The sequence below is a fragment of the Marmota flaviventris genome, chromosome 13, assembly GCF_047511675.1.
Source record: "Marmota flaviventris isolate mMarFla1 chromosome 13, mMarFla1.hap1, whole genome shotgun sequence".
Classification (NCBI taxonomy): Eukaryota; Metazoa; Chordata; class Mammalia; order Rodentia; family Sciuridae; genus Marmota; species Marmota flaviventris.
Window position 1 is genome coordinate 18,228,797 of NC_092510.1, and position 288,358 is coordinate 18,517,154.

The 288,358-nt window shown below is 37.5% G+C and overlaps 1 long non-coding RNA gene and 3 pseudogenes across 9 annotated transcripts; 1 reads left to right on the top strand and 3 right to left on the bottom strand.

Annotated features, from left to right (window-relative positions):
• Nucleotides 1-2,740: 2,740 nt before the first annotated feature.
• Nucleotides 2,741-228,725, bottom strand: LOC139701551 (uncharacterized). Of its 9 annotated transcripts, XR_011704075.1 has the most exons (13): nt 228,638-228,725; nt 227,191-227,300; nt 119,546-119,590; nt 110,302-110,386; nt 87,733-87,840; nt 85,460-85,597; nt 80,001-80,064; nt 73,381-73,531; nt 71,989-72,091; nt 30,480-30,555; nt 27,290-27,536; nt 26,036-27,166; nt 2,741-5,686 (listed from the first exon to the last, which is right to left on the bottom strand). It is a non-coding gene; the product is annotated as an uncharacterized lncRNA (long non-coding RNA). The 9 variants fall into 9 exon arrangements; XR_011704076.1 differs by lacking the exons at nt 110,302-110,386; nt 119,546-119,590 and adding an exon at nt 88,290-88,377; XR_011704074.1 differs by lacking the exons at nt 110,302-110,386; nt 119,546-119,590 and adding an exon at nt 9,033-9,085 and having other exon boundaries at nt 87,733-88,377.
• On the bottom strand, nt 153,349-155,261 carry LOC114084151 (E3 ubiquitin-protein ligase RMND5A pseudogene; annotated as a pseudogene).
• Nucleotides 161,439-162,949, bottom strand: LOC139701568 (nischarin pseudogene; annotated as a pseudogene).
• Nucleotides 228,726-256,834: 28,109 nt separating the features above from the next.
• Nucleotides 256,835-257,312, top strand: LOC114083897 (iron-sulfur cluster assembly 2 homolog, mitochondrial pseudogene; annotated as a pseudogene).
• Nucleotides 257,313-288,358: the final 31,046 nt, after the last annotated feature.

Here is a 288,358-nt window from a genome sequence, read left to right on the forward strand (position 1 = left end):
AATGACATAGATTTGGGAGATCCTGTATAAGGTGAGAAGGTGAGAATGACAGCTGCCTACAGAGTCAGACAAGCTTACTCTACCCCAGCTGCTGACAGGAGGGTAACTGTTTCAACCAGAAATACAGTTCTTCATAAGGTGCAAAAAGGTGCAGCAGAATGACAAGCCAACAGTCCATCCAGGATTCATAGCAGGAAGGAAAGGACATTCCTATCATTCTATTTTACTAAAATACTTTAAAATTGTGCCTCAGAAGTAGAGGATGATATTTTAATTTGGATCTTAAATGTCCCAAAGGCTCAAGATTTGGAGACTGGGTCCCCAGATGTTAGCATTACTAGCAAGTGGTGAAAACTTTAAAAGGTGGAACCTAGTAGCAGAAAGTTAGATCACTGGAGGTGTGCCCTTGAAGGTGGTATCGGGACCTGGTCCCTCTCTGTCCCCAGCTGCCATGATGTGAGGGGTTTGCCATGTGCTCCCTGTGCTGGTATCCTGTCTTATCAGCCCTAGAGCAGCAAGGCCAGTGACCACAAACCGAAACTTCTGAAACCATGATCCAAAATAAATCTTTATTCCTTTTAAGTTGTTTATCTCAGGTATTTTGTCACAGCAACAGAAAAGTTAACAATGCCAAAACTTGGAGATTTGGATATTCTCTTTGCAAAGGTCATTTGATTAAGAAGATACTCTCAAGCGCTAATTAGAGTAAAACATGTATTGTCAATGTAGGCCAATATATAACATTTGGGCAAACTATAAAGGATTTTTTGCTACTTCTCTTTTCTTTACTACATATCTGTTACTTCCAAGAGATTTAACTTTTCTTATTGTGTAGATAAGTAAAACTAATTACTGAGATTTGATACTTTGTTAATATTCAATTCAATTTATTATGTATTTTGTGTTCTATTTAAATGCTTTGGCTCTTAAGGGTATAAATATATACTATTACCATCTCTCTTCCTAGGTAATCAGACGTCAGATTCCTTCAAGCATCAAGAAATCTGCATAGGGGATGGGGTTGTAGCTCAGTGGTAGAGTGCTTGCCTAGCATGTGTGAGACACTGGGTTCCATTGTCAGCACCACATATAAATAAATGGAATAAAATAAAGGTCCATCAACAATTAATTTTTTTAAAAAAAAAAAGAAATCTGCATAGGACATAAAAGAAAAATGCTAACATAACATTATATTTTAAAACCATGTACTTTGCTCCTTAGACTTTCATTCAAAGCCCTATTAACTCTTAATTTAACATATAAGTTTGTGAAGAATTCAATTAATTCCTAAATCTATGTAGATTAAAAGGAAATTGGCTAAGAAAAAGGCTAAAGTGTCAGGAATCTGTAATGAACTAAAATGGATAGATGATAACAAAATTGTAAATAATATTCATAATTAAGAACAATTATCAAGTATATATTCAACTGTGATCAACATAATTGTTATTGTAGAAGGCTTATAACATATTTTAGAAAAATAAGCTTAACCAGAAATGGTTACAAGAAAGCACCATTATGAATAAGAAATTACTTAGAGATTAGATTTTAAGTATTATCACTTCAAAAAATAAGTATATGATGTAATACATGTTAAATCATTTGATTTAGCCATTCTGCCATTATATAACATCATTTTGTATAGCTTAAATATGAACAATTTAAAACAAATAGAAGTAGTGTGTTCTTAATAGAGAAAGATGTATCTATCTGGATTATTCTCTTAAAAAGTCTCAACTTTTAACTCTTAAAATTAGCAACATTGAAGATATTATAAATATGGAATCTATTATATATTCTCTCTGTATAAAACTTAGATGATGGTAGTACACTAAATATGAGGATGGATTTCCATAAAATTTACATTTATTTATTTAATAAATAAATATGGATCATTTATTAAGTTCTAGGCATGGTGCTCATTCCTAGCGAGCTGGACAGACCTGACCTTGCCCTTGTACACCCTCTTTACATTCTATTTCATTACATTTTATATTAGTTCCTTGAAAGAAAAAAAAAATGGTGCCTTGGGAGTAAAGGGACTAGTAGACCAGATTTAGTTTAAGGGTGGTAAGTGCGGTCTCATCGGGGTCTTAAAGTTTAGGTCTAAAGACTGTGTATCGTTTAATAAGTGAGAGGCTGGCAGTGGAAAAGGCCTTTCAGACAGGGCAACAGCAAATGCCAAGGCTCAAGTGGGAGAGAATTCACTGCACTACAATGAGGGAGAGCCAGTGGTTGAAGCAAGAAGACTGAGGCACAGATGAAACCACTCTGAACCCTCTGAGGTTAATCTTTATTCTATGACCAATGACAATCCATTGTGGACTTTCTAAGATGCTGGGAAAAAATCTCTTTGATGACAATGTCTTCATGCTATTTTCACCAACTGGTAATTTTTTCCCACCTGTTGGAGTCCTATACATCCTTCAAAGCACCCTCACTTCCAATCTGCTGAAGAAGGATTTTCCTGATTCCACAGTTCAATCACTTTTTTTTTCTTACCCAAACACTTTATTTGCACTCCTCTTACAGCACTCAGTACTCCAGAGTAACTGTTTCTTCTTCTCTCTATGTCATTACAGCTTACACACAGTGGACCTTTCAGACATGGTTAATTTTATCACATTGTATAAACTATAATAATAGCTAATTACAAGGTTGCTAATGTTGACACTTAGCTTAACTTAAAAATGTTAATGTTGTGTGACGAAAGAAAAGGATAGTCAAACCTTGGCTCCATATCTGCACATGTACAAGAACACACAGTATTAGGTTTTTCCCAGTACAGCTCATCATTCTAGATGTTATTTGGAAGGAAACAGAACATAATCTCCCTAAAAGTACAAAATAGAAATTATAAACCCTTCAGACTTCATATTAAGCATGAAAATTTTATTTTGATGCACTGATGGAAGCTATGTCCATCACCTTCACTGATGGAAGCCATGTCCCTCAGCTTCCCAAGTGTCATAAAAATATTATAATCATATATTTTCACAATTGGTGTCTTCTCAAAATAGCTTTGGAGTATAATATTTTATGATTTTTTATAACAAATCATGTAACTTTGTTCCAAAACCCAAAGAAGGATAATGAATTCAAATAAAAATTTATTTTGCATAAAGATCCAACAAGGTGTTTTATATACATAATCTGGGTTTATTCTACTAAATGAAAACAAATTAATCATTTTCTGTCTATATAGCACTAAACTGGAGAGGCACATTCTATTTTCAAATGCTTAGTTATGAAGATGGATTTTAGATGAAAGGCATAAACTACTTATTCATATGAACTACTAGATAGCAAAATGAACAGAATCATCATGCTCATGGATATTGCCAGCACCTAAGAGAAAGATATACTCAACCACAAATATGCTACAGCTCTTGCCTTTCACAGTAACTATTTCATAAAGTAATTTTTAACTAGATAATTGTTTTGGTCTACCAAAATAAAACTAATATTTGCATACAACCTTATAGTTTCTATTTTACTCTGAATTATTCTCATTTTACATTTATACCATGAGTCCATGATGAAGCCAGGAGCCTGTTTATCTGTGACCACATGACACATTATCTAAGTGGCAATATATTTGCTGCTCATGAGACTTTTGCCCAGATTGAGTTTCATTATATGGTTATCTAGAGGTTTCCAAAATGTGTCTTTGGAGATGGGAGCCCATCACCTTTCACAGCTACACCTCCCTTGCTGGCCTCTCTCTAGCCTTATGTCTTTCCATCCAGGCTGTTCCCACTGTACCAGCCTTTTGTTTCTAGAAGTTGGATAATGGAATCTGATTCATACAGTTCAAGCTCCTGGAAGGGCAAAGAGGAGTTCCCTTCTTCTAAAGAGAGACCCCTGATATTTTCAACAGGTGCAACTCTATCTCCATGCTCTGGTTTACCTGGTTGAAGGATTGGGGGAAAGGTCATTGCTCCAGGAGAGGCTATCAGCAACATCCGGGAGTGGAAGGGACACTTCCCCAGCATGGGAACAAGGTGACTTGAAGCAGAGTCTTTTCCTTTTGCTCCTAGATTATTTCCCTGGTGACCAGCTGGAGCAGCTGCACAAATCTGTCCATCCCACATGGTGGCAACAGGTCAAACGAAGTGCTGCATCATGTGCATTTGCAGTGGGTTCACAGAAGAGCCTGAGCATTGTGAAAGGTAACATTCTCTGAGGGGTCCTCTAACACATCCAGTGAGAGGCTGGGGGCCAAGTAACTTTCAGAAGAGTTGGATCAATTTTTCTCTGAGTGATCACAGGAAGGCTGCTTTTAGCAGAAGTTTGCACACGACTCTTCTGACCAACTCTGGGTATTCTCTCCTTGGGAGTCTCAACTTCTCTTCCTTCAGTGTCCTGTTCATTTTTAAGGTTAATGTCAGTTTGAGGGGACCCTGAAGTGAGTCACACAGTGTCTGATTCCCTTCTCCTTCTGGGGGAGTTGTCACAAAGAGACATGCCTTGATCCATAGGGTGTCTCTGGATGGGGTCTTCACCCCCTGAAAGGCCAACCTTGCACTCTGCTGTGAGATACCCCCACAGACTCTACCCTGATCTTGGCTTCTAGGAGTGTCTCCCAGGGGAAGGAAACACTACTTTCCAGCACTGGTTTCCATATTAGGTATGCTATTATCTGTGGGAAAAAAGACATTCCTGAAAACTCCCTGCAATTCCTGTCTCTAAGCTTCCTAACCTTCCTCAGGCTCATCTCTGAGGTATCTGCCACCTAAGTCCAGAAGTAATAATCTCTAAGTGGGCTCTATTTGGTCTCCTCTAAAATCTTACTCTCTTTACAAATGTATCAGAGTTGTGGCTGAACTCTCAGCCTCTCAAGAATTGCCTTGTCCTTTTTGAGGTCCTGAATATGTCTATACTCTGCCCTGCCATACTTTTCTTGAGTAGCGTATTCCTGCTGAAGACGAGACATGGCAGCTGTTCCCACCCGCTCATTCCTCACTGTGATTTATTACTACCTCCAAAACTGAATGTTAGGAAAACCCTCCTTCAGGAAGGAATTTGAAAATTCTGAAGACAATGCCATTTCTGACAAGTTAGTTTGGGGACTAAACTAACTGGACATTTTGTCTCTGTGCAAAGGACTAGATGATCTCAGATGGGCCTTTTTCTCACTTTCTACAGCTTTTGAACTTCAATAGAGGTTAGACCAAGGGAATCCTGGAGAAGTTTTGGCACACTTCAGCCCAGGCTCTCTCTTCAGGAGAGTTGGACAGGAACCCTGGGCACATTTAGCACATGTCTCAACTCCTATTGTCAGAGACCAAGACATCAGTCAACATGTGGAAATCAGGTTCACAGGCAGCTCTCTCTGAGACCCTTCCTGGGCTCCCTGTTCCTGATCCTGCTCTGCTTCTCCAGGGGTCCCTGTAGACATTTTACAGAGCCGAGGTTTCTTTTCCTTTGCTAAATAAAGGGATGAAACCTAAGGGCTTCTCAGTCCAGAGGTCTGAGGTTCTGAGGGGCTTCCTTTGGTATCTTGGGAAGCTGTGGATGCTGGTTGGCTGCCATGTCTGGAAGGGTCATCCTGGATCCAATGGCTTCATAGTAGACCACATAATTGGCTTGTAAATGTTTTAGGTCAAAGGTTCAATGAGAGACTCATTTGTTTTTGTGGAGAGTCAGTATGTATGTGTGGTACATGGGTAGGGGGGACATTCATCTGAAAATAAAAGGAGATGACATTTTTAAAAACATCTCATCCACGATTCTACTTTCTACAATGTCGTCCTCCTCTGTCTACTAACATCCTATAAGCCAACTAACATTTTGATAAGTACTTGAGGGTAGTTTTGTAACTATAAGAACAAGACACTAAGATAACAAGGGAAACCAGAAAAACTTAACCATAACTATTTTTTTTTCACATTTGGGTCTCAGTCACTGAATAAGAAAGATAAATTTTGTCATTTATAGGAATATACAACAATTAAGTAAATATAAAATAGATGACTTTTAAAGGAAAACATAGTTTATTTTGAGATTTTTCCACTGTTTACTACTTTTACTAAGTATGTATGTTACTTTGAATTTTATAAATGGCATAGGAATTTTAAGAGTAGAAAGGGAAAAAAGCCTAAGAGGGAAAAGAAGAAGGAGGTAAAGACAAAAAAAGAAAATCTATTCAGACCCACTTTTATGACCATCCCCTACTAATCTGTCCTCCCCACATACCCCACCAACTCAGTCAGGACAGGGAGAAATAGGATGATGAAGATGGTCAGGAGGAATCCACATCAAATGTCCTCAGAGTTGCCTGTCTATCTTATGTACTACTTACCAAACTGGACCAGGACAACCTGAACTTTTAAAAATAATAATAAAACACATGATATCTTTTTCTCTAAACTAGGTTTATAAAGTAAAAGTTCTCCCCTTTCTTTATAATTTCATCCCTCAAATTCACTCATGTCTCCTCTGAGACAAAAAAAGAAAGAAAGAAAGAAAAAAGCAACAAAACCTCTGTGAGTTTTCAGTTTACCTTTGTGAAACATGATCAGCTGCTGGAAAATTTGGGAAAATGAATAAAAGAATGAATGCTCATGCTATGGCTTCAAAGTGGTTTTTCTCTGAAATTCATGGAATTCAGAATTATTAAGAGTGTAGAAACTGAAGCTGACTATGGTCTTGAGAAGTCAGGATTCTGGGTTCGGGACATAGCTCAGTGACAGAATACTTGCCTCATCTGTGAGGACCTGGGTTTAAATTCCACTACAGAAAAAAAATTGCATAAAGTGGGGGACTTTGGGAGGTGATTAGGAATAGATAACAAGATCACCCAAGTGGAACACCTATGATTGAATACTCTGGCTTTGTAAAAGGGAAAAAGATCAGAATAGATACACACATGAGTACTCCCTGTCTCTTGCCATGTGACATCCTGCACCACCTCCAGGCTCTGCCAGCTAGAAGCCCATTCATATCTGGCCCCTTGACCTAGGACCTCCAAACCATGAGCGAAAAGAAATCTTCTTTATGAAGTTAGTCAAATTCAAATACTTCATTATAGTAATGAAAATGGAATAAGACAGAAAATTAGTGCCATGAAGTGGGGCTGTTGCTAATGAAATTTGCCTTAAATATGTAGAAATGGTTTCAGAACTGGAAAAGATTGAAAGAGTTTGGTGGAGCAGACTAAAAAAGCCTATAATGTAAGTGGAGCAAAATGGGCAATTCTGGTGAGGGCTCCAAGGTAGAGGAAAATAGGTAACAAATTTAAGATGAACATGAAGATTCTATTGGAAATGTGAGAGAAAGTCAACCTTCTTATAACACTGTAAACAATTGGATACACTGTGTACAAACCATGGATTTGTGGAAACCCAGACTTAAGGATGATAGACTAATTTATCTGGCAGAGGAAATTTCAAAACAACAAAAGCATTTAGCAAATGTATAACAGGCTGCTTTGGGGCAGATGTGTAGTGAGACTTTGGAGCAAATGGAAGCAGAGAGGAAAGATTTTGAAATTATTGGCCTGATCAGGGAAAAAGCAAAGAAAAAATGTGAGGGTTCACCCAAGGAGGGAGAAGTCCAGACATAAGGTACAGCCAAGTGACTGCTTGCTAAAGACATGAGCAGAAATGCAACCCATCAGGATGACTGAGAAAAGGCCTGGAGAGCATCTTAGAAATCTTCAAGGCCACCCTTCCATCACAGACCTCTCAGAGGTCTCTGGTCTCAGATCCAAAGTTCTTTTTCCAGCTTTGCTGTGAGTCACAAGTACTGAAATGGGACTTCTGGTCCCACCCAGGGTGCTCAGTAGTTAGAAACTTCCCGATTTGGGAAGGACCAGTTCTTCTAGCCAGAGCTCCATGAGAATCAGGACATTTTAAAGGGGATGCTATGATGCTAAAATGTAATCACTTTGGTTTTATTACCAAGAACTGTGTGAAACAGACATCTCTGAACTTTTCACCATCCCTATCCCCATGCCTGATGAGTATGAACTGGAGTAACAGTAGCGATCTCAGACATCATGATGTTATTAATGCCTTTTATCCTCATCAAAATGATTCCAACTTCATAAGGATTGCTTAAAATATTCAGTATCTACTGCATACTCTGGTCTAGAACCAAGGTTCTTAATTCGGTCAACATTCATTAAGGACCTTCTATGTGGTATATGTAGGAGGAATAATGCATGGAGCTTAAATGCTTAGGGTCTGTAGATAAGCAGGAGCCAGATGAGCAAATATATACAGATAGGAAGTTTTATTAAATATGACAGCAATTTTTGTTTGGATCTACAACAATCAATATACTTCATTCTTTTTTTCTACAAAAATTAAAAATCCTAAATCTATCGAGTACTTACCTTTTTATATAAACCTTTATGATTTCCTGAAAATGACACATTGCATAACTCAAAATGGGGTTATAATAAATAACGTATAATAAACCCCTATAAATTTGGGTTAATAATTCCCTATTCAATATGTCTTCCTCTGAAGTATCTGACTCTAATCAATGGGATCTCTCATTCCCCACCAGGACAACACTCTTACTTCCCAGAGTTTTCTTATGTGGGGAAATCAGGCTCTAATCCAGCTCCTTCCAACTCACATATGTAGAGATCCCTCCAATAGTGAAACTCAGCTCATTTACAGGGACAAGTAGGGAGAGGGCATATTAAACATTCTTCATGTTTAATGGGCAAATATAGCACAATATGATGAGCAGTAGGAGGTCAGAATGCCTACTGGAGGGACATTTCAACAGATTTCTGGAGAGAGAACACCTCAGCTGAGACCTGAAGCCTATTGTAAAGTTACTGCAGACAAGAGAAGGGAGGAAAGAATAGGAATGCCCCAGGCAGAAGGAACAGCACTATGTGGAGGCTTCCAAATAAGAGAGAATTTAATCAAAAGAAACTGGCCCAGGCAGCCGGTTGTAGACACCTGAGGATGAGATTAATCACAATGACTGCAAGCTATTGAAAAATCCTTATGTGAGTTAAGAATTGCCTAAATAATAAACATAAATATAAACAGCAGTTTATAACATACTTATTCATATAAGATGACCTCTGAATTCAAAGCACTTCCAGCGGCTTCATCTCCTGGAAACAGTGAAGAGAAAGGGCTTAAAAAAAGGGCAGTTTTCTGTTTCTCCCCAAAGGGAGTTTATGACATACTCTTCCAGTGCTACTCAGCAGTGTGGTTTCCAACTAAGTTGCCTCAGGGTGTTAAAGGGGCAGTTAAATATTGACCCTGGGTCAATCTGGAGGTGTTTGCCCAGACATTGAGCACCCTATCTTTCACCGCTTCCACTGAGGAAGCAGAGGGAAGTAAATTTATGTGAGTCTCCCTAGAACTAAGAACAAACAAGGTGGTTTTTAAGTAGGACTACAAACATTTCCAGGAGCAAAATCACCTCAGAGCAGTGCAGGAAAGGAGTAGGAATGTCTAGCTTCTGCTTTCTCTCTCCAAGAGTTTTATGGCACATGCTTCCATTGATTGCCTACAAGGGATTGCATTGGAAACTTTCAAGGGGAGCCAACATGGTAAATAAACAGGGTCTCTCTGATTCAGCCCAAACTCAACATTTCATGAGCGTTCCCTCCAGCTCACCCCAACAGAAATTCCAGACCTACTCATTCTTACAGGATAGCTAAGTGCCAACAACTTCCATACCTCCTACCCAAGGGTCTGTCTCCATAATGGCCCAACTCTGAGTTGAATTGGCTTTGCATTCCTGAGTGGCCCTGGACATCAGAAAACACACAGGTGGATGTATAATATGGCCACTTCCAGTTGCTCTTTCCAAGATCAGAAGGGGCTGCGTGAATATGAGTAAAGGCATTTGTCACAGTTCTTATACCCAGCTTAGTGCAGAGAAAGTGTGAGACAAACACCCCTGATCAGCTTCATGGTGAAGACAGATGGAACTAAAAGATATATCCAGTATCCCAACCTTTCCAGGGACCTTTAGAGAGTCTGGTTCCTATCTATTCTAGTCTCAGGGGATTGATAGGATATGGCACATCTTAACCTCCAGAGGATAAACAAAACCAGAGACATCAGTCAGGACAAACATAAATGTTTGAGAGGCACCTTAATATTTCTGGCCAGGACGATAGATGAGTATTTTCTGACATGAGACCTCATTTCCTAATGACAACATTAGGAAAGGTAGTGGTCTTATCTAATGCTCAAAACCAACACAGAAAATCAATGAAAATGAAGAAAGAAGAAATTATTCCAAATAAAAGAACAAATTTCCAGAAACTGAAAATCACAGATTGGAGGAAAACTATAACTGCATTAAATGATTTAATAGAGGTATTCAGTAGCAGATTACATCAAGCAGAAAACAATATCATTAAACTTGAAGGGATGTCATTGGAAATAATCTAACCTGAGAAGAAAAGAGAAAGAAATTGAATGAAAGTAGCTTAAGAGACCTATGGCATACCATCAAGAGAAATAATATATACTTTATTGATGTTCCATAATGAGAAAGAGAGAAAGGAACAGAAAACAAAGTCAAAGGAATTAGACAAATTACTGAGCCTGGGGAAAGAAAATAGAAAGTTAGGTCCAGCTATCTAATAGAACACCAAATAAGATGAATCAAAAGACACTCATACCAAGGTACATCATAATCAAGTTGTCTAAAGATAAAGAGTTTTGAAAGCAGTAAGGGAAAAGCAAGTCATCCATAACGTTTAAGGAAGCTCCATACAATTAAGTGAATTTTGCAGCAGAACTTTGCAGGCCTGAAAGGAGTAGGATTGATTATACATTCACAACCCTGTGAAAAACCAAAACAAAACCTGCCATCGAAGAACACTATGCCTCAAAATCCTGTCTTTCAAAAATGAAGGGGTGATAAATATTTTCTCAGATAAACAAACGTGAGAAAGCTTCACCACCACACATGCCACACAAGAAATGCTAAAAGAAATTCTTTCTCCTGAAGGAAAAGGACACTAAAAAGTAACATGAAAACATATAAAAGTATAAAGCTCACCAGTAAAAATAAGTACCTTGTCAAATCAAAGACACTAATTCTGTACAGTTATAGGGAAACCAATTTTATCTCTAATATAAATTTTATAAGGCAAAACTATTAAAATCAATGAAAGCTTAAAATAATTCATTAAAAAGACATTTTATAAAAAGATGTAAAAGGTGATACCAAAAACATAAAACATGGGAGGACAAGTGTTTTAATCAGCTTTTTTTTTTTAATTTTTTATTGTTGGCTGTTCAAAACATTACATAGTTCTTCATATATCATATTTCACACTTTGATTCAAGTGGGTTATGAGCTCCCATTTTTACCCCACATACAGATTGCAGAATCACATCAGTTACACATCCATTGATTTACATATTGCCATGCTAGTGTCTGTTGTGTTCTGCTGCCTTTCCTATCCTCTACTATCCCCCCTCCCCTCCCCTCCCCTCCCCTCTTCTCTCTCTGCCCCCTCTAATGACATTCATTTGTACCCCTTGTATTATTTTTCCCTTTCCCCTCACTTCCTCTTATATATACTTTTGTATAACGCTGAGGGTCTCCATCCATTTCCGTGCAATTTCCCTTCTCTCTCCCTTTCCCTCCCACCTCTCATCCCTGTTTAATGTTAATCTTCTTCTCATGCTCTTCGACCCTACTCTGTTCTTAGTTACTCTCCTTATATCAAAGAAGACATCAGGCATTTGTTTTTTAGGGATTGGCTAGCTTCACTTAGCATAATCTGCTCTAATGCCATCCATTTCCCTGCAAATTCTATGATTTTGTCATTTTTTAATGCAGAGTAATACTCCATTGTGTATAAATGACACATTTTTTTTATCCATTCGTCTATTGAAGGGCATCTAGGTTGGTTCCACAGTCTTGCTATTGTGAATTGTGCTGCTATGAACATCGATGTAGCAGTGTCCCTGTAGCATGCTCTTTTTAGGTCTTTAGGGAATAGACCGAGAAGGGGAAGAGCTGGGTCAAATGGTGGCTCCATTCGCAGCTTTCCAAGAAATCTCCATACTGCTTTCCAAATTGGCTGCACCAATTTGCAGTCCCACCAGCAATGTACAAGTGTACCCTTTTCCCCACATCCTCGCCAGCACTTGTTGTTGTTTGACTTCATAATGGCTGCCAATCTAACTGGAGTGAGATGGTATCTTAGGGTGGTTTTGATTTGCATTTCTCTGACTGCTAGAGATGGTGAGCATTTTTTCATGTACTTGTTGATTGATTGTATGTCCTCCTCTGAGAAGTGTCTGTTCAGGTCCTTGGCCCATTTGTTGATTGGATTGTTTGCTCTCTTATTGTCTAATTTTTTGAGTTCTTTGTATACTCTGGATATTAGGGCTCTATCTGAAGTGTGAGGAGTAAAGATTTGTTCCCAGGATGTAGGCTCCCTATTTACCTCTCTTATTGTTTCTTTTGCTGAGAAAACACTTTTTAGTTTGAGTAAGTCCCATTTGTTGATTCTACTTATTAACTTTTGTGCTATGGGTGTCCTATTGAGGAATTTGGAGCCCGACACCACAGTATGTAGATCGTAGCCAACTTTTTCTTCTATCAGACGCCGTGTCTCTGATTTGATATCAAGCTCCTTGATCCATTTTGAATTCACTTTTGTGCATGGCGAGAGAAAGGGATTCAGTTTCATTTTGTTGCATATGGATTTCCAGTTTTCCCAGCACCATTTGTTGAAGATGCTATCCTTCCTCCATTGCATGCTTTTAGCCCCTTTATCAAATATAAGATAGTTGTAGTTTTGTGGATTGGTTTCTGTGTCCTCTATTCTGTACCATTGGTCCACCCGCCTGTTTTGGTACCAGTACCATGCTGTTTTTGTTACTATTGCTCTGTAGTATAGTTTGAAGTCTGTTATCGCTGTACTGCCTGATTCACACTTCCTGCTTAGCATTGTTTTTGCTATTCTGGGTCTTTTATTTTTCCATATGAATTTCATGATTGCTTTCTCTATTTCTACAAGAAATGCCGTTGGGATTTTGATTGGCATTGCATTAAACCTATAGAGAACCTTTGGTAATATCGCCATTTTGATGATGTTAGTTCTGCCTATCCATGAACAGGGTATATTTTTCCATCTTCTAAGATCTTCTTCTATTTCTCTCTTTAGGGTTCTGTAGTTTTCATTGTATAAGTCTTTCACCTCTTTTGTTAGGTTGATTCCCAAGTATTTTATTTTTTTTTTGAAGATATTGTGAATGGTATGGTTGTCCTCATTTCCATTTCAGAGGATTTGTCGCTGATATACAGGAATGCCTTTGATTTATGCGTGTTGTTTTTATATCCTGCCACTTTGCTGAATTCATTTATTAGCTCTAATAGTTTCTTTGTAGAGCCTTTTGGGTCTGCTAGGTATAGAATCATGTCATCTGCAAATAGTGATAATTTAAGTTCTTCTTTTCCTATTTTGATGCCTTTAATTTCTTTCGTCTGTCTAATTGCTCTGGCCAGTGTTTCGAGAACTATGTTGAACAGAAGTGGTGAGAGAGGGCATCCCTGTCTTGTTCCAGATTTTAGAGGGAATGCCTTCAATTTTTCTCCATTCAGAATGATGCTAGCCTGAGGCTTAGCATAGATTGCTTTTACAATATTGAGGTATGTTCCTGTTATCCCTAGTTTTTCTAGAGTTTTGAACATAAAGGGATGCTGTACTTTGTCGAATGCTTTTTCCGCATCTATCGAGATGATCATATGGTTCTTATTTTTAAGTCTATTGATGTGGTGAATAACATTTATTGATTTCCGTATATTGAACCAGCCTTGCATCCCAGGGATGAATCCTACTTGATCATGGTGCACAATTTTTTTGATATGTTTTTGTATCCGATTCACCAGAATTTTATTGAGGATTTTTGCATCTAGGTTCATTAGAGATATTGGTCTCTAGTTTTCTTTCTTTGAAGTGTCTTTGTCTGGTTTAGGTATCAGGGTGATGTTGGCCTCGTAGAATGAATTTGGAAGTTCTCCCTCTTTTTCTATTTCCTGAAATAGGTTGAAAAGTATTGGTATTAATTCCTCTTTAAAGGTTTTGTAAAACTCTGCTGTATACACATCCGGTCCTGGGCTTTTCTTAGTTGGTAGTCTTTTGATGGTTTCTTCTATTTCCTCAATTGATATTGGTCTGTTTAGGTTGTCTATATCCTCCTGACTCAATCTGGGCAGATCATATGACTTAAGAAATTTATCGATGCCTTCACTATCTTCTAATTTATTGGAGTGTAAGGATTCAAAACAATTTTTGATTATCTTCTGTATATCTGAAGTGTCTGTTGTGATATTGCCTTTTTCATCCCGTATGCTAGTAATTTGAGTTCTCTCTCTTCTTCTCTTCACTAGCATGGCTAAGGGTCTGTCGATTTTGTTTATTTTTTCAAAGAACCAACTTTTAGTTTTGTCAATTTTTTCAATTGTTTCTTTTGTTTCGATTTCATTAATTTCAGCTCTGATTTTAATTATTTCTTGCCTTCTACTTCTTTTGCTGTTGTTTTGCTCTTCTTTTTCTAGGATTTTGAGATGAAGTATGAGATCATTTATTTGTTGGTTTTTTCTTTTTTTAAGGAATGAACTCCAAGCAATGAATTTTCCTCTTAGAACTGCTTTCAATGTGTCCCATAGATTCCGATATGTTGTGTCTGTGTTTTCATTAATCTCTAAGAATTTTTTAATTTCCTCCTTGATGTCTTCTATAACCCATTGATCATTCAGTAACCTATTGTTCATTCTCCAAGTGATGTATTCTTTTTCCTTCCTTCTTTTATCTTTGATTTTCAGTTCCATTCCATTATGATCAGATAGGATGCATGGTATTATCTCTACTCCTTTATATTGTCTAAGAGTTGCCCTGTGACATAATATATGATCTATTTTTGAGAAGGATCCATGTGCTGCTGAGAAAAAAGTGTAACTGCTTGATGTTGGGTGGTATATTCTATATATGTCAATTAAGTCTAGGTTATTAATTGTGTTATTGAGTTCTATAGTTTCCTTATTCAACTTTTGTTTGGAAGATCTGTCCAGTGGCGAGAGAGGTGTGTTGAAGTCTCCCATGATTATTGTATGGTGGTCTATTAGACTCTTGAACTTGAGAAGAGTTTGTTTGATGAACATAGCTGCACCATTGTTCGGGGCATATATATTTATGATTGTTATGTTTTGTTGGTGTATGGTTCCCTTAAGCAGTATGTAGTGTCCCTCTTTATCCCTTTTGATTAACTTGGGTTTGACATCTATTTTATTTGATATGAGTATGGACACTCCTGCTTGTTTCCAAAGTCCATATGAGTGATATGATTTTTCCCAACCTTTCACCTTCAGCCTATGTATGTCTTTTCCTATCAAATGCGTCTCCTGTAGGCAGCATATTGTTGGGTCTTGTTTTGTGATCCATTCTACTAGCCTGTGTCTCTTGATTGGTGAGTTTAAGCCATTAACATTTAGGGTTATTATTGAGATATGGGTTGTTCTTCCAGCCATATTTGTTTATTTCTGTTACTAAACATGGTTTGTTTTCCTCTTTGATTATTTTCCCCCCCTTTACTGTCCTACCTCCCACTGTTGGTTTTCATTGTTATTTTCCATTTCCTCTTCCTGTAATGTTTTGCCGAGGATGTTTTGAAGAGATGGTTTTCTAGCTGCAAATTCTTTTTTCTTTTGTTTATCATGGAAGGTTTTAATTTCATCTTCCATCCTGAAGCTTAATTTTGCTGGAAACACAATTCTTGGTTGGAACCCATTTTCTTTCAGTGTTTGAAATATGTTATTCCAGGATCTTCTAGCTTTCAGAGTCTGTGTTGAAAGATCAGCTGTTATCCTGATTGGCTTACCCCTAAATGTGATCTGCTTCCTTTCTCTTGTAGCTTTTAAAATTCTCTCCTTATTCTGTATGTTGGGCATCTTCATTATAATGTGTCTAGGTGTGGGTCTCTTATGATTTTGCACATTCGGCGTCCTGTAGGCTTCTAGGATTTGGGATTCTGTCTCATTCTTCAAGTCTGGGAAGTTTTCTCGTATTATTTCATTGAATAGATTGCTCATTCCTTTGGTTTGAAACTCTGTCCCTTCCTGTATCCCAATGACTCTTAAATTTGGTCTCTTAATGTTATCCCATATTTCTTGGATGTTCTGCTCATGGTTTCTTAAAAGTCTTGCTGAGCTGTCTATGTTCTTTTCCAGTTGAAATACTTTATCTTCATTGTCTGATGTTCTATCTTCTAAGTGTTCTACTCTGCTGGTAGTATTCTCAATTGAGTTTTTAAGTTGGTTTTTTGCTTCCTGCATTTCTAGGATTTCTGTTTGTTTGTTTTTTATAACCTCTATCTCCCTGTATAGTTGATCTTTTGCTTCCTGGATTTGTTTGTGTAATTCATTGTAGAAGTGATCTTTCATTGTCTGATTTTGCTGTCTAATGTCTTCCTTGAGACTCCAGATCATCTGATGCATGTATATCCTGAATTCTTTATCTGACATTCCATCTGCTGCAGCTGTTACCTTTCTAACGTTGAGTTGACCTGCATTTCTTGTGGTCCTTTCTTTCCTTGTCTCTTCATACTGTTCGCGTTCCTTTCTACTTGTGAAACTGTTGTGCTATTGAATTTTCCCCCTATATATTTATATTGGTCTTGTATAGTTGTAAAGTCTCCCTCGCAGGCGCGGGTGGCGGCTCTGCCCCTCCTCCAATTGGGGCAATGTGCCTACCACGCCGGCAGGCCGCTGGGCCTGCTCTGCCGGTCGGTAGCAGGTCCGCCTACCTTGCAGGCACGGGCGGCGGCTCTGTCCCTCTGCGGGCCGCTAGGCTTGTTCTGTTGGTGGTCGCAGTTCTGCCTACTTTGCAGGCGCAGGCAGCGGCACTGCCCCTCTGCAGGCCTCTGGGGCTGTTCTGCCAGTGGGTTTCAGGTCCGCTTACCTTGCAGACACGGGGGGGGGGGGGCGGCTCTACCCTTCCTCAGGCCACTGGGCCTGTTCTGTCTGTCGGTTGCAGGTCTGGCCTGTTCTGTTGGTGGTCACAGTTCCGTCTACCTTGCAGGCGCGGGGGGAGGGGGCGGCTCTGCCTCTCAGCAGGCCGCTGTGCCTGTTCTGCTGGTGGGTCGCAGGCCCGCCTACCTTGCAGGAGTGGTTGGCAGCTCTGCCCCTCCGCGGACCACTGGGCCTTTTCTGTCGGTGGTCACTGTTCCGCCTACCTGGCAGGCGCGGGTGGTGGGGGGCAGCTCTGCCCCTCAGCAGGCCGCTGGGCCTGTTCTGTGGGTGGTCACAGTTCCGTCTACCTTGCTGGCGCAGGGGGAGGGGGCAGCTCTGCCTCTCAGCAGGCCGCTGCTCCTGTTCTGCCAGTGGGTCGCAGGCCTGCCTACCTTGCAGGAGTGATTGGAAGCTCTGCCCCTCCGTGGGCCACTGGGCCTTTTCTCTTAATCAGCTTTTTAACCACTGTGACTACAGGATCTGACTAGAAAAATTTTAGGGAAGGAAAAGTTATTTTGAGGGTTCATGATTTCAGAGGTCTTAGTCCATAGAAGGTCGGCTCCATTCCTGGGGGCTTGAGGTGAGGCAGAATATCATGGTGGAAGAGTGTGGCAAAGGGAAGCAGCTCAATGGTAGTCAGGAAGCAGAGAGAGAGAGAGAGAGAGAGAGAGAGATCTTCACTGGCCAGATACTAATATGTATCCCAAAGCCATGTCCCCAATGAACCACTTCCTCCAGCCACACCTGACCTGCCTCCAGTCACCACTCAGTTAATCCCATGAGGAATTAATCCACTGATGAGGTTAATGCTATAACCCAATCATTTCTCTTCCAAACCTTGCATTGCCTCACACATGAGCTTTTGGGGGACACCTCACATCCAAACCATAACAACAAGGAATAAAAATGTAAAATTTGTGTATGTGATCAAAATTAAGCTTTTATCAACTTAAAATAGCCCTTCATAAGATGTTTTTGCAACCTCAGCATAAGAACCCAGGAAAAATATACAATATATATACAAAAGATGAAAAGATCCAAAGCATAATACTACAGAAAGAAGTAAGGAACCACAAAACCATAAAAGAAGAAAGCAAGAGAGGAAGAAAGGGATTGGCTGTCTGCAAAACAACCAGAAAATAATAAAAAGGCCCTAGACTAATAAGTCCTCACCTATGAATGCTTATATTAAATGCAAGTGAAACTATCTTAAAATTGTTTTTTAATCTAAACAAAATTGACAAATCCTTACCTAGAGTACAAGAGAGAAGACTCAATATCAGAAGTGAAATAGGAAAATTATAACTGACAACACAGCAATACCAAGGATCATAAGAAACTACCATGAACAATTATATGCTAATGAATTATGCAACCTAGGAAAATGGATAAATTTTTGAAAACATATAACCTACCATGACTACACTACAAAGAAACTGGAAGTCTGAACAAACCAATAATGATGAAGGAGATTCAATCAGTAATTAAAAGTCTATCATTAAAGAAATACTCAAGACCTGATGGCTTGATGGTGAAATCTTCCAAACATTTAAAAATTAATGCCAATCCTTCTCAAACTCTTCCTAAAATCTTGAAGAGAAAGAGATATTATCAAGCTAATTTTGCAAAGCTAACATCATCCTAACACCAAAGACAAAGACACTGTAAGAAAAACAAAACAAAACAAACAAACAAACAAAAAAAAACTACAGGTCTTTATCAATGATGAACACCAAAGCAAAAATCTTCAAAAAAAATACTAGCAAATATTACCAACATTAAAAGGACCACCCGCCATGATCAAATGGGATTTATTCCTAGTATACAAGGTTGAGTCAACATACACAAATCAATATGTGATTCACCATATTGATGAATGTAAGTTAAAACCATATGATCATATAAAAGAATGGGAAAACATGTTTGACAAAATTCAACTTCCTTTCGTGATAACAAGTCTCAACAAATTGGGTATGAAAAGGATATTCCTCAATACAATAAAGGCCATATATAAATAGCCCACAGCTACATCATATTCAGTAGTGAAAAGTTGAAGGCTTTTACTTTAAGCTCATGAACAAGATGAGGATGTCTATTCTTACCAGTTCTGTTTGACACAGTATTAGAAGTCCTAGCTTAAACAATCAGGCATGAGAAATAAATAAAGGACACCCAAGAAGGACAACGTAAAATTGTCCTAATTTTACTAATCATATGCATGGTAAATCCTAAAGTCTCCATTAAAAAAAAAAAACTATTAGAAATGATCAGCAAATTCAGTAAACACAGAATTCTCATATAGAAATCAGTAGTATTTCTATATACTATTAACAAACTATCTGAGATAGAAATTAAGAAAATATTACTTACAATAGCATCAAAAAATATAAAATACTTAGAAGTAACTTTTGCCAAGGAAATGAAAGATCGATATAATGTCATAAAATATTGAATTAAAATTGACACAAATAAATGTTTTAATATCCCATGATAACCTGTGTTCGATGGATTAGAAGAATTAATATTGTTATTAATATTGTCTATACTGCCCAAAGTGACCTATAGAGTCCACACAATCCCTATCAATACTCCAAGGTTATTCTTCAAAGAAATAGAAAAACAACCCTAAAATTCATATGAAACCACAAAGGATCCTGATTAGCCAAAACATTTGTCCAAATAAGTCCAAGCTATAAGCCTCACATTACCAGATTTCAAGATATATTATAAATCTTTAGTTATCAAAATGGCATAGTACTGGCATTAAAAAAAAACAGGTATATTGTCCAATGGAAACAGTGGAGAGTCCATAAATGAACCTATAACTCTAAGGTCAATTGACTTTTCACAAAGATGCCAAGAACAAACCTTAGTTAAAGGACAGTCTCTTTTAAAAATTGTTATGGAAAAATTGGATATGAAAATACAGAAGAATTTTCATAGATACTTATTTCATCCCTTATACAAGAATAACCTCAAAATGGACCAATGATTTAACTTGAAGACCTAAAACTAAAAAATTGCTAGAAAGAAACAGGCAGAGATTTCTTGACTGTGACTCCAAAAGTATAAGCCACAAAAGCAAAAACAGACAAATGGAACCATAGCAAATGAAAAATAAATAAATAAATAAAAAGAATGAAGTAACAACCCACAGGTTGGGAGAAAGTATTCGTGAATCATATACTGGATGAAGGGCAAATATATCAAAAAATATACAAAGGAACTTAAACTACCCAATAACAACAAAACAAATAACCCTATTAAAGATAGACAAAGGACTTGAACAGGCATTTCTCTAAAGTTGACAAACATATGCCCAACAGCAACAGATAGGTGAAAAGTGCTCAACAACTCTAATCATCATACAAATAGAAATTTAAAACAACGAGATATCATCTCACCCTATTATATTGGCTATTATCAAAGAAAATAAAAGATAAATGATGGAAAGAATGTAGAGAAAAGAGAACTCAAATATACTGTTGGAGGAAATGTAAATAGGTATAGTCACTTTGGAAAACAGCATGGAAGTTGCTTTTAAAACTAAAAATAGAAGTATCATATGATCCAGCAGTTCTACCACTGAGTATAAACTTGATGGCAACAAAACCAGTATGCTGAAGATATCTGCACTCCTCTGTTCATAGTACCACTGTTCACAATAGACAAGATATGTAAATAACCTAAGAGTCTATCAACAGATGAATGGATGTTTAAAAATATACACCACAATCTTCAGCCTCTAAAAATAGGAAATTCTGTCACTGTGACAACTTGGGTGAATCTAGAGGACATAATGTTAAGCGAAACAAGCAAGGCATAGGAACAAATATTACATGATCTCACTTAAAATGTAGAATTTTAAAAGTCAAACTCATAGAGGTAGGGAGTAGGGGACAGGAGATGTACCTCAATAGTACAGCACCCGCCTAGAATGTACAAGGCCCTAGGCTGAATTCCCATTACAAGGAAAAAAGAAAAAGGAGGAGATAAGAAAAGGAGAAAGAAGTAAAAAGAGGAAAAAGAAGAAGAGAAGGAGGAGAAGAAGGAGAATTTTAAAAGAGGGAGGATAGAACAGTGGTTAGCAGAAGCTGGGAGAAGGGTATGGACAGGGAAAGGGGTAATGTTGGTCTCAAGGGGTACAAAGTCACAGTTACATAATGAAAATAACTTCTATTGTTCTATTTCACAGCAAAGTGACTGTAGTTAATAAGTAAATGTATATTTCAAAATAGCTAAAAGAGGGGATTTTTAATATTCTCACCACAATGAAATGATAAGTATTTTAAATGATAGATATGTTTTTCACTCTTATGTGATCATTCTACAATGTACACATGTACCAAAATATCACTTTTCAACCTTCATATAATAATTATTTATCAATTAAAATTTTTAAAAATCGGGCTGGGGATGTGGCTCAAGCGGTAGCGTGCTCGCCTGGCATGCGTGCGGCCCGGGTTCGATCCTCAGCACCACATACAAAGATGTTGTGTCTGCCGAAAAACTAAAAATAAAATAAAATAATAATAATAATAAAAATTTTAAAAATCAACCCAATAAATAAATTCATTCCTAGGTATTGCTAAGAGACAATGAATTATAACTCCATACACATAATACTGATACTAAATCATAAGAAATGGATACCATTCTCTTAAATGATTACTTACACATTTTGACAAACAATTTCTAAAGGCAACACATATGTTCTTGCAGTAAAAGATATTTGCAGAATGAAATTTTCTAGGAGAAAGAGGCCCATACCTTGTTTTGAAATGCAAGGTAGAAATTATAAATGACAAATTAATACTTTTTAGCACAGCGGCTTTCATACTGTGCTCTACAGAGTTCCAGTGTTGCAAGGAAGATCAGAGACAAGGACAGAAGGGGCATGGGAGAGACTGAGGGACTGCAGAACCTGCAACCCTTCATGCACTTATTGCAACAGCTCCATAAAACTTAAGTGGTAAAACTTCCTGCAAGGAAAGAATTTTACTACCAAGAAAAAACATTTGGAATCCACCAAATGAAATAATTGAGCAACTTGTTCAAGGTCATCCTGGTTGAGGATGTTGAGCACAGTGACTCTTAGGCCAGCAGCAGTCCTGCAATTTCCACTTTAGCATCTCAACCTATCTCTGAACACTCACCACGGGCACTTCTCCAACTGCCCCATCCAGTGTCCATACCAATTCTTGAAAATTAATTATACATTGATTTTACTGGTCTGATGAATTATTAATGCTTAGATTATCACTTTATTTAAGAAATATTTATTGTGAAAGTACTCAAACTTTCAGAAAAGTCTCAGGCAAAGTATAAACAGGGTGCCAAACCATCCTGTTTGCCTATGACCAAGGGTTTTCCCCAACACGTGGTTATCAGTATTAAAACTGGAACTGTCCTGAGCAAACCAAGCCAGTTAACCATCCTAAGTACAAGTCCTTTCTCCCCTCTGAGAGTAAGTTGACAATATTACTCCATCATTCCTGAGTACTTTAATGTAGAAACAAGGACATTCCCCTTCATAACTTCAGGTACAATCAGCACATCACTACCACTTTATCCTCAGACCCCATTCAAGGCTCACCAGTGGTTCCAATAATTCTAGCAAAAGGATTCCATTTCAATTTACCTGTTGCATTTAGTTGTCTCTTTAGTTTCCTTTATTCTGAGACAGTTTCTCAGTCTTTCCTTGACTTCAGGGATGTTATCTAACTCTTGAGGCAGCCATATCTGCTCTCTCTCTCTTGGATCCTTAGGATCCAAATTTCTTCAGGCACATATAGCATATTATAGTGTCATGTTTTGTTGTTGTTGTTGTTGTTTATTTGGTTTTTTTTAATACTTCCAGAGCACCAAGAATATGTTTATTTACAAAGAAGGTACTACATAACTAACTGATCAACAAATGAGAAGAGGCCAGCAGATAAAGGTAGACATGATTCAACTGGGATATTGAACTGGTTGTTCTTAGCAACCACAAAAACTGTGAGACAGCCTATTTTTCACACTCTAGGAAAACTGAAGCCTGGGAAAATTTCTCCCTCAGTTTCCGACTTCTCTGTACTCTCTTCTGAAGCCAACAGCCTTTCATCTAGAAGGGTCCCCAAACCTCAGCACCCTGGCCTAAGTCACTAAGCAGTGAGACTGAGACATTGGAAATTAGTCTGAAAGGATGTATAGGCTCAACATTTTACCCACTTCTCATTACACAGCTCATTGCTCTGAACTGATCTTATTTTTTCCGGTCTTGTTATTAGGCCCACAGTTGGATATAAAGATGACTTGGTTGTTTTCTTAGCCAACTGTGCCTATCATTTGTTAGATGAAGATGGACACTCAGATGCAGAGAGTTTAGGACCACAGCAATGCCCATAGATAGTAAATGGCCATTTGTGAGGGAATTCATGGCTTTTGGAAGGCCAGTGCTCCTTCTGCAACCATCTAACTGCAAATATGACAGTATGAAGACCCATTATCAGAAAACTGCATACCTATGACCTCACAAATCCAGAAACCAGTAACTTAAATGGAAGAAAAATAAAAATTCAGAGTTTCTTTACAACATAAAATTAAGGTCCAGTAGAATCTATGGAAAACGTGACACAAATAACAATAATCACAATAATATTAACAGCTCACACACAGAACTTAATGCTTTGAAAACAGAGGTACAGCTTGGTTAAGTAACTAGGTCACACAGCTCATAGTTGGTGAAGCCAGATGCTAGCCTAAGATAACTAGTTCTAGAGGTTTTGCTCTCAACTCTGATATACTGCCTCCTAATTTTAATTATTTAATTGGCTTCATTTTGACACAACCAATGCATAGCTCAATTTGTGTTTTTAGATCTCAGGCCATCATTTTAAATGTAAAAAACCTGATCTACCCTTTGAAAACAAAATATCTAAAGCTAAATATGAAAATATATTTTAAAATTATGGTTTACCCTTACTAATATAGTATAGAACTTTCAGGGACACTATATATATAGAGAGAGAAAAAGATAAACAGATGTATATCTTCATTTCAATCCTCCTCAAATTCCAATATTTCTTTTTAGACCTTGGTTCTTCATTATATCAATAGTTGTTCCATGTAATCCACTGAAAATTCTAAGAATCAAGCTCTACCTCACAGATCCACCTTAGATAACAGTCTGTACATGCCACCTGTAGGCACCAATCAGATTCTGGCTTCCTCCAGAACAGCCAAGGGGATGTTTTAACAGATTATCATTCCCCTGGCAGAGCAGATGAGACACAGACAACACGGATAATAGATAGAAAAACTAGAAAACTAGAGAGTAGATACAGAGACAGAAAAATATCCACAGAAATTAAGAAAATTTAAGAATTTAAGAAAAGAAAGAAGAAGTATAACAACATCACATTAAGAGGTGGGAAAACCAGAAGAGTGTATCAGTAACAAACTGGAAAAAGAGGCTGTCTTACCAAAAGCCAAACCACATCCTCACTGGTGAATTACTAGACCACAAAACAGAGCCAGGAACAGTGGCACACACTTGTAATTCCAGCAACTCCAGAGGCTGAGGCAGTATTGTCTCAAGTTCTATGTCAGCCTGGGCAACTCAGTAAGACCCTCTAGAGTGGAGAAATGAGGATCAGGACACCGAGATCTGGAAGCAACACTTTATTAGTGGCACCACTTTATTAGTGGCTCCGGTGCCACTAATAAAGAGTTTTAATTCCCAAAGTCTGGGTCTTGAGCACAGCAGGGCTTTGACTTTTATATGTAAGCAAGTTTGGGGTACATCAAGGCAAAGAAGTTGGTGCAATTCTATTGGAGGGTGCATCTTACATTTCCTTACATGGGTTAAGTTTGTCAACAGCCTAGAGACCCTTAGCTCACAAGCTTAGGAATTTTTACTGCATGAAGCCTAAAGGGGGATTGTTCTGTCCCTGCTATATTGTTTCCTGCTTATCAGTTTACCTGTTAGCCACTGTAAGCCCCTTTGGTTAAATGTCAGTAAACCAAGCTGCTGTGTATCAGCCAAAACAACAGCCCACCAGTTCTTAAACTGCTAAAAATTTCCATTTTGCTCTACCACTCCTCAGCAACTTAGCAAGACCCTGTCTCAAACAGTAAAAATAAAAATGGGCCAGGGATATAGCTCAGTAATAGAGGGTTCAGTCTCCGGTACTACCCTCCTAGAAAAAAAAAGTCACACAATAGATTCTACTAGGAAGGTAAACCAAGCAAGAAACATAGCATTAGTTTAAAATACTGCACATGTTCTACAGCAAACTTTGCCCTGCACATAAAATCCAATAAAATCTGCTTTTCTGTTTCTGCTGTTTATACACCTTCTTAGTTTAAAATAATAAAATGAAATCACAGAGTCCTTCTGAGGCAAGCTTATGAAGGAAGTAAAATTATCCCAGTTTTTCCATCCCTAATTTAACTCAGAGACTTCAGGACTCCCTAAATCAGGATGCAGAGACAGAATAGTCTCTTCTAAATGAGAAACTTTCCTCCTAGACTCTGGATTTTTCTCTTCCCTCACAGCTAGTATACCGCAGAGATCAATACACTCTTATTAATGGCTAACGAACACAAATGTCTATATTCTATATATATATATATATATTGTGTGTGTGTGTGTGTGTGTGTGTGCGGTCTTAGGAACCAAACCCAGGGCCTTCCATATGCTAGGCAAGTACTCTACCACTGAGCCACACCCAGCTCCAAATTTTCACTTTGGAAAAATTTTCTACCTTCCCCATAACAATTCTTCATCCTTCTTTATGCTCCAGTAGGCATTAGGGCCTGCAAAAATCATGTAGGACAAACCATGGGGCGGGGTTGAATCCATCATAATCTGTCAGTATGTCTTTAGGAAATGGACTTAATCTTAGTTTCCTCATTCATAAAAGAGAAAAAGAAGTGGGATTTATGCTAATTTCCTATCCTATGGTGCAGGAATGAATGGGATAAAATATTGTAGGTACTTGATCCAGAAGAGGTTACTACAAATGTACTTGTGTTTCTTTCTCTTATTCATTCACGTGATAAATGAAAAGAAATGTAAAGCACTTACTGTCTTTGTTCTTTTTATTCTTCAAACTTTCCTTGGGGGCTGGGGTTGTAGCTCAGTGGTGGAGCTCTTGACTTGCACACGTGAGGCACTGGGTGTGAGCCTCAGCACCACATAAAAATAAAATATACAAAATAAAAGTATTGTGTCCATCTATTATTTAAAAAACTTTGTTGGGAGTCTTCTGTGAGCGATCAATATAAGAAAGTTCATAAAACAGACATGGTTTTATCTGCCCCCGTGGACTATTTCATTTTCTGAAATAGTTCACCAGTAAATGAGGGGTTAAATTTGTTTGAATTTCCAGAGGTGGAGGAGGAGGAATGAAAGCTCCATTAGGGTCAGATCCTGGCTTTGCCTCTGGATTCCACCACTGGGCAAGTTTCTCAAATGCTCTGTATCTCTCCCTTTTCTCTTCTACAAAATGATAATATATTTTCACTGGGTTGTTGTGAAAAGTACAAGTGACATCCCTCCCTAGAATTCCCGATTCTCCTCTGTGGGCACTCAAACTGCATATCCACCAGCTTCCTGAGATGTTTAAGTTTCCAGCTAATCTCCAGGCACTTTGGACAACCAAACTGCCCCAAAGGCATAACAATGAATCAAAAGTCATTCAGTCATTCAGGGACCTCCAGGTCCATTCAGGCCTTTTCAAAAATAAAATCCAACAGACTCTTGACATAGAATCTGACTAGTGGAAACATGGTGTCCAAGTTACTTGAAGCAGCTTTTGGTATATGCTCAGGCCTAAGGATTAAAAGCAGAAAGCCCAGCACCTCCAAAAGTATGTCTCTCTCATAGGGGAGTTAATTAGAATAGTTGCAGGGCTTCTGAGTGCCAAGCTCACCCCAGACTCTTCTGAAAGCATGACCTTTGCATTTCAACCAAGCTCGAAAAATCTGAGCTCCACTAAGGCAACTGCTCTTGGAGGAAAGGTCAGAAAGTCAAGAGAGGGACAGAAAGTCCACAACTGGGGACCTCCTTATTGTGGCTAATGACATATGCTACATACCTGAGTGCCCTTGTCCCCCATAGGAAGATAGATCACAGAGTAAAGGTAAATTGCTGGACGGGTAGACCTTACGTCTTCTCTTAGCCAGGGATCAATCTTTCTATCCAAAACAATTGAAGCTGAAGGTAAAATAATAGACAAAAAGGTACCAATAGGACATGTCAGAAACAAAACCATTAAATCTCAACAAGTACTCAAACTAATAAGCAAAATATTTAAACAGATATTAATAATAAAGTTACCTCTTAACCTGCCCTGAACGAAAATCCCCAATTCCAGATCTAGCTGTGGTCGCCAGGGCAGGAGCAACTCTCTCATCGACGCCAAGGATGCTGAAGCCAGCCTGGCCCCAAGTCCTGGAAATCTTGGCGGCTTAGGGAAGGTGCAGGGTCAGGTCGCCATGGAAACCGAGGGGGGCGTGGCAGATCCGCTGCGAGTGGGCGGGTCCTCTGTGGCTGCACTGAGGCGCCGCCGCAGAGGCTGCATAAACTTAGAGCAAAGGGGCGACATCTGGGTGCGCCTAAGGAAGCAAGGAGCCGCTTCCCAGCCCAGAGTGTCCCCATTTACCAAATGATCCCAATGACGCTGGGTAGAAACACGGAACACCCCAATATCTCTCCCCAGTATCTCACTCTGCCAAATCAGAACCTCCTTGGCAAGGACCTGGAATGTGGATTTAATCAGGGGCTGTTTTCACATTGAGAGGTTAGCAAGAACTGCTCGTCCATTCCTTTTTCTCAGTATCCTACAATGGTAAAAAAGATTCTTTACCCTGCTTCCCGGTTTCCTCCCTGGCGACTCCCAAACAAGTAAAGATGAAGAGTGGCCTCTATTCACCTAATTAGAAAGGTCGCGGTTTTGTGAGTGTTCCACTAGGGGGTAGTATTGTCCTTTGAAAAATTCACCCCATAACACTGTACCCCACGGTGTGGAATCTATTAATTTCTCCTGCAGCTTGGTTACCATAAACAGATCTAGAAAGCAGATCTTGCATGCAGAGAGACGCAGCTCCTTAGGAGGAATGAGACAGTGCAGAGCCTAGAGCTTTACATGGAAGATGTTCTTTGCTCGAATTCCTCCTTCACATTTAGGGTTAAGAACAAGGAATCCACTCTAGGAAGCGATCCTGGAGGATAATACATGTGTGCTGGATGACAGATTCCTCAGCCCTCAAAGCTTTATTCTTTATTGAGCCAGCAGATGGGAATTCAGGATTGATGCAGACAACACTGACCCAGCTCAACTTTAGACCCTGGCTGGACCAGTGGGAACAATTAGCCTTCACTAACATCAAGAGGTAACACTTGGGTGAGGTGAGACTCATTTTAGCACTCATGGGGAATCCTCCTAGTATAGCCTTCCCTGGCTGTGAAATAGGGACCTGTACATTTGTACAATTTCTGTTAGCGATTTGGGGGAGACTTATCTCAGTAGAGTAAGATTATCTATGGTCCCTGGTCTTTATGCATTTATTCTATTTTATTTTAATATTCTGTTTATAGGTCTGTTTTCTGTGTTACTGTGTGCATGTATTAATAAGAACAGTTCTCTAATAATCTCCAATGCAAACTTTGAAATCCTGAATTATTAATAAAAGTGAGTAAGGAGGCTGAGATGGTTAGGGCCAAGTGAGCAGATCACAGTATGTCCCTTGGGATAATAAAAGTTGTTTAACATAAGATCTACAGTCAAATAAGTATATAAAATACTTGGTTAAACAATTAAATGTATTTTTATTTGTTCTTTTTATATATATGTGATAATAAGCATATTTTGACATACATACACAGAGGATAACTTATTCTAATTAGGATCCCATTCTTGTGACTGTATATGATGTGGAGTTACCCTGGTGATGTATTCAAATACAAGGATAGGAAGTTATGTTAATGACAGTTAATTCTACTGTCCTTCCTATGCCCCTTCCTACTCCCCTCCCTTCATTCTCCTTTGTCTAATCCAGTAGACTCATATTCTTCTATTCCTCCCCTTCCATCCTCTCATCCACATATCAGAGAGAACATTGGGCAGGTTTGGGGGATTGTCTTATTTCATGCAATATAATAATCTCTAGTTCCATCCATTTACTCGCAAATGCCATAATTTCATTCTTCTATATGGCTGAATAATGTTCCATTGTGTGTATATATACCACATTTTCTTTATCCATTCATCTGTTGAAGGACATCTAGGTTGGTTCCATAGCTTGGCTATTGTGAACTGAGCTGCTATAAACATTGATGTGGCTGCATCACTGTAGTATCCTGATTTTAAGTCCTTTGGGTATAGACTGAGGAGTGGGATAACTAGGTCAAATGGTGGTTCCATTACAGGTTTTCCAAGGAATATCCATACTGCTTTCCATAGTTGTTGCACCAATTTGCAGCCCCACCAGCAATGTATGAGTAATCCATTTATTGATTCTTGATTTTATTTCTTGCACTTTAGGAGTCTAGTTGAGGAAGTCAGTTCCTAAGCTGACAATGAAGATTTGGGCCCACATTTTTTTTTCTATTAGGTGCAGGATCTCTATTCTAATGTCTAAGTCTTTGATAAATGGGCTAAGGAACCGAAGAGACACTTCACAGAAGAAGAAATACAATCAAGCAACAAATATATGAAAAATATTCAATATCTCTAGTAATTAGAGAAATGCAAATCAAAACTACTCTTAAGATTCACCTCACTCCACAGAATCCCCACTAATGTTGTACCCCCTTGTCCACTCAAGGGGAATCCAGGCACAATGTAAACTGGGGACTTAGAGATTGCCACAGAACACTTAAATGACATTGACACAGCACTACCAAACAGCCTGGCAAGGGCCAAGACAGTGACTCTTGTTGACTCTTGTGGGTTTACTGAGTGTCAGACCAAAAGCATGTGAAATGGCATGTCAGCACCATAACTAGAGCAGAGAGATCTCACATCTATGTTATGAATCTAGAGCTTTGGCACAAACAGGAATTTCAAAGTTTAAGAAACACACACTCCACCTTTTCTTCATTTAGACTCATCTGTAAGAGCTAGAGTAGTTGTATCTAGGTCTGATTTGGGGAATAAAAAGTGTTAGTACATAGTTAGTAATAGCTGCATATTTATTTTTAAATTAGATATGTGTAGAACTGTATTTGTTGTGAACATTATAAAGCCAGTACAATGGAAATTTTACATGAAAATGATAAAAAAATCAGCAGAAGTCTGAATACATTCTTCTTCCACCCCAGTGGATCATTATATGAGCCCAGTGCACATGTACCCCACTCTGGAAGCTGTGGCTGTGTGGCCTCAAATTTTCCATCAGAGAAACCAAGAAGGACCCTGCATCCTCCTACATACATAAATGGGCTAGGGGAGATTCCCAGAAACCAGCCTTGTGTCAATTGATCAGAACGTCCCCTCTGTATCCAGCCCAAATGGCTATAGACCTACCTTTATGGATCAACCTGAAATAATGTCATTTGCATATGCTGCACCAGGCTTTCTTCCACAAGTATGACACAGGGTCCTAGGAGAAGAGAGAGAAGGGAAAGAGGGATGATGAGATCCTGCCACAATATTTCAGCTTGGGTGTCTTGAAGAACATCTACTGAATACTTGCTATCAACCCACTAACAAAAATGCAAGAAGAAAGAACCTCATGCTGATGGAGCATATCCAAAATTCAGGAAATCCTAGCTTCTGCTCTCTAATGACAATTGTTTGGTAATTGTTTCACTTTTCTTCTCCTGCAGTTTCTTGTTTTGTTTTTTCGTATCAGGGATTGAACCAAAGGTGCTTAACCACTGAGCTGCATCTCAAAATATTTTGAGGCAGGGGCTCAATAAATTGCTGAGTCTGGCTTTGAACTTCCAATCCTCCTGCCTCAGCCTCCTGAGTCACTGTGATTACAGGCATGTGCTATGGGCTTGCTCTGCTGCAGTTTCTTAGAACATGATAAGAGTTTTTGCTTGTCTAGCTGCTGAGCAGAATGTCTTTCCCCATGAAAAAATCTTTGGATGGTCACAGCTGGTCACACTATGATTTGGCTCAAATCCCAGCCCTCAAGAACTAACTAGAGTACATCCTAGTAACTGACAAATTTTTTTTCACCCTAGGCAAATCTTTCAAAACAATCAAATAATACTTAAGTGCAGCAGACAAATGCCAACCTGAGCAGAAATAATGATTTGGAAAGCTCCACTACTGAATTGCTTCCACCAATAAGAGACAACCATACTTCACACAGATGGGGAACAAATGTTTTATTAGAAATAATTCCAGAGTGAGCCATTCCTTCCCTAAAATCAGAAGAGTGTTTGTTCACAGAAGGCAGTGAGCATCCTGTGGAAAGTCTTCTTCCCTGCAATCTGGCTCAAAGAATTCTGTTTTCTGTAGCACACTTAGTTCCTAACTTTCTCACCACCATATATATATATATATATATATATATATACACACACACACACACACACACACACACACTCACACACACTCACACACACATACATGCATACATATATACAAACACACTTTATGCCACTAGGAACTGGAAAATGGAAGTTTCTAATGGAATAATGTGAAGAGTACAGAGGAAAACTTGCCTAGCCTCCCATGACATCCTGAAGGTTCCCAAAGCAGCATACCTTGGCTTTCCTATTCCCCATAATGTAACCTTTCAAGGAAAAGGTGTTCTAAAAGTGTTTTTATATTGTAGTGTGAGTTAGTTGCTTCTGTCTCTCACAAGGGTATTTACATTCCAAGTAATATTATGAACTGGAAAGTTCTCTCCTATGGAAGAAATTCTTGAGTTAAGGCTGAGGTGAGGGTGATCTTTTTGGTACAGAGGACCTGCCCTCTTACACTTCCCAGTATGTAGATTTTTAATGATGAAACCAAACAAAACTAAGAAAATGCATGTTTATATTCATGGAGCCAGTAACTTCAGCTTATTAATAAGAATTGGAGATTTGCCTCACCAGATGTCTTCAGCAAGCATTGTGGTAAGATTCTTCCCTGAAGTAAGTCCTTTCATTTAAACCCTACGAAAACCTCCACATTGTCTTAAAAAATACATATATAACTTTTGGGTTGAAATGGACACTATACTATAGCTGTATCAAAATAAACTACCTATAGAAAAGGAAACAAAGAGGGTGGGGAAATGCTGAGGCAGATAGAGGATAATCAGTGTAGAGATACTTTTTTTTTGTCCTGAGAATTGAACCCAGGAGTGCTCTACTACTGAGCTACATCCTCATTCCTTTTAATTTTTTTCTTTTTATTTTGAGGCAGGTTCTCACTAAGTTGCTGTGGAAGGCCTTTAACTTGCTGTCCTCTTACTTCAGCCTGCCAAGGAATAGGAATTACAGGCATGTTGACACCATGCCAAGAAAGTGGAGAATTTTTTATAACCACCAACTTAATTGTGATGTAATAAAAACATCACTTTCCAACAGGACATTCTGTAATAATGGAAATGTTCTCAGTCTCAGATTCCAATATGGCAGCCATCAGCCACATGAGGCCACTAGGGACTGGAATCTGGTTAGTGTGATTGAGGAATTAGAATTCAAACTTTAATGGATTTAAACTTAATTTTAAATAGCCACTATGGCTAGTGGTTACCATATTGAACAGGACATGTCTTAACAACATTACTGCTTTGCCATGTCATCTTAGAAATAATTTGTTCTACTGAAATTTCCAGGAGAAACTGATTGCTGGCTGCAAAAAAAAACGTATTTACTAAAACATAGTTTATGGCTCACTGTGGCCCCTGACCCAACCCATTTCCCAGCATACATAGAATTGGTGCTACTTTGTTCCTCAGAAGCAGACTTCTAGAATGAAGTGACTGACTTACCCTCACCCAGGGAAAGTTCCTCTTTCTCTCAATGGGAGAAGGAAATGGGCTGCAGGGCTCCATGTCAACCATGAGCTATTCATTCAGAGAATGGGAGCTGTGACTGAGTAATGTTGACTCTGAAAACAGACACAAGCCAGTGGTGTTGGTGCCTTTTGTGGTGCTGACCCCTCTCTCTCAGTGGATACACAAGCTGAGAAGTGCCTCTAGATACACACAGTAGGTTAAGTGAGAAGTGAAGGTGATATAATACTCGTGACCTATAGCCCTTCCTGTTTGCAAGTTCCTGACAAATTATCCACATGTTCCAATTAAACCTAGTGAAAGATAATATTGTTCCCCACATGTCATCAGGTCTGGGCATGAAAAATCACTAAGCAGCAGTTTTAAAAGACACAGGAAACAGACATGGATATCAGCTCTTACTAAACTAGATATGCAGAAAGGTTATTAAAGGTTGTGGCTCAGACTAATAAGATAAACATCAAAACTCCCTGCCAGACCTATGGCACCCATGTTCTATAGCTACAAGCTATCTTTCTGTTGCTGGATGTCCAGTGTCTAATATTCCCATTCATACCCTTCTCACCAACCAGCTATGAAATATAACTGTTTCTTCTTTGGGAAGGAATGTTCATATTAGCAGCTGTGGCAAGAGCAGATGGCAAGGAAACTATGCAAGTCTCTCATCAAAACCATTGACTGACAGCTGGGAAACCTGGTTACATTGTGTTCTTGAGGAGACCAGTTGTCTACCCTGACAATATAAGAGATGGACACCTGCAGGTGGAAAATTGCTATCTCATCCCCTCCCCATATTTCCTGTCAAAACTAAAACCAAGGTATCCTTTGAATATAGGGTTAAATGCCTTCTTCCACCTTGAAATCTTTCTAGACTGCTTCTCACAAGACATTAAATAAGCTGGTTTAAATAGGTTTTTTACTTCGTTTTAAAAATGTAATGTAAAACTTAAAAAAAATCCACAACTAGGTTAAAATAGTGTCCTTTTTTACTTTTCTTTCTTACTTCTTGAAAACAGCTTAGGTAGGGTAATTTGGGGATAGTATTAAAGACTTATGTTTTACTGTGTAAGAAAGCTGAATTCAATATAAAAATCCTTCCATCCTGCATACTAGTTAACTTTCCTCCAAGCCTCTTCCACCCCCAGCTAAATTATGACTTCTAAGTTCAGGGTTTGGCAGCAGAAGGATGGGCAGTCTGTTCTTTTTCTCTTTTCTTTCCTTCCCTATCCCTCTCAAGCTCCAAGATTGTGAACTTTGGTAACTACCTGGTTTGGGAATAAGACACCAGTCTCCCCATATACCAACTGTATCTCTGAGTCAATTCAGTGTGGTGAATTAACTAGTGACTTCAAAAGGGAAATAAAGACAGTTAGAAACACTAATAAACTGTTTAAAATTGTTTATTTGTTGTAGAAGTCATAGAAGTTGTCTCTCTAACATCCATTTCAACCTCCTTGAGTGACTACCACGATGCTTGCAATGTATTGGTCTCATCTTCAGATCCAAAGGAGGGCCCTAATTACTCTAAACCACTTAGAACAATTCTATTTCCTTGTCACAGTGATGGTATGGATCTAAGCCAATCAGAGAATAACATTTCCCCAGCTACTGAAATTGAATTTGGGGTGTCCAATTAGAGTGAAGCTTGGGACTTTTGTATCATGGTTCTAAAACTTCCCTTGGCCCTTGCTGGGTCCTTGCATATGAATGAGCCACCATGACTGTTGCTAGCAGTCATTTTCTGAGGCCAACCCTAAGCCCCAATATGCAAATACAGGCAAAAGTGAGACAATGTAGAAAAACAGTTGACCAAACCACAGCCAGTTACTTTCACATATATGAGCACCCTGAATTCTTACAATATCCTTTGAGATTTCTATTAAAGCCTCCCTAACCTCCACCCCTATTTTACATTTGGGGAAACAGGTTCAGAAAAGAAGAGTAATTTACTCCAAATCAAATAGAATTTAATATCAGAGGCAGGATTTGAGTCTAGATTATTCTCTTTATACAAATTTTCTGTGTCTTTATGATATAAAACTGGAAACCTGAGAGATCCTTAATGATAGATAGCAAGAGTTGGAGGAGCTTAGAGGACACCGACATACACTGGTTTCAGACTGCATTATAGCAATTACAGTTTCTTGTATTTCAGATACACTTAAATATATATACTTTTATTTATAAATAAAATCTATATTATAGTTTTATAAATAATAAATATATATAAATTATATAATTAAATTCACAAACAAGTCTGGTCCTTTGTCTTGGGAGTAGCAAAGATAAAGAAAAGAACTCAGTTATGTTTGCTACCATACACCTGAATGAAACACAGGATTTCTGATTCTGATGGACTCCCTCCTCCTTTTCCTGAAAAGATATGATACTTTAGGGGAAAACAATGTTTCTGAATTGTCATTCTAGGAAGTGCCTTTTACAGCTTAAACTTTACTACTTGCTTCATCCCTCATCTACCATCTGTTTGACCCCAAAACGGCTGCAAAGATTGATAAAAACCATCAAAATCACAACAAAGAAGACTCTGTGATAGAAATAGCATGGCATGAATTTGTCTCTCATTTTGCAATTCTTCCTATGCTGGCTTCATAGGGCCATTCTCTTAAAATCTCCAGGATACTATCACAAGATGTCAGGTCTACAAAGGCAGCCCTTCCATCAGTGCACTGTTCACCAAAATTCCACTGAACCAATCTCATAATCCAGTTTTGCAAACTCATCTCATCCCCAGCTCTGTAGCCAGTCAAGCTTGAGAGAATTTACGGAAACCTGTTCCAGTGATGAGAACTTAAAGTGATCTTAGTCTGTTTGTGCCACTGAAAGTGATTTACATAGTACTAGGCACACAGTAGGCATCATTCCTCAGTTCTAATCATTAGCTTCTTCCCTCATTTTTGTGAGCAAACCCACTGTCTTGTGCCCCTATTTTAGAATCTCCACCCCAATATTTCCTCCCTGTGCTCAAGTTTTTAGTTTATCAAAGGATGAAGTTCCTTTTAATATCAATTTAGTCCTTGTAAAGACCTGGCTAGGTCTTTGATAATTGATTTTATGACTCCCTAACATCTACATAATCATTTTTTCAATATGTTGTTTCTTAGAGAATTTCCCCAGGTGTTAATGCTAGTCATGAAGTGTCTTAGGTTATTATGCTCCCTGAAAGCAGAAAGCAAGATGGGAATGTTTAGGTAAATGATAGAGTGAGGGAACACTGTAAAGGTGGGGGGTAGACAGAAAAGCATAGGTAAAGAAGGGAGGCAATGATGTGATTTCTTAGGGCCCTGTGGAGAGTGAATTTTACCAGACTATCCTCCCCATTTGCAAGAGTTCTGGGCTGATACACCTGCTATTACACAGTTATGGGCTCTGTGGGGGAGGATGGGTGGAAGCTAATGTAAACTCTTAAGCTTCTCCAGACCAGGTGTCTTCTATCAGGCAAGAAAAATCCCTCTGGGGAGATTTGAGGTATAAAATTAACAAGCAACACCCATTGCTATCTGGAGTGTAAGTACACTAGAATGACACAGGGGACGCAGGTGGGCCTCAACAGTATCTACTGCACAACAATACCTAATGTTTAGTCTCTGATCTAAAGCATCTAACCCCAGAGAGACTTCTTAGAAATAGATAACCATGAAGCAACATGTAAGCAGAGTAATAGAGCAATGCACATGAGTACTAGGCAGAGAATCAACCCAGCTGGTGTGAGGATGGAGTGGAGGTGAGACGGAAGTGGTTGTCTCCCCTCTTCATCCTCTGTGGACTGATACTAGGGTAGAATCCAAAAGTGAGCCAATGGAAAAATGAGACACAAAGCAAAGATATACAAAACATAAGCCTTAAGCCACCCACCAGAACTCAGACTCATCCCAAGACCAGCTGCACCCACTGTCAGAGCTCAGGCTCAGCCTAGTACCACCTTGCCAACCTGCACAAGAGCCAGGGCCTGGGTAGGTCTGAGTCCATCTAGCCACTGACACAGCCCTACCAGGGCTCAGACCCGGCCCAGATCTGCCTTGCCAACTTGGGCGTCAGCCAGGGCCCAGGATAGGCCCGGGTCCATCCAGCCTCTGGCAGACACCCACCAGAGCTCAGGCCTTGCCCAGAACAGCCTCGATGACCTGTGAGGGAGCTAGGGCCCAGGGTAAGCTTGGGTACATCCATACCGCCAACACCTGAGAGCCCAGAAAAGATTTCAGAATGTTCATAATTAAAATGATAGGTGAATTAAAGAATGACCTAAATGGGCAAATACAGGTAAAAATTGATCACTCCAACAAAGAGATAAGAGAGCAAATGCAGGCAACCATGAATGAGACCAATAAACAGATAAAGGAGCAAATACAGGCATTCATTGATCACACCAACAAAAAGATAAGGGAGCAAATACAAGTAGCAAAAAAAAAAAAGAGAGAGATTCTTAACAACAACAAAAAAAAAAACAGAACTCCTTGAAATGAAGGAAACAATAAATCAAATAAAAAACTCAATAGAAAGCATCACTAACAGACTAGATCACTTGGAAGACAGAATATCAGATAATAAAGACAGAGTATACAATCTGGAAAATACAATTGAACACACAGTGAAGATGATAAGTACCCATGAGCAGATGATCTGAGAATTATGGGATAGCATCGAAAGAACAAATCTAAGAGTTACTGGGATAGAGGAAGTCACAGAGTTTCAAACTAAAGGAATGCATAATCCCTTCAATGAGATAATATCAGAAAATTTCCCAAGCACGAAGGATGAATTGGAAAACCAAATACAAGAGGCTTACAGGACACTAAATGTACAAAATTACAACAGATCTACACCAAAGCACATTTTAATGAGAATGTCTAGCATACAAAATAAGGATAGAATCTTAAAAGCCACAAGAGAGAGGAATCAGATCACACATAGGGGGAGACCAATTTGTATCTCAGCAGATTTTTCATCCCAGAGCCTCAAAACCAGGAGACTATGGAACAATATATACCAAGCTCTTAAAGAAAATGGATTGCAACCAAGAATCTTATATCCAGCAAAACTAAGCTTTAGATTTGAAGATGAAATAAACACTTTCCATGATAAACAAATGTTAAAAGAATTTACAACTAGAAAGCCTTCACTACAGAACATCCTCAGCAAAATATTCAAAGAAGAGTAAATAAAACACAATGATGAAAATCATCAGAAGGGGCTGGGGATGTGGCTCAAGCCGTAGCGTGCTCGCCTGGCATGCATGTGGCCCGGGTTTGATCCTCAGCACCACATACAAACAAAGATGTTGTGTCCGCCGAAAACTAAAAAATAAATATTAAAAAATTCTCTCTCTCTCTCTCTCTCTCTCTCTCTCTCTCTCTCTCTTAAAAAAAAAAGAAAATCATCAGAAGGAGGGATTACACTAAAGGAAAATCTAATCAGAGAAGAAACCAAGTCAAATTAAATGCCAAAAATAAATAAAAATGGCTGGGAATACAAATCTTGTCTCAATAATAACCCTGAATGTTAATGGCCTAAACTCACCAATCAAAAGACATATCAGATTGCATAAAAAAAGACCCAACAATATGCTGCTGCCAAGAGACTCATAGGAAAAGACATCCACAAACTGAAGGTGAATGATTGGAAAAAATCGTACCACTCACATGGACTGTGGAAGCAAGCAGGGGTTTCCATCCTCATATCAAATAAAGTAGACTTCAAGCTATAGTCAATCAAAAAGGAAAAAGAAGGATACTATATACACTAAAGGGAACCATACACCAACAAGACCTAACAATTATAAATACATATGCTCCAAACTATTGAGTGTCCACATTCATCAAACAAACTGAAGTTCAAGAGTCAAACAGACCACAACACAATAATTTTGGGTGTCTTTATCAAACCTCTTTCATCACTAGATAGATCTTCCAAACAAAAGCTTGGACAAAGAAGCTATAGAACTCAATAATACAATCAATAACTTAGACTTAACTGAAATATATAGAATATTTCATCCTTCAATGAGAGAATACAATTTCTTCTCAGCAGCACATGGATCCTTCTCTAAAACAGACCATATACTATGCCACAAAGCAACTCTTAGCAAATATAAAAAATATAGAGATACTGCCCTGCATTCTATCAGATAATAATGGAATGCAATTATAAATCAATGATAAACTAAGAAATAAAATCCACTCCAACATCTGGAGACTAAATAATACGTTACTGAGTGGACAATGGGTTGCAGAAGACATCAAGGAGGATATTAGAAAAATTTTAGAGGTGAATGAGAACACAGATTCAACATATTGAAATCTCAGGGACAGTATGAAGGCAGTACTAAAAGGAAAGTTCATTTCATGGAGTTCATTCCTTCAAAGAAGAAAAATTCAACAAATAAATGTCCTAACATTACATCTCAAACACTAGAAAAAGAAGAACATATAAACACCAAAAGCAGCAGAAGACAGGAAATAATTAAAATCAAAGCTGAAATCAATGAAATTGAAACAAAAGAAACAATTGAAAAAATTGACAGAACAAAAAGTTGGTTATTTGCAAAAATAAATAAAATTGACAAACACTTAGGCATGCTAACAAAGACAAGGAGAGAGAAAACTCAAATTACTAATGCACATGATGTAAAAGAAAATATCACAACAGACACTACAGAAATACAGAAGATAATTAGAAATTATTTTGAAAACTTATACTTCAATGAAATAGCAAATATCAAAGGCATTGACAAATTTCTAGAGTCATATGATTTGCCCAAATTGAATCAGGAAGATATACACGATTTAAACAGGTCAGTTTCAAGCGATTAAATTGAAGATGCTGTCAGAAGTCTACCAACCAAGAAAAGCCCAGGACCAGATGGATACACAGCTGAGTTCTACAAGACCTTTAAAGAAGAACTAATAGCAATACTCTTCAAATTACTTCAGGAAATAGAAAAAGAGGCAGAAATTCCAAACTCATTCTATTAGGCCAATATCATCCTGATTCCAAAACCAGGCAAAGACACATTAAAGAAAGAAAACTTCTGACCAATATCTCTAATGAAGTTAGATACAAAAATTCACAATAAAATTCTGGCAAATCAAATACAAAAACATATCAAAAAGATCATGCACCACGATCAAGTGGGATTCATCCCAGGGATGCAAGTTTGGTTCAACATAAGAAAATCAATAAATGTGATCCATGACATCAATAAACTTAAAGACAAGAACTATATGATCATCTCAACAGATGCAGAAAAAGCATTTGACAAATTAGAGCACTGCTTCATGTTCAAAACACTCAAAAAAATTAGGGATAACAGGCTCACGGCTCAACATCATAAAGGCTATCTATGCTAAGCCCCAGGTAAACATCATTTTAAATGGAGAAAAATTGAAGGCATTCCCTCTAAAACCTGGAAGAAGATAGGGGTGCCTACTGTCATCACTTCTATTTAACATAGTTCTTGAAACACTGGCCAGAGCAATTAGACAAATGAAAGAAATTAAAGTGATACACATAGGAATAGAAAAACTCAAGTTGGCACTATTTGTTGATGATATGATTCTATACCTAGAAGACCCTAAAATTCCCACCAGAAAACTTCTAGAACTAGTAAATGAATTCAGCAAAGTAGCAGAATATAAAATCAACACCAATGAATCAAATGCATTTCTGTATTTCAGTGACAAATCCTCAGAAAGGAAATAAGGAAAACTACCCCATTTACAATAACCTCAGAAAAAATAAAATACTTGGGAATCAACTTAAGAAAAGAGGTGGAAGATCCCTATAATGAAGATTACAGAATGCTAAAGAAAGAAATTAAAGAAGACTTTAGAATATGGAAAGATCTACCTTGTTCTTGAATAGGCAGAATTAATATTGTCAAAATGACCATACCATCAAAAGTACTATACAGATTTAATGTAATTACAATCAAAATCCCAATGACATTCATTATAGAAATAAAAAAGCAGTCATGAAATTCATCTAGAAAAATAAGAGCCCCAGAGTAGGTAAATCAATCCTTAGCAAGAAAAGTGAAGCAGATGGCATCATTATACCAGACCTTAAACTATACTACAGAGCAATAGTAACAAACATAGCATGGTATTGGCACCAAAACAGACTGGTAGACCAATGGTACAGAATAGAGGACACAGAGACTAACCCACAAAATTACAATTGTCTTATATTAGACAAAGGCACCAAAAATATACATTGGAGAAAAGATAGCCTCTTCAACAAATGGTGCTGGGAAAACTGGAAATCCATATGCAACAAAATGAAATTAAACCACTATCTCTCACCATGCACAAAACTCAATTCAAAGTGGATTGAGAACCTAGGAATTATACCAGAGACACTGCGCCTATTAGAAGAAAAAGTAGGCTCCAATCTCCATCATGTCATATTGGACCTTGACTTCCTTAATAAGACTCCTATAGCACACGAATTAATATAAAGAATCAATAAATGGGATGGATTCAAACTAAAAAAGCTTCATCTCAACAACAACAACAAAACAATCAGTGAGACAGAGAGCCTGGGAACAAATTTTTACCACATGCACATCAGATAGAGCACTAATATCTAGGATATATGAAAAACTCAAAAATCTTAACACCAAAAAAAACAAATAACATAACCAATAAATGGGCCAAGGAAATGAACAGACACTTCTCAGATGATGAAATAAAATCAATCAACAAATATATGAAAAAAATTGTTCAACATCTCTAGCCATTAGAGAAATGCAAATTAAAACTAAGATTTCATCTCATTCCAGTCAGAATGGCAGCTATTAAGAATATAAACAATAATAAGAGTTGTCGAGGATGTGGGGGAAAAGGCACACTCATACATTGCTGGTGGGACTGCAAATTGGTGCAGCCCATATGGAAAGCAGTATGGAGAATCCCTGGAAAATTGGGAATAAAACCACCATTAGACCTAGCTATTCCACTTCTCAGTCTATACCCAAAGGACTTAAAAACAGCATACTTTACAGGGACACAGCCACATAAATGTTTATAGCAGCACAGTTCACAATAGCTAAACTGTGGAACCAAACTAGATGCCCTTTAATAGTTGAATGGATAAAGCGGTGTATATACACAATGGAATATTACTCAGCATTAAAAGAGAATAAAATCATGGCATTTGCAGGTAAATGGATGGAGTTGGAGAAGATAATGCTAACTAAAGTTAGCTAATTCCAGAAAACCAAATGCTGTATGTTTTCACTTATTTAATAATGCTGATTTATAATATGCTGCAAGGGAGGGAGATGGAAGGATTAGATGAATTCTAGATAGGGCAAAGGGGAAAAGGGGAGGGAGAAGAAGGGAGGGGGCATGGGAGTTGGAAAGAAGGGTGAAATGTAGTCCTGGGAGGAATGAACATTTTAACTTTTATTAATTACTTATGCCTTACTGGGAGTGATATGTAACACAGTTCTTCAAAGCAGGATTTCAGAGGGGGATATAAACAACTCTAAAGGCACTAATGCTAAGAGTGGAAAAGAAAAATGAGAAGTGATAGGGCACCAAATATAATGTTTCTTTTTTCCGAAAATTACCACCATTTAATGAAAAAAGTACACATTCTTAGCCATGTAATTGCTTTAATTTTAGGTTCAGAGCATATTGTATTTTTAGAAACTAGTTAGTAACATTGTTTAAAATAAATGCATTGGGAATGTGAGGAATTTACTGGGATTCTGCTGCTTACTACTGTGTGAACTAGAAAAGCCACTTAGCTTTAGTTTCATTCAATGAGAAAGTGGGCATAATACCTACCCTGCTTACTTCACAGGGTGGTTATGAAAGTTGGAAAGCTTTCTAAGTTGGAAAAACAAATATATTATCTATAGTTGATGTCATCGTAAAAAGAATAAGTGCAATGAAGACTTGCCTCTCATTATCAGTGGAATTTATGGTTGGTGGAAATAAATAGATAGATAGATAGATAGATAGATAGATAGATAAATAGATAGATAGATAGACAGACAGATAGATTTGTACCTATTCTATTGTTTCTTTAAATTCTGAAGGAATTTCTACCAGGTTCTGAAAATGAATATTATTCACATTTTGGGAAGAGCCTTTCACAAAAATTTCCTCTAATTTTAACTCTAGGCCCATTAATGTGTAAGTTTATCTAGTCCATGATATCATTTTACAAGAGAAAAGTTCTTCTTTTTTTCCATTTTCTCAAAGGACTGTTAATTTTTTTTTAATTTTTATTGTTGGTTGTTCAAAACATTACAGACTTCTTGATATATCATATTTCACACTTTGATTCAAGTGGGTTATGAACTCCCATTTTTACCCCGTATACAGATTGCAGAATCCCATCAGTTACACATCCATTGATTTACATATTGCCATACTAGTGTCTGTTGTATTCTGCTGCCTTTCCTATCCTCTACTATCACCCCTCCCCTCCCCTCTTCTCTCTCTACCCCCTCTACTGTCATTCATTTCTCGCCCTTGTATTATTTTTTCCCTTTCACCTCACTTCCTATTGTATGTAATTTTGTATAACCCTGAGGGTCTCCTTCCATTTCCATGCAATTTCCCTTCTGTCTCCCTTTCCCGCCCACCTCTCATCCCTGTTTAATGTTAATCTTCTTCTCATGCTCTTCATCACTACTCTGTTCTTAGTTACTCTCCTTATATCAAAGAAGACATTTGGCATTTGTTTTATAGGGATTGGCTAGCTTCACTTAGCATAATCTGCTCTAATGCCATCCATTTCCCTGCAAATTCTATGATTTTGTCATTTTTTAATGCAGAGTAATACTCCATTGTGTATAAATGACACATTTTTTTTATCCATTCATCTATTGAAGGGCATCTAGGTTGGTTCCACAGTCTTGCTATTGTGAATTGTGCTGCTATGAACATCGATGTAGCAGTGTCCCTGTAGCATGCTCTTTTTAGGTCTTTAGGGAATAGACCGAGAAGGGGAAGAGCTGGGTCAAATGGTGGCTCCATTCGCAGCTTTCCAAGAAATCTCCATACTGCTTTCCAAATTGGCTGCACCAATTTGCAGTCCCACCAGCAATGTACAAGTGTACCTTTTTCCCCACATCCTCACCAGCACTTGTTGTTTGACTTCATAATGGCTGCCAATCTTACTGGAGTGAGATGGTATCTTAGGGTGGATTTGATTTGCATTTCTCTGACTGCTGGAGATGGTGAGCACTTTTTCATGTACTTGTTGATTGATTGTATGTCCTCCAATGAGAACTGTCTGTTTAGGTCCTTGGCCCATTTGTTGATTGGGTTATTTGTTATCTTGTTGTCTAATTTTTTGAGTTCTTTGTATACTCTGGATATTAGGGCTCTATCTGAAGTGTGAGGAGTAAAGATTTGTTCCCAGGATGTAGGCTCCCTATTTACCTCTCTTATTGTTTCTTTTGCTGAGAAAAAACTTTTTAGTTTGAGTAAGTCCCATTTGTTGATTCTAGTTATTAACTCTTGTGCTATGGGTGTCCTATTGAGGAATTTGGAGCCCGACCCCACAGTATGTAAATCGTAGCCAACTTTTTCTTCTATCAGACGGCGTGTCTCTGATTTGATATCAAGCTCCTTGATCCATTTTGAGTTAACTTTTGTGCATGGCGAGAGAAAGGGATTCAGTTTCATTTTGTTGCATATGGATTTCCAGTTTTCCCAGCACCATTTGTTGAAGATGCTATCCTTCCTCCATTGCATGCTTTTAGCCCCTTTATCAAATATAAGATAGTTGTAGTTTTGTGGATTGGTTTCTGTGTCCTCTATTCTGTACCATTGGTCCACCCGCCTGTTTTGGTACCAGTACCATGCTGTTTTTGTTACTATTGCTCTGTAGTATAGTTTGAAGTCTGGTATCGCTATACCGCCTGATTCACACTTCCTGCTTAGCATTGTTTTTGCTATTCTGGGTCTTTTATTTTTCCATATGAATTTCATGATTGCTTTCTCTATTTCTACAAGAAATGCCGTTGGGATTTTGATTGGCATTGCATTAAACCTATAGAGAACTTTTGGTAATATCGCCATTTTGATGATGTTAGTTCTGCCTATCCATGAACAGGGTATATTTTTCCATCTTCTAAGATCTTCTTCTATTTCTCTCTTTAGGGTTCTGTAGTTTTCATTGAATAAGTCTTTCACCTCTTTTGTTAGGTTGATTCCCAAGTATTTTATTGTTTTTTGAGGATATTGTGAATGGAGTGGTTGTCCTCATTTCCATTTCAGAGGATTTGTCGCTGATATACAGGAATGCCTTTGATTTATGCGTGTTGATTTTATATCCTGCAACTTTGCTGAATTCATTTATTAGCTCTAATAGTTTCTTTGTAGAGCCTTTTGGGTCTGCTAGGTATAGAATCATGTCATCTGCAAATAGTGATAATTTAAGTTCTTCTTTTCCTATTTTGATGCCTTTAATTTCTTTTGTCTGTCTAATTGCTCTGGCCAGTGTTTCGAGAACTATGTTGAACAGAAGTGGTGAGAGAGGGCATCCCTGTCTTGTTCCAGATTTTAGAGGGAATGCCTTCAATTTTTCTCCATTCAGAATGATGCTAGCCTGAGGCTTAGCATAGATTGCTTTTACAATATTGAGGTATGTTCCTGTTATCCCTAGTTTTTCTAGAGTTTTGAACATAAAGGGATGCTGTACTTTGTCGAATGCTTTTTCCGCATCTATCGAGATGATCATATGGTTCTTATTTTTAAGTCTATTGATGTGGTGAATAACATTTATTGATTTCCGTATATTGAACCAGCCTTGCATCCCAGGGATGAATCCTACTTGATCATGGTGCACCATTTTTTTGATATGTTTTTTGTATCTGATTCGCCAGAATTTTATTGAGGATTTTTGCATCTAGGTTCATTAGAGATATTGGTCTCTAGTTTTCTTTCTTTGAAATGTCTTTGTCTGGTTCAGGAATCAGGGTGATGTTGGCCTCGTAGAATGAATTTGGCAGTTCTCCCTCTTTTTCTATTTCCTGAAATAGGTTGAAAAGTATTGGTATTAGTTCCTCTTTAAGGGTTTTGTAAAACTCTGCTGTATACCCATCCGGTCCTGGGCTTTTCTTAGTTGGTAGTCTTTTGATGGTTTCTTCTATTTCCTCAATTGATATTGGTCTGTTTAGGTTGTCTATATCCTCCTGACTCAATCTGGGCAGATCATATGACTTAAGAAATTTATCGATGCCTTCACTATCTTCTATTTTATTGGAGTACAAGGATTGAAAATAATTTCTGATTATCTTCTGTATTTCTGAAGTGTCTGTTGTGATATTGCATTTTTAATCCTGTATGCTAGTAATTTGAGTTCTCTCTCTTCTTCTCTTCATTAGCATGGCTAAGGGTCTGTTGATTTTATTTATGTTTTCAAAGAACCATCTTTTAGTTTTCTCAATTTTTTCAATTGTTTCTTTTGTTTCGATTTCATTAATTTCAGCTCTGATTTTAATTATTTCTTGCCTTATAATTCTTTTGCTGTTGTTTTGCTCTTCTTTTTCTAGGATTTTGAAATGAAATATGAGATCATTTATTTGTTGGTTTTTTCTTTTTTAAAGGAATGAACTCCAAGCAATGAATTTTCCTCTTAGAACTGCTTTCAATGTGTCCCATAGATTCTGATATGTTGTGTCTGTGTTTTCATTTATCTCTAAGAATTTTTTAATTTTCTCCTTGATGTCTTCTATAACCCATTGATCATTCAGTAACCTATTGTTCATTCTCCAAGTGATCCATGATTTTTCCTTCCTTCTTTTATCCTTGATTTTTAGTTTCATTCCATTATGATCAGATAAGATGCATGGTATTATCTCTACTCCTTTATATTGTCTAAGAGTTGCCCTGCGACATAATATATGATCTATTTTTGAGAAGGATCCATGTGCTGCTGAGAAAAAAATTGTAACTGCTTGATATTGGGTGGTATATTCTATATATGTCAATTAAGTCTAGGTTATTAATTGTGTTATTGAGTTCTATACTTTCCTTATTCAACTTTTGTTTGGAAGATCTGTCCATTGGTGAGAGAGGTGTGTTGAAGTCTCCCATGATTATTGTATGGTGGTCTATTAGACTCTTGAACTTGAGAAGAGTTTGTTTGATGAACATAGCTGCACCATTGTTTGGGGCATATATATTTATGATTGTTATGTCTTGTTGGTGTATGGTTCCCTTGAGCAGTATGTAGTGTCCCTCTTTATCCCTTTTGATTAACTTTGGCTTGAAATCTATTTTATTTGATATGAGTATGGACACTCCTGCTTGTTTCTGAAGTCCATATGAGTGATATGATTTTTCCCAACCTTTCACCTTCAGTCTATGTATGTCTTTTCCTATCAAATGTGTCTCCTGTGGGCAGCATATTGTTGGGTCTTGTTTTGTGATCCATTCTACTAGCCTCTGTCTCTTGATTGGTCAGTTTAAGCCATTAACATTTAGGGTTATTATTGAGATATGGGTTGTTCTTCCAGCCATATTTGTTTATTTATGTTACTAAACATTGTGTGTTTTCCTCTTTGATTATTTTCCCCCCTTTACTGTCCTACCTCCCACTGTTGGTTTTCATTGTTATTTTCCATTTCCTCTTCCTGTAATGTTTTTCTGAGGATGTTTTGAAGAGATGGTTTTCTAGCTGCAAATTCTTTTAACTTTTGTTTATCGTGGAAGGTTTTAATTTCATCTTCCATCCTGAAGCTTAATTTCGATGGATACATGATTCTTGGTTGGAACCCATTTTCTTTCAGTGTTTGAAATATGTTATTCCAGGATCTTCTAGCTTTCAGAGTCTGTGTTGAGATATCAGCTGTTATCCTTATTGGTTTACCCCTAAATGTAATATGCTTCCTTTCTCTTGTAGCTTTTAAAATTCTCTCCTTATTCTGTATGTTGGGCATCTTCATTATAATGTGTCTAGGTGTGGATCTCTTATGATTTTGCACATTCGGAGTCCTGTAGGCTTCTAGGATTTGGGATTCTGTCTCATTCTTCAAGTCTGGGAAGTTTTCTTGTATTATTTCATTGAATAGATTGCTCATTCCTTTGGTTTGGAGCTCTATACCTTCCTGTATCCCAATGACTCTTAAGTTTGGTCTCTTTATGTTATCCCATATTTCTTGGATGTTCTGCTCATGGTTTCTTAACAGTCTTGCTGAGCTGTCTATGTTCTTTTCAATTGAAATACTTTGTCTTCATTGTCTGATGTTCTATCTTCTAAGTGTTCTACTCTGCTGGTAGTATTCTCAAGTGAGTTTTTAAGTTGATTTATTGCTTCCTGCATTTCTAGGATTTCTGTTTGTTTGTTTTTTATAACCTCTATCTCCCTGTATAGTTGATCTTTTGCTTCTTGGATTTGTTTATGTAATTCATTGTCGAAGTGATCTTTCATTGTCTGATTTTGCTGTCTAATGTCTTCCTTGAGACTCCAGATCATCTGAAGCATGTATATCCTGAATTCTTTATCTGACATTCCATCTGCTGCAGCTATTACCTCTTCTAAAGTTGAGTTGACCTGCATTGCTTGTGGTCCCTTCTTTCCTTGTCTTTTCATACTGCTCTCGTTTCTTTCTGCTTGGTGAAACTGTTGTGTTTTTGAAATTTTCCCCCTATATATTTATATTGCTCTTGTATAGTTGAAAAGTCTCCCTTGCAGGGGCGGGCGGTGGCTGTGCTCCTCCTCCAATTAGGGTGATCTGTCTACCATGCTGACGGGCTGCTGGGCCTGTTCTGCCGGTCGGTCGCAGGTCTGCCTACCATGCAGGCGTGGGTGGCGGCTCTACTCTGCCTTTACTCCAATTGGGGTGACATGTCTACCATGCTGGTGGGTCGCTGGGCCTGTTCCAGGCATGGGCGGCAGCTCTGCTCTGCCCCTCTGGCTTGATAACAAAGTGAGAGAGACTCGGGTGTATGTGACTCACTTTCTTTACCAGGAGACCAACTGTGTCTGTCGCCACTGGTATCGATGAAGTTATCTCCTCCGCTGCTTTCTGATGACATCAGATCTCTGCCATGTTGGTATCCCATGCAAATGGCAGCATTTTTTTCCCTTTGCGGGGTGACCAAAGCAATGGGTGAGTCCTGACCGGCCCTCACAAGCCCCGTCTCAATCCTGTTGCCACTGCCTATGAAGGCTCGATTGGTATTTACCTCCACAGTATTCAGCAGGACCCGGACCAAGAAGCAGTTTTCACGGGTTCTTTAGCCCTGGGCCAGAGCAGTTCCGGGAGCCGGAATTCGGCCGCTCCGGGCTCGGTGTATGTTCTGATAGAAGCAGGCTCCAAGAAGCAGTTTCTGTGGGCTCTTTAGCACTGAGCCTGAGTAATTTGTTGTGAGTCGCAGGTGAATGGCAGCCTGAAATTACCTGTTCTATAGCTGAATGAGCTGCGATCAGTCGAAAACAGGGATGGTGACGTCAGCTCTCCAAGATGGTGGCCGCTGGCTTCCTCTGTGGTCTGATCGGTGTGGAGAACCGAATTGGACCGCTTCCTTTCCCCGTCTCAAACCCAGAATTCAGTACTGAGTACAGTGATTGCACAGCTGGCAGGAGCCCGCAGAATCCGCAGCGCTGTATCTTTGCGTTGCTATCTCGTCATTTCCCAGCGCGTGCTGCAGACTCTAGCCGTGGGGCGATTTGCTGAATAAGCAGCGTGACCCTCCGTGCGGACAGATCGCTCGCGTTTGAACCCCCGTAGCTGATCCTCGTCCAATGGAAATCCTTCCTCTAGGTTTTGGAGCACCCCAATTTTGCTGGAAATTTCTAACAAGATAGCTTTTAGCCGTTCTAACTCATCATTCTCCCGCACAGTGACGCGGTACACGGGGGTGATGCACTCCCTACGCCGCCATCTTCCCGGCCCCCAAGTATCTTATACCTAGAAGACCCAAAAGGTCCACCAGAAAACTTCTAGACCTAGTAAATGAATTCAACAAAGTAGCAGGATAGAAAATCAACACCCATAAATCAAAGGCATTTATGTATATCAGTGACAAATCCTCGGAGAAGGAAATGAGGAAAACTCCCCCATTTAAAATATCTTATAACCCTTAATCATGTTTCTCAAGATATAGCTCCCACACTGAGATAGACAGGAGAAATCCTTCTGAGAAAATAGTTTTGTCACGTATAAAATACTGTGCACCATAATAGATTTGTTAAATATTTACCTAATCAGGAAAATTATAGGGAACCATAGTTTCAAACAAGCCATTTGTTTTTAAAGTAGTAGAAACTCTTCAAATATATAATTTTTATGGCAGTCCAGTAGACAAATGGAAGTTAACATAAAAAAGTTCCTGGAATCTTCATCTTTTTATTTTACTTTCAATAATACTCCCAACCTCTACCTCACACCCCAATCAGGATAGTTTCTAAAGTATATCTGAAAACTCTGGAGAACCTCAGGCCTTAAAAACTCCCCAGTAGAAAACTACTGCTATAGGTAGGCATTGTTAGTTTGTTTTTCAAGCTAACACATAGTCCATGAAAAGAAAAAATGAAATTAACCAGTGTTGTCTGTTAATATTTAAATGCCAGGGCACAAAAGGAACTGGGACTATGGGGTAGGTGTGTTTGTATAGTGTGGTGACAGTGGAGAAGTACTGAGTTACATAATGCAGAGGCCTCTAAGCAAATAATGCTTATCTTCCATGGGCAGTTTCTAATCCACTGAGCAGTAAAAGAAGATGGAGATCAAAATATCATATTTATTACCAGTAATAGCCAGGATAGCATGATGAATAAAACCAGAATAGCTTGCAAATCTTACTGGTGGATGTGGCTGACCCAGGTGAGACTTGTGGTATGCAGGATCTGGTGGGCACTTGGATATCTGCCAGCAAGCTCATGATTAAGAGAGACAATGAATCATACTGAGTTGACAATACCTGGATATTTTTTCTCTATTAAATCTAAAAATAGAGAATAGAATAATGGTTACCAGAAATTGGGGATGGGGGAGGATGGGAAAGATGGGGATAATTTGGTGAACCAGTGTAAAGCTATAAGTAGATAGGAGGAATGAGTTCTGATATTCTATAACACAGTAGGATAATGTGGTTTAAATTATGTATTGTTTATTTCAAAGTGACTGGAAGAGGGGATTTTGAATGTTCATCACAAAGAAATGACAAATGTATGATGTTATTGAAATGCTAATTACTCTTGATCATTACACAATGTGCATCTATTGAAACACTATATTGTATTCCATAAGCAGTTACACTTATGTGCCATTTAAAATATTTAAATAATGAAAAAATGGAAATAATTATTTCTGAATTTACCCATCAACATTTCCCAGAGTGGTGGTATAAAGAATAGGTAGAGGGAGGTGAGTCCCACTAAGTGACCTCTCTTCATAAGAAGGACATAAAGCTTAGAAGAAATGTTTCCTTCCAGGACATGGAATTAAGGGGAGGATTTGTGAAATAAAGGATATTAATGGGTGCTTATCCCCTACTTCCTCTGCCAGAAGAATAATTTTGTTTATTATGGAAATACATTATGCTCTTTGTAAAAGTAAGTTAATCCAATAATTGGAATAGAATCCTTGCAATTTGGGGTTAATTGTTATGACACACTTTGGTTTGGGATTAATGAATTATACATTTCTGAAATTATGTAGTTTAATTGCTGACTTTTTAGGAATATAAGATTGTTACAGCATGGAGACTTTTTTCTCTTAATAGATCTGTAACTACCAGGTTCCTACAATGCAAAAACTCCTGTTCCTACACATACTCATATTAGAGAAAGAAGTTAACTTGTTAGTTTTATAGACTGCTATTCATGGCCCAAATGACAAATATATTTATAGTCAGAATAGAGAATTAAAGAAATGGAGATAAAGTGTATGCTATAGTATATTTTGAAAATGTGCTTCTGGTATAATATTTTTATTAGGAAATAATCACTCATATAATATACAACATTTGTTTACACGTATCTAAAATTGGCATTTTAAAATTATTGACTGAAACACTACTGCCATTAGAGCCACATTCTGGAGTTTTATAACCAGCACTGAATTAATAGATGAAATCAGTTATACAAATTCCTTTTACTCCCGAGCTATAGGAGGCTTCTTGAAGATTCACACATCTCATCACAGGCAACAAAGGTGGAATTTAAATCTAGAATTTTTTACTGTTCTTCCTAAGCTCAGAGTTAGTAGAATATTGGAACTTGAGAAAATAATCACCACTTATATTTCCATACTTTATAATTGTGACTTTTGTTTACATATTTTTATACCTTGACATCTTGGGACCTTGCTGACATGGCAATGATTGCCTCTTCCCCACCACCTCCACTATAAGATTCTCATACACTGAGTTGACAACCACCTGCACTAATTGCCCTAGGGCCAGGTACAAGACACCTATTGACAACCTTAAGCACAAGAGTCTGCAGAGGTTATTCAAATTTGCCAATCCTAAGCTTGCTGACTTTGCCTTGATTGTTCCTTCCCATAAAGATCACAATAAAAGCTTTCTCCCAATTTCCTCTCATTTCCTCTGCCTCTTGGTACTTCTCCAAGTAGACCTGTATATCATGTCGAGCTTCCTGTTTCTAAGGATCTCTGATGACAAAAATAAATAAATAAAAATTCCTCCTTCATGACATTCATTTCCACCTCTTTGTCTTACAATACATGATTAAACAAATCCCAGTTAATCTTAAAATATATACCTCTGTAGTTAATGTGATGTTTCCCATGTAGTTATCTCAATTGTCATCATTCTATGAAATAGATATTATTATCATCATTTGACAAAATAAGCAACTGAGGCCAAGTGATGGCAGAGTCTAACTGAATTATGTTATATGGAAGATACAGAAAGTATCTTTGGAAGCAATAAATACAATAATGCATGTCTAAATCTATTTTTAATTGTCTGTAAAGTGAGAATATCTCCCTTGGATGCATGTCTAAATCTATTTTTAATTGTCTGTAAAGTGAGAATATCTCCCTTGGAGGTTGCTATAGCTTGAATCTTAAATGTCCCCCAGTGGCTTATGTGTTGGCAAATTTGGATAACTTCTGCAAACTCTTGCGCTTAAGGCTGTCAATAGGTGTCTGGTACCTGGCCCTGAGGCAATTAGTGCAGGTGGTTGGCGACTCAGTGTATGAGAATCTTATACAGGAGGTAGTTGGGAAGGGCTTGCTCATCAGCCTGTGGCACTATGGAGATGTGGCAGAACCTGTAAGAGGGGGAGCCTAGTGAAAGGAAGAGAGGTCACTGGGGGCATGCCTTTGAGGGAGGCACTGGGACTCTGCCCCTTTCTTTCTCTCTCTGTTTCCCAATCTCCTTGATGTGAAAAGGCTTTCTCCCAGAGGTACTCCTGCCATGACATACTGTCTCCACAGGCCCAAAATGATAGTGCCAACTGACCATGGACTGAAACTTCTGAAATTGTGAGCCAAAATAAGAAAGTAGCTGAGAACAGATAAGCTCTGCCTAGGAAAAGAGGATAGAGATATCGTATCATTTGCCAATGGCTGGAGAGAAGAAAATAGTCTTGCAGGTTTCAAACACATGTCAGTTTTGTTGCCAAGACATTTGCCAGATGCTGAAATCACATTGTGCAGAAGACTGTCAATCAAATTTGAAGACAATTCAAATAAACATAAGAATTTGTAGAACCCATAACTTAGATTTCAGGACTTGCCAGGATGTGGGGTCCAGTGAACAAATCATGTTCTCAGGTAAAATTCTTGGGGCACTAAACCTTAGGTACAATACCTAGTCAGAGAGAGACTGAACACTATCTAAAAGTAGCTCAGCCTTAACTTAGTGCAATCCCTGATCGAATTGAGAGAATTCATTCTCACTGAGGCTAGCAAAGGGAAGAATGAACTCTGATGAGAAGATGATGTTGAAGTCATACAGGGCTTTCACGATTGTTACAAGCAATGTGTAGCATTTAATCAAAATTACATTGTGTCAAGTGGTACAGGACTAAACAATCTAAATCTGAGACCAAAAAGAAAAGGAAAAAAAAATCCATAGACAATACAAACAGTCTCCCAGATGGGCTAGATAATAGGTTACCAGACAATGATATCAGAGTAATTATGGTTAGTATATTCAAGAAAATAAAGCAGGAAATGAATAATTTTATTGGACAGCACAAATCTATTGAAGTAATCAAGTAGGAGTTATTGGGTTGAAAAAAACAGTATACATAATTACAAAATTAATAAATTGATAGATTAAACACACCAAAATAAATGAGTAATACACTAAAACAGTTCGAGACTAAAGAGTTAAACTGAAGCATAGAGGGAAAAAAACAGAAGGGAAAATAAAATAGATGTCAAATACCTGGGGGATAGAGAGAGAAGTTCAATAGACATATAATTAGGTCAAAGAAGGAGAGGAGAAAGAGATTTTGGCCAAAGCAATATAGGCAGAAGGAATGATCAGGAGTTTTCCAACACTGATTAAAAACTTCAACTGACATTTTTAAACCTCTACAAATACAAAAAAAAAGTCAATAAAAGTACATTATTTTCAGAGGATTGATGAGAAAGTTATTGATAATTTCACAACAGAAATGATAGCAGACAGGAGGGAATGGAATAGCATTTTGGAAATATCGAAAGAAAATCATTACCAGTATAGAACTTAAAATCCAATAAAATATTATTTCAAAATAAAGATCCTGTTATCCTTATTAACTAGGACTTGAATTTCTCAGTTTAGACCTTCAGAAAACTCTAGGTCTGTGCTAACTCTCAAAACCTTAGTCTTCATTATAGCTAAGTCTACGTCTACTTCAGTCCTTAGATGTCAGGTTTTATCTTGTTCTAAATATCTGCCTATGATCTTTATGCTGCCTACAATGCTTTTAACTTTACTTCAACTTTCAACAGTCAACTTATCTTTAACACAAAATTTAGCTCCCACTTACATACATTCCAAAGCCTTCCCAGCTTCTATTAAAGCCCAACACTCTATAAGTCATACCTTTGGGTTTTGATACAGCCTTGCATTACTAGTTGTTAAATTTATAAGTACAGTATTTCATTAGATTTCAGATGTCACTGAATTTCAAGATGTCATTGTTTTATTGATCAGAAAAAAAGGAAGAAGGAAATGCTGTCCACCAAACTATATGCAATAAAATTCCTTAACAATCACCGTGGTAGCCTCCTATTGATTTGAAATTTCCCTTGTCAGTTCTAAGAGATTTGGCAATGTCTCCTTCCTCATTTGCATTTCTTAGCATATAATAGCACACACATACTTGTGTGTGTGTGTGTGTGTGTGTGTGTGTGTGTGTGAATGTAATGCATTCATCATTTTGGAGATAACTTTCTTTCTCAGGTATCATAACACTTCTGGTTTTTTCTTTTTGACAAAACATGGAATTGCAAAAAGGAAAAAAAAGAATTTTCAACTATTTGTTTCATTTATACAATACCAATTCCCATTTTCTGTGCATTTTTCTTAAAAACACAGCTAAGTTTTCATTGCAAAGCTCTAATATAACATAGATTAGCATCGTATTCTAAATATAATTAAACTCCATGTAGCACCAAAAAAGCTGAAGTGACATGAGCAAGGAGGGTTGTCTTCAGTATGTCTGGGCAATGACAAGTGCATCCAGAGTTTGGCCTGGTTAATAGCAACTATCTGACATAACTTATGATGTTAACCATGAAATCTTAAAACATATAATCTTAAAATCAACAAAATAATACATTACTTTCCCCCTGAAGTAGATTTTAAGTTCCCAGAGGGTCTGGAATATTCCTGCTACTTCATTTAATAGAACAACAAAATTTCTATAATAATATTGTGCATGAGTCAGGCTTAAATAAATGATTACATTATAGGGAATAAAAAAATAAAAATGGGGCATAAAATGTTTTGAATTAAACCAAAAAAGAAAAATCATGTATAGAGATTGTTTTTTTTTTATTTTTTTCAGTGTTAAGCAATATTTACTTTTAGGCATGTCATGTAAAATATTATTTACTCTTCTAAGGTTGTGTGAACATTTATGAAGGGTCCACATATATCCAAAATACAGTATTCTATGATATAATAGATTCAGTTTATCTGAGCATGACTGACATACACTGATTTTCCTCTGCTAACAAGCAAGTCTTCCCTTTGTTTAATTGAATGAGAGTTAATTTATAGAGATTTCTACCCCAAATCCTAGGGTTTGCACTCTTCTAGAAAAGCCACTGCAGAAATCCCAGATTATGGTTTCTAAATCCTCTTTCATGTATTTATAATCATTGCAACTTTTGTTTATGGGCCAGAAGTGCTGTTACACTTACTCTATAGGGTCAATATGCCCTGAATAGTTTGTATAAATCATGCTGAAATTTTTGTGGTTTATATGAACAACCTCATTCATTTGGATTAGAAAATTAAGAAAATGGTGACTAGGAAAAGGAGAGTCTTTGAAAAGATGAAAAGATAATTCATAGTGTATAAAACTTGTGGAGAAATGTCTATTTAATAAACAAATTGGTGTTTGGGGATTTTTTTTTGTGTGTGTGTGTGTGTGTGTGCGCGCGCGCTGGTGATTGAAACCAGGGCCTCAAACATGCTAGGCAGTTGGTCTATCACTGAGCTGCATCACCAGCCAACAATTTTTTTTAACACCTGAAAAACATTCATTTTATCCTGAAATTTAATGTTTAATTTAAAACTTTTTTTTACCTGTTAGTCAAAACAAGTCCTTGAACATCAATGGTCATTAAATTGATTCCTATGTATTGTTCACAGGAAAATAAAGCTGAAATAATATAATGAAAATTGTTTAGGTTTCAGAATCAGAGAAGCTTTGTAAGCTTCAACTACTGGGTAATAAAGGGTAACTTTCTATTTTCCACATATGAAAACAGAGATACAGAGTATCTGCTAAGGCATTTGCAATAAGTTAATGAGAGAACTGTCTGAACATTTCTTAATAATATAATTAGAATAGGGTAAATATTTATTGATTTGATTAAGTCATGTTTTAATGAGTAAATTAAATTAAATTTTAAGTTTCTCATTCTAGACTTTTGAATCTTATTTGGAGTTAGGATATTTTTATGTATTATGTTGTGCTATGTTGTTCCCATTTCATCTACCATCTAAGTAAGGGGCAGGCAATCCTTCTGTTAAGGGCTAGATAGTCAATATTTTATGGTCTCTGTCACGTATTCTTTTATAAAAAAAATATTTTATGGAAAACCTTTAAAATATGATAAGCACTCCTAGTTCTTAGGCTGAACAGAAAGATGCAATGACTATAGTTTGCTAGCCCCGATCTAAACTTTCCACGTTTAATCTTTTATTTCTACATTTGTAATACAAATTACTAATGTGCTTTCAAGAGTTAGAAATATTAAAAAACCATGCCAACCTTAGATTGCTTGGATAAAATTTAGAGCATGACCAATTAATATATTAGATAAAGTAAACTTTGCTTCAGGGATATTTTCAGAAGACTACAAAGAGAATAAGAGAAGACAGTAATTTTTCTTTTTGTCTATGAGACAAATCAAAGATTTTTATGAGCTTGTACATGTCTTAGGAAACAAGGAAGTTTGTATTTTGTTTGATTAGAAAATGCTAATTCTTCAACGGTGCTTCAGTTAGTCTCATAGGTATACACATTGATTAAGATTTCTTATTAACATACAATCATCTCCAAATGTTTCCACTTAATTGCTTTTTATTTCAGTTAAGTACCAATGTTCTTTATTCTCACACATAGTTTAATTAGCGTGGAAGGTCACTGAGAGGTGTTAAGGCACAAACTTGCCCAGAGGAAGTAGTTGATGCCTCACTGGCTTCTAATTATAGAGCATCCTAGAATTGCCAAGTAAAAGAAAGCTTAGAGGGAGGAACAATAATGAAAGAACTAAAAATGAACAAGAGGCATCCCTGTGCATAAAAGAACAAATGTTCAGCTTCTATTTTTCTGTTAAGGTCACAGCTGCATATGGTTATCAGTGGGTAATAAAACACAAAGTATAACAATTTCTAGATTATTTAACTAAATTTATTGAATACCTACTATGTACAAACGCTTTGGCGATGCTTGCAGGGAATGCTAAAGTGTTGAGTAAATGCTATTAAGGAATATTTAGAAACAAATATGTAATAAAAAGACATCACAATTATATGTGACAGATAAGAACATAATTCCCTATTATTTGTTAAGTTTTTATTACTAATATTAATAAAATATTCTGGATTTTCAGTAAAGTTTTTCCAAATTATACTTAAAATTTGACTTTTTGACTACATAATCCATAATATGAATCATTTGTAGACATTCCTAAAAGAAATCTTGTTTTCAGCCAACAACAATGTTCTCCTTATGTACTTTTTATATAAGTAAAATCTACCTTTCTACTGGTATTAGGTATAGGTCATAGGTCTGATTCCAAGGATCCCAACGACCCAGGTCCAGTCAAACAGAAAAGGTAATGGTGAGAACAGGAAAAGAACTTTAATTAATATGACTAAATTGGGGTAGCAGAGTATCTTGGCGATCTATTTGGGGTGCTGACAAGACCTTTAAGTTTAAATAGGAGAAGGATTGGGGTGAAGTGAGAGGTATGGAACCTTAAGCAGTCTTGGCCAAACTGTGCTCTGGTTCTCCCCATTCCAGTTCCTGTGAAGTTACTTTAGAGAAATAGCATGAAGGTGGTTAGCTGAGTCAGCTTCAGTGCCTGAGGTTCCTGTCAACACAAATGGAAGCCCATAAACAATAAAATGACACTTCAGCTGAACCAACCAGAAGCCAGTTGCTAACCCCTTGCTAGGAATTTTTTACTGTAACCAAATACATTTTCTTTGTCTTGCTTCCATGACCAATTCATAGGCATTTCTCTCTCACCACCACACCCATCCCTGGTGGAAACTGAACTGGTTATGGACTGGTGCTGCCCTAATCATGAGTCACACTGTCTGCTCAAGTGAACTCGCCAAAATGTAAGTATCTTGCTATTGTTTGAATTTGATTTGCTCCTTCCAAAAATCACACTGAAATTTGATTCCCAGCGTGATGGTGTTGAGAGGTGGAGGAACCTTTAAGAGGTGTTTGGGTTATGGGGGCTCTGCATTATGGAAAGGTTAATGCCATCCTCTTAACAGAGGATCTGAGTTAGTTATCATGGCAGGGGGCTAGTTATTGCAAGAGTTGGTTTTTAATAAAAGTGAGTTTGTCATCCTCAGTCCCTATGTGACCCCCTCCTGCACTTCTGCCATGTTGCAGCACAATAACAGAAGTCAAGTAGATGCTGACACCTACTCTTGGCCTTCCCAGCATCCAGAACTGTGAACCAAAATAAACTTCTTTTCTTTACTAATTACCCAGTGTCAGGTCTTCCAGTATAGTATTAGAGACCTGATTAAAGCCTATTAAGTCCCAAGTTTTTAATTCTGTGAATATTTTAATGAAATCGACATAGGTGAATTTAAGTAGGTTGGAAATCATAATCTAGAGCTTATATATATTACTTCATTATAATTAGGTTCTTATATAATATGGCTACCTATTATATAATTTTAATTATTATGATTATATTATAATTATGTTACATATTATACATTATATATGATTATATTGACTTTTATAGGTGTTCCATATCAGACCAATGTGACAAAGTGGGTTAAGATATTTACTTAGGTATATTCTTTTAATGCCTACAATATTTGCAGAACACTTTGTATGTGGCAGGCACTGTCATAAGAGGTTAGTAAATATGATCCTATTTTATGCTAGGCATTTATTTTCCAGATAACAAGGTGAAGCAAAGAAAAGGTAGCTTGCCCTAATCATATGGCTAGTAAAAAGAGAATTAGAAATTAAGATCAGTCTATATGACTCTGGAACCTTCCATACTGGTACCTCAGCCTCAGTATATACACTTCATGTACCATGGAGGGTGTGCTCAGTTCATCTCTGCAGCATGAGAGCACATAATATTATCACATAGTTAACAGGGAGGAAATATTTGGTGAGAAAAGTTTAGCCTATTTCGGGCTCTTCATTTCACTTCTGGGCCTGTTTCCTCTTCTGTGCAATTAAAATATTTGAGAAAGATGCAATATTTTATCTCTCTCTCTTTTTAAAGTGTTAAATCATGATGCTTATAGAAGTATAGCATGAACTCATTAATTTATAGGGATACAGTAAGATGGTTCAAAGAATGGGAAGTGACAAATTTTTGTAGTTGAATCAGAAATGCAGATTCATTTTTTGCAGGAGAGATTAATCAACTGTCCCTCCAAGGGACTGGATTTGCATGTCTGTGGACAAGTGTAGCTTGCTTTCCTGTCTATAATCTGCAAACATATTCAGTTGTGAAATAGCTCAAAAAAAGGAAAGGATCAGAATCCCCAATCAGAGGGACAATCAGAGGGAACGTGAGACAACCTTTTTTTCCATTGAAGACACTCAGAAATCTTTTGGTCCAATTCAAAATTTTTCTCTAGCACCTCAAGCCAAGTGCTACAGGAAGTCCAACCCATATAGCTGGTGAAGCATGTCTGCTTTGACAGACACAGTGAGAGGGCACGGACCTCCTGTCAGTTTGCCTCAGTCACAAAAAAATAAATAAATAAAACTAATAAGCTCCCCCATAGCTACTCTTGAGGCAGCTGCTAGTATTCTCCTGATTCTATGATCGCCCCTTGCTTCCACAACCAGTGTTCTACCATTACCTGGTCCTCTTCTCTGCAGGAAAAGACAGAGGTAGAAGGGGAACACATTTTGCTGACTTTTTACAGCTTATTATGTCCCTATGATACCAGGATCATCTTTCTCGCCTTAGAGCCTAAAATTCCTTCTGATGAATCCTCAGAAATCCTCCTAGGCTCAAGATTGAAATATTCAGAAATTACTGTACTTGCCTTCCCTGAAGTTGTTTGTTAAATCTCATGTTAATCTTTTTTCAGTGAAGACCAGAAGCTCTTCCTTCCATCTCAGGGGGTTTTGACCATAAGGAATTCATAATACTCTTAGATAATATGTGGAAAATCTATGGATAATTCATTAACAGATTTCATAGCATGGGCATGGGAAGGGGTTGGTCTGGAATAATTCATAGTGAGTTATAACTAATTTGTAGAAAATTCCTTAAGATTAAGTGCATTTTGAAGAGCTTCATATTGACACAATTTAAATGAGCACATACACTATTTCCTCTGGTCAAGCATCTGCTATTATTGGGAATATTTTCTACTAAGTGGCTTTGGTAAAAATTACAAAATTAGTTGATTTTTTTTTTTCAGCATTTCAGCTCTAAATCATCTCCAGGACAAAATTCCACTATAGACTGATTTGGGGGTGTGGCAGGGATCATGCAGTTTGTAACTTCAAAGATCACTGGACCACAAGTTAGTTCTTTTTTTTTTTTTTCAGATTTTAACAGAAAATGTTATTTCAATAAATATTTTCCCCTCCAAATAATAACTTGCATTTCAGGGAATAAAAGTATAATCTTGAAGTACCTTTTGAATTATTCCCCCTTTTCAAAGCCACCTGAGTGCAGAACACAGATTGGGCCTGAAATTTATGGAGGCTGTATGGCAGCAACATACTCAGAAATGGCTCAGAGGACACAAGGGAGATGGTCTGTCTGCAGCATGTGGGCACCCACATGTGCACATACACCCTCAGGCATACACACGGGCAAATAAATCCTCGCATACACACATACCCTCACATGTTCACACACATCTCTCCATATGCACACGTGCGCACCCCCACACTAATATCCACAGTGCACAGCCCTCATGTATACACACGTGCACACACCCCATTGCCCTCACACCTGCACACATGCCCTCACACGCGTGCATACACCCCACGCCCACACATACATACCCACATGTGCCTACACACCTCATACCCACACACGTGTGCACGCATGCCCAGACGTCTCCATGTGTATCTATATGGACTGGAGCTCCTTCCGTCTCAACTCCAGCCTCTGGGCTCCCGGGCGTCTGTCACGACCAAGTGCCAGCCCGCCACTAGGCTACAAGCTGAAACAATGGACTGACACACTCTCGGTGGCCTGCGTGGCCTTGCCCACCACAGGAGACCCGTGGCGTGGCACTGAGGCACAGCAGGCACTCAGGAAGCACCGGCCTGTCAGGAGCCTCGCTGGGGCTAACTCGAGGGGCGCATGACCACCAGCCCCCGAGAAAGGCCTGGCATCACCACCACTGGACGCGCCTGGTGCCTGAAGTTCCCGGGACAATATAGAGGCTGCTTGCCAAGGACCCGTCCCCGCCTGAGCAAGGAGGACTGAGCCCCGGCAACCAGACATGCCAGACACCGCAGCAGGGTTGGCTCGCAGACAGCATGCTCCTTCGTGTGGAGCACCTCCAGGAAGCCTAGAGGTCACTGGAAGCTCCGCAGGAAGCCAGGGGTTGGGCTCTGAGCCAGCTGACCCCCACCCTCCCGCACAACTCCAGGCTGCGGATCTCTGGCTGCATCTAGGAATCAATCTGACTGGATTAACAGGAGAAATACATCAGTTTTGTTAGTTTTCACATACACATGAGGACCTTTATAAGTGTGAAGATCTGAAGAATGGCCAACACAAGATGATTTAATACTTTAGAAATAAAATGATATATTTGTGAAGCAATGTTAGTAAAAAGGGTTGGAGAAAGGGCAGTGATTCTGGAAAAGTTACCTAGAGATATAGAGAAGCTGGTGTGAAGCCAGTGGAAGACAAGAGTCACTTGAGTGAATTTATTCATTCAGGTCCATCAGAACATCAGTTCACAGATGTGGATGATGAGGGTTATTTTCTCACCAAGTACAGGCAAGGCACATTTCCTGGATGAGTCTTTATGGCTTGCTGCATGTAGGAAAATGTAGGTCAGAGAGCACTGTCTGCAGCTACACTTTCTCAAATGTTTTCTGCTCAAAATAATCAATGTATCAAGTATGCGTATTTTCGAATGTCATGCCCTTAACCTCTCTAATAACTGAGCCACATTTGTTTTCCAAATTTCTTCCAGTTTGCAACTTTCCCCTAGTTGCTTTCTCTTGTCACCAGTGTCAGCTCTCCTCTTAGTCTGCCTTTCTTTACTAGTTCTCCTTGTCTTATTGAAATATATCAGTCTGTAATACACTTAAATTTGTTTACTGAGCAAGTAATGTAAAAACATATGACATTTTTATAAGGGAAGAAAAATCAATTGTGTCAATTCTACAGCATATCACTTCTCTTTTTTTCTTATTCTAATATATTCCTTGTCAGTAAGCCCACCTATTTTGGATATGCAATCAGAGTGCAAATATACCTTTAGTGTGAATTTGTTTTCATCAAATACCATAAACAGTTTTTCAGCATTTAGGAATGCTATATAATTTACTATTGTTTATTTATGTAAAATGACTTTATTATCAAGGATGCAAATACATTGTAAAGTAATATAATATAGAAAAGTACAAGGAAGAAAGTAAAGTGAAATCACAGTAAATAGAGTTGATGATATTTACTATTTTAATAAACATTCATTTCTTTTTTTACATAACCTAGACACACAGCTTTCAAAGTATTGTTTCTCATATGTACCTGCAGATACATAACCAACCTTTTCCCCCCTCAGAATAATTTTTCTCATGAAATTTTCCTACATATGATGCTATGCATCATCACTTTAGGAGCCTGAAAAATCCTGCAGTGTAAGATTTCACCACTAACTCTCTTACCAGGTCCCTCCTTATATGTTTCTAGAATTCTGTTCGTGTAAATGATGCTGCTGTGCACATCTAGAATTATCCTCTTGGGGTGAATTTCAAGCACTGTGATGATATCAAATAGAGGTGTAAGTTTTAAACCTTAAAACATTTTAAACTATTTTTTTTCAAAGATATAACATCTTATGCTTCCTTCACTGGCCAGAATCTATTTTACCAGATCCTCTCCACCCTGGGTTTTACTACACTTAGCATACTTCGGTGTTATGGGGGTGGGTTGAACAATTTCTCATCAGCTTTAAGTTTGTATTTCTTTGGTTACCTGGGTGTTTGAATATCTTTTCCTTTTTTTTTTTTTTGTCATTTGTACATCTTTTCTAAATTGTCTTTTTGCAAAATATCTAAACATTACTATATTTATTTAAAAAGAATCTTCATTTTTTTCTCATGATGATTTAATTTTTTTTAATGAGAGAGAGAGAGAGAGTGTGTGTGTGAGAGAGAGAATTTTTTTAATATATGTTTTTTAGTTTTCGGCGGACACAACATCTTTGTATGTGGTGCTGAGGATCGAACCCGGGCTGCACACATGCCAGGCGAGCGCGCTACCGCTTGAGCCACATCCCCAGCCCCTGATTTAATTTTTATATACTAACACATTAAGTATTTATGCAGTCTTTTGGTTACTCTGTTTTTGTTGTGGCTCAGGTATTATAATTTATAGTGAACTTTATCAATGTTTTCCTTGTTGTTTTTTAGTGTTTATACCCAAAGTAGAAATATATTTTTCTATATTTAAAAAATATCCTTCTTATTAGATTTGATAATAACTCTGAGTTTTATTGTTTTTTAACATTCAAATTGATATAACTAGTATTTACTTTGGTTTGCTGAAGAACTTGAAAATACAAAGACTACACATTTTTTTATCTCCATGGAACATTGGAAAATAAAGACAACTGGACATTTATATTTAGACTGAAAATATCATTCCATTGACAAATGATGCCAGGCTTGACAATGTTTGCTGTAGGAAAATGGGGACTAATACCATTATTAAGCTGTGGATATAATCTTACCTAATAATGTGGACTCTAATATTTATTATTAGATATGTGATTGTAAATAGAGAAATAATTGGAAAAGAGAGATTAAATTTAAACATATTGATGTTAATGAGATAAAAAGACTATAGACCATATTTTCTGTGCAATATGATATTTTAGCAGTATTGAGAGGAAGAGAGCAACCATAAACAGAAGAATCCAGATTCAAGAGAGTGGAATGTAGTTTTGTGTTTTATGGAGCACTGTGCTAAGTGAGGCAAAAGTTCCAGTTTCATTCAAAAATATGAACTGTGAGGCCCCCAAGAATGGATTGATTGGTCTTGTGGGTAGTACTCTAAGGAACTGAAATGGTAACAGACAATAAGTTAATAGAATGCTTCAGGCAGTTACAATTAAGGAGAAAACAGGGTGGAGATCAACTTCATTGAGGATGGGATCAAGGGATTATAAAATTATGAAGTTACATTATGCTGGTGCACCTGGCTGTGAAATATCTCTATCAGGGCTAGTATTCTGAGAATGCATTACGGCCTCCGTCCCATACTCTAAGACTCTGGCTAGGACTACAGGGAGACAGGAGAGAACACAGGTAATTAGAAACAGGACCTTTATTTCACACTAAATTTTCAATTATTTTCACATCCATTCTCTTTCCTTTATTCTTTTCCCCTATTCCTATACTCTTTCCTATTGTAACTTTACAGTATACTTTAATAGTTAAAATATCAGAAGTTTGCTCTTTATTCATACTTTCCAGAATTTAATTAAATACTTGAACTTCAGAATCATTTTTTTCCAGTATCCTATGTGCCTTGCTGTCTAGGTCTTAATTCTGAATGGGAATGAGTAGGTTAAATTATGACAGCAAACAACCCCAAATCTCAGCAGGATAACACAACAGAAGTTAATATCTTCCTCTATGTCCCCCATGCATTGGTGTGAATGCTGGAGAAGAAGGGATTTGTCCACAGTTATTCAGGTTCCCAGGCTGACTGGGACTTTAACACTTGAAAGCTTCACTGTCTAGCACAAAAACATGGTCTTTTCTGCTCCTGAGTCATCAGAATGAAGTAGAGCAACAGGGAAATTGTGCATGGGTTAAAAAGACACTTGTTCCCCTAACAACTCATTGTCTACAATGGCACTATCCAATATAACTTTCTGTGATAATGGACATGTTCTATATTCTGCACTGCCCAACATAGAAGCTCTATGTGGCTATCAAAAACTTGAAATATGGCTATTGTGACTGAAGAACTGAATTCTTAATTTATAGAAAAATTAATTAATTTAATTTTCAATATAAATAACCGTACGTGACTAGTATATGGGATGGTATCTTGTTTCATTGTAGGAGAGAAAGGAGTATGGGGGAGTAATGAAATGTTTGCTAACATTACTGTCTCTGCCTTCCAATCTCAGACAAAGCACTGCCCGCTTCATTCTCACGGGGAATTTCATCATGATTTTAGCAAAATCATTTTGTAATCTTCCAAATATAGAATCTCCCTGTTCAAGTGAAGGTATAACTTTCCATTTGTAGTTCTTCTAGCATTTTTTTTCAATTCTAAGCCCAGTTTCTTGATTTTTCTACATATAAATCCTATATATTTCTTTTAGAGCAGACTTTTAAAAAATTTATTTATTCTAATTTAATTTGTTATATATGACAGCAGAATGCATTTCAATTTCAGAATGCATAGTACACATATAGAGCACAATATTTCATGTCTCTGGTTGTACACAAAGGAGGGTCACACCATTCGTGTCTTCATACATGTACTTATGGGAATGATGTCCATCTCATGCCACCATTTTTCCTACTCCCATTCCCCCTCTCATACCCTCCATCCCTTTATTCTATCTAAATTTCCTCCAATCCTCCCATGCTCCCCCCATCCCCATTATGGATCAGCATCCACATATCAGAGAAAACATTCGGCCTTTGGATTTTTGGGATTGTCTTACTTCAAGTAGCATGATATTCTCCAACTCCATCCATTTACCTGCAAATGCCATGACTTTATTCTCTTTTAATGCTGAGAACAATTCCATTGTGTATATATATATATCCCAGTTTCTTTATCCATTCATCTATTGAAAGGCATCTGGGTTGGTTCCACAATTTAGCTATTGCGAATTGTGCTGCTATAAACATTGATGTGGCTGTGTCACAGTAGTATGCTGTTTTTAAGTCCTTTGGGTGTAAACCAAGGAGTGGGATAGCTGTGTCAAATGGCATTCATTCCAAGTTTTTCAAGGAATATCCATACTTCTTTTCATATTGGTTATACCAGTTTTCAGTCCTACCAGCAGTGTACAAGTATGCCTTTTCCCCCACATCCTCACCAACACTTATTGTTGTATGTCTTAGTAATAGCTGCCATTCTGAGTGGAGTGAGATGAAATCTTAGAGTAGTTTTGATTTGCATTTCTCTAATTGCTAGAAATGTTGAACATATTTTTTATATATTTGTTGATTCACTATATATACTCTTCTGAGAAGAGTCTGAATGAATTCAGCAGAGTAGCAGAATATAAAATCAACACTCATAAATCAAAGGCATTTCTGTACATCAGTGACAAATTCTGGAAAACTACCCCATTTATAATAGACTCAAAAAAAAAAAAAAACTTGGGAATCAAAGAGGTGAAAGACCTCTACAATAAAAACTATAGAAAACAAAGAAAGCAATTAAAGAAGATCTTAGAAGATGGAAAGATCTCCTTTGTTCTTGGATAGGCAGAATAATATTGTTAAAATAACCATACTATCAAAAACACTATACAGATTCAGTGCAATTCCAATCAAAATCCAAATGACATTCCTCATAGAAATAGAAAAAGCAATCATGAAATTCAGCTTGAAAAATAAGAGACTCAGAATAGCCAAAGCAATCCTTACCAAGAAGAGTGAAGCAGGTGGCATCACTATACCAGATCTTAATCTATACTACAGAGGAATAGTAACAAAAATGGCATGGTTTTGGCACCAAAATAGACTTATAGACAAATGGTACAGAATAGAGGACACAAAGACAAACCCACATAAATACAGTTTTCTCATACTATGAAAAGGTGCCAAAAACATATATTGGAGAAAAGATAGCCTCTTCAACAAAGGGTGCTGAGAGAACTGGAAATCCAAATTCAATAAAATGAAATTAAGCCCCTACCTCTCACCATGCACAAAACTCAACTCAAAGTGGATCAAGTACCTAGGAATTAGACCAGAGACCCTGTGAATAATAGAATAATAATAGAAGAAAAAGTAGGCCCAAATCTTCATCATGTCAGATTAGGCTCCGACTTCTTTAATAAGACTCCTGTAGTGCAAGAAATAAAATCAAGAATTAATAAATGGGATGGATTCAAACTGAAAAGTTTCTTCTCAGCAAAAGAAACAATAAGTGAGGTAAAGAGAGAACCTACAGGATGGGAGCAAATGTTTACCAAAAGGCACATCAGATAAAGCACTAATCTCTAGGACATAAAAAGAACTTAAAAATTTTGATAATAACAACAACAAAATCACCCAATCAATAAATAGAGCAGACATTTAAGCCAGATAGACCAGGGTTAGAATTTCTGTTCTGTTATTTAAACTACTATGATCTCTATTTAACTTAAAACCACATAACCTCTTCAAGTCTCAGTTATAAAGTAAGAGAATAACAATACCCGGTGCTTATATCACTATTGTTGCTACAAATATTATTATCACTATTCTTCTTCCTCTTTTTAATGATCATTATTATTACCATTCCTTTTATGTTAATAGTGGTAATTGTTTTATTATTATCATTAATATTATCATTATTAAGTGATAGGCACTTTATGTGGATAATATTATATAGTTACACAAGAACCAAATGAGGTTAGTGCATTCAAATATGTTTAGAATGTAGTTAGCACAATGAGTGCTGCATGTTAAATAATTTATGTTAGCTGGAATTGGTGCTGTCAACATGAACATCATCACCATGACATTATCTTCATCACCATCATCACCAACTATGGATGCCTCCTTGACATCTTCTACTCACCCAACCTACCTCATTATGAAAGAGCAGTTTTGGTTGGGATTGGCCTCAGCTCTGACACCAAAGGAGAAAAATTGTAGCCTGTGGCTAAAATGATATGTTCAGGATTGCCACACAATCCGGGCCAGAGCCATTATAACAGGGATGCCTTCAGTCACAATGACTGAAGTTTGACCTAAGGTGAGCCAATTAGAGAAAAGCCCAGAACTCTGGTTCAGTGGTTGAAGGGAAGATGATTTTTCATATAAGAAATAAATGAAAAGGAGAGACCAACACACAGAAATAATAGGATATTTGCTAACATTTCTACTACACTGAGCATCATTTAAAGAATGCATTACCCCTGGACATTTTGGGAATGTAAGTCAACAAATTCTCTTTTTATTTGAGGTTTTTTATTTTAACTGCTATCAAATAAAAGTTTGGAATAGTGGTCATTTTTTTTTTGCAATTCTTTATAGTAATTGACTATTTCTAATACATTGGAAAGCTGTATAGACTCTTTAATCTCTTTGATTTTGGACATCTTAATAAAATTTTTACTATTTATGTTACTTTTTTTCTGATGAATCTTTTTGGGATTTTCAGGGTATATAATAAAGTAATTTGGAAATAATACAATACTTGCCTTCTCTTTTTTTGAAATTATTCCCTTTCTTAACTAATTGCATTGATTAGTAATTCCAGGAAAATGAGAAATACTCATGGTTGGTACATTATGGTGATAATACAGCAAACATCTTTTAAAAAATTTTTTTGTTGTTAGTTGTCCCTTTGTGAGATATATCAAGTTAAAGAAATATTCTTATTGCTTTATTTAAAAAATTGATACCAAATAGCATGTCTAGTGAACAGATAATTCCTTCAAAGATGACTAATCAGAAAATGATAACAGAAATGATATAAAATTTCAAAGTATAATTTCAAAGCAAAACAATAATAGAATGAGATACCAAGGGAACTGAAAAAGAAAAACAAAGAGAAAAATATGTGCATTTCAGAACTTAAAATGAGTTAGAAGAAGTAAATGATCTATCTGGCAAATATTTAAATCAGAAAAAGTGAAGGGTAAGCTTAAGAGAACCAGAAAGAAAAGCAAAAACAGAATAAATAAATATAAGAAATATTGAAGGAAATTATAACAAACAATATGGAGACCCAACACACACACAAACACACACACACACACACACACACACACAGTGTGTCTGAAAAAGAAAAAAAGGATGAATGAAAAGACCAAAAAATAATTTCAAAACTATAATAGAAAGAAACTTGTTTTAATGTTGGGATACCTTCAGATAAACGTTCTTATAAGACATGTAAGAAATAATAACACTATCATATTAGGAAAAAAGAACCTGAGAAATGAGATATTAAAATTTTATTGAAAAGAAAACAAAATTCTATTATTTTCATTTTGCTTTGTTCCATCAATTCCAAATGAATTGGTAATTTTGGTAATAATTTGAGTTAGGATGAGGTTCCAAAGCTTTTGAGCCTTTCATTTTGTGCATGAGGTTTTCAATCACCTTTGGCATCCAGCTGCAAATTATACTTTTTTGCAGACTCCACCCTTCAGCTAAAATCCATGTCAGCAATCAAATAAGGCATAGGCCTTATGCTGTGGAGGTTTTTTGTTTTGTTTTGTTTTGTTTTTTCTGTGTCTTAATTGCCAGTTGAGATGAGGGCCAGCAGAAACTGCAGGTTGGTTTTTCTCTATCTCTTATGCACCTTCTACAGAGCAGTAGGCCTTGCATCTATCCCACCCCTGAACTGAAGGGACCTCTGCACAGGGATCTGTAAGCAGGCAGATGTGAAAGACATAAAGGTCTGCCTCAAGTCATGTTGTGCCCCAATGCACTGTGCAATGAAGCAAGAAAGCTCTGTAATGCCCCTGGAGTTCCCTTCTAGTTGGTCCACTTGGTATAGTAATAAGCCAATATTCTCTAAAGTTGTAGTAAGAGGATGAAGCTATTAAGAATATCTGCATAAATAAATTGCTTTTCTATCCTTTCTGTCTGTCCCACCTTCCCAACTTCTCCTTCAGGAAATGGGAGGATTTTTACAAATATGTGTTTATATTGCCACATTTTCCTTTTGCTTTACTCCTTGATTCTATCAAAATTGCATCTTTTAACTCTTTCCCTTTGTTCTAACAACTTATAAAGACTGGACAGAACCTTCTTGTGTATTCACTCCGACATACCTCTTGCTATTAAGAAAGTGAATGGTTCATATTACTTTGCTCCGTGCTCTCATTTGAATAGAAGATAATATACAACATTTTAAAGGAAATATGAATGGCTCTTGCACAGTGCATCCATCATGGTCAAGTTAAGAAAGCTGAATCTGTGTGGGGTAGTTTATTAGATGCATTTTAATGTAGGGAAACTCATAAAAACTTTGTTAGAATTCATCAAAGAGTCAATAGAAGAGACCAGCAACTTCAAGGGGGTTGTTCTCACAGCTAAACACAGAAAGGCACAGAGGAGTAAGTGAATTTAGGAGTCATGAGGCACTCACCTAGAAACGGTTAAAAACACAATAGTCAGAGCTCAGGATAAACAGGACCTTGGAGGAGATAGAACCACCACTAGATACATTGCTTGAAGTAGAAAGAGAGAAAGAGACTCTTGTTGTTTGAATCTTTTCAGGCTGCTGTTACAAAATACTGTGAAGGGGAGACCTTATAAACAGAAAAAGCTGGGAACTCTAAGATGAAGGCATTGGAGATTCCGTGTCTGCTGAGGACTCTCTGTATGTCACACAGTGTGTCTCCTTCTTGCCCTGTCCTCACTTGGCGAAAGGAGCAAATGAACTTCCTTGGTCTTCTTTTATAAGGATACTTGTCCCATTCCTGAGGGTTCCACTCTCATGACCTGATCACCTCCAACACCATCACGCTCGGGGTTAGGCTTTCAATATATAAATTTAGGAGAGACATAAACATTGAGGCCAGAGCATCTGGCATTTTCCTCCCTCCGGTTTAGATCTCTGGCCCATGCCTCTCACAAGCTGAACCCAACTGAAAATGTGATTTTATAGGTATCAATCCTCTCATTTCATAACAGAGCAAGGGAAAGCAGAGAATGGATCTCAGGGAGAAGAGGTATATGTGACATGCCTAAATGAATCTGTGCAAATACTAGAGTCTCACAGAAACTTCAAGAAAAACTTAAAATGAACAACTGACTGTTATTACAGTAATGGAGTATTCTGAGTCTGACTGTATATAGGCTTACCAGTGGTTTTACATCTTCAGATGTTTCTTCCAGGCCTCTGAAGTGTGGATATTCTCCAATGAATCAAGTTGGGGTAGTATTTTTCCACAGTAAGGAGAGCAGGCTGGATTTTAAGGAAAATTTTCTTAATTATGACTGGATTTTCTCCCAGAATTTTAGGCAATAGAAACTTTGGGCTGTGGCATAGCTTGAGGTTTGAAATGATTTTGAGCTTACATAAATTGCAGCATCAATAAATCAGTATCCTGGAACTGATTTTTATTAGACAGATATAATGAACAGAGCACCTCAAGGTATACACAGTGCTGTTTTTCAAAAGCTTTCATATTAGACTTCTGTTAACTGGAAATTAGCCAAAACATTCTTATACATATTATTATAAGAAAAACGAATTACTGCCATCTCATGCATTTTTACATTTCCAGCAAACTTGAATACTAAACAAAGTGTCTACAGAACACTAATTGAAAAAAAAAAGAAAATTCCAAATGTATGTTGGTAATCACTTTATGAGCCATCCATTTACTTCTATAGTGTTAGTGTGCAGAACTTCCCCAGGTGTCTCACACTTCTTAGAGGTTGGGATGTGTGTTAACTCTTCTCTTCCCACACGAGGGCATCAGCGCTCTAAGTAGCTGTAGAGTTCACCTTCCTGATTTTGACTTTAAGAGCTCTGTTTTGAGAAAACAAACACTCTACAAGCCTCATACATCTTGGAATATAGATTAACATTTAGTTTACCCTGCTGGAAAGCTGTCCGTTCTTTTCTTCCATTCATTCAGCAGTGCCATGGTACCCCTGTGACATTGCCACTCCCTGTATCCATTTATGCCTTTACAGTCCACTGGGGTCAATTAATTTCTGTTACATTAAAATGACATGCAGAATTTTGATGAAAAGTAATACTATCACACATGTTCACTCGCAGTGAAAATTAATCCCTTTTTAAAACTCAGTGTATATATATATATATACACACGTGTGTGTGTGTGTGTGTGTGTGTGTGTGTTCGTATTGCATAGATTTATTTTCACAACTGAAGATACAGCTATCACATTGCCCTTGGTTAATTCTAAATTTCACACTTTTAGGTGAAAGCAGCTCAGAGTAATGATGTAGATACAACTGATATAGATAGAGCTCAGATATATTACTCTCAATCTAGTTATTGGCATAGGGGCTAAGAGTTTGTCTGTGAGAACAATGGCTTGACTTTTTCTCTACCAGTTAAGAATAAATTAATCATCTCAGCATCCATATCATTCTAAAAAGCTCCTTTTTAGCTTTATTGGTGCCTACTCCATTCTCTGACAGTGTGAGTTCTGACTGAAGAGATAATTCACATTTGATTAATAACACATGGCAAAGGCATCCCGTGCTGCATTGCTTTACCTTGTCCTGTTCATTCTGCTTGAAATATGGCCCTCAGTCCCCATGTGCACTGTCAAAACCTGGCTCTGGTTTGAGATTCATGATGGATCCCAGAGTCTCAGATTCTTCTGATTTCACCTTGTCCATTTAGCAGACTGTGATCTCTCTTTAACTGAGGGAGGATGAAAGAAATAAAAAAAAAATAGACCAAAATAAGACATAAAGGAAGGACAAATAAATATAATTTTAATTAAAATTTCTACTTTTTTTTTCTAGACCTGTCATTCCTCACACAAGTCTCTCTCCCAGGCCTGTCACTGCCAAATTTCTGGGAAAATTGTAAATTTTTGAGTTAATTGTAAATTCACTCATATAAGATAATTACTTTGTGCATTGTTAATTAGCTCAATAAAGAAGAGAAATACCAAATTGTAAGAAACCTATAATTTAGGGGACTTTCCAATATTATCTACTGGATTAGTTAATGCAGATCACCTCAGCCTAAAGGTCCCCAAAATGACCAAAGTGACTCACATGCTATCCTGCATACCTCTCACCAAGTTTCTTTTAAACAAGTATCAGAGAACAACTCCCCAGCCCCAAAAGTATCCCTCCCTTGAATGTGTAACCCTTGCTTTCCTCAATAAATATCTGTGCTCTATTGGTACATGCTGAAATTTTTCAGCACCTCACACTTTGAGAACCTCACTACTCCTGAGTCAAGTGCATCCCTTCCTTTTGCCAGGACCATTTTCTCTGATGACATAACAAGAACACCACGGGCAGGTTATCTCTATTCATTGTTGCTGACCAACCTCACGTTATTATTCACAAATGTGTTTGTGGTTCTCTTATCATCTTTTTGCAGATATGACATTAAACCTATCTTTTTGTTCTTTTCAAGAGGAGATACTTTGCTTTTCACTCCAAAGGATGGAATAAGGAGTTTCCTTTTGAATTTTCTATGAGGTCTTTTTGTTTCTTCCCTGGGTTTGCACACCCGGATACTTGATGTGTGATGTGGCTCTTTGTGTGTTCACATCCTACCTGACAGTCACAGCTGGCAGGTTTTGTTGGCATGTCATGGTGTAGACCCACCTTGCTCAGTCCTTGTGTTCTGAGCCTCACTCCCTCTAATTCCTCCTTTTGATATTTTTATCATGTGGCTGGAGTGAAGATGAACAGACATTACCAATTTTATTTTATGGATGAGGAATCAAGTTTAGTGAGGTTAAGAGCCACTTTAGAACCAAACAGGAAGAAGAGAAGTCTATATAAAATACAGCAAAGAATGTACTTTCAGGCATTAGAGAGCACAACTCTGGGCTTTATTGATACTAGAGAATTTTGAACTTGTGATTTTTCTCTTCTGTTTTCTTTTCCCTTTTTAACCTAGAAATTATGACAATTGTTTTTTATACTAGAAGATAATGCAAATAGCCAATAAAGGTTTATGGAGTCACCAAAGTCCTTCATTGCACATGCAACAATTAACTTTAATAACTACTGCTTCCCTTCTTAGCTTTGTAATTTCATTACTCAGAATTGATTATGTGCACTTATAATTATTATGCACCTGCTGAGTGCCAGGTGCCTAAGTCCTTGCCTGCATAAAGCTTACTTTACAAGTCTCCTTTTATAAATTCTCTTTTTATGAATTCTACTTAACTTTTTCCAGAATGTTTCTTTCTGGGTGGAATACATTATTCAGACTTCTGAAAGAAGAACTCTGTGAAACAGTTAATTCACTTTGGGAAGCATATACATATACAATTATGAAAAAAAATAGATTTGGTTTAGTCTTAATTTTTTAAAGTATGAAAATATGGGCAGGATGGAGCCAACATAATTTTCTTCTCTTTTTTCTATTTAGGGTGTGAGAGCACTTGTCCTGCTTCATACTTTATTCCTAACCACTGTCTTGTGTGGCATCAAAGCTTTCCTCAGTTCTATCCCAGTCTTGTATATTTTCTGATTCAACATGAATGTTTCCTAAGAACTTTTCTTCCTTCTTTTTGAAGCTTCTTTCAAAAGATTTTGAAGAATACTCAGGTCTATTCAGAAGTAGTCATGCATAAAGATGAACTGCCTTTGTTTTATGGCTGAACAGCTTCCCCTCTTGGAGCACCTCAAGGGGAACATATTTAACAGATACCATTGTGGGCTTGTCTCATTTCTCTTCTCCTTCCTCACTTTCCTGGTGAACTTTATGAATTTGAACATTTCCCAAATACCTTACTGGTTTATTTTTCTAAAATTGTAGGTGGATCTTAAAATGTGTGGGTGTGAGAGGGGGGTGGGAGACAAGATATAATAACCCCAAAGTTATGTGGTCCTCATTGTACCCCATTTTTGTTCTTCATGTTTCAAAGCAATTCATTAGATGAGCTAAAATTTGGTTGTGTCAGCAAACATTGAACTTCAGAATTTCAACTTCCTATCCCAAAGAATTTGTCTTTGGAAAATATTTTTTTAAAAAGTTTATATTATCCCAGAGCCCTGGGTGTTAGAGGAGTAAGAGAGAGAGAGGTGTTAACTATAGTCTGGATGCTGATGGTTAGATGTAGTTTGAGTTAGATATAGTGTCCCCCAAAGACTTCTGTGCTTGAAGTTTGTTCCCCAGTGTGGTGGAATTGAGGTGGTGGAAACTTTAAGAAGTAGAGACATAGTGTAAAGTAATTAAGTCTTTGGAGGCTCTGCTCTCATTAATTGATGAATGTGGTCTCACAGAGTATGGTGGGTATCCCAGGAGTGAGTGATTTCCCATGAGAATGGGTTACAAAAAGAACAAACCTAGTGCTTCCCCAGGCTCTTGTTTCCTATCTTTCCCTGTGATCTCTCTCTGCTACCACCAAGATGCATCTTCCATATTATGATATAGCCAGAAATACTTTACCAGAGTCACAGAGAGGCTGGTGTATATCAGTCCTCAAAAATGTGAGCTAAATAAATCTCTTTTCTTCATGTAGTACCCAGTGTTAGGTATTTTGTTATACCATCAGAAAATGGGCTTAGACTCTAGATAGGTTTACACTGTAAAGATCAAATGATAGAACAAAGTTTCAATGCAATGCATGCAAAATCTCTCCATTCTTGCCTTAATTACCATTTTGATGGATAATCCGATTAATAATAGTCATCAGTTTTTCCTTTGGTTTTGTCATTCAGTCCTGGCCTTCAGTTATAAGGTTTTCTTCTCTGTACTTTGCTTGCCCAGCCTTTTTCTCCACAATGAACTGATACCATCAAAGTATTTTACTATTATTAAGAGATGGTTCTCATTTTTCCTTCATATCACAGATGTCAATTCATTTGTATAACAATTTTATCAACCAGATTTTCTACATTCTGTGGAGTTTGCCAAAGTCATTCTTCTTTGTATATTATTTTCTCTTGATGTTTGTTTTTTTTTTTTTTTACTTTTGCCTTTCTTCCTGAATGTTTGTATTTTATCTCATCTCTCCCTATTTCCAGTCATATAAAGGACAAGCAGGATGACAGTCTCAAGGTCACTTATATAGATTTATCCATACATCTATGTATCTATAAAAACCTTTGAAGCAGAGAAAGAAAAATCACTGTTGTTAATCAAAATCTCTAACATTAACAATATTATTGTGCTTGAGTACTGCAAGTACTGAAGCAGCTTAAAGACTCCTGAGGGTCATCGAATGAACAGGCAATGGAGGGAAAAAAAAGACTTTCCTACTCATGATTGGTTGAGTTTTTTTTAAAAAAAATGCATCTTAATTTTTACTGGTGACACTAGTGAATTTGTTTCCTAACTTTTGCTGTATTAACTCTAAACAGCATTAATTTATTTTGCAAGAGGCAGTGGGGGTTCACCTACAGCTGCTTTTGCACTACTTTTCTTCTGATATAATTTATTGCTGCAAAATGAAGGCAGGCCACATAAAACATTTTCTACATGGAATTATTACTGGAGGTCTGGCCTGATTCAAATAAAAGAGAACTGAGACTTTCATTCTTACAGCTACAAAAATCCTCTAGTTTCAAGAAAACTTGTAGTGGAAAGAAAACAAAAAAAGTTATTGTGAATCACCCTAATGAGGTATACCCTGCTTAGTAGTACTATGTTTGATGAGGACAAATTTGTACTAATAGTTTATGAGGACTCTAGGATGGCTAGTCATTTTTGTCAAGGACTTGGACTATATCTTTGTATCAGTCAGAAATGGACTGAGCTGCTGCAGCAACAAATAACTTCAAATTTGCAGTGGCACAAATCAACATAGATATATTTCTCATTCATTCTATGTTTTTATCATGGATATATATAAGATTGCTTATTGTAGTAGTTCATGTCAACTTGAGTAGCTATCATCTTAAGAGTTTCCATTCATTGAAGACAAAACGCCTTGTAGTGTATCAAAGGAGCAGTTAAATACTTTGCCTTGAAAGTGATATCCATTATTTCTGTTCACATTTCATGGGTCCAATAGTCACATGAACTTATTCAACATACATGTTTTCCTTTTGAGGCATGTACTCCTACCACATGTTCAAAAGAGTGCATAAATGGGCATGTTTGGTTATGAGCATGAATAGCCATCACAAACTAGATCTAGGCCTAGTACTGCTCCCAGCAAGTTCATAATCAGTAGTGTGGGAAGAATTAAGAAGGGGAGGGAAAGTGGTAGAAGATAGATTCATACCAGCATACAAACAATGCAGAGCAGTATGTTTTGGGAAATAGAACATCCAATGAGAGCACAGAGATGGAGAACTTGCCCCAGGGTGAAGGGTCCCTAAAGTTTCCTAGATGGTTCCAAGACTTCGGATATTGTCTGAGTCAATCTAGTGGTAAAGTACATGTTAGTGACAACACTAACATGTAGGATTGAATACTACTCTTTAATAAATAGTGAAATTGGGACTCATAGAATCATACAGAATGAATCAAGAGTAGAATATAAGCCAAACTCTTTCTATATCCCTTGCTTTTAAACAGTCAGATCTGAAGGAGGAGCCTTTCTTGGTAGGCTTTTTGAATAGCAGTTATGTTTAACTTTAAAGAAACCAGGTTAAAAATACCTTGAAAGAACACTTTTGATCTTAAGCTAGGTTAATTTTGCACAGCACAAATTATAACATAATCCTAAAATACTAATTGCTACACAAGACATTACATCTATTTTGGGGGGTGAAAGAAATCCAATGGTGCTGATTAAATAGTGTATTTCTCTAAAAGCAATGATTGAGACTTGGATTGGAACAAAACAATTCTAGTACTCTGATGTTCATAAACCTAAGTGAATGAATAGAACAAGGGTTTATTTATGTAGCATTGAAATTGTACACTACCCAGTATCTTACAACATGGGGAATAGGCCGAATACAAATACACAAAACTGAATGTTTATTTCTTCAGTTGGCTGTGGGTTGCCAGTGTTTAGAAAAGGATAGTGTCACTGAAGAAATTTACACAAAAAGGTTGACTCAAGTCCCCATATGTAGGAGTTTATGAACACAGAAAGCTCTGCACATCAATAAATGTAGCAGTCCCCCAAACAGCACTAAAAAGATGCTGGGTTGTGCAAGCTAGCCATAAAATCAAGGCAATGCACAATTAAGGGTAAAAACTGCTATATATCCTCCAACACCTAAGAGGGCAGCCACATAACAACATCCTAAACTTGCATTCTTGCTATACGAAGTGGTAGACAATGGAAGTAATGCATAATCTATATGATTTGAGGGGAAATCATAGAAAGCAATTTCTCTTCATTTCAGTATTTTAAAGAATATATTGAGATCTTTCATTCTCCAAGCTTTCTGGCAGCACTAACAGGCAATTTCATCGCCTCTACATTGTACCAACATTGTAACAGATCAATTTCATCTTTTCATTTTCCTCTGCAAATCTTCGGAGCCAGCCAGCCCAGAAGTGGGGCATCTGCTCAGTGCTTTGAGGCCTGAAGAAGATGCCTGTGTTTCCATTTCAGATATTATAAATGGCAGCCCCAACTGGCGACCTAAAACTCCCTTGTGTCTCTGCTGAGGCAACCACCTATTGATTTCCTAATTTTTCATCACCAGAAGGCATGGATTTCCTTTTTTTTGCTAATTATATACTTAATTTGAAATCAGGAAAGGGCAATGGGTAATGCATATTGTGTGTGGGTTAACCTTCTTCAGTTAACCTTCCTAGGTCCCTCTTCATGGTGAATATGAAAATAGGAAATTAATAAGGGCACAGAGGGAGGCAATTGTTACCAACCAAGAAAAGGTTCTCACGTGCTTCAGAAAAGAGCTCAGAGGATTGTCTTCTTCCTTTTAGTGATGGGATTTGATCCTGATGAAGAGTTTACGGTTCCAGGACTTTGCTCTGATCTCTACCAAAAAAGTCTCAGGGTGGAATTGACTTATTTTCTCATGGAGTCATGGAATGGTAGCATTAAGATTAAATTTCATTGTTGTCATTTAGGAAGATATTTTACAGATGAATATCATGTCTTGAACCAGAAGAATAGTTTCATAATGTGAAGACTAATATTCTAGCCAGATGAGGGGAGAAACAGTAAGATTACTTCTAAGAGTGAGCATACGATTACGTGGGATTCTATGTCATTTCTAGATAGTGTCAAGACAGCAAAGTCAGGGAGAAGGCATGTACTCACACATTTTCTCTGAGTTTCCTGAGAGAGGATGAGAGGAGTTCTGTTCTATTGTCTTGAATATTTCCTTGTGGAAGAAAAAGGGGAAAACAACAGAGGTGATACTTTATTATTAGAATTTCAGAGGATTGTTTGAATTTAAAATTGTGAAAACAGAATCATTTGCACCACGGTCCTATCTTTTAAAAACCACACTTTTAGGCACATTTTGTACTCAAGTCACTAGTTTTTCATGTTTAAAGTAGAATGAAAGGTTCAGTGCACTATGCTTCAAAAATTGCCCCTGCAATTTTCCTTTCAATTCTGATTGTGGACCAGTATCTGGCTATTACTTAAAAATCTCATGGGCATTTTAGCTTTGAAATTCTGAACAAAGTTGCAGAACATAGCTCCACCAAGTGTCATAAGATGTGAGTTTGAGAACTTTTGAGACATGCCCATTAATTTCTCTTTCTCACAGCCACTGCTTCTTTTTATAGCTATCCAGATTTATCTGCCTACTCATTAACACCTCGTTAGATTGGCCACCTGCCAGGGTTTAGGTCATCTGGGGACACATTAGCCATTACCTCTCCTCTTCACTGGGATCTGCTGTCACTGATCATAGATGGGTCACATGAGAGTTCAGCAGCAGTGCAGGCTCCGTGCCCATATGCAGGTTTATTATGCCTAGTTAGGGGATATGATTTTTGTTCTGTAGTTCTCCCACTTTGCCTGAAGTCTGTCTGTATGTATGTGTGTATGTATGTCAGTATGTGTGTGTGTGTGTGTATTTAGTTCTACCTAATTCCCAATTCTGATTTAATATCCAGATATGGATGCGTCCCAGTATATTAGTTTTCTCTGTCTGCCACTAAGATCACCTCAAACTTAGTGGCTTTAACAACACAGTTTTGTCCTCTTATATTTCCACAGGTCGTGAGGCTGGGTTCCCTAATAGCAATTGGAAATATAAGAATTTCTATTTCTTCCACATCCTTGCCTACACTTTTTATTGTCTTTTTAACTTTAACCACCTTAGTGGGTGTGAAGTGGTATCTCATTGTAATTTTGGCTTGTATTTTCCTGATGACTAATAACACTGAGTATCATATCATGTGCTTATTGGCCAGCTGTATATCTACTTTATAAATCTATCTATTCAGACATTGTATCCACTTTTTATTTAGATGGTAATTTTATTATTAATTTTTGGTAATCTATTATGTAGTTTGCATCAGATATATCAAATTTTCTTCTAGTCTCTGGGTTGTCTTTTCACTTTATTGATGGTTTTCTTTGAAATACAAAAGCTTGTGTTTTTTTGTTTGTTTTTGTTGGTAGGGATTGAACCCAGAAGCTACATCCCCTGTCCTTTGTATTTTAATTTTGAGACAGGGATTTGATAAGTTGCTTGGGACCTTGCTAAGTACTGAGGCTGGTCCCAAACTTGTGATCCTCTTGCCTTGGCCTTCTGAGTCACTGGGATTTCAGGTATATGACACTGAGCCTAACTTAAACACAACATTTTTTTTTTTAACATTCAGTGATTTTCAATTTATCTAGTGTGTGTGATATTTTTGTATCACAGCTTTTAAAATATGTTATCTAATCCAAGTTTATAAATATATATGCCTACATTTTGATCTTTGATCCATTTCAATGTATTTTGCATATGGTGTGAGGTAGGAGTCCAAATTTCTTTGGTGTCTGGCACTATTTGTTGAAAATTTCTCCCATTTTACCTGGTTTTATTGGATTTTTGCAGACTTTTCCCTATAAATTGTATATACCTTTGCATGTAGTCTCTTTCCCTGGCCCCCAAATATTCTGATACATGAACATATCATCTATATTCATCCATTCTACCCTGCTTGGGAACTTGGGTGGGGTCTATCTGGGAGCTCTTATAGGTCATCACTGGGTTCATTGATTGTGTGGTGCCTGAACTCTATATTAAACTCCAGCTTTAGTACAGGGATAGGTCCTGGGTATAATATTATATAGAAGAAAATCTTGGAGATTCAAGTAGGGATTTTGTAATTTAGTCAGCAGTTGGAGTTCTTTCCTGTCCTAAAGAGAGATTGCATAATAACCACACTATAGAACTTTCTTGGGGAATATTCAGGTTTGGAGTAACAGCAAGAAATAATAATAAAGAAATGGTGGTGGAGACTTTACTGTTTTCCAGCAAATGATCTTTTACTTTATTTGTTCAAGGTTTTGACATGTGTTCATGTACTAGAAAGAAATCAATGTAAGGCACAGAAATATTAACTCATAAATAGGAAATTGTTATATGGCTTGATGAGTTCTTTGATGTTCTGTGTACAATAGCTTATAAGGAAAGAACCTTGCACAGAATCCTGGGAGTCACTGAGGTTATTAAAGAGGTTATTATCTAAACTAAAAGGCGATTGGTGGGCAGAAGTCCCTAGATATGGTGCATTGGTTGGAATGGTAATGCAACAGACAGAAAATAATGCCTGCTGTCTACTAGGTAGATGTGTCATATGCCAAGAACTTGAAGTGAGTCCATGTTTGAACTGGAACTGGATTATCCTTTTCATAGAAAGGTGGGGGCTCTTGATTTCTTTAGTTCTCCAATCTCTATTTCCTCAGAGAATATATAGAGAGAATGAATATTAAGGAGGTGAAGGAGTAAAGTGAAGGTATTATAAAAAAAAAGAACTGAGACAATTATATTTCAATATACTCAGTTTCCTTTATACTAAATTGTATTTTTATGTATTTTCCTTTATGAATTTAAAACCTTATTAATGAAAGAGATCTATAGTTGTCATCAGTGTGCTAAAGAAGCCCACAGCACAAAAAGGTTAAAAATCCCTAGCTTACAATCCAAATCCAAAATTGAATTATGCTAATAGAGTTAGATGCATTATTTCTGCTGAAAGGAAACTACTTCCTGAAAACTGGTTATTAGCATGGGTTGATGTGAAAGCTAAGTTCTTCCTTAGCTCTGTTTTTCCAGAGACTAGAAATTGGACTGATTCCAATGACTTTTGGCAAGTGGAAGCATCTGGCACAGAGGCATCCACCTACCTTGGCGGGGGTTTACTTCTGGGTAACAAAGTCTTCAAACACTCTGTTATAAAGCCTCTACCAAAGGTCTATGCACCTTTGTTGTAATTTTTTCCTGCACTCAAGTTCCTCTGAGTCATTCTTTAATTTTCTTTTCTTCAAGTGAAACTAAAACCCTGAATAGAATATAGCTTTTTTCCTTATAAGGTTGCATAGTAACTGCTATCTTGATTTCTCAGGAAACTATAAGCCATAAACCTATAAACCTTTAATCACTACAAATCCAGATTCAGCAAGAAATAACCTGGACGAGAGGAGGTAGAGGTGGGCAGATGTGTAATCCACTGGTTGTTTTCCCAAGAGGATCATTTGCTTCTCCTGTAAGCAGATGTCAAATTGGAGTGGTGTGGCCTTTCTGCAGGATTACTAGGGAGTCTCTGACACAGGAAGTTCATCTCTGTGTATCACATTAGGAAATAAAATTAGCTTTTCCCTGTTACTTTTCATCAAAATACACAGATTCTGATTATTCAAACATAATTAGATTTCCGTTCTTAGCGTATGCTTTGCTTTGAGTTGCTGGTTGCTGCTAGGGGAAAGAAAAAAGGCTGAAGTACAATCATTAGGACCCTACAGGAACCAGGCAGCCTCAGTGCTGCGTTTTGGTGACCCTCTTACTTCAGAGCAGAGGGTCAAGCTAATTTTATACCTTGGCTTTGACAAAAGAAATAGTTGTGCTAATGTCATTCTGGTAAATAAGATTTCAATAGTGAAAGGAGTACTTTTACTTTAAACATTTTAGATATTTGAGAATAATTCCTATGTTTCTAGACCAGGAATTAGCTAACTATAATTTATGGGCCAAATTTAGCCCACCATCTTTTATAGATTTTTGGAATACAACCTCTATCATTTGTTTATATGGTGTCCATGATAGCAGCTTTTGCCCTACAACGAAAAGCTGAGTAGTTGGCACAGACCATATAGCTAACAAAGCCTAGAATATTTACTGTCAGGCCCTATATTGAGCCCTGGTCTAGACTACAGGATATCTTCTCTATCAGTATGTTTATGAGAAAAGAATGTTTAATGGCTTAAGAAAGTCAGGAGTGTTCATTGGTTTCACATTTACTTTGAATTGCTCAAAGATTCTTAGGTCAGCTGGTGTTTCCAGTCATCCCTCTATAAGTCATAAGGGACCTATAAACTCTCTGAGACTACAAGATAGTTGTCCTGGTCATACTTCTGTCTACATTCAAGGCCTCCTGAGCTAAACAGCAACATACCTAACACAGCACAACCAGAGAGCAGAGTCCGCGTGGCAGCTGCAGGGATTCTGGAAAAGCAAATCATTTGCTGTCTTTTCAAATTAATGTTCTTAAACTGTATTTTCAAGAAGTATTTAGGAGAGAGATTAGGTGTAGTGTGGTGGAGAGGAGAATAGGAGGATCCTGTTAAGAATCTTGGCAGAGATACTTAACAAATTTTTCTGAGAATATGACTGAATAACTATTAGTAAATACTATTATCATTATATATATATGTGTGTGTGTATATATATATATATATATATATATTTTACTTTGTGCTAGTCTCTGACTAAATGCATCATGAAAATATCCTTCAGAATTCTAATAAAATAAAACACATAAAGAGGGTTGAGGAAGATGAACCTTCACCTGAGTGGGCGATTCTCGGGGGAAGCCAGCAAGCAGATTAAGAAAAGAAAAAAGTAACCTCTACAGGTCAGGAATGGAGGAACCAGGTATCTAAAAGCACTATAACTGATGAGTTCAGAAGCCAGATCAGACTGGGAAAGCAAATAGAAGCTGCTAGGAATAAGGATATGTGTACAATCATGAGGCTAGGAATGAGGGCAGATTGGGGAAAATTTATTTCCATCACATGCTCTATTGCTTAAGTTCCCCTTTGGTTTTGTCTGTCTTCTTGGCACAGAAATAAAAGATGGTACAGGCTTTCTGCAGCTTATCTGAGACTTCAGAGTTGTAGGAAAGCATTAGAGGTTGCAAAGATAAGACTCAAAAGGAGAGCAATGGCTCCACTGGCTAACAGAGAACCACAGAAGGGATATTGCTGCAGTGCTTACACTGAGTTAAAAGAATATCACAAACTGCTGCACTCATTCAGCGGACATCTATTAAATGCCTAGTACTGTGAGGTTTTGTATGGAAACAAAATACTGATGGGAATTAGGAAATAGAGCCCCTTCTACCCTCTTCAAAAATCTACCTCATTCTATTAAGTATCAAAAGGAAGCTAATACAGATAAACTAAGGTAAATCTCACCAAAAAATCAAATGTTATAGTCTCATTCCTAAACTTAAGGCCCATTTTTAGTAATTCCAACAGCTCTGTCAATGTGTTTCCATGTGGTTGTTTCCTTTAGAGGTTGAAATTTAGCCAGGTGCAGGGTTACATACCTTTAACCCCCGTGACTTGGGAGTCTAAAGCAGGAGGCAAATCTCAATCATTCAGCAAGACTCTTGTCTCTAAAAAATTTTTTTAAAGAGCTTGGGATGTAGTTCAGTTGTGCAGTGACCTGGGTTCAATCCCTAGAACTGCAAGATAAATAAATTAATCAATCAATTTAAATAAATTTAAAAGAATGGAATAAGAAGACAAACAATACTTCCTGCCTTATAATGCCAAAAGTGGGAGAGAAAGCTAAGGAAACAGAAATTATAGGATGAGTGATTAGTGCTGTCTTTGCTACTGGAAAGCACTATGCTGAGGGTGCTTGGAATAGGGTATCTAAGAGAGCCTTGGGGCCTTGGTGTGGAGTGTGATCAGGGCAATCTCTCCTTAGAAACTGTGAAATGAATCTTAAATGGTAGATAGGAGTAATTCAAAGGAACACAGGGAGGGGAGGCAGCCCAAGTGTTTGTGTACTTCGGATATATATATATATGCAAGGGAGTTATCTTCCAAGGAGAAATGCATAAACGATAGAGGATAGAAAGTGACAGATAAATGCTCTTCTCTCTTGCGCTTTGGGTAGGAACACATGTGAGGCGGTCTCTACGCTTCTTAGGGAATACAATACTGCAACCCCTTTGCTCACAGCAGTGACAGTGATAGTATACCCATGGCCTGGCTTTTCTTTATTTCCTTTCTCAGGCTTCCAGAACTCTCACTCCTATTTGCATCTGAACATAACAAACAGTTGTCTAAGAGCACTGAGGTGATACTGTGCACTCATGAAACTGGAAAATCACTAGCTGGAGAGCAGATACCTGTGGACAGCATAAGAGATGGGCTGTAGAGTTAAGCAAGGACTGGATCAGAAAAGGCCTCAGGTGCCATCTGAAGGGGTTGGGGCTGTGATCCGAAGGCAGTTGAGATTCACGGAGATTTTAGCCATGGAATGACATGGTGGCATTCCTGTTGTGTTCTAATTGAATGCCACCAATATCAGACCCTAAACAGCCTTGTTCATCACATGCAAGATTTCCTAGCAAAAGGCTCCAGATGTCTCAGAACAGTTCTTCTAAACACACCTGTTTAGTATCCAAAGTGTATCCACTATTACATATAAAATATATTTGGAGAGTGGAATTTAAAACATTTAAATAATTTTATAATAGTAAAAGAACTATATACTCATAATAGCAACTTTAGGAAATCAGGAAAGCAAAGCAATAAAATTAAAATTAGCCATAGTCCTATTGCTAGCAGGCATATTGTTGCAATGTTGATATAGTATTAATGTTTTACTATATTTTTTCAATTGTTAATTTATGTATGTGTATTTTGTGTCACATACTGTATTGCATATTCAAATTTGTGTCTTTTGTCATTTAACATTATGCATGAACACTTCCCAAGGACATTAAATATTTTTGAAGTCATGAATTATGATGAGCACATAATAGTCCGTTATATGGATGTGTCATAATTTAATGAATCTTCAATTGTGGGACATTCAGTTCATTTCCAATTGTATGCTATTATAAATAATGGTGCATTATTTGCTTCTGCCTTAATCTTTGTCTGAATTTATGACCATTTCCTTAGGAAATGCTTACTGGAAGGCTCAAAGGAATACTTTTTATTTCTTTCCTGGATAAGGCAAGACCCAGATAAATAAATAAATCAAATATGCTTACAATACAAAAATGAAAATAAGAATGTTTAGAATGTTTTGCACATATATTTCTAAATTAATTTGTAGAAAGACTTATCAACCTATATTTTTCATAATATTTATTGTATGAAATTACTTTTTCACTCTTTTTTTCTATAGTGTGGAGATTTTTATCCTTTAAAAATCTTTGTTATTTGAAAAATAAAAATTTCAATGTAATTGAAATTTATATTGCATTCACAATTTATCTATGAGGATTAGGAAAACAATTTTTGCTTTATCATGATTTATGTATAAGATGCTGAATACCTAATCACTAACTAATAAAGTTAATTAAATATCTATCATGTTTAAGACAAAATCAGAAACTTCCTAAGTTCTGGTTGTCTATTCACTCTTCTGTACTAATCAGTGTAACTTAGACACTTCAACAAAACAAGACAGAATAGAAGTTCTAAAATGCAGGACCTTCCCCAATAACAGCTTGGTTTCACTCATGCAGTGGTCCAATGTGGGTTGGGTTGGCGAGTCAGGGCAGATGGAGGGCTCTGTCCACTCTGTCCCTCAGCAGATACATTGTGGGCCCCAACCCACTTCCCTTGGACTTACCTCTGACTTCCAACTGTGATGGCTCTGAACAGTTGCTGGTAGCACCTCACTTTCAGCTGCACAGTGTTCCTCTTTCTGTTCTTGGGGCTCCTTGGGCTCCATGACACCCTGGGAAGGCATGGGAGGAGCTCACACTATCCTAGTGCCTGTGCAGTTTAGACAGGCAGGAGGATTTGCAACCCTGCAGGCAGCCTTTGGCTGGTAAGAAATTAGAGTTGATGTGCAGATGTTACCACCTCCCAACCTTTAGGTAGACAGCACTGGGAGCATTCAGCAGGTCCTTTAGGGGAGCTCAGGAACAATGTTCCTGACCTGAATAACCCAACTTCATAATAGTTTTCTTCACTAACTATCTCTGCTTCCTCGTCCTACTTTATGTCATCACTATCCAAATAAATTCTTTGTAACTTTCTAAGGCTACACTGCAGAGGAACTCAGCCTAAGGTATTCAGGGATGATAGTTCTTTCTATTTGGTGGCTTTTTCAATTTCTCTAAGGTTTCCAAGGGGGAATTTGAGGGTGTGGAGGACTGTATGGGTAGTGTCCGTGAGTCAGACCTGGAAGTGACAGATATCATTGCAGCCCACAAGTCATGGACAGATTTCAGTCACGTGGGAGGTGGAGAATTATGGGCTAGCTGTGCTCCTACAAGGAAAGAAGACAGGGATTAAGGGACACATAGTATCATCTATCACACTATCTTAGTAAGTTTCAAACTCTTATTTCAATGTCCTAAGAAAGAAAACAGAAATTGCCTCTTTCATTAGTAACAGGGAAAGACCAAAGATAACTGCTTCACCTCAAAGTGTTAGAAATTAGGACTATGTTTTTTTACTTTATTCTGGACATGTAAAATTGTTCTAGTTTTTTCCCCCTGGAAATTGTGGCTTCCAGATTCTCTCAAAGGAGTCTGTGTTTGCTAGATCTTACATAGCTTATCTCCTGTGATTGCAGGGTTTTTTATTGTCCTTAAGTATTCTCTGATCTACTAAAGTGAATGTCTTAATTACAATGTCCCAGAGCAGGTTTAAATTCATTTGTACCTAGTATACTTTGAGTCAATGAATATTTTGAATACTTACAAGGGCCTTTGTACCAACAAAGAAAGTCTTGTGGGTGAAGCTAACCTGATAATTCAACTTATTAACTGTGGAGATGAACAAATCAATTAAAATCTCCATGACTCAGTGCTATTGTATGTAAAAATGAGGATAGTAATATTATATCTTATTTTTTAGTTCTTAAACAAAGCAATCTAGAGATATAGTACATATTCAGAAAATGTGAATGACCCTTCTAAAATTCCTTGAGGGCTGGGGATGTGGCTCAAGCGGTAGCGCACTCGCCTGGCATGCGTGCGGCCCGGGTTCGATCCTCAGCACCACATACAAAACGAAGATGTTGTATCCGCCGATAACTAAAAAATAAATATTAAAAAAAATAATAATAAAATAAAATAAAATTCCTTGAGATTGTCACTACTTTACATGAGAGAGAAGAAATAATTTTTTTTAATTTATTTACCAACTCTCCTTTCTCATTGTCTTATTTTACTGAAGTGTTTATTCAAATTGAGAGATGAACTAAATTGACAAAAGATTTTGAAGAGATCTAAGGGAAGAAAGGAGAAAGGAGTCATAAACCAGATGATAAAAGAGAAGGAACTTCGAGGAAACCAAAATATCTAATTTTTTAATGTTATGGCCATCTGGTGTATGATGTAAATTCACCATTGCCATAAAACATTAGTACAATTAATATAAATAAACTTGCTAATGCTTTTGGAGTTGTGTTTTGTCTGAGCTATTACACATAAATGAATCTGGTCTGATGTAGGCTTAGTAATCTAAACAAGGCAAACTCATGTGGGCTGTCAAATTTGAAATTCCTCTATTTCTCTGAAGAATTTTATGCATTTGTGAGTTTAAAAAAAAATCTAAATCTAAAATTCAGATGAGAAGTAAAACCCAGAACAACTCTGGAGATGGGGTTTGCAGTGATAGGACTGAATGAAATTTGTTACTTCCTTTGGTCCAAAGATCATGGAGTTCGCCAATCCATAAGAGGCTTACCAGGATAACTGACATTATTTTTTAGAAACCACTACCATAAGAATGTGGCATTAGAAGATAATTAGACCACCAGTCTGGTACTTATTTTCTGAGTGACATTTTTCAGGTTAAGTAACCTCTCCAGTCTCAAATTCATCCTCTGTAAACAGGGACAGTGATACCAATTTTGCAGAGTTCAGAGTGAGGACTGAATAAATGAATATATGTAGTAGGCTTGTTGTAGGTTTTCGCAAATAGGTTGTGGAGGACTGTATGGGTGGTGTCCGTGAGTCAGACCTGGAAGTTGTAGATATCATTGCAGCCCACATGTCGTGGACAGATTTCAGTCATGTGGGAGGTGGAGAATTATGGGCTAGCTATGCTCCTACAAGGATGAGAAGACAGGGATTAAGGGACGCATAGCATCACACTACCTTATTTTATTTTACTTATTATTATTTGTTATTAACTTATTATTATTTGTTATTATTAATTATTAATAACAAATAATAATAAGTAAAACACTATGGTATATTAGGTCCTATATGTGACACTAATAAGATGCCGAACAATTGACAAATTATATCCTCATTCCCTATTATGGCTTGGATCTGTGGCATTCCCCAAAGAGCCCATGTTAAAGCAAGAATGTTCAGAGGCAAAATGATTGGATTGTAGAATTATAGCCTAAACACTTCATCTTAGTTTGAATGCATAGGGTGGTAACTGTAGGTAGGTGGGGCATGGCTGGAGGAGGTGGGTAACAGGGGGCGGTGACCTGGAAGGGAGAATCTTCTTGTGGCCCCTTCCCCACTTTTCTGACACTACTTCCTGGCCTCTGCGAATGGAGCAGCACTTATTTGCCATGCCCCTCTGCCATGATGTGCTGCCTTTCTTGGGCCAAGAGCAATGGACTCAACCACCTATGGACTAATACCTATGAAACCATGAGCCCCAAATAAACTTTTCTTCTTCTAAATTGTTCCTGTTGGGTATTTTGGGTCACAGTGATGAAAACATAACTAACACACTTCACAAGGATATATGTAGCTTCTTTTGGCACCCATGTTTATTCTACCACACAAATACCCTGACAAGGTTATTACAGGTGGATTCTTTTTGGTGTGATGAAATTATAAAAACTATTCTTGGAAGCATCAGTCTGTAAAGCATATTCATTAAGTGTAAGAATGAGGAATTCGATGCATTCAGACCCACCTGGTACATGCACATGTTGTCATGGTCAAGGGACTGAGGAGATGTGGAGAAAGTTTCATGATTCCAGAGTCCACACTACTCATGTGTTTTTAGTTTAGAACATTGCAATAATGTGCTACTTCCCCACATGTTTTCCCAGTTCAAGCCACTGACTGATGGGACAAGAATGGGAAAGAACGTGGAATGGGAAACCAAGTTGCTATGATTTGGTTCCTGGTTTTGGACTCCTACCATTCATCATTGTTATAGCCTTTTGCTTTTCCATGTGCACAGGGGGAGGTTCAGAGCTTTTAACAGCATCATAAATGAGTCAGTTGCAGTAATGATGTGATGGCAAATGTTTGGGGATTAATGATGGTACTGTAAATGATACATTCAGAACCTAACCCCCAGAGACTGTAAATGCCACCTTATTTGGAAAAACAACAACAAAAAAGGATCTTTGCAAATGTAATTCATATTTTTGAGATGAGGAGAATATCCTGGATTATCTGGGTGGGTCCTAAATCCCATGATAAATATCCTTATAAGAGGCAAAAAAGAAGAAGGTAGTGTGATCATGAAGGTAGATTTTGGAGTAATGTGGCCACAGACTAAGAAATACTTAGGGCCACTGGAAGCTAAAAGAAGTAAAGAATGGATTTCCTCCCAAAACTTCCAGAGGGAGCATGAATGATATATTTTGAACTTCTAGCCTCCAGAACAGAAATTTCTAGCTTCTAGTACTATGAAACAATAAATCTCTATTGTTTTAAGCCACTGAGTTTGTGGTGATTTGTTAAAGCAGCCTCAGAAAACTAATACAGATTTTGGTACTGAGAATGGGCTGCTTCTGTAGCAAGTATCTAAAAATGCCAAAGTGGCTTTGGAATTGGACAGTAGGTAGAAGTTGGAAGAATTTTTGTCACACATGTTAGAAAAAGTACCTTGAATAGACTATTGGTAGAAACAAGGACTCTGCCAGTATCAGGGTAGAGGGAAATGAGAAACGTGTTAATTTAATGAAAATGGCAGGAAGAGCAATCCTTGTTACATGGTGACAGAAAATATGGAGGAGCTTTGTTCCATGTTATGTAGAACACAGGATTTTCAGAAATTAACCCTGATCCTCAGCTAAGGAGGTTTCAAAGCAAAGTGGTCAAGATGTAGTCTGACTTCTTCTTGCTGCTTATATTAAAATAAAAAAGGAAAGAAATAAATTAAGAAGCCAGGCATGCTCCACACATTCCTATAATCCAGCAGCTCGGGAGGCTGAGGCAGGAGGATCGCAAGTTCAAAGCCAGCCTCAGCAAAAACAAGGCACTAAGCAACTCTTTGAGACCCTGTCTCTAAATACAGTACAAAAAATAGGGCTGGGGATGTGTCTTAGTGGCTGAGTGCTCCTGAGTTCAATCCCCTGTACCTAAAAAAAGAAAAGAAAGATAACATTGAGCCGAAACTAACCAGCATCCAATGATTTGGGAAATTACCAGCATATCTTAATTGCAAAAGATGCCTTAACAGTATTTGCATGATTCTACTCACTCTCATACCTTTCCTATCAGCCTTTGAACAAGCCTGTGCTATTCTACTGGACAAGTAGAGAAGCCATGAAGGAGAGCCCAATTTTCCAAACCAAAGCCTTTCTAGGATGGCTACAGGACATTAGACACCCAAATATGTGTGAGCCCAGCTCACTAAAGAACTGTTACCTAACCCGACCCTCAGATGACTTATCTAACTTTTGGGATGATTTGTTAAACAACAGTTGCTAACTGATGCAGAAGGCAAGATGACTTTTTCTGCAGGTTATTGAGGAAAACATTAATTTCCTATGATCAAATCAAAGTGTATAGGAAACTCTATGATCCAATATGGTTCCATATAGGAAGATTTTACATAAGTAAAGATGAAAGAAGAAAAAAATAAGATGGAAGAAGAAAGAAAGCCAGGCAAGAATAGAACTTGCCTTGAAGCTGTGTTGATACAGCAAGAACATTATTTTTATTTTGGTATCCACATCTCAGGTGGAATCAGGGATGATTGTTAAGAAGTTGACATTTATTATGAATTTACAGGGATAAGAAATGAGTTGGTCAGATTAACAACAGGAAGAAGAACTGGCAAAAAGCTTTTCCAAGCATAGGTTTCAGCTTGAGCAGAAGCCTACAGGCGTTTGTGCTTGATACATTTTTAATACATAAGCAAGTGTCCACAGCCATCCCTCAGTGCTTTACTTCATTACCATCTTTAAAAAAACACCCAAGATGTCTAGGATGCCAGCTGCCAGCTTCCCCCACACTTCCTCTCCCCTGCCTTTAACCTACAAAAACACTGTCTGCCAGTAAGTTGTAAGTCATTTTGCAGAGGAAATTGGGTGTGCAAATCCTGAGATTAGACAAACATCCCTCATTAAAAGTTGTAATCCACTGGCCCTCCACGTTGACACCTTAATTCTGAACTCTTAACAGCCTGAGCACACTCAATAGCCCTGAACAGCTCCACCTTCTTAATCTCATTCCCAGTTCCCTCCCCCTCCTTGCTTGAGTTGCCACCAGAAAATGACAGTCTTCCAGATGGGGTAACAGGGCCTTCTCTTACTTGCAGTGATAATAATGTTTTCTCAGTTTTATTACAGTCTCTCGAGAGTGGGACTGATTTGCATATTCCCTAACACTTAATTAACGATGTCACCTTCCCAGTGCCTTGAAAACAGTTTGCATTTTTTTCTTCCTCCCCGGGCAGACCTCCAACAGTTACCTCCCACATTTTCTGCTGCAGTCCTTTTTATTACTTTAATGACAAATAATTGGACAGATTCTGAGTAATGAGGGTGAGAGCCAAAGGACTGTTTCAAGGGAGACGGCTGCATGTTACAAGACACTTTTAGTGGTCTCTAAATCAGACAGACAAGTAGAGTAATGATCATCTTGCTGTAATGAGACACAATTAAGAATCACTGCGGCAAATGACAGAGCAGTTCATTGAACAGTAACCTCCTTCCTCATGTTCTCTCTCCCTTTTTTTTTTCCAAAGGAGATCTAAGCTTAATTATAGCATCGCCATTTGCAATGCTATCCTTAAGATTGTGTCAGCACTTCCAATACGAATCACATATTTTCAAGGGTTTATTACTTACACACAAAATACTGGCTCCATTTTGAAATTCAATGTGTCAGATCTTTATCTAAGAGAGTCAGAAAATATAGATTCTCAATGTTAGGAGAGGTCTTACTGGTACTCTGTTTATATCTGATCCTTGAATGTTACGTTTAGATTAAACAGATTAGGGTGTTTGGGGAGGATTTCTAAGGAAAGGCCCTTTTGTCCAGTGTTCCTCAAACTTTGGCATACATCAGGACAATAGGCAGGTCTTATTATAGCAGATTGCCTTGCTTCATTGCAGGTTTCTGATTCAGCAATTTGGGATAGAGTTTATATTTGTGAATAGGTCCCTGAAGATGCTGTCAGGCTGGTCCAGGTACCATATTTTAACAGCTTTTCCATTTGTCTTTGCCATTAATGGGGATCAAAAACAAAACTCCAAACCATCAAACCATAGATCTCAAAGGTTAGTGATATTGCTTTTTATATAAAAGACCATGTCAAAAACCATGTAGAAAATAAAGTTCCCGCCAGAAACCGACCCAGTGACCCCTCACCATTATAAATGGTGACTATTCTTTTTCAGCCAATTCTATAACAAGATAAACTAAAAATTAAATGTATGCTTGATGAACCAATGAAATTTCAGTTGCAAAATTCTTTTTTTTCATTTTACTCTACAAGTCTTTACTTTCCTTTTCCTAATAAGCTGAATGCCTTTTGGTATATTTTGTTATTCCCTATATAAGTTCTCCTCCTCCAGAGCTACCTCTGTCTCTCAAAAATACTATGTTTACAATGGTTAAACATTCCTAATTATAAACATAGTGAAGTGATAATAAATATTAAAAAAGTTTTCCCAAAGTCATAGAGATTTTGTGTGATGGTAGAAACATCTTTCTGGGTGCTTGCTTTACTGACTTACAATATATTTATTTTATATTTCTGAAAGAACTGATTTAATGCCATTTAATTTAATTTAATTTAATTCTAATTCTTCTGTGATTGTTTCATAGCAATGCAGTTTGCTGACACATGCCAACATTTGAGAAACACTGGTCAAAAAGGTCTTAAAATTCTGCCTCAGAATGTAATGTTAAGTAAACCTAACATTTAAGGATCAGATTTAAATAAAGTACCTATAAGAACTTTTCTAACACTGAGGATCTCCATTTTCAGGGAAGTAACTTATTTCTTCTTTCATGGCATTTACTAAACCTACCAATTTTTCTAGCATCATGAAGATGTCACATAAAGACAAGTTAGTGAATAATTCAAAATAAAATATTGTGTAAATTAGCAACATTTATGAAATTCAGATGCCCAAAATTAAACATGTACTTGTGACTGTCACTACAGGAACATAAGAGATCCTGAAAATACACTCAGTGATTATAATAGTCAGGATAGGTTAAGTTATGCTGTGGTAACAAAACCAATTAAAAAGTTTCATACAGGTTTAATTTTCTGCTCATGTAAAATCTACTATGGGTCCAAGTGAAACCCAGGGCAATGTTCCTCCATTTAGGAACTCAGCCAACCAGGCTGCTTGGATTTCCTGGTCCCTCTATCTCAGATGAGACTTCCTCAGTCATGTTGGCAAGGGAAGACAATGCTGAAGGGCTGTGTATTGGCAAAGAAAGCTTTAACTCAGCAGTGTCAGCCTGTATGTTGTATAGGCAGAATGAGTCATATACCTCTGCCCAATTCCAAAGTGGTAGGGAAAGGTAAACCTCTTACATGTCCAGAAGAGATGTTGAATAAATATAAGCACTGGAAGGCTCTACCATAGTGGTTCATACAAAATTTCCTTTGTCAGTACCCTACATAAAATTAACTATTCTACCTTAAGTTTATCTTCACTTTCTAATTGTGTAGTATGAAATTTTTGTTATTCTTGTTAATTGTTTCTATTCTGCACTTTTAAAACATAAATTAAAGCCTTAATCATCCTGGACATATGTAATTGACCATAATTTACAAAGTGTGTGTGTATGTTATACAAATATATATGTTTTAGTATATATACACATATAATAATATCAGTTAATATAATACTGCATAATGTGTATGGAAAAGTGTTACTTTCAGAAAATGGACTCTATTTGGTTTAGAAACTTCCTTCAGTTTTCCTAGTTATATAAGCACTGAATTAAGATCCTAAACCTAGATTTTCTGAGTAGGTGCTATATTCATTTCACTGTACCATATTATCATCTTTGCTAGAATTCTTTAAGATTATTTCTCTCAAATAATAAAGTCAAATTTATTTAAATATAGAATATTTTGGGTCTGATTTGCCTTAGAGTTTCAGACTCAATTTAGGGTGTTTATGAGGCTTGGAGTTGTTTTGTTATAAGGTTGCTTTAGAACTCATTAGTTAATAACTTCCTTAAAAGTCTAAAATGCATTCTGATTTTATCCCATTTTATTTGATCCTCGCATGTGCTTTTAAAATTCAAGATTATTGGCCATTAAATTAATTTTATTAAATTCCTGTAATTACAGGGTCTTAGCTAATGCAGTTCTAATATGTGCCATTTGTACTTCTTTACCAGTAAATTGAGATCTGTCAACTTTTATGGTGTCATTTTATAGTTCCTTTTACCCCAGAACTTTAGTGGTTTTTACATTAGCTTTAAGAGAAACTAAATTCCTTGGAACTAGGTACTTGCTTTTTGACCAAGAGAGAAAATGAGGCCTTCTGGGGGCCCTATTGCAACTTCTCTGAACCAGTTGCTCCCCTGTTGGTTCTGGTAGCATAACCAACAACATTAAGAATTGATTTTCTCAAATCATAGTAAACCATAAATGCAATTTTAAGTTATAATGTCCACCTACAAAGTCCAGTATATAAAAATTAGACCATTTTTTTTTCCTTTTTAGCTAACTCAGGATACTTTTACAAGCTCCTGTTCTAGAGAGTGGTAGAAACTTAACTTCATTGTATTTTGAGTAATGGTACTAGGCACTGTCTGTGCCTCCTCTGTACACCCTTGGCATTCACCATTCCCACTCATGCTAGTAGTGTCTTCCTGCCAACTTCGACAGCTCTCCAATTGAGGATTCACTTGTGGATGCACAGCCAGGGAAAAATGGAAGTCCTGAAGAATAACCCTCAAACAATTATGGATTAAAGTTAGAGAAAATATATTCCAGCTTTCTAGCCTCTCAGGTGGGAAACTGAGGTATATTCCACATTTTCTATAGATTCCCATTAAAAGCGGTTCAGAGTTTTCTGTAGCAGTAACCAGTTCATTAATGCATACTTCTTCTTCCTTGTTTCATTTCTCCAATTCTCTATGAGGAATTCCCACAACCAATACCCAAATATGCCTCTTACACTCAGATCCCTTTCTCAGGGAAAGGGAAGGAGGACAAGTCTAAGATATATAGGCTCCCAATTTCCCCAGAATTACATCTAAGTTCAATTGGCTCTCAGAATGTCAAAACACAAATAGAGGGCTTGTATTTTATGAGATTGAATCCCAAGTATGAAAAACCCATGGTCTAAGAAACAAACAATGGAAGGAGAAGTGGCTCTGCTCTTCAGCATCTCAGAGACCTTGGGAAGGGTGTGCTTCTCATCCCTTCAACTTTTCAGTCTGATGGTCCTAATCCACATGTATGTAGACACTTCTATCAAAGAAAACAATCAGAGTTTCACTCCATATAAAGTTAAGACTTCTGGCTGTTCATGTGAGCTCCTTGTACTAGCAGGCCAGGAGACACCAACAGGAGTTACCACACTGGCACTGGTAACTTTCTGTGATCATCATAATCAGTAATAATGATACTACATAATGGGACAAAGAATATGTCTGGCATTGAGATACTCTACTAGGGTATCTCTTGGTACTCTAACCTTCATTTTAAACTGTAAGTAGGCAAGTAGAGAAACTATAGACTTATAAGTGCCTGAACCCCCTCCGTGATGGAGATACGTGTCACTCAATTAGGAAAGCTACCTAGACCAGCAGAAGTATGAGCAAAGAATAAGAAGAGTCTAGGATAGATGATAAAAAATGAAAATATTATTATCAATTATGGTTTAGGGCTTAAGAGAAATTGTAGGTCCTGTGGTTTGACCCACAAATCCTCCTAATATAAATTCACCTAGGAATCATGACTGGAGAATTCTGGAGTATCTGTGCCTAGATCCTGGCTGGAAGGAATAGAGTGTGAGACACAAGTGTATCTGAGCAGTACAAGAAGTGACTGTGTTAGACATTCTTTTCATGCTCCACCCAATGCCTTTTAGCAGTTTGCTGAGAATGTCGACTGTGACAACTTCAGATGGCCTTCTACTCTGTAGAAATTGATTGTATTTGATGAGATCTTAAATATCATCTTTTATCTTAAGGGGGGGCCACAGACAAAGGCTGAGTGATGTAAGAGTACCAAAGATCAGCACCCTCCTCAAAGAAACACAACTCCATTGTACAATTCATACTCAGGAGCTCTTGTACTTGTGAGATTATATCCTTGCTTAGTTCTTACTCCCTCTTTACCCTGATTTATTCCCTCTTGTACATTACTTTTCTTGGGCATTCTCTTAATTCATCACATATACTTAAATCCCTGCCGGAAAGTATGCTACAAGGAAATTTGAACTACGACAATTTTACTCAGTAAATGCTTTTTGAGCTTTATATAGCTTTATAGTGAAAACATAAAAGACTGTCTTATTTTCAAAAATGACAGGACAAACCAAAGGTGTGCTTATTAGAGTTTATTTCACATATTTTATCATCTGTCATACTCAAGGTCATATTTGAGAACTCTCTTTTTTTGGGGGGTAGGGGTTAACTGTAGCCCTATATATTAGCTAAAATAATTTGCCTGAATAATATTACATTTGAAAGGTAGGCTTGAGATCATCTTAGATTCTGGAGATAGTAATTGGAAATAGCTAGAGACTTTGGATTCATTCTACTGATGTAAGGAAATACAGAAGAACAAGTTGGAGTACCTGGACATTTTGTGTGTAAATAAAAGAGATGCCCATCTTTCTATCTTTACCTACTATTTTAGTCAGCCTTTTGTCACTATGACAAAAAGGCCTGAAAAGAAAAAATGTAGAGGATTAAAATTTTATTTTGGCTCCTGGTTTTAGTGGTTCAGTCTATGGGTGGCTGTCTCCATAGCCTAAGCTATGACATCATGACAGAAGAGTGTGAGAAGAGCCCAGCTCAGAACATGACAGCCAGGAAGCAGAGAGAGCTCTGTTCACCCAAAACAAAATGCAAATCCCAAAGGCCCACCCCTAGTGACTTACCTCCTCCAGCCACACATTACCTGCCAACAGTTACCACAGGGGATCTATATCAGTGTTTATATCATATCATGATCATATCAGTGAACATACCAGTGATCCACAGCAGCGGACCAATTACTGATAATGGGCCACAATTCTCATAATTCAATCACTTTATCTTAGAAAATCCCTGCATTGTGTTATACATAAACTTTTGAGGAACATATACCTCTAACCTACCCACCTACCTTAAACTTTTGAGGAACATATACCTCTAACCTACCCACCTACCTAACACTTTCACCTGTATTTATGCTTACAAAGTCTCTTTTGTTAGGTCAACATAACCACTTATTGCTAGTATAAAATTAGCATAACACTGTGAAAAAATACTGGGTGACAGAATTTCAAGAAAATGCCTCAGTATCATCCTTTGGGGTTGTTGATTAGGTAAGTGCTGATTGGGTAGGCTGCTCCTTTTCAGTTCTCACTCATCTGCAGTAGCTTGGTTTTATTCTGCCGTACTTATTAGGCCACCTAGTCTTGACAACCTCTCTAGTCTTCATTGTTGGCACGGTTCCCCTATATGACATGCTCTATGCATTTCTGAAAAGTTTTCGATGTTTCTCAGAGAGTGTCCTGCTGTTCTTATCTCTGATTATCCCACATGTCATTTTCTCTATCTTTTCCTCATTCACTGTTCTGTATGGTCAGCTCTATTCATTTATCAACCATCACCTTAAATATTACATCCATGAGGAAATTGTTAAATATTTGTAGGTCCTATTATATTTTGATTACATAGAACCTTACATTTTAATTCTTTCAATTGCATTTTAAACCATTCGTTGATGTCAGAAAATATGTATTCAGTCCTGGATTCACACTGCCTAACACAGAGTCTAATACATAGCAAATGTTAAGAAATGGTACTTAATATTATTGCTGCTGTTAAAAGTAGAGACAGAGAAAGCATTTGGATTCTAATCATCTAAGTTCCCAGTATCAAAAGCTCAGACACAAACACCTTTACTGCTCATTACTGATAAATAACCACAGCCGTCATATAAACATATTTACATTTTCCATTCTTCCACATCTATTGTTGATAAATGGTCCATGTTACAATGCAAATCAGTGTAGTTATTGCATGGGAAAATGGCAAATGATCTTGCAAACTATGCAGGATTTCATAAAGTTGATGAAAGTGATGTTGGAGAACTACTCAATTCAACTTAAAGCCATTGAAAAACGGCTTACCAAATGAAGAGTGGAGAAGATAAGCATGCAAAGATAGCACTTCAAACAAGAATAATTAGTATAATAAAGATCAAGAGAAACCCTGAGGAAAATGGTTGACATTTGAGTATTTTTATCCAAATTACCCACTTTACAGCAATATTGCAAAAGTGATATGGGAAATAAAAATATTTTTTCAACATTTTATATCTATATACAATGCTTACCTGAATTGTATTAGTTGTACAAAATAATATGAAATTTAAAAAAATACTTTTAAGTTTCATTTTCAAGATGCCCAGCCAAAATATTTTCTCATTGTTTACCATAAGATTTTGTTTCCCATTTTAAGTGGATTCATGTTAAGTCATCTTTGTGATACAGATATTTTCATATATTGGGAAATTCTTGAGGTTTCAGGGACAAAGCTAGAGCTAAATTATGGCAATTGCAGGTAGGTGACAGGACACTCTTGAGAATGAAAGGGAATACACATAATAGTCATTTAACAGGTACAACCTGAAATTGACCTAGGCAAAGAAAACATACAGCTACCTTGTTTTAAAGAAATATATGTGTAAAAAAATTTATGGATGAATTTTTTTCTGATGGCATAAACAATCTGCTACTGTAGTGAGTTCCCTACTGAAAGTATTTGGCCAGAATGTATCATCAATGATAGTAATGAATATCTGAGGATCCCTTTCCAATGTGACTCATCAGATTTTCCAACTCTTATCCATCTCCAGGAGCACAGCTCTTTGATATATACTTAAAACCAAGTAGGATATGGCCTGGCTATAGAGAACCTTGGTATATATAAATACATAAAAGTATTATGTCTTTGTGTCCTGCTGGATGAATGGTGTAGTAGGAATTTGATAAACATTCTTGCTAGCCTTTCTCAAATTTCATCACATTCATTTTCTGAGTAACTCATTCTACCATTTTATCTTTGGTTGAGTCTTGGATTTCCCTAGTTACCCACTACAACCACTACCCAGCCTTATGGAACTAGATTCACATAGGTGATAATGGAGGGAAGACTTAAGGTCAGAGATAAAGTAAAGACAAAATTTAAGTATCATAAAATGTATAAATGAAAAAAATAGAAGAGTTTATTAATTGTTTAGTATTTTTAAAGAGCAGATGCCTCCTATTCTTCTGTAAATAGAAACCTGAATGAAATCTCTACCATTCCCTTTAAGCATTGGGGTGCACCAAATATTTAAGAGAAATTTAACAATTTATTCTACTGTACTTCTGGATTAAAATTGTAGCCTGAAAGCATTAGTCTACTTAATTTATTTTCATTTCTTCATTTATAAACAATAAAACACTTATAAGCATGGAAGCAACCATTTAATATCTAGGTATCTACAAAAGCTAGAATGAAGTTGTATTTCCTCATGATCCCTGCCACTATCTAGCTATCCTAAATTCCACCACATTCCCAGCATACTTAGAGAAAACCTTATCTACAGATAAAATAAAACAGCAGTACCAGCAACAATGAAAACTCAGAAGATAATAAGGAAAGGTGTGAAAAAGTGGGAACTTCAAAGATCCTGTGTTTTCATTCCCACTTCTTGCCTCTCCTTTCCATTCCACCTACTGTGGCTCCTACCTCTCATTGCTTTTTGCAATTGACATTACCTCTTTTCTAATAAGCAACTCTTCTTCTGCATATTCTAGGGGTAACATATCTTTTCTGTTGGATGTCTGAATCTTCCATTACTACAATCTTGAGAAAACGATTAACAATATTTAACCTATTGAGAGCTTGCTCCCTGAACAGAGGCAAACTATGAACTTGATGAAGAGCATCTACAAAAAACATATAACTAACATCACATCTACTGATTGCTCTCACCATTGGGTCAACTATAAAGCAAGGATGTCCATTCCCTCTACTCTTATTTGAAATAGTGTTGGAAGTTCCAGCTACTGAAATGAGTCAAGAAATAATGAAAAAGATGCACAGATTGTAAAAGGAGAGATTAAATTATATCTATTTGCAGATGACAGGATTTTCTACATACAAAATTCCAAGGGATCTAAAAAAAAGGATACCTAAAACTAATAACTACCGCAGGGTCATAATATACACAAGACCACCACAGAAAAGTTAATGATTTTTAAAATATCCTAACAACAAACATGTGGAATCCAAAATAAAAAATACTGCTTATAGTTATTCCAAAGTAAATTAAATACACAAAACAAAACACTCATAGGATCTGTATTCTGACAATTACAAAACGCTGATGAAAGAAATGCAAGAAGACCTAAATAAATGGGGAGACATGTGATGTTCACGAACTGGAAGAATCGACATGGTAACGAAGTCAATTATTTCAAAATTGATCTACCAGTTTACAATTCCTATTAAAATCCCCACCAAAGGCTTCTCTGGACATAGAAAAGTTTATTCTAAAATTTATTCAAGAAAGAAGAAGCCCTGGAATAGCTAAAGCAACCTTGACAAAAATAAAGTGGGAGGACGTGCTCTATTACATACTAAGTCTTAGTGTATAGCTGCAGTACTCAAAAAGGTATTTTATTGACAGAAGGAGAGACCCATATATCAATGGAACAGAATAAAGACTCCAGATATATGCTGAACTGATTTTGGAAAAGGTCCAAAAGCATAACTAAAGGTGATATAGCCCTTCCAACAAATGGAACTAGAGTAATTTCACATAGAGTTGGTTCCAACAGAACCTTGATTCAGACCTCACAATTAAGCAAAAATTAACTTCAAATGAATTGTGTATTTATTAATAAAATTTAAACATAAAAATTTTGGAAAATTAAAACCTAAGAAAAAGGTTTTGGGAACTTGGATTAGGCAAAAATTTCAGATTTGATATTGGATGTGCCGCAGTCCGGCTGCTGCAGCAAAATAACCGGGGGGGGGGGGGGGGGGGGGGGTGACGAATAACTTGTGTACGTTGATACAGCAGGAGTGGGAGCCGTTTATTGCAGGACAGGAGCAGTATTTATACATTCCACATAGCTTATCTAATTAGCATAAACTAGATACATCAGTCAACCAATAAGGAATCTCCACACTTAGTGGCTTGCTTTTGTTACTTCTCAAACCACTCCCTCTGGCATTTTGCCAGGCACCATCCAGACTTGTTTACGAACTCTAACATTCCCCTGGCAAAATGCCAGGTGTTATTTTTGACTTGTTTACAGACTCTAACAGGATGCATGAAAAAAAAGGGAAAAAAAGAAACTTTGATAAATTGGACATTTATAAAATAAACTTTTGCTCTTCAAAAGCTTATTTAAAGTAGCTAAAAAGGCAAGCTTGAGACTGGGAGAAAGTATTTATAAACTACATATGCAATAAAGGACTAATCTATAGAAAATGTAATGAACTCTCAAAACTCAGCAATAAAAAAATTCAATTAGAAAATGGGTAAAAAACACATAGAGACATTTCACTAAAGAAGATGTACAGGCAGAAAATAAGTACAAGAAAAGATCATTAGCCAATGAAGAAATGCAAATTAAAGAACTATGCATCTCTCAGAATGACTAAAATAAGAAAATAGTAACAACACAGAATGCTCTTGAAGACGTGAAGAAACTGGTTACACATACATTGCTGGTGGTCATATACATTAGTACAGCTGTTTTGGAAAGTAGTGATGAAAGTACCAAAAGTTTGGCAGTTTCCTATAAAACTAAACATGCAACTATTATAGGAATTATAACACCAGCAATTACAGGTGTTTATCCCAAAGAATGAACACTTGTTAATATGAAATCTGTACATGAATATTCATAGCAGACTTACTCACAACAGCAAAAAAGTGGAAATAATTGGATGTCCTTCAGAAGGTGAATGGTTAAATAAACTGATATGTATATACCATGGAATAATAACCAACAATAAGATGGAACAAAATATTAAGTATATGACAACTTGGATGAATTTTCAGAGAATTGGTGTTGAGTTAAAAAAATCCAAAAAGTTCCATAATGTTTGAATTAATTTATATAATATTTAAAATGATAAAATTTTAGAAATAGAGAACAGATCAGTGACTTTTAGGGTATGGAGGGGGTTGGGAAGAAGGTAAAAGGTTCTTAAAAGTCAATAGAAGGGATGTGACAATGTAACTGTCCAGCATCTTGACTGTGGTAGGGGATATACAAACCTATACACATAATAAAATTGCATAAAATCAGACATATATACACACACATGGACACACAACAGTCCATGTAAAACTGAGGAAATCTGAAAAAGACTATTGGATTGTCAATGTCCTGGTTATGATATTATTTGGGAGAAACAGTATGAAGTGTGCTTAAGTTCTCCTTGTGTTATTTCTTACAATTGCATATGAATCCAAATTATCTGTAAATACTTCAATTTTAAAAATTCTTGAAAAAATGTGATTAGGATTCTCAGAAAGTCAAAATATTATATCATCAATAAGATAAGAATAGGTTGAGAAGAAATGAGATATCAGATAAGTCATAAATATTCTTGGAAAATGAAAACATGATTGTCAAAATAAACTTAGAGAAAATTTGAAAGATTCCACAATGTAGAGAAAAAATAAAGAGAAATAAAATACTAAGTGTGTGTATGGGGCGGGGGCGGGTATTGAAGGTCAGTCCTGGAGTCCAAACATACTCAGAGTATCATGTTTTGGATCTTCAATATTCCCCAAAGTCCAATATGCTAAAAGGTTAGTTGCCTGCTGATGGTGCTCTTGGGAGGTGGTGGAATGTTTAAGAGGTAGGGCCTCTTTGGCAGAAGCCAGGTCATTGAGGGCATGTCCTGGAAGGGGATGTTTGCTCCTGAGCTCCTTTCTCTCTCCCTCTCCCTCTTTCCCCCCCCCCTCTGTCTTTTGCACAACGAAGTGAGCAGTCTTCTCCACCACAAACTCCCCTCTTAATGTACTGTCTTGCCATAGGCCCCAAAGTAATGCCAAGCATCCATGAACTGAAACTACCAGCCAAATAAGCCTTTCCTCCTTACAAGTTCCTTATGTGAGGTATTTGTTAAAGTGACCAAAAGGTGACTAACACACATGCATGCACACACAGCAGACAGAATGAAAAAGAAAGTACAGGAGGAAAGTATTAAAGAAGTCATGGAACAAAAATTCCTGCTCACTATAAGAGATCAAGAGATCTTTTTTTAAATTGACTTTTTAAAAAATAAATAACAGTGGAATGCATTATAATTTATACTACACACATGCAGCACACTTTTTCATATCTCTGGATATATAAAAAGTATGTTGACACCACTTCATGTCTTTATACATGTACTTTGGATAATGAGGTCTATACATTCCACTGTCCTTGCTAACCCCTGCCCCCTCCCTTTCCCTCCCACCCCTCTGCCCTATCTAGAGTTCAGTCTATTCCTCCCATCCTCCCTCTCCCTACCCCAGTATGAATCAGCCTGCTTATATCAGAGAAAACATTCAGCATTTGTTTTTGGGGGGATTGGCTAACTTCACTTAGCATTATCTTCTCCAATGCCATCCTTTTACCTGCAAATGCCATCCATTTACCTGCAAATGCCATAATTATATTCTCTTTTATTTCTGAGTAAAATTCCATTGTGTATATATGTCACAGGTGGCAAAAACATGCATTGGAGAAAAAATACCTTCTTCAACAAATGGTGCTGGAAAAACTGGAAATCCACATGCCACAAAATAAAATTAAATCCCTATCTCTCACCATGCACAAAACTCAACTCAAAGTGGATCAAGGACCTAGGAATTAAACCAGAGACTCTGCGTCTAATAGAAGAAAAGGTAGGTCCTAATCTTCATCATGTGGGATTAGGCCCCAACTTCCTTAATAAGACTCCTATAGTGCAAGAATTAAAACCAAGAATCAATAAATGGGATGGATTCAAACTAAAAAGTTTCTTCTCAGCAAAAGAAACAATCTGTGAGGTGAACAGAGAGTCTACATCCTGGGAACAAATTTTTACCCCTCACACATCAGATAGAGCACTGATCTCTAGGGTATATAAAGAACTCAAAAAGCTAAGCACCAAAAAAACAACCCAATCAACAAATGGGCCAAGGACCTGAACAGACACTTCTCAGAAGAGGATATACAATCAATGAACAAATATATGAAAAAATGTTCATCATCTCTAGCAATTAGAGAAATGCCCATCAAAACTACTCTAAGATATCATCTCACACCAGTCAGAATGGCAGCTATTATGAAGACAAACAACAATAAGTGTTGGCGAAGATGTGGGGAAAAAGGTACACTCATACATTGCTGGTGGGACTGCAAATTGGTGCAGACAATATGGAAAGCAGTATGGAGATTCCTTGGAAAACTGGGAATGGAACCACCATTTGACAGAGCTATCCCTCTCCTTGGTCTATACCCAAAGGACTTAAAAACAGTATACTACAGGGACACAGCCACATCAGTGCTTATAGCAGCACAATTCACAATAGCTTAACTGTGGAGCCAACCTCGATGCCCTTCAGTGTATGAATGGATAAGGAGAGCAAGGGATTTTGAAATAAGAGTCGGAAACCACTAAGCAAGATGATTTTAAAAACAAACAAACAAAAAACACATAGAGTTATTCTGAGCAAAACAAAATAATTCTTTTTTTTATTTTTTACATACATGACAATAGTGGAACAAAATAATTCTAAACCTGCAAGAATTTGGGACATTGACTTCTAATTCGTTCTTTCAGAAGAAATTACTCAAGGATATATTCTAGCACTCAAGGGAGACAACCTGTTAAAAATATGAATCCAATAAGATGAAATCCTAAGAGGGCAGCTGAGTAGCAGGTTTACCAAATAACTAGTCAAAATCAAAACATGGTGTTAGTGGGATCTAAATAAAATCGCTTCAAAGATGGGGATATGTATCAAATAAAAGAGAACCTGAAGAACCTGAAAAGCATTAGAGACACATGATAAAAAAACACAACTTATATATATACACACACACTTGTATACACACACACACACAATAAGAAATGCCAGGGAAAAAATATACAAGTCATGGCCCCAATACAAAACAAGCCAAAATGTGGAATGATTTTAATTTATGTACAAGAAAGGAGAAAGTTCACCAACGATTTTAATTTTGACTAGAGACAGTGACTCTGCATTAGGAGCACTGTGATTTAAATTATAGAAAGCAAAATGGTGATAAAGGAACTGCAAACTATGAAAGATAACACCAGCATGCCCCTTGACTTCATAGCAAATGGTATTTATATATTTATAATGCTGTTAAGATATTTTAGTGCTGTAAACTTTTATAATCAAACTGTAGTCAAAACAAGAGCTATAATTAAATGTTTAAGACAGATTGGCAGGTGAGAGGGAGAGAAGGACAAATATGCTTAAAATTCTTATTTTACAAATTGGGGATTTTATGTAAATTAAAAAAATGTATGGAAGACAAAATGAGAGGTTACAGATTTCTCTCATAGTGAAAAAGTAACTGTTCAGAGCACTAAATACAGATATAACCATCAAAAGTTGAGAATGGGGATGATATAAAATGACGCTTTTTCAATCATCCTATGATGTAAAACTAGACTGTCTAAAGTTTGTATAAGAATTAGTCTTAACAAGAAATTATTCAAATCTATGTCTAACTCTCCAAATCTCTAGACATAGAAATAGTTAAACATGATCGTCCTTGGAGAGTAGAGTAGAAAATGATGAAGTGACAGACTCTCACTTTATTTTATAAGCCAGTCTATTCTATTTGATTTTCTCCTACATGCATACATTGCATTGATCAAGGAAAAAGTATAATACAAGATTCTCTAGCATAACCCCATGGGAGACACTGGCCAAGCATCATTGTGCAAAGGGATGTAAAGTAATACAAGGGGTACATACTTAGGAAACATCTGTGATTGCAGTGAAATGTTGAGAAGGGAACAATGAAAGCCACAAATGAGGATCACAACCCAAACACCACATGTGGGAACAATTAACTTGTGTTAATTCTGATAGATTTGCTAGTCACAGTGTGACCTAATTCATCACTAAAAAAAAATCCTTTTATTTATCAGGAAAAATAGATTTTCTTTCCTTTGAGATATTAATTTCACCTTATGTGTATAGGTCTATGTACTTATTGAATTTAGGATGGAGATTAGATGATTGCTGGGTGATTTCAGTGTGACGGCTTTGACAGTCTTCAGGCACTCTACCTTTACAGTGGAGAGTTATTCTATGTGTACACATAATCAACTCCCATGAGAGACCTGTAAAATAAATTATCTCTACTCTGATGCATGCACACATTGAATTTGATTTCTAGAGCCTATTCATTTGTTTTTATTCATTCTTTTTAATACATACCTCTGCTTACATTTGCAGGTTTGCCTCCATCATACTCCCTTCAACTCTGTGAAAAGTTATCTGATCTTGGCAGCTTCTTTGATGGCCTGTTCACTGATGTGGGGTCCTCAGAGCCTACTGCCAGCATGCAGGGAGCACATGAGGTCTAGCTTCTGGGCTCTGTGGTTTAAAGCAGCCTGAAGTAGCTCAGTAGGTGGAGCTCAGGTGCCATGCTCACATCCTGCCTTTGGTTGGACATGCTGCTGATTTCAGCCAAACAGCAGTCTCCATTCAGTCATTTACATGCAGGAAAATATCTTCTGAGATGAAACTCACACAGATGTGAATAATTACGGGGAGAGAGCAATTCCTGGGGGGAAGGTTTTTGGTCCATTCTGTAAGAGGAGCTGGACAAAGCTCCTTTGGAAGCCGCTGCTAGGAGGATTTGGGGTTATTGGGGTAAACTACAGAAGTGAAAAATGGTTTCTGATCAGATTTACTATACCCTTCTCTCCCTTAGGAACAGAAGTCTATGCTATATTTTGATTATTCTGGCAAGCTGTTGGTCTGCATGCTTTGTATGTTTAAAAGCTTCTTTTCTTTTAAGTACATGAACTCTGGAGTCAAATTCTGGCTGAAGAATTTATAAGCTACTTAACCTTACACAGGTAAGTTATATTCTCAATGCACCTATCACCACATCTGTTGAATGAGGAGAATGATAAAAATACTCATGCTAGAGGATTATTGCAAGAAAATGAGACAACCTGTGTTCAGTATACATACACAATGCATATAAACAATAATAATTAATAGAGATCATGACTGTTTTTCCATGAAATTAACACTAGATACAGAAGACGTGTAGTAATGGCTTGTGAATGGGGGTTTGAAAATGAGAGGACAGTGAGAAAATAGCTACAAAACTTTGGGGTTTTTTTCTGGACTTTCCTGCACTTTTTCGTACTCACTCATTTACACTGTCTCATGAAGAATTGGCGTGACAAAGAGAGAAAGGCAGTTAAATAAACTTGGGATGTGGCCATAAATTTGTGGTGTTTTCAAACCAGATTATAGTAAAACAATATATTTTATTCAGTAATTTTTACAAATCTAATTATATAGGTGAATAAAAGCTGACAAACTGTATTTGAGAGCCAAAAGTTTTTATTTGCAAAAGTTGATTTTTATGACTTTTAAAGGACCCAGCATAAGACCCTATAGGATGCAAGTTTGTGCTGTAACAACAAATTACAAGAGAAGTCTGGGAGACTCAGACAGTGTCCTCTCCACCAGGACTGGAAAAGATTAGGGTGACAACTTAATTTAAAGGCCAAAGGGGCATTATTAATCATTATTCTGGGACAAAATCAGGACTTACCTGTGCAAATCAGGATATGCAGCCACCTGGTCACTGTGATTGGGAAAGGGAAATTGAAGCTGGACCAGGAGGTAAAACCTGGGCACTGTGAGGAGGAAAACAGGATCAGCAAAAAGAGCCCATCACCATCCCTTGCCAGAAATAGAGAGCTGTGGGGAACCAGAAATAACCAGCAGGGCATCCATCCATACTTGTCACCTGCCTGATGAGCCATGCAGCCCTTTGGGGAGAGCCTTCCAACAGTATCTGCCAGCCTGCTGCCTTTACGTCATCCAGCAGAAGTAATGGCCACTGCTCCCATAGCCTTTGCTGATCCATAGCCAAACTTCCCTATGTGGACATTTTATTTGTCAGTGGGCCAGGATACTCAGAAGCCTCTGAGAACAGAGAGGCATATGGATGGGAGAGTCCCAAGTATCCATACTTGGATGGAATTAGACCATGGAGTTCAGCTGCCATTAAAGCAGATTCCAGCAGAATTTTCCAGCAATGGGAAATGGCAAGAGCTGGGGAGACAATGGGAAGTGGAAGACATTAGCTTACAGATAGGAAGGCTTTGAGATCCACCAGAAAAAAATCTTAATGCAGGCTTTCCCTAGCCTACAAAAAGCAACATAACTTAAAAATGAATTTATCTTTCAGAACTGAAATAGAAAAAAGAAAATAGGCATGCAAAAATAATCATAGTGGGCTTTAAGATTGTGGATTAGGGCTTTCCCGAAATTAATTTCCCTAAACAATTCGTTGCTCCTCATAATTTCCCAGAGGTGAACATCAAAGTTACATGTTGATGGCTTTACTCTGGAATCACCATTGTAGGTTCTTATTTGACCTTAAGGATATTTCTTACTGGCTCTAAGCTGTTAATATTCATAATCACCCACTCTTAGAACCACCAGAAACCTTTTGGAAAACATTTCTTAGGGTGAATTATGTATTTATATGTAAAGCACCAGCAAACTTCCTTGTGGTCATAACTTTTGGCTGTTTTCAAACCAGATTATAGTAAGACAATGTATTTTATTCAGCAGATTTGTTTTAATCTAATTATGTAGGTGAATAAAAATTACTGCATGCTGGTGCATCTAATGTAAGTTATCTATTATTCACACCACATTTACTTTTAATATTCATGCAGATTCCCTTTGACATAACCTACTGTGTCACAGTTAATCCAATAAAGATAAAATATAGCTCAGCAAAACACCAGTCGATTCCAGCTTTCTGGTAATTATTAAAGACTATTTCACACTGGTTCCTTCAATCAATGTATTTCCCCTTGGATATGATGGTGCTCCTCTTTGAAGCTTTCAATCCTCCCAATGGATTCAGAGGAACACTTAGGACCTTTTTCAGTCTCTGGGTCTCAGAGATGGTTCAAAGAGCACAACAAGGCTTCACAGGTTTATCCTCAAAGGCTGACACTGTCTTTTTGATGTATGGTGACTTAAAAAGTCATCTCCGGCAAAGCATGTGTTTGCTACCAGTCTATCAAATCAGCCATTTTTCAACTTATCTGTATTCACCCAGTGCACCTGCTAACAGCTCAAAGGAGAACACACACTATCTCCTGCTGGACTGACTATTGATTTGATTCCCTCCTCTAATTTTATATTGTTTTGCTGCCCTGTGGATGAAGCAACTCCTTTACTGGATGAAATGAACATGGAACCCGTGAACTGATGCGCTTTGACTATTGTGTTCAAGAGCCCAGAGGGCAGCAGACTCTTCACAGGTTGAGGACAGCTGGGCTGACAGAGTGGATCCAAGCCTTCCATTCCCAGCATGCCCTGCTTTTCACTTTTGTCCACCTGGCAGGCATTTCATTGTAGGGACCCTGCTAGGAGACTGTAGGGAGATCACGAGGAATTCCCAACCTCATAATCAGAAGCTGGTGATAACCAACATCTACCAATGGATTAGACATAGGGATATGCTAACTCCCTCTCTGCCTCTTCTTAACTATTTCCACGCTTTAAGGAAACTTTCCTTTATATTCTGTAATCCTGAACATAACTCTAGCTGGGACATTTCCCTTTTCACTTGTCCTCCATTGCCTATTTTTAATTAAAATAAAATGAGGCTACCTCACTGCATCATGAAAATCATCACCATTTATGAAGCCCTTCCTCATTAATTCAATCTCTGGTGTGGTCATATAATTTGATTAATATTGTGTCTAATGTTTTAACTATAGAAAAGACAATTTTGATGGATTCTGATGAAAAAGGACAAAGACAAGGTCAATATTTTCTCTATGCAATATTATATATTTTAAGTAGAGCATTTATTATTTGGGGATTGCAATTTTAGTTGTAACATGAGATGAATCTAAGAGAGATTGTGTCTGCTCCTGGTTCCCTTCCTATTTCTATAGCAAATGCACTGATTCTGTCCACAATACTCTTCTTGCTTTGTGCACATTCTCTAGGTGAACTGATTCAATCATGCCTCCCATTATCATCTACATGCAGAAAACTTCTCCAGATTTCCTCTATGCCTAATTTCTCTGCTGGGCACCAGTCCCTATAGCTAACTCTGGAATAAGTGTTTGTATTTATATCGGTTGCAGGTGACTTAATCTCAGTATAATCAGTTTTAAACTCATTATCTTTATACCTGATTCCTTCTTAGTTCTTTGTCCGTAGCATTGCTGGGTACCAAGTAAGTTTCTTATCACTGGAATTGATGCTCCAAGTATAATTAATCTCTAAGTAATGGCCATTAAGTCTCAATCTAAAATATTCTCTGTAGACCACCATATCCATCTCAGGGTCCTTAACCCTAACCACTTCAATCAACTCTAAATCTAAACCATTATTCTTTCTTGCCCACTTCTCAAAGGCAGACACTATCCCAGCTTCCTTATGATTGTTACTTTTTTTAAAAAAATATGCTTTAACCATAACACTCATCTATATTGTTCCTGCCTAACTTATTTATTAAAAAGTCTAACTTCTGTAATAAAAAGTCTAATTGCTTGCTTAAATTGTTTTATTGCCACCTATTTACCTTCAGAATAAAGTTCAAAATTGTTTTTAGCAATGTGTAGCAAACTGACTTTAACCAATTAAGTCATTCAGTAAGTACTGGGTTGTTTTTAATGAGCACTGATAGTTATTAGAGGCAGATGGAAGCTGGAATTTCCACCCTTATAACCTCCCCACCATGAAGCATATCCCATTCAAAATCAGTCTTAGGGTCAATTTCTGCCAGAGAGCAAAATTATAAGACTTACACTTCGAGATAACTTATAATGAAGATATATCTATTAGTGTGAGGAATACTAGATGTGCCTTTGTGGGCTCTGAAATATGGGAGAGGGCCACAGGCAAGGACCAAGAGTAACCTCCAGGAGCTAAAGGCAACATCCATTGGAAAGCCAATCTCACAACTACTGGGAATTGACTCTGCCAGATAGCAGATGTTTTAGGAAGCTGTTGATTTCCCATAGCCTCTGGATAAGATCTCATGACTAAAGACACTGATTTCAGCCTTGTTACACCCAGAATAGGAAAATGCTTGAGCCCACCTAGACTTCTGACCTACAGAACTGTGATATAATAAGTCTGTATCATTTTAAGCTGCTAAATGTGTGATTATTTTTATAGCAGCAATATAAAACTAATATACTCATTATAAATAAAATAGAGAAATAAATTGTGATCAGTTCTTACAATGGGCTATTATAGAACAGTATTCAGTAAACTTTTGTTCATAGGCCAAATTTGATATCTACTTATTTTTGGAAATAAAGCTTTATTGGCACAAAGCCATGATTGTTTGCTTATGTTTTGTCTATGGCTGTATTTATTTATTTTTTGATATACATAACAGTAGAGTATATTTGACATGATATACATACATGGAACATAACTCAATCTAATTAGGATTCCATTCTTGTGTTTGTACATGATGTGGAGTTTCATTGATGATGCATTTGGCTGCTTTTGAGCAATGGTAGCAGAATTGAGCTGTTGGCACAGAGTTCAATAGCCCTCAAATCTGAAAATATTTACTACATGATCCTTTAAATGAAAGGTTTGTCAGCCTGTGCTGTAGAGGAGCGAAAAGCAACAAATATTGTGGATGGATACCACGAACATAATGGTGAAAGAAGCTGGAAACAACAGAGAGTCTAATGCATGATTTTGTTTATGTTAAAGTTTACAACTGGCAAAACTAATCTCTTCTTGCAGGAGTCAGGATAGTGGCAGCCATTGAAAAAGTGGGCAAGAAAGAATAATGGTTTGAAGCTGGACGTGATGGAATTCCCAGATGGTGGTTAAATGGCTTTGGGAAAATTGCACAAAGCACAATTTACTCAATTTTTTAGATGTACTTTATTCTTCAATAACAAAAATTAACTTCAAACAGTATTTCTTTACCCATCTGTTTAAAAAATACTTTTAAAAAACATAATTTAGAAGCCCCTAGTAACACTGAATCTAAAACTTTAAATATGTTTAGAATGTTCTCTTGAATCTATGCAAGAAATTCGAATGTCTTTAGTGGTTTCTTTACTTCTCTTGCACCGGCAACCTTGACACCAACTGGGAACTTATTAAGACTGAAGACTCTGGGCATTATCTCAAATGTGTCTAATCAGAATCTTATTTTAATAAGATCCCAGATTATGCTTCACTACATTAAATTTGAGAAGTTCTGCTCTTATGGATTTGCTGGGTCACTGCATCATTTCTCTACATGACCAAAAAGGCAGCTCTTGGCAGCCTGCACTCCCCAAATGTGTCATGTGCACCCTGTAGGGCAGCTCTGGAAGCAAATACCCCTGACCCTACTTCTTTGGTTAAAGCTGTCTGGTTTCTGTATCAGGAGAAGTTGGGGCCCACCTTGCTCTAATTTACATTTGCATGAATAAAATGACCCCAGATTTATCTTTGTTATAATAATAAAGGGAACAAACATGGGAAGCTTATCAGTCATAAATATGCCAACCTCTTTCTCCAGCACCTTGCAATTCGGGCCTCAGAGGGAATATAAACATATCCATGGATTAGTTTTGTAATCTCAAAAGGTCAGTTTTTCATCTTCAGAGAGTAGAAACAATGAGAAACGTTGTCTCTGGGAGAGTTAAGAGCTCCATCATATGAGAAATAAAACCATGTTTTCTCCTCTAGAAAACTGAAGAAAGGTCATATATCACAAAACCAGAGGTGGGAAAATAATAACACTGTTCCATTAGTAAAGAAGAATAGAAAAATGACCCTTGCTGGATAATAGTTCTTACGTTAATGACCCAGAAATCAAAAGGCAAGAAAGGAGTGTTAAGGGATTTTTAGTAATGTCCTGTGATCTAAATGTTTATATTCTTTACTACATGTTGATATTGCTTGAAAATGTCCATTGTACTGAATATAGTTGCCATATGTTGCTCCTATCAACTCTGAAATTGCCTTGTATAGCTGAAAAAATAAATCACTCTAGGATGCAAAATATGAAAGCCCTGGGTTTGGGGGAGCAAGGACATTGAAGGAAAAGCACTAACCCTGCTCTATAAAGTAATGGAGCTATGCCATAAAACCAGAAATACCCTGTGGCAGTAGGTAATTGAGCAACCAAGTGGAGGACCAAAACTGGTATTGCAGAGTGGCCAAAGAGGTGTTTCTCTGTTAAAATTTAGGTTTTGTAATTTTTGAGCATCGAGATATAAACCCCTCAGTTTTGCTACTTCTTCAAAATAAGTGAGTGAATGAGCAGACACAATAGTGGGTAAGCGAGTGAATGGGTGTGATTCTGTCCTGAAAATCTGTGACAGAAACTACATTCCATATTGGAGTCAGGAAGATATGAAGAAGACTCTAGGTTCCTGTGAGAGTAGGATCTATAAACTGAACTACCCTGAGCCCACAAGAACTTTGTGTTCCTTCATGTTCCTCTAGTCTAAGAGGTCCAAAGACTTAGGCACTTGGGAATTGCTGGTGATTTTATAGAAAGTACTAGATTTAAGGGATGGTGATTTGAGCCAAACAACTACAAACTAGAGAGCAGGGCAGCCCCACTGATCTGTCCTCCCTCAGCTGAAAAGACAAGATTGTAAAAAGTGGCTGCTCAGGTATATGTTGGCCATATTGTAGTGTGAGAAATTATCATGGAGGGGCTGGGCTTTCTTGTGTTTATGTAAAAGCTTGGCAATTATGACTTATATTCTTTCACATTCAAGAAGAAAAGGATACTGAATATATTTAATCTATATACCAGAATGCATTTCATTGGTCAATTATTAAAATAATTGTACTTAAAGAGATGTATTTAGCTATGGTTCATTGTTTATATTTTGGTGCTCTTAATTTCCCTTAAAACACTAAGTACTTGGTGTTTAAAATAATATGTGTTTTGGTTTTACAACTAGGGGCAGTGGTTGTTGTAAATTGTAATCTGCAGTTCAACAGTAGTCATCTAACATTATACAAGAAAGGCCACATTTCAGAGGTAACTGTAACATGTTAGAGGCATGTTTTTTAATCCACGTCTTTTATTCATACTGGCATTCTTGTTAATCAGCATAATGGATGCTAGAAATAGATTTTCATTGGAGAAACTGGTAACTTTTAATGAGCATAATGGGTATTGCATTGGTAAAAATTAAGGGCATTTAAGGTATGTGCACTGGCTGATTTATTTTGTGATACCTAAAAGATCTGAGAGCTAGGACTTCTTCAAATTCATAGAACAGATGTAAAAGCTCTTCCTGTCAGCTTGCTAATGGATGTTTATTTACTAAGTACATGGACTACATGGTTAAAACACATTTATTTGGTACATATCTGTCCTATATATGTGATAGCATTTGTCTGAGACATGGTCTGAAGATAGAATAACTGTCTTTCCTGGACCTGAAGCACTTCAGCTGTTGCCATTTTTTTTAAAGCAAATAACCAACAGTTGTTCATGACCAAATTTACTAAGATCACTTTTCAATAATTGTGAAAACCTTATTTACATGCATTTTTCATCTCTATCAGTGTTATATTATCAGATTGATATCTCCGGCGGGGGGGCGGGGGGGGGGATGTACAGATATTGGAGTTGGAGACCATGAGGGTGTTCACTTTTGGCAATTCCCTGGGTGACAATAGCTATCATTTCACAATTTGGTTTCCTGATGCACTTCTGTCTACTTAGACCCATCCCATTAGTCTCCATCTGTGGGATATGAAGATTAACTATGCTCAGTGTTATGCTAGAGATTTGAATTGGAGATCAATTTCTTTTAGGGAAGAGACTATCAATCAATGTCATCCTTTTATTTATGCAATACCCACCACACGCACAGTATGGTTTCAAATCCTCAGAGAATTATCAAAATTGCCTATATTTTTCAGTCCATGATCTCCTAGAACTCAGGGTCTACAGTGGCATAGAGGATTGGGTGTGTTTAATTCCATTCTCTAAAGCTAACCTTCAATGACAGCTGTCTGTGGCTTCACTACTGCAGGCAGGGGTCCCATGTCCCATAAACTTTTTTTTTTCCATGCCATTCCTCCTGCCCTTCATCTTTTCTTCTTTTAGTTTTTCCCATTTCTTCCTTCCTTTTACTTTCCCGCTCTACTTTCCTTTCTACTTTCTCTCTTCCTTTAAAACAATGTGAGATTTCCCCCAAGATATAAAAGCTTTTAATCCACTATTTGTTTTGTTTTCCTGCTCTTCACCTCCTGAAAGTTAAATGGCTTCATTTAATAACAAATATGCTTTCTCCTTATAGAGCCTGACTGTTGGAAGCCAGTGCTATGGCTTGAATATGAAACTCATGGTAAAATTTGCTGTTGTGGCAGTGTTGGGAGATGGAGCCTTTAAGAGATAATTAGGTTGTTAAAGGGTTTAATACTTTTTTTTCCATAGGATTGGATTAGTTGCCAGGAGAACATGTTGTGGCAAAGTGAGGCTGATTCTAGTTTTCTGTCTTTCTGCACATGTCTGCTTGAACTTTGGGACTAATAGAATAGTGAGCTAAAATAAACGTCTATTCTTTAAAACTCTCCAAGTCTCAGATATAGAGAATGTTATAGCAACTGTTATAGCAACTGAAAATAGATCAAGACACTAGATTTTGAGTCCTTCTTTCTTTCAGGTCATTCTAAGAGCAACTGGTTCTCTACCTTCTCCAAGACTAGATACACTTCCTAATAGCATACATTTACCTGAACCCTTCACTTACAGAAGCTCCCTGCCTGCATCTTGCTACTTTAGGACATAGGCATTTGGGAGTATGACACTTACTGCTAAAATGTCCTGATTCTATGGCATGGGACCAGGCATCCAAGTTATCTCAGCCCTAGTTTCTTCATCCATAAACTAGAGGCTATGATGTTGATATCACACTCTATAGAAATGTTGGGTGTTGCTAATAATTCTGCTTTATTTTTAACCCAACTCCTGAGGTCTGTTCTTACTGGAGGCCATCCCATGCATGTCTCTGCACTGGGATGACCTGCCTGTGTTTATTCATTCATCAGGTCTGTCTGGTGACCTCAGCATCCCTTCCCCTTCAGAGCATCTAACCCCCTCTCTCTCTCTCTCTCTCTCTCTCTCTCTCTCTCTCACACACACACACACACACACACACACACACACGGCTGAAATGATCACAGGGGATGCTGTCTCTTTCCATTGTTTGTGTTCCCTATATGCTGGGGGTCCTAGAGATAGGATCCATTTTAATTAGAAAGATCAATAATTCATTTTCCATTTTTTTCAGTTGTTATACACTTCTCAGGACATATTTAGGCTCTAGATTGATATTTACCTACTTGGGAATGTTTAGAAATCTTAGGCATGGATTAAGATTTATGACTTGGGTTTGAGAAAACTAGACTTCACTTACTAACTTTGCCAATTAGTAGCTATGTGAATATGGGGCATTTTGACAATTTTGAGCCTTAGTCTAAATCCCACCTATTTATCTAAAGATGGAACTATCTTGTGGTAGAATGAGGATTGTCTGGGCACCAGAGATGTTGATTGAAATATTGCTTCTACTGCTTATAGAATGAACAATTTTGAGAAATTTCTCTCTTTCTGCCTGTTTCATCATTTAAAAACTGAAAATAGATAATGCACAGATGATTTTGTTTCTTGTGGTAAAGATTAATAAGTAAGCTCTTTTTGTGGAACTTTAAAAGTGAACAGCTGCTTCAAACTCAAGTTGAATACCTCCTTCCCAGTCACTGGCTGCCAGAAACTCACTGAAGCAGATCAAATGTATGAAACACAAACTTCTTACCTTTATGAGAAGTATATGGCCACAGGAGCTGCTGCTGCTGACACTCTGGGTGAAGAATAGAAGGGTTATGTGATATGAATCAGTAGTGGAAATGGCAAGCAATATTTTCCTATGAAGCAGCCTGTCTTGACCCAGGTAGCTGTATAACCGCTACTCAGTAAGGGACATTCCTATCAGAGATTCTTATTATAGACCAAGGAGAACTTGGGAAAGGAAGTGCACATCTGTCCCATGTTACACTGTGGAGGCCAGAGTGTTCTCAACTTGGGTAGTGTAGAAGGAGGAGGAGGAAGAGGAAGAGGAAGAGGAAGGGGAGGAAGAACTTGAATAGGAGGAGATTCCTGGATTGACACATCACTGTGTTGCATCACCTAAGGCCCCAAAGAGCTAACAAAACAGGCAAAATTTTGATTTTTTTAAAAATAAAAGCTCTCAGAGCTTCTACCTCTAAGTATGAAGCAGTAAAAAATAAGATTTTCTAATGGTAATAAACAAACTAGATCAGACTTTAAAATGGGAGTTGAATGAGATAAATTCTATGAATACATTTAAACATCAATGGCTTTGCAAATGTTATTTGTAGGTCCAAGAAGAATGCCTTTACATAAGGCTAGTCAGTGTTCAAATGGGTCAAGGAAAGAAACAACAGAATCTCTTTCCAACCGGCTTTTCATGGTCCCTCTAGCTTTATTAGATCTCTCCCTCTCTTTGTTTAGTTCTCATGTCTTCTCTCTTGTATTGCTCCTGTCATCCTCTTCTTCCTCTCCTTTCTCTTTTCTAGAGAAACTACCCAACCCAAATCGATAAAAAAATAGCAACAAAAATTATTTCTCTTTGAAAATATCTTTTTCCTTCTACCTTCACTATTATTTTCAAGATCTTTTCTCTCAGGCTTTTCTTTGTGAGGGACATACCTAATCGAGTTGTGTTCATTGTGATGTCATGAAGGGTAGCAGAGTGTCCCTGGGACATCACTCATGTCTCAAGGGTAGCACAGCTTTGTGCTACCCTGAGGCATTGTCTGGGGTAGCTGGTCTCCAAAACAAGCTTCTTTTTAATGTTAGGGCAGCAGGCAGGACACAATTCTTTTGATAAGTCTACTAATGGATTGAGGGAGTTTATGGGCAGAGAAGAGCTCTGATAAGATTTCTTGTTTCCATTCCAGCTGAGCTTCTGACCCTAGCCAAAGAGATTTTAATCTCTGCGCTGAGGAAAGATACGCCCTCACCACTGTACATGGACACAATACAATCTTTTAGGGGCCCAAATAGAACAAAAAGAGATGGAGGAAGGGACAAACGTCTCTTGGGGCAAACATCTCCTGGCCTTGGACATTAGAGCTTCAGGTTCTCTTGCCTTCAGACTTGGGTTTGAAGTTACACGTTTAAGCTCTATTCATTCTCAGGCCTTCAGATGTGACTGCATGATGTCCTTGACCTTCCTTGTTCTCCAGCTTGCAGATGGCATATAATGGGACTTAGTCTCCATAATTGGGCAAGCCAATTTTTTTTTACAAGGAAGGCCCCCTTTATCAATCTACCTATTGTCTGTTTATCTATCTTTCTGTCTATCTGATCATACATCTATCAACCCATCCATCTAATTAATTTTATTTCTCTGAAGAATCCTGCCTAAAACAGCATCACAATGCTTTCAACCCTTAAGAAAACATCACTCCATGGAAACCAAGAACATTTGTGATTCAAAAGCATTCCCTTCTGATTGGTGAATAAAGAGCATGAGGAATAGATCTCTGTGTGCAAAGAAAGCATTATAATCAGAAGTTCTTCCTAAATGTAAACATGACCAAACAGTTTAAAGAGAAATATTAAAATTGAGTATATATTGGGAGCATACCCTGTGTCAATTTAGCATCTCATAACATTGCCTCTAAATAATCTAGATTGCAGGTCTAAACTCAAATACCGGTTGGAGGCAAGCACAGAGCCTTGATGAGAGAAGTTGCCTGGTAGGGACTTTGACATTAGGAGAGAGCAGACATCTAAAGGGGTAGATACAAATCCACTCTGTTAGCTTGATGCTCAGTGTTGTCATATTCTTCAGTTTATCAAGAGAAACTGGCTTTTCATGTAAAATCATTTTAAATATTTATAAATGATTGTATAAACATGCAAAGCAATATGTGAGTCAAGTGGTTGCTGTTTTGTAATCACTAATATACTTTATATTTTTTTAAAGAAAACTGATTCTCAGCAAGTTGCCAGAGATAATTGTTCTACACATGCATAATGGTAGGGGCCTAGTCTAAAGTTAGTTTATTAAGACCAAGACCATGGTCACTCAATTCCTAAAAATATACTGATAGAACCTAAGTTTGATAGATAAAATAATCAATCTCAATTCCTCACTCCCCATTAAATGGAAATGTATTTAAGTGCCATTACCATTGGCCTTGTGGTGGGCAAAATATATTTGCCCAACCTTGACTTTAAGCTTGATTTTTTTGGTTTGCTCTGACCAATGGATGTTAGTGGACACAACTCAAACAGAGGCTTAACCTGCTGTCATGGTTGGTTTTACCCTTGTTTGCTATCACTACGAGAACAATATGCTCAAAGTAGGTGCAGGTATCTGCAAAATATGATGCCTGAACCTCAATTGCAACCCAGAACTAAGCCAAATAGGGTTCAGGCTAGCTGAGCCCCAGCCATCTGCTGGTGAGCATGAAATAATACTCATTTTTATATGCTGCTGGGATTTTTGTGGTTGTCTGTCATGTACTGAGAGCTTTTAAATAAATACACTAAGGATTATGCTCCCGTCCAGACTAGGGGAAATTTACATCCTTAATGAAACTCCCACAACCACCTCCTTCACATGAGACATGTAACAACACATCACAGACAGGGCGGCTTAAGCAACAGGAATTAATTTTCTCACAGTCCTAGAGGCTAGAAGTCCAAGATCAAGGTATTGTCCGATCCGGTTTCTCATGGACTCCTTTTCAGCTTGCAGATTACCTACCACCTTCTCTCTGTGTGCTTAGAGGGTTCATTCTCTGGGTGCAGGTATCCCTGGTGTTCCTGTGTCCAAGGTTTCTCTTCTTTTAAGAACACACCAAATTGAATTAGGACCTGTCCTACTGGCCTCATTTTAACTTAATCATTCCTTTAAAGGCTTTGCCTACAAATATAGTCACATTCTGAGGTAATGGGGTTAGGATTTCAATAAGTGAATTTTGGATGTGACACGATTCAGCCTGTAACATACAGGGTGCCTTTTGATTAGAATGACCATTTCTTGTCCATACCTTGATACAGCATGGAATTGTACTAGACCCTGTGATAATTAGTGTAAACTAAGACTGGATAGATAACTAGCCTGGATATATGGCCATGCCATCCCAGTGTGCTGGTGGTACAATATGTATTTAGTCTCCTTTTCTGGGCATCAAGTTTAGTTCCAACAGTTCTGACTACTGTTACAAAAGCTTATCTAAGCTCTCAGGCTGATTAAGGAAGGCTTCAGCTGACCAAGGTGAAAAAAGATTTAATTAACCTCCGTGAACACTATGCCCAGAACCTGCCTTGTCTGCTTTCTCACTTCTGCCAGTTGATCCCCTATCACCTGCCCTCAAGAGTTTGTTAAGCACATATGCCCCATCCCTTGAGCAGCCTTTGCTTTATATTTTACAAACTTTGAAGTCAGCTTAGTTGTCCATGCTGTTCATTTGCAAGAAACAATGAAAGCCTTTCCTAGAGATGCCTCTCAACCTGGACTGCAGTTCATAATCACATGGGAAATGCGGACACCATCCTGATGCTCATACATACTTCTCTTGACCAATCAAATTAGAATCCTTGGAGGTGAAATGCAAGCATCCATATTTTTTTTCTCTTCTGCAGTCAACTTTGGGACCAAGCTCTCTAGAACACAGTTATTCTGTGTGCTCCATGGCTCTGGCATCCCCAGGAAGCACAGTAAAAAGGCAAAATTTCAAGCTTTATCCCAGACCTACAGAATCAGAATCTACATTTGAGCAGGATCCCTGGGTGTTTCTTACCCACATTAATGCCTGAAGAACTCCAAGCTAGATCAGTTGTTCTCACCTTGGGAAGCATATTAGTAATGCATAGGAAGCTTTTAAAATGCCTGTGTTCTGGCTGTACAGTAACCAGATTCAGTAACAATCCTGGATGTAGTTCAGTTACAACTCTGCACATGATTCAAATCCAGAACCATGACTCTAGGCTCTAACAAATATCTGTTGTGGTTGATTCTATGGTACTGAGGGTGATGGATCAACCACTGAGCTATACCTCTAGCCCTTACTTTTTACTTTGAGATAGGATCTTACTAAGTCACCCAGGCTGGCCTTAAACTTGAGATCTTAACTTCCCAAGTAGCTGGGATTACAAGCATGGACCACTGTGCCCAGCATATTTACCTGTTTTGGGTGGGGGAGGGGCTGGGGATGGCATGGGATTGTTCTAGGGATTTATCCCAGGAGCAATTTACCACTGAGCTACATTCCCAGCCCTTTTAATTTTTCATTTTGCCATAGTGTCTCCCTAATAGCTTAGTGACTTGCTAAATTGATGAGGCTGACCTTGAATTTGCAATTCTCCTGCCTCAGCTTCCTGAGCTGCTGTGATTACAAGGGAGTGCTACTGCACCCAGCTTTATCTCTGAAGCACATTTTCCCAGCATTCAAATGCCAAGGACTTAAATGGGTTTGAGCTATGGTGTCTTCTGATTTCAGTGTCAGCCAGGAGTGACAGTAGTCTAAACAAACTGTGGAACTATTATGATTTGAACTTCTCTGCTGCATTGGTGTGTCCTCATTTGTTAGGTGCCTGGGAATGGTGCTTCTTGAAGTGAGTTCTAAACAGAGGGTCAGATTGAGTACTCAGAAATTTTTGCATGTACCTTCTGAAAAACTTCTGCCACAAGAAAATCTGGATCTGCCCCTCCTGCTATTGACTATTTGGGGCAGATCAAGCTTCAACACAAGGGATACTCCATAATTGAGCCCCATTCCTAGACATTTTTATTTTAAATTTGGATGTAGGGTCTCAAAACCTGTGGGCAGACACTCCAAGTTGTGAATGCTAAGTGACTGGAAAGGACTTGGGGATTGAACCACCTTCTATGGTGCTATTGAATTGTTTAGCTACACTATATAAATATTAAATATATAACAATACATGTCTTAGGGATCAATTTATGACCTCAAAAAAGTAATGGTAAAATCCTAGCCCCTAGTATCTCAGTATGTGACCTCATTTGGAAATAGGGTCTTTATGGAAGTAATCAAGTTAAAATGAGGTAATTAGGATAGAACCCAATCCAATATGACTGGTGTCCTTATCAAAAGGGGAAATTTGTACACAAAGACAGATACAGGGAGAGAAGGTCGTGTGAAAGTATACATAGTCAGAAGAAGACCATGTGACTGTAGTGATCTATCTACAAGTTAAGAAGTGACACAAATTCCCAGCAAATGCCTAAAGCTAGAAGAGGCAAGAACGGAGTCTTCCATAGGAAGGCATCACTGTACTGAGGACACCTCTATTTCAGACTTCTAGCCTCCAGCACCATGAGAGTAGAGATTTCTAGCTGGTGTTTAGGTCACCTTGTTTTTGATACTTTCTTATAGCAGCCCTAGGAAACTGATGGAAGTCAGGTAAAAAAAATGAATTTAAGATGACAGTCTCCAAAATGAACCCAAAAGGGAAAGAATGTCAAGTGAAAGAGGAATTTTAAAGCTAAATAGCTCTTTTGGCAGATTCTTTTTACTGATAAATATAAGTATAGAGATGCTTAAAATAATAATAAAAAAAAAGCTGAGGAGCTCTTTGCTTAAAGATGTAATATTTTTCTAACAAGCAATGAATAGAACTTTAATTTAGAGCTGTTTGTGGAAATGTGTTTTCTCCTTTGAAATCATTAAAACATACATTGTTGCTTTTTTATGCTAGTTTTATGATGCATGTTGGAATTCCGAATTAAATATTGTTTAGATGCTTATGCACCCAGAATTGTTTCACAAGAAGACCTAAGACAGGGCAAAAGAATATCATTTTATACAGAGGCAGTGAATTCTTATTCAAAGGGCAAAATGTGTTTTACCAAAGTGTTTTATTATAATATCAAAATGTTTTGATAGGCAAAAGACTATGAATACAGAAAGACCTCTGTGTTCTGCAAACCCTGATAGCAAGTACATTTGCCAATAAATCAGATCCTCCTTTTTAAAACATGTTCATATCTTTTGTTTCATTCTTTTCTTCTGTGCCAGTAGACCTCACAGTGCTAAATCCAAGGGACCTAGAAACCTTTTCATATTTCCCCTCCCAAGAGCCTCAGATGAAAGTAAACATGCTAACTTTGCTGAGCTTTTTCATCAGCTCCTGAAGTTTCTACAAAAGCATGTTGCTGACCAGGAAACTGGGTCAGGCAATTGTTCTGCAATAAAGATGATCTTTTGAAGTGTCTCAGCAGCAGCCCACCTTTAACAGGAGTCCTGTGGATCATGCTCTTCACAAATTGAGCTTCAGGCCTCAGATATTATTTCTCCTTCTTTAATAACAATAAAAAAACTTTGCCCTTATTTTTTTCCACCTGCCTTTGGGCTTTCTGATTGATGAACCTATTCATTTAAACAGAGGAAAAATTTTTTTTAAATGCTTTAAAAAATACAACCACTTCTTGAAATACATTTTCCAAGAAAGCTAACTCTAGCAACTATGAAGCTAGTGCATATGAAATACTGCCATGTTACAGGATGCCCACTGTTGGCTTGGGAAGAACCTCTAATAGGCCATTTGACTATGGTTAGGACAGGATTTATTTCAAAGTCAGCCCTCATTATCTATTTGTCATTGACTTTGTGTTCTGAGAGTTTTCTTTAGCTTTGTATACTTGGGTTATTATTCTGTAAAGGGCTTGTAGTGGGTAAAAGCATTTGATGCTGGGAAAAGAGGGAAAGTTTTTCCCATGGTGAGTGGCTCCAAGAGCCCTCACCAGGGGCTAGTTAGCCACTGGGATTCAGAGGATGTCTAATATTCATTTGCAAAGGGTGGTGCTCTTCCCAATGAGACAGATTTGAAAGCAAATTGAGTGGAGTAGGTTGTAACTGTAAGTGAGAAATTCAGAGTCAAGTGGTATGATTCTTGACTCTAACTTCTCTTAGGAGAAAGGCAGCATTGTTAAGTCAGTTTCTAGTGCGGGATGGGTAGAGATGGAGGGCGAGGAAAGATGTTAGCTAGAGAAAAAAATGACCAGGGAATTGTCCAGATCCTGGTATTTCTCAGCCCCCTCCCAACAGAGGCATTTTCTCTTTTAGTTCCCAATCATGGAAGAAATAAGTTGTGGTTTTATTTTGATTTAAACTGACAACATTAGCATATTCAGAGTGAAATATGTATAACTGAACGGATCAGATACCCTTTAACAGGGACATGAATTATGAATCAATGCAAGAAGCTGTCACCAGCTATGTTACCTTGATATTAATGGCACAAGTAGTCAATGTTGGAAGTATATGAGGCTCCTTTTCTATAAACCTGTCTTATCTTTCAGAAATGAGATAAAGACAGAGAAGGGAGAGAGGGGAGAAGGATGAGAACAGGCTGGAGAGATGGAAGGATGATACTATTTATGAGGATTTCTCTCAACATTCAATAGAATTCAAATAATTCAGTTGTTAGAGTTCCCAGCTAAGGCAGGTTTACTCAGATCATGTAGCAAGAACAAAAAGGCATCCTTACTAAATTAACCTAATTGGTCTATGATAAAAGTCATAGAGGGCTAGGAATGTGGCTAGATGGTAGTATGCTTGCCTAGCATGCCCAAGGCCATGGGTTCAATATTCAGCTAAGAATGATTTTTGCATTTTTAAATACTTGAAACAAACTGAAAGAACAATATTATTTTGTGATGCATGAAAAGAATTCTATAAAGTTCAACTTCAGTGTCCACAAATAAAGTTTTATTAGAATACAGTCATGACCATTCCTTTATGTAATATCCTTGGAGGCTTTTGCCCAACTCTGGCAATGTTGAATAATTATAAGAGAGACTACAAGGCCTAAAATATTTACCATTTATCTTTTTACAAAAAAAAAAGTAAAATAAAAACCTCTCTGACTCTTTATTTAATAAAATGCAAATGTGTGTGTGTGTATATATATATATATATATATATATATATATATATAAATTTGAATATCTATCTATCATCTATCTATCCTTTACCTATCATCTACCCCTTCTTTCTATGATAGGCAAACTTTATCATGGCAGCATTTCTTCTTATAGCCAAAGTAATATAAATGATAAAACATAGTAACTATGTATCTTTATCCTCTTATTTAATATTTATAGTTAAAAGCAATACTGTCTAGATACACAAAATTATTTTATTCTATGTACTTATCCTGATAAAACTCAAGGTGTTCTGATTGACAGCTCCCTTCTTATAATAGGAGACTTGCCACTTATGCTAACACCCTATTTTCTAAATGCTAGTAAGTTACACAACCAAGTCCTTAACACTTTTGAGAACCAGACTGGCACACCTTACTCATTCTCTATCCTCAATATCTAGCATGGGCCCTGCCCACAGTTAGCATATGCATTTCAACAACAATCCCAAACACCAAACTGGGAGTTTCACAGTTCAAATCAATTCTGACACTGCCTACAGTACAAATCCCACAGGTAAATGGGACCAGTCCAATAGGACTGCCTCACCTCAAGTGCCAGCTGCAAGACCCAGGTGTCCTCCAGGCACTTCAATACTGCCCAGCCAGACACAAATCTGAGGGTTCTCACAACCCCGTTCATGTTTGGTGATTCACTTTGAATGACTCATAGAACTCACTATTAGCATAGTATTTAAATTGCCATTTCATTATAAAAGATACAATTCAGGAAGGGAGAAGAGGGTAAAGTTTGAGGGAAGAGAGGCACAGAGCTTCCATCCATGTGGGGTCAGATTAAGACATTCTCCCAGTACATCAGCATGATCAACAACGTGGAAACTCTTGAATTTATGGTTCAGTTTGTATTGAGATTTTAATGCATAAGCATGACTGATTAACTTGCTAGTCACCTGTTTGAATTCAATCTCCAACTCCCCTTCCTGGAGGAGGGTGAAGGGAAGGACTGAAAGTTCCAATCCTCTAACCTTGTGCTTAGTCTTTCTGACATCACCAGCCCCTCCCTTGAGACTCTCTCAGGAACTGTCCTTAGTCACCTCATTAGCATAAAGTTATGGTAGAAAGGAGCTCACTATGAATTACCAGAAAACATTGTTATCAGGAAAATTTCAAGGATTCTTCAAGCTCTGTGCCAGTAACCAGGGACAAAAACCAGATATATTCTTTGTTATATCATGCCATTGGAGACACATTTGCCAAACTGAATTGAGTTGGCTACTCCAAGTTCCCATTAGTCACTTTATAAAAATTAAATGAAAGGAACTTTTGCAATTCTAGGATCAAGTGTTCCCACTGGAAGTAATGTTCCTTAAGCCCTTCTTTGAATATTCATTTAAAACATAGCTTCAATACCCCCTCCCCTGCTCACTGAAAGGCAGAATTTAAGTCTTTATCTAACTACAGGTGACAGGAAATGAATTCTACCACCTCAGATGGGCATTTAAGGCTTCAATGTCTTCACTACTAACATTTTTATGTCATCTTTGAAGCTGCTGTTATAGGCATACTGATACCACTATGGCTTGTAGTGGGTAAAAGCATTTGATGCTGGGAAAAGAGGGAAAGTTTTTCCCATGGTGAGTGGCTCCAAGAGCCCTCACCAGGGGCTAGTTAGCCACTGGGATTCAGAGGATGTCTAATATTCATTTGCAAAGGGTGGTGCTCTTCCCAATGAGACAGATTTGAAAGCAAATTGAGTGGAGTAGGTTGTAACTGTAAGTGAGAAATTCAGAGTCAAGTGGTATGATTCTTGACTCTAACTTCTCTTAGGAGAAAGGCAGCATTGTTAAGTCAGTTTCTAGTGCGGGATGGGTAGAGATGGAGGGCGAGGAAAGATGTTAGCTAGAGAAAAAAATGACCAGAGCAATAACAACAAAGCTGCAAAATAGGAGCTGGAGCAGGGGTGTAACAGCACTTCTAGCTATTTTAAGTGGAAAAGAACTTAATTCTAGGATTTAGGTATTTATGAAATTCTGGTTGGATTGGAGGAAATAGGCACAAGACTGGGGCCACCAGTAATGACTTTTAACACAATTTGGCAGAAATAGCTCACCCAGGTTGCAGCCGCCTCTGTCACCTTGAGAGCCAAGGACCCACAATACCACTAATCCCAGAGCTCATTCTAGGATGGCAGCATTTCAGCTTCAGTCCATGACAAAAGACGTCCACATGTGGCTGCAAGAACCTCACCACTTTTGAAGTCCTTAACCACTTCCTCTCTCTCCGTTCTCTTACCACTTAATTCTGTGCAAGTCACCAGGGATTCTAACTCACATTGGCAAAACTAGTGAAAGAGCATTTGGGAAATGTGATTAGTGTCTTTCTAACTCCTGCAATACAGATAGAAATCAGAACAGATATTGAAAGGTGAAACCAATTGGCCTTAGCTTACATGGGTTGGTAAAGGGTAAAAGATATTTGAACTTCTTTGTCTTATCATCATAAACCTGTACTTGAGAAACTTAGATATTTTTATGTTCTTTATCATTTAGGACAACTATTGTAATATGCTCAAGAAATTAGATTTTAGTCCACATCCAAAGATGAGTTTGTAAGTGGAATGGATGTCTACTGCTTTAATAAAGGGCCTCTGCTCACTTACACATATGGCTTATACTTACAGTGGCAAGTCCAACTTTCAGTAGATGAGCAGTCCTTCAGAGAATTTTAAAGCATCAGCATATTTAACACAATTAAATAGTTGTATGAACCAGGTGCAGCAGCACACATGTAATCCCAGCTACACAGGAAGTTAAGGGAGGAGGAGCTGAAGTTTAAGGCCACCCTGGGCAACTGAGTGAGACCATATCTCCAAGTTAAAAATAAAAAGGCTGGGGATGTAGCTCAGGGACAAAGTCCCCTGGGGTTCAATCCCCAGTACTACTACTAATGATGATGATTATTAAACAGTAACTATACTGCATTTATGTATAAGCATATTATTAATTCATATATCATGTCCATGATCTTTAATTTCTTCTCATTCCACAAGCATTCATGAATCATCTGCTATTTGCTAAGCACAATGGAAAAAAAGACAAAAGATTACTTTCTGAATGCAAATTGTGCAATTTATTAAAAGTATGACAATTAATATTTATATTGTTATTTAATCTTTATAGGAATCTTTGAATATAATACTATTCATATCCCATTTTATATAACCTATCTGGGGTACAGAGAAGTCAGTAAATGACTTTTTTTAGTACCAGTGATTTAACCACTAAAACGTTTTCCCCAGTCCTTTAAAACATCTTTTTTTGGGGGGTGGGTACCAGGGATTGAATTCAGGGGCACTTGACCACTGAGCCACATCCCCTGCCCTTTTATGTATTTTTATTTAGAGACAGGGTCTCACTGAGTTGCTTAGCACCTCACTTTTGCTGAGGCTGGCTTTGAACTTGCAATCCTTCTGCCTCAGCCTCCCAAGCAGCTGGGATTACAGTCATGCGCCACTGCTCCCAGGCAAACATTTTATTTTTTTTTTATTTTTTGAGACAGGGTCTTGCTAGCTTGCTCAGGATCTTGCTAAATTGCCAAGGCTGGCTTTGAACTTGTGATCCTCCTGCCTCAACCTCACAAACTGTTGGGTTTAGGGTGTGTGCCACTGCATCCAGCTAATAAATGATGATTTTGAAGTTGTCCCAGCTGGTAAGAGGCTGTGGAATGATGAAAGTCCTGCTGCCAACTGCACACCTGAGCTCTGGACACATGTTGAGCTGCAGACACAGGTGAGAGCATTCACTTAAATTTTTCATTTATTCTGAGGAACATGCTTCAGAGAAGTAACCCAGAGGGAGAAGGTACAAATTGCTATTTTAGGTGGAGTTGAGAGAAATTGATCCGGTAACCAAAGAAGGAAGGATTTGGGGGCGGGGTGGCAGAAGACCAGTATGCATGCAGGCCCAGAAGGATAGCTAGACATGACACAATTGGGAACTTATACATAGTTCTGCATAGTTTGAAATTTGGGATTACATGAAGAACTGGTGATTCTTTGCAAGGAAATGAGCTAAAATCAAAAGGCGTAAAAGGATTTTAAGCAGATGAGACACAGGATCTTTTAGAAAGACTCTCTGGAAACAAATGCATGATCCTGTTCTTAGAGCAAGAACTCCTAAAACAAAAGTGAAATCATGACTGACCGCAGCTCATTCAGCCATAGAACAGTTAATTTCAGGCTGCAATTCGCCTGCGGCTTGCAGACAGATTGCTAGGGTTCAGCGCCTGGGTGCTTCTTAGAACCTGATCTTATCGGAGCGAACACCGAGCGCGGGGCGGCCGAGTTCCGGCTCCCGGAACCGTCCCTAAACCGCCCTGGCCCAGGGCTGCTGAGCCTGCGGAGGCTGCTTCTTGGACCCTGCTCCTATCAGAGCATACAACAAGCACTAAGCAGCCGAATTCCGGCTCCCGGAACTGAGCCCGCGGGGACTGCTTCTTGGAGCTTACACTTATAGGAGCTTACACCGAGCACAGAGCAGCCGAGTTCCGGCTCCCGGAACTTCCCTGGCCAGGGGCTAGGAGCCCGCGGAAACTGCTTCTCGGTCCGGGTCCTGCTGAGGGCCGGTCAGGACTCACCCGGTGCTTTGGTTGCCCGGCAAGGGGAACGAAATGCTGCCATTCGCATAGGATACCAACATGGCAGAGATCTGATGTCTGCAGAAAGCGGCGGAGGAGAGAACTTCATCAATACCAGCGGTGACATAAGCAGTTGGTCTCCTGGTAGGGGGGGTGAGGCACAGTCACCCGAGTCTCCTCGATTTGTCGTCGAGCCAGAGGGGAGGAGCCGGGCCGCCGCCAGCGCCCGGAGCAGGCCCAGCGGCTCACCAGCGTGGTGACCGCGTGACCCCAATTGGAGAGGGGGCGGAGCGGAGCAGCCACCCGCACCCGCAAGGTGGGCAGACCCGCGACACAGTGGTACATGGGCGTGGTAGGAGGGGCAGGGCAGAGCCGCCGTTTGCGCTTGCAAGGTAAACAGACCTGTGACAGCCTGGCGGGTCAGGCCCAGTGGCCTGCCAGTGTGGTACACACGTCACCCCAACTGGAGTAGGGGCAGAGCAGATCCTTCTCCCACAACCGGATCAGGCCCTGCCGGTGTGGTGGTCACGTGACCCCAATTGGAGTGGGGGCGGAGCGGAACCGCCACCCGTGCCCGCAGGGTGAGCAGACCAGTGATCAACCTGCAGATCAGGCCCAGGGGTCCGCAGGCGTGGTAGGAGGGGCAGGGCAGATCCGCCGCCCGCGCCTCCAAGGTAGGCAGACCTACAACAGACCGGCGGATCAGGCCCAGGAGCCTGCCGGCGTGGTACAAACACCACCCTAATTGGAGTAGTGGCAGAGCAGAGTCGCCGCCCGTGCCAGGAACAGGCCCAGCGTCCTGCAGGCGGGGTAGTCACGACACCCCAATTGGAGTAGGGGCAGAGCAGAGCCTCCACCCGTGCCCGAAAGGTGGGCAGATCTGCGACCGACCAGCGGGACAGGCCCAGTGGCCTGCCGGTACGACAGACACGTCACCCCATTTGGAGTAGGGGCAGAGTAGAGCCGCCGCCCGCGCCTGCAGGGTAGGCAAACCTGCAACCGACAGGTGGATCAGGCCCGGTGGCCTGCCGGCGTGGTACACTCGTCACCCCAATCGGAGCAGGGGCAGAACAGAGCCGCCGCCAGCTCCGAGAACAGGCCCAGTGACCTGCCGGCATGGTAGCCACGAAACCCCAATTGGAATAAGGAGAGAGCAGAGCCGCCGCCCGCACCTGCAGGAAAGATACGCAAGCAGTATGAAAAGACAAGGAAAGAAAGGACCACAAGCAATGCAGGTCAACGCAACTTTAGAAGAGGTAACAGCTGCAGCAGATGGAATGTCAGATAAAGAATTCAGGATATACATGCTTCAGATGATCTGGAGTATCAAGGAAGACATTAAACAGCAAAATCAGACAATGAAAGATCACTTCGACAACGAATTACGCAAACAAATCCAGGAAGCAAAGGATCAACTATACAGGGAGATAGAGGTTATAAAAAACAAACAAACAGAAATCCTAGAAATGCAGGAAGCAATAAACCAACTTAAAAACTCAATGGAGAATACTACCAGCAGAGTAGAACACTTAGAAGATAGAACATCAGACAATGAAGACAAAGTATTTCAACTGGGAAAGAACATAGACAGCTCAGCAAGACTGTTAAGAAACCATGAGCAGAACATCCAAGAAATATGGGATAACATTAAGAGACCAAACTTAAGAGTCATTGGGATACAGGAAGGTACAGAGCTCCAAACCAAAGGAATGAGAAGTCTATTCAATGAAATAATACAAGAAAACTTCCCAGACTTGAAGAATGAGACAGAATCCCAAATCCTAGAAGCCTACAGGACGCCGAATGTGCAAAATCATAAGAGATCCACACCTAGACACATTATAATGAAGATGCCCAACATACAGAATAAGGAGAGAATTTTAAAAGCTACAAGAGAAAGGAAGCAGATTACATTTAGGGGTAAGCCAATCAGGATAACAGCTCATCTTTCAACACAGTCTCTGAAAGCTAGAAGATCCTGGAATAACATATTTCAAACACTGAAAGAAAATGGGTTCCAACCAAGAATCGTGTATCCAGCGAAATTAAGCCTCAGGATGGAGGATGAAATTAAAACCTTCCACGATAAACAAAAGTTTAAAGAATTCGCAGCTAGAAAACCATCTCTTCAAAACATCCTCGCCAAAGCATTACAGGAAGAGGAAATGGAAAATAACAATGAAAACCAACAGTGGGAGATAGGACAATAAAGGGGGGGGGGAATAATCAAAGAGGAAAACAAACCATGTTTAGTAACAGAAATAAACAAATATGGCTGGAAGAACAACCCATATCTCAATAATAACCCTAAATGTTAATGGCTTAAACTCACCAATTAAGAGACACAGGCTAGTAGAATGGATCACAAAACAAGACCCAACAATATGCTGCCTACAGGAGACGCATTTGATAGGAAAAGACATACATAGGCTGAAGGTGAAAGGTTGGGAAAAATCATATCACTCATATGGACTTCGGAAACAAGCAGGAGTGTCCATACTCATATCAAATAAAATAGATTTCAAGCCAAAGTTAATCAAAAGAGATAAAGAGGGACACTACATACTGCTTAAGGGAACCATACACCAACAAGACATAACAATCATAAATATTTTTGCCCCAAACAATGGTGCAGCTATGTTCGTCAAACAAACTCTTCTCAAGTTCAAGAGTCTAATAGACCACCATACCATAATCATGGGAGACTTCAACACACCTCTCTCGCCACTGGACAGATCTTCCAAACAAAAGTTGAATAAGGAAACTATAGAACTCAATAACACTATTAATAACCTAGACCTAATTGACATATATAGAGTATACCACCCAACATCAAGCAGTTACACTTTTTTCTCAGCAGCACATGGATCCTTCTCAAAAATAGATCATATATTATGTCACAGGGCAACTCTTAGACAATATAAAGGAGTAGAGATAATACCATGCATCTTATCTGATCATAATGGAATGAAACTGAAAATCAACGATAAAAGAAGGAAGGAAAAAGCATACATCACTTGGAGAATGAACAATAGGTTACTGAATGATCAATGGGTTATAGAAGACATCAAGAAGGAAATTAAAAAATTCTTAGAGATAAATGAAAACACAGACACAACATATCGGAATCTATGGGACACATTGAAAGCAGTTCTAAGAGGAAAATTCATTGCTTGGAGTTCATTCCTTAAAAAAAGAAAAAACCAACAAATAAATGATCTCATACTTCATCTCAAAATCCTTGAAAAAGAAGAGCAAAACAACAGCAAAAGAAGTAGAAGGCAAGAAATAATTAAAATCAGAGCTGAAATTAATGAAATCGAAACAAAAGAAACAATTGAAAAAATTGACAAAACTAAAAGTTGGTTCTTTGAAAAAATAAACAAAATCGATAGACCCTTAGCGATGCTAGCGAAGAGAAGAAGAGAGAGAACTCAAATTACTAGCATACGGGATGAAAAAGGCAATATCACAACAGACACTTCAGAAATACAGAAGATAATCAAAAACTATTATGAATCCTTATACTCCAACAAATTAGAAGGTAGTGAAGGCATCGATAAATTTCTTAAGTCATATGATCTGCCCAGATTGAGTCAGGAGGATATAGAAAACCTAAACAGACCAATATCAATTGAGGAAATAGAAGAAACCATAAAAAGACTACCAACTAAGAAAAGCCCAGGTCTGGATGGGTATACAGCAGAATTTTACAAAACCTTTAAAGAAGAACTAATACCAATACTTTTCAAGCTATTTCAGGAAATAGAAAAGGAGGGAGAACTTCCAAATTCATTCTATGAGGCCAACATCACCCTGATACCTAAACCAGACAAAGACACTTCAAAGAAAGAAAACTACAGACCAATATCTCTAATGAACCTAGATGCAAAAATCCTCAATAAAATTCTGGCGAATCGGATACAAAAACATATCAAAAAAATTGTACACCATGATCAAGTAGGATTCATCCCTGGGATGCAAGGCTGGTTCAATATACGGAAATCAATAGATGTTATTCACCACATCAATAGACATAAAAATAAGAACCATATGATCATCTCGATAGATGCGGAAAAAGCATTCGACAAAGTACAGCATCCCTTTATGTTCAAAGCTCTAGAAAAACTAGGGTTAACAGGAACATACCTCAATATTGTAAAAGCAATCTATGCTAAGCCTCAGGCTAGCATCATTCTGAATGGAGAAAAACTGAAGGCATTCCCTCTAAAATCTGGAACAAGTCAGGGATGCCCTCTCTCTCCACTTCTGTTCAACATAGTTCTTGAAACACTGGCCAGAGCAATTAGACAGACGAAAGAAATTAAAGGCATAAAAATAGGAAAAGAAGAACTTAAATTATCACTATTTGCAGATGATATGATTCTATACCTAGCAGACCCAAAAGGGTCTACAAAGAAACTATTAGAGCTAATAAATGAATTCAGCAAAGTGGCAGGATATAAAATCAACAAGCATAAATCAAAGGCATTCCTGTATATCAGCAACAAATCCTCTGAAATGGAAATGAGGACAACCACTCCATTCACAATATCTTCAAAAAAAATAAAATACTTGGGAATCAACCTAACAAAAGAGGTGAAAGACTTATACAATGAAAACTACATAACCCTAAAGAGAGAAATAGAAGAAGATCTTAGAAGATGGAAAAATATACCCTGTTCATGGATAGGCAGAACTAACATCATCAAAATGGCGATATTACCAAAAGTTCTCTATAGGTTTAATGCAATGCCAATCAAAATCCCAACGGCATTTCTTATAGAAATAGAGAAAGCAATCATGAAATTCATATGGAAAAATAAAAGACCCAGAATAGTAAAAACAATGCTAAGCAGGAAGTGTGAATCAGGCGGTATAGCGATACCAGACTTCAAACTATACTACAGAGCAATAGTAACAAAAACAGCATGGTACTGGTACCAAAACAGGCGGGTGGACCAATGGTTCAGAATAGAGGACACAGAAACCAATCCACAAAACTACAACTATCTTATATTTGATAAAGGGGCTAAAAGCATGCAATGGAGGAAGGATAGCATCTTCAACAAATGGTGCTGGGAAAACTGGAAATCCATATGCAACAAAATGAAACTGAATCCCTTTCTCTTGCCATGCACAAAAGTGAATTCAAAATGGATCAAGGAGCTTGATATCAAATCAGAGACGCGCCGTCTGATAGAAGAAAAAGTTGGCTACGATCTACAGTTGGTGGGGTCGGGCTCCAAATTCCTCAATAGGACACCCATAGCACAAAAGTTAATAACTAGAATCAACAAATGGGACTTAATCAAACTAAAAAGTTTTTTCTCAGCAAAAGAAACAATAAGAGAGGTAAATAGGGAGCCTACACCCTGGGAACAAATCTTTACTCCTCACACTTTAGATAGAGCCCTAATATCCAGAGTATACAAAGAACTCAAAAAATTAGACAATAAGAGAACAGACAACCCAATCAACAAATGGGCCAAGGACCTGAACAGACACTTCTCAGAGGAGGACATACAGTCAATCAACAAGTACATGAAAAAATGCTCAACATCTCTAGCTGTCAGAGAAATGCAAATCAAAACCACCCTAAGATACCATCTCACTCCAGTAAGATTGGCAGCCATTAGGAAATCAAACAACAACAAGTGCTTGCGAGGTTGTGGGGAAAAGGGTACACTTGTACATTGCTGGTGGGACTGCAGATTGGTGCAGCCAATTTGGAAAGCAGTATGGAGATTTCTTGGAAAGCTGGGAATGGAGCCACCATTTGACCCAGCTATTCCCCTTCTTGGTCTATTCCCTAAAGACCTAAAAAGAGCATGCTACAGGGACACTGCTACATCGATGTTCATAGCAGCACAGTTCACAATAGCAAGACTGTGGAACCAACCTAGATGCCCTTCAATAGACGAATGGATAAAAAAATGTGGCATTTATACACAATGGAGTATTACTCTGCATTAAAAAATGACAAAATCATAGAATTTACAGGGAAATGGATGGCATTAGAGCAGATTATGCTAAGTGAAGCTAGCCAATCCCTAAAAAACAAATGCCAAATGTCTTCTTTGATATAAGGAGAGTAACTAAGAACAGAGTAGGGACGAAGAGCAGGAGAAGAAGATTAACATTTAACAGGGATGAGAGGTGGGAGGGAAAGGGAGAGAGAAGGGAAATTGCATGGTAATGGAAGGAGACCCTCAGGGTTATACAGTGGAGGAGGTAGAGAGAGAGGAGGGGAGGGGAGGGGAGAGGTGGGGAGGGGGGAGGGGGGAGGATGGGAAAGGCAGCAGAGCACAACAGACACTAGTATGGCAATTTGTAAATCAATGGATGTGTAACTGATGTGATTCTGCAATCTGTGTATGGGGTGAAGGTGGGAGTTCATAACCCACTTGAATCAAAGTGTGGAATATGATATGTCAAGAAATTTGTAATGTTTTGAACAACCCACAATAAAAAATTAAAAAAAAAAAAAGTGAAATCATTACCTGCTATTCCTTGGCAAGGATTCAATAACATATAGGTTGAAAGTTAATACAAAACACCCTGATTTTTAAGTCATTAAAGAACTCAATCTCCCATTGATTTCTTTCCAGCCCTAGTGAAAAACTATTTGAGATCCAGGGAAAATCCATGAAAAATAATAGGATGAGTATGTGTCTTTCCATTCTCCAGTCTCCATACCTGTATCAAGTTAAATTAGACTGATTGCTGTTTTCTCTCTCCTATGTGGAAACTGATGTGCGTTGATGAGCTCTGGGATGGGCCACATGCTACACTCATTTTCAAAACTTGATGAGTCCAAGGTGGCCAGTGGATTAGCCCCTGTCTTCTAAGACCTATAGAATGAGAGGTACCCTTTTGCAAAGACATCTTCATTCCAAAGAGCTACTGAGGCAGCTTCTGGAAATGAAGAGCCTACTCCAGGTCTTATGTTCCACTCCTGCAAATAAATCACATGTGACCTAAAATTTAATGAACAGAAGAGGAATGGTCTTTGGGAAGACAGAGTTGTTTAGGGGTTAAGAGTTCACCCTCCAGATTCTGAACTCAGCACAGAATAACTTTGTACCTTGTGGCAAAGTATTTAAGCTTCCTCTAAACTCAGTTTCTTCATCCTTAGAGGATAAAAATAGCACCTCTTTTGCAACATAAAGTAATCCATGTAAGTTATTAATATAGTGCCTACCACAAAGTACCTACTCAATAAAATATTTGCTGACTGTTGTGCTTTTGTATGCACAGAAGGAAATGGCACAGACTGAACAAATTCTTGTTCTCTCACAAACCAGGCCAGGATAAGTACAGATTCCTGGAATTTATTCACTCCCTGTGGGGGGGAAATTGTGGATAACAGTTGGATTATTGTGAGGAATGTTCCTTGGTCTACTCACTGACTAGGCTGGATCCAATCCTACTCTTCTATGAAATACACATAGGTCTTTGGGGTCTCAGCACGTTGTTTGAGAGCATCATTCTGCCTGCAACAATTCCCTCTGCCTGTCCCAGGGAAGCATCATCTTTATATGATGTTAAGAACTCTGCTTCTGTCCTCTTCCCTTCCATACTCACTCTCCACTCCTCCCAAACACAGGGAGCTCACCACTGCTACATAGGAAATGGGGCTTAATTCTTATTGGTTTATTTACTCCCAAAGCCCTTTGTTTGTGTGAGGGAGAGGTTGGTAGAAGGGTTACTGGGGATTGAGCCCAGGTCTGCTCTACCACTGAACTATATCATTAGTCCTTTTTATTTTTAATATGGAGACAGCATTTTGCTAAGTTGCTAAGACTGGCGTCAAACTTGTGATCCTCCTGCCTCAGCCTCTGGAGTTGCTGAGATTATAGATGTAATAGCAGTGAAATGCTCTTGGCTTTAAAGTCTCTTTTTAAAAATGCCATGTAATAAGTGGACAGGCTTTTAAAATTTGATTAGGCAAAGACAAAATAATACTAGACTTTTTTTAGAATGCCAAACTGGTGTGTGCTGAGTAAAATGAAATTACGTTGCAACTATTAAGCACCATACATGCTAAATCAAAACATATTCAATTTCTAAACCTACTGAATGATTTTTAGTTCTTTATTCAAAGTGAGATGGTCATCAACAATATTTCTAGAGTTCCTTCCCCCATCACTGTCACAAAAGCACTGGTATTTGCTGAACTCCACTCTTAATTTCAGGATAAGATAATCAGAAACAAAACTTTAGGAAATCTAAATGTCTACAAGCAAAACACAGAAGAGAAAATATCAGAACAATAAATAACATTTGAACAGACAGTAAGCTCAAGTCTATGGTAACTTGAGTTCCAGCAACAGGAGTGAACCAGCCTTAGGCCAGCATGTCAAATAATTCTAGTACCAGTTCTTGGTGCTCTCTGCACCAAATATTGTTCAACAAATATTAAACACCGATGGTATGCCAGATATGTTAGATATTATAAAGACAAGTGTTTGCTTCTCATGTTTTGTGCCTTGGTACCCTGTTAAAATCAATAAGTCCTTCACCTCTTTCCCTATGGATCCCAGTGTGAAAATAGGCTAGCCTTGGTGGTCTTCCGTACGATCTCCTCTGTTTATTTGCAGTATAATAGGGACCTGAATAAATTGTAAAAATGTATTAATTCCAAGGTAAACCTCTAAAAGTTGATGGCAGGCTTGTGCACTGACATTCTTGAGCAAAGAAATAAGTCCCAAATCTTGACTCTGCTGCTTCTATGCAAGGTGAACTATGAGTCACTGAGTAGGATGTTTTAGGCTTGGACAAATGGTTGGTGTTAGCGCTTTTCAATCAATCTGCACAATTTCAGGTCACTTACAGATGCATAGATATTATGGTCTTTTGGGTAATTTATGAATTCCTGGGAATTCAAAATGCAGAGTCACATTAGAAGCTGGGAGTGACTTCCAGGCAGTAGTGTTGGATCACAAGTCACAAAATGCTGAGGTGAAAATCAGTGAGTCTCCATTTTGTGGGTACTCAATCACTTCAATCAACGGTTGTTTCTTGGTTTTATGTTTAAGAAACAATAAGATGTAATGGAAAGAGGGTGGGTTGCAGATTTCAAAGTAAGTGAAAAAAACACTTGAACATGCAGAAGACGGAGTAGGTGAGAATAGGTCCTAGACTCTGTGATTCTAATCCAGGTCAGGAATTACAGAGAATGAGTTCATCAGCCCGAAGTGAAATACCTTTCTAAAACCCAGGGTGTGTGCTTTTTGACAAACTGAGTTCTGAGATCTTTTAAGGGAAGTCTCTGACATCCGCATTACTATTATATAGCAGCATGTGTGGGAACTTCAGGGCATGTGTGCACGAGGGAAGCAAGGATACAACATTTCCTGAAATCCTGGAAATAAAATGTAAAGTAGAAAAGATTTAGTAGATGACCAACCATAGAAAGGAATTGAAAGCCTAGGAGTTTATGGTAAAATTTCATAAAATCATACACATGAAGGTTTTGGGTTTTGTTTTTAATGAATCCCTTCTCAGACACACCTGAAATACACCCAGGTATCCTTATTTCTAGCAAGCTCCCCTGGTAAGGTAGTTGCAGTGTCTGGGCCTCACTCTTAGAAGAAGATTTAAGATCTTTGATGTCTTTATGATGATGTCGGCCTTGCCCATTGTCACATGACTGGGTAGGGCATCAGGATAGGAAGGTTTTGTAAAGTGGGCACACTTTTCTCCTAATCACTAGACAATGCAGTCCGGACAAAGTCAGCTCTGCCTTCCCCAAGGACCTCCTATTAGGTGGAAATTTTACATATCCACCCCCCCACACTCTAGCTTAAAAATTAAACCGAATTGGAATTTGACAATTACCTAGAATATGGTTGCAATAAAATAGATGTGAACCAAGATGATGATTTGGGAATAATAAAATTTTAGAGCTTAATTTAGTCATAGCAAGAAAGACATCAATGCCATTTTTTTCAATTTGAGTTCCAGGTTGGGTTTAGTTCAAGGTTACTCTGACTGCTTGAATGTCTTTCTTACCCATTTTTAATAACCCCCGAGATGCTTTCAACACAATAAGAAATGGAAGTCCAAGGAATAAACTGGTATTTCCATATAGTCCTCTCCATTCTTTAAAGCTATAAGACTCTAAATTTGAATCCTTTGTTTTAAAACATCCTGAATGGAAGACCATAGTTTCTGAAAGCTAGAAGTTGAGAGAGCAAATATTTTGACAGTTTTCATATTGATTATGTTCAGGATAAGAATAATGATATAAGCTGGCTTTTAAAAACTGTAATTTGTATGGAATTTTCAAACCAAGTTTTCTATGAGCTCTCAAAATATTTTTCTTATTTCAGTGAGAATTCCCTTTACTTTGAAATTAAGGGGATAGTTTAATGAAAGCAAGCTATTAATGACATAATGGGAGAACTTAATAAGACCCTTGGCCCAGTGCTTCACAAAGGTGTCAGTCAGACAGGTGGCAAAGGTGATTTGGCTGACAGGGTCACTGCCATTCAAAGCCTGGGGGAACTGACACTGAAGGTCAACAGTTGCCTCCCTATAGAATAAAAATGAGCAAGACTAAGTGGTATTTCAGAACTAAGTCATCCAAGAAGGGAAAAAATAACCTATCAAAATAATAAAGATTTTCTTAACAGAAGTTGTACAGAAAGCCTATCTATTCTGTCTCCTGCTACTGCAGGCCAGATACCCAAAGCCCGGGAGGGTGATTCAGAAATTCTGTGAGGCCCAATTTAAGGATTGACTACCTCTCCCAAACTCACTGGTGTAGAAGAAGGCAAACTAGTTCTTGAGTTTGTCCTAAACTTTTGACTTGGGAACTCACTGCCTCACAGAGTGACTTCCTTCCAAGTACAAATGTTCAGATTTCTTTTTCCTACTCTTCAGTTCCAAAGATCTCCACATCTGTTTTTCCAGCTCTTTTTATGTTTCTAAAACTTATCCCAAAGTTCTTGATTCCTGAAGGCAAAAGTATCACAATAATTATGGGAAAATGGACAGGTAGATGTGGTTGGTGTCTTAGGGTACATTCCAGTACTGGGAGAAGTGGTTGGTGTCTAAGAGAACATTCCAGTTCTGAGTGAAGAGGAAGATGAGTGACGAAGGACAAGAACACTCTCCAAACGCCGGTATGCCTCTGATGAGAAATGAGCGTTGGCTTAGTTCTGGGAAGCTGTCATGGATCTTGCTGACCCATTGAGGTTAGACATTTTTTTTTTCCTTAGCAAAAAATCACTTTCTAAATCCAGAACATTTAGGTTTGCCATGGAAAAGAATGTTTAACACATGCAGGATAATTAATTAAAAGTATGTTTTTACAAAAAGTCAAGAAATACTAGATGGGAAATTAGGAAAATGACCATTTTGGCTCCCTCCAACCCTGGCATTATAAAATTACATGATACTGTCAGTCTAGGAGACAAAAAAAGGCCTAATCGTTCAGATATTTCTTGGTTTTGTAGATGGTTTAGCCTTTACTACTTTTTTCCAGCCTCTTGCTGCTCTCACTGGTTTTCAAAGATGAAAATGATTCTAATCATTTTATTAATATGTATTAATTATACAAATTAATAGGTTTTACTGTGCAATTTTCATACATGCATATATTATGCCTTGGTCTTGTTCAGCCTCCCTTCAATCCTTTCTCATCCTCCCCTCTGTTCTCCTCCCCTCTGTTCCTCTCCCCACAGCCCTCTTCCCACTCCCTAATTGTCCCTCTCTACTTTCACATCATCTTTTTATTTTATTTATGCTTTTATTAAATTATTCTTAGTTTCCACATATGAGAGAAAACATGCAGCTCTTGTCCTTCTGTGTCTGGCTTATTTAGCTTAGCATGATGTTCTCCAATTCCATCAATTTTCCTGCAAATGACAATATTTCACTTATCTTTAGAGCTGAATGATATTCCACTGTGTACATATACAATATTTAGTTTATTCATTTATCTATAGACACCTAGGCTGATTCCATATCTTAACTATTGTTAAATAGTTACCATAATAAACCTTGAATACTGAATTTATTATCTTTGTATATATAGCCAGGAGAGGCATAGCTGGAACATGCAGGAGTTTTGTTTGTAGTTTTTAAAGATTCCTCATATGGTTTTCCACAGGGGATTTAATAATATACATTCCCACTAACAGTGTATAAGTGCTAAGAGCCAAGTATATGATGCATGGCATTTTTGGTTGAAAGGTGACGCCAGCTAGCCATTGAGATGATATGATTATGTTAAGATTTGCATTCATATGGATATTGGACTCCTGCTGTTCACCTAGGCCGGCTACGGGACTCCTGGAGAGTTCCCATTGGTTGGGGAAGTACAGTAGGAGGGAGTTCCGGGGGAGGAGCTTGCTCGGCGGTCCGAGAGGAGGCCGCGTGGGTGGAAAAAATCTTCCCGGGCGGTACCGGACATTGGCGGCAGTTTCAAAAAATAAACTTTGTTCCTGCTTGAGTGGCTCGTGATTTTGTGCCCAGCCAGACTGCGGCAACTGGTGGCCCGCACGGGGAACGCCTGAAGTTTGGAGGTGAGTAAAATTGCTCGCCCCTGAGGGAAGGCAACAAAATGGGTGACCATTTCAAAAAACAATGTGTTCTCGTTTTGATTTATCTTGTTTTTGTTTCAAGCTGCCTATCCCTAGAATTTTCTCAGGCAAACTGGGAAAATTGGTTGGCTCAAGGTTTGAAGTTGTTCGGCCCTGAGAAAGAGAAAATTGATACAACTATTCTTTGTTCGGTTTTTGTTTCATTCTGTTTCGGTTTTGTTTTATGCTATCTTATTGGGTTGCGTTACCTGTATAGTAGATTAGAAACTAGTAAAAAACAAACCGAAAGACTGTTAAGTAAATTGTTAGAAGTCCAGACTATGGTAGAAAACATGTTAGGTCAAGCGAAAGAGAAGGTCTCTCAAGCTAGTCAGACAGAGGAAGATTTGAAGAAAGAAAGCTTAGAGGAAAAACAACCATCAGGCGGGGAATTACAACAGGAGGTTGCTACTAACCCCGTTCTATCACCAGAGGGCGTAATTCAACCAACAGCTCCATCTACAGCTGAGCGGCCCTCAACTCCCGTAGTTGATGGACGGAATCCTGAGGCAGGACCCCAAAGATTAGCATGCCCTGTACTTGAGCAGGCAGGAGGGCAACGAATTCACCGTGCTTTAGATTTCAAAACAGTGAAGCAATTAAAAGAGGCTGTAACAACCTACGGGCCGCAAGCACCCTTCACTGTGAGCATGGTCGAATCCATTACCAACTTAGACATGACGCCAGCAGATTGGGCTAACATGTGTCGATCTGTGCTAAATGGAGGACAATATTTGTTATGGAAGGTTGCCAATGAGGAATTTTGCATGGAGACAGCTAGGCGAAATGCAACAGCCGGTTACCCTCAAAGAAATCTAGAGATGTTATTAGGAAAAGGACCTTATGAGGGTCAACGGCAACAAATTGAATATGATCCTGGCGTATACGCACAAATTGCTGCAGATGCAGTTAGGGCATGGAAAACTTTACAGGGGCATGGAGATTTACAAGGACAATTATCTAAGGTAATACAAGGAGCTAATGAACCTTACGCTGAATTTGTAGATAGGCTTATTCAGACAGCATCTAGAGTATTTGGAGATACAGAACAGGCAATGCCATTTATAAAACAACTGGCTTATGACCAAGCAAATCGTTGCTGCAGAGAGGTCATCAGACCATGGAAACATGAAGATTTAAACACATATATTAAATTATGTAGAGACATTAATGAACAAGGGCAAGTCTTAGCAGCAGTACAACAGGCTTTAGATGCCAGGCCAAAAACATGCTATAATTGTGATCAAACAGGACATTTTAAAAGGAGTTGCCCCATAGGAGGAGGGTTTAACAAGGCTAGGTATCAAAGGAATAGAATACCGGGTATTTGCCCACGATGCCGTAGAGGGAAACATTGGGCTAATGAATGCCATTCTCAAACCACCATAGAAGGTATTCCGTTATCAAAAAACAGACAAGGACCAAGTGTTTACCCACGATATCGTGGAGAAAGGCATCAGGCTCCATTGCCAAAAAACGGACTGGAGGGCCCAATGCTCCGGGGCCCAAAACCACAAATATACGGGGCAGTGGAGGAACCCAGCAACACCATCAAGGTAGTGCCCAGGACGCATTATCCATTAAATCCCTCATCAGACAAACTAGAGGGAGCGCAGGGTTGGACATCTGCGCCTCTGCCAGAGCAGTACTAACTCCAGAGATGGGAGTTCAAATCATTCCCACAGGAGTAAAAGGACCTCTTCCCCAAGGAACAGTAGGCTTATTATTGGGACGCAGTTCTTCAACACTAAAAGGACTTATGATAAGTCCTGGGGTAATTGATCCCGATTATGAAGGTGAAATAAAAATTATAGCTAGTTCTCCAAGAGGTATATCAGTAATTTCACCAGGAGATAGAATAGCACAGTTATTAATAATACCCAGCCTACATGATAAATTTTCCAGTCGTACTGTAGAAAGAGGTTCCAGGGGATTAGGCTCCACAGGTGTAGATTGGGCTATGCTGTCTTTAAATCTAGATTCTCGCCCAATGCTAAAACTAAATATTCAAGGACATGACTTTAATGGGCTACTTGATACAGGTGCAGACCTTAGCATAATATCTCGTCAAGAATGGCCAAAACACTGGCCATTACAACAAGCCACTCAAACGCTTCGAGGCCTAGGAGTGGCAACTAATCCCCATAGAAGTGCAATGGTATTAGATTGGAAGGATCCTGAAGGATGTGAAGGAACTATACAGCCCTATGTATTGGATCATCTTCCTATAAATTTATGGGGACGAGATGTCCTAGATCAATTAGGTTTGACATTAACAAATAACATCAATCCTAATGCGCCCACTACTAGAGCTAGACAAGGCTTTAGGAAAGAAGAAAGATTAAGAGAACAAGAACAAGGTATGACAGCACCAATTCAAATAGATCAAAAAACAAATAGACATGGATTGGGTTTTCAGAAAGGGCCACTGAGACAATCAAAATTACTTGGAAATCAAAAAGACCAGTGTGGGTTCCTCAGTGGCCCCTGACTAAAGAAAAGATACAAATAGCCCATGACCTGGTCAAACAACAATTAGCGGAGGGACATATACAACCTTCCGTATCTCCCCATAATACTCCCATTTTTGTCATTAAAAAGAAATCTGGTAAATGGAGATTGTTACAAGATTTAAGAGCCATTAATAATGAGATGGTTATTATGGGACCTGCTCAATCAGGGATTCCCCAATTGTCTGCTTTACCAAAAACCTGGTATGTTTTAGCTATAGATATTAAAGATTGTTTTTTTTCAATTCCAATTCATCCCGAGGATAGTCCACATTTTGCATTTACTATCCCTGCACTAAATCATGAAGGTCCTGATCAGAGATATGAATGGAAAGTACTCCCTCAAGGGATGGCTAATAGTCCAACTATGTGTCAAATTTATGTTAACAAAGCAATCCAGCCACTTAGAAATCAAAATCCTGAACTACAAATATTTCACTATATGGATGATGTGTTATTGGCACATAAAGATAAAAACACATTGCTAGAATGTTATGCCACACTTACAAATTTATTAAAAAATTATAATCTAGAGATAGCAATAGATAAAGTACAATTAAATCTTCCAATTAATTATTTAGGGGTTTTATTATCCTCAACCATGGTCCGTCCACCCAAAATTCAAATACGAGTAGATCAACTCAAATCACTTAACGACTTTCAAAAGTTATTAGGAGACATAAATTGGATAAGGCCTTATCTAGGCATACCAACAGGAGAGTTGGGACCTTTATTTGATATTTTAAAAGGTCCATCAGATCCAAATTCACCCCGCATGTTGACGCCTGAAGCAAGAAAGGCATTAAAAATCATTGAAACATATATGGAAAATATGCATTTGGATAGAATTGATATAAGTTTGCCTTTATTATTTATTGTACTGCCAACAAAAAATATACCTACAGGAGTATTCTGGCAAGAAGGTCCATTATTATGGATACATTTATCTTATTCTCCTAATACTATTCTTACTAGGTATCCTGAGGCTGTAGGACAATTAATACTCAAAGGAATAAAAGCAGCCAAGGGAGTGTTTGGGATTTCTCCCAATAAAATTATTACTCCATATACTATAGATCAAATTGATGAGTTAGCTAATGAGTTAAATACTTGGGCAATAATCATGTGTAAATCTAATGTTTCATTTGATAATCACTTACCGTCTAATCCTTTGTTGTCTTTTTGGTCTAAACATCCTGTAGTTTTTCCAAAGATGACAAAAAAAACCCCTATCATGAATGCTCCAAATATATTCACTGATGGGTCAAATAATGGTACAGCAGCAGTAGTTACCCCTGATCAAACTTTTACATTTTTAGTACCCAAACAATCAGCTCAAAAGGTAGAGCTTAATGCAGTATTACAAGCTTTTATGATGTTTAAAAATTCTGTATTTAATTTATTTTCTGATAGTCAGTATGTAGTTAATGCTATAGTATCCCTTGAAGATGCTGGTAGGATTTCCCCTTCTTCTACTGTTTTCTCTTTGTTTTCTACTATACAAAGTCTAATCTGGGACAGAAAAGATCCATTCTTTATAGGACATATCAGGGCACATACAGGATTGCCTGGAGCCCTTAGTTTGGGCAATGAGTTAGCAGATAAAACTACACATGACATACATATTTTCTCCACAATAGAAGAAGCTATAAATTTTCATAAAAGGTTCCATGTCAATGCTAATACTTTGCAAAAGCGTTTTAAAATAACTAAAGTACAAGCCCGACATATAATAAAACAATGTCAAAATTGTGTGACATTTTTACCACAAGTTAATCTTGGAGTCAATCCTAGAGGACTGATACCTAACCATATTTGGCAGATGGACGTCACACACTTGCCAGAATTTGGAAAATTAAAATATTTACATGTTACAGTTGATACTTCTTCCGGATTTCTGATGGGCTCCCTTCATGCTGGAGAAAAAACTAAAGATGTTATAGCTCATTGCTTACAAAATTTTGCCACTGTGGGCGTTCCAAAACAGTTAAAAACCGATAATGGTCCTGGTTATACGTCCACCTCTTTTAAACAATTTTGCTCATCATTTGGCATTACTCACATAACAGGAATTCCATACAATCCACAAGGACAAGGCATAGTTGAAAGAGCTCATCAAACTATTAAAATGTACTTATTAAAACAAAAGGAGGGAATTGGAAAGGGGTATATATCCCCCAAAGATAAACTTAAAATAACCCTTTTTACTCTAAACTTTTTAAATTTGGATTCATCAGGGCTTAGTGCTGCGGAAAGACATTTGTATCCAAAAAATGTACATAAGCCTAAGGTACTTTGGAAAGATATTCTAACAGGACAATGGAAAGGTCCTGACCCAGTGATAGTCTGGAGTCGGGGCTCTGTTTGTGTTTTTCCACAGGAAGAACAGCAGCCGATTTGGATTCCAGAAAGACTAACTAAAACAGCTCCTACAGAACAAAAGGAAGATGATTCCACTCAAATCCATAACAGCTGATATCCAGATCTCCAGCTTGGCTATTCTTACATCTGTGACAGTGATTAACCAGGATGTTTTTTTCAATATCTATTTTATTATTGCTTTTTCCCACATCATAAAGTTCTATTTTATTTTTGAGCTCATACAGACCTAGGTTAATGTTTTTTCTGATCAGTTTTTTTGACTGTGGAGTTTTTGAACATTGCAATGGAGATTTCACCTAGGTAAAGATACAAGGCCTTTACTATTGTCTTATGTGTTATATGTTACGTGTGCACACTTCTGTTTTGTGTTGTATGTCTGTATGTGCGTATGTCCATATTTCACATATGAGGGGCGCTCATGCACATGGATCCAAAAAAAAAAAAATTTTTTTTTTTTTTATTATTCACGTGATTTTAATAGTTTAATTTAATTTGGGTAAACAGCTGTTGAGGATTGTTCTAATATATGAACAAATAGAAGGTTAACAAATCTGTTTGTTTACTTTCACCTTTCCTTTTCATTATATTTAATAATTCTGTTCAGGATAATGTAAATTGTTCTAAATATTGTTTTCTTAGTACCTGTTGAAATGTTACATATTTTTTTTTTAGCATCATTGTCAAAATTCCTATTTTCATCCCAGTGCTGGTAAAGACAAAGATAAAACCAAACTACAACTTCTTTGAGAGTTATCACAACAAACCGTGTAAGCTGATACATCAATGATTTATAACTCAACAAGTAATGCTCAATCAATGAGTCGATTTATCTTGGAAGGATATGGACATATTGATAGATTCCTCTGCTTTGAACTGCTTACAGAACTTGCCTGGACTATGTATCACTTGTATGCTTTATTTTGGGAGGATATGGACATATTGATAGATTCCTCTACTTTGAACTGCTTACAGAACTTGCCTGGACTATGTATCACTTGTATGCTTTGTGATCTATTTGTTGATGCAGCGAATTATGGTAGTGCTAGCGTATCTTTGCTGATGTGTCACCAGTGATGTAATTTTTCCTAGGAGCCGTTAATTGACTTGGTGTCATGACATTTCTGTATCCTCCTCCCTTCTACTAGTGATGGTCTAATTTTGGGGGCCAACAGAGGTGAGGTAAAGAACCTCATCCCCCCACCAGCACCAAGGCCAATTTTGGGGGCCAACAGAGGTGAGGCAAAGAACCTCACCCCCCCACTGATACATAGGCCTATCCACAAGTATGGCTATATGCTGGACCGGTAGTCAGTGACGGGTATGATCCAATTGCAGTGGTATCAACCTAAGACAGGAGGCTGACGCCTAAAAGTCAGTTTTCCGATGACGGGTAAGAACCATATGTTGAATTGGACAAACCTAACAGGCACGGTCCCTAGCCAGATTGCTTGTTACTTAAACAGAAGGGGGGAGATGCTAAGAGCCAAGTATATGATGCATGGCATTTTTGGTTGAAAGGTGACGCCAGCTAGCCATTGAGATGATATGATTATGTTAAGATTTGCATTCATATGGATATTGGACTCCTGCTGTTCACCTAGGCCGGCTACGGGACTCCTGGAGAGTTCCCATTGGTTGGGGAAGTACAGTAGGAGGGAGTTCCGGGGGAGGAGCTTGCTCGGCGGTCCGAGAGGAGGCCGCGTGGGTGGAAAAAATCTTCCCGGGCGGTACCGGACATTGGCGGCAGTTTCAAAAAATAAACTTTGTTCCTGCTTGAGTGGCTCGTGATTTTGTGCCCAGCCAGACTGCGGCATATAAGAGTTCATTTTTTCCACAACCTCGCCAACGTGTTATTTTGATTTTTTGTTGTTGTTGTTGTTTGTTTTCTTTGGTTTTGGTCTTGGTTATAACCGTTCTGACTGGGATGGGATGGAATATCAATAGAGATTCTACTGGCATTTCTCTGAGTGCCAAATACATTGAGCATTTTTTCCATATATTTATGGTCCATTTGTACTTTTGAGAAGTGTCTTTTCAGATAATTTGCCCATTTTTTATTGGATAACTTGCTTTTGTTATTGTTAACTTTTTATATTTTTTAAATTTTGATTTGTTATATATGACAACAGAATGCATTACAATTCATATTACACAGACAGCACAACTTTTCATATCTCTGGTTTTTTTTAAACTTCTTTATAGAATCTAGATATTAATCCTCTGTAGATGAAAAGCTGTTACAATTTTTCTCCCATTCTATAGGTTGTATCTTCTTTCTGCTGTGCACATTTTATTTATTTTTTTAAAAAATTATTTGTTCTTTTAAGTTATTTACAAGACAGTAGAATGTATTTTGACATATTATACATACATGGAATATAACTTCTCATTCTTCTGATTGTACATCATGTGGAGTTACGCTGGCTGTGTATTCATACAAGAACATAAGAAAGAAATGTCTGATTCATTCTTTTGTCTTTCCTATTCCCACCACCTCCCTTCCCTTCATTTCCCTTAGTTTAATCCAAAGTACTTCTATTCTCCTCACTCCTTCTGTTATTGTGTATTAGCATCCACATATCAAGAGAACATTCAGCCTTTGGTTTGGGGGGATTGGCTTATTTCACTTAGTGTGATATTCTCCAGGTCTATCCATTTACTGGCAAATGCGATAATTTCATTCTTTTTAATGGTTGAGTAACATTCCATTGTGTATGTATACCACATTTTCTCTACCCATTCATCATTCCAAGGGCACCTAGGTTTGTTTCATAACTTAGCTATTGTGATTAAACTGCTATAAACATTGATGTCACCACATCACTATAGTATGCTGATTTTTAAGTCCTTTAGGTAGATACCAAGGAGTGGGATAGCTGGGTCATTCTAAGCTTTTAAAGAATCTCCATATTGCTTTCCAGAGTGGTTGCATGAATTTGCAGTTCCACAGCAATGTATGAGTGAACCTTTCCCCCAATATCCTTGCCAACACTATTGTTACTTGCATTCTTGCCATTCTGACTGGAGCAAGATTAAATCTCAGTGTAGTTTTAATTTGCATTTCTCTAACTGCTAGAAATGTTGACTATTTTTCCATATACTTGTTGATCAATCATATTTCTTCTTCTTTGAAGTAGGTGTTCAGTTGCCCATTTATTGATTGGTTGTGTGTGTGTGTGTGTGTGTGTGTGTTATGTTTTTTGAGTTCTTTATATATCATGGAGATTAATGCTCTATCTGAAGTATAGGTAGCAAAGATTTTCTCCCGTTCTGTAGGCTCTCTCCTCACATTCTTGATTGTTTACTTTGTTGTAAAGAAGCTTTTTTAGTTTGATATTACCCCATTTATTGATTCTTGTTTTTACTTCTTGTGCTTCAGGTGTCTTTTTTGAGGAAGTATCTTCCTAAGTTGACATGATGGAGATTTGGACTTATTTTTTCTTCTAGTAGGTGCAGGGTCTCTGGTCTAATGCCTAGATCCTTGACCTACTTTGAGTTAAATTTTGTGCACAGAAAGAGATAAGGGTTTTTTTTTTTTTTACTTCAGAATTTCATTTTATTGAACACATTTTTAAAACAAGCACCTCTTAGCAATTAAAGTTTTAAAAAAATAATAATATTCCTCCTACTCTGTTCTAGCAGAAGACTTCTCACACCAGCCTGCTGAATTCATGCCGGTATTTTACACAAGCACCCGCTGGGGCCAAAAGGAGCTCCGTGGCAGTGTGCCACCTCCTCAGCCAGAGCTGGAGCAGAGGGAAACATGGGAGGGCAAGCGTGGACTCTTGTCACAGCCGCTCTCCACTTCAGCAAAAAAAAAAAAAAAAGGCAAAGATAGGTTTACAACCACAATTCAACCTGCCAACCTTTCTCTGAAGAATTCCAACTAATCACGTATATATAACAGGAAAGAAAGCTTTTTCACAAACATTCTCAAGGCTGACAATTATTAAGAAAATGACAAAGTAAAGCAGGAGGACATTAAACGTGTGGCGGAGAGGGTGGTTTCTGTTTCTGCTTAGAAGTAAAAAATCACCATATAATGAAGTACAAAACCTGCACTGAATGCGACTGCTGGTGTAGGTGCTGATCAAAAACGCAGACCAGAGGCAAGAAGCCAGGGGTGGCCCTCGCTGGCTGGCCGCAGGCTCCCTCGCGTGCAGCGCTGGGCAGTTTCCAGAGCACTCGCTGCGTGACATGGGAGTCCTTGGTCAGCGGACTCAATGGACACTCTCTTCTGAATGACCCACAATTCAGTTTCACTTACAAATTGCAAACTAAATTCATTTCTTCGGAAAAATATTTGTTTGGCATCTCCTGGACTTTGTTCCATTGGGCAATATGGACATTTTAATTTGCTACCATTAAACATCTTGTTCAGGGCGTCTCTTGATATAATGTGACCACAGACCAACTTCATGGGTGGATTGCTATCTGTTGTTTGCTGAGGAAGGATGGGACAGGCAAATATAGAGTGATACCAGCACTTTTTACCAAGGTCCACTTCAATGGGGAGCTCGTCCTTCTGATTCCACACGCCGGTGCACTGCCTCTGCTCGATCACCGCTTTGATGTTGATCAGCGCTGGCAGCGCCACGCAGCCCGCCGAGAAGCTGACGCTGAGAGGGGACTCCACAGAGAGCCCCAGGAGGGCGCAGGTGTCCCGTGTGAAGATGTCACAGATGTCGGCCCACTGGTTTGCGTCAAGCAGGTGCACGTATGGCGAGTTCTCGATCCCTTGTCTCAGGTACACGAGGCTACCCATTAACACCTGAATGTCTTTTTGATGATTTAGGGCAAATGGCTGAAAATTTTTAGCATACTGCAATGCCCCTCGCTGATTTGTAGTTCCACCCATCAACAATCTAATGAAGTACAGTCTGTGCAGCTTGAACTCCAGGGAGCTGTTCTGCGCTATGAGCATTTCTCGGTTTGACACTGCCCACTCCAGGGCAGGTCTCAGAACTCTGACTCTTAAAGCTTCTAATATCCGATTTAACTCCACAAACGGTTCTTTCTGACTTGGGTCTACAGAAAGACCAGATTCCTGGCAGAGCTCCTGGGCCACGTCCAGCATCCCCTGCCGGAAGAAGTGCTCCACCATGACCTCATTGAGCAGCCGCTGGCTGTCGGCCTGCCAGCAGCCGTCGATCCCCACACTGCTGATGTCAGAATCGAAATTCTTATCGATGGCTTTTCCAACCCGAGAAACACTGCTGTGGATGTCTTTGTGGTCTGAGGCCAGGTTTTGAACTGTATCCTTTATTCTTTTACAGCACTGAGTCAAAACAAGTGACAGTGTCCCTGATAATTCAGCATCTTGGCCGTGGCTCTGCAGGATCTCGCGCTTGAGGCCGCCCGCGCAGTCGATGAGCTCCTCCAGGCCGCGCTCGCACAGCTGCGCGTAGCCCGAGAACTTGAGCAGCACCTTCTCCAGCTCGCGCTCCACCGTCACGCACTGCTCCATGCGTCCGCGGCGGCCGGCCACGAGGCTCCCGCGGGCATCCCGGAGGCCCGGCGCGGAGGCGGCGCGCTAGCCATGGCGCCGGGGCAGCCCCGCACAAGCGCGTGCCTGCCCCATGGCGCCCAGCCCTTCGCCGCGTCCCGGCCCAGCTCGCCGAGCTCAGCCCCGCGGCACCGCTATTGTTTTGTTTTCCGGGAGCCGCCGCCGACCAGGTCCTCCCGGTGGCACCAGGCCCGCCACCCAAGAGATAAGGGTTTAATTTCATTTTGCTACATATGGATTTTCAGTTTTCCCAGCACCATTTGTTAAAGAGGCTATAATTTGTCCAGTGTGTGTTTATAGTGCCTTTGTCTAGTAGGAGATAACTGTATTTATATGGGTTTGTCTCTTTGTCTTCCATTCTATACCATTAGTTTTCATGTCTTTTTGGTGCCAATACCATGCCATTTTTGTTACTATAGCTTTGTAGTGTAATTTAAATTTTGGTATAGTAATGCTTTCTGCTTCATTTTTCTCGCTAAGGATTCCTTTGGCTATTTTGGGCCTCTTATTCTTCCAAATGAATTTCATGAATGCTTTCTGTTTCTAGGAAGAGTGTCATTGGGATTTTAATAGGAATTGCATTAAATCTGTATAGTGCTTTTGGTAGGATGTCCATTTTGACAATATTGATTCTATGTAGCCAAGAACATAGGAGGTCTTTTTATTTTCAAAGGTCTTCTCCAGTTTCTTTCTTTTTTTTAACATTCCAAATTTTATTTTTCCTAAAGTCATATAAATCAATTTTTGCAGAATTCTACATAACATGAGGTTTGAAAATACCTAGACCCACTATCTGTCATGACCTGTGAAACCTCATGAACTTAAATACATATGAATCCCTTAAAATTAAAGAAAACATGTTTAATGAGGCATATGTCTTTTTTAGTATTATATTTGAACTATAAGTGTAAATATATTGTTTTATGCAGGTTTGTTGACTGGGGACACAGTGTAATCTCTTTTAATGCTGAATAATAATAATGGAAAGCAGTGAACTTGGGATATGGAAATTTTTTGTGGAGCAAAACCTCTCTTACTCAGAAAAACCAATTGCTGAAATTCCTGGTACCAAAGTACTTAAGGTTTGTTTTGATTTTAGTAAGAAATTATATGCTGTAAGGAGCTAGAGCTTCAAAATTTAGATGATAGCTAGCAAAATAGATATTTACGAACATGGAAAAACATAAAATCTGAGGTCAAAGTCTCTCTGTATTGTAGTTTTTAGATTTGGTCAGCGTGTGTGCACACACACTCAGTGATGGACTGAAACACAGGGCCTCATGCACGCTAGGCAAATGCTCTCTACCACTGAACTATATCCCTAACCTTTTTTTGTATTTCCATTTGTTCTTCTCCTTCTCCTCCTGCTTTTTACTTTTTAAATTTTAATTTGTTATATATGACAACAGAATGCATTGCAATTCATATTACACATGTAGAGCACAATTTTTCAAATCTCTGGTTATACACAAAGTAGAATCACATCCTTCATGTCTTTGATACATTTTAGAGTAATGATGAACATCACATTCCACCGTCTTTACTATTCCCCTTCCCTTTTCCTCCCTCCCCTTTTCCCCTTTGCCCCATCTAGAGTTCATTTAATCCCCACCCTCCACAGCATATCATGGATCAGCATCCTTAAATCAGAGAAATCATTTGGCATTTGGTTTTTTGGGGATTGGCTAATTTCACTTAGCATTATATTCTATAGCTCCATACATTTACCTGCAAATGCCATGATTTTATTCTCTTTTAATGATGAATTATATATATATATATATATATATATATATATATGTATATATATATATATATAAAATCACATTTTCTTTATCTATTCATCTACTGAAGGGCATCTAGGTTGGTTCCACAGTTTAGCTATTGTGAATTGTGCTGCTATGAATATTGATATGGCTGTGTCACTGTAGTATGCTGTTTTAAGTCCTTTGGGTATAGACTGAGGAGTGGGATAGCTGGGTCAAATGGGGGTTCCATTCCCAGTTTTCCAAGGAATCTCCATACTGCTTTCCATATTGGCTGCACCAATTTTCAGTCCCACAAGCAATGTATGAGTGTGCCTTTTTTCCCCCCAAATCCTTGCCAACAGTTATTGTTGTTTGTCTTCATAATAGCTGCCATTCTGACTGGAGTGAGACAAAATCTTAGTTTTGATTTGCATTTCTCTAATTGCTAGAATGTTTAACATTTTTCATATATTTGTTGATTAATTGTATATCTTCTTCTGAGAAGTGTCTGTTCAGTTCCTTGGCCCATTTATTGACTAGGTTATATGGATTTTTTGGTGTTAAGATTTTTGAATTTTTTATATATTCTAGAGTGTGGTATGAATTTGTTCCCAATTAGTAGGCTCTGTATTCACCTTTATGATTGTTTTTTTTTTTTTTTTTGGTTGAGAAGAAGCTTTTTAGTTTGAATCCATCCCATTCTTGATATTAATTTTAATCAATTTATTATTAATTTAATAATTAATCTAATTGTTATTAATTTAATGATTTACTAGTTTAATATTAATTAATTCTTGATATTAAATATTATGGTGTAGGAGTCTTATTAAGAAAGTTGAGGCCTAATCCAACATGATAGAGATTTGGGCCTGTTTTTTCTTCTAATAGAGGCAGTGTCTCTCGTTTAATTCCTAGGTCCTTGATCCACTTTGAGTTGAGTTTTGTGCATGGTGAGAATAGGGGTTTGATTTCATTTTGTTGCATATAGATTTACAATTTTCCCAGCACCATTTGTTGAAGAGGCTATGTTTTCTTCAATGTATTTTTTTTAGTGCCTTTGTCAAATATAAGATAACTCTAATTAAGTGGGTTCGTCTCTGTTTCCTCTATTCTGTATTCTACCAGTATTCTGTATTCTACCAGTCCATTTTAGGGCCAATGCCATGCTGTTTTTGTTACTATTGCTCTGTAGTATAGTTTAAGGTCTGGTAAACAGCACCCCTTCATGTTCAAAACACTAGAAAAACTAGGGATAACAGGAACATATCTCAACATTGTAAAAGCTATCTATGCTAATCTCAAGGCCAACATCATTCGAAATGGACAAAAATTGAAAGCATTCCCTCTAAAAACTGGAACAAGACAGGGATGCCCTCTTTTACCACTTCTATTTAACATAGTTCTTGAAACACCTGCCAGTCCAATTAGACAGACAAAAGAAAGTAAAGGCATATAGATAGTTAAAGAAGAAATCAAATTAGTATGAATTTGCCAACGATATGATTGTATACCTAGAAGATCCAAAAAATTCCACCAGAGAGCTTCTAGAACTTGTAAATAAATTCAGCAAAGTACAAGTTACAAAATCAACACTCATAAATCAAATGCATTTCTGTACGTCAGTGACAAATTCTCTGAAAGGAAAATACCCCATTTGTAATAGCATCAAACAAACAAAAAAACAAACAAACAAACTTGGGAATCAACTTAATGAAAGAGGTAAAAGACCTCTACAATGAAAACTACAGAACATTTTCTTCTGTCTAATTGCTCTGGCTAGAGTTTCAAGGACAATGTTGAATAGAAGTGGTAAAAGAGGGCATCTCTGTCTTGTTCCAGTTTTTAGAGGAATGCTTTCAATTCTTATTTAGAATGATGTAGGCCTTGGGTTTCGCATAGATAGCTTTTACAATGTAGAGGTATGTTCCTACTATTCCTAGTTTTTCTAGTGTTTTGAACATGAAGGGATGTGCAGATGATTTTTAATTTGATGCATTGCCATTTGTCAATTCTTGCTCTATTGTCCTGTAAGAATCTTATCTAGGATATTGTTGCCTGTGCCAATACTTTAAAGTGTTTCCTCTTTTTTTTCCTTCCAGAAGTTTCAAATTTTCAGATTTTACATTAAGGTCTTTGATAAGTTTCAAATTAATTTTTGAACAGGCTGAGAGATAAGGGTTGAATTTGATTCTTTTAAATGTGGATATCTAGTTTTCCCAGAACCATAAAGAAGTTGTCCTTTCTTCAGTGAATGCTTTTGGGAACTTTGTACAGAATCAGTTGGCTGAGAATACATGGGTTTACTTCCTGAAACTTCTATTCTGTTCCACTTGTCTATGTGTCTGTTTTATGTCAATTCTGTGCAACTTTTGTTACTATTTCTCTACAGTATGCTTTAAAGTCAGATATTGTGATACCTCCAGGATTATTTATTTTTTTTGAGGGTTGCTTTGGCTATTTGGGGTCTTTTGTTTTTCCATATGAATTTTAGAATTGATTTTCTAGTTCTGTGAAGAATGTCATTGGTATTGTGATTATGATTGCATTAAATCTGTCAATCACTTTGGGTATTATGACCATTTTATCAATATTAATTCTACCAATCCATGGACATGGGAAATCTTTCCACTTTCTAGGGTCTTCATCAATTTCTTTCCTCATTGTTTTATAATTTTTATTGTAGAGGTATTTCTATCATCAGTTAGGTTATTCCTAGGTATTTTGTTGTTCAAGCTATTGTGAATAGGTTTATTTTTCTTATTTCTCATTATTGGTATATAGCAAACCCACTAATTTTGTATATTGATTTTATCATATTATTTTCCTCAATTTTTTATCAGTTTTAAAAGTCTTCATGGAGTTTTTAGAATTTTTTAATGAATGAAATCATATCATCATCAGCAACAGACATAATTACCTTCCTCCTTTCCTATTTGTATATATTTTATTTCTTTACCTTGAGTAATAGAGCCAAAATTTCTAGCACTCTATGTATTAAGCATGGTGAGACTGGACACCCTTTTCTTGTTTCCAACCTTAGAGGCAATGCATTTAGTATTTCCCAATTCAGTAAGATATTAATTATGGGTTTGCCATATATAGCCTTATTATGTTGATGTATAATCCTTCTATACCTAATTTATTCATGGCTTTTATCATGAAGAGATGTTAAAATTTATTGAAGGTGTTTTTGTTGTTGTTGTTGTTTTCATCTATTGAGATGATCATGTGATTTTTAGCCTTAATTCTTTTATGTGCTATTGATTTACATATGTTGAATCATCTTTGTATCCCTGGAATGAAATGGAAGCAACTTGATCTTTTTAATGTGCTTTTTTTTGACATCCACTACAGTTTTATTTATGAGAGGTGCAAATCTGAGACAATGTCTCAACGTCCAGTGACTGGGAAGCAAGCGGGGACAGACTATAGAAGCCACTCTGCAGAGTGCCCCAGGGCGAGACAATGAGGGAAATAAGGCTGGGCCTAGGCTGCTGTAGAGGCTTTATCACTGCAGGGTGGGGATAGGGTGCTGCCTGTAGTTGCAGCTTTCAGGGAGACACCCCTCCCCATTGCCCACCCAGAGCCTGCTCTTTACCAGTTTATTCTCCACTTGCTGTTTTCCATACTCACTTACTGATTCAACAAATGCTGACTAAGACTGGCCAGCCATGTCCTTGGCTTTGGGACAGACACATCTCCCTGTCCCTGAGAAGCCTACAGTTACACAGGTGCTGTGGGACCCCAAAGAGGGGCTTGACCTTCATGCAGATGGCATTGATAAGGAAGCTTCCTCACACGGATCCATACCCTCCTTCCTTTTTACATAAAAAAATACAACCAAAAAATTTCAGTCAAGAGACTGACCAAAGCAAACAGGCAAATGCTCTGACACCTAGCCCCACAGCTCCATTTTTATCATTCTCTTCCGCAGAGCATGGTGGTAACCTCAGTGTGCTGCTCTGCGTCGGGCTTTTGCTTTAATGTTAGTGTCTCCCTTCTTTCTGCCAATCTTCTCTCCTTGGTGGGACTGCTGCAGAGGGTTCTGTGCCACAGATGCCTCTCCCTGCCCCTCTTTGGTGTGCATGTTACAGCCCTTGTGTCTCCAGCAGGGAGCACTTCACAACCCTCCCCAGCATCTGATCTCTCTCTAAGAGAAGATTCCCTCCAGTGGGGTCACCAGGTCAAAGGGTGAAAATGTGTTTCTGGCTCTTGAAATAGGGTCAAACTGGTTTCCCAAGGCCTCACACTAACTTCTGCATCTCCAGGAGCCTGGGTGGGTGGCATTCTTTCCTGTGTGTCCCCAAGCCTCAGCTCCACTTGGGATGGCACACCTGCTCCTCTTCTGTTGGGGCCGGGCCAGCAGACATGCTCATGGGACCTGCTTCATTCACTCATCTCTGAAGATGCCTTGGTTGGAGAGGATAGGCTGGGGCAAGGAGGCAGAGGTGGGAGCCATGGTGGGAGGAGAGCCACTGGGTCCAACACAGGGGGTAGCCAAGAATCCTCACTAACCTTCTTCTCTGGGTTGCTCAGTTTGGACTTGACATCCTTGGCTTTCTGAATTGCTTTTAGTACTTCCACAGTGTCCAGCTCTTTCTCTGTGGTTGCCGTGTCATCCAGACAGACCTCAGAAGCCTACTCTCCGAACTGAGCAAGCAACTTGGTCTGGTAGTCAGGGATGATGCTCAGAGGACTTTTCAGCAGGGCCACATGCTCCAGATATGGGAGGCTGCCTATGCTCCTGACCTCTTCCATGTGCTCAATCCTGTTGTCACTGACGTCCAGGTTGACCAGGGAGTACAGCTTGTGCAGGCCACTCAGACTGTCCAGGAGGTTGCCTGCCAGGTTCAGGGTCTTGATATTCCCCAGCTTGGTGTGAACGCCTTCCAAGGAGGACAGCTTGTTGTAGGACAGGTCAAGGTGCATGAGGTTGTACAGGTGCTGCAGGTTGTCCACGACCAGCAATCCATTGTGACTCAGGTCCAAGAACTCAATCTTTGGGATCAGTTTCACAGACTCCTCGATCTCAGAGATGCTGTTGGGGTTCAGGTCAAGAGTGGTCAACGCCTGCCTTGTGGAGATGACGGCAGTCACAGGGCCTTCAAGTGTTGTGCCTTCTGGCTCCCATTCATCAAATTCTGAGGCTTCAGGAAGGAGGACTTCCTTCATTGAGGTTGCTGAGAAGCGGACACTCATCGTGGCTAAGGTGGGCTTTGAGGCAACCAGTTCTCGGATGTGCTTTGCATCACAGTGACTTATCTCCACCTGGTGAAGAGACTTGAATATGGACAGGTCAAATGGCAGTAGTTGTTCCCGAATGTTGCTGTTCCCAAAAGGTCCTTCTGTGCCAGAAACCTTAAGGTATTTAAGGCGACAGGTGAAGTCCAGAATGTGCCAAGGTCAGTCTTGGCATCTCACTGGCACACGTGGGTTTTCCTTGCTGCAGCTGCTCGGTGACTGCATAGACCTGCAGGGGCCTGTTGGCAAAGACCTCACTGGCCCCCAAGAGCTGTTCTCCTTTTTCAAAGAGATCTTCATCCAATGCTGCGGTAATGCCATTTATTTCATAGACGTGAAAATGTAAGAAGGGGGCCAGCATTCTAGGGGCCATGCCAGGGAAGGCAGCCAGCAGAGTCTGGAGGTACACCTCCAGATCCTTCTCCCTTTTTTCCACCAAGCTTCTGGAATTTTTCCCAATTATCTTTTTGGGAGGAAGTAGATTTTTATCGATCTTTCTCTCTGCAAAAGCTTTTCATGCAGGTCATGGAAGTCACTGTAATGGTGCTTGCATGTCCACTCATGGTTGCCATCGGTGACCTGTATGATATAAACCAATCTCTGCTCTGACCTTTGTTGAGCAGCACAAGTCCCTCTTGGCCTCCTCCACAGCCCTAGCATTAGGTCTGGGAAGCATATGGGACAAGCCTGTGGCGTGTAAGTGTCCACTAGCTCGGAACCCAAAACAGCGCACCTCTTTGGCCCCCTCGGCCTCCTGCTCCTGCCCAAAGCTACCGCCGCCAGGTTCCCGGCTCCTCCACCACAGAAGCCAATGGGCGCAGACTGGCAGCAGCAGGGGGCGGGGTGAGCATGCCATGCCCCCCTCCCGCCTCCCCCATGGCGGAGGCCATGCTGCCATCTTGGCTCTACCACTTTCTCTTTTAATGTGCTTTTTAATTTTTATAGAGAACTCCTGCATGGATGTTCATCAGGGATATTGATCAATAGTTTTCTTTCTTTTTCTATTGTTGTGTTTTTATCAGATTTTGATGTTGGAATAATACTGGTTTCATAGAATGAATTTGGAAGGATTCTTTCTTTTTTGGTTTTGTGAAATAGTTTGAGGAACACTGTTAATTCTTCATTAAAAATCTTATAATCCATTCAGACGTGGGCTCTTCTTTATTGGAAGGCATTTCATTACTGCTTCAATTTTATTACTTGTTTTTAATCTATTTAGTGTTTTATTTTTAAGATTCTCTTGCTTCAATTTTGGAAGGTTATATGTGTCCAGAAATTTGTCCATTTATTCTATATTTTCCAAATTATTGTCAAGTAGTTTTTCAAAATATTCTCTAATAATCATTTGAACTTAAAGGGTGTCTGTTGTTATGTCTAATATTTTTAACCTTTAATTCTATTTATTTGGATATTCTCTCTCTCTCTCTCTCTCTCTCTCTCTCTCTCTCTCTCTCTGGTTTATCTAAAAGTTTGGCAATTTCATTATCTTTTTCTTTGACATAGCACTCTTTGTTATAAAATTCCCTCTTACTACAGCCTTCACTGTATCTCACAACTTTTGGTATATTTTAATTTGACTTAAAAAAATCTTTTAATTTCCCATCTGTTTTCTTCAATGACTATGTACTCAATAGTGTGTTATTCAATCTCCATGTGTTTGTATAATTTCTGTAGTTTCTCTTGTGGTTGATTTCTGGTTTCATTGCATTACAATCAGAGAAAGTAAATCAATTATTTTATTAAAAAATTTGAGACTAGTAAGTGGTTTATTTTGGAAAATGTTCCATTTGCTGATAAAAATAAATTAGTTGGCCGAATGAGACATGTATATGATTGTTCTAGCCTTGCTTTGATATTTAATGGTTTCTAAAATCACCAAGCAAGCCATTGTCACCCATACATGGTTGATGCAACACTTTGTGACTTGAGTTAGGACTCTTGCCACCAGTCTTACATCTTCTATTCCTCTCACCCAGGGTGGTTTTCTCTTGCAGCTCTTTATAGTGTCACTGGAGTAATAACTCTGCATTTCATGTTTGTTTTCTTTTTTTCCAATTATTATATAACCCCCAACTAAGTTCATTTTTATTTATTTTTTTATTTAATTGATTTTATTTTTTAAATACATGACAGTGGAATGCATTACAATTCTTATTGCACATATAGAGCACAATTTTTCATATCTTTGTATATAAAGTATGTTCACGCTAATTCATGTGTTTATACATGTACTTTGGTTTTTTTGCATTATGATTCTTATTACACATATACACCACAGTTTTTCATATCTCTGTTTGTATATAAAGTAGGTTGACACCCAATTCGTGTCTTCATACATGTACTTTGGATAATGATGTCCATCACATTCCACCATCCTTGCTAATTCCCTGCCTCCTTCCTTCCCCTCCCACCCCTCTTTCCTATCTATTTTTAAATGCACCAAATACCATGTATTCTTCTAAATATTCTCCTAAGGACTTTAGAAATATTAACTTATTTCAGGTTAAAACAGCCTAAAGCAAAATTTTGTGCAATTAAGTTGAGGGATATATGAGTGATATTACATGCAGACACACCTAGAAATATTTTTACTAATCTTTCTTTCTTTCTTTCATTGGGGATTGCATCCAGGAATCCTCAAACACTGAGCTAATCCTCAGTTATTTATTCTTTTTTTTTTTTTAATTTTTGAGTCAGGGTCTCCCTTAGTTGCCAAGGCTAGCCTTGAACATGTGATCCTCCTGCTCCAACCTCACAAATCACTGTACCCAGCTACTGTAAGATATTATCTATCACCTAAGCAACAGTTCTCAGAAACCCTAAAAGCTTGTAGTGATACCAGGGCTTAATCCTGGGGTTCTAAATTCCCTGAGCTAGTATCTTCTCCTTCCCCCTTTATATCTGGAAAGCTGCTTCTTGCTGTTGATCCAGAATACTAAACTTAGTCAGTTATAAACATGAAACAGTCATATATTTTCCAAACTCTAAAAACCTTAAAAATACTCTAAAAAAATCTAAATACTCTAAAAATAATGTATCATGATTTGGGTGAGTAATTTAATCTCTCTGTGCCTTGGTTTCTCTTCCATAATTCAGGGTAAGAACTATGACCTACCTCATAGCGTTGTTTTAAGGCTGGAATGAATTAATACATGCAGAAACTAAAATAGTGCCTGGCTCAAAATAAAGCATAATAAAAGTTATTATTTATTATGTTCTTGTCTACCCATCTAGACCACGAAGCTCCTTGAATTCCAGGAACATAGATAGTATCTAACACATATTGGGTACAGCTACAGTATTGGCATAAAAATGAATTAAGAGGAATCACAATAAGGATTCTAGGAATTAAACAGAATCTGAAGATTATTTGAACACATGATGCCTTATTTCCTAAGGACTTCAAAATAACATTCAGATAATACTTGATTCTCCTTGGAGATGGTGACTATACACAGTATCTCTGTGACAGAATAACATAGCTAGATTCAATTACAGAGATTAAATTACCTTCCTGGGAACTGGTGAAAGAATTTGGAGCAGATATTTCATTGGTAAATAGTAAGAATGCTAGACAATTTAAGATGGCAGAATGAGCCTATGCATATTTCATTTATCTGGTTTTATCCCAGCAATTTTTTAAAAGAGTAGCAATGGGAGAGCCTTCAAAGATAATAATTGCACAGAACTCAGAAGCATTTTTAACATGCCCTTTTTCAGGTAGTATGGAAAGCAAGTAGATCTGGTCACCAAATTCCCATAGGTATTTTCTATGTACTTGGATGACATCAAGATACATGACACTGGCAAACTAAAACCAAAAAAAATTAGTGTCTTTAGGTTCATTATCACAAATTGAACTACTGGTGGTTATTGTTTAATTTGTCATCAGGTAAGTGTCTTCTACCACTCTCTAAGACATGAAACAAGAAGCAAAATTAAAAGGAAGAAGGACCTTTCCAAATACACACACACACACACACACACACACACACACAGAGACATAATAAACATCTGCACTATGATTAATTTTTCTCCACTTTTTATCCATATTTCTACCCAAAGATTAAACTCTATATGGAAAGCCTCAACAATTAGCCTTTCAAAGCTAAATCAACAGAGTTAGTCATGATAGAAAGTATAGGCACTTATTGAATTAGAGGTAGTCATAAGGGGAGAAAAATCAGGAAACATTAGGCAAAGCCAATGGTTTTGTGGTTGGATTTTTCTGGATTTATATTAATAAAAAATATGCTTCTGTCCAAAAGATCAATTCCAAAACAAATAAAAATATTATCACACTAGCCTTAAAAAGATGCCCTTACTTTCAATAAGGGCCTGGGAGGAGAAAGGTCCTTGGAGAATTATCTAGGAGTGGATGACATTCAATTTTGTTTGCTAAACATTCTTGACCTCATGTCCTCTATAAAAATAGTTCCTTTCAGTGCAGCTGAGAAAGCTGTGATTTTGTTCTCCAGTCCATCAAGGCTAGCTTCTTCATCTTGTTGAAGATGGATGTGGTTATGCTTTCAAGAAGAAAAGAAAAAGGTAGCAGGCTTAGCCGTCTTCCATTCCAGCAACTCAAAAACACAGCATCCACCTTTAGAATCTTCAACCAAGAAAGCACATCATAGGATTCAATCTCAAAGTTTGTGAGACTAAGACTCAGGAGTATAAGAAATGCCTGTGTTCCTCATCTTGGTTCGGCCACTTTTCCTACCTCTGACTTATTAGGTTCCACACTGCCTGAGAGCCCTGCAGTATCAGCCTGAGCATTTTGATGTAATCCCACCACTGTTGCTGTAGCTATCTAAGCAGGAGGATTTATTAGTTGTGAACGTTCATTTTTGTTTTTACTGGTTGAGTGCCAGTAAATAAGTCACCCAAGCCACGGCTGAGTGTCATTTGATAGGAAAAGGCTGGAATCACAAGGCAGCCTTCTGTCTTTCAACCCCAACCCCCCCCAAAAAAAATTGCTGAGGTAAGCAGTGTCAAACCCAGCTGCATCAACATGTTGGTGCTAAGACAAATGAGAGCTTTCACTGCTGGATATGGGGGCCAGAGAGCAAAGGGCGTCCAAGACCTCCTCAAACCCAGGCAGAGCTGAAGGATGGAGGTTGCAAGGGACTGCTTTTTCAGACTCCAAGCTTTGATAAGGAAAACTCTTTGTTCCTTTCGCTCTTTTTACCACATAAACATAGCTCATCTGAAAGGTGACTAGAAATGAAAATCTCCTTAAATCTACATGCCTACACATACATGTACATAGGTGCACACACATATGCACATAAACACAAGAGTATTGTTTAGGTAACATCAGAAGAAAAATATGAGGATTTCTACATCTACCCCCCCCCACCCCTTGCATTGCACTGTCTGGCTGGAGGGTAGGACAGAGAGGCCAGAAGTGGGATGGAAATTTCTTAGGGAACATTAGGAGACCCAGGGTGGGGGATGTGGAGGAGGAGGAGGACTAGGAGGAAGGTCTGAGCTCGAGACAGGGACTGCTTTCTCGCCCCAGGCTGTGCCAGTTCCCTGTGACTGTTGCCTGGGTGATGGCTGGGGGATTATCAGGAATGCTTGGAGACGGGTATCCTTCTTTTGGACTCATGGATGGAGCAGAAGGGGGTGGATGGCTTTTCTCTTTCTGTTTCTTCTTTTCATATTCAGCAGATTAGAGCCGCGGGTTGCTGTGGCGACGACAAGGAGGAGGGCTCCCGCACACCTGCACCACAGGCAGGAGCCCTCCAGTGTGGACAGAGCCAGTCCTGGGGGCAGCTTTTGGCTGTGGGAAACACAACAACAACAACAAAAGAAGAAGAAGAAGGGAGGGGAAAAGAGAAAGATGGAGGCGGGAAAGGAAGAAAGGGAGGGAGGAAAGGAAGAAAAGGCCCTACCAGTCCAAGCCATGGCAGTGCTGCTCTTTCATAAATCCACAAGACATATAGATGGAACCACCAGAATCCTTGGGGAGGTAGCCTTGGGGGGCTGTTGAGATGTGACAGGAAACAGGGGGATGGATATCCACATCCTGCAGAGCAATCTATTGTATACAACATGGATGTACCCATCATAAAACAGGGAGCATTTTAAAGCTACCACTCTAAGAAAGGCAGTAGATGACTAAAGGGAAAGTCACTCTCTGATAATCCAGAAGTAAAAGATTTGCTATTTTTGCCTGTCGACTTTCTAGTGGGGGAAAATAATATTCTTGCTTTCTTTTTAAACTTACAAAAGAGAGAAGGGAGAGAAGGAGGGAGACAGAGGAGACCCCCGAAGGTCGAGTGTTGTCCTTTGGAATGTTCTGGCACGGCTCCAGGTTCTACTAATGAAGAAGTCAGCTCCACGCAGTGTCCCGGCCTCACCTCTCCCAGACAACCCAGGCTCTGCTTTCAGTCTGCTCCTGCCTTCATCTGCCTCCTCCTCTTCCCATCTATGACTGCCTTCTGCTTAATAGTCTGTTTCCATTAACAAAGCATCACAATGCATTAGCCTGTCCAAAGCACTTTACAATGACAATATTTACAGAAGGTTAAATAAAATATGTATAGGGAGATTAATAGTGACGATGCAATAGACCTTTTGAACTTCAAGCATGCTGGGTTTGTGTTTTTTGAGCTGGATTCTCCAGGCTGCTTCAGTTATTTTAGTATCTCTCAGACAATCCACTTAAAGGGAAAGGTGATTAGTGAAAAACATTTTTTTCCCCTCTCTCTCTTTTCCAAGCAATGTGATTAGTAGGCAATAGAACTATATCTTTCAGTTTCAGTGTGGCTGAACCCAAGAACATTTCATTGGGGTAACTGGGCTAGAACAGCCCAAGTGGGACAGTCAAGTGTCCTGTCAGCACGTACACCGACACCACCACCCCTGAAGTCTTTGCCGATCCTCATATTGATTGCTGTAAAATGAGGTTAGTAATCTGATCCAATGTCCTAGTGTTCTTTTTGTAAATGTTCATATGTATCTCCTGCCTTGTAGAGTTTACAAAATAGTTGTACAAGAAATGGGGCTGTACATTATATTAGTCATCAGCAAACTTTCTCTGTAAAAAAAAATAAATATTTTTAACTTTGTGGTCCATACATTCGCTCTATCAACAACTAAACTTTGCTATTGTAGCATAAAAGAAGTAATTCATGTAAATGAAGTAGCATTGCTGTGTTTCAATAAAACTTTACTTACAAAAACAGGCAGACAGCAGGTCCGTTGGATCCATGAGCAACAGTTTCCAGTTCTTCCTCTAGATTTATCTTCTGAAAAGTGTCAAAGACTGACTAGATGGAGGCCCTCCATAACTTGCTCAGAAAATGTCACTATTCCAACACCATTCCTTTCAGTTCCTAATCTCACTAAGTACAAAATACTCAACAAACTAGTTCAACTGCAGAATGCATCCAATCTACTCATGGGATCAGAATTTCTTGATTTTGTTTTCAAAAAGTAAATAAGAACACTGAAAAGAACAGTACATATTTGAAAGATTGCAGTATATATTTGTCTACTCTTGTAATGCCTGATCCATTGGAAAATAACTGGACAAACAGCTTATGTTTTAAAAAAAGCAAAATCTGCCCTTTGTAATGGTCATGGATTTCAAAGGCCTATTTGGTGCCCAGTTTTCTATAGAATTTAGTGCCAAAATGCCTTTTATCACAGGGAGGCAAGCAATACATTGAAACATATTCTGTGAACTGGGCACCATATATAGAAGTTACAGCCATAACTCCCTGCCAGATCTGCTCTAAAGGGGAGGAGAGTCCCCAGTGGACCAAGCATCAAACAGTATGACCTATGCTGGAAAAGTCAACAGGTAAGAAATTGCTTGCAAAATTCTAAGTTACATTTGAAATTTTTCCCGCCTAAATATGTATTTAGATAATTACTCTCTCAATTTTTGTCTTTATTTTTAGGAGTTGTAGGTGTTATTCTTGCTGTACGGCATTGTACTCAACATAGCAGAAGGATGTAGAGATATATGGTCATCTCTTTCCCATGTATAAATTCCATTGTAGATTATAGTAACAGGACTTTTTGTGTGGGCTTATTCAAGATCAAAGAGGCCAGACTTTGGAATTACACTGATAACTGATTGTGGCGTTTGGAAAATTTGACCTGGTGGAAATTCCAGGGAAGACCACCTTTGTACATAAAGAGTAAATATAATCCTGAAAAAAAACACATGTTTCCTTGGTTTATTACTGGGCAATAAATTAAAATTGGGAAGGCTGAATCCCCAGTGGAGTAGTGCTGATCCAGGGAATGCATGAAGTCTTATAGGCAAGAACAAATGAGATTAGCTTATTTCGCTTAATGTGATATTCTCCAGCTGCACTCATTTACCAGCAAATACCATAATTTCATTCTTCTACAAAGCTGAGTAATATTCCATTGAATATATATACCACATTTCCTTTATCCATTCATATATTGAAGGACACATAGGTTGGTTTCATAGTTTAGCTCCTGTGAATTGAGCTGCTATAAACATTTACGTCTGAATGTTTTCTCTAATATGTGGATGCTAATTCATAATAAGGGAAGGTATTAGGGAAAAATAGAGTTACCTTAGATTAGGCAGAGGGGCATGAAGGAAGGGGAGGGGAGGGAACATGGGGAAAGGAAGGATAGTGGAATGAAACAGACATTATTACTTTATGTATATATATATGACTACATGACCAATGTGATTCTATAACATGTACAATCAGAAAAATGAGAAATTATACCCCATCTATGTATAATATATCAAAGTGCATAAATGCATTCTACCATCATATATAACTAATTAAAACAAATTTAAAAATTTAAGAAAAAAGAAGAACCAATGAGAATGATTAGAAGAATGAATATGAATTTTGGGGAAAGAAATTCAGAAATCCTTGGGGAAAGGAAATTCAGAAAAACCTGGGTTTATTTTGCTCCAGTCAGTTGAAGATTCAGATTATTGTGATTTTTCCCAATCTAGTAAATCCAGGGACATTGAGTTATATTACTTACTATGGCCCCTCATTCTCATTGCCCAACTAATACCTCATACCTGCTAAAATTGGCTATTATCAAAAGGACAAGGGCTTGGGCTGTATTACAGGGCTGTATTACAGTGGTAGAGGACTTGCCTAAAATGTGGGAAGCACTGGGTTCAATCCTCAGCAATACATAAAAATAAATAAATAAAATAAAGGTATTGAGTCCATCTACAACTAAACTACAACTTTTAAAAAAGACAAAAGATAAAAATTGACAAAAGTGTGGAGAAAGGAAACCCCTGTAAACTATTGGAAGGAACGTAAATTGGCACAACTATTGTGGAAAAAAGTATGGTGGCTTCTCAAAAAATTAAAAATATCTTGGGCTGGGGATGTGGCTCAAGGGGTAGCGCGCTCGCCTGTCATGCGTGCGGCCTGGGTTCTATCCTCAGCACCACATACAAACAAAGATGTTGTGTCCGCCGAAAACTAAAAAATAAATATTAAAATTCCCTCTCTCTCTCTCTCTCTCTCTCTCTGTCTCTCTCTCTCAAAAAAAATTAAAAATATCTTATGATTCATCCATCCCACTATTAAGCATATATGTAAACGAAGCAAAGTCAGTATGTCTAGATGTATGTGTGTTCCCATGTTCATTGCACTCCTATATTCTCAGTAGCTGACGTATGGAGAAAACATAAATGCCCATCAACAGATGAAGATAAAGAAAATGTAACATATATCTATATATACAATGAAATATTATTCAGCCTTAGAAATAAAAATGAAATCCTGTTATCTTGACATTTGTGACAACATGGATATATCTAGAGGATATGATGCTAAGCAAAATAAACTGAACAGAGAAGGACAAATATTACATGCTCTCAAGTATTTATGGAATCTGAAATAGTCAAATTCATAGAAGCTGAGAGTGGAATTGTTGTCAGAGGCCAGGGAGAAGGGGAAAGGGGGAACAGTTAGTTAAAAGGTACAGAGTCAGCTATGCAAGATGAACAGGTTCTGGAGACCGAATGTACTGCATGATGAGTTCAGTTAACAAAACTATATTGTACATTGGAAATGTGCTAAGAGGGTAGATCCTAAATGTTTTTACTAAAAAAAAAGTAATGAAAAGAAAATGGTAAATATATATTTATATAATTATACATAAAATATACATATACATATAAATATATGTATATCCAAGCATCATTGTATACCTTAAATATATACAAGTTTTATTTAGAACATCCATGTAGACAAATTAGTCACTTAATCAGTGAGACAAGTGAATACAAGGATTACATAGGTGATAAAATAAGATATAATTTTCTAAAAATAGTAAGCGTTCAAAAGATACAGAATGAGAGCTTCTCTCTCCCTACTAAAGGCATGTGTAGAAATGAGAAGAAACAAAGTATCAGTCACATTCTTCTATTGGATCAGTATTGAATACAAAGCTAAACTAAATTAACTGGAATATTGTGCATTAAAATTAAAAATAACATTATGCCCTTATCTTTTGTGATCCATACAAAATAAAATAATTAGGGGTTAAGGTTAGAAGATTTCCAAACTAGACCTAGATAATGCCTATAATTTCATGTTAATATGATGAGAAATATTCACAAAAGGAAGTGGATGCATTCCAAGGCACCATTTTCAGATGAACTCATAATCAGAAAGTATTTTAGCAGAAACTTTTTGTGTCATTGATAGTCAGATATCAGTAAAATATCACTCAAGGAAATATCACTCAAGGGCTTTCAATAGACCTGAAGAGGCATTCCCTTTCATTGTTAAGACTGATTTGGGAAATGAACATCATGGTACAATTTTAGTGCTTTGTTGGGGAAACTTTAAATAGTGTGTAGTTTGGGAGAAAGGAATGGCATCTAAATGTTAAAATGTTTTGAAATGGATATAACAAAGAGAAAACATTGTGCAATGATGTTTCTTCCTCTGTGTTCTGCCAGGTTAACTTTGGGGCAGACACCTGGTAAATTTCTGTCTGTAGAAGGGATTGCTTTGGGCAAGTGCATGCTGGTTGCAGCATCCCGATCATCTTCCATCCAGTTTAGCTACACAGTGGGACTTGATGACTACTGGGGGTCAGGATTATAACTGCCTCTAATTGCTGTTCTCATCTGTTGTGGAGAAGAAAGAAATGTCTTTATTCTTTTTGATGAAAGCAGAGGAAATAATAAATAATTTGCTAAAAGAAAAAGCACTTCTCTATCAATCTTAATGACCAAATAGTTAAACCAGTTGCCAAGGAATCAATTTAGAGGAAAAAAAATGGTTTGGGGGAACTGAAGTTTGATTCTTCAACTTTAAAATATAATTCAAAGTAAAGTCTATTGCAAGGGAGAATACACTACTTGGAAAAGAAAAGTGACTAAGGTGAATCAGACCACACTGTTTACCAGTTGCATCTTGTACTTTAAATGATATCTCTAGGACCCACATAAATAACCCTATATTATAGGGTCATTTATAGCAATGGAAACTGAGTCTCAGAGAGATCTCATAATTTCCCCTAAACTATTGGCAAACAGGGATTTGAGGCAAATTTGTGAATTGGAGGTCTAAAAGAATGCCAACTGAATTTAGGTGATTGAAATTTCTGTTAAAAAAGAAAAATAAAAAGAGGAAGAAATGATTCAATAGGTCATGAAGGAGCCATTGGGGGAAAAGTCCGTTTTCTTCAGTATGATGTGAAAACTGGGCATTGAAACTGGGCATTATCAACAGTCTCTTAAAATGCAATAAAAAAGCAATAGATTTTTTTCTGAAATATGCAATGTCCAAAAATTTGAAGTTAAAAATTCTGGTTCCTCCATTGATTTCCTAGTAGGGGAAACAAATAGCTAAGAGGAACTTCAACTGCCTTGTCCTTGTGATTGTAACCACATACTAAGAAAGGTTCCACAGGGACCTGGGCAGTGTACAAAATATTGCCTGCAAAGTTATGAAATGTCAGGTACAGTCATTGAAACCAGCTCATCAGAGGCTGTAGATTCCAAGTCTGGAATAATGTTTCTGAATATTTCTCTGTGTGTTGAGAAATTCAGGGAAATGAAGCAGACTGGTGATAATGCCAATTGTTGGAAATATTTGCTCTATCTTCTACCTACATTAATGTCATATGTGTTTGCATTTTTCTATTTTAGTTCAATTTGAGACTCCAGAGAGGTATGAAGATAGGATAAAAAGCACTGGTGAAATAATTCATAATCTCTGCTTCTTGGAGCTTCACATATTTAAGGAGGGGCCAAGTAACAGGTCTGTTTCTAGAAATGTGCAGGCCTATGATAAGGCCACAAACAATGTGTCCAAATATTTCAAATATGTAAACCAAGCTAACAACATTTAAATTAAATATGTTCTTTTTTTCGTCTTTGAATACAATAATGATCTGGAAGACTGAGTTCACATTACCATGTCCTAGGTTTCTTAGAGTACTGTAGCGGAATATGGTGGCATCAAAGTGAAATCTTGGCCTCAGGACATTCAAGGCTCTATCCTGCGCTGTGAAGTGCCTTAGGCATCAGTGGCCATGCTAGCCAATGCTCACCAGCTCTGTCTACTGTCCTCCTTCTGACACACAATGCAGCCAGCTGCTCCTCAGCCTCCCTCCATCCCTGGGTCAAGTATTGTTGGCATATTCTACCCTCCTGAGAAAAGAGAGGTCACCAAAGGCATAGAAGTGAACTCCAGGGTCTTAGGGGAAAAAATTCTCAGGTCTAGGATACATACAGGATATCCTAAAAGGGGGAGGCCTAACCTACAGGTCAAAATAATATTGGGACTGGGCAGGGCAGCGCATACCTGTAATCCCAGCAGCTTGGGAGGCTGAGGCAGGAGGAGTTCAAGGCCAGCCTCAGCACAAGTGAACCACTAAGTGCCGAGGTTCTTTGCCTCACCTCTGTTGGCCCCCAAATTTTAGACCATCACTGCTCCTCTGCGGTGATGCTCATTGGACTGTTTCCCTGCCCTTTCAGACCACGGAGCTGCTCATTGGGGGACTTTTTGGCTCTGCCCACGTGACCCAGCCAATCGGCCTCAAGAGCAGGAGGATTGTGGGAGGTGGAGAGAAGCTTGTGGGGGGAGAGAGAGGCTTGTGGAAAGCCGATGGTGGCAGTTGAGGCTCTGAAGGATTTTTCCTGAGGAGCTGTTTTGTTTGGTGTGTGGTTCTAAAAATAAAGTTAGTTTCTTTTGACAAGTGGCTCCTGATTGTGCCCAGCCAGACTGCGGCATCTGGTGGCTCGCACGGGGAGCGACTGAGGGTAAGTGAACTGCTCGCCCCTGAGGGCAGGGCGAGAGGATGGGTAGCCATTTTAAGATTCTTCTTTTGTTACTTTGTTTCACTTTTGTTTTAAGTTGCCTGTCCCTGGAGATGAGTGAGACGGAAGAAAAACCGCTCACATCTGAGGAAAAACTATTTACGTCTGAGGAACAGATAGGGAGAAAGGACGGATGCACATGTCAGGAGGATAGAAAGGCTATAATGACTTTTTGTTGTTCCCTTTTTATTTCATTCTGTCTCGGTTTTGTTTGGTGTCATCTTGTTGGGTTGTATTATAGTAGAAATACGGGATCAGAAATTAGTAAAAAGCAAACTGAAAGAGTGTTAAGTAAATTGTTAGAGGAAGGAGGCATCCCAGTAAAATCAGTAGCAGTCAGGGCATACGTTGATACAATACAAAAATGTAGCCCATGGCTTTTTAAGGAGGAGTTGTTAAATATATCACAATGGAACCATCATGGTGAAGATTTAAAAAGAATAGAAAAGAAAAGCCCAGGGACTCTGCCAGTTGGCACATTGCCATTGTGGACGTTCGTATCTTGTTTGCTTAGTCCAAAGCCTTCAGTTCAGACAATGGTAGAGGAAGGAGAAGACATAATGATTCAAGTAAAAGAGAAGGTCTCTCAAGTTAGTCAGACAGAGGAAAAGATTCAAGTAAAAAAGAAGGTCTCTCAAGTTAGTCAGACAGAGGAAAAGATTCAAGTAAAAGAGAAGGCCTCTCAAGTTAGTCAGACAGAGAAAGAAAGTGTAAAACAGAAAAAGCCATCAGGGGGAAAGTTACAACAGGAGATTGCTACTAACACCTTTCTATCACCAGAGGGTGTAAGTGTCCAACCAACAGCACCATCTCTACAGGAGACTGCTACTAACACCTTTCTATCACCAGAGGACGTAAGTGTCCAACTAACAAGGCCACCTCCATATGCTGGGAGGTCCCCAACCCCCGCAGTTGATAGTTGGGATCCTGAGACAAGATCTCAAATATTAACATGCCCTGTATTTGAGGCAGGAGGGCAGCGATTTTACCAAGTTTTAAATTTCAAAACAGTGAAGCAGCTAAAAGAGGCTGTAACAACCTATGGTCCTCAAGCACCCTTCACTGTAAGCTTGGTCGAATCCATTAACAACTTGAACATGACGCCAGCAGATTGGGCTAATATGTGTAAAGCTGTGCTAAATGGAGGACAATACCTGTTATGGAAGGTTGCCAATGAGGAATTTTGCAAGGAGACGGCTAGGCGAAATGCAGCAGCTGGTTATCCTCAGAGAAATCTAGATATGTTGTTAGGAAAGGGACCTTATGAGGATCAGCAGCAACAAATTGCATATGATCCTGGCGTATACGCACAAATTGCTGCAGATGCAATTAAGGCATGGAAGACTTTACAAGGACATGGAGGTTTACAAGGTCAATTATCTAAGGTAATACAAGGAGCTAATGAACCTTATGCTGAATTTGTAGATAGGCTTATTCAAACAGCTACCAGAGTTTTTGGGAATACAGAACAAGCAATGCCATTACTAAAACACCTGGCTTATGAGCAAGCGAATCGTTGGTGCAGAGATATCATTAGACCATGGAAACATGAAGATTTAAACACATATATTAAATTATGTAGAGACATTAATGAACAAGAGCAAGTCGTGGCAGCTGCAGTAAAACAGGCTTTAGATGCCAGAGACATTAATGAACAAGGGCAAATTGTGGCAGCTGCAGTAAAACAGGCTTTAGATGCCAGGCCAAGAACATGCTACAATTGTGAACAAACAGGACATTTTAAAAGGAATTGCCCCATTGGAGGAGGGTTTAACAAAACTAGGTATCCAAGGAGTAGAATACCAGGTATTTGCCCACGATGCCGTAGAGGGAGACATTGGGCTAATGAATGCCGTTCTCAAACCACCATAGAGGGTACTCCATTATCAAAAAACGAACAAGGACCAGGTGTTTATCCACGATATCGTGGAGAAAGGCATCAGGCTCCATTGCCAAAAAATGGACAAGGGGGCCCAATGCTCCGGGGCCCAAAACCACAAATATACGGAGCACTGGAGGAACCCAGCAACCCCATCAGGGTAGTGCCCAGGACACATTGTCCATCAGATCCCTCATCAGACAAACCAGAGGGAGCGCAGGGTTGGACATCTGCGCCTCCGCCAGAGCAGTACTAACTCCAGAGATGGGAGTTCAAATCATTCCCACAGGGGTGAAAGGACCTCTTCCCAAAGGAACAGTAGGCTTATTATTGGGACGCAGCTCTTCTACTCTAAAAGGACTTATGATAAGTCCTGGGGTAATTGATCCCGATTATGAAGGTGAAATAAAAATTATAGCCAGTTCTCCAAAGGGTATATCAGTAATTTCACCAGGAGATAGAATAGCACAGTTACTAATAATACCCAGCCTACATGATAAATTTTCCAGTCGTACTGTAGAAAGAGGTTCCAAGGGATTAGGTTCCACAGGTGTAGATTGGGCTATGCTTTCTTTAAATTTAGATTCTCGCCCCATGCTAAAACTAAATATTCAAGGACATGAATTTAATGGGCTACTGGATACAGGTGCAGACCTTAGCATCATCTCTCTTCAAGAATGGCCAAAACATTGGCCATTACAACAAGCCACTCAAACGCTTCGAGGCCTAGGAGTGGCGACTAATCCCCATAGAAGTGCAATGGTATTAGATTGGAAGGATCCTGAAGGATGTGAAGGAACTATACAGCCATATGTATTGGATCATCTTCCCGTAAATTTATGGGGACGAGATGTCCTAGATCAATTAGGTTTGACATTAACAAATAACATCAACCAAAATGCACCCACTATTATGACTAGACAAGGTTTTAGGAAAGGAAAAAGATTAGAAAAACAAGAACAAGGTATAGCAGCACCAATACAAATACATCAAGGAACAGAAAGACATGGGTTGGATTTTCAGAAAGGGCCACTGAGACAATAAAAATTACTTGGAAATCAGAAAGACCAGTATGGGTTCCTCAGTGGCCCCTGACTAAAGAAAAGATACAAGCAGCCCATGACCTGGTCAAACAACAATTAGCGGAAGGACATATACAACCTTCTGTATCTCCCCATAATACTCCCATTTTTGTCATCAAAAAGAAATCTGGTAAATGGAGATTATTGCAAGATTTAAGAGCCATTAATAATGAGATGGTTATTATGGGACCTGCTCAATCAGGGATTCCTCAGTTGTCTGCTTTGCCAAAAACCTGGTATGTTTTAGTTATAGATATTAAAGATTGTTTTTTTTCAATTCCAATTCATCCTGAGGATAGTCCACGTTTTGCATTTACTATCCCTGCACTGAATCATGAAGGTCCTGATCAGAGATATGAATGGAAAGTACTCCCTCAAGGGATGGCTAACAGCCCAACTATGTGTCAAATTTATGTTAACAAAGCAATCCAGCCACTTAGAAATCAAAATCCTGAACTACAAATATTTCACTATATGGATGATGTATTATTAGCACACAAAGATAAAAACACATTGCTAGAATGTTATGCCACACTTACAAACTTATTAAAAAATTATAATCTAGAGATAGCAATAGATAAAGTACAATTAAATTTTCCAATTAATTATTTAGGAGTTCTATTATCCTCAACCATGGTCCGTCCACCAAAAATTCAAATACGAGTAGATCAACTCAAATCACTTAATGACTTTCAAAAGTTATTGGGAGACATAAATTGGATAAGGCCTTATTTAGGTATACCAACAGGAGAGTTGGGACCTTTATTTGATATCCTAAAAGGTCCATCAGATCCAAATTCACCCCGAATGTTAACGCCTGAAGCAAGAAAGGCATTAAAAATCATTGAAACATATATGGAAAATATGCATTTGGATAGAATTGATATAAGTTTGCCTTTATTATTTATTGTACTACCAACAAAAAATATTCCTACGGGAGTATTTTGGCAAGAAGGTCCATTATTATGGATACATTTATCTTATTCTCCTAACACTATTCTTACTAGGTATCCTGAGGCTGTAGGACAATTAATACTCAAAGGAATAAAAGCAGCAAAGGGAGTGTTTGGAATTTCTCCCAATAAAATTATTACTCCATATACTATGAATCAAATTGATGAGTTAGCTAATGAGTTAAACACTTGGGCAATAATCATGTGCAAATCTAATGTTTCATTTGATAACCACTTACCATCTAATCCTTTATTGTCTTTTTGGTCATTGCATCCTGTAATTTTTCCAAAAATAACAAGAAAAACACCTATCATGAATGCTCCAAATATATTCACTGATGGGTCAAATAATGGTACAGCAGCAGTAGTTACCCCTGATCAAACTTTTACATTTTTAGTACCCAAACAATCAGCTCAAAAGGTAGAGCTTAATGCAGTTTTACAAGCTTTTGTGATGTTTAAAGATTCTGTATTTAATTTATTTTCTGATAGTCAGTATGTAGTAAATGCTATAGTATCTCTTGAAGATGCTGGTAGGATTTCCCCTTCTTCTACTGTTTTCTCTTTGCTTTCCACTATACAAAGTCTAATCTGGGACAGAAAAGATCCATTCTTTATAGGACATATCAGGGCACATACAGGATTGCCTGGAGCCCTTAGTTTGGGCAATGATTTAGCAGATAAAACTACACATGACATACATATTTTCTCTACACTAGAAGGAGCTATAAATTTTCATAAAAAGTTCCATGTCAATGCTAATACTTTACAAAAGCGTTTTAAAATAACTAAGGAACAAGCTAGACAAATAATAAAACAATGTCAAAATTGTGTGACCTTTTTACCACAAGTTAATCTTGGAGTCAATCCTAGAGGATTGATACCTAACCATATTTGGCAGATGGACGTCACACACTTGCCAGAATTTGGAAAATTAAAATATTTGCATGTTACAGTTGATACTTCTTCTGGATTTTTGATGGGCTCCCTTCATGCCGGAGAAAAAACTAAAGATGTTATAGCTCACTGCTTACAAAATTTTGCCACTGTGGGTGTTCCAAAACAGTTAAAAACAGATAATGCCCCTGGTTATACTTCTACTTCTTTTAAACAATTTTGCTCAACATTTGGCATTACTCATATAACAGGAATCCCATACAATCCACAGGGACAAGGCATAGTTGAAAGAGCTCATCAAACTATTAAAATGTACTTATTAAAGCAAAAAGAAGGAATTGGGAAGGGGTATATATTCCCCAAAGATAAACTTAAAATAACCCTTTTTACTCTAAACTTTTTAAATTTGGATTCATCAGGACTTAGTGCTGCGGAAAGGCATATGTGTCCAAAAAATGTACATAAGCCCAAGGTACTTTGGAAGGATATTCTAACAGGACAATGGAAAGGTCCTGACCCAGTAATTGTCTGGAGTCGGGGGTCTGTTTGTGTGTTTCCACAGGGAGAACAGCAGCCGATTTGGATTCCAGAGAGATTAACCAAAGTCCTGACCCAGTGATTGTCTGGAGTCGGGGGTCTGTTTATGTGTTTCCACAGGGAGAACAGCAGCCGATTTGGATTCCAGAAAGATTAACTAAAGCGATTTCTACAGACCAAAAAGAAGATGATTTGGCTCAAATCCATAACAACTGATATCCAAAACTCCAGTTTGGCTATTCTTACATCTGCAACAGAACCAGGATGCTTTTTTCAATATCTATTTTATTATTGCCCTTTGCCATATCATGAAGTTCTATTTTGTTTTTTGAGCTCATACAGACCTAGGTTAATGTTTTGCTGATCAGTTCTATTTTTTGACTATAGAGTTTTTAAACATTGCAATGGAGATTTCACCTGTAAAAAGTTATAAGGCCTTTACTATAATGTTATGTGTTGTATGTATTATGTTATGTGTGCACACTTGTGTTTTGTGTTATATGTTTGAATGTCCATATATCATATATGATGAGCGCTCATGATAAAATGGATCCAAATATTTTTTTTTTCACGTGATTTATATGGTTTAATTTAAATTGGGTAAACAACTGTTGAGGATTGTTTTAATATGTAAACAAAAAAGAAGGTTAACAGATCTGTTTGTTTACTTTCACCTTTCCTTTTCATTATATTTAATAATTCTCTTAAAGATAATGTAAATTGTTAAGAAAATTGTTTTCTTTTAGTGCCTTCTGTAATGTTACATAATTTTTTCTTTAGCCATTATTGCCAGAATTCCTATCTTCATCCCAGTGCCGGTGAAGACAATGTAAATTGTTAAGAAAATTGTTTTCTTTTAGTGCCTTCTGTAATGTTACATAATTTTTTCTTTAGCCATTATCGCCAGAATTCCTATCTTCATCCCAGTGCTGGTGAAGTCAAAGATAAAACCAATCTACAGCTTCTACAATAGCCATCACTGAACTGCTTGCAGAACTTGCCTGGACACATTGTGAGCTCACCTGTATGCATTGTGAACTATCTGTTGGTGCAGCAACTTGTGGTAGTGTTGGGGTATTTTTGCTGATGATGTCACCGGTGGTACAATTTTTCAAAGGAGCCCTCAATTGGCTTAATGTCGTGGTATTTTGCATCCTCCTCTACTAAGCAACTCAGTGATACCCTGTCTCTAAAATACAAAATAGGGCTAGGATGTGGTTCAGTGGTTGAGTGCCCCTGAGTTCAATCCACAGTTCCCCAAAACAACAATATTGCGTCCGTGGAGGCCCCTCCCTGGTAGAGGGACCTGGCTTTAACAAGGGCACAATTGGGTACCCTGAATACTGTCAAGCAGGTCTGACAAGCTAGATGTTGAAATCAGACTAGCATAATGTGGTTACCTGTAAGTATTATCAAAGGATTCTATTGCAAGTAATTTTTATTATTAGCATTCTTCAACTATTATAAAAAATATACTAGATATTTTTCTGTTTTTTGACAGAACAAAAGCTATGAAAAAGGTTCAATTTAAGTGGACAAATTCTCATATATTAAGTTATAGAAATTTGTATGCACTGAATGGTCTATTAAGTGAGTTTTGAGAAATAAATAGAACAATCTCAATTATAATGCTACCTTTTCTTTAAACTAGAAATTTCAAGATTCCAATTCATGTTTGGAAAGATATCTTCGACTATGAGACATTCTATCATTTTTTTTCTTCATGCTGTTATAGCAATTCCTCTAGGTTTCTTCAAAGCTTGTCTTTTTTGGTTTATTTTATTGCACATTCCCCTTTCTGTTTATCATGACTGTTAATAATTTATTACTTTAGTCATTGCCTAACCAAACCTTTGATCACAGTGTTCCTGTTGTCTTTCAGGTACATTAGTTCTCAAATGATACAATCACTCTCTTGCCCTTGTTTTGAATTACCTCTTCTTTCTCTAGATTTTTCTGGAAATTTACACTCAGTTCCCAGAAATGATTTTCTTGTCCTCATTCCAAATTGCATGGTATATCCTTCTCTGTAGCATCACATTATAAATCAACCAAAGATTAGCTTGACTTTATTCCTTTTTTTGGCAGACACAGTTTTTTGTATTAATAATATTCAAGGTCCTCAACCTATAATTCTATTCATTTGTATTTTGGACATGTTGCTCAAATTTCTAAAGAGATTCTTCCAAGTCATTTATGATTTTTGTATTCTGATTTTCTGTAACCATATTTTCCAAAAAGATCTGCAAATTTCATTAATTCTTTGTTTGGCTTATTCATGGTCCTCACTAAGTGCATTAAAATGGGAAGGAATCATTCTTCCTTTTATAAAACAGTTTTCAATGTGACATAGGTTAATTATAATCAACTCTCAGTATTATCTGGTCTCATCAAATTTGAGTCCACCCAATTCTTCCATCATTCTCTGCTGTAGTACACTATGAACTCAAGGAAAATAAATAATTGCTGTTCAACAGTTATGGTTTTACTTCCTGTAGAACGGTAACTTAGGTTAGATAAAGGTGCAGAGAAGGGGCATCCTACAAAGTCTTTCCTATTGTTTCTGGTTAACACTTCCCTCCCTTCCTTCAGAAACACTGGAGAAAGATGACTTAGGTCTAGGTCCAACTGTCACTTCTAAGCCTTAGAAGCTTTCAAGATTGGACAAATTCTTTTACCTATTTGAATCTTGATATCAATAGAAGATTAGGTTATTTCCAAGGTCCTTTTTGGCTTTTATAATTGTTGTTCAGTTGTTCTCCATGTCTTGAAATTATCCTCATTAGCTACCACTGAGGCACTAATACAGTGCTTCATGTAGACTGTAACATCACCTCCGTGCTTCCACAGTAAAGAATAATGGAACACTACTACAGAGGTTTGTGTTTTCAGTTTAGTGACTTCAGTCACCAGAAGCAGAGAATAGATCTGAGAATTCAGTGGCTTATGAGTGTTGAATCAGGAATAGTAGGCAACTTAGATCCAATGCTAAGTTTTTCAGGTCTTCTCTATAGTATCACCAGGCAGAATTAATATCTGGGTATGTGACTCACCCACAGTATGTTAATATCCTTTTCATTCACAGGCTGATACATTCCTCTCCATGTTTTATTTCATTCTGCACCATATTGGTGGAAATTATCCTGATATCTGTCACTCTGGCCTTCTCTACCTCTTGTCTGTCTCCCAAATGAATACCCTGAAGGGTAGCAATCTTTCTTTTCCATTCTCTTCCTGTCAATGGTCTGTTCCCCTGCAGGCCTTTCCTTCTAATTCTAGTTGAGAAAGTAAAGCTGACCATAAATTGAGCCATTTTCTTTACGTTCTTCTTATTATAATCTACGTTATGCCTCAGGCATTGTAAATAGTTTTGACTAATTAGAAGGTGGTTGAAAAGAGAGGGGAAAGAAGAAAAGTACAAAGATTCATATTTCTCCATCTTATTCTGCTATATATCAGTGACAAATTTGGGGGCCCAGTCCATTTCTTAATTAATTTTATATTTTCTTTTAAACAACATCTTAACCAAGGAGTTGAATTAAAATACTCAAGGAGTCTTTTTGTTGTTGTTGTTTTGTTTTGTTTTAAATCTGCATAGCAACCTGCATATCATGCTGGTGATCTAGGGCATTAGACCTGGTGCTATTTCTGGTCTCTGCCATGTAAAAAGCCTTCCCTTCGGTACACAACTATAGATGAAAATCTTTTGTATAACTTTAAGCACAGGGCTCTAGAACCAGGAAAACTTGTTTTGAAGTGTGACTTTGTGCAAGTTATTTAACATCTCTGAAGATTATATATATGTGTGTATATAATCATGTACTTCTTAATAACAAGGACATGTTCTAAAAATGACTCCTTAGATGATTTCATTGTTGTGCAAACATCACAGACTTTTCTTAAGCAAACCTAGACAGTCTACTCTACTTCAAACCAGACCTTATGGGGCCATCATCACATATGAGGCCCTTTGTTTACTGAAACATAGTTATGTGGCATGACTGGATATATCTGTGGGGAGGCATTTATAATTTTTTTAAAATGGTGTTAAAATGTTCATCCAGTACAGAATAGATGAAAATGTCAATTTGCTACAGAGAATATATTACAGTATGTATTTAAAGCTAACATCCAAAAACAAGTGCTAGATTTTATTTTTAACTAAAATTTTAATTCGTTCTAAAATTTAGCACTACTAATCATGTTTGGATTCAAAAATTTAATATGGTTTGTTCAGGTTTGGCTTCCTGATAGTCACTTTTTCATACCATATCTCTCTAGAGTGAACTCACTGGCACTGACATATTTCGTAATAAGTTGTTTTTTTATTATCTAGATTATTCCTAAGAGTTTCGCTTCTGTAATGTTTGTTTTTTTGAAGGGAAGGAATATATACAGGTTGATGTCTGTTTCTGAAGACCATTATTTCTTTTTTTGAATCCAGTCTCATTTACCTTCTCAAAAGTTTCAAATTTCCTGAGAACTCTGTCTCACTCTCTTGGGGGTGGTAGGGTGGAGAGAGATCATCTTTTGGCAATTGTATTAATTGCGTTCATGATAATTCTGATCTGGAACATCCTTGCCCTATGTTCTTCCTATCTAAATTCTTCCCTTTCTTGAGGTCCCAAATTTTATAAAATCTTCCTAGATCCCACCTATTCCATTAATTTCTGCTTTTCATTTTGTCTTTAAATCATTAACTATACTGTGCATACAATAAGTGTTAAATGCACAGTATAGTTAATGACTTAAAGCATATTTTAATATTGCTCTATTGTTCTATGAGTGCATCTTGTCTTCCTCTTTTGGGCATCACAGTAATAGAAGCTCTACTAAATACTTTTCAGTTTCCTCCTTATTTCCAAGAAGTCCCTTACAAATAGCATAAGCTTATCCTTGGAGGAGTGTTGACTGAGACTATTTCTTTTATATAGTATGTGGTAAATTATTGTTTGTGAAAATAGTAAAAAAAATACAATAGAACATATCTCTATAGAAAGAAACAAAAGATGCTTTTTTTTTTTTTTTAACTAACGATGACTGGTTGTAAGTCTGCAACCAGTGGGAAGTTCCTCCAAAGTTCTATCACTAGAAAAATCAAGATAGTTACCCTTGACAATAAGAGTATCTGGGTTCTTCTCTGTTTTTAAGAAATAAAAGAAGTCACATGTTCATTCGTGTTTTCAGGTCTACTTCCCAGCATGCCATATCCATTGGAGGTCAATAGCATTTACTAGTCTCCTAGATGATTAATACTTAGGTCTTTGTTTTGTCCAGGTTTAGACACTACTCCCTCTGTCCATAGTTGAGCCATCCCCAGGCATTCTTAGAAGTGTATTTCTTTTTTATCTACTTCTTTTTTCTAGACCTCTGGCAACCTTGCCTAATGTCTAGAGCATCTCATGCAGTTCCTGATATTGTTTCATGTTCCTTTCTAGAAGGTGGAGGAAAGAAAGCAAGGGGTCTCTCTGTTACTGAGGTTCACAGTCAGAGATGGGGGTCACGACTCACCTACAATAAATTGAGTCTTTTTATTGAAATGCTCTTGCAGGCCTTGTCCACTTACAAAGACAAAAACATAAATCTCCTCACCCTAATTGTTGCTGACAATTGATAAATACACTTGTTCAATCTATGCAGGAGCTCAGATGCTATCTGCTACAGGAAGCCTTCTGAGACCTACTCAACAGCACTGATTTCTCCCTCTCTGTGCCCCTCTCACCACACCTTCTCTTCTTTTTGAGTTTATCTGAGTACAGGACACTGGATTTGTCAATTGCAGCTTTAGCATTCTCAGTGATTCCTGAGAGCAAGACCCTTCTTATAAATTTCAATATTTCCCGTATCAAGTACTCACAATGCTTAAAGAAACAGCTATGTGAAAGCTGCAGATGTTCAATATAGATGCCACTAGAACATTATTTATTACATTTCACAGTACCTTTAGAAGATATCTCCAGAAATTTCTCTCTGTAATTGTATCGAGAATGCATGTGTTTCTGTTAGAGGGCATTTTGGCTTTATTTCATGAATCCTATACTTGATGTCTGATAAAATTTCCATTTATATTTGGACAAATCCCTACAAAAGGCTCATTGCTGTGCCTTTGTATTGGCCTTATTTTGAGTTCCACTGCAGAAACCCGCCCCCTTAATTCTCCTTTGCATTTTTGCCTAATTCTAGCCTATATTTTTGGTGTATGTTTCTGTCATATAACCTTCCTTGAATATTTTCTTTGGAATAAAGTGGGGTATGAGTGAATAAACACCCATAAAATATTTGTAAATTAAATTTATTCATTCATTCAACACTGACCTAGGATCTATTGACAAATCAGAACTGTGTACAATAGGTTGCCTAAATTCCTTTGACCCAGAGAAACTAAAAATCAATGGAATTTGGGAAAGATAGAATACGAAAAACAACGGAAAGGGGTGTGTCAAAGCTGGTCCAACTGTTTGGATGATACCAGTCTCTGAATTAGGGAAAAGATGAGGGAGGCCAGATTGGGGAAGGCACTGCCAACATGATTCTAATGTAAATAATAATCATTATAACTGACATCGTCCAGCCCTGTGTGGTTTACAAAGCATGCTAACCCAAATAACAGTCATAAAATGAACATTTGTCTAGTGACCTAAACTTTATAAGGACTATTTGTTTCTGACAATGAGATCGTGATTTGGCAAGGGCCAATAATGCAATTTCACTTCATTTTGCAGATGAAGAGGCCAAGTTTCAGAGGGGCAAAGGACTTGGTTTTAGGTGTGGAGCTTTTCATTTGCTGTCCTGAGGTCCATCCCTAAATGACACTGCTTCATCAAGAAGCAGGAAGGCATCTGAACTACAGTGAGGAGTATAGGGGTCATAGACTCTCTGGCTTTCTGAAATGAGGAAACACTCATGAAAATAGATGTTATTGGTACATGTCTTCCCCATCATTGAAATTTCATTTCCAGTGAACTTCTGCCTCAGTACCCCCAGGTCTAGCTTGCCAGGTTTGTTCAGTGTAATTTGTTCCTTGGTCTCCTAGGTAAGGACTGTGTCTAGCAGAAGGATGACAGCCCTGAATGTTTAAGTAGGCTTAACTTTAAAAGCATCTAAAACAGGAATGTTGAGATGATCTTTCTGACACAATCTGCCTAAGTTTGAATAAAGTCTGAGCAGCACGTGATAGGTATTAGATAGGTATTAAATAATGTTTGATTAACATGCAGGTCTAATAGAGTATAGTAATTAATAAGCGGTCCTTGTAAATATTGTCAGGCTTCTGGTTAGAGACACTTATGCACATGATGAACATATCATAGCTTACAGCATGTATATTTTTGAGTTCATAGGAGTCAATTTCCAGTTTCATCTTGTGCACTTTATAGCAGAAAAACAGAAAAGAAGAACATAAGCTCAGGGGATAAAAAGGGTTGAGTCAAAAAACATGACATAATTACACTTGCAATGTATGGCTGGCTCCTGGGATCTAGAGTTCCTGATTTCTCTGTCTCATTCACCTGGACCAAATGCTCAGTGCCAATTTTGAGAAGCCTAACTAGAGATTTGTCAAAAACCCCACATATATGAATATTCTGATATAAGATTACTGTTATTGTGAGGCAACCATTACAGTTTCCTCTGGGGGTACTGCTCCATCTAGGAAGATAAGCTTTGTACTCCAGCTTGGAGAAATAGATGACTAAGAAACACTGCAAGGTCTAATTCCTGTTCCTGGAACAACAACAAAAAAAAAAAAAAACACTAGAACATCAGATAAAATATGATACTGACTTTGTTCCCAAACAGATTTTCTGGAAATGTGTGACTTCCACAAATCTGAAAGACAATAATTTTTTTTTTAAAGAGTAGCATACATTTCTGAATCCTTGGTCTAGTCTTCTTCAGTCAGTGCTCTATTATTCTTACCACCCAGATACTACAGCATTTGGCACACGTGGGATCTCAGTATTTTAGGGCTGGAAGGGGAGCGCTCCCACCCTGGTTTTATCTGGAGGCTGGATACAGGTTTGGGATTTAGCAATAGGCTTTGCTAGCTCAGCTTGTGAAAATCACATTCTTTATCAACTCCCCAGATGGTTTAGATCATTAAAAACACAACACAACAAAACAAAAGCCCTTCAGAGTGTACACTGTGAAGATATTCTCTAATTTCCAAGAAAAATAAATATATGTCGAATTTCTCACAGATTTCTCACACTTTCTCAGTATACAGCCTGAATCACTGTGGTGAATGGGAACTTAAAGCCACCGTTTTTTGAAACTGCAAAGCCTTGTGCTGAATACTTAACTTCCAACAGCCCCTTTGGCTTTCCAGCTCGTCCATCAGCCCCCAACTCTAAGTCAGCATTTATCTCTTGGGGCTTAGCTTAAACTGAAAAGTGGATGTCTTTATTCAATGAATTTGGGGCAACTGGCTCTCAATAAGCAACAAAAACAAAAAGGCTGTTTCAAGTCAAAAAACCTCAAGAAACGATCCCACCATCTGCTGAGGAGAGAGAAATGAGCCTGTGGGCCAATAGCTCTTTATTGAATAGAAGAAATAGTATTGTCATCTGAATTTTCTGCAACACTCTTTGGATCAAAATATTATAATCAAAACAAATAGATGCAGCCACACTTAATGGAGACTCTAAGGGCCAGACCACTGCCCGGTTTGGATCATTTACTGTCATTTGGAAGTAAAACTGGGGGGCTGAGGGGCTTGGGGTTGGAGGGAGAAAGGGAGACCTCGCGTTAAGCTGGCATGCACCAGTGGGTAAATGGCTGGCATTTGCAGAGCTTCGTTGCAGGGGAGCTTTTAGCAGTTTGCCACTGCCAGCTGATGTCTCTGTGAACATCAGTGCCAAGAAGGCAAAAATGAAAGCAGGTGCAGGGGCAGAGGAACTGAATGTGGGGGGCGGGGGGAGGGCTCCGCAACAGAACCTGTGTTGTTAAAAATTGGTTGCATAGGGCTGGGGTTGTGGCTCAGTGGTAGAGTGTTTGCCTAGCATGCACGAGGCACTGGGTTGGATCCTCAGCACCACATAAATGTAAAATAAAGATATTGTGTCCACTTAAAACTTAAAAAATAAATATTTTAAAAAAAATGGTTGCCTTCATTAAAACCTAAACAATGTCTCACTTTAACTCTGCAGCACATTTTTAGTCCGCTAGAGTCCTGCACACACACTTAAGACTAGCCTCTTACATTTATGCGCTAGACAAAGAGATTGTTTTTTGTTTGTCTCTCTCCAAAGCTGTGGATTGTCTGCGAGCCTGCTGAACTCCAGTGAGAGAAGCTTTCCTTCCAAAGCCAGGAGCATCTGCTTCTCAAAGTGCCCCCTTTCCTCCCCTCCCTCCCAGAGTGCCCCCTCTTCAGAAAGTCCCACTTCTGCACAACCAGGGCCTGGGAACAGGGAATATTCCTGAACTCCACATGTCTTCGCCAGGCACTGCTGCCGGATCAGCTCTCTGAAATGCTGCTTTTCGATGAGAAAACAGACGGGGTACAGTGTCGCCTGCGATTTACATTTCCCTCAAAAGCTCTGTGTTCCTGCAACATTGTTCCCCAAGCCCACCATAAGTGACCGCGGGGGTGGGGGCAATGGGGTGAGCAGAAGGAGAAAGGAGTAAAGGTAAAGGTTCACACCAACAGAGGGAGGGAACTGAGGCTTGCCACGGGGCACGCTGAAAATCAAGAATAAAACGGGCAGACATCTGCCCCCTCTGCGGCCCACGCGGCTGAGCCATTCCCAGCATGGACTTCATCAGCGAACATCGTCCTGGCACGCTGCAGAATGCGAATGTCATCTCTCACCGAGATGGGACAAAAACACCCATTTCATGCAGGCTTCTCACCACTGCGGTTGAGAGAGAGCAAAACCTGAGAAGAGGAAATTACAGACAATCTGTGCTCCCTTGAAAACGCACTTTGATCTGTTCCCTCCCCCCGCCAATGAACATTATTGCAATGGGACCAACTGTATGTTTTGTTTTGTTTTCACAGACTTTTAGAAGATACAGAAATGACAAAGTTCATCTATGAGCCAGATGCTGTGTAGGAACTATACAAAACTCAGTCTATTTACAATTATGATGCCAAAATCAGCCTTAAAGAATTTTGATTATAATTCCATGTGGATATGTACAGTGACTCCCAAGAAGGTTAGAGGGAACTAGATCTGTCCCTTCGCCTTATGCTGGGGATAGTTGATATTCAGTCCCCTGAATTCAGTAGCACCCCTACAGAATGCTACTGTCTTGTCCACAGTAGTTTTGCTTATTTTAAGTTTTTAAAACCCAGGACAAAGTTTAAAGACTCGGGACAAATATAAATGGGGTCAGATGCCAAATGAGTAAGTGGACAAAAAGGAATAAGATGAATAATGCAAGTAGAGTTTAGGTTTTAGTCTGAATAAAATATTGAGCTGGACACAGAATCCTCCAAAGCTGAGATGTCTGAGAGAAATGGAATGCTCTAATATGGGGGAAAGACAAACCCAACCAAAATTAACTGGCAAGGCTTGCAAAAGGCATTCCAACAGGAAATAAAATAGAAGAAGCAGAGATAGCTAATAATTTATATTATTAGAAGGTTCCATCTCAGGACTAAAAAAAAGTTAAAATTTTATAGAAAAAGAAGTTTCATCTATGAAATGTATACATTATAGAATATTCAAAGTGTATGAGAACTTGAAGGAAATAAACTCAAATCTGGAAGGGAAATTGAAACAAAAAATGTGCCTCAATTAGATATTTTCACTTATAAGACTTTAATCCTGGTCAAATACTAAGAAATATACAAGGGGTTCACTGTGGTAATATTTAAATATTGAAATAGAAACATCCTTATTATCAAAATATAAGAGATAAGAAAACTATGGATATACATAAATCATTCTTTAGAAAAATATTCTCTGACATAGGAAACTGCTTACAATGTTTGCTTAGTGAAAAAAAAAAAGTTCTAAACTAGTATACCAGATGATTTAAATTCTGTGTGAAGCATCTACTCTAAAATGTTTACAACATTTATTCCAAAAGCTAGGATTACAAGTGATGTTTTTCCCTTTAATCTTTCTTCTTAATTTCTAAAAATGAAAATTTATATATTTTGAACTTTTTATTAAAGAGTATTTCATATGTAGAAGAGTGCACAAATAAGAACACATCTTGAAGAATTTTAGAAAGCCAAAGTCATCCACATAACCGGCAACCACATTAAGCAACAGAACATCACCAGCCCTGGAGTCTCATTTCTTCTCCTTCCAGGTCTTTATCTCCAACAAGGGAGGAATTGTAACACCATGGATTAATTTTGACTTTTGTGTACTTTAAGTAAAGCAAACTTACAACATATAATCTTTAATGTATCTGGCTTATTTCATTCAATATTGAACTTATATTGGTCCTGGTAAGAACTAACAGCAAGTTAAACTCTCCTGCGGGGCAGTTTGCTATATCAGGACATTTGTTTTGTTGACTCCAGGCCCTATTCACATCTGTCTGCAAGGTCCATAGTCTAAATCCAGCACTGGTCCAAAACTCCTAAAGATCTCTTGATTGAAAATGTTCTCTGAACTCCTACACCATGTGAATCTTCTGTTAGGAAATTAACCCTTGCCTAGTACTATATTATTTATTGTTGCATCAAACTTTATCATCATGTCCATGTTGAATTTGTCATGTTTTGTTTACTCTTAATTAATAATTATTGGATGCCCAATACATTTTAGATATATTATGACAATAAGATAATAATATTATTCTCATTTTACAGGTATGAGAAAGTAGACTCAGAAAAGGTGGCTTCCCCCAGATCATAAAGTTAGAAGGTGCTAGAACTCCAGCTTGTAGCCAGATCCCCCACTGGCACCAGGACACTGCATCAAATGGTCCTCCATTGTCCCCAATTTTTTCATTGTCCTTGGTTGCAATCCTCACTGGATTAGGAGGTTCTAGAGAATAAAAAGTCTGTGTCCACCTTTCTTTGTATTTCTCTGTCTAGCCCAGTACTTAGCACTTAATAAGCATAGTAAGTATTTTACTACTAAGTGCAAGTGTGATGATTTTTTATTTAATTTTTCTAATACTACAGCAATCTTTAGAAATCATTTTTTTAAATGAAATAGTGCTACTCTGTTTTATATTGTTGGACCTTATCAGGGCCTAGAATTTTGATTATAATATCCTGTGGAGAAAATGGGTTTGAGAACTAGCCAGGGCCAACAAATATAAATAAAAAGGAGGATAAGATGAAGCACATGGAGTGGTGTAGCTAGTGCATTCCATAATAACACTGGATCATTTTTAAAACATCATCCTTCATTACAGGACACAATTGTTTTATGTAATTATAAAATAAATATAAACAATAGCTCATAACTGTAGAAAGAAAAATGTAATTAATATAATAAGTACTATAGTACTAAAGACTTGATTCTTTTTTAGAACATTAAATGGTACAAATATGTTTGATGATTTTGTCAAAATTAAACTTCACTTGTTCACGTTCAATGGACAGAATAAGCAAAATTTCCAATCTCTTTTCACTCACGTTTGATCAAATATCACATTTTGTTAAATTTTAATATTAGAAAGTTTGTTTCACATGAAATAATTTGAAAAGGCACATACATTTCCAGATTTTATAATATTATTCATGTTTTAGAAAATGGTTCTAGAAGCTTTTAAATTTTTTTAGTCAAATAATTTTAAATACACAAATTCTTCTCTATCTAAAAACTTTCCTACAGGCTGGTTTTCAAGTAACTCAAGTTCTGTAACTTGACATTTACAACCACTGTGCATTCTCTATTAGGCGTCTTCTCTTTACCATACGAGAAAACAGTGCTATGGGAATTAGAGAAATGGACTCTGCAAAAGTGAGTTTTAACAATTCCAAAACTGTTATGAACTTGAATACCTCCGGGACCCACTGAATACATGGGACTCTTGAATTAATTTCCATGCAGAATGCAACCCTCACACAAAGATGATTAATAAGTATGTGCTAATTTATAGCTCATATGCATAGTATTAAAATATCAACAATAACTACATGCATTGCACTGAATCATGATATTCCTCCTTCATATGTTGAAGTCCTTACCCCTAGTACTTCAGAATGGGACTGTAATTAGATCTTTAGAAAAATAATTAAGTTAAAACTACATTCTTAGGATGGGCCCTAATCCCATATGATTGGTGTCCTTATGAGAAGAGAATTTTAGGACACACATAAACAGAAAAAAAAGATACTGTGAAGACACTGGAAGAAAGTCATCCACAAACCAAAGAGAAAAACCTGAGAAGAAATTAACCCTGCTGATGCCTGGACCTGGGACTTCCAGCCCACAGAACTGTGAGGCAATACATTTTTATTGTTTAAGCTACCCACCCTGTGGTATTTTGGTATAGCACTCCTGGCAAACTATATTAGTTTCTACTTTTCTATGTGTGTAAAACTGCTACAGAATAATCATCATAGTAATAACAATAATAATAACACCTTACTTAGCACTTACTGTGGACCAGGCATAATGTTAAGGATTTTACAAGTATTAACTAATTTTTTCTTCACAAAAGTCCTATTTGGGCACTGTTATTAACCTAATATTACAAATAATAAATTGAAGCATGAAGAATTTAGATGATGTGTCTAATAGGATCACATCAGTAAGTAAAGAGCAGGGTTGGAATTTGAGGTCAGTGATCTACGCATATGTAAAGGCAGCCATGTAGTATTGATCTCTTAACCTCTTATTGATATTTGGATATTCTTGACTTGTGCTGGGATCATGTTCTGAAAAAACTTGTAGTTAATTGAAAATACTGTAAGTTGAGAATGCATTGAATACACGCAATCTACCAAACATCGCAGCTCACCACATGGTCCACTGTAGAGCTTGGGTTATTTGCCTTCATGATCACATGACTGACAGGGAGCTGAGACTCACTGCACTGCCCAGCGTTGCAAATGTGTGTCCTACTATATAATGATAGCCTAGGAAAAGATCAACGCTCAAAGCTCCAAGGCCTGTTTCTATTGAATATATATCATTTTTATACCATCATAAGTTGAAAAAATCCTAAAATGAACCATCATAAATCAGTGACTGTTTACATATGAAAGGGTTATTTTATGGGACAATGCATTTTTTTATGTAATAGGTTACTAGTGAAGCACTGAGCACCTCAGCTTTGAAATGTAAATAGATGACTAATTCATGGAATTTTATGGATGGCATTACACTGCAGTTTATGGGAAGTTGGGCTACACTAGCCGAAATTTCCTTCCACCTCCAAGTCTCTGTAGTTTTAATATCAAGAGAGTTTGTTTGATGGGAAATACAAGGGGTTCTACTTTAGGCATATTGAGTTTTGAAGTAAAAGTATTCTAGCAAAGAGAGATGATAGAATTCAGTTTGTGTTACAACTATGAATTTATTAGCATAATAGTTTAAATATAGGAATGGATGGGATAATCCAAGAAATATGGAGAAAGAAGAAAATGAAAGGTCCACATCTGGTGGGAAGAGGAAGAGGAGACTATTTTTGTCTGTCCATCTGTATCTCTCCACACACACCACACATGCACATGTGTGCTCATGCTATGGACCCACCCACTCAGATGCATTCTCTTCTTAAAATTGTCTTTTTCCTTTTTGTATGTGTGGAAGCAATTCTCAAATATGTGTCAAGAGATGGAGAAGTTACCCCTTTTATATGTTAACTACATTCTGTCTCCATCTTGGCATATTTATTTACCAATCCATTGCATCTGCACTGAAATCTGAAGAATTGAAATACACAACACACACACACACACAAACACACACAACATGTTCTTATCACTTCTCTGTATAATTCCACCTGCACCCTTAAGGAAGTAATTATTTCATAATAGAAAATAATCCACATTTCAGTCTGTATACTTGTCAATTAAAAGAGAGCATACCCACCACCAAAATAGTAACTTTCAGAAAAAAAATTAAAATGTAGTAACTGAAAAAGAGCAGATAAAGAAAGAAAGGAGGGGTGGGGGAGGGAGAGAAAAGGAAAACTAACGCTTATTGAGCCTACCATAGAACATTGCATTCTGCCAGGCTATACTTATTGAGCTCTCTTGGCAGTTTTACTATTAGTTATTATCCCATTTTCAAGATTGTGTAACTGAGTTTCACAGACATTAAGTAAGTTTCCCCCAAATCACGCAGGATACAATCTTAGGTATGTGTTGGTTCCAAAGTCCACACTTTTTCATTTACATCATTATGTACAATTTTAAGACTTTATAGTGTTTTGTCTAGCAAAAATATCCTCTATTCTTACATATCTTACTTAGTATCCTCAATTGTATTTCCAATCGGGTTGAAACTACTTTTTAGTTATCAGTAGGTTTTAAATACCTGGTTCATATGTGGTAGAGAAATGGAGATCTGTATTCACAACTCTATCATTAGTCTTCACATATGTTTTCTTTTTTTAATGCTTAATATAGTACTTGGAATTGCTGCACTGTGCATTTTCAAAATGCAAATCTATTTTATTGGTAAGTATGATTCTAATTTGGCTTATATAAGTCATTTTCTATTTGTGCCAAATATAATTCCATTCTATTACACTTTTTTCTGATTATTGGTCTGTATGAATTGTATGAAAAGTCATATTCTTAGTGGTGCCCTTCTTTACATGAAATTGCTTAAGACCTAATAGGACTAAGGTCTTATTTCTTAAGATACCTCTGCAACTATCATCAATTAATAATCAATCTTGTAAGCCTTCAATCAACACATTCTCACTTTTTTCTCCTTTTTTTTTTTTACTTGCAACTGGTAAGTAAAGAGAAGAGAGAAATGGCACAAATGAAATAATATGAGTTTGAAAAAACAATAGACCTCTAATCAATTTTAGCTAACATTGGCTTATGTTGGGTTCCTATGAAGTTTATGACACCTAATTTTCACATTTCCATGACATTGGTATTGTTATTCTCACCACTTATTATTGTCAGTAACAATGACAAAAACCAAGACTTGAGGGGTTAAAATAGAATTTTTTTTTCAGTGCTGGGGATCAAAGCCAGGTCTTTTGCATGCTATGCATGTGCTGTGCTCCTGAGCTGCAGCCCCAGACCCACGAATATTTTATTTGAATTCAGATTTCTCAGACTCAAGAGCTCATGAACAGATTGACAGTGATTGGTTGCTTCTTTCTAAGAAAATAGTTAAGTTGTATGTTGATGAAGCAGTACAATTGAGAGGATGTAAGTAAGAAAACACAGGCGAGGCCAACAAAGCAGGTAGAACAGCATTATTATAAATAGTGGAAGCGTAGTTCTTAGTGCTTCCTGTTGGCTGGCATCCCATTTGGCAGCAGGCTGAGAACGGCATCCAATCAGGTTGAGACGGGTTGGGAGTACTCACCAATGCTCATCGTGGCATCCATTAATCTTGTCAACAGCCAAATTTTCTGCACTGACATAGTGGTTGTGTTGCTGCACCATGGCCTTGGCAGCCCCTTGTCGCTGCAGTGGGGCTACTCACATGGTATCACCAGCCCCATACAGTGATGATGTCTTCTGCCATATTGTTTCTAACCACTGCCAGCTTTGGGCCTGCCCTTTTAAAGGTTGCTACCACTAAGTCGATGTTTCCTCAAAAAATATAATGTAGTGCTACACTTTTTACCATTAGAATGGACTCTGACCACAGTGCTGGCTAGAGGTTTATTTTACCCCTCTTTCACGAAAGGGAACAAAACTGCTTCATACCAAAACTATGGTTTACTGTCCTGGGATGGATTTTCTTTCAGGACTGTTTTAGTCTTTTCATGTTGCTAAAACAAAAATACTCTATCAACAGGATGACTTATAAACAACAGAATTTCATTTCTTGCAGTTTTGAGGCCAGGAAGCCCAAGATCTAATCCAGGTGTCAACAGATTCTGTTTGGTGAGGGTCCACGTTCTGTTTCATGCACCTTGTCACTGTGTTCTCACTTGGTGAAAGGAATGAATACTCTCCCTGGGTTTTTTTTTTTTATTAGAGCATTAATCCTTTTGATGAAAACTTTGCCCTCATGACTTAGTCACCTTGCAAGTGCCCACCTACTAACACCTTTGCCTTGGAGCTTAGTATGCCAACATGAATTTTAGGAGAATATCCAAACAGCCATAGAAAGTACTGAGTGCCAATTTGGACTGGGGAAGATTCACCATTTCTTTGTTTTTTCCCAAGAATAAGGCATGTCTATTTCCCCAGCTTGCAGAAATTATGTGTCCTCCCATGCATCATCTTTCAGCAAAATTTCCCTTTCAGATCTGGGTTCTCCTAGAAAGATCATCTTCAGTCAGGAGACTTGCCATCCATTGTGGGAACACTCTGAATTTTCATGTTAGCCAGAATTATTAAAGTTAAATCAAATGCAATATTACAAAAGGGGAGAGATTCTGTCCCTATCTCTTTCTCCTTGCTCACTGTCAAGCCCACCCTTGCAGAAAGTCTGGACCATAGCAAAATACAGAATCAGTGGGAACAACACCAGCTAGCCACGGGGTCTGCAGAAATAGTGCAAAGAATGAACAACTAATCACAAAGGGATAGCAAACAGAGAAAAGGGATCATCCACTTATGACTTGGCTCTTTCCTTTTGCCCATAGTGTCTGCATTCAGAATCAGAATAAAGTCACAAATTCCCCACGAATACTTTGTTTGGAAAGTTTTATGGTCCTTCTAATTTCATAGTACCTGGCATCAGTCATCAGCTCCCCCCTAAGTAGACCAAAGACTAGTTTCCAGGAAAGTCTGCCTAATGTTCCTAAAGGCAAATCGGACATCAAGAGTCTTAAATTTAAAACTGTAAAGATCGACCTTATTCATCTAGAGTTATATGTATAAGTTAAAATTACTTTGAATTAACAACTTCTAAAATATTACTAAAGAAAAATACAATTTGGAGGAAGATTGGAAGAAATTTAAATACCTAGATACATACTTTAGTCTCTCAGGATGAATGAAATATTGCTATTCATTCTTACTTAATGTGTAGTTATACTGCCCAGACCTAAATAAAACCCAGGGTGACCACCTTCCCAGCATCATAAACTGTGTGGACTGTTCACATTGGAAGTACTTCAAGCCTGTGGACAGTAGAGCCCTTTTGGCCTGCTCCCAACACTTCGGTGCCCAGAAGCCTTTAATTAGCTACTTATTCTAATGACTCTAAATAGAAACTTATCTACTCCTGTGCCCTCCTACACCAAAGAACCCAAGTCCTGTACCACACCCTTAGAGAGACCTTCTCTTTAAGCCTGTGTATTGCCTCTGTGGTTAGAACAGAAAAATAAAGGAAAATACAAGAAGCCACAAGTCTGGCTCATGCATAACCCCACCATCAGTGCCCCATTCATACTGAAATGATTTGTTTAAGGATCTAAACCAGACCCTGCTCTTCACAATTTAAATCAGGTCAACTCACTTCCTTTCTCTTTCTTTCTTTTGGAATCGAAAACACTTTGAATAGCCAATTGGCATAATTTGCTGAGTAGTTTTTTAAAAACAATTAATTGAACAGAGGCTTCTTCAGACCAGAGCATACTGCATGACATGTGAGAAAATTAGAAAAAGTTCTAAGGAGACCTGAAGGGAATGGGGAGGAGTAGGAGGAAAAACAAACCCACAAACAAAAGAGCACAGCTGTCAGCTGCCTACTGGGCAGCCACATCCTTGTCCTGCTAGCTGCTGTTGATAAACACACCAAGCAAAGCTGAGGAGAGCCACACCTTGGGACAAGCCGGTGAGAATGAATATATCCCTTTATTCAGAACATTAAAGATATCTGAAATGATGTATATTCTATGGGATTTAAAGCATGATTTGAAACCCTTCAGCATCAGACGTTTAAAACATGAATAAGATTAATCCCTAGAAGAAATGTAAAATTTACAATTAATAATAAAAATATACTCTTGATGCATTTGTTCCAAAGATCTGTAGAGGAAAAACAGTAATGGGTCAGCAAAAGTACATTTGAGCATCACTGATTCTGGCGAAGCTTATTAAATGAAACTGTGGGTGGTAGGACTTACCTCATCACTCTTTTAATTTTTTTTTCATTATTAACATCATCCAAAAATATCGATGCACTGTTGAAATGCGATCAACGGTAGAGAGAAGAGAAACAGTCTCTCCATTGGGATCTTCCAACCAAAATCATTTACATGCTGGCATAAAAGTTTCAGTATTGAACTGCATTCCTTATTGAAAATGCCCCCTCTTTTGTGTTAGTTTTGCTTTTAAATTCATTTTCAGAAGTTTAATGTCTGGCAAGACCAAGTTTCTAACAGTATTTTTCCACTATACTGCCTGTCTTTACATAAACGATACCAAAAATGATGATGGAAATGGAAGAATGCAAGCATATATTCAATTTAAAATAAGACTCAGCTTTATAAAAAATGTTCTCTTATGGGTTTGGTGTTATGTTAAATTACAGGAAGAACTTTTGCCTGCTGAGGAGAGGCAAAGAAAATAGATTAAAATTAATTATTTATGCATTCATATTTATCATACATTTTGTGTAGACTTTTTAGAAAAACTGAACAATAATGAAACCACAGCCTTCTACATATGGAAGGATGCCTATGTTTTCAAGTTCGTGTATTTTTAATTTCATATCACCATCACCTAATAATTTCAATTTTTATGGCAGGCATTCTTATTAAATCATCTTTTCATTGTACTGAGGATTCTTTCTTAAAAGCTAATAAAAAAAAAAATCTCTAAACTTCTACATGCTTTTAGAAAGCAGTAAGAAGTAGAAGCAGTAGTCCTCCAACAGAACAAAGTGATTAACCATTGTGGGAAGCATTCCTGTTTGTTGGGAGAGATCCGTCATTATGGTGTCATTCACATTTTCTCCAAATTGCAACCACTATTCACATCAACACAGGTAGCACACACTCATTTTGATCAGGTATGATAGTACTGAGCATTGTATTTTTAATCTACATAAAAATTTATACTTTGAAAATTTGTAATTTGATTTCCAATAGATAGGCCCTTAATTTAATTGAGGCTATGTTTGTTAAAACTTTTAAACTTTCTTCTTGGATTATTGATTTCTCATTTATGAAGATGTCAATAACTCCTTATACCTGGATTTTTTTTTATTTATTAAATAAACCTGAACAAAGTAAGTAGTTATTTTTTGTCAGTTGTTTATTTATGTTTTCATAAAAAGGCTCCAAATAATATCACCAAAAATGAAATATATTGGCTGTGCTCTGGTATTAATTGAAAGTTTAATGGATAAGTTGTGATGACATAAGAAATTCCATAAGGAAGACAAAGAGGAGTGGAGGTGTGCAGAGAGCTGTTGTTTAAGCATTGCAAATGTGCTCACGATGTGAGAGAATGCAAACAGGATGCATAAATTGCAAAGCCAGTGCCAAGCTTGTCTGCTGGCCAAGACACACAGAATTAGAATTATCTTTTTATCTGGTAAGATTTCAAGATGAAATAAATAATGGTATTCAGAATTGTTTCTTAAATAAAAGAAGTAACTGAAATTAAAAAAGTTACATAACTCTTTGCTAAACATAAACAACTGCTTTAGGATAGCTTGCACAAATGTTGATTTTTTTTTACTTATTTATGTATTTATTTTTTTTAGGTTTTGACTTTATGAGCTGAAATGCTCTTGAATAGTCTCCTGTGTATGTTCATCCATTTCCCAGTAACTTAATGAGGTAAGTGCAGTTGTGAAAGAGAATGAAGAGAATATTGTAGTTATTATAATATGCTACAACTACTTAAACATCAGGTGTCATATTTGATTATCCCTTTAGCTTCTACATATTTTCCTGAATTATCAATTTCTTGGCTCCTTTCTTTGCCAGAATTAAGGATCATCAATTTGAGAAGATTTCAATTTGTTTGATTTTATGCCTGTTAGGAAGTAGAATAGTAAATTAAATGTAATAGAAATTATTTTTAAATGAAATACCAGCCCGAGTGCCCTAGGTACCTGTTTGTCAGCTATGAAGGGTGAGCACATATAATCTAAGATATTTTTCAGGTAAGAAATTCTATAATACTTGCACATGACGATAATCAATATCAGAGAACTTTGGGTAATACTAACTACTTTCAGAAATGGCTTTAAAATGGAGCCCCAGGTAAGTTGATTACAGATAGTGACCAGATCTTATGTCTGCTGCTAAAGCCCAGGGACTAGATGAGAAGCTTAATGGAAATAACATGATTCTGTTACAAAGGAATAATAATGACAGTTCAACAGAGCAAGAGGCTCACAGGTATTAACTGCCTACCATGAGCCAAGCACCATGTGGCACTCTGGATATACAAAGATGAACTACAGAGTCAGCTTGAAAGGAGCTGATGGAGTAAACAAAAACGGTGTGCAGCAATGATAAATGCTATGTGCACCATGATAGAGATAAGTACAGAATTCGGTGGAATTACCTGGGTGGGAAACTACTATACACTACAAAGGATCCACAAGTCAGAAAATATATCAACACAATCTTTAAGAAGGTGTCACAATACAGTGGACAATTTTCACTAAATGTATTACAGAAAATTCCTCACCCTCAATTGTCTTTGACATTATCTTGGACTTTCTGGTCTCTGGCCTTCATGTGAATTTTAACATCAACTTATCAAGCTCTACAAAACTATTCTCAGAATAAGGTCATTGAAGTCGTCCTTAACAAGTGAGTCTTTTTATTTATGAAAACAGAATTATCTTCTTTGGTCCTTCCACATAATTAAAATTTCTCCATACAGAAGGGCTGGTACATGTTTTATTATACTTGTCTCACTTTGAGGTATTTTGACTATATTTGAAGTGATTTATTAAATTTATTAATGGCATATTAAGTGTCTTTTATCTTTATATTGATCTTTATCCAGGTACTGGGCAGAATTTTTAAAAAGTTGTTCTAATAGTTTGTCAGTAGATTATCAGTCAATGGAAATAATCATATCACCTTAATGAATGTTGTGTTGTTTTTATCATCCATTTATATCATTGTAGGAAGCTATTTGTTTCAACTTGTACTGATATGTCTAGTAGCTCTGAAGCAATGCTGAAGACAATGAATATGATGAGTATACTTGTGTGCTTCATTAAAAAAGAATACTGAAAATCTTTTTCTACTAATAGGATATTTGTTGATTTTTTGCTACATTATGAATGAATTCAGATTTTGGTCATATTCCTTTTCTTTCTAACTTTTCATTCAAAATAAATATACCTTGGGGGCTGGGGATATAGCTCAGTTGGTAGAATGCTGGCCTTGTATGCACAAGGCCCTGGGTTCAATCTCTAGCACCAAAAAAATACCGTGTGTGTGTGTGTGTGTGTGTGTGTGTGTGTGTGTGTGCCAATGCACAGGTAGATGGTAAATAAAATAATAAAGCAAACACCTATGTAAATACCATCCAGGTTAAAAAAAAAAAAAGAACAATGGCAACATTTTAAAAGCCCTAGCATGCTCTTATCCAATCATATTATCTTTACTAACCAAAACCTCTGGGGAAAAAAAAATAACTAGGAAAACAACATTGCTGTTTTGGATTTGCAATTATTTCTTAGATATGACAACAAAAGCATGGTCTCTAAAAGAAAAACCAAATAAATTTGATTAAGAATTTCTACTGCTTGACATGGTACAGTAATGCAGCCACTTCAATGTTTATAGCAGCACAATTCACAATGGCTAAACTGTGGAAGCAACCTAGATGCCCTTCAGTAGATGAATGGATAAAGAAACTGTGGTACATATACATAATGGAATATTACTCAGCATTAAAAGAGAATAAAATTATGGCAATTGCAGGTAAATGGATGGAGTTGGAGAATATCATGCTCAGTGAAATAAGCCAATCTCACAAATCCAGGGGCTGAATGTTTTCTCTGATAAGTGGATGCTAATCCATATGGTGCGGGGTTGCATGGGATATGTGGAGAAATTTTGGATTAGGCAAAGGGGTGGGGGGAGAGGGCAAAAGGGTAGGAAAGATAGTGGAACGAGACAGACATCATTACCGTAAGTACATGTATGATTGCAGGAATGGTGTGACTCCAACTTCATGCAAAACCAGAGAAGTGAAAAATTCTGCTGCATTTGTGTAATAGGAATTGAAGAGCTTTCTACTGTCATGTATAAATGATTAGAACTAATAAAAAATTAAAAATAAATAAATCACTTAAAAAAATAAAGAATTTCTACTGCTTTAAAAATTCTATTAAGAGAATAGCAGAGAAAAGCCATGGACCACAAGCATTTATAAATCATATATCTCATAAAGGACTGTATCTAGAATATGTAAACAAGGAGAAAAATCAATATTTGACTATAAAAGATATGAGTGGCAATGAGACAGGGGAGAAGACTAGGAAAGTTAGCCATTAAGAAAATACAAATTAAAGCTACAATGATTTATTACTGTGCACCTATATGATTGAATAAAAGTTTTGAAGTTCTTATCATACAACTCCTGGCAAGCAAGGATGCAAAACTACTAGAGCTTTCATACACCACTAGTGGAACTGCAATTTGGTGTAGATACTCTGAGAAACAATTTGGCAGTTTCGTATGAAGTCAAAAATTACGTCTTACCACCCAAACAGGCATACCCACTCCCAGATATTTATTCCAAGTGAAATACAAACTTGTGTTCATATAAAAATTTTATGTGAATATTTATAGTGGCTTTATTTGTAATTGTCCCTAATTGGAACCAATCCTGGTATCTGGATTAAATACTAGTTAAAAAAAAACTTTAGTACATTTATTCAACAAAATACTATCAGAACAAAACCAATGAATGAGTAACAAACAACAAACAGCCTGAATGAATCTTGGGTGCTTTAGTTTAAGTGAAAGAAGTCAGACTCAAAGACTGCATCTTGTATTATTCCACAGAAATGACATCATGAAAAAGTCAAAATTTTATAGACACAGAACAAATCAGTGATTGCCACCTAAGAAGAAAAAATTGACCAACCCAAGATAGCAACAAAGGCATGTTTGGCAGAGGGCAGGGATGATGGAACTCTTGTTATCTTGATTGTGATGGTGATTAGAGATCAGTAGGTATTTGTCATAACTTGCAGAATTAGTACCGTAAAATAATAGTGAATTTTGCTGTATGTGTTTTGTACATTAATAAAAGAATGAAAAAGTCAACTTCATCTGACTTTAGTATAATGTAAAAGTTTATATATAATAAAACTTAATTTTGTTACTATTTCTATTATGTGTCTTCTTCCTTGTAAGTAACATTTCTTTTGAACAGGACCTATGTCTACTTTATCCTTTTTAGTACAGCCTTATAATATCTATTTTTCACTTTCACCTAAATACTAAATGATCTAGTTTAGTTTAAATCTGTTTTCTAGCTATTTGTTTTCCATTTAGCCTATGTCTATCTTTATTTTCCCCTCTTTCTTTATTACATGCTTTTGGATTATTCAATTACTTTTCATTGATTTCCCCTAGATTTGTATTTCCATTTTTTTCATATTTTCAACTGTTAGTCTCCAATTTACAGTATGCATTCCTGACACATTACACTCTACTTCAAATATTATCCTACCATTATTTGAGTGCAAGAAACCTACAACTGAATATTTCCATTTTTCCTCTTGCACCCTTTGTGGGATTGACATATATTTCACTCCTGTATAAACTCATAAAAATATTACATTTATGGTTTAAATTGCCAACATCAATTTATATTTACCCATGTATTGACCTGCTCATTTTTTTTCCTTCCTATAGTTCTGTGCTATTTGGGATAATGGTCTTCTAAAGAAATGCCCTTTGGCATTGGGGTGAGGGGATACAACCAATTCATTTTATTTTAATTTGTCTCAAAGTTAGTTTCTTTTATTTTTCTTTTTAAAGGATACTTTTGCTGCATATAAAATTTTAGGTTGGCATATTCATTTTTGATATGAGCACACTAAATTTTTAATTTATTCTTTTTATATTTTTCTATTGAAAATCAATTTGGTCTTATTCCTTTGAAGGTAACGTGTCTTCTTCCTTTGCCTGATTTTATGATATTTCTCTTTGGATTCCATTTTTAGCAGTCTGATGAAGTGCCAGAATGTAATTTTCTCTGTATAAATTGTCTGGGTTTCCCTAGTTTTTGAAATTTTGCCTGATAACTTTAATCTGTATTGAAAAATTTTTGTCATTATTTCTTGAAATAGTTTTGTACCAATTTCTCTTGTTATCTGATAACTCTCCTCCAAGTACATGTTAGACCTTGTAATCTGTTCATTGCTAAATTTCTTATTCTTTGTTAATCTCTCTTCCATTAATTTTTGTTTTGTGTTTCAGTTTGTTTTTATTGAGCAATCTTCTTTTTCACTGGCTTTGTTCTGCTGTTTTGTCCCATGATCTGTTAAAAGTCATCCAATGAGTTCTAAATTTGAGACTGCATTTCTCAGTCCTCAGATTGTCCTTTCCGACTTTTAAATGGTCCAAATAACTGGTTCAACAAAATAGATATTTTTCCAGCTCTCTATGGTTTCCTTGAAAATAATAATCAAAATTATCTTTAAATCTGTATGATAACTCTGAAGATCATTCAGTTCCGCTTTTACTGTCTAGTTTTTCCTCTTCATTTTCATTTAATCCTGTTTTCAGCTTACATTTAAATTTCTAATCAGATGCTGGATATTTTGAATGAAAAGGATATAGCTGGAGACATCTTCTTCCAAGGAGAATTATTATTTTCTTCTGACAGAAAATTCAGATATTCATGAAATATATTAATTTTATTAATAATTTGTTAGGACTGGTCTAATTAAATTTTTATCTTTGGGCATAATCTTGATTCCTAAGGTCTGGCCCTTGTTTTTGGAGCACAATACTTGCCCTAGTTTCTATTTGATAACCCAGACTATTTAGGTGCCTGTTAAGACACTTTTACTGTTCACTCTATGCTTCTTACTCTGTTTTTTGTCATTTATTCAGTAGTTGAGCTTTTACTCACAGTGAGATTTGAGTTTTAGGTGTGCTTCATTAGCACATGAAAATGGTGAAATCCTACTCAACTTTTCTGCCTCCCACATGTTGTTCTTTGGATTCTTAACATGGAAAGTTGGCTGGTGCCTCAAAGTGAATTGAATACACATCTAGACAATGTGTCTTGCTCTTGAGGATTTTGTTCCTAATATTTCATCCATTTTGTCAGCTTCTTTGTTCTGTCTTCTCAGAGCAGTACAACTGCCACTTTCTATGGAAAGTCTCTTTCTATGAGCTTCCTTTGGAAAATGCCCTTCAAAATTAAAACAAAAATACGAGAGGAATTGGATTTACTCATGAGCTTCCATTCCTATAAGGGTTACAGCCTCTTAAATTATACTTCTGTGTTTATTTATCAGTGTCTTCAGACCTTTTTCTGTGTTTTCAGTCTTTATGGAATTTTTCTGTGTGAATGTGAGAACAGTACTACTTCATGGGGAGAGTTGGAAATGTGTAGAAATTTTGTCCTCCTTGAACCTAAAGATTAATGTCTTTCATCTGCTCCATTAAATACTTGACATTTAGCAGCTTGAATATGGTTCTCCATTCTTTCTATTCATTTCTTAAATCCTTCTAAATAGAAATGCTTAAACTAATCATTCTATTGATAACTTTTAACTTCTTAATATTTCCAGTCTTTATCTCCTTATACTTTTGTGTTCTAATCTGGGTGACTCCTCAGTTCTTTCTTATAGAAAAGAATTTCTTTCATTAGGTAGGTCTGAACTGTGTTATTCCTTTGAGTTTTGATTTTCAACTTAACAATCTTTTTTTTTATTGGTTGTTCAAAACTTAACAATCATTTAATTTTTACTTTTACAAAAGCTTTTTGGTTATTTTTCCAAGTGTATGTCTTTTAATACAACATATGGTCTTCTTACGTGATGATTTATATAACTCCTTTTGTACCTTTTTATGGTCACCTTTAGTTTTTATTATCTCAGGTTCTTGGAATTTAAATTATACTGTGTTTTAGTTTGCTAACTCTTCCTGTAGTGAATCATTATCTCAAATAGCTTGGAATTTTTGTATGTTAACTCCTCTTCATTAATAATTTTTATTGTTGTTGTTTTATTTTATGGTAATTTCATTCCTCTCTCCTTAATGAGTGGTTTATTTCTCCAATCCAAGAACAAATTTAAGTCTTGGAATTTCCCTTATAGTATGGATGAATCAAATTCATAATCTCTACCTGCTCATGCTGTAAACTTGGGGGTTTCAATTTCCTCTGGAAACCTTTGTGCTTTGTTTTGTTTTCTATTCTGAGCTTCAGACTATAAAAACCTTCCTTGTGATGTGTTTGGTGGGTGTCTTCTTCTGGAATTTCATTGAAGGCATAGTCCACTGTGTCCTGGTTTAATGAAAAGCTCTCAGTTCCAGCTTCAGGACATACTTGGGATCAAGGCCACATCTAATCTCTTTTGTGGATAACTATACCTCATAACTATCAAGGCCTATCTCTTTTGTGGATAACTATACCTCATAACTATCAAGCTTTATATCCAGGTCCACTATCCTCTTAAACTAGGAAGTCTTTAAGGAGTTTACTTGACTTCAAATTAGTTCACTGACTTCAAATTATGCTTAGGTTCTGATACCAAGGGCTTTTGGTTCTTTCTTTTTATTAGTCCAACATGCATTTACAAAAGGCTTTTCAGCTACATTTTATGAATCATTTCTCTCACAATAAGCAGGGCTCTTGCTAGCTTAGTTCTCTACTGTGCAAGGTTCAGAAGTGAATAGAGCTTTCAAAGTCTGGTAAGAACACTTAGGAAAGTTGAAATATTATCTGTGGCCAGAGTATAGATTTGGTGATAGAGGTAAAATGGCAGTTAATAACAAGTTTGGCAAGAATTAGATTATGAAGGGTCTTTGAGCCTCATATTCTATTCTTAGTAGGAAGACTTTTCTGGCAAAAGCAATAGAATACAAACAAAAGAACTCTAAATATGGAAATGAGATGACCAGAGCTGTATTGTAGATTTTATTGGTTTCTTTGGAGGAATCTAAGTTAATTATCATCGATTTTTGCATGAAACTGGAACCTCTTCTATTTCTCTTTTAGAAATTCCTATTAGTGGAGGAAGTTTCCTAGATCTTTACAAACAAATTTTCTTTGTTTTCTGATTTAATTGCCATAAGCACAGGTCACTCATGTCATCAAAAGGGAAAAATAAAGCTATTTCCAATTTGAAAGAGTAAAAAAGAAATACAAGGTAAGACACAAGCACTGAGAAACCAAGTTGAACTATATAACTGAAGCAGATGAACACTGGGGAAACAGGAGTGCCTTCTCAGGGTAGTGTGCACAAAAGCAAAGTCATTTTTCATGCTTCGCTGCACTTTGCAAGGGAACTCAGAGGCCACTGGTGAGCTTACAACAGCCCTTCCTTACGTGTGTGTGTGCCTCTTTAAGACTTTGCAGGACCCTTTGCTGGCACTGTGTATTTCAGTTAGACACAGGCATCTGGTAACAGCGGGCTGGAGGGAGGGTAGGGAGTGGGGCTAGGAGTCAGAGTTAACATGACTAGGAGTCAGAGTTGTACCTTCTCACTGAAACCTTCCCTTTTGACTCCCACCCACACCAATCTGCCCTTTTTCTGAACTTATATTGTACCAAGTACCTTGGCATTTGTTTTCTAATTATTAAAAAAAATTGTTAATGAGTACAATTTATTAGACTTTTACTGGATTTCACAGATACATTATGCCCTATGCACACGAACACAATATGAACGTGGTTTCACTTAAAATTTTTAACAACAACTCCATGAGGTTAAGCCATTTAAAAAAATTTTACAGATGAAGCAACAGAAGTTCATGAATAACTTGCCCAAGATCACCCAGTTTATTCGTTCATCAGCAAATATTTGTCTAGCACCTATATTTTAGGCTTTGCATTTCAGGGCCTCGCATATATATTTTATTTAATTCTCACCAAAGTTCTGGAAATATATATTATGATTCTGATAATTTTAGATTCCCCCTGAGATGAAGAGTCTGAGTAGCAGAGATATTCTCTAACTTGCCTAACAAAGTTCATGTGTGGAGTAAGTAGGCCATACATGACCTCCTCCAATTCCATGCTCTAAACCACTCCTTCTTAATCTGATTTGCTTTTCTGTTCCCAAATAACTCAAGCTATAGACCTATGCTTTACATTATAGGTTCCAAGACTGCCCAACACATATTGAATATGAGGAGAAAATACATTGATACAAGAAGCATACCAATAATACCTTTATGAATTGAGACCAAAGAAATCCAAGAGGACTTAATGTAATGATGTCTCATTATATAACATCACTTGAAAATAAAAGCTGGATATAAATGCATCCTTCCAAATACTTCAAACACCAGTGTTTTTATATTAACTGTTTTTAAATGGAAACCTTCTAACAGTCACTATGACCTGCCTTCGTATACAAGATGATCAATATAATCTAATCCACTCTTGAGAAGTCAGAATCAGTATCATAAAATAATTTTTGTTTTCTATACTATAGCAAAGTAACAAGATGTATTTACAGCAACTTATCCCCCAATCAAAGAGTCTGTGTCCTCTGTAACTCTGAACTGATGTCTTCAATTTAATTATTCTGGTAATATATGTGCCCTGGTAGTAACGTTTTAAAGTTTCCTGCTTCTAATTTTTTTGGATTGGAAAAACCAGATGTAAGCACATAATAAGTAAGAATATACCTAATTGGTCAACAGGATAAATGCAATAGCTCTATTTTGCTATCCAAGGGCCTTTTAATTTACTTGCAATGTTTTCTGCTTGTTCATTATTGTCAGTGGTGGTGGTTATTTTATGGAGGAGGATGGTACCACGTTAGAATTGCCAGAAATCTGATTCTTGATAAGTAGGATTTTTTTTTTTTTTACTTATATTTCAGCCTGGAAGTCATGATAAAAACAGTAAATGTTTTCTATTAGGCATTGTTCTCTTCTTTCTTCATGTTTCTGTCTTTTTAATTCATTAAACTGCAGGAAAGTGGGGACACACTAGGAAGGTGGTGGGTAAAATGAAGTTGCTGTTTAAAAAAAGAGATGTCAGACTTAAATTTCACAGTTATCATTTGTATATCGTCTCATCTTTCAATTAAAGGCTCTAGAAATCTGAGGCCAAAAGACATTATTGGTTTACATGGCTAACTAGAAGCAGGGCTCAGAACTAGGTTTCTGGAAATTCATTTTCCTCTTCTTTCAATATTACTATTATTTGCATAATGAAGTCATTGGGGATATTTGCCCCCCTTTGGAATGACAGTGCAATAAGGATCTATCATCATTACTTTACATCTTCAGATCCCACTAATGGCCTAACTTCTTGAAAAAAGAAAAAAAAAATCCAAAGTATTATAAAGCATAAAAAACAAAGGAAAGTTATTCTGTTAGATTTTTCTACTTATTTTTATGAGCTTTTAAATCACAAATGATAGTTGATCCAATGATGTTGAATAGTCTTCATATTTTTTAGTTTAAACCATTATGTTCTTTCTGTGCATTAAAATTATAGGTCTATGAACTGTGAAATGTGGGATTAAGCTTGATATTGGTCTCTTTGATAAATCATTTGCTCACGCTAGGCAGAGTTATTGAGCAACACTAGGCTTCCTGGAACTGTTCTAGAGACTTGAGATATGTCCGCAAACAAAAGGCAAAAGTCCCCATTTTGGTAGAGTTTAAGTTCTTGCAGAGAAAACAACAATAGGTAATAAGTATGTTTTAGTCAGATTTTTTATAGCTATGACCAAAAGATTTGACAAGAACAATTTTATTGGAGGAAAAGTTTATTTGATCCAATGTTTCAGAGGTCTCAGTCCATAGAGGGCCAACTCCATAGCTCAGAGTCTGAGGTGAGGCAGAACATCATGGCAGAGGGTGTGATAGAGGAAAAAAACTCAGGACATGGCAATCAGGAAGTAGAGAGAACTCTTTTCACCAGGTACAAAATATAAACCTTAAAGATACAGTCCCAGTGACCTATCTCCCCCGACCACACACTTCCTGCCTATAGTTACAACCACCCAGTTTATCCATATCAGTGGATTAATCCACTAATCAAGTTAAGGTTCTCATAATGCAATCATTTCATCTCTGAAAATTCTTGTATTATCTAACACATGAGCTTTTAGAAGACACCTCATATTCAAACCATAACAAAGTGTAACATCCATTAAATTTTATAACACATTGAAAGTATCGTGAAAAAAAGGAAAAGAAAAAGTAAACATCTGTGAATGGAAAATGCTGCAAGGACAGGATGGGCAGGAGAGGCCTTGTGCAGGTTTTGAGGTACCCATAACTAGTTCTGCCTATATGAATACTGAATTGCCTCTAACTTTTTCATGTATGTGAGTAAAATCCTCTTAGCTATATGCAAGACTCCTGTATCATAGACTGCTTATTAGTCCCCATAAAACTTAGTACAGTGCCAACCACATGGTAGGAGTTCTATAAGTACTTGGTGTTTTACAGGATGTCTTTCCTATCTGATGGATATTCTCATTTAACACTATTTTTTTTTAATTTGGCTTTTAGAAGTGACACATTAAATGAATTTCAACTTAAAAGTTTAGCTTGTTTGTATTAGCTTTTAAGCTTAAAGTTAAAGCATTTGGGGAGTAAGTTTTATCTTTTTATTGGGGAGAAAAAATGAAAAAGGTCAGATATTTCCATTAAGCCAAATTATCCCTTAGGTAGGTTCCTAATCCTTTACTCTGAGACCAATATTGTGCCAAAAATTTTTCATAACTGGAAGTACAGCACTAGAAGTCAAAGGAACAGGATGTGTAGTGGGTAGCTTAAGTGTCCAGAAGTACACATGAAGGTCCAAAAAATAATGGGGATCTTTGCTTCTTGGAAGCCTATGGCTAAGTCATAAATCTGTGAAAGATATCCTGGGAGTAGAGTCAGTTTATATAAGGAATATATATTTCTTCTCCATTGTCAGGCTTGGGAGACGGTTTTATATTTACATGGGAAATTAGAGGCAGTGATAACTAGGTCTCTAGATACATATTCTCATGTTCCTTCACTGTTACCACTATTTGCATAATGAAGTCATTGCATATTTTATTTGCTTTGAAACTTTGCAAAACCTAGCAATGACTTTAGGCTGCAAATAGAGTTCTGTCTGGCAATGAGCAGGATAAAATGTGCCATTCTTGCTCAGTTGAGACAATAAGCACATGAGCTAAGATGGAAATTCTAAAAAGCTAAAGCTGTCTGGATTTCATAATTTCATAGTTTCATAATAATGGTTCCAATGATGAAACCTCAAATTTATTGAGTATTTACTATGTTTCAGGCTCTCTCCCAAGTTCTTTGCATGTATTAATTCACTTAATTCTCCAAACATTCCTCCAAAGTAAAACTCTTATTATCTTCAGTTGACAAAAGAGAAAATCTGAGACTAAGAAAAGATAAGCAACTTTTTTCTATGATCATACAGAAAATGATGAAGCTGCAAGGTGAATGTGTTCTGGACTTTTAGACTTAAAAATACCTTAGAACCTTTCCATGCCAAGTGTTGCCTATTGGTCAGCAACATTGGCTTTACCTGGGTACTTCATTGAAGACTTAAAATCCTAGATATTGTATCAAAGCATCTGAACTAGAATCTGCATTTTAACATTGTCATCAAATGATTCATACACCGTGTGAAGTTTGAGTGGCACTGTCCCACAACATCCCAGATAACTGTTCATGTAACTGGAATACTTCTAAGATGGGCACCTCATTAAACTATCATCATCCTACCCTTTGTAGGGTGGCCTTCATTGATTTAAGAAATTTTCTCCATATTTCAATCATGCTATTACCCCCACCTTTTGGTCTTCATGTTTTATTCTCAAACCACATATAAGGGTAACCATTCTTCTAAGGATACCACTTTTAAATATTCAAGCATAGTATCAGTCTAGATCTGATCTACCCCTCCCAGTTCCCGCCTGTGTTCTCACTCCTCACTCCCATTTCATCTCTCCCACTTGCAAGTCAGAACTCATCATTATTAGATGAGCATCCAGATTTTGAGGGGCTGTTTTTTATGAGCACCACTTTTTTCTCTGAATGCACTGCAGCACACAATCAGTTGTCACAGTGAATTGAATTCCAAGCATGGTTAATTGCTGTCTTCATGCTGGGAACGTTTCTTCCAACCCATATCTTCTTACTGAAGATATGGGTCTTGTCTTTAGTTTTATATTTGAGAAATAATACTGTGAGATCATTGTATGTTGACCCTAATTCTAGAATTCTTCCAGCTATGTCTTCTACACTGCTTATGATAAAAAACTAAAACTCAGTGTTCTTATCCTTTTCTTCTGGACCTCTCCATTAATGAGTTGACTAAAAAATTTTATCTCACTTAATCACTTGTTTTCAGATGGTCAAAAATCCCAGATCATTCTCAAAAGGCAGACATTTGCCATTGGAAGTATTTCTGTTTTCTTCTATATTTTTAAGAATTTCTTAGGCAATAGGACTTCATGTACCAGGTTGGTATTATCTTGACCACCAGAATAAAGAATTCAGATTTTAATATTGAAAAGCATCTCCTTTGTACATTTCCCTTTTAGTACTCTAAATAAAAATAAACATCTATATAATTTGAAATATTACTTTAGACCCTCATCATTATACAAAATACATGTATGAATATAAGAATTTGGTGTCAACATACCATATATATAATCAGAGATATGATAAATTATGATATAATGGTGTATTAAGAATTGTAATGCAATAATAAATTTTAAAAAGGTAAAAAAAGATGACAGATTTAGTCCTATCTTATCAATACTTATATTAAACATAAACGAACCTCCATTTAAAGGCAAAAAACCCCACAAAATTGATGATTAATGATTGTTGAGCATTATAGTGCAGAGGCATCACCAAAGGAGTTGCTAAAAATTAAAATTTCCAGGCCCTTAGCTTCTCAACCAGAGTCTTAGGTATAGGTTACGATTTTTTTTTTTTTTTTGATACTGGAGATTTAACCCAGGGGTGCTTTACCACTGTGCTATCCCCAACCCTTTTTTGTTTTGGTTTTGGTTTATTTTAAAACAGGGTCTTGCTAAGCTGCTGAGGCTGGTCTTGAACTTACTATCCTCCTGTCCCAGCCTCCTGAGCCCCTGGGATTACAGGCATACAACCACTGTGTCCAGCTCATTTTTAACAAGCACCCCAGAAAGCAAGTAATTTGCAGAGTACAGTTTGAAAGATTTAGATCTTTCACAGACATGTTGAGTTTCTTCATCCTGTTTATCAGTGTCTACACTGTGCATTATATTTAATTTTATTTAGCAGGGAGTGACCATGGTTAACTAATGTTCACTAACTACTTTCTGTGCACAAGTCTCCACAATAGATACCTAATCAAAATCAGGTTTTGAAAGCAAGAAAACTTGCTTTCAAAAACAAGAAATTTCAGATTTATTGCTATTGTCACTAAGTTTTACCAAGAAAAATGACATTGACGGTATGGAGAAGCCGCGGGGTTCTTAGCATTCCGAGAAACACTCAGGATATATGTCTCTTTGACCATTTTATGCACATGCACAGTGTCATTGTCAGTAGCTATGTCTTTTAGCACAAATAAGGAGATACAGATGTAAAATGGGAGACTAAAAATCTTATGTATTATCTCCATGCCCATAATTTTCCATTTCCTTTCTGAGACATTTCCCTTGATAAGAAGCTTTATGGAAGAGCTTTGCTGTATATATGAATAGTCAGAGTGTATAAACTAGACTCAAATTTATTACATATCTTTTCAGATTTAAATGGGTTGAGAAATGGGTCAGTCATAAATACTATTATGTATTTTACTATTACTGGTTTTAGAGGTTGTGCTTAAGTAACTACTGCTTTACTTAACTCAAGACTCTTGATTAAACTAAAATGAAAAAGAAAATCTCTCACTGGTAAATTAGTTCTCAGAATAGGTATACTCTGGGACTCTGAATTTATTCAGGTGTTATCCATTTATTTAATGTTGGTGAGCACAACAAAATGCACATGTGAAAGTTATGGTTTAATTGAAAAGCATACAGCATAATTTAACTAGACCCTCCTGCATCGTGCTAAAAGTAGCAGCATGTGGTGCTAAGTTAAAAAATCTAGTCATAAAAGAACTATGGCAAAGTTCAGCCAAGACCTCTGAGCCAATGTTTGGTCTTTTCAATAGGTCATGACTATATATTGGATAATTTATAAAACCTGGCACTGTACAGTATTAATACAGACAAGTTGAACACAACACACACACACACACACACACACATGCACACACAGTTCAAGAGAACCTCCTTACAAATCAGCAGTCACTTGATTTACAAATTCTTCTAAATACATGTAATCTAGTTCATGTGTCCTTTGGCTCTCATTCAGGACTTTTTACCCTCAACCTAGGATAGAAAAATAAGACTTTTCACCTGGTAGAAATCACCCTCTATTCATCACTGGAAGTCTAGTTGATCACTAAGTCAAAATGTAAACTCTAAAATTAAGAGATGGCCATGATGTTAGCAAATTGGTAGACATATTGACACCTTATTAAGCTATCATGGCATATGACAGTGGGTTTTCACGATTGAATAATTGCTCTGTCTGCTGGTTTCCTACAGATCTGTATGTTAGTGGCAACTTGGCTAAACCTGGGAGCTTAGAACAAGGAGAAAACTTTCCTCAACTTTTCTGACTGGCAACTTCTCCTTTCTCAGGCTCTCAACAGGTGGGACTAGCACACTAGAAATCAAACCGGGAAGCTTTATCTTGAGCTTTCTTTCTTATTGCCTGGCAGTTTACCAATCTTAACTTTTGTCCAGACATGAGCTTCAAGAAGTCTGAAGCAAACCAGCCCTTGTCGAGGCTAAGTGCTCCTCAAACTAGAACAGGGCCTTTTTCGCCTCTGGAAGGCTGAGAGGACATAGTGCCTTGTTTAACCATGGTGGTTCCTGGGCACTTACTAGCATGAATGTGCCTTGCCTTCTTTAAAGAGCTTTCTCAACTGTATCAAATATGTTAAGGTTTGTGAGAATACTTGTGAATTCTAACTATGGAAATCCAGTCTTGCAATGTTAACTCCGGACTTGAATTTTCAAAAGTATTCACCAACATTTTTCTATTTGAAGGAAGAGTCCCTATACTTAGCAAATAATGACCTGGTTAATATCCATTACATTTAGTTATCAATTTTTTTTTGCTTCAAATTAGAGCTAAACTCAGTCCTAAATTGCCTACAAAAACTTTAGATGTAGATATCATTATACTTATCACATGACATATCAGGCAATTTTGCTACCATTGATTGGGAAAATCAGTCTTAATTCTACCATGGATACGTTCAAATAGAATAGGAGTGGGAAAGGTGACTTTGGTTCAATCATTTCCAATAATTGTTCCTAGGGGAATACTAAGATTAAATGGTGAATTGCTAGACTCTATTTTTGTCCATGTATCTCCCTTAAGTACTTTGGAAGAATCATGACCATTTGTAAACTAGCCTTTAAGTGAAGCTCGAGTTTGATATCATAATAGCCAGTGAAATCATTTTTTAATTTCTAGGGAATATTGACTCAAGAAAAATCCCATGCTGATATACAGATACTTAAAATAATGCACTAAAATAATTCAAAAATTTCACTCAGACCTTGTTACCATAGCCTTCTTTCCACTGGCCATTCTTTGAAGTTTTTAAATGAAGCTTATTAAATAAACTATTATAATTAGAAAAGAAAAAGAAATTAGACACATGCATATAAAAGGAGGGGAGAGAATTATCACAGTTTTCAGTGGCATGATTGTGCACCTGAAAATCACAAGAGAACCAACTGAAAAACTACTATGAACAATAAGACTATCCAGTAAAGTACAGGAGTACAAAATAAAGAATCAAACACTGTCAACTTTCACATATTAAAAACCACCACCAGTTTAAATATGTGAATTATGAGTCAATTTTTTTAAAGTAGTAAAAAGTTTAAAATACCCAGCAAGAAACTTTTATGCTGGATCTACGTGAAGAAAATGGAGCCACATTACTGAAATATGAAAGAGAGACTTAAGTAAGAAGAAAGATACATCAGATTTGGATTTAGTAAACCTCAACGCCATAAAGGTTATGAATTCTTCTTATGTAAATTCATAAGTTTGAACAATCCTAATTAAAATATCAACATTTTTGTTGTATTTTTGAGATGGGATCTCATTATGTTGCCCAGCCTGATCTTGATCCCTTGGGCTCCAGGGATGATCCCACCTCAGTGTGCAGAGTAGCTTGAAATAGGAGGGTGCCGCCATGTCCATCTTCAAAGTTTGAAAACTAGGAAATCTGATTCTATTAAAGGCTTATCTTTAAAAATGGTTTTTTTTTTAAAGACAGGAAACTTTTAAAAGAACAATAACGCCATATTTCACTATCAATTTTAAAGCACAAAATCTTAGTAATTAAAACTTGGGGGGATCATACATAGACAAACCAATGCAATAAATAGAAAGTCTAAATACATTGAGAGAATTTAATTTGTGAACCAATCGCACCTCTACTCAATAGAGAAATGATAATATATTCAGTGAATGGTATCAGAATAACTGTCATTTCTAATAATATGCCCTATAATAAACTGTAAACGAATAAAGTATTTAATTATGAAAAATTATTCAAGTGATTAAATGACTAAATCTAAAGGCTTGATGTATGATTCAAAATCCAAAAGGAATACATGAGAGATTGATAATGTGGGCTAAGTATAAAAGACTTTTTATGGTACCAGGAGTCATAAATATCGGAGGAAAGGAATACAGTAATAGTCTTTCTTTAGCCAAATCTGTTCATTCAGGTACCATATATAACCTTCTCTTCACCTTCAGGAAACTTCCTTACTACGTTCTTTTCTTTTATGAAATTGTAAAAAGAAATACAGAGATTGATTTTATTTATCCCCGTATTTTATATGAACAGAGATAAAGTATATAGAATATATTTTTCATATAAAATAAGGGGTTAAATAAAAATCAATCTCTGTATTTCTTTGCAGTTTGCTCTTTTCAATGCATAGTATACCTTGCAAGTCACTCTGAATAGTACATTGTGAGTTTCCTCATTCTTTTTGTAATATGTTACATGGACATTCCATTATTAATTTATTTAACTATATCCTTGATAGAACTTTATGTCATTTTCAATAATTTTTCTCATAAAAATATTAGAAACACAACTCCCAATTTACTTAGAATAATATTTGACACACTTCTGAGAAATATAACATTCTTATTCAGGAAACAGGCATCACAAGAGGTATCATAAAAATCTTAAAATCATATCATAATTAAGTTAATAAAGGCATTGTTGATAAGTAGAATACTTTTCCTCCTACAAAAAATCTTAAAAGCAAATTTACTGTGATGTGACAGACAGCATTAAAAGACTATCTCATATAAAGTGAATATGAAATTATAATCATTATAATGATCAAATTACAGTAATTAGTATATAGAACAGAGAATTCATCTATGCCAATTCCACATACTAAAATGGTTTAGGCAATAGTTATCATATCAGTCACAATCCTCCCACCCACCCCTAAAATAATGACAATTCTTTACCATTCTATTTTTTCAACATTATGACCCAGAATTTGTTAAATGTAACATTTATTTTTAAATGATGATAGTGGACATAGGATTATGACAATACATTAATATTGATTCATGTACTCCTTTGTGCATACCCACCTATTTTACCAATATGGTTAACCTGATTACCTGCCAGATATTAGAATTAATATTTCATATGTATACTTATAATTTTTTTGTCCAAAGTTTCTCTAAGATATAAAAGAATTACATAGTGTGTTTAAAAAAACATGAAAGAATTTGACCATGCTTGGCACAGAAATTTGTTGGTCACAAGAAATTTTATCTTTTTGAAAGGATCTTTGAAGGACTCTCCTGGTGGTTTTATAATTGTAATGTTTATCTTGTTTCTGAATTTTGATTTTGAGACTATACTAAGGTCAACTTTCCTGAAGATCACCCGAAAAATAAGAGATCTGCTGGTTGGAGACTTGCCTTGACTTTTTCATAGCCACCAAGAAAGTCATTGTCACACATTTTCATATAGCATCCCAAACAGGTGTACACAAAATTTTCAATAGTGATTTCTCACTCTTTGGCAGTTTAATGTTCTATCTTTGGAGGCTGCTGTAACCATTTCCTATTTATCAAAGTATGAGATAGCACAACCCATTTTATATTTTCAGTTGATTTAGCATTAATACTGCTTTGAGAATTTCCCAAATTGGATATTGATAAGCTAAATTATTAAAGATTCTACATATCTAGGAAATGTGTTTCCAACACATTTAGCATTACCCACATTTGAGCAGTGACTAACAATATGTTTATGGGTTCCAAGGAGAATGTTCCAATGGCTCACCAGAAAAAAGATTTTAGTATCTGGCCATCTCTTTCACAGATCGAGGTGGTCATAACTCAGTGTGAAGGAACTGAGCCACTAAGTATGCCTTTGCCCAAAAGAAAATTCATATTATTTTTTTGGAAACTGTATGTACATACAGAATGAAGATGTCTTCTTAAAAACTATTTGGTAATTTTTTAAAACTAGAAAGATTTCAAAATATCCATTTCCATATTTAATGGGGTTATACAAGTAAAAGTTATCACATCCTGTGTGATTTCTCTAGAACAGGAAGGAATGAAGCAAAAGATTAAATAGAAGAATAATCATAGGCAATCAAGGTAGAAAACATAGTCCTCAGGTCAGGCTGACCTCAGCTAAAATCCTGGCTGTGCCATTTGCAATGTGATTTTGGACCAGTTACTTTATGTCTCCCAGCTTGTTTCCTCATGTGTAAAATGAGTATAATGTTAACTCCCTTAGGGAGGTTTGTGTAAGGATTAAAGAAGGTAATTGCCAAGCACAAGACTGGCATATAGTAGGTAATTAAAATTTTTTGTTTCTTCTTTTCTCTTTACTAATTTCCCATGGAAACAGAAAACCATCAGTAGCACTCACTCATTTCTGGACTATATTGCTTATAGTTATATGCAATAGTAAGTCAACTTGATTAAATTTCATCCTCCAGCCTTATTCAGATCTAAATCATTCGAAACACTTTTATATGTATCTCTTATTATCATAACACAAAAGATGTCCGGGGAAGCACATTCCATAGCACTTATCAGCTGGACACAGTGTTTTACTACTTTCCCGTCATCATCATTTTCAATGTTGTGAAACAGAAGTTCTTTTGTCTTCATTGAATCACAATTTTTTCACCTTCTGTCATCAGGATGATGCTGGCCAATTGATTCTCAAACCATATAATCTTTCTCTATTTTTTAATAACAACTTTCTAATGAGAATGATAGGGCTTACCTCATTCCCAAGAGAGAATATGAGAATATTTGTGGAATATTTGAAGAACTAACTTGATAGGCAACTGAAAATTGTCTAGTTTAAAAAGTATATGGACTTAGCATTCAACTTTGTTTCAATTGGAAATAAAGTGACATTCTAGCTATTAGGAACTACACAAGGATCAACCTAAAATTGATTTTTAAATGTTGCAATTGTAGTTTTATTTAAAAAATCAGACTGATATATCATGCAAAAGCAAAATTCTAATACACTGATAGAAATCAGTGTGGTAAGGTGTCAGTTTTCTTTGGTTCCCTTCCCTTATCATTTAGCAACCTCTACTTTTCTTTCACGTGTTCTCTCCCCACCCCTCTATCCTCTCCCTTTCTCTCTAAGATTGTTTATTAAAAATGTCATTTGAATTGCTGTTGTAGAGAATTTGAAAAGTCTTCAAGAAACCAAATGCCACTGGCTGCTGTTTGATGGGTGCCTCTACCTGGTCTGATGCCAAATCCACCAAACTTAGAAACAATCAAAAACACTGCAGTCTTAATTGGAGAGATACTACTTTTGTGTGGGCACTGGAATGCAGACAATACCTGATGTCTGGAAAGGGAAAATAAACAGAGGTAAATGACCAAGTTTATTTTGGCAGGATGTGCAAAAACACAGACCAACTGTCCAGCCAATCTGATAGAGTCAGAAGAAGTCCTACACATTTATACAGTGACCAAAAAGGAAATAAGAACTTGACATTCAGGAAGCAAGAAAGGAAAGGAAGAGCAGGTAACAAAACATGTATTCTCAGCAGTTCAGGAACATTGCTTTATGTGTAAGCCTCTACTTGATTAGTCCCTGCCCCAAAGCTTCAGTCAGAAAGCAAAAACAAACTCTTTGCTAAGGATACATTATAATTTGATTGCAGTCTTATCCTATTAGAATAAGCCAGAACTGTTCATGGGCTTCTTAGGCAAAGTTTTTTCTTCAACAATTATTACATTAAAAGACAAAGTAAATGTGTGCATGAGATTTGGTGAGGATGCCTACAAGTCTGTCAGTTCAATTCATTTACCTTACAAATGAAAAAATCAAAGGTCAGAGACCACTGATTTTTCCAAGACTACTTTGCTAGCTGAAGTGAAACTAGTCAGAGAACCCAGGATCCTTGCTTCCCAGTTAAGGGTACATTTCCCTATATTCCAATAATAATTCATGTACTTCCACTCAATAATTCATATACTAGTATTCTTCCTTCCCTCCTTCCTTTACTGAAATAGAGATTGAAGAGCATTGTCCAGGAACCTCCATTATTGCTTATTAGCAGTTCTTCACCATTCTGCCCAGTCTTTCATTCCCAATGGGTGAACCTCAACTCACATGGAATATATGCAGATTTTGTCATGTTGCAGTCATTTATTGTCTTGTATCTTATACCCTCTACTTAGGAAAAAAAGTTATCCTAAAGTTGCATGCATCGTTATTCATGTTTTCATATGTGTAGGTGTTATTCTGGCTTCCCTGTTTACCTCTGCATTGTGATAAAAATACTGTCATGTTAAAAGCAAGAAAAGATTTTCTGGACTTTTCATCAAGTCACAACTTCGGGAATTCTAGTCCTTTTGAAAATGTCTTTCTCTCTCCCAGGTATTCTGGAATTCTCCAAGAGTGCCATAGGTGTTGATATTTTCCACTTTCCTCCCTTGACTCCTGACTGAAAGGTCACATTCCAATTCTTTAGCCTTCGGCTGGCCGTCCATCTTTGCGAGATTTGGATTCTATCATATCTTGAGGATCCATGGGATATATCTGCCAGGAATCTGAAAGACTAAAGAAGCTGCTACTCAGCCATTTTGACACCATATCAAAGCTTCTGTCCTCTGCAGCTGAACTGCACTAAATCTTCTTGTGCTGCTGAATTAAATCTGCTAAGGTCACCCCAGCACCAAAGTTACCATCTTGTCTACCTTCACCATTCTGTTTTCTAAATTCTAATGAGGAATATGCTAAGAAATTGCTCTTTGTCCTCCTCTTCTCCCACCAGAATTTTTTGTTAACTGAGGCAGCCTTTCTGTTTGCTCATCACAGAGTAGCAAACAGACCTGGAATGGACACCGGAAGCCCTTGGAGTCTCTCAGATGACTTCATAGTGCTGTATTGCTCTTGAGTCAAAGCTGTCTGCCTCTTACTTCTCTTCCTTTGGAATGATTTATTTACTAGCAGATTTTTCTTGTTCCCTTGCACAACTAAGATTCCTGGCAGACATATATACATATATATGTAATGGAACCCAAAGCACACAACAATACACAGGGTCAAAGACTTTGGAAAAGCAGCCTACATTCTGCCCACTCAACTATGCACTCATGACTATCTACCTAAGAGAGCATCATTTGCAGGCAGACTCTGGCCTTGCCCAAATTCCTAGTGGAGCTTCAAATAAGAACTCCTGCTATATGGAGAACAGAGACCCTAACTTATATTTCTTTTGTATATGACTCAGCATGTGACCCAGTAGAGATCATAAAAGCTACTCACTCTACTGATATCTGCTAGATGAAATGTGTAAGGGGACAGATGGTTCATACTTAGGTAAATCTCTCTCCCTGGCAGCCTCAGGAAATATTATGAAGGTGAAAAAGATAAAGGATTTTCTAAAGTGCAAAATGCTGGCTTTCTCTCAAGCTCTAGGATCAAATTCAATTAAGCCCCATGACATTTCCTTCCCTGTTCCTATACTGAAGACTGGATGTACTGAGCTCAGGACCGTACCAGCTATTATTTTATGAGATAATCTTGGTACTCCTGTCATTGAACATTCCTAACCAGCACTATGTAATGTTATCCTTTGCTTTCTTCAACATATAAAAATTTCACAAAATAAGTTATGTGTTACAGGATTCAATGCGTCATCTCATTGCAAAAACACTGAAATGCAAAGAGGAGGTCCAATGACTCTTACCAAAACTCAGAATTTCAGAACACTGAGTTGCTCACCTTCCATTTTCCCTTTTCCCCTTGGTCTGTGGAACTATGCTAGATAACGAGCGAAGACTGTCTGAATGTCCCATAGATTGTTTGATTCTAAACAGTGCCTTATTGCATGCAGTCAGCAAACCTTTGCTTTCTTCATCTTGCTTTTTACAAGTCTATGCTTCCTTCCAAAAAGTTGTTCAGTTTATCGTAAAAGTTCACCGGCTCACCATTTACCCACAAAAGTCTTGGAACCCACATACAAAGACTAAACTCTGTCTCACAAAAAGTCAGACAATCCAGCCAAGGAACCAAAGTGGTTCCCACCCTTCACACTTGCCACACCCGTCAGCCAACAAATCCCCTCCTGACATAAAAGTCCCTCTCCCCCACTCACCCCAGAGTAAATCCCCTGTTGGCAGGAAGCCAGACTGAACAGATGTGTCTGCCACCACTTCCTGGGGTGGGGTCAGGCTGCACCAGCTTTGATCAACCAAAAGAAGGAATTTCCAGTGTCAAGGGCCTGAGGCAAAGAATGCCCGTGGTCTACCCCAAGAGGTAAAGGGACCAGGGATTAAAAAGCAACTAGGAGCATCCCAACCGGGGAGAACAGCACAAAAGACTCCTGCACCCAGAGAAGTGATGTCTTACTCATTCTTCTCATTTCTTGGGAAGTTACGCAAATGCAAATTAGCCCACCTTTCATGGCCAGAAGCTCTTTCTGAGGAAAGAAAATGTCTTGACATTGTTAAGTCCTTTCTGTTAATCATTCTTGTTAGTAAACTGGATACTGTTAAAGGATATTAATTCTTTTGCAACTTAAGTGTAAATACTAATTAATGTCACCACAAGTACTATTGGACCAGGCCTGGATCATGAATCCTCCATGGATCACTCTGGTGGCTCATCTAGGGACAGTCAGTTTTCCCTGCCTCCTTCCTTAGAATTACATATAACAATTTCTTGATGAGCTTTTGAAATCTGCCATATCAGAGTGCCTTATTTGAAGCTGTGCTTACAAAACTTGAGATGCTTAAAAATCATGGCAACATTACTCACTGACATTGAATGAAACTTCCATGCAAAATAAAATATCTTTCTAAGTCAGCTGAGCTTTGCTATGCCGTGACACTCAGAAAACCCATCCATCACTGAACATTCTGATTTATTCCTAGTAGAAATCCACATGGCGTTTGTGTTGGAGATCTTGTTAATCAAAATAGGCTAAGTATTACAATAAACAATACCAAATCTCAGCATTTCAGATCCATTGATTGCATACTTCCCAGTCCTATGCATGTTGGTAGGGATGGGTATGAAAGAGAGGAGAAAACTCTACACTAACAAAAACCCTGTTCTTTCCTTCTAGTGTATCTGCCATTAGGCTTTGGAATCCTCTAAAGATTTTCTGCATATGACCAGCATATGAGAGAAAATAAAGAACAGGAGCATTATTTGGAGGTAGTTGCTGCTGTACATCACTTTTGGCCATATTCCTTTGGTCTTATGAAACTGCAAGGGAGGCTGGAAAAATGTAATTAAGTTTGGTGTCCAGAAGAAAAAAAAATGCTGGTTAATAATATCTGCAGAGTTAAAATATGTTTTAGGTCAAAGTTTTGGGTAAGAATTTTTCCAATAAATGAGAGGACCTTTATATTCTCAAGGAAAGGGTCAGTCTATTATAGGTTAGAAAAAATGTACAGCCTTTTTCTGACAATATAGTTTTTCACAATGTTTTCAAAACTTTCAAGTGGTAGAAACTCCAGTGCTATAGTTTGGATCTTGAATGCCCCCCAGAGATGCATGTATGGAAGGCTTATCCACAGCATGGTATTATTGGCAAGCAGTGAAAACTTTAAGATGTGGTATCTCGGATAGGATCTTGGGTCAGAGAAGAAAATGAGATACTATTGAGAGTCACTATAATTTAAATGAGCTCATGATTGGATAATAGTGTTGTATCCATGTAGATTTCCTGATTTGGAGTATTGAATGTTTTTTTTTTTTTAGTTGTCAATGTATCTTTTATTTTATTTACTTAATAAAAAGGATTTATTTACTTAAGAAAAGGTTACTGGGGGATAACTAAAAACAAAGAGGTGAAAGAATAGAAAGAATCCTGATGTAATAAATTGGAATTTGAAGTAGCAGTATGGTACCTCAGTATGGTGTGTTACATGAATAATCTTATATGTGTACACACATACATATACATGTTTACATGTATGTATTTATATATAGAAATGTGTGACAGATTCATACAGAAAAATGTAGACATAAAGATGTGACATTAATTAATGCCAATTAATAAATATTTTAATGTACATATATGTAGACTTTTATTTCCTAGCTCTGTCCAATGAGAATACCTAGAAGTAATGACACCCCAGTTATAATGAGCACACTAAGCATCTGGATTTTAGCTTCTAAATATCCTCCTCTACCAAAGCAAACCAAAGTTCCTTTAAGGATTTTAAGTAACCAGAGCTGGGACGGGAAAAATACAGGATAAGCCTAGAACATGTATATGTGCCAGAAATAAGAGAATAATCAATGGACACATATAAAAAAAGACATAGGAACCAAAATAAGTACCTAAGAATCAACTGGAAGAAGCTTAAATCCAGAAGAATTTTGTTATCAAAATAAATAATGATGTTAATACATTAGTCTATATTAATAGATACAGATGAATAAATTTTCTAATACATGAATAAGTAAATCAACAGGAAAGAAAGGTAAGCTCTTCCATGGAGCAGAATTTCAATCAATAAATGTAAAGAGAAGGACGGAAATAGAGACTCACCAAGTAGCAAATATCACAGTGGTAGATAATTGAGAAGGGAGACTTTAGAGTATACTACTGCTGGGTAGAGGTTGGATGAGGAACAGTGTTGGCATAATTTCACAAGATCTCTGCAAAATATACAAACAGTAAATTAGAAAGAGCAAAAGTGTGCGTTTAAGGTGGAGAAACTTGACAGACCCCAATATAACCAGGTGACCACAATGAATGTTCCTAGGAATGAGGTGGGTTGATCTGCTGTGCCTCTTGTTTTGATGCACTGAGAACATAGCATCACTTCCATGATTCCCTGCAAAGAACACATGATCTGGTCTGGTTATGAGGAAACAGTGGCAGATGAACCAGGTCCAGAGTCTAGATGTAAATTGGGAGACCTGTACCCTTAGACTTACAACGACATGAAAAACAGCAAAAGACTGAGGAACTCTTCCAGACTGAAGTAGTCTTTTGGATAGGATCTTGGGTCAGAGAAGAAAATGAGATACTATTGAGAGTCACTATAATTTAAATGAGCTCATGATTGGATGATAGTGTTGTATCCATGTAGATTCCTGATTTGGAGTATTAAATGTTTTGGGGGTTTTTGTTGTTGTTGTTGTTGTTTTTTAGATGTCAATGGATCTTTTATTTTATTTACTTATTTATATATTCCATTGAGAATGGAACCCACGGTGCCTCATGCATACCAAGAAAGCACTCTACCAATAAGCCACAACTCCAGTCCTGCATGATAGTTTTTTTAAGAGACTACCCTTGAATGGGAAATACATTCTGGAGTATTTCAAGATTATCAGCACCATTTTGTAGTTTGCTCTCTAAAGCCTTGAGAAAAACACTAATGATAAAAGAAGTTTATAAGTGAATGACCTTGTAAACTTGACAGTATATTAACATTCGCAGAATCCAGGCAAGGGAGATACAGAAGTTTTCTGTACTATTATGGCAAATTTTTGTTAAGTGTGAGGTTATTTCAAAAGACATAACTAACAAAAAAATAAACTTTTTCACTGAAAATAGTGCCTCTAGATATCAAATGGGATCCACTTGTTTGTTTGTAGTAACCCCAATAAAAATTTAAATTATTTTTAAGTATTTTGTGGTTGAACTGTTTTTTTTTTCCAAGTGCCATTCCATTTCAAGGCTGGTTTTATGGAATCCAAGATTTCATTTGTGTTATACAAATCTAACTTTTATTAAGTACATTGTAAGCTTTTGTTTACCGGTAGTATGCAACTTTTATTGAGCATATGAAAATTGCTTACTTATATTGTTTCACTTGATCTTTATAATAACAGTACAGCTTAGGCTACCACTATTTTCCCCTTTGTTAATTAGTAAACTGAAATATATTTAATTAATAAACAAATATAGGATTAAGTTTGACTGTATATGACCGGAAAAACTAAAAGACAGTAACTTGTACAAATTTGAGGTTTATTTTACTCACATCTAAAGGACATCTGAAGGTATGTAGTTCAGGATACATTGTTTGGTCCTGGGCTCTTGTTTTTCTACTCTGTAATCTTTAACACATGATTGACATTTCTAAAATCAGATCACACTCAAGGATGACTACTGGAGCTCCAGCCTCTCACCTACATTTCCACAGAGCAGTAAAAAAAAAAAAAAAAAAAAAATGAAGTCAGAAGCAAGGACACTCTTACTGTTCTCTTTCCTTTTAATTAGCTTTCCCACAAAGTCCCAATCTTTGCTTCCTTTGTGGCCTAAATTGTTGCATGGCCACACTCAGCTGCCCATAAACTTGGTAAATGTCATGGTTTTGCTGGGCACATTGCTCTGAATTCTGTTAGTGTAGAATTCCCTTGATCAGGGAGGCAAGGAGCAATCTCTGCCAAAGAAAGTATTTATCCAACGTCACTCAGCTAGTAAGCTGAGAAAACTCAGTTGTCTAAATCCAAAGCTTGGGTGTCTGATATGATAAATTGCTCAGACCTGCAGGAGCTAGCACTCCTGGTGCAGGCATCAGAGATCTGTGCATGGTCAATAGTTACTACCAGCTGACCTTGGCATTCCCCCCACACTCTACCACGTGGCTTCAAGGTCATTAAAGGTCTTAGACAAAAGTCAGCACAGGAGCCAGAATTAGAGAGGAAAAAAATGCATAAGCATGTTGTATCAGGGAGGGTTGTATACCTGAGCACACATGAAATGTCCTCAGTAATCATTGGTTAGGCAATTAATAGTGAGTGGGGGTCAAAGTCATGTGACTATTGTTATGGTCCCTGTTTTCTCCATCCTGGGGAATGGCCTGAGCGACACAGAAGATCTGTAGATGTAATAGGGACTTCCCCATATTTTTCCAGAGTCTGAGGACAGAAGGGAGGTATAGAAGCAGCTGGAAACTTGGGGGCAATTCTTCCTTTATACAGTTTTCCCTGCACACATCTGAAAACTCTTCCCATAACTACAATACTCACACTTTCTGCACACTAAGTATGAAACATCTGTACCTACTCCTGATCTGTAGAAAGTGGATTGAAGGTCTTCACCTCTACTCTAAGGTCCTCTAGAAGTGCTTAGAGGTGTCTGCAGGGAGGCTGCCAGATGTCAATTGTCTACAACTAGACACCAAGCCTCAGCCTATCAAATTACCTGGAGGCCTGTGAAGACCTGCTGAAGCTGCACTCTGCATGCCCCAAGCCTCTCAGGAAACTGGAGAAAACTGAGGAATTGCAAGCAACAGCAAAAGATCGGGTTTTTTTTGTTTGTTTGTTTGTTTTGGTTTCTTTTTTACCACTCAAGCTTGGGGGTAAAAAAAAAATGACATGTTCTTTATTCACTCTCTGTACAATTTTACTTTCATAGTGAAATCTTTTTAAGCCAGAGGAGGGAAAAATAAAGTCTCCCCAAATGGTCCAAAATAGAATTGCTTTTGGCTATTTCCAAATCTAAAAGAATGAGCCAAAACAATTTCAATCAAATCTTTTTTTAAAAGCAACAACAACAACAACAAATTTCCCCTGAGAGTGAGGTTGCGAAGGTCAAGGTCTAACCTGATGTAAACAAAAATGTCTCAGTAGAGCAGAGTTAGAGGTTAAATAAATGTTTCTGACAACAGGGATTAAAAACAGAACCATTAAAGATAGATTTTGCTGCCTGTGTAAAAAAGAAAAAGTAATGACTGCCTTTAATCTTTTCTCTGAGTTCTGAGTGAGAAATACTGTTTTGTGAACACACTGCAGGAATAAAAATAAAAAGAGATTTATGGTTTAACATATGAATGAAAATAATCTAGACAAAAGTAAGAAAAATACTCCACCTAAATATGTCTTGATCACTTTAGTAAGATATATGGTCCTTAAATTTTTATTTTTAAACTGTATTTATCTCTTTCCAAGTAACACATGCTTATTGATGGCAAAAAAAAAAAAAAAAAAAGATAAACAAAACTAAAAATCACTTCTAACCTAAATGCCCTCTAACATTAATTTATCCTAGCATTTTAGAGTATTTTCATGTTTCTTTTCTATGCATATTTATACATATACCATAATTTCCTCTAGCATCATAGTGTATATTCTATTCAGTAATATCTCTTCTTACTCAGCAAGTCAAGTAAACCTTATCTTCTGTACCATTTAATACTGTTCTAAAGCATTCTTTTTAATTAATAAACTTATTTATTTATTTAGTGGTAGAAGCGATTGAACCCAGGGTTTTCACAGGCTAGGTGAATGATCTACCCCTGAGCTACATTCTTTTATTTTGAGACAGGGTCTCACCAAGTTAGCCAAACTTCAAATTGCAATCCTCCTGTTTCAGTCTCCTGAGTATCTAGGATTACAGGCATTCAAAGCATTATTTTAAATTGCTGTAGATGAGGTCCATCTTATGTGTGTACATGCATAACTTCTTTCACAACTCTTATTTTCATCTGAATATACATTAATTTTAAGTTTTTGCCATTATCAGGTGTGCAATTTGGATTTTTGAATCCCAGTGTAAATGATTATAATTTTTAACTTATTTTTTTTTTAGGATAGTTTTGTAGGAGGGAAATTACTGGACCAAATGACATGAGCATATTTAGGGATTTGGAAATCTGTTTCCCAAATGGTATCTAGAAAAGGGTTCCAGTATTGTTCACATAGGCAGGGTGAGTACCCATATGCATATGTACCCTCATAAATATACATATGGGCTATGTATAACTATTTGAATATGTAAAATATTTTAATTGCTTTAATTTCTAGTAGAGTTAAACAGTTTCCCCATGAATTTAGTATTTAGTAAACTCTCTTTTTTGAGTCATTGTTTCTTGATACCTTTGTTCACTTATAGTACATTTATATTGTTTCATTAGTATGTTAGAACTTATATATTCCAAGTGACAAATATTCTCACCAGTTTTTCATTTGTTTAACTTGTTTAAGGCTATTTTGTTGTTACTATTGTTGTACAAAATACTCAAGTTTTAAGTAGTCAAATCTATTACTCTTTTCATTCATTTGTCTTCATATTTATAATGGCCTAGCCTATTCCCAATTCGATAAATATTCTGTATTGCTCAGTTGTATCTTTTAAATTTAAGTTACATTATAGCTTAAGGAATTACAAAACATCCTGGCTTGGGGATCTCTATGTGATAATTCAGTCCACTCAGTGGGGCCATTGTCAAGGGAAATAACCAACATGTCCCAGGCTTCTGTAAACAGATGGGATTTCTGATACGATAACACAGGAAATAGAAGGGAGTAAAAGATTTTTGAACAATGGGGGAAACTGTTCCTTTCAGGCAAAAGCCAAAGTGGTCTTGATGACTGTTCCCAGAACCAACTCATAATATCTGAGAAAGAGAAACCATTTTTAGGTGACAGGCAACTATAATAGGCATTGGAAGAAAGTGAGTCTCCACATGTGTGAAAAAGCAAATAGAAAACAAAGATATGTAAAGACTTGGTGAAACAACTATATTCAACAGTTAAGCTTTGAGTAATTGTTTTTGAAAAGGCAGAGAATTTGCCTCACTTACTGTGAAAGACCTGATAAAAGAAGATGGCATTTGGGTTAATTTAGAGTCTCAGAAAAAGACCAACAGATAGCAAAGGACACAAGGAGAAAAACACGAGGAGAAGTTGGGGTTTATTTTCCTTCAGTAGGACCAAGGAAGACCTCAAGATGTTTTTGTATCACATTTGGCTAGCAACTTGCACCAACTCTCAGTATGTTCTATCTGTGCTATCATTTCAGCATGGTTGTTAAAATAGTGCTTAAACTTAAACTTCATGCCATAGTGTGGGTTCAGTCTCAATTTTTTTCTATTGTTTTACAAAAATGAATTCAAAGAACTCACTCAGATATACTTAAATGCAATATTGTAATTCACATAGTCTAGTGTGACATCCGTTCTTGGGATCAAGAATTAGATCCCAAGCACTAAGTAGAGATTCCCCTTCAGGAAAGTAGATAGGCAAACTGTTGACAGTCTGGGAATGTCATGGTGACAGTAGATCAGGAGCCAACCATGGACTGGATTGGAGTAAGGCAAAAACACTTGTGATGTGAGGATGATATATTCAGAGGAAATTATTTGGACAGAATATGTATAATGTAGTTATCAAGTGCTCAGGTGCTGATGTCAGAAATAGCTTCAAATAGAATCTTCCTACTTTCTATTTGTAAACCATTGTGCAAACTGTGCTAATTTCTCTGAGCATCAGATTCCCAATCTGTACAAGAGGGTTAATGTTCTCAACACTACAGAGTTGAAGTAGAGATTAAATGAGATAATATGTATTAGACATTTAGCAATCATCTAGTCACATAGCCACAATTATTTATTTTCTCAATAATGAGGTACTATTTTTGCTATTATAAACATGTGAAAATTCAAGCAAAATTCAAGTTAAATGATCACTCTAATATCTGACTATGATAAGTAATTGGTTAATATTCCATCAATTATTATTGTTAATAAAATCTAAAATAAAAATACAAAAAGTACAATTAGAGTAAAAGTTCTCACCTAACATGACATTACAAAATTAGGGAGAGAATAAAAATACAGTCCTTGGCAGTTTCATTTAAATTTTCATTGTTCATTTGACTAACAATAATCTTTTTTCATTATATAGCCAAACCAGATGTGGATTCACTATTCAACATTCATAGAGCCCATTTCATGTCTTGGGAGTTAATTTAACTGTTCTCACTTAAATTCTCATTGAACCTTAGCATCACCATGGGATGAGCGCTATTATTAATCACAACTTATACAAAAGAAAATAAAATCACTACACATTTAAGAAAACTGTGAAATCAAATAGTGACTAAATGTTTGAGCTGCAATTTTCACCTTCTTGTTTCCAAGTTGATATTCTGTCCTTATAAAACAACAGAAAGGGCCCTATTTCCTCTAGCAAAGTTCTCTTCCATTACTTAAGAAAACATGTTTCCACCATTGACCAAGTTTGGGATCTGCTAACTCTTCCTCCAAAGAGGAGTTTTCTTTGACCTCTGCATGTGCAGAATGCTCAACCTTGATTGATGTATGACTTTCCAGGGATGGCAGCAGTAAACACATTCACCATCATTTTGGGGCCCATTGCATATGGAACCAACACACAGAAGCAAATCCTCTCGTCAAGTGCACACCAGGTACCAAGACAAAGAACTGACAAGGCATGTGTAAAAATGCTGCAATCCTTTGCAATTGCCATGTGCCTACCAGAGCCCGCCATTTTTGTCTTATATGAGTTTTACTTCTTGAGTCCTCAGAAAACAGTTGGGGACCCTATCTTCTTTACTATATGCCTTATGCATGAGCACAAGTGCCAGTAGAGCCTCAATTGGATGGTATTGCTTGCTTGCCTCTTAGCGATTTGTCTCAAACTGAGCAAAAGAACTGAAGGCTGAACGGGTAATGCTGAGAGCTGGCAAGACGGGTAATGTATACACCATAAAGTAAACAAGGAATTAATTTGTTGTAAACTTTCAACTCAAAAGCAGCCTTCCTTACAAATGTAACTGAAAAGATAGAGGAAGAACCATTAAGATCTGGGTAGAAGTTTTCATAGTTTTGGTTTTGTATTCACTGGAGACTTTTGGAGTTGGGGTGGGGGGGGAAATCAAAATAAAGGAATGGATTGTTATAATAATACTATAACTTGCAGATTGTGGGGTGAGTAAAGCATATAGATATATACATTTCTCTTTAAGAATTCAGATAGAAAAATCTGAAAATTAAGGTCGGTCTGTAGAGGAAAAGAGAGTTAGACCTAAGAGCGCCTGTTGGGAATTTAAAGAATAAAAAAAACATGTTGAAAACTTTCATCAAAGGAAAGATCCCCAAGGGGCCTGGTCTTGGGAGGCCAATGGCCACTTCCACCTTTCTGTATGATCCTAGAGAGCCAAAGCCCACTGGGTACTTATTTCAGATTTGGGGAAAGGATCCATAGGACGAGTGACACAAAAGGGGGCTAGGTTATGTGTTGGGGTGAGGTTCCCTTAGGAAAGTAAGGAAGTCAAGGAAGGTAAGGAAGACCTGAAGCACAGCAAGGCTTAGATGTACCCAGAAGAGGAGGCCAACAGATTACAAAGGCTCTGCTGGGGCTGGCTCTGGTTCAGAGGCTAGGAGCATAATCCTAGTTGTACAGTCCTCTCTACAGTTATTTAGGTGGTAATGTTGTTATCATGTGGATCTGAGGTGTCCCTCCAAAACTCACGTGTGAGACAATGCAAGAAGGTTCAGAGGAGAAATGATTGGGTTGTGAGAGTCTTAACCCAATCAGTGATTTAATCCCCTGAGAGGGATTAACTGAGTGGTAATTGAAGTGGTGAGGTATAGCTGGAGGAGGTGGGAATCGGGGCATGGCTTTGGGGATATATTTGTATCTGGTGAGTGGAGTCTGTCTCCATTCCTGATCACCATATAATCTGTGTCCCTCTGCCTCATTCTTCCACCATGATGTTTGGCCTCACCTTGAGCCCTGAGGAATGGAGTCAGCTGTCCATGGACTTAGACCTCTGAAACTGTGAGCCCCCAGATAAATCTTTCCTCCTTTAGAGTTGTCTGGTTGTGTCTTTTAGTGGCATCATCGAAAAAGCTGACTAATACAAATGTCTAAGACCATGTCATGGCACAGTGAGAGGAGGCAGGACTGAAGATGTGAGAGTAAACAGCCATGTTTAGACACTTTATCTAAGGTCCTCCTACAGTCAGCAGCAACTCTTCACATGGTGGCTGTGACCTCAGCGCCCCTCAGCTGAGACAGGAGCCTTGGGGAGAAGCCTAACAGTAGCAGTGAGATCAACTCAGCTCTTCCCAGAATATTTTGAAAAAATTAGGAGAAAGGAGCAGTGCAAACTGATTTAAAATACCTGAAAAAAAAAAAAACTGTCTAGTACCAATCACAAATTATTCTACCTGCTACAGATTTGAGAAATGCCATTGACCAGGAAATAGTCTAGTGCCCCTGAGTGTTTACAGCAATTACTGTGAGTGGAAAATACAGTTCATTTTCAAAACTGCAAGTTAAAAGGAACACTTTAAAGCTGGATTCTGGTTTTCCTGAACTACACAGTGTTTTTCTCAACTATAAAAGTCAACAAAGTTGACCCTCTGGTAACTCCCACTGAACCTAAAAGGCCATCTAAGGGAAAACAGGATGTGGCCAAGAACAATGACACCTCTGCAAACCGCAAACAGAGCCAACAGATGGATAAAGCTCTGGTGTTGTTCTGAAAGTAGGAAGAAAAGCATGAATTGAAAAGGAGAACAATGATTATGGAAATACTGTTGTTAATTTTGCCCACAAACCAAACAGTTCTACCTTGGTAGCTTGCTAGTTCACTTTCACCTGAGAATAATGCCTGGAAATGATCGTCCATGTATCAAATGCCCTCTTATCTCTTCTTTGGCCACTGGTTTTTCATAGATGTTGCCACTACTGCTATCTTTTAAATGACAAATTGTTAAATTATTCCTGGCAGGGAATCCCCAATCATTTACACAGCATAATGTCTCTCTGTGTTTGTGTTTGTATATTCACGTATGTATAAATGTATATACTCATTTAAATCCAATCAGGTCAAAAGTATGCATGTAAGAATACTGGTAAGGGATTATTACTAGCTCTCAAAACATTGTGTAGCAAGATTAGGGATTTCTGATAAGAATGGATAAAAATGAATAACAAAAGTTCTTTGTGTAGAATAAAAGATATTTTGCAGTTTTCACAATTGCTGTCACCTATGAAAATGAAAAGGGGGAAAAAATCGATTCCAATCAATAAAGCAATAGCCATGCATTAAGAGAGGACTTTCGAGTACTCAGCTCTTCCTCAGCCACATTTCCTTTAAATACTCTTAATCAAGGGGCAGGGAGCTTTGGAATTTGAGGTGGTTGTAAAGGAAGACATAATCATTTAAACCAACTAATTTAGAAGAACATTAGCTCAAGAGCAAAATATTAAGCACAATCTATTAAATTTACTATTTCTGCTATTCATCAATTTAACTGATCATTACAAATCAGTGCAATATAAAGGCTCTAGCTGGGGCACTTAAACTAAATGAAAGAGAAAAGTGAAACTATGTAATTTTTAAGAAAGTTGATTTTAAATGCTCTTTCTTTCTCACCGCCCCCTACTCTTTTCATATCACTTGTAAAAAATAATTGGAAATGGTAAACGCCAATATAAAGGTCCAGATCCCAGTATATGAATAGGCTATTCATGGAAAAGTTGACTTGCTCCTTTTAAGGGTCACAAAGTGCTTAACAGATATTGCTATTAAATTTGGGAAGAAAATGCTGGCAGAGATATTTCTTCTTAGATCCTAGAGATGCTTAGACTGGTGGTCCTCTTGTATAAACTGTTGTATATAATGCATACAGTGGTTTCCTATTGCAAGCCTACACCTTCATTTGAATCTGTCACTTTTTAAAGGTTATTTTTAATGCTTCTGATGTCAAAGCTACTAGCAAGCTGTTAAATTCCTTGAGAGCAGGAACTAAGTCTCATTCATCTTGTTTTTAGTCTCTAAAGATTCACAAAGTACTGGTCCATATCATTGCAACTGCTCAACCAATGAAAGCTATCACATTTATTCAAAAGAGAACTTTTTTTTTTTTATCCTCAGGTTTGGACTTGGCACTTGTTTCTGTATATTTCCAACTTAATTTGTCTTCACAAATTATACTGCTTATTAAGCAAAAAGATATTTCTCAATAACTAATTTTGTTATCCAAAATGCCCCTTATTTTAAATTCTTTTTCACTATTTACCTTATTTTTTGTTTTCCATCTTGGCACCTGAATAACTTGCTTGTATTTTGCTGAAATGATGTTGCTGACGTAGGAAAAAACACTTAAAATTTATGTGTTCTGCAATTTCTTATATTTTGTTGCTGGAACACTTTGAAACTCTCCTGTTTTGTACAGAAACTGTCACCATAAGGGACAACTGGTGATTTATAGATGGAAATGTAAGTCTAAATTTCTATGTTGCCAAGCTGCCCATTTTAAAAGCACAGTGAATTACTGGAGAAGTAAATCCACAGAACTGGAATGCTTCTGCTCATTTCTCAAAGTATGAGTGATAAGCAGTAGTCCCCTGCAATGAGGGATTTTTGTTTACCTCATTGATCATTTACACTGAAAAATGTCTCAACCAAATTCCTAGCCATCTCTTTTTAAAAAGAGAAATAATTATAGTAAGCTCTTGGGAATATTGAATATTAAATATCTGATTCTTTCTTTTACATTTTTTGACAGCCTCCAAAATCAAACGCCAGTTGGTACCATAGTCGTGGTTTGGAAGACTAATAGTTTAAAGAAAATATAAATTTATCCAAACTGAAATGATTTCAAAAGATTTATTATATAATAATGACAGTGATATAAGTGGCAATTTAAAAAAGAAAATTTTGTCTACTTTATTTGTAAAAAATGTTTTTTTAATTATCTTGGGATAATGAATAAAAGATTTTAATTAAAGCAATATAATAGAAAATAACATCATCCACCCAAAAATAGACTAAAATCAGTTTTTTTGGATTACAAGGTAAAAACATGGCACTCCAAAAAAGTGTAAACAATATTTGGGTCTCTTTTTCAATATTTCTTTTTCATATCCTGCCACAATCTCTCACCTTCCTTGTCTTCTTTCCATAAACGACATAAAATAATGGCAGCAGTATCACCAATTTCATCTCCATTACCAAAGACTCCAATTCATTCTTTCCTCTCCTAATATCATTCTTGACTTCGGTGATCCATACTATAATTTTCTTAGCCATTCACATTTTAGCAGTAACATACAGCTTTAGCACTAACTGTTGAATTCCTTTTATTATATTTTTCTCTCATCTAAATTAAAAATTTTCTAATATTAAGAGCTAACACCAAGTAAATGTCTGTAATGGATTTGTCTCTGGTTTGAGGGTCTCAGAGGTGTCAACTCCTTTCTTCTCACACAACTCTGTTTGTGTCTCCATTTTAGACATGAAAAAAAAGCAGGTTCAGAAAGGTTAAGAAACTTCTTCACAGTCACAGCTTGTCAGAAGTAGGAACTAAGATTTGGGGACAGTCTATATCCTTTATCCAAATGCTATTCTCCCTCAGAAACATCTCCACCTGGAAGCAATTTACCTCTTTCCTGATACCTAATACAGTGTTCCTTGGTAGCAAAGAGCCAACCATCATCCCTAGTTTGTAAGTATCTAGAGCTTGGTAAAGAGTAGATGCTTAGTTGGATTTAGTCACAACAAATGTGTTCTTCTGACCTAATATTGGAAGGCATAGTAAACCCTTGAAAATATGCTGTTGATTTGAGACACTTCTATTGATCCCAAAAGAGCTGATACAGTCACCCAGGAGCAGGGCATACTGAGTAAGAGGGTGAAAAGGGTCACTGAGGGCAAAGATATCTATATCCACTGTTAGATCATCATGGGCAGCCAGCTGCTACCTCTTTGGGGCCAGATTTTATTTTACAGTGTTGACCTCTGTGAATATCCTCTAGAAGAGAGCATATTGATGCTTCGTGGAATGAAGTAAAAAAAAAAGCTGTGAAATTCATAAATGAGAAAAATGTTATAAGAATGCCATGAAATAGAATTTAGTGGGAAACTTAAGATTTATTGAGCACCTGCTATTTAGAAGGTCCTGTGTTAGGTGGTTTTCATGTCTTATTCTAATATGATTCTCAAAAATAAGAATCTGCTAAGGTGTTGGGTATAGATTGAGTGTGTCCCCCAAAGATTCCTGTGCTGGAAGTGTGGTCCCTGGGGTGGTGATGTTGACACACAGGAGAACATTTAAGAGGTAGGTCCTAGTGCAAGGTGGTTAATAGGGGTGCTGCCCTCGGAAAGGATTAGTGTAATTCTGGAAGGACCCTAATTAGTTCACATGAGAGTGGGTTGTTATATATAGCAAGGCCATTCCACAAGTTTGGCCATTCTCTGTACATAACCTGTTCCCTTTACATTTTCCATTATGTTGTGTCCCAGCCAAAGGTTCCCTCACCAGCTATTACACACATGGGGCCATGTTGATGTTTAGATATGAGCTGTTCCCCCAAAAACTCATGTTTGAGACAATGTAAGAAAAGGTTAGAGGTGAAATTATTGGGTTGTGAGAGCCTTAACCCAATCCGTGAATTAATCCACTTTGAATGGATGAACTGGGTGCTAACTGTAGTCAGGCAGGGTGTGGCTGGAGGAGGTAGGTCACTGGGGCTGTGCCTTTGGGGGTATATATTTTGTCCTTGGTGAGTGGAGTTCTTTCTGCTTCCTGATTGCCATGTTCTGAGATGCCTTTTTCCTCCACACCCTTCCACCATGATGTTGTGTCTTATGCCCAGAGCAATGGAATCAGCCATCTATGGACTGAGAGCTCTGAAACCATGAGCTCCTCCTCTAAAATTATTTCTGTCAGGTCTTTTGGTCACAGTGGGAAAAGCTAACTACAACAGGTCACTTGATTTGGACTTTCATTCTCTAAAACTGTAAATTAAATAAACAAACTTCATTCTTTTATAAAATACTCAGCATCAGGTATTTTGTTATAGCAACAGAAAATAGATTAATACAGAAATCTACACAATAGATGTTATCATCCTCACTTCATAAATGAGTAAACTAAGGAGAACATTTTACTCTCAAAGATTATTATAAGCTCATTATATATATGTAGTATATGCTTTAACTTCCACTTTTCAATTACTACATAAAACTGCTATCATTATCCTCATTTCAGGAGTTGCTGAAATTTAGGCTTAGTGAGGTTACTTATTTTATTAAATGTAGCAGGTCAACCAAGGAGCCAAGATTCAAACTTAGTTCTAGCTCATTCTAACATCTGCACTTTGAACCAAATGATTAAAATTCTTGAGGATAATTTAACTACAAGAGCATAAATCATTCAAGTTATATTTATAGTGTAGCAAAAGGTGTGATCATGGCTCAGGGCCATGTAAAAAGAATGAAAATTAGCTCTGTGGTTATATCCAACCACCTACTTGACATCTCTGTTTATGTCTGAGTAATATATCCAACATTGAACTTATTATTTCCCCTGTTTCTATTTTACCTACAGCTTTCCCCTTCTTGGTTGGTAGTAAATTCATCCTTCTACTTCCCCAGACTAAAAATGCCCTTTGATACATCCTTTATTTTTTCTTTATCACCCCTCAAATCCAAATTTCAGGAAATCAATCAGCTTTTTTTCTTTATAATATATCCAGAATTTAGGTACCTCTCATCTCCTCCATTGCTTCTTCCCTGTTCTGAGAATTTCTTGCTTGCATTATACATTAGTTTTCTAATGTCTCTCCTTATTCCTATTCTAGCCTCATGTTAGTCTATGTGCAATACAGCAGCAATAATGATTCCTCATTGTGGTCCATTCAGGAGAAAGGAATCACACCAATTATGTTTCAGAGAATTCAATATAAACAGTTTCTAACTCAATAGAACGATGGACTAAGTAACTGAATAAGCACAGAGGTAAAAGGGAGGTAGAAATAGGAGGAAGCAGCTACCATTGGCTGGTGAATAGAGAGGAAATGGTTGCAAATATTGAAACATAGTAGTTCAGGCCTCTAAGGCGAGGCACTGACTGACAGGTGCTGGTGTATCTGAGAGGCTGTGCTGAGGCTAGTTCTGGAGAGCTAAAAGCACTTCTAACTCTGCTAAGGAACAGACCTGCTCCCACTGGTTCCAAGAAGCACTGCTGGGAACAGAAAGCAATCAGGAAGCCCACAAGGAGCAAATAGGAAAGGGCAAGTCTCTCCTCCCTCCTTCATTCCTGCAGTCCCCTTCTCCTACCCCAGGAGGGCAGAACTGAAAGGAAGAGTGATTCTGCAATCGGTACACGGGGTAAAAATGGGAGTTCATAACCCCACTTGAATCAAATGTATGAAATATGATATGTCAAGAACTATGTAATGTTTTGAACAACTAATAATAATAATAATAAAAAAGAGCAACTTACCTAAAGGAGTGTGGTTTGCAGAGTTCCATCCCCAGGATTACAAAGTCAAGGTAAGAAGGATGAGTTTGGAGTCAAGAGAAAATAGTTTAAGAACTGGCTCATCCTTTTTGAAGTTAAATTCCAGGAGGTTTCACCATCCTCCTACAACTGAGGCAAAAGTCTTCACAGAGACCTGGCAGCCTCTTGTGACCTGGTCCCCAGATCTCCAACTTCCCCTGACTCCTCTTTTGCTCCTACTACTGGTCCAGCTCCTATGGGTGCCCCTCTTGCCACTCCTCAGTCAACTTGTCATGTTACCATCTTAGCCCTTTGCTCAAGTGGTTTCTTCTCCACCTCTGGGATGTTCTTCTCCCATTATCTATCTGGTGAACTCCCCCACCTTCATCAATCTTTTAAAAATCATAAACTTACACGTCCTCTTTTCGAGAAAACTCATCCTTACAGCCCTATTTAATACAGCAAGCTATCCGTCACCCCCACCCTGCATTTTCAATTCTGTGATCCAACTGTGTGTTTTCTTTCTTCAACAGCATTCATCACTTCCTAGGGTGGTGTAATTTATGTATATGTGATGTTGATTATTATGTCTTCCTTCTTTGCTACTATAGTGTAAGCTCCACAACAGCAAGGGGGTCTGTGTTTTTTGGTTTGTTTTTTTCTGTCATATGGCTCAAGCATCTAGAGCAATATCTAGCACAGAGTAGATATGGATTTGCAGAGGTGACAAAATTTCACTGTAGTCATCTCTAGAGTGTTGTTTTGGGAAGGGGAAGAATGACCATAAACGTAAAATGCTCTTTAAAAATGATTCATGTCAGATATCTAGATGCACTAGAAAATTTTGCAGTTGCTTTACTTTGTAAATACAAAACAAAAATGTATTTTTTTTTCTCTTCTGATGTACAGATTAATTTATTTTTCATGGGTTAAGCCTTGCAGAAGATGGTTCGGAAATATAGCAGTTTGCTAAGAGGAGGTAACTCTGGAGTAAAATTTTGTTTCACAAAAAGTGGTTTCTCTACAGAGTCGATTTTTTTTTCACAAAAATATATGAACATAAAACAATAATTGCACCATTAAGATATTAAAACCCAAATCAATATTTTCACTTATGTATTTCTATTTATTTTCCATAAGTCAAAAGGGTTCAGATTTTAAAGAGCCTTTTTTTCCTGCCTTAAAAAACAGACTTTTAAATAAAGTGGCAGTTACACATTTGTTTGCTTTTAACATTCATTAACTGGAATGAACCTATGGGTTTTATGCATTATTTTTCCTAAATGCGTATTGGTATTTCACAATAGAGGAATTTTTTTTTTTAAAAGTTCTAAAAATTATATACAGGGAAGCTTTCATGAATATTGTGCTTTGAGACAACCTGATGAATTTACTTCAAAATTGCAAATCCCCTGCCGCTTCCACCTTTGTGAGTTCCTGGTGTGAATGTTTTGCTCTGCTGCAGAGAGGGTGGCTGGGGAATGCTGGGAAACCCCAGGCAGGAGGAGCCCCTGCTTTGGTGGGCAGGCAGGGAGGAGACAAAGGCTCCACAGTGTTCTCTCTCAGACAGAACAGGATCAAACTCCCTCTGAGTGATTAGCCTCTGGGGTACCCAACAATAACAGACTCATGCAGGCTTTCAAAACAAAGCAACAGCCTTCATAAGCCAATAACTTCTGGCCTGTGTGAGCCCTGGGAATGGGCTCTCCTCCCTGAGAGAGGCCTTGCAAAGCCTGGTTCCCCACAACCTAAAAGAAGGTTTTCAAAAACCTCTTCCTCCAGCTTACAGAATAAGGAAAAGAGGATTCCAGAAGGCAGTGGAGATGCTCCTGGACATCCCTGGATGTGTTCTGGGAAGTGGGAGGCAAGAGGAGAAACCGCTGCAGAGAGAGGAGGGTTGATAACTTGCTGACTGAGTAGTGACAAAGCACTCAGGAAGGGAGAGGCCCTGTTCCACCCGAAGGCAAAATAAACTGACAACTGCGGGGATGATGGGACAGAGAAGTCAAAATAGGCATACCAGGAGCTGTCTCAGCAGGCCTAGGCCGAGAAAAACCCAGCCTCTTCTTAAGCCCATGTGGGATAAAGACAGTACAATTTAAAAGGAGAAATGAATGAGAATCATAAACATGCTGCACATAATCCTATCTGGGTCACCTATTATAGTCTATCCTGTAAATATTGCACATGGATGTTGGCCTTAAAAAGAAGAAAATTGCACAGAGCATTCTCCTCCCCAGTAGGAATGGTCTCTAAATCATCCAGCTCATTGAAATGACTAACTTCCTCTCTATTTCTGTGGACTCTGGAGTCCCTCCCTACCTTTCCTCTCTTTGGGTCTGAGATAAGTTAGAAGGAGGACACATGGAATAGGGCTGAGAGGCAAAATTATAACAGAAAGCTAGCTGCTACTGTCCTCCATAGCCGCCTTCCTTCCTCCATGCAAACACACACACACACACACACACACACACACACACCCCTACACCTCCTCATCTTGGCTTTATTACTTGACTCCAAGGAAAAGTTACTTCCCTAGAAGTAAGCAAGGAAGAAAAACTCTTTGAAGAACATTTCTGAACTTTTTTGTGGGAACTGTAATCCTGCCCTACATTTCAACTTAGAAAGCCATGTCTAGGAAGAAAATTCACTGAAGTCCTAGACCAGTAGCTTCTTTCTTTGTAGTGGGTTCTAGCCACTTCTTCCTAATGGTAGATAAGTCACAAAACTTGCCAGCTTTCAGCCAAGAATTTTTGCCCAAGAGAAAAGTCCAGCATCTGTGATGTTGGATACAAAACTTCTTGGGATCCCACCTCAAGAGCTGATCTGCTGTAAATCTACTACTGTATATCCATTGGCCTGTCAGTATTTAATAGAAACTATATTTTAGATACTTTTGCTTTTGAAATATCTCTTATTCAAATGCTCTTTCCTCAGTCCTGGTATCCCTTTCTTCAAATTTGAGTCCCAGGCTTATGAAGCCTGACCACTTTAGCCACCCACTTAACACGGTTAGGGAGCCAGCAGACCTTCATCACCCACAATGCTTTTCTATGGTGACTACATCACCCTTATCTCCCATTACAAGAAAAGGATCGTTTGCTCCAAGTGATCTTTCTTTACAGCATAGTAAACCAGCCCAGAGATAGAAAATCTGCCCTAAGGTCAGTCAATTCATTGGCTGGCAAAAGTTAGGCCATCTCTCACTCTCTCCTAAATTTGAACTCATACAGAGATAGAGAAATCAGTAAAGTGCATCTCTAAATTTTAACATTTTCTCTCATTCCCCAAGAAGATTCAGTAGAGTGATCCTTTCCAGAATTTGGATAATGAAATAATGGTTATATTTAACTTTTCCAAATATAAAGTTATATTAAAATATGAAAGATGGATATTCAAGTTGCTCATGCCCCTCCTCTCTGTAATTAAAGATTGAGAGATGCACACTCCATCTGGAGTATTCATGCTAGCTCCATAAAGAATCAGGACGGGTGTATTGAACCTGTAAGATGAAATTAACTTTGGGTTACCACGTGGGACCACGTGGAAGCAATGAAATCCAGCCTAGTGAAAGAGACAGAAAATAACAAGACAGGTGGAGCTAAACTGAAACACACAGACCTGAGAAATGGAGTAGACATTTTGTGACCCTTGGGACACTTAGAACTAATTCTGTTTGTTATACTCACCCACCTGTGGCTGACTGAAGAACTGACTATACTATTCGTCCATGTGTTTGAAAGCCTGCCTCATGAAAAACTCCCCTTTTCATTAGGTACCAAGCTGAAAGGTTTCTGTTTTTCAAAGCCAAATCAAGCTTAATTTAAAATGCCAATAATAGGTGATCTGCCTACAAATTATTATAGCAATAGCGCTAAAGGCCACTGTCCTTTTAATAGAACAATTTCAGAATTTTGCTGATTTTAATTATGTATATTTTTAATCTAAACATACTATAACTTAAAGTACTAGGTTTTAAAGTAATATGAAATGTTTAATGGACCAGCTTTGTTTATAGTGTTTGTTTTTTCTCTTACAAACATTTACCACAAGTAATGCAGATAATGTGGTAATGGATGTTTACGAACTTGAACCATGCAGTTATTGTATGGATGATTATAGCATTCCTGCACAGAGAAAAAAAATTGTGACCTACTTTTTTAACAAGAGATAAAAGGCAATTAATTTCACTTATTTGCTACACTCACATTAAAACGGTGCAACAATAACAAAAACTAATTATTCAGTATAATTTTGAAAAGCTCTCTAGAAAGAAAGCTAAAATGTGTTTAGGGCATTTTCACAAAATCAAATATATAGTCAGTGAAAGGCCAAAATTTGAACTCAGCTATCCTTACTACAAATCTAATAATGTCTTCAACAGTTCACAAAATAATCTTTATTTTTGACAAGGGCAAACTTGGCCTAAATATGTCATCTTATCTACTTTATAATGTGATCTCTGTAATAGCCACTCATAAACTATTTTCCTAACGGACAGGTATCCGATAGCAAATACCAAGAGGCCAAGGAGAGACCCACAGACATCAAAGCCATGTCACTGCAGATGTTTCACTGAGCTCCTAGCCAGGAGAGAAAAGGCAGCATTCTGGCCACCAATGCTTACAGCAATAGGATTTGACTCACCTGCTCCTGAACCTGTGTCCTCTTTCCTTTGCATTGAGGTGTCTTCTGAGCATGATAAGGTGTCTCAAAGGAGGTGGGCTTGCTCTTTGTTTTTCATGCCTGTCTCACCTCCCTTCAAGTCATTTCCCTCACCTTCATCATATTTATCATTATTTTTGATCCCTCGTTCTCTTCTAAATATTTCCAATACCCATATCAAGGTTGTTATTATTTCACTCTCTAATCTAATAAGACATCAGAATTAATCAGCACTCTCTGAATTTTTATTTTTGGTAAGTAAAATTTGTTTGTTCTTGGGCTACCTGAAGACTACTTCATCAAGGAAGTCAGATTAAACCCAGATGCAGTATCACATACGTGCATTCAAATCTTGGCTCTCCCATTTATTTGATATATGATCTTGAGCAGATTCATCAACTTTCTCTAAATCTCAGGCTCCATCTCTGTAATATGGGTATTAAAGTGGTATCTGCCTCATAGGATTATTGAGAAGTCTAAGTAAATTATTACATGTGGTTAATTAACATAGAACAATTTTTGGCTACTAGTAGGAATTCATAAGTATTTACTTATTATTTTTTTTTACCACATCCTAGTGAAAGCCCTGTAAAAATTTTAACAAAGAAGATACAAAATTAATATTTAAAAATTTTGGTTTTCTTTTTTAAACCACTCATTCAAATAATTTTATTTGACTTTTTGTCTAGCTAAGTGAATATCTCGATGCTATTGAGAAGAAAATGGTGACAATTCTTTCCTCTGACAATGATGTTTTTGTTGTTATGTACTAAAAATATCCAAACTAGAAAAAACAAGATCTACTATCAAGTTGTTAGCAGGAAAAAAAAAGCTTAAAATCAATTATGCTAAACAAAAATTATTAGCTTTAAAGGTATTCTCTGGCATTTAGTTGACATTTATTCAAAAATTTATATGGGGTCAAATCATTTAATTACCCAAAGGCAAGATTTCCAATTAGCTAATTACTAAGATTGCACAAATATCTAAACTGGCTAAAATTTGACATGGGCTTATGTATTACTGATCTTTTTTTCCCTTTTGCTAATAACTGACACTTATGCCTATTTTGAATATTTTATATATAGAATGTATTAAGATAATTTATTTAATATGGCACAGAACTATAGTTTCAATTACTGTCCTTTCATGAAAAGTTGGGTCCTCCTATAAATTTGCCTTTGACATTGAGAGATCATCCACTCTGGCCATTTGGGCTTAGGCTCCCTGTTTTTCTTTATCTATGCTGCTGTTCAACTGACTATAAAAATCATATGTGTCACTTCTCAGTCGTCAACAGACTATACTTGTTAGAGATTACATGCACTACTTGCATTTTCTGCAGATCCATTAGAAACAATATTCCTCTAAAGGTTCTAAATGTTATTCCTAGATCTAGCCAGATTATCAGAACTGCAGACCAGAGCTGCTTTTTCATTGTGCGAACTACAGACTACATTGAGGAAGAGAGGTTTTAAATTACCATCTTTGGAAGCAATAACACTCTGGGCGTTGGTGAAGATCTTGTCTATTATATTCATTATAAACACACACACAAAAAAAAAACTCAAAAAACCAACCCTAGTTGTAATGTGATTATGTCATCTGTATCCCCTGTGAGGTCACCATATCATTGTAGACAATTTAATCATTCAGGATCAGTCAAAACTCAGGATTTTGGGCTCCAGGTAAGGATTCTAAATAAAAATCCTTTCTTATAAGTGCTATTTTTTTCTGCCAATCTCAATCTAATTTATCTAAAACATTTCTTAAAACCCAGCTGTAGTTGAGTACCATCTAATGGGTTTCACTGTTTGGTTACTTTGACTTATCGTAAGTGCTGATAACTTCTTGTATACATTAACTAATAGGCCTCTTTCAAAGTATGCTGACATCTAGCTTAGTGTAAATGGTTTTTAATGAGCTCTAAACCATCCCCCTCTGTTCTGAGTTTCTGCAAATGAAGACTATTTTCCCTATAATCTGGAAAACTAATGGTACTCTGCATTCCAGTGAACGTGAACCAAGTCTGGACCCTAACTGGATAACTTCAAACCAAATTACTATTGTAAAGACAAAATAGCTCATGGTGGACATTTTTTTCTTCTTCTTCTTCTTAGCCAGATACTTGGCAACTGATAGACAAAGCCCCTCTGTTACACTGTTTTATTCCAAATCATGTAAAGCTTTTACAGGCTACTGGAGAAATCTTTGGGAGATTTCAATTCGAAATACTATTTACTTGGAGGACTGTGTAAATTAAAGAAAAGGGAGATCATGATAGTATCAATTCAGCCCTATTTTAGTTAGCTTTTGTGACCAAAAGACCTGACAAGAACAATTAGAGATTGAAAAGTTTATTTGAGGACTCATGGTTCCAGAGGTCTCAGTCAATAGACAGCTTATTCCATTCCTTGAGGTCTGAGGTGAGGCAGATGTCATGGCAAAAGTGTGTGACCAAGGGAAACAACTCAGGACATGGTACCAACAAGAAGAGAGCGAGCTCTGCTCAACAAGAACAACATACATACCCCAAAGGCATGCCCCCAGGGACCCACCTCCTCCAGTCACACACTACCTACCTATAGTTACCTGTAGTTCATCTCTATCAGGGGATTAATGCACTGATTGGGTTAAAGCTCTCATAACCCAATCATTTTATGTCTAAATTTTCTTGAATTATCTTACACATGAGTTAGACACTTAATGTCCAAAACAAAACAAGTCCCAATTCTTTCAATGAATACCTCAGTTGTCCCATTTACTGCCACATCTCAGGGAAATGGCTTTAAATTTAAGCCAAATTAGGTGAGGGTATAGGAATTATTCAGTCGAGATGGAGAGTCTGAGGTCTATACTACAGCAGAGGCAATTATGCTAGATAAATGATCCATATTTGTTATGTCTTAGGTAGTGTGCATACACGTGTGTTTTCCTTTATCGAAATTTGGATGTTATATCAGTCACCTTTCTGTTACTATTACAAATACCTGATACAATCAAATTTTAAAGAGACTTTATAGTCAATTTATCAGACACAATTTTTGGAGGTTTAAGCCCATGATTTGTTGTCCTTGTTGCTTTTGGATCTGTGGCAAGGCAGCACATCCTGAAGGAAGTGCATGGCAGAGCAAAGCTAGTTATCTCATAGCCGGAATTGAAAGAAAGAGAGAAGAGATCAAATCCTACAACCCCCTTTATGGGTACACCTTCAGTCATCCTAAGACCTCCCACCAGGACCTACCTCTTAAAGGTTCCTCATAGTGCCATTTTGTGGAACAAGTATTTAGCACATGGACCTTTGGGGAGGCATTTAAGACCCAAATTATAGTAGATGGGTATACATCAAGTTCCTCTTTCAGCTCTTCACAGTTACCTCAAAGCACCTGATACATGGTAACTGTCTGCTCCTCATGGTCTCTTGTCCCTCCAGCAGCACAGATATATAGCATGTTGACAGGTGGAAACAGGACCATCAAGAATAAGGGTATCATTCTAAGTTTTGTGAGGAATCTCCATACTGCTTTCCAGAGTGGCTGCACCATTTGACCTAGTTATCCCACTCCTTGACATATACCCAAAGGATTTAAAATCAGTATACTATAATGATATAGGCACATCAATATTCAGAGCAGCTCAATGCACAATAGGTAACCTAGATGCCCTTCAAAAGATGAATAAATAAAGAAAATGTTGTACATATACACAATGGAATACTACTTAGCCATAAAGAAGAATGAAATTATGGCATTTGCCAGTAAATTGAGGGAACTGGAGGCTATCATGCAAAGTGAAATAAAGTAATCCCAAAAAACCAAAGGCCAAATGTTCTCTCTGATATGTGGATACTGACTCACAATAGGTGTGTGGGGGGGGAGGCAAGAGAAGTGGAGGTTCAAAGGATTGGACAGAGGGGGATGGGGTAAAGGGGAGACTTTGAATGGGAAAAGCAGTAGAATGAATTGGACATAACTTTCCTATGTTCATATATGAATCCACACCCAGTGTAATGCCACATCATGCACAACCACATGAATGCAAAATTATACCCCATATATGTAATATTGAAATGAATTCTACTGTCATGTATAACTAAAAGGAACAAATAAAAAATATATTAAAAAAAACAAAAATGAAGGTTATCATCTCCTCAGTTTTGTAGTGTCTGCTTCTTTGCTACTTTTCCTTGATTTCAAAAAGAAAAAGAAAAAGAAGAAGAAAATCCCCAGTTCATTGCATGCCTTCTTCTAGAGGAGAAAAAAAAATGAACAAAAATAACACACCACATACAGTATCTTTAGAGAAAATCACATAAATATTTTATAGACTGTACAGTAAACAATGTATATGTTTAGAAAGGCAATGTAAATATTTTATAGACTGCAGAGTAACTGTTAAGGTCGAAATGAAATCACTATTTGGAGAAATATGGTTTGCCCTAAATTGTACCATACAATTTTACTGTAACTAGTACGGTACAGTTCATAAATTACTTCATTCTCTGTGTTACCTGGGAGTTCAAGAATCCCAGTTGCCAGGTGGGGTCCCCCTCCATTCCCTATTGCTCTGAAAGATTCTCCCACCTCACCACTCAAGACCCTGTTTTGAACTATGGTGGTAATCAATACATGCTCCTTGAGAAATGGAACCAGGGTATGTGAATGAAGTCACCCTGATCACCTACTCTTCACAGGGAGTGTTGGGAGAAAACTGATCAGGAATGGACAAGAAAAACACCTAATGATTTCCATATGTAACCTGAATTCTGTGTGTTTTTTCAGGTGGCTGAGGACACATCATCTTGGTTTCCTAAAACCTGCTCCTCCTGCATCTTGATTGGTCCATCCAGAGTCCCGTTCTGCATCAATGCCTTTGTAAGGTTTAAATATAATATTTACCAGATTGTGTGAAAAAGACACAGGTGTGTGTTCTGGTAAATGAATAATATAAATATAGTATTCAGAAAAATGACAGAACAGTGTTAGGCAGCTCTTTTTCCAGCCAATTGAAACAACTGGAATCAGAAATAATGTGGTAACCTACATATAATGAAATGCTTCTATGATTAGTTACCTGGAGATCAACTCCCTTTCAGTTTTTTAAATGACTGCTGTAATGATGTCTTGGAGAGAGAAAAACTCTAACACTTAACAGAAACAAAACCAAATTTATATAAAGAAACCTGTAGCTTTAAAGATTATAGCTAGAGGAGCTGCTTGATTAGTTAGTTGACAATAAGAAGAAAAGGAGACAGAATTAAAAAAAAAACAGGAAATGAGGAAAGAGAAGACATAACTTAGAAACCTTGACAGGTTAAAACTGCTACTCAAGATCTTCAAAATCACATTGAAATAATTTATATGTGTTGATAATGGGAAGGAGCAAAAAAGCAAAGCAAGGAATATGTTCCTAAAGATGGTAATTCAAGTGTAAAATCATCTGGAAGCTTGTTTAAAATGGGGACTGCTGGGTCCCACTCCCTGGGATTCTAATTCATGAGGTTTATGGGGCCAGTGAATGTGCATTTTTAAACACAGGTGATTTTGATGCAAGTAGGCTGTGAGCCACACTTTTGAAGTCCTTGAACATCACAGGAAGGATCTGAGGGCAAGGACAGCTTGATGGAGGGGAAAGAAGGTCTGTGAGGACAGAGAGGGAGCCAGGAAGCCATTTCTTCCTGTGCTCTCTGACAATGATGGGAAATATGTAGCAATGAAAATTACCCTCCTTGTAAATAAAGAACCCCATGCATTTTTTAAAGGATTTAATTGAGTTCAATATGAGGAAGAAAGCAAGGTCAAGAGTTAGGAGGCATTGCGTTCAAAGCAAATTCTCCTCTAAGACAGGTTATATAGGATAGACCTTACTTTCTCTCAGAAACCAATTGTTTTGATACATTATGCCTTACCACAAGCAATGGATGGTTCATTGTCTATTACGTTTTTCTTATGACTCTGATTATATGAGGACTTTAGGAACAAAGAAAAAAACATTTGTTTTCTTTAGTGGCATGGTGGAATTGCAGCAAGATAAATCAACAATGTAAGAAAAGGGAAGAACAAAAACAAAGAAGAAACATGCCCATGAGGCTACTCTGGTTATAGTTGCTGTACAACAAACAATCCAAAGTGATTGTTTTAAGCCACAGTGATCTGATTATGCCTCACAGTTGTGTGGGCCAGGAGTTTGGATTGGGCTCAGCTGGATGGTTCTTTTGTTCCACATGATTTGGACTAGTGGATGGGATGGTCAAATGTCTAACTTCCTGGAGGAAAGAGATAGAAGACGGGGCTAAGCTAGGATGGTCAACTGGAACATCTAAGCCCCCTCCAGCATGGCAGGCTGGGGGCTCCTAGAAACTGAAAATAGAAGCTGCTTGCTTGAGTTTTTGTTTGTTTGTTTGTTTTATCTTGTTTTTGTTGTTGTTGTTGTTGTTTGGTTTTTGTTTTCTTTTCTCCTACAGTGCTAGGGATCATACCTAGGGCCTTGTGCATGCTAGTTGGCAAGCACTTGCCCACTAAGCCACATCCCCAGCCCATAACGGTTGTATCTTAAGGCCTAAGACTAGAAAGTGGTGCAGGACTAGTTTTATCACTTTTAACCTTTTTTTTTTTTTCTTGGCTAAAATTTTCACAAAGCCTGCATGGGTTCAACTAAAGATCTAGATTCCACTTCTCCCCGAGAAAAGTATCATTGACATTGTACCCTAATATCTTAAATTTACCACAGAAAGTGTTGGAGAAATGTATGTAAATATTTACTTGTTGGCTAACACCTCAAGCACTATAAGAGTTGCTAGACATGTAATCAATTGCTTCCCCCTTTCTCCCAAAAGGAAGAATCCTGAAGTCTATCCCAAAAGTACCACCACTTCTCACCACCTCCACTGCAACCACCTCAGCCTTGCCAACGTCAAGCCTTTCCTGAACTATTGCAATAGCCCCAATGAATGCCTTCCCTCCTTCCAGTTTAGCTCTGCTACAGAACATCAACTTTATCATGGACAGAGCTTTGCTCAAAAGGAAAATGTTAAAGGAGAAATGTTACTCCTTCACTGGAAAGTATTTGATGAATTTGCATCTCACACAGAGAAATCCAAATCTTTTACCATGGCTCCAACCCCCTATTTGATTTGACTCCTTTCTCATTTTAAAATGCAATGTACAGATTTTAAGTGTATGGTTTCATGAGTTTGCAAATACCTATGTAACCACCTCAAATAAGATTGAGAACATTTTCCTTGACTACTGAAAATTCTCTTGTGTACTTTTGCAATCGCTTATCCTCCATCTCCTTCCAATTTTACGGAGGTAGCCACTGCATTCTTATTTTAAAGGTCTTGCAGCAATTTAAAGGAACAATAAATAGAGGTGGGTAAGGGTGTCTGATTTTTCTAGAATAAACTAGATGATTCACCTCTCAAGGAGTCATCTAAACGGAGGCAGGTAGGTTAAATTAGTAATATTCAGAACCACTTCTTTCTAAAGGGACACGTGTTCAAATTCTATCACCCCTAATGCCAGTATTTCACATAACATGCTGCAGTAGCCATAATTAGCAATTCATAATGGTCACAAAAAATTCAGGTTTGATTGCCTGGGTAAGCACACATGCTTGTGTATGATAAACATCTTCTGATTTGTGTTTGCTTTGCACATAAGAATGTAAATGTAAAAGCACTGAATATATTCCTTTAATAACAATCACACTGCTAGAAGTTAACAAAATGTATGCCACTGCCCTTAATTCTGGGCCATAAGGATAACTTTAAAATGAATTATATTTCTACCTGTTCAAAAATAATGGTTTTAAATAGGTGCAGGTGTTTAAGCAGTGTGTTGTCATCCTTGTTTTTCATTCCTCAGCATGAATCAAAATGCATTATTTCATAGACTGGTTTTGGCAAAGACATTTGCTTTTAGGTTTTGCCTGTGTTTTTTTAATTATTAAATTTATTAATTTATTTATTCTAATTAGGTATATATGACAGCAGAATGCATTTTGATTCATTGTAAACAATTGTAGAACAACTTTTAATGTCTCTGGTTGTACACAATGTAGTGTCATACCATATGAACCGTCATACATGTCCCAAGGGTAAAGTTGTCGATCTCATTCCAACATCTTTTAGCTTTTGCTGTTTTTATGAGGTGGGTTACAACTTAAAACTGATAGGTTTCAAATGCTTCAATATTATTCCTTTGGATGTTTTCTCCACATTGAAAATCTTCTTAAGATAAATTTGATAGCAATCAGGATATACATTAGTCAAGCAAGCTTTATGGCATTTATCTGGAGATCTCCAAAGCACCTTGAACAGGTTAGGGAGAAGAACCAAAAGGGGAGGATGCTAGAACTGTTATTGTTGGTGTTGAATTATAATTGCCTCAGCATCCTTAAGTATCTCACTGACTGAAGTTGGAATAGGATAGAATAGGGAAAGTGTTGATCTTCCTACTCTCTGTGAACTGGAGTCCAATAGATGATTCTTCCTGGCAGGCAGCAACTAAACTCACTCCTTTCAGATCTGTTTAATATGATGGTTTCATTTGTATGGCTCCTTTTTTGGGGAAATCTGAGAAGTTAAATAGCATCTTATCTTTTGAAAGGCAAAGTTGAGCCAAGTCTATATCAGAAACAAATAATGTTATCTATTTAAGTGTAAACTCATGTGAACAATTAAATTTATTTTGTTTGAATAATCAAACAGTTTCCACCAATATACAATTCAACCAGTCCTGGGTAAAACGTAACTGGGATGCAGAGAGCACCAAACATGTTTGCAATTTTTGAGTCTGCTAATGATATTGTTAAACCTTTGCTTGGAGGAAATGTATGCTGAATTTCTTCCTAGGAGTGTGGTGGGATGTAGAATGTTTCTCATTGTTGTCCAAAGGAATGGTCCTGAGAACAATACCTAATCAAGATGCTAATATTCAAATATCATTATTATACAGGTTAACTACACGTCCATTAACTTAGTCACATAAAGGCCTCATACAAAACTTGTACTCAACTAGAGAAGGTTCACAGGGGGTTTGGATATTGAGTGCCAGAAGGATGAACCAAATATAAGACCTTTGGATGTAAATTAATTGAGTTTCACATTTTATCTACTTCCATCTCATGAAGATAGATCATGAAACACTAAAAAAAAAATTTCAGCATTAGGGAGTTTCACAATTTCTATATTATTAAGTGTATAAGGAATATCATAAAATCTCATTAATCTAAAAAAGCTCATGCTGTATCATTTATGTATTTTACCACAGAGCCACTCTAAAATTTAACCATTTAAAGATTTTCTTAGTTGACAATAATGGTGGGTGGGTCTTCTTCTGGTCTGGCTAAGCTCCTGATTGGGTCTGGGTTCACTCATATGTCTCCAGACATTTGCCAGATGAATCACTGGTCAGATGGTTCCATTGTAATGTGTTGGGTTGGGGACAATGGGAGTATGCTGGCTATGTGGTCTTGTGATCCAATAGCTAACTCAGGGCTATTCCTATGGTGGCACTGGCAGGCATTCCAAGATCCCAAGTGCAGATAGATTGTAAGACCCATTTTCAAGTTCCTTTGGCCAAAAATTTGTGGTTAAACCCAGAGCAAGTCTGGTTGAGGACCACAAAGGACATGGATGTAGAAAGAAGTGAAATAATAAGGACTATTAATCTGTTATATATAAAAAATGAAAATTCATTTTTAATAACATATGGAGAAACATGGCATGAAGAAAAAATTTAAAGGATTGATGCCTTTGAATGATAGAACTGCCTCTTAAAGGTACAGCTTCTTTGAATAACATCATAGTTTTTATTCATATGCGTCTATATTGTTAGGGGTTCCGTCCTTTTCTAATCTTAGCTGTTTCTTTCCATGTGGAAGGAGCATGACTAGGACAACATTCTTGGCTTCTCTAAAGTCCCTGCCTTGCTGTTCTTCAAGGGAAGGTTGGAATAAATTCTCTTTAATAAATTCAAGAATGCTTAGGATAGCTCTTTTCTTAGTCATGCAGGTGAATATGGCTGCAGACAGCACATCTGCTTTGTCATAAACAAAAGTGGAGACCTACCCTTTGTGACTAAGTAGGTAAGTGTTTAGTTCTGTAGATCCATAATTGGAAGATGACCTGTTCGTAAGCAGACACACTTTCTAATTTTACACACATTGAAGATATCTGTATCTTCCATCTACCTTAATCGCTTTCTTATTTGTCATTAGAGCATAACTTGGGTCTAACCTACCATTGGCTGTAGAACATGTAAAATTGGTCATAGCCAGCTCAAAGAAAGTAACACGAAACTTCTTGCTGTCTTTTTGTTACTCCAATGAAATATCTAATAGGCCCACTACCTTGGAATCATCTGGCATTATTTATTAAACATTCTGATTTCTGTAGCCGTCCAAAACCTACTGAATTTCTGAGGCTGTTCAAAGAACAGACCATTATTACGGAGCAACCTCTGTGTTTATTTTGTTTAAATAGTTATTTAGATTATTACTTAAAGTATTTATGTTTAGGGAGTTTGTTGGGGGAAGATGGCGGCCGCCAGGGGCCTGTCCCTAACGGCCACGGCCCTAAGAGCGGTCATTCCCTGGCGGAGGGGCAGGCTCTCCGCATCCTGTCCGGGACTTCAGACGGGTTGGGAGGCGTCATTTTCCAGCCCCGAGGCTAGCGAAGGGCAGATCCACCTTACAGACAGCTGCGTCCGGAGGCTTCTGGAAATCACCGAAGGGGTCAGAATTCCTCAGGCTGGAGGTGGAGGGAGGTGGACGCTCGGGATTCCAGGATAAATTTTCACTGGATACAGTTGTCAACCCCGACGACAGGGTATTCGAACAGGGTGGGGCAAGAGTTGTGGTTGATTCTGATAGCTTGGCCTTCGTAAAGGGGGCCCAGGTGGACTTCAGCCAAGAACTGATCCGAAGCTCATTTCAAGTGTTGAACAATCCTCAAGCAGAGCAAGGCTGCTCCTGTGGGTCATCCTTCTCTGTCAAACTTTGACTTGATGACTAGTGATCCAAAGATTGCCATCAGTTGTACCAATCAGAGGAACTGCGATTAGTAGAACTCTAGAAGTTTCCTTCTAATCATGTCCCTCTCTCAATTTTATTTTTCTTAATTCAGAAGTGTTGTGTTTTTCCACTATTATTTTCAGAATGTGAAGCTTTTACACTTGGCCTAAATTACTCCCCAGCTCCTATACAATGCTAAGGCCAAGCTTATAGATGTTGTTACCTCATATTTAATTACTAGTGTACTCTATAGAGCCTCCAATCCTCCAAAATTGGAGTTACTTTTCTAGCCTCCAGAATGTTTGAACATATATGTATAACAATGTATAAAAGCCTAAATTTAAAGAAAGTCCTTAGAGTGTTTTGGATCAATTTTATAGATTGGGTAACTTGAACACTGATTACTAGCTCAGAACTGATGAGAAAGGCATATGAATTGTTATCTTTTTCATTTCACCCTTTCACACCCCCACCCCACCCACCTTCTGGGGCTTAAAACAGGAGTGCTCTACTGCTGAGCTACACCTCCAGCCCTTTTTGGTTTTTATATACATTTTTTTTCTCACTGAGTTATGCAGGTTCACCTTGAACTTGCAATTCTCCTGCCTTAGCCTCCCAAGAAGCAGAGATTACAGGTATGTGCTACAAATTAGCTTCACATTTCACCCTTTATGAGTGTGCTACTGACATTTTCTTATTTTCTATGCAGCCCATTAACTACTTCCCATGTGATATTGTCATATTCACAGATCTGCTAGGATTTAAAAAAAACAAGAGCCATCCCCCAGAAAACTTGGGACAAACTCTGGTACCTGAATAACTTGAAAAATAGCCTTGATACTCTGTATTCATACAGACATTTCAAGATCTGTGACCATTTAGTAATTGAATCCTATTAGGATATGTTGCTTCATCTTCCTTATGGTATAAAATGTCTTTCTTATGCATAGTTGAATGTGTAATTCCATTATGTAGCTAATAGAGGTCTTCTTGTTTTTTTCCCAGTACTGGGGATTGAACCCAGGGGCACTTAACCATTGAGCCACATGCCCAGTTTTTGTTGTTGTTGTTGTTGTTGTTTGTTTGTTTGTTTGTTTTAATATTTTAGATACAGGGTCTCTGTAAGTTGCTGAGGCTGGTTTTGAACTTACAATCTTCCTGCCTCAGCCTCCCAAGGTGCTGGGATTACAAGCATGCACCACCATGCCCAGTAATAGAAGTCTTTTTATTGTTTAAATATTTTAAAATTTGTTCTTGTTAGTTATACATGATAGTAGAGTATATTTTTGACATTACACATATGAATTTAACTTCTCATTCTTCTGGTTGTACATGATGTAGAATTACATTGGTTGTGTAATCATATGTGCACATAGGACAGTAATGTCTGATTCATTCTACTATCTTTCCTATTCCCTTCATTTCTCTTTGTCTAATCTAGAGTACTTCTTTAATAGAGGTCTTTTTTAAGAGTGGGTTACCAATGAAATGCAAACTGCCTAGTTAAATTTGAATTTCAGATGAACAACAAATTTTTTAATATCATTTAATCTTTGTAGTATAAGTATGTCTACTCTTTGTCTACAATACATAACATTTATGTGCTAAACATGGCAATCCTACTTGAGGGTGTCTAAATGAAAAGATTTTAAACCACAAATTCCAGTGCATTTTAAAGTATTTGTTTAGGTTTGCCTTTAAATGGGTTATGGAGGTTCAAATAATTCTATTATGATGCTAGGGGACCCAGAATAGTAAAGACCGAAAACTGAAAAAGAATTTGCACCACCATCATAACAAATAATTTTTTTTAATTTTTTGGCACCTGGAGGCACTTTGCCACTTAGCTACATCCCCAGTCCTTTTAATTTTTTATTTTGAGAAAGTCTTGTTAAGTTGCTAAGAGTCTTGCTAAATTTTCACTGTGGCCTCAAACTTGTGATTGTCTTGCATCAGCCTCCTGAATTGCTAGGATTACAGATGTGAATCACTGTATCCAGCTAACAGATAACTTTTTAATACTAATGTGGGGGAAACCACAATCAGGTTGATTCTGAGAGTTGTTGATTTAATCCATCTTTCACTTAAAGTTTGTTATAGCGGAAACTTGAATCTCTGGACTAGGTAGGAATTAAGGTCATTTGATATGAAAATGCATTATTAAAAATAGTGAAAATAAGGGCTAGGGTGGTGGCTCAGCAGTAGAGTGCTTGCCCTGGGTTTAATGTGAGGCCCTGGGTTTAATCCTCAGCACCACATAAAAATAAATAAATAAAATAAAGGTATTGTGTTCAACTACAACTAAAAAATAAATATTTTAAAAAAATGAGGGGCTGGGGATGTGGCTCAAGCGGTAGCGCGCTCGCCTGGCATGTGTGCAGCTCAGGTTGGATCCTGGGCACCACATATAAACAAAGATGTTGTGTCCGCCGAAAACTAAAAAAAAAAATAAATATTAAAAAAAATTTTTAAAAAAGTATTTATGTTTAAATAAAGATGTATTGTTTTCAAAGTATCACTGCCCTCTTCTCCTTATATCCCCATATGACATTTTCACCTTGTCTGCTATCCATTGTACACACCATTTTTACTTTGATATTCATTCTTATAAATCTTTTCCTTAGCTTTGGCATAGAGTGTACGTACTTGTGTGGTTTTTGGAGAGAGCCTTCCACTTTGCATGTGATTCTGTATGTTACCTCAGTGAGAGGGTGACATTCTGTAAATCAACTCTTCACTAAACCATTTTTTTTCATGGCTCTATCCATTATCCATTAAATTATTTATATCATGATACATATAAATTATAAATACTTTACATATACTTTATATACTATATATTATTGTATGTAAATCTACCCGATTCTTTTTAATGGAAACCGTTTTCCAGGTTATAAATATAAATTTTTAGTGATCTTCCTACTGATTGATGCATTATTTTCAAGTGTTTGCTCTTTGAAATGATGCTGCAATGAATACTCATACATAGGATCATTATGAACTATAAAGATAGGCAATAAAGTTGTGGAATTTCTAGACATTTATATGTTTTAAATGCCAATGTATATTGCTTTACGAGCACTAATTTACATTCCCCAGTCATTTACTAAGATATTCACTTTCCCCATCTTAATATCAAATTTTAAAGATCTCATATATGTTTTGATTTGCATTTCCTTGATCATTATAAAGTTGAGTATCTTTCCATTGGGCATTTATGTTTCCTGTTTTGTGAAGTTTCTGTTTATGCTCTTTACCCATTTTCTGTTTATGCTCTTTTGCCCAAAATAGGGTTATTTTTCTTTTGCTTCCTCCATTCCTCCTTTTAAATAAATGTTTTATTTTGGAATAACTGGGGATCTATAGAAAAAGTTGGAAAGGTAGTGCAGACAGTTCCTTTGTCCCTTGCACCTGCTTCTCCTATTGTTGACATCTTACATCACTGTGCTGCATGTATCAACTAAGAAACCAACACTGGCATGACACTATTCATTAACTTCTAGATGTTATTTGGTATTTACTCGTTATTTCACTCCCATAGCTTTGTATTCTAGTCCAGGTTGAATTTGGTCACCATCTCTACCTCTTGAGACTGTTGTGTCCTGTGATAGTATCTCATTATTTCCCTGCTTTATATGACTTTGACAGTTTAGAAGTATTGGTCAGGTACTTTGTTAATGGCGCTCAACATGAGTATCTGATATTTTTTCCTCCAAAAAGACTTGTGTTATTTGTTTCACAGAGATGACGAGCCTCCTCATCACATCCTACCAGGGTGTACATAATATCAATGGACTCTTGACTGCTACGGTTAAATTTGATCATGTGACCAAGGTAGTGCTTATGGGTTTTTCACCATAAAGTTATTTTTCTCCTCTTTCCACATTTTATTCTTTGGAAACAAGTCATTGAATTCAACCACACAATAGGAGAGGGGAGGAAGGTGGGCAGGAGCCGGGTCATAAGTTCCCCTTCTAACGGGGTGGCACCTTTGGAAGTAGTTGGAATTCTTTTGCAAGAACTATTTGCCTTTTCTTCCCTTTTTATTTATTTTCTCAGTCAGGTATATCAGCACATACTCATGCATTTTTTATAATACTTCAGGTTATAACATAGTACTATGTTATTTATGTTATGGCTCAAAATGTTCCATCTTTAGCCACTGGGAGCTCTTCCTGGTTGGTTTCACTGTCTCTTAGTCTTGCCACCATAGTTTTATTTACTTTGAGATATGACAGAATGCCCTGGACTCACTTTGAATTTTATCTTTTGTTTTTAATGAATATATTCATCTATTCTAAATAATTTTTGAGAGTGGTATAAATATTGGAAAATATTTTTCCCAGTCTCTTTCTTGTCTTGAAAATTTGATATCATAATTATGCCTATTTTTCTTAAAGATTTTTGTTTTGGTTTTTAGATTTTTTTAAAAGAGGATCTTTACCTCTTAGGTCATAAAATTATGCTCATTTTTCTTCTAATACAATTTTTACTTTTACATTTTTTATTTTTACATTTTTAATCCATTGAGAATTTACTTTTGCAAATGGTGTGATGTAAAGATACAGTTCCAGCACTCTGAATTAGAAAGTTAATTATTTCCTCTATTTGTCTTTGGGTCTCCGATGCCATATGGTTGGGTGGGACAATAAGGGGGAGGGAAAATGTGAGGCAAGGGGAAATGATCTAAGTAAGTATCATTGGCAGGAACTTTTGTGCTTGTTAATGCTTTCAGGTGCCCATGAAGGAACTGGAAACTAAAAGCTCCAGTGGTATCAAAAGATGATTCTATTTTAGTACCCATTTAGAAGCAAAACTACACGTTTCCTGCATCCATGTGATGGTTTCACTTCTCCAAAGATGCTTTATGAAATGGGATACCCCTCTAGACACTTTATCCCTCAAATACTCCCAGAAACAATAGAGAGGTATCAAAGGAAAACAGGTGAAAGACTTCATAATTTTCCTGGGGAAAAACAACAAAGAACTGCCTTTAAACTTGAAATTGTCTAAATGTGAGCTCACTTCTACCAAGATTTTTTTTTTATCAGAACTTTAAAAAACATTTCATGATTTAGTCAGTAGATTTATCAACTCTGAAGTCTTGCTTAACCGCCATTATTCCCAAGTCTAGGAAATAAATCATACTCATTGAGTAGATTGACCTTTTCAGGGTATTTCCTGGTAGAGGTGTACAGTGTTTCTCTGTGCTCTCAGTAGAGCACTTCAAAGGCGTGAATAATTGAATGTCTCCATTGAAATGTTCAATGCTTTCTGCAAATCCTTCCTAAGGCCAGTGAGACAAATTCTAAGGAATTACTCTGAACAGAGTTTGTATTATTCAAAGAGCCTGAAGCTCCTCACTTACCCTTTGGAGTCAATTGCCGGGAACAGAAACTATCTCTCCAGTTGTCTAAATTGGTTAGGTTTTTGCCATTATCAAGGAAACTTATTGTCTAAGAAATAGGGAGGAAAATGAAATTGGCTCAAGCCAGGTAGCACTCCAGCAGGTGTATAGCTTTCCTGCCCATCTCCATCAACCCATTTTCCTTTAGTTCTTGACCACCTATTTGCCATAGGCTCCTTATTTATGCTGCAACCATTTACAACACAGTTCTAGAAACCCTGGCAAGCAATGTTATTTTCATTTTAAGCAACTTTATTAAACAAGTGAACTCAGCTCTATGGCAGGAAGATTCATTGTACAAAATTAAAATTGTTTGATTGAATCTCCACATTGGCACATTTTATCACTAATATTGAATAGGTCTTTCATGAATCAAAATATGGAGAGCATTTATACCAAGGAGAAATATCACTTCTTTTTTGAAACTATTCCAGGAACATTATGGATAACAAAAAGACTTTCTAATTGGAAAGAGCCAAAGACTCTTTTTCCAGACTCACCCAATACAAGAGTGTCTGCCATGCAGTTGGTTCTCAATAACCTTGAACTAAAAACAGAGACCTAAAGACTATACAGAGTATCTGTCCTGAGAGTGTGAGTAGTTGCTTTTGTGGAGTGTGTCAATATCATTGTTTAAAATAACCCTTCTGTTGCTCTTTCAGATGATAGTATGGAATGTGTACAAAAGGAAGTATAGAAATCTGACTGCATACTTTTATTACAGTAAGTAGGATAATAATAGCAGATTTATGGTGTGTTTACTATGTACCAAGGGCTGCATGCTAAATGCTTTCCTGGATGAAGCACTTTAGGCTTCATGAAAGCAACACATAACATTGCTATCCCCAATTTCTAGAAACACAGAGTGCTTAGGATTTGAAAGTGTTTCAGAAGTACCTGTTGAAAAAAAAATGAATGGTTATAGAATGCTGCTTAATCTTCATACCCACACCAACTGGTGAAAAAAAATTAAGTTCAAAGGTCACACATCTCTAATAGATGGAGAAGTAAGATTTGAAATCAGGTTGTCCATCTATAAAGGCTATGAACTGAACCTCTATGGTATCTGTTTACTCTTTCAGTTTTATCCTGCAAAATACAGTAAAATTCAGGGATGGCAGTTTCACAAGGATTCACTGTTTCTGAATTCCCGGTCCCCCACCCCTTATGCCACGAATTATAGAGGGGCCAGTACAAGTCTACTTTCCGGCTCATTCAGGAAAGAAATGTTAAGTGCAGTGTAAATAAAGAGTGTCATGTCTGGGGAACTAGGACGTGGGGGATTAGAAAATTACAGACATCTTATGCAACTTCGATGAGATTTTACTTGTAGTATCACGCCAATTATACAGGTCTTTCTATTCACATAAAGGGCTCTGTAATCGCTGACACTTACAACTGACCTCTTCTGGGAAGATGACAAAGAATTCATTGTACAGGGCTTTATTAGACAATTACAACAGGTGAAAACTTCTGCATTCCTTTTTCATTATGTCTTTGGCACTTCTGGGAACAGGAAAGGCACTGAGTTACTTACATCCCTAACCAGGAACATGCAGTTCGGAGCCGGCCAGGGTAGCTACTCTTGGGGTAAGCAGTGGAGAAGAATGCCTTCGTTGTCAACTGAGAAGGAAAGCCTGCAGCTGCTCTGCTGAAAGGTAAATAGGAGGGGAGATTCTCTCCACATAAAAACCAATTCTAATGCACCCAACATTCCTTGGACCATCACATCAAACCACACATGGCATGAAAAAGTGCAGATTTCAATTTAGGTAATGTACACGCCACTGAAGGTTCGTGGAGGACCATAACCAGGCCAATCCATCTTCAGTAGATTAATGTCTGGGTTAGGCAGGTATGTCATAAAACATGGTCAATGCAGGGAGACACACGGGGCTGGCCTGCCTCTTTCCTAATGCACTGAGATGCTTGTCTGTAACACAGCTTTGGTGCTTGTGGACTACTGCTTTTAAATGTTCCCTCTGACCCAGATAATGTCAAAATGTCTGAATACATGTGATCCTCTTTTACCAAAAGAGCACCTCTAATGTAATGCAAATGCACATTGTAGGGGAAATTCCAGCTGAGAAAATGAGGCCTTATATTTCTAAAACCATATACATGTCAATAGCCCATTATTCTCCTGTTTTAAATGTAATTGCAGCCCAGCTTTGAATGAATTCCTGAAATAATAAAATACATTGAGGAGCAGTCACTGACTCTTGTAGTTATTTTATGCCTGCTCTTCCTCCCCTCCGTCCCTCCCCAGGCCCCAAAAGCAGAAGACACTGTGGAGAAGGGAGGAGAAGAGAGAGAAAAGTGAAAGTCAGATCCCTTGTCTTGAACGTGTTATCAGAACACTATGTGCAAAGAAAATATGCAGTACTACAACAATGTTGCCTCTAAACCGTTTATATAAATGTATGGTGCATGGGCCAATTTCACATGACAAATTATTTCCAGGCAATTAAGAATACTTGTAATTGTTTTCTTTGGGAGGAACTTCCTTCTGTTTCCATCTTTCTTTTAAAGCTAATGTTTCCTGTGAAGGCTCAACAGCAATCACTTTGAAAGAGCCCTTCAAAATTGCTTTTGCTCTTAGTCATGTGAGCTGTCCTGCCTCCTTTTGATAAATTTAACATGTGTGTAGTACAACCTTTATCACCAGACTGGTGAATTTAAAAGGCCCATTATTTCATTCTATTCCCCCTCTGACACTCCTCTTCTCCACCCTTTCTTCCTCCTCCTCACCCTCTCCTTTTTCCCAGGAATTGTCTAAGAAACACTTCTTATGGTGAAAGGTAACATAAATTAATTTTACAGCTGGGAGACACACAGTGGTCTTCCTAGTATTTTTCTCCCTTTGGAAGGTAATTGAGACTATGTCTCTTTTATTAAGTAAAATTAAGATGTCCCAATTTCCAGGAACACAGGAAACTTACCAGAGATTGCAGAAATAGCAAATGAGAACAGTTAAGAACATTAAATAGAATGTTGCTTGGTGCATCCTACACTTTTGCAGGAATTCTGACCTCTCAATTCTTTTAACTTCCAAAATATAAAAGTGCAATAGAATTAATTCATCTTGGAAAGATCTTAAACCCAGCTATTCCTTTTCCTGTGTTTTGGGTTAAATTTTACAAGGGAAATATTGCTCTGGTTCAAACCCTTCCCAGCATTTCCCGCAAGGAAAAAAAAAATCTTTTAGGTAATCATCCTGCTTCTTTGGTCCAAGGACCTTAAATCTGTTTTCTAAAGTTTTCTGAATGTCTTGAGTTCCATGATAAAGCACCCAGAAGGAAAGAGTCCATTGAGTTTGCCATTAAGTCTGCTTTTGGCTGCAGGTCCAAAATACTCAACAAGTCACTTACACATAAAACGTAAAACATTTATTATTTCCAGAATGAGAAGGCCAGAGTAGATAATTCCTAGGTTGTACATGGAAGTTAATGATATTTATAAATAACCCTTTCTTTCAAAGTTTCTTCTCTATACATTTCCAATGAGGAGTTTAGATTTCCCCTGATGACCTCAAAATCACTGCAGATACACCAATCATCGCAGCTTTGTGAAACCACATCTCAAACAGAAGGGGATATGGGAAGTGATGGCAGAAAGAATAAAAGACTTTCCGTACAATTCTTCTTATACCTCATTGGCCGGAACTGGCTCTTATATCGGGCTTATATGATCAATAAGAGGCAAGCGAATAGGGTTATTCATGATTTACATGAGAAGCCACCTCTTAGAACTGAGCACACTGCCACCCAACAAGAGGCATTTTTTCAAATGAGGAAGGAAGATGAATCGAGGACAGACACCCATTAAGGTACAAAAGGAATAATATAGTTTCTTGTTACCATTTTGTCTTTAAGTCAAATATTTATACTTTTACTGTGAAACCCAGGCCTTTTTAGGTAGTACAAAAGTCCTTTATCCGATTTTTTAAAACCTGACAAGTAGTCTTCAGTCAGAATAAACTTCCCACTCCATTTGGAGGGGTATATAAAATATCTGCATTAAATAAAGCACTATTGTGATTTCTCTGAATAAGTTTAGCATTGCAAAAAGCATGTTGTTTTGAAAAACTAGATTTTAAGTTGATTTATAGAACTTTGATTACATGCTCCAATAGAAATGATCAAAAATCATGGTTGGTCTTCAAGCTGGTCTCCCAAATCCCATGCTTCCCAGGAGATCTCTGGCATACAATGTTGACTGTACCCTTCACTTATATTATAATTGTTTCCTGAACAATAGTTACAAATTAAGCAGCTGTAAGTCTTGGGTCACCTGTATAAGTACTTGGAATTTACCCCCAAACTCTAGTGTTATGCCAAACAACTTGTGTCCTAAAGCAATCTAATCAATCCTTTGCCATAGTTGAAACTTACTTCTTTGATGTCTCAGTGAGCTCATCCTTAAGTATCTGAAAGAGATACAGTGCCCTTCCTGCAATTGTCACTTGGCTCAGAGCCATTCGGATTTGCTGCTTCTGATCATGTAATCCACATAATCAAAAGTTTTTCCACCTCAAGAGTCAGCCCATTCTGCTTTATTATTCCATGTTGATTGCATCAACCCAGGTACAATCAATGCCATGTGGCATCTCTTGCTTCAGTAGCCTGCTATCTTTAGGTGGTCAAAACCATGGATTCTACTTCTTTCTTTTGGGGGTCTGTCTTATTTTAAATAGTTTTAAAGACAACAGTTGGGTATTTGTCTCGGCAGCACATATACTAGAATCAGCCTCTTCATAAATATGACATGTAGATTTGAGAAGTATTCCATCATTTTATATATGCAATTTTTATGTTCTCAGATATTAAAACAATTTTAAATTTTAAAAAATTTTAATACTTGAAAGGTTTAAGGATAGTTACCAGCTCCTCCTTGTTATTAAAATTCTTGATTATTTAAAAGGATGCTTAGAGTATCACTTAGAAGTATTTGGTTGCTGGTAATAGGCACCTGAAAACCAGTGGCCCCAAAACTTTGGAAATCACTCTTCTCTGTTACAAAAGAGGTCTATAAAGAGCCTGGAACTGGTGTCACAGACATTGAGTGCCTGTGAATTTCTTCCCTTTCTGCCGCAGTCTGGCTGGGCACAAAATCACCAGCCACTCAAGCAGGAACAAACTTTATTATTTTTTGAAACTGCCGCCAATGTCCGGTAGGCACCCAGGAAGATTTTTTCCACCCACGCGGCCTCCTCCCAGACCCGCAGAGACAGCTCCTCCCCCGGAACTCCCTCCTACTGTACTTCCCCAACCAATGGGAACTCTCCAGGAGTCCCTAGCCGACCTAGGTGAACAGCAGGAGTCCAATATCCATATGAATGCAAATCTTAACATAATCATATCATCTCAATGGCTAGCTGGCGTCACCTTTCGACCAAAAATGCCATGCATCATATACTTGGCTCTTAGCATCTTTCTGCTTCAATATCACCAATTCCAAACTCTGGTACTGGGCGAGAAGCGGGATATAATAAGAGTGGAGAATGAAGAGGTGCCATCAAAAAGGAAATGGGTGGGCTGGGGATGTGGTTCACAGTAGCGTGCTCACCTGGCATGCGTGAGGCACTGGGTTCGATCCTCAACACCACATAAAAATAAAATAAAGATATTGTGTCCACCTAAAATTAAAAATAAATATTTTTTAAAAAGGAAATGGGCAAAAAAAAAAAAAAGAGGAATTCTTATGGGAACAACACAAAAGAATGGAGATGTCTCTGGTAGCTACAGTTTGTAAAAATATAGGAAGTTAACTAGTTCAGTGGGACTGCCCATGGTGGAATCCTTAAACATTATTTACTAAGGTGTCACCAAGGAACTTGGAGTTTTCATCTTTCTTTAATTTATGACACAGATTGTATTCATATAAATTCCACCTCTTATCTGTTTCTCATCATGCTGAATTTCTATCAATGTTTGTTAACCCTGAGGATAGACAAAACTAAAATTAGCTCCACTTCAGTCTGAAGGGGGAAATTTTTTTGCAGATAAAAACAGTCTCTTTAGGTCTTGAAGTCTCTGGTAGTTGATTAGTCCCTGCAGTAGGGAAAATTAAATTTTGTGGTTGAGACCCAGTGTACTTGGATGGTTTAATAATACTATGGCCATCGTCCAATGGCTGACAACCAAGAACCGAGGTACGTTCTGTACTTTACTCCCTCGTGCAACACCTGAAAATCCTGGGGCGAATCAAACAGCAAATTAAAGCTCAGACAACCCTCACCTGCAAACCATGCATGGTATAAGGAACTCATTTTAATGTTTTCTGGCTGAAGTCATAGGGGATAGAATGCAAAAGAATGGCCACAAAGGAATTCTGGTAAGTTTTTTTTTTTTTTAATTAATTAATTTATTTTTCGATGGACACAATATCTTTGTTTGTATGTGGTGCTGAGGATCGAACCCGGGCCGCACGCATGCCAGGTGAGCGCGCTACCACTTGAGCCACATCCCCAGCCCCTCTGGTAAGTTCTTAAAGCACCTTAGTTTGTGATACATTTTTTTCCCTTTCTAGTTACTTACAACTTTAACTGTGCTTAAGTTAGTGATATGTTTCCCTCAAAATTCTATGCTGTACAAGGTCTCCTTAAACACGGAGTAACCACAACAAAAACCCAAAACTTAGAAATGGACATATTACATAGGAAAGGTGGGAGTGTTCAGAAATACCAACATTTGAAATTTAATACCTTGTCCTGGAATTTTTCTAGCCCTAAGTAAAGATTACATTGCAATGGAGAATTCAGTGACTACACAATTACAAATATTGTCCAGTTGATGCGCCAAACCAAGTACTTGGAAGGACCATTTGCAAACAGATCTTGGATATTTTTAAGCATTGAATATAAGCCTTATTTATTTATAGGATCTAAAATGTTTGGCTCAACGATTTTGATTGCATTTCCAAAGAGATTCCAGGAGAAAAGTTTTGGTGTTTTAATTTATTTATGATGCAAGTGCTTTGTGGATAAGGACAGAGATTGAGAATGGTAAACTGAAAACAACAGAGAACAGAGGATGAGGATATGTATTAGCTTTCAATTGCTGATACTTATCTTTCCCTAAACTGAGTGGCTTACAACACACAAATGTAAAAATCTCACATACTGAAGGTCAGAAGTCCTAAAGTCAAGGTATGGGCTGGGCTAAGTTCCTTCTGGAGACTTTTGAGTGAAGCATGCCCTTGCCCTTTCTGGCTTTTACAGGTCTTCTGCATTCCTGAACTCATGGTCCCCTCCAGTCTTCAAGGCTCATTATTCCAACTTCCACAAAACATCTTCCTTCTCTGTGGTTGTCACATTCAGGTATTCCTCTTATCTGTATTTCATGATTATACTGGGCCCACCTGGCTACCACAGGATAATATTTCCATCCTAAGACCCTAATTACACTAGCAATTTACCCCTGCTTATATATATATATGTATATATGTATATATATATATTATATATATATGTATATATATAATATATATATGTATATATATATATTATATATATACATATATGTATATTATATATATATATTATATATATTATATATATATTATATATATATAATATATATATATATATATATATATGTATATATACATACACCAGAAATTGAACCTGGGGCACCTAACCACTGAGCCACATACCCAGTTCTTTTTTTTTTTTTTAATATTTATTTATTTATTTTGAGATAGAGTCTTGCTAAGTTGCTGAGGCTGACTTGAACTTGTGATCCTCCTGCTTCCGCCTCAGGAGCCATTGGGATTACAAGAGTGTACCACCGTACTGTACCTGTTATATGTATGTGGTAACATATTCACACATTCTGGAGATTAGGGTGCATACATTATTTAGGCTACCCTGGTATGAGTGAAAACTAATCTCTAATTGAATTGATGATTCTGGGATGAGTAAAGTAAAATTCTTCTAAAATTTCCTATTCTTCTGTGAGAATTCGCATCTATACTCCCTATACTACTTGTGAGGATTATTTTCTAAAATTTATTTATGAAATTAAAGTGATGTTATTTCTGATTTTAAAAACTTCAAGAGCTTCCCATGATGTCAAATAAACTGCAAATATGTGCTCAGTTAGCCATCCATCCAAAGTCTTTCCCATGTGGACCTAACTCACGTTGAACTATTATTTCCATTTAAATCACTCACCTCAGGGTTCATTTTCTTTTCCATGAATCTTTCATTAAGCTGAGCCCTCAGCCAATTCTAAAATATGGTCACCACCCAACTCATTCTATAAGGTCTCTTTCATATCCCACCACTTCATAGAGGTTCCCAGATAGTTAATTTTGAATTATCATTATTAAAAAAAATATAACATGTGCACAGGATGTTATGTTACAGAAAGAATCCCATACATGATCCCCTTTTTATATTTTTGGGTAAACTCTATAAGGAGGTAATATTAGCTCACCTTTTCATTCCAAATGAGGAAACTTGCTCTTAAAGAAGTTAGGGTTCTTGGTAAAAGCTGGGGCTTCTTTTCACTCTTTTGCATCACCCTCTTATCTAGGCCATGATTTACACATCTCTTCCCTTGGCCTTGACCTCCAAACCTTGTTTCCCTATGGTGGTATTTGTCGCAGCCTGGCCCCAGAACTCTGTCTGCACTAGTCTGCCATTCTGTGGACTCTCGGGGAATGAACCACGTCTTTCATTTTAGACCCCATGAAAAAAGAATTAGCATTTATCAAGTGCCTATTGTATACAGGGCACTTTTCTCATTTTTATTATTGATGCCTCACCATTACTTTGTGAAGGAGGAATCGTTCATTTCATTTAATAGATGAAGACATTGGAATTTAGAAAAATTACGTAAATTTCTTTGGATACACAGCAAGTCGGCATGATTCTCAAACCCATATTCTTTCCATATGCCTTGCAGCATACACACTCAATAAATTTTTCTTGAAGTGAAACAAATATCACTGTAGTGTAACTATTGTGAAATATGCTTCCCTTAGGGAGATGGTAAAGTGAGCATGGAATGTGCCTTGAGGTGATGCTCCAGGAATACATTCTGAATGCCAGCACCAGGGGAACAGGGCATTGGGAGAGAGGGTTTTGTGAGTACACACTTATATTTGGTGGCCACCAAAATACCCTCCCTTATCAGAAAACTATGGAGAGAGCCAAAGCTTGCTCAGGGGGAGTGAATTTACCCGTTGGTAAATAAAAAGTACCTTACACTCAGTTAGCCAGGAGAAATGATTTAGTTTTTATTTCTGGATAATAATTGAGTAACACTCTGGTATGTGATTCATTGCCAAGTGGACACTGTTGGTTTCACACAGCTGTAGTTAGGGATGGTAAGCGCTATTTACTGGGAAAATGATAATGCAATTGGATGTTGTACTGAACCCAAGGGCGAGATAATTTCTGTTGTGCTGTATCACAGGCCTGCAGTTAAAGTCTGTTTGGCCAGCCTGTTGGCAGGGCCTGTGTAGCTGATATTAATTCACAGGATTTGGTTAGAGACAAGGAAAGTTTACTTTCCTTTTCTATTAAAGCAAATGGTGGTGCAAAGATTTAGCCCAAGTGACTTGGTATTTTCCAGAATCACAGTTTACTTTCCAAGCATATAGAATGAGTTCTTCCCCTTTGGACTTGTTCAACTGAAATGTTTACACTTTGATTCAGTCATCACACTCCTGGGAATGCACACTAAGGAAATGACTTAAAATAAGAAAAGAAGCAGTGGTCGTGTTTTTGCAACGTTATTTATAATCACGAAACCTTGGAAAAAACCGAAATGTCCAGCAATCAATGAATGTTTAACATATTTTTGCACATCTCTTAAGGGAATCATCATGTTTGAATCAAATAGTAATTATGGTGACCATTCAATAAACAAATACAAAAAAAAAAAAACATGTAACAATATGGGAAATATTTAGGATGTGAAGTCAGTGAAGAGATAGAATGCAAGTCTAGCTAAAGTATTCCATTTTTATGGCTTAGGATGTAAATCACATATTCAGACCCGGTTCGCCTGGCCAAGCATGTCATGTAGTCTGGGATAGTCCACCAAATCCTCCATGTTCTCCCATTACATGATCAGAGATTTCCAAATGTTTCCCAGTAAGTGAGAGAGGGAGGGTTAGGGTCCACTTCAGTCATCTCTCCATGTGCTTCCAGTGGCTGAAGGTTGCTGGTTGCGGAATAGAACATAGTCTTTTCTAATCATATCCAAGGAGAGTGGCTGAGGGGAAGTTATCCCATATGTTTTAAAAGCGATCAAGGTGATGTTTGCTCTCCTGTAATACTTAACCATGGGGATTACTCAGCAAAATGGGGGAAGCCAACTATCCACGCAGAATATGAAGATGCTCCAGAATTGTAGAGGTGCAAAGATTTCCAATGACAAATGCCTTGTGAGCCAGTATCAGTGGAGAACGAGCTGTCCATGGAATTGGGGCGATCTTAGGTAAAGCCCATTGGAAACTATGGAGCTCTATTCTCTCCAGTGGAAAAAGTAGGCTGTGGGAACTCATGTTGCTTTGGGGGCAGTGCTGATTAGAAATGGCCAAAAACTAAAGAGCTTCTGGTGGGGACCTCTAGGTTGTTCTTAAGATGTGGCTGCAAACTCTTGGCATTGGGCCTTAGCAAGAAGACCTGATTGGAGACCTCTTCTGTGCATTTTGAAGTCCTCAGGGGAAGACTTTCCCAATGTCTGGCTCATTGAAGAGAATCCATTCATCAGTAGCCTGAGCCCCAGTTGCACAAGTCCATTGTACACTCTACTCTTTGTTCACACCAACCCTCCTAAGGAACAAGACTGGATCAGAGTTAGTCCTCCTCTGCTGTAGAACCAAAGCTCTCCCTTCTTCTCCCCTCCTTTACTGAGACCAGGCTTGATCCTTTGGTTTCAACACTGCCATACTTTCATCATTGTTTACCATCTTGGAAATAAGATTTCAGGAATTTATGGCTATTAGGCTTTCCTATAGCCAACCCAACCTACTCCCTCCCTCCAAATCTCAGGAGAAGGGCAAGAATTTATGTTTTTTCTGTCCCTACAAAATCTCTGAACAGCCCATGTGGGTTGTATACTCATTTTCCAGAATGTTCATACAAAAGAGTACTACTCAAATGGAAGAGAGTAGATGGTGAGGACTTACGTCTGAGTCTTGTTTTTTCTTTTCAAGATTACCTTTACTTTGTTATTATTTATATAATGGGGTGGAGAAGCATTGCTCAGAGTCTCAAATTCATTTTCTATGGGAATCAAAATGGTACGCTAGAAAATTTTGATTGAGAGAATAAGATTTATATTCCCACCCAGCTCTGTCATTGAATTATGTGAGAGACAAGTTACTTAACCAGTCTATACCCAAACTGATCATTTATAAAAAGTGAGATCTCTGACAGAAATTGATATCACATTTTCATTAGCAACTGCCATGGATATTTATGATATCTATTTAAATTCAAAATGAACCAAAGAATAGGTAGCAAATTTGGTTAGCATTATCATTATTTTTGTTGAAATGGAGATGTCAGAAACAAAATTTTAGTCATTCCAAGATACTAAAAGATTAAAGGGTCGCCAAAGAGATGCTGAGTAAGAATTGGTATGTAGAGAGTAAAAAGCCAAGAAGATAAAAAAGACTAGTACACATTCAAAAACTAGAGAAATCAATCACTAATTTCAATACCCCAACCAGTGTTTCAGTCACTCCATAGCACCCTTACCATGTATTCTCTTTTTTTTCTTTTTATTTTTTTAATTGTAGATGAACACAATTCCTTTATTTTATTTATTTTTATGTGGTGCTGAGGATGGAACCCAATGCCTGACATGTGCTAGGCAAGTACTCTGCCACTGAGCCACAACCCCAGTCCCCCTTACCATGTATTCTTTTGACCATTGACTTGCAAAATATTGTTCTGAGGAGCCCAAGGGATTCCTACAACTTGTACCAGAAGCCACTTTAAAATTAGAGTAAGGGAGGGAGAGAAGAAGGGGAGGACCTAAATTTCTGAACTACTATAAGGAGGGGGAAGGAAATCTTCAGCTAGAGCAACTCCATTCTCAGCCTTCTCATATGTGAGTACTCTGGACAATAGAAATTGCTCTGGGGGGAAAAAAGAGTTCCATTGTTTTAAAATAGCTTTTAAAAGCTCTGGTCAGAATTATGCTTATACACTTTCATTACTTGTTTATGCCTCTATGAAAATATGGCATCCAGGACAGAACAGAATGATGTAACCTATTCAAAGAAAAGTGGCCCTCCAGATGACACTTTCCATACTTAATCCAAGAGGGAGCTTCTTTGATTTTGTTTTGTCGTTGTTGTTCTTGTTCTTGTCTGTTCATTTGTCTGTTGGGGCAGTCACAAAACTTGTCTTTCTACACTTTCAGGAACCACTCTCTGGGAAAAGGCATAAATCTGGGTGAAGTAATTCCTGTTTGCTTCTAGCAATTCTGGAGAAGGGCCTTGGCTAAAGCCATCAGCAGGACCGTTCCAGGTGGCTAAACAGTGAGGGTCCTTGAAGGGGCCAAACCTCACTATGGAGAATGCCACCTCTTCATCACCTAAGTTCTTTGTTTCACATAATAAAATTTGCTCTATTTGGGGTCAGCTTTACCAGGATTCTGGTTCATCTCTTTTCCTGGGGAAACTTATAAGAAAAAGGTCAGTGAAGTACTTGGGCCTGGTCTTCAGCTTTTTCTGTCCTCTAGTTGCAGGAAATGTGAGTCTCTTTATATGCTGCCAAAGAAGCCCTCTGGTTTTCACATTTAGACTTAAATTTGTGATTAACCAGCCACAGGAATTTATTATATTTTTCCAATTCATTGATTGCCGAGCAACAGCCATCCAATTTCTTAGCTCTTATAAGAACTACCTTTTCTCTCTACCACACATTTAACTTATCCGATGCCAGTGCATTTCCTTCCATAGCATCCCTTCCAGTTTACCGCTTTTGAAAGCTTTAAACATTCTCTTGTTACCATATCCCAGTATTGCACCTATCCCCAGTGACAGGTTCGAATTGCCAGCCAGACGGACACAGATCCAGCTCCAAAATCTCATTTTCTTCTGCTTCTCAGGAACACTGCTGGCACCAACTTTTGGAGGTTGGGAGCCCTGGAAACAGACTTTAGGATGGAGATTTGAATGTAAGACGTTTATTGAGGAATGCTCTTGGTAACAACACATGAAAGGCAGGAAGGAAAGCAGGACTGGGCATTAAGACAAGTTGAACTACGATGCGGTTCCAGCAGAGACTTGGACTGACCCCCAGGAATGTTGAAGTGGGGATGATTCGTCAGAGATGTTCCTGAACGAGTGACCCCAAGGAAGAGAGCAAAACTTTGCCCCTTTCAGTAAAGAGCCTAGGGCCTTACTTGGTTGTAAGTCATTAGCAGCCATACTCCCAGCAGCTGGGGAATGAGTAGCACTATTTGTACTAGAAGGATGCAGGCTATACATAATACCATCTACTACAACACACATCTTATACTTGCATTTTTCTACAAGGGTGTCATGTGTAACTCAAGTCACTGATGTTCTCTCCCTGTGAGGAGACAAAGAGATGGAATCACACTAACAGCGAAAAAATCCTTCCAGTACACTGAACTGGAAGTAAATCTTTCTAAACTTAACTGTGACTTTTCAGTCAAGGCAGCATATGAAAAATGTGAGAGAAGCTTCCATAAACAAGACTCAGAAATAATATTTATGAATGATGCCGAGTTCAGAACACTTAAAGTATGATTAGTTAATGATCATCACAGGTATAAAGGGTGTTTCCATTAAAGTTAGTAAGCTGTTCATTGTTACCCTAAGGAAATTAACATAAGAATAAGGAATTTCAAGCCAGTGGCAAAAGCTAAAACTAGTAGTGAAGATCGGACAGCTTAATGATTTATTACTGGGAAAATTGTGGGATAACTTTATTTGGAGACATTCAAAAACTAAAGTATATTTTTATTTTTATATGGTTTTAATACGATAATAATAGTTACCATCCATTGAGTGCCCACTCAATAAGTTGAGTAAAGTATCATCTTAGTCATTTAAATATATAATTTTCCTTTATATACTCTTCTGTGTTTAGCACATGTAATCAATTTAATTCCCACACACTCCAGGATATGTATTGTAACATTTCCTCTGTTGGATATAGGGGCATATTACAGAATTAATTTAAAATACAAAGCTTTGAATGCACAGAAAATTGATAACTATTCCTCCCAGTTAACTGTGTCCTCACTTGATTATGTCCTGCAGTATTTGAGAATTATACACTTGTGTGTGCACAGCTTGAGAAACGGCATGAAGGAATAATGTTCCCAGATCCTGCCCTAAATTCTCAAGACCGTTTAGAGGGAAGGCAAACTAACTCACATATGACAGGTTTTCACAGGCAGCATCATATATGATCAATAAGACCCTGTATTTTACTGATTTATTTATTTTATAGCACTGGGGATTGAACACCAGGCCTCATGGATGCTAGACAAGTGCTCCACCACTGAACTATATCCCTACCCCTAAACAAAGATATATTTCTGTAAGCTTTTCTTATCATATGAATCCTGATTTCTATCCCCAGGGAAACTTTAGTAAATGCTTGATGATTTAGGCAAAATATTTTAAAATCTTAAAATCCCCTCCACCTGCCCTCCCCCCACCCACACCACAGATTAATTCATGCCTCCAATTGCTTTGTTTTCTATTTTCTTTTAGCTGCTAGAAATATCTTCTCTAATATCCCCACTAATGAAAATAATTAAAATAATACCATTGATAAAATACAAAAGTCAAGAATTTCCTGCAGTTCCCTTTTAGATAGAAAGGAAGTTTAAATTTCTCCTCTAATATTTAATGAAACACACATGCATGCACACACACAAACAGAAAGACACCCCCACCCCCTTTGTCCTAAATGATATGCTGTAATTATTGAAATAGATCAATCTTCTTGAAAGAGAGATCCAGTCATGACTGAAATTCTCAGAGAAGAATCACACAATTGTAATTTCAACAACTGTCACTGCCTGAAGGCTAATTTACTGAAGTTAAAGTGTAGGAGATGATTGGCAAGCTAAAAGATGCAGGCCCAAATCTTCAGGAAAAAAACTAGTGATTTTGTTGAGCACCTTTTTTTTTTCTGATACTCTTCATAAAGGAGATTGATAAAGACAAATAAAAATGAAGTAGACAGAAAGACGTGGTGGAGTCAGGAGTCAACAAACCTAAGCACAGAGGACATCTGTTTTACCTGACTGCCTGGAGCACTGGGTTGGGGCCTCTTCCCCTCTCAGTCCACATGGTTCTGGAGGAGCTGAAGATATATATGTGTGTGTATATATATGTGTGTGTGTGTATATGTGTGTGTATATATATATATATATATATATATATATATTTTATTTTTTTTTTTTTTAGCTGAAGATATTGATGGCTCTAGAAGTGGCCACAAGCTGCAGGTCTGGTCAATCATAGTATTCAACCATCCCAGCCACAGTGAAAGGCACAAGGAGGAAACTCAGTCCTAGCCAAACCTTTGAAAAACCTCATTCTGGAACAAATTCCTGACTTCACTAGAACATCTGATTCTAACTATGCCTTAAGTTAGGCCAAGGATAAGTCAGTGAATGAGAGCCCCCCACCCCTCAAGAAACACACCAGGGCTGCTTTGTGAGCACTCAACTCATAGAATACCTCTCTTTTGTCTTCTAGTTCTACAGTCACCATATTTTGGTCAAAAAGAATAATTTCTATGCTTTCTGTTGCATATATTTCTCAAACTCTCAGCTACATCTGGAGGCTCCTTTTGCAAATTTGATTTCTACACAGGTTGGACCAATGTCCACTACGTGACTCTAACTTAATATGTGCTTGTTCTGAATAAAGAATCTCCTCAGCCTCTTAAGAATTTACCCAGTGTAATTAGATACACCCTGATTCATCCAAATACTATCCAAAGGCTAAATATCTGTAGCCTTAATTGAAAAAGCTCATTAACTTTAAATACAGATAAAGTTACTAAGGGAAAAAAAATCTCAGTAGAAATATTCTAATAGATTGTCTAGGAAGACAAAAAGGAAAGGCTTGTGTATTCTAACCAATTAATCTTGACATTGTGTACATCGTTCCACTTTGGATCTGAGTCTAAGTGCTTCAAAAGAAAACATATGCAGCCTTCTGGCTGAATTTGACCCACTCGCTAGATATTTAATAGACCTTAATACTTTAAATCATCTTTCTGGTTAATCAAAGAGTAGATGAGGGGAAGTTTCTCTTTATAAGAGTTTTCCAGCTAACAAATGAAGAAGGAATGCTACAATAAGAATATTACCCTTTTGAAACTCCTAATGAATTAGGGATTCTAGGTGGTGACTCCATCCAGAATCACTTCTGTCACTAACAACCAGAATAAACAACACCACTACAGTAATCTTGCCCCAAAATGTGGAGCTGAATCAGATGAAGCCTCTGGATCATGATCTCTCAACCTCAACACTTTCGAGGCCAGATAATTATTCGCTTATAGATGTTCCCACAATTTTTCCTTATATTCTCAGATATTTAGCAGCATCTCTGGCCTCTATTTACTGGATACATATAAAATTTTCATGTTATGAAAACCAAAAATGTCTCCTGGCATTGCCAAATTACTCATGGGAAAAGGAGATCTGGGGGCAAAATCACCCCTTAAGGAAGTTACTGCTGTGAGTTCAAGTACCAAATTGGAAGACATACATAGGATTGTCAGGCATACAAGGTGATAGCATAGAGCAGTATTTCACAAGATCCACACAGGGAGCAGATTCTAAAGGATGGCATGTTTTCTATTTGCTTACAAGGAAAGAAGAAAACAGTGATATAGAAGGGAAGTTCATAGATTTAAAAGTAATTTAAAAGATATCTAATCACAATGTGTGGACCTTATTTGGATCTTGAATAAAACAGACTATTAAAATTATAACAAATAAGGCATTTAAACACTGAATGTTTGATTATTTTAAGAAACTTGGTAATTTTAGCTGTTTCTGTATTTTACATATATTTCAAAGAGTTATTATCTTTTAAAGCCACATATAAAAATCATCCCTAATGGAACGTGATGATTTATGTCTAGGATTTGCTTCAAAAATTGGCCATAAGTAGGTAGTTTTACAAACTAGATAACCAATTATTCAGGGAACATTGTTCAATTCTGTTTATATTTGTATAATTTTTTTAATTCTATAATAAAATTAAAGTGAATTATTTCTAGAAAAGGAGGTTTCTTTGGAGAAAGGGCTACAAAAATATTTAGGAGAACTATAAGCTTCAAAAAAGATATACATATGACTAGCTAGATAGATAGATAAATTCTTAGCCATGAAGGGAAGAAAAAGCAACTCAAAATACTTTTAAAACTTCTTGTTGGGTATGGTGGTGCACACCTGTAATCCTCGTGGTTCAGAAGTCTGAGGCAGGAGGATCGCTGGTTCAAAGCCAGCCTCAGTAAAAGCAAGGCAAGCAACACAGTGAGACCCTGTCTCTAAATAAAATACAAAATAGGGCTGGGGATGCAGCTCAGTGGTTGAGTGCCCCTGAATTCATTCCCCCAGACCTACCCCCACAAAATTCTTAACAGCAGATTTCTGGGGTGTCACCCTCCTATAATGTAATGAGGCTTCTTGGAGGACAGAACAAATGCAGAGTAACAAATACTGCAAAGTAGATCAACAGGATAGTCATTGGAGTCAAATGTATCTTAGCTTCCTCACAATGAGATTGAATTAAGACCACTATCTAATTAATTCAGCCAAAATTTTCGCTAATCGAATTTCTACCTCTCTTGCCCAAATTCAAACTAATTTTTAAAATATTCTTATTTCTCCTTGTGTTAACTCATACCTTGGCATTAGCCCTGAACTGAGGTAAATTCATGTCACCTGAATAATCGCTGCCTTTGGGTCTCCATTGTTTTCATCTGCAGACTCTTCCCTCTCCATTCTTCACACAATGGATTACCTTTATAAAGCTGAGATACCAGACATCACATCACCACCTTTTTTAAACATCTCAATGTTTTGTAAATTCATCCTAATTAATTCCAAATCCCCAGCCTGGAAGTCACGGCTCTCCATGATGTAGATGTTGGATTTTCTAATATTCATTCACTATCTTAAATCTGACCTTTGCCCCATAACACATACACAAATCCTATGTCTCTCCTTGATTCCACTCTAGAGTTTCTTCTCTACTATATTTATTCATTCTATGTCTATATTGCCCATCTCCACTAATTGTATCTTTTGCATTCATATGCATTTGCAATGCTTAACCAAATAGAAACTACTCTATAAATCTATTTTACCACTTGGAATTAATCCCATATGCTCATTCTTTCATATTTATTTTTCCACTAAACAATGCCTCAGTCCATTTGGGTTGAAGTATATCTATTTTCACCAATTAATTGAGATTTCCAAGAAGATAGAAACTAGACTTTATCTAATTTTAAATATATTTGCACTATAGGTTGCACAAAATGTTTAGTGAATTAAGTAAATTGGTGAGTTAAGTGAATTGGTTTCCTCCATAAAATATTAAAGGTATCCCCCAAAGTAGAAATGCACACAAAATGATTTTTTAAATAAACAGTAAACCAGAAATCCCTGTGAAATATTCTTGTCATCAGAGGAAAGAAGTATAGATAATGGGTTAGAAGTTCAAGATGAGGTTTGAGTCTCAAATTCTACTATTCCTGCAGCTCGAAGAAGACACACCTATAATCAACAGGAAAAGAATTGGAACTAGAATGCTACTTTACTGATAGCTGGATGAACACTGACATTCTTGTCGTAGCCCATATTTTTAGAAAACAGAAGGTGGAACATGTTTAAGTACTAATGCTCTACTAAGACTCAATTTAGTTGGAGCAAGGCAGCCAAAGTGAGGAAGAAGTAAACTGAGGCCAAGAAGCAGGACAGGTAAAGACAAGGTAGCTGCTCCACAAAGGGACACAGCTGCTCAGTGGGCTTCCTGAGACACCTCTATATAAGCCACTGAGAACCACACATTAGTGTGAAATGGCCAGGGAATTTTTTGGTGAGGAGTTATTTCTAGATTACCAATTATTCTTTAATGATCTCTGTTTTCCTTTATGTCAGTACAACATGGTCAAGATTGCTGTGGATTTAGCCTGGTATGGTGGCACATACCTGAAATCCCAGTGTCTTGGGGAGGCTGAGGCAGGAGGATTATGAGTTCAAAGCCAGCCTCAGCAACTTATTGAGGCTCTAAGCAACTTAGTGTGACCCTGTCTCTAATAAAATATATTTAAAAAGGGCTAGGGATGTGGCTCTGTGGCTAAGCACTATTGGGCTCAATCCCTGGTCCCCCTCAAAAAAAAAAAAATGTTGCTGGAGGTTTGTAGTAAGTTATAAAATTGAGAAGTGTGACTCTTCCAACTTGATTCCTTATTTTTCAACATTATTGTGGCTATTGTGGATCCTTTCTGTATCCATATGAATGTTAGAACCAACTTATTGATATCTGCAAAGAAAACAGCAAGGACTTTGATAGGGATTGCATTAAATCTGTAGACCAATGTAATGAGTATGTGTCTGTCACTATAGCAATATAGGTCTTCTACTCCATGAATACAGAATGTCTTTGCATTTATTTGTGTCTTCTTAAATTTTGTCAAAAAGATTTTGTAGTATTAAGTATAAGGTTTGCACTTTCCTTATTAAATTTACTCCTAATTCCAAACTTTTTATTTAAAACAACACCCCGTTTAGTTTCTAGTTTTGGTTGTTTTCCCCACAGAGTATAATCTCTGTGTGTTGATACAGGAATTTCTAAAGCAATTGAGCCAATAATGACATATTTAATCCTCATCAAAACCCATGAAGGCTGCTCTGCAGATCTGGTGTGGTAGAGCTCATAGTATTCCAGTTTCTATCTTTTCCCCAGTCCTTAACTGTATGTCCTTGAAAACTGATTAGCCTCAGTTTTCAGCAAATTAGCAATAGCTAACACTTATAATACACTGCAACAGGTACTACTCTGAGTGTTTAACACATACTTACAAATTTAATCCACACATAATTCAATGAAGTCAGTGCTTCATTTACATTTCATAAATGAGGAAACCAAAACTCTAACTGGTTGATTTGTTCAAATGCGTGGTAAGTCCTACAACTATAAATCTGTTTGAGGCCAGTTGGCATCTCAAGTCATGCTGTTAACAACAATAGTTTATCAATTTCTTCCTTATATGTAGCAAGAAAAATTAAATGAAGAAAAATTCATAATATCTGTGATACAAGATAGACATTGTACAAAAAATGTTGTTTATTAGGTAAAATTTTCCCCAATTTTGATGGAAAGCTCAACCTTTTCACTAAAAAAAAAAAGAAAAAAAAAACTTTACATGAGTAAATTATCTTTATTTTTTAAGATAATAAGTACAGATTTGGATTAACTATGAAACTAACAAAATTTAGGCTCAAGTCTCCTCATTTGTAACAGCTCTTTTCAAAAAACCTGTTTCTAATTTATAAATTGGTAATATTTTTTAAAGAAGTCCCTCAAATTGTATGTTTTAGATCCCACAAAAGGTGAATCCTCTTGAAACTTTATTATCAAAAGAATCAGAGAATAACCAAGGAATTTCTACTTTGAAAGAGTAAAGGGAAAGTTTACCTATGACTGAGACAGGAAGAGAAGAAAGAGGAGGAGATTTGAAGAAAGAAGTAAATTCAGTTTTTGATATGTTCAATTATGAATGTAATAGGAATAGTCAAGAGATCTCATATTGGAGAAGTACTAGGGACAAGGACACAAGTGTTGGAACCATTAGCAAGGATGATCATTAAAGTCACAAAAAGGGATTTTTCAGCTCGGAAAAGTATAGTGTCCAATAGTTCTCAACCAGAGTCATAAGAACCAGTAGATGCCTGAAGGTGCTACTGGGATCTAGCTGGCAGAGGTCAGTGATGTTGTTGAACATCTCACAATGAACAAAACAGTTCCCCAAAGCAATGGGTTTTACCTCATCCAAAACGTCAATAGTGCTGAAGTTGAGAAAGCTTAGATTAGATTAGAGCAAGGAACAGACCAAAGAGAGAGAAAGCAATGTTGACAGAGGATTTAGAAGAATCAATATTTCTGCAGGCAGAGTCCAGATGCATTCTGAGGGGGACTGTGCAGAAACACAAGAAGCATAAAATGCCTTTTATTATTCCCATTTTTAAGGTCATCCCCAAAAGGCCATTATAGTGTCCTGTCCATGGTCTCCACCATCTCCCTCGGCAACTGCTTTGTCAGGGTGATGATTCTCAGATGAAGTAACACAAGTTAATTATTTCCAGGATAATAAGGGTGTGAATAGCATGCAGATGCTCAACATCTGCTAATCCCAAATTGAATAACTCTTCAAGTTAATACCTTTTCGTGGGTCCTGGAAAAGTTGCTGACATATTGAGTCCCAAATGTGTATTCTGCAACTTTTGTTTTGCATCTAGTGCTAGGGTGTGTCTGGATTGGTATCATTCCATGACACTTATGGTTTATATTAGTTGTTTAGTTAATAAATTGAAAATAAATTATTGATGAGCCAATTTTCACAGATAACAACAGTGACTCTTCACAAGAGTTTTATGAATGAGCAAATTCTGGAAAAAGAAACATATAATCACAAAACCCCTACATCCAACTATCCTCTTCTGTCTATCCCCAGACAGTTTTTTTAAGCTTCCTTCCATCATCATTAAGCCCAAGAATGCATGAGGGCAGAGGGATTGTAGGAGAAGGACGTGGATAGGAAGATGCAGAAGAAATCTTTCAGCTTTCTCTCTTCATCACAATCATCCTTGCATACCTTATAACCCTGCCCTCCTCTCTTTAACTGCTCATATCTTTCTTAGCATCTTGCTGTCTATATTTTACTCATATTACTGCTTTCCTTCTATGATATTATATCTTCTCAATTGTATTTCTGATCCTCACTGTATGGGGATGCCTAGTTGTTTTTGTTTTTAAGTTTTGTTTACTTATTTTTATGTCTGTTTGCATTTATGACCAGCATTCATCACCCCTTTTGCTGAGAACACAACCCTTGGGTTGAGGGAGCTGCCTGTTCTTCACATGCCCGAGTGGACCTTGGACCTAGGCCTCACCAGTTTGTGCAACACATTCTCCTGGACATGGTGACTGGCTCATGGATGGCCTTGTTGCCCAAGTTAATGGAAAAAGGTTCAAACCCAGGGCATTTTCTAAACCTCTGAAAAGCTTTCTTTCAGATGGATTTGTTCAGCTGTGAGGATTTCAATCTGTGTATACCAGAAGTCATTTTCCTAGGAGAGTTGGCTTATAGATGAGGTTTATAAAGAAGAGCCACAGGATGGAGAAAAGGAGAGAAGAAAAAGAAAAACACAAAGACCAGATGATAGAATTCTACTAACATCTTTTGACCTCCAAGATCCAGTCAAATCTACAGATCCTTCTTCTGACATTTTATTAATTAAACTAATAGCTGAGTATCTACTAATTACATAGAAAACCAATCTGACTAATGCCTTTACTTTCAATAAATAATTCTTAGGAGCACAGGGAATGTAGAGTTCACAGGAAAGAGGCAATCTTCATAGAGCTCACTGTCTTGTTAGGAAGGTAACTTTTTAAGTAAAAGAATGCAAGAGTCTTACACATTAAGGACGATTTACAAGGTGCCCTGAGTGCACAAGGCATGGGAACATAACTTTATCAAAAGAGTTGGAGAGTTTCCAACTGAAATTCCAATAATACTGATTTATACAAGTGTCTTAATTTGTACACTAGTTATCTATTGCATTATGACAATAACCTAGCTGCTCAAAACAACAGATTTTTTTATCTCGTAGTTATCATAGGTCAGAAATCAAGAACAGTGTAGCTGAGTGTTTCCGGTGAGGGTCTTTCATGAGGCTACAATCAAGTTGTCAGCTCAGGTCAATTGCCTCAAGGTTCAAATAGGAATGATTTTGCTTCTGAGCAATCTCAAAAGATTTGCTACTAAGCTCACTGCCCTAAACTTACCACAGAGCTGCCTCACAACATAGCTGCTCTCTTCCCTAGACTGAGCCATCCACAGAGAAGGAGAAAGTGTTCCCTAGACAGGCACCACGATTTTTTCATAATCTAAGCTTAGAGGTGATGGATCTCCATTTCTGCTGTATTACATTCATTAAAAGAAAGTCACCAAGTCACACTTCTATTCTACATGAGAACATGAGTACCAGAAAGCAGCGATGGTTGGGGCCATCTCAGAGGTTGCCTGTCACAATCTGGTTCTTCTAAAAGCAAATGGAGTAATTTTTGAGAGAAGGACTTAGATATAAGCAGTTTATTAGGAAATTGATCCCAGGAAGTATTGTGGGAGTAGAGAAGTGAGACAGGAAAGAGAGGACAAACACTACATGGTCTTTAATAAGAGGGTTACAGCTCTATGCCTCTGAGCTCTGAAAGATTGAATGGAACACTGATTTGATCAGAATTATATCTTCAAGAAGGAAGGAAGCTGTTTTAGTCAATATCGAGCCACTGTGATTAAAAGACCCAACAATATCACAGTTTCATAGGTTCGGTTCATGGTTGGCTAACTCCATAACTCCGGGCCTGAGGTGTGACAGAACATCATAGTGGAAGGTTGTGGTGGAGGAAAGCAGCTCATGTCATGACTGCCAAGAAGCACAAAGAGAACTCTCCTCACCAGGGACAAAATATAAATTCTAGTGCATGCCTCCAGTGATCTTTGTCTTCCAGTCTCACCCTACCTGACTATAATTAATCCATAGAGTTAATCCACATCAGTGGATTAATCCACTAATCAGGTTAAAACTCTCATAATCTAATTATTTTACCTCTGAAAATTCTCACACATAAGCATTTAGGGACTATCTCATATAACAGAAGCTGGAGTATTTGTTCACTGTTTTCTGTCCCACATTACTTTAGGGGTACCTGGAGTTGTTCAAGGATATAGTCAAACACCAACAAACACCAACAGTATCTGCTACAATTGCCATAGGAATAGCCCCTGCCTATTTGACCTGGCTCCTGGAACTTACCCTCCTTTACTGTTGTACCCTGCTCACTTAAGGCTGGATGGGATCTAGTCACTTTGAGATACAAAAAAAATTGTATTTAATTTATATAGATACAAAATATATCGTCTATAATAGCCCTCTGTATCCACAGGATTCTCATCCATTCAACCAACCATGGGTCAAGTAAGGAAAAAAGATTGCATCTGTACTGATTTTATACAGGCTTTTTTGTTGTCATTACTTCCTAAACAATACAGTACAACAATTTACATTGAATTAGCCATTATACATAACCTAGATATTATTTAAAATATATGAGATATGTGCATAAGTTATATGCATCATGGATTTTGGAATCCACAATCCTCCTGATACCGAGAAATGACTGTGTATGAATTCAACTCACTTGAAATTACAGAACTTTAAAAATATAATTTCAACTATTAAAACTATTTTTCTGGTGGAGATAAGGTAGTTACAAAGTAGCCATTGCCCAAGAAAGTCCAGCACTAGTCGTCCATCAAATATTTGGTGGAGAAATAGAAAGGCTTTATGGATAAAGATTTGTTTGTCTGGATTTTGAACAATAAAATAATGGTGATATTTACAAATAGGCAACTATATGTTTGACAAGAGGCATGGAGAGGAGAATAGAAGTGAGATCTACATGCAGGAAAGCTTTAACTGCTCTGTTAAAATTTAGCTTTCACTGGAAGGAGGAACAGATGAAGGTGTTTGGGATGGGTACAACATAGTCAGATACTGTGGACAAGTGATTTCTCAATGAGTACTCACACCTTGAACTTAGGGACAATGAAAAGGGTAAAAATGAGATAGTGGTGATGTAATAAAACATTATAGTTGAAGTCAATTTTTACTGCACTTATTATTATATGGTATTATTTGCAAATTCAAGCAGTTTATGTACTCTAGATCAGAAACTGAAAAGTCTATTCTGAAAAAGTTAGATAGTAAATATTTTAGGCTTTGTAGGCCATGTGGTCTCTGTCATAACCACTCCATTCCTCTGCTGTAGCACAAAAGCAGCCATAGACTGTGTATAAATAAATGGATGGGACAGTGTTCCAGTAAAACCTCACTTACAAGAACAAGCCAGATTTGGCCTATTGGCCATAATTTGTTGATTCCTGCTCTAGATCAATGCTCTTCAAATTTTCCTGTGCAAAAATCACTTGAGATTGGTTAAAATGAAGATTCTATTTCATTGGACTGAGACAGATCTTGACATTTTTAACTGGCTCTAAGACAAAGCCAGAACTAAGGGTCCTTGAACCACAACTCAAGTCGCTAGGAGAGAATGATGGTAGAAACAACATCTTTAAAAAAAAAAAAAACAACTTGAAATATCTTCTCCCACTCATCCCTAGGAATTTATACCTCATATAAATTCAGATAAATTAAGCCTGGTTTTCCCAAACTTGCCTGATTAAGAAGATTCACTTGAAACACTTGCTGTCTATGCAAATCATCAGGCCCTTTGCCCTATGCCCTAGAAATATTCATTCATCTGGAAGTCTGGGCCATAAAAGTTCCAAA